Genomic DNA, 274,024 nt, shown 5'->3' with positions numbered 1-274,024 from the left:
CAACAAAGTATACAGCGTTTTATGGCAGGAATAGTTGGTTAATAGCTATATATTTTTTCGTGTGTGGTATGTTATCTTTCTTCAAGTTTCTTTAATAGTATAAGAAATAAACTTTTATATCTTTAAGAATAGTCTAGAAAACTTACATGTCATGCATGTCGTAATACTTCAACAGCAATGCACACATTCTCAACACCATACAGAACAAACACAAAAGAAAAACAACGAAACAAAACAAAACAAAACAGCTAATCTACATATTTGTAAAAAAAAAACGTAAAAATTAGGGCATAGTGAAAACAAAGATGGACGGATGTTAATCTACTGTTTACTCATTCAAGAAATGAAAAGAAACTTTTTAAAATTTCATGCGTTCGAAGCGCTTTTCTGGATTTATTTTTATGAGGAACGTTTAAGGTCGATTTTTTGAGAGCTATAAAGGATGTTTAAGAACCAAATCATTTGAAGAGCTCTTTGACAAACAAAAAAGACATAAAAAGCCTTGACCAATCCATATATATATAAGGTTAAGTCAAGTGATTTACATAAGATTTAATAGATATATTTTAGCTAAAATAAATGGCAAACTTTTTGGTATATTTCAAACAGGTATTGGTTCTGTCTTCACGTATATGGTAGCACTAAATACGAATATAATCAACTTCCACAGTAAACACCGCGGATTAATCGTTGGAGTGCTGAATTCGTTTTTCGCCGGAAGTCCATCTATATTTTCAGCAATTTATTACAAGGGATTAACTGGAAAGAACCGATTTGGTGATTTCATGTTGTTGTTTGCAGTCAGTTTTGCGTTTGTCGACGTTCTTTGCATTATTTTTCTTCGAATATTTACATCACAAGAAATTACAGAGAATGTTTTAACTATTGCTTATACCAAAGATGAGTCAAAAAATTTAAAATCTTCCGAAAAATATGAAGCTTCATACAACTCTAATAAACCTGTTCTCAAAACAAATGGTTCAACTGGTACAGACGAACATGGTTTTAATCAGAATGAAAAACAGGATGAATCTGAAAGCTCATCCGAAAGTGGAGTGGATTTGTTAGTCAATAACCACAAAGGGGAACAACTGTCCATCAAACAATTACTATGCAATGCAAATTTTCATTTATTCACTTGGATGTTTGTTTTAGCAGCGTCTGTTGGCTTAACTCTGGTAAATAACATAACAGTCATAGCAAAGTCTCTTCATCTGAACCAATATAACGGAAGCTTGGTACTTGTTGTTCCCATAACAACTGCAGCTTTGAGTATTTTTATTGGCGTTATTTCAGATTTATTCAAAGAAAAAATTCCGCGCATGTCGATATTAGTTTTCGCCTGTGCTTGTTTCGTAGTCAGCCAAGCTATAATTTTAATATTTGGGGAACTATATGTGCTACTTATAATAGGAACTTTTTTGTGTGGTTTAGGAATATCCGCACTGTGGACTTTGTGTCCCGCAGTTATGAGTGAATTATTCAGTTTAGAAAATATAGGAAGAAACTGGGGGATTGCAATATTATTAGCAGCAGTCGTGGGCTTGATAATTCAGTTGCTATTTGGTACTATTTACGATGCACACGTTGTTGAAGGAACACTGGATTGTTATGGTATGAAATGTATAAACGGTGGCATTGGTCTCGCTTTGACTGCTGCTGTACTATCCGTTTCATTGGGTGTCGCATTTATTATAAAAAATCGACGGAATTCAAGTTATGTTCAAATGTAATCGATGAATTAATTATGAATCTAAAATAAATGTCTTTAACAGTTAATTTCATGGGCTCGTCATTTTATTGATTTAACGGCTTCAGTTGTTTCGGTTTGTGTGCTTGGGTGTAGAGCTCGCATCTCTTTTTCTAAATCTGACAAGATAGGGATGTTCCATTACAATTGATTTTATAAAAGAGAGAAAACTAAGTTTATTTGTATTGCTCACATGAGACGATCTATCTGCGCCATGAGTCTTTCTTAAGTTATGTCCACCCTGTATAACCCCGATAAAGATGAAACCGGACGTTGACGCGTTCGAATCGAACACACCGTGTAACACTGAGTTTAGACAATAAAAAAATACTACTTTTAAAGAAAATCCAATATCTATTCTAGACTAAGGATATTTTGCTCCAATATATTCTTTGCCATAATACTCATTAGTTACTAAAAGGTTTTTCAAATATGTGACATCTTTATATACAAACATTCAAAAACGCACGACGATATCAATGATAAAACGTGCTTGGTATTTTTAAATATTAAAAAATTAATGTTTCTCGTACCTCATAGCTTTTAAAACATACATTTTTGAAAATTTCATATTTAAAATTAACAAACTTATAAAGATCGTATCTTTATGTTGTGTCTAGAAAAAGACTAATACACGTTTTAAATTGTCTTTGTTTTCATGTTGTGTACGCTTCGTTGTCATTACACCTTTTTGTACTGTACGCTTCGTTGACACAATATTACGTCTGTCAATGTATTTTGCATCTATTATATTATACTTTGGTATGATTATAATCAATATGCATGTTAGAAAAAAATAATTTACCAACATTTCATGCAGACAGCAACCCATAATAACCGTTGTATTGTTGGAACACTCTTAGAGGTATTTTGCGCATGTAAAAAAATCCTTATGTATACGAAAGTGTAAATTGGTAGCAATAAGTAAAATCACAAAATTACTGAACTCAGTGCGGAAAATCAAATCTGAAAGTCCCTAATCACATGGGAAAATCAAATGACAAAACACATAAAAAAACTAATGGACAACAACTGTCATATTCCTGACTTGGTACAGGCATTTTCAAATGTAAAAAATGGTGGATTAAACCTGGTTTTATAGTGCTAAACCTCTCACTTTGTACGGCAGTCCCATCAAATTCCGTTATATTTACAACGATGCGTGAACTAAACATACATAATAAATAAAATAGTCTAAATATGGGTACAACAGTCATCATCGTGTTACAATTTTAAAAGAAACAATTTAAGAGAACACAAAAGCATCTATCAATAAAAACACATTCAAAAATGAATATACAATAAGTCGACAGATGCATATATGGCTAAGCAGACAGATAAGATACACACGTCCGATTTCTAATTAGATACAATTTTTGAAAGAGTTTACGTGACAGTCAATGTACGGTTAGGGGTGGGTTGGGTGCCCGCTAACATGTTTAATCCTGTCATATTCTGTATGTGCCTGTCTAAAACCAGGAGCGTGTAATTCAGTAATTACATATATTTCTTATTCACTATTTTGTGCATAAATAAGGCCGTTAGTTTTCTCGTATGAATTGTTTTTCACTTGTCAGTTCGGTGTGTTTTATAGCTGGGCTTTGTTCATTGTTGGAGGCAGTACGCTGACCTATAGTTGTTCATTTTGTGTCGTTTGGTCTTTTGTGAAGAGTTGTTTCAATACCACATCTGCCTTTTAATATATACAGCAATAAAAAACAGTCAATGGATTATAGACTTTTGGTCTGAATATCAGAGGCAAGTCCTAGTGGGTCATAGATTACAATAGAGTCACATTAATGCTACAGAATATGTGTATACAATGACCACGCAACTTATAGCCACCAATAGTAATACAGTTTATTTTATGTGAAGATGTAAAAATTAAGAGATAATTTTTGATATTCAACTGGTTTGTTTTCTTCAATTATGTTTTTTGTTTGTTTAATTTTTATGGTATAAAGTGTGTGCTTAACTTCCTCGAACATTACAGTCTTTCTACTGTGATGGCAAAAACTAAACGATTCGTAATTATGGTTACTATTAGCACCTTAATGTCTACACACCCATATGATTTTATTCAAATTTTGACCTATTCTGGAGAAGACAGTCTAAGGGACCATATTTATATTCCCCAGTTACCCTTGGTGTCATCGGTAAATTATGCAGTTGAGCAAAACATCAATCATCAACCTAACCTTAGTCATTTGCTTTGTTTCTTCTTTCATGTCTTAAAAGAAAAGTTATTAATAAAAAACGAAACGTTTCACAGTTGGTACTGACTATTCTGCACCCCATTATTTGTTAATGACACGCGTACGTATTGGCTGATTGTTGGTTGCTTAACGTTCACTTGCAAATATGTCATGCATGTTCAGGATAATCACAAAGTAGCAACACATATTACATGTACACAGTGTAGGTCCTGGATGGAGGCCCTCCGGAATTACGCCAGAGAAGTTTGGACTGCCACTGGATTAAATGAGGTATATTGAATAAGGACACAAATGTTGCCTGTCAACAGGCCATTTATGGACCTCTCATAAAGTTTTTGCAAGGGTTCGCACAGTGTATTAGCGTGGTGTTCTCTCTACACGAGACATTGGATCTAAATATTCCCATTCAGACTGGACGTGACTGCGTACTTTTACATCCCACACAACTAAACGGGTGGCCAACTTCGGTCAGGTTTTACTGCCGGTCGGAAAAAAAGACCAAAGTGACCATATCTAATAGTATATATCCCAGTCACCCTTTACCAAATTCTTTCATAAAATAAATTTTAAAAAATAAGATTTGGCTACAATGTAGAAAGTTTTGCTGTATCTGTTAAATTAAAACATCACTTAACATTATTACAATATAAGCATACTTATGAGAACTCGTAAGATCTTACTTTCTCTTGATACTGTTTACTTATAATTATTTGGCATTGCACAAGTTCATGCGTTTTATTACGTCTTTAGCTAAAACCGTTGGATATATACTGACTTAAACTTTAGGTACATGATTTACCTCCTATAGTTGTAATTCGCTTTGAAATACCTATCAGTTATTTAATTACTCCTTTGTCGATATTTTATGTATATGGTTTTTGTGCCTTGTACCGACATTTTGAGTTGAGTTAATTGCAACTGTACAGGTTTTTTTTATCATGTTATGCAGTTACGCGAGTGTCCCGTGTAAAGGAGAGGGTTGGGGGCTCACTTGTTTAATCCCGCCGCATTTTTGTTTTGTGTCGGTCCAACGTCAGGAGCCTGCAGTACATTGGTTATATAGATCTGTCACTTTTCTTTTTCTTTAATACAAAGTTTTAAGTTATCAATATATATGTTAGTTTCCTCGTTTTAATTATTTCACATGTTGTTGTTGTTTTTTTTTATATCGGGGCCTTTTTTTAGCAAACTATATGGGACAGGTTTTTCTCATTGTGAAATGTTGTACATTGCCCGGGACTATAATAATTGTTTTATAAATACACCCACTTCATTTAAACTTAGGTGGAAAGTTGTCTCACTGGCTATCACACCACATAAACAAAGCTTTAGATGTAAAAAAGAAAAAAAAACTAAATAAAGCAATTGGAATGCCATGTTCGTCATTCGGCAAACTAAGTTCAACGAGATCCTATATCTGCTATCGTCTAGCCGAATGTGGACAAACATCGGTATTTGGAAGAGCCTTAAATTGGGAAAAGTAAGCCATTACAGTTGTATTGACTGAACTATACTTTCTCTGGAATATATTTGTTAACTGTTCATTTCATCTGGAATAACATGAAGTCCCAATTTTCAATAAAAACATTCCTATCTGATGTACGTTGGTTAAACATTGAATGTTTGGCTTTGTATGACTGATATTTTAAGTTCAATTAATTTGACTAAGTTAACAGATATAAAAATTTACAATAAATATAGAAATAGAGTCGCCGACACCATCTCGAATACCTTGACAAGAAAGTGATTTGTGACGGCTTTTGTCAACGAACTGTACAGTGATTATTTAAAAACGCACAACGAACGCGACACATTTGGTGGAACGAACAATCAAAACTTATTTAGTATGATATTGCGTTTATTCTAAGTTCTACGGAACATTTGAAGGCACGCAGTAATGCAACGTTTAGTTATTTATTATTGCCTACGGTATTAAAACGCAAATGTGTATGTACGAAAAGATATTCAGCATTGTTTATCTCATAAAACGTATGAAATTGCACCATGCCTGTGCGTTTTGCATCGAACAGTTTTATCAAACGGTCTATGCAATATCTAAAACTTACAATAACTGTATAGTTGAATAAATAAACTATCATGCACTTTGAAATATTTATATATACTCGTATAAGTTCTAGAGAGGCATTCGAAATTGTTGTCATCCCAAATGTTGTCCTGATTATCGCTTCGAACGCGTCAACGTCCGGATTCATTTGTATCGGGGTTATTCGGAGTGATGTTGTTGGCTGGATATTATTTAGAATTTTAAATTATATTTAGAGTGTTTTGAAATTTGCCACCATTTGAAAAATCGCCAAAGAGATTTTTTTGTGTGCATTTAATCAATAAACTTTTAGTATGATGATTTCTTAAACTTGTCCCGAATACTATTAGCTGTTTCTATTTGGTCAACTTATTTGTTGTTAAGAGTTTCTTATGTTTTTTGATATCCGCATATTCAAAGATAATGCCAATACATTTAAATCTTTAGAAAAGTGGAGGGTGTTTCTGAATTTCGAGTCCTGTTGCGAGTTGGTTGTAGACTGAAGACTTCTGCAAGGTGGTTTTTGTTTTTAAAAGGCTAAGCAGCAAGATAAAAATGATTTTGTTGTAATTTAAAACCTACAAGACCAATGACAAGGTATTCTGAAAGTGTATCTCTATTTCTTATGTATTAAACTATTGAATCTTTAAAGTAAAAAAGAAGATGTCTATGATTGCCAATGAGACAACTCTCCACAAGAGACCAAATGACACAGAAATTAACAAACATAGGTCACCGTACGGCCTTCAAGAATTAGCCAAGCCGATACCGCATATATAGTAAGCTATTAACTGTCCCGAAATGACAACGAAATTACAAACGTAAAATACAAAATATGGCGGGATTACAGATGTAAGCGGGATCCCAACCCTCTACTTAACCTGTGGTGTAACAGTACCGCATAAGAAACAACTATAAAAATCAGTGTGAAAAAGACTGATCAGATGGATACAATCAGAAATACACTCTAACATAAGCACAGAGTGGGCGTGGCCGGGTACTTGAACATCCCAACACCAAAAAAGATAGTAAGTACAGAATGATAGTACTCGCATTTTCAATCAGAATGAAGGTTTTACGAACGAATATGGAAGTATTGGTTTAGTAAAAGTATAATTCACCAGTAATGTTCACAGTCAAGGCTTATAATGCACAAGGATAAACTTCAATTTATCGTTTCAAAAATCGTGCATTTGTAGAGTACTGTAGATAACACCTGTAAATATCAACTTTACTTCCGGTAAAAACATCAAGTCCTTATGCTATCAGGCACCCCACTGTTATCTCACATGCAGCTCACTACTTAGACCACTCGGCCAGTGGCGTAGCTAGGTCATTTGGATGTGTACGCCCGAATCTGGGCAAGAGGTCTAAAGGTCCATAGCGGGTCAAGATCAAAGCACTTGATTTGCGAATCACCAAAAAGCTATCGAGTTATCGAGAATGAATGATTGAGATACGATTTCTGCCATTAAAAAAAATCATCAATAGCACATACTTTTAAAAGAATCTAAATGGTTTATTTTTTATGTTTAATTCATTCATGTACTTTTGGAATGTAATGGTTGAAGAGAAAACATCCAAACCAATAACTTTGAAATATGTGTAATGGGAGCAGCGGGGTTAAGCATTTACTTGACAAAAAAAATAGTTGTTATGAACATGAAATATGTAATTTTCAGAGATGTTCAAGTGCAATATTAAAATTCGTTAAGAGTTCTGTGGTAACCTAATTTCTTTCCGCAAAAAGTGAATCCATTTAATGGCATTTATGATTTATTAGTCCTTTACAGGATTTAAACAAATTAAACTTTTTATTTGGATATTTTTTCTCGATCTGGAACATTAAAGTTTGCACAATATTCATGACAATCTTTAAGTTTATCATGGAAAAAATCCCAGACCGTCTGTGAGTCCTTCTGTCACAGTACAGCACTTAAAAACGAACGAAAAAAAAACTCTCAAAATTTTTGCTTTAGAAATGAGTATTTAAAAGAAACAAACTTCCATAGTTTCATAAAATTTAATGTAGGTTATATGTGTAACAAACTTAACTTTTAACCTCAAACTGTAACTTCTTGTTAACAGCAAACAAGAATTCCGTTTCTCCGTTAAATATAGGAAAATCAAACATGTAGTTCATCGTAATGCTCTGGATACTCTTTTGATCATAAACAGTTTCTGGCCATCTTCTGTAAAATTTCAAGAACTCTAGGTTTGACAAACATGACAAAGTTAAAGATATTTAGAAAAAAACTTTAATTACATACTGAACCTAAATATTGACGCCGCCGCCGAAACTAAGGATCGATAGGATTCGCTTTCGCTACATGAATTACAGACTCGACAAAAAAGCAAACCAAATATCAAATTTCATTATAAAATAAACTGCTTTGAACAGAAAAAAGTACGCGAAAGTCACAGTAGTTTCAGACTTTTACAGAAATAAACAAATATATAATATGATTCCATTTCGTTGAATATCAAATTTCGTCCCTTATATTCCCAATTGAAGAAATAAGTACAAGGCTGATGTAGATTCAATCTGTTCTTTTTTATTTTTATTTTTTTTTTTTTGGTCAAAATTCAAGTGTACGCCCGGGCGTTTTGACGTAAACGTAGCTACGCGCATGTCGGCCACCGAAGCCCCTTTTGTAATTATATAAATATTATCATGGATAATGCATATTAATTTCTTGTTACTGCACCAAGGAAAAGAATGATTGAAGCAGGTAATTAATTTTAACCCTCCTGAAGCACTTGGAGTCAACTGGGATTTCGTTACGCCATTTATGTTAGCTATTCAAAGTTTTCTTTTTTTTATTAAGGACTGTTGTTTTTCTCTTCTCAATTTGACAGGTATATTGTCCTACTTGTCTGTGGTTGAAAACCGGTTTGACATGTTTCATTATTGGTTAAGCCTCGTTCACACCTTACCGGATAGCACGAACGGACGCCTAACGGATGAAAATAAAAGTTGTTTGTTGACAAAATTGTTATCCGTTGGGAGTCCGTTGATGTACTGACCGAATAAAACGGACGTGTAACGGATGCATAACGGACACACACCGGATATGTAACGTACGAGAAACGGACACGTACCGGACAGAACTGCTTGATTGTGTTGACGTGCCTATACTCTAAGATCGATTATGAATAATAAGAATTCACGAACCTTAAGAAATCTGACATACCAATAATTGGCATTTCTGACGCGAAATTTTCAATTGGCATTTATTCGTTTCAGATCCGTTCAGCATTCGTTTTATCCGTTATACGTCCGGTAGAAGTCCGTTTCTCATTCGTTCATCACCTGTTTTATCCGTTAAACGTCCGGTAGAAGTCCGTTGGTGAATTTATCTTCCAGACCTCCAACGGATGTATAACGGACACGTAACGGATACAGAACGGAAACGAAACGGACGAGTTCAGTACAAAACGGACGCCTACCGGACGTTCAACGGACATTTTACCATTGGACGTCCGTTCAAAGTTTTGAACATGCTCAAAATTTCCATCCGTTCGAGCTATCCGTAAAGCCTCGGTCACACCTTACCGGATAGCTCGAACGGACGCCTAACGGATAACTTTTTTTCAATCCGTTCATGTCCGTACTCGTCCGTTGGATGTACGTTCGACATCCGTTCTGTCCGGTACATGTCCGTTTCTCGTACGTTACATATCCGGTGTGTGTTCGTTATGCATCCGTTACACGTCCGTTTTATTCGGTCAGTACATCAACGGACTCCCAACGGATAACAATTTTGTCAACAGACAACTTTTATTTTCATCCGTTAGGCGTCCGTTCGTGCTATCCTGCAAGGTGTGACCGAGGCTTTACTGTCTCATTGACAAGAACCTCACATCCCTTTAGGTTCAATATTTCTAAGTTTAAGTTTATTTTCTCTTGTTTTATAACATAAAAACTCTGGTATTGTGGCATTTTGAATGTACATTTTTTTTAACTAAATTTCAACAGTAAATGATCCATTATAGTTCCAATATCATGTACACTTACCTAAAGAAGCTACTTAACTGGGGAAAAAAGACCAAATCGACTGAACAAGTATGAAAAATTACCACTAACAATATCAAATTGTTTTTAGTCATAGCATTACTACATCCCAGCTTAAGTTCTATGCATATTTAAATGTCCCTACCACTTCGTGGGTTAGACTTTTACTTTTACGTTACAACGTATTTGTATTTGTTTGGCTTTACAACTGTTTTGATATGAGCGTCACTGATGAGTCTTATGTAGACGAAACGCGCGTCTGGCGTACTAAATTATAATCCTGGTACTTTTGATAACTTTTGATGAATATTCTGCCCTTTAGGTAGAAAAATCTAACTCCTTTCCCCTCCCACAAACTGGTAGGCAAAATCTCATATTTTCCATAGTTCATCCGGAACTTTCGTCGCTGGGTCTCAAAAGCCTTTTAAAAGTATATCAAGGATACAAATAGAATTGCACGTGTTTTTGCCTGCAATTGCTGCTTTCAGTTTTAAAGTGTAATGTTGACTGTTAAAAAAAAGTAAATTATTAAAAATAATAGTAAATTTTATTTCGTCATAATAATGTTAATATGCTTAACAATAAGTTATACTACCGATTTATAAGTTTTTTCTGGTACCTGCAACATTTTCAATGTTCAGATGAATACATACATTAAAAACATTTACCACTTTTCAAATTGAATCCTTTCGGTGATGTTCCTTTGGCCTGCAATTGCTGCTTTCAGTTTTAAAGTGTAATGTTGACTGTTAAAAAAAAGTAAATTATTAAAAATAAAAGTAAATTTTATTTCATCATAATGATGTTAATATGCTTAACAATAAGTTATACTACCGATTTATAAGTTTTTTCTGGTACCTGCATCATTTTCAATGTTCAGATGAATACATACATTAAAAGCATTTACCACTTTTCAAATTGAATCCTTTCGGTGATGTTCCTTTGGCACCATCTTTACGGTGTTTATTATATTTCACAACTCGTTCGCTATGCCCGTGTCTGTTATAGTTACCAAATTAAAAAGTGTTGGGTATATGCAGATGGACCATAAGAAGAAATTCCACGAGAAAGCTTTTATTTTGGTAAATCACATGTGTCAACGTTCACAACTGATTTCACGTGATGACAAGTACCTTTTCCGCTGCATTATAAATCTTCAGGTGTAAGTTGTCTGAAATGGCTGAATAAAAGGAGGTCAGTGACATTGACTTTTTAAACTTTTTCTACAACAGTAAACTTTTCGGGCTCAATGGTGCGGACGAGCATCGGAATCGGTCCGTGGACCAGTTCGAACTTGTAAATGATCAGACGGGAAGCTACATTTTATTAAAGGGCAGAGTCAACAAAACGATCTATGGTAGGTTTCATTTTTCTTACAATTTTGTAGTATTTATGCTTTTATTGTGTACATTTGTATTTCAATTCGTTCTCTTGTGTATTTTGGGAGCTATCATTTGATTTTTATATGGGTGCTAGGATGAAAAATGTTGTCCTGCATTTTATTTTAGTTGTAATATCTGTCCTGCCTTTTAACTTTTAACTCGAGTGTTTCACTCTAGTTTATCCTGACTTTTTTATATAAATTGTATTCCTGCCTTTTTTGGCAAAGTGTCTAATCTTGGCAGCCTTTTTTTAACTCAAAACTTCTGTCCTGCCTACATTTTTCAAATTCACCCTACTTAAAATTAAATGGAAGCTGCCTTAGGTCATCAACACTTGACTGTCAGTTTTCAGAATATCCATGTGCCTTTGTTGAGGTCCGCGCTACAACAGGTGCCTCAAATATTACCTTTATGGTAAGACTTATTTTTCAAATCCTTGAAAATTTAATATATCCAACTTAAATGGCCGAATCTCTCAATATATCTTGTGATAAGTAAAACGTATGTATAGCCAGGGCTATATCGTCTTGGTACCTGTTTTGACGCGGACCAGAAATGACGCACCAATTTAGTTTTGGGTTTTATATTTCTAAACAAAAGCTGTGACGTCATCGATAATTACTATTCATAACATGATGGTGAAGGTCATATGACTACAACATAGATGCCTCAAACTCTGTCCAGAAATGTTATTATTGCTTGAATTAGTAAAGATAATGCAATTTCCGCCATTTTATTGAGGTAAAAAACAGTCGACCCTTCCCAGAATGATTATCAGTCCTAAATCCACTTTGGCCGGCAAAAGTATGTAAGGGAGCTACCATTTGATTTTTATGGGGGGGCTAGGATGAAAAATTTTGTCCTGCTTTTTTTTTTAGTTGTAATCTATGTCCTGCCTTTTTATTTTTTACTCTATTCGGTCCTGCCTTTTTTTTCACTAGTTTATCCTGACTTTTTTTACACAAATTGTCATCCTGCCTTTTTTTTTTTAACAAGTTCCTCATCCTGCCTTTTTTTTTACTCAAAACTCCTGTCCTGCCTATTTTTTTCAAATTTCATCCTAGCCCCCCCCATAAAAATCAAATGGTAGCTCCCTAAGCACATGCTGCCCCAGTTTGTGTTTTTCAAATCATATGACTGTCATGTGACATAGTTTTACATTTAAGCGGGAATCACTGTAGAACAAATGATCGTCGCTTATATAATTTTCTATTGTTTATCGATTTTTTTCATTCATTGTACGAAGTATACATTGATAAATGTTTTAATGTCAATGTTGTTTTATGAATGCAATTACTTCTTATTTTCAAGTATATGGAATATATATGTCACTTTGATAAATTTTGAACAATTTTATATAAAATTTGAAATACAAATATAGGTTACTGTGTACAATTAAATTAATGAAAAAAATTGTGTTGCTATCAACATGATCATAAAAGTGACTGTAAATGTCAACATTTGTTATTAAAATTAAATTTGTTGAATAGTGTTAACTTTAAATTATCCGGATTGAAGCAATTTTTCGAACACCAGGTACACTGCAAGTGGTTTTTACTGGTTTGTTTATAGTGCGTCATTACTGGTACCCATCATAAGTTGACAGTCCGTTTGTAATGTTAGCAAACATGATTTTTATTGCTTTTACTGTTTCAAAAATCAACTGTTTAATGATTGAAATACATTAACAAGTGATCAACCTTTCATTCTATTCCGTATTTCTTTTTCTTTTAAATGGTAGATTAAATGCAGAGACAAACACAACGTTAGGTGCGTCATTACTGGTTCCTCGGGGATATTTTTAAGCCGACGTAGTACTACACTCTAATTTTAATTATACTGCACTCGTTCTATTTGAGCAGTCAAAATGCGTTGACTGTATATTTCTATGCCATATACAGTCACTGACCTGATATCACTTTTCCTCATGAATATTTAAAAAGAAATTGTCGAAATTATATTTAATCATTCATACGACCTCTTCAGCCTGTTCTTGTTTCCAATGTAAACAACGATGCGTTTAAGGACTCAAACTTGTTTCTTTTGCAATTTTTGGGAAAACATATTTCACTTATTAATATTTTTTTGTTTGCAACCTATAAATCATTGTGTTTTATGCTTATTGTTGATATTTTAGTCTGCAACGAATTCGTTCATCATTGATTGCGGTAATGATGTACATTTCATCGTGTTTTATATTTCTCCGTCTGTGTGATATGAGGCCCCTTTAAAGGGGGATTTTCCCCAATATTTAAATCGAATAAATAACATGAACACAATAAACAACAATTGAAAATGTTTTTTTAGATTGCAGTATAAAGACAATAATAGTGCATTGACTTGACATATCAACGATATAAGGATTCGGCCCGAAACGGGGAAAATGCTCGGCACAGCCTCGCATATCCCCGTTTCTTAGCCTCATCCTTATATCGTTGATATGTCAAGTCAATGCACTATTATTGTCTATTTATACTGCACTCGTTCTATTTGAGCAGTAAAAATGCGTTGACCGTATATTTCTATGTCATATACAGTCGCTGACCTGATATCACTTTTTCTCATGAATATTTAAATAGAAATTGCCGAAATTGTAATTAATTATTCATACGACCTATTCAACCTGTTATTGTTTCCAAAGTATACAACGATTCAAACTTATTTCTTTTGCAATTTTTAGAAAAAAAAACATATTTCACTTGTTAATATTTTCGGTTTGCAAACTATATATCTTTATGTTTTATGCTTATTGTTAATATTTTAGTTCATTCTCAAACAAACTTGTTCATCATCGATTGCAGGTTTCAACAGGTAGATGTACATTTCATTGTGCTGTACATTTCTCCGCCTGCGTGATATGAGGCCTTTTTATAAAAGGGGGAATTTCTCAATATTTAAATCAAATAATAACATACACACTAAACATTAATTGAAAAAGTACTCTTTTAGATTGCAGTATAAAGACAATAATAGTGCATTGACTTGACATATCAACGATATAAGGATTCGGCCCGAAACGGGGAAATTGCTCGGCACAGCCTCGCATTTCCCCGTTTCTAAGCCTCATCCTTATATCGTTGATATGTCAAGTCAATGCACTATTATTGTCTATTTATCTTACCTCCTATACATTTCTAGGAATATGATTGATTAAAAGCGTCCGCGTGGAGACCGTGTAAATTCAATATTAGGTAAGTAGGGAGGCGGGGCTCATTTCATACACGGTTAGTAGTGGTGTTACGTCCCTTTATAAAAACAAATAGGTACTGAGAAAAAACCTTAAAGGTTTCAACAGACGGAGAAATCGATGATGAAGATTGAAATAAATTCATCAAACACATCTAAACTTAACAAGTTGTTATTGTTGGCATCTGTTTTGTACGATATTAGGTTAGTAGGGAGGTGGGGTTTATTTCAATACACGGTTAGCAGTGAAGTTACGACTTTGGCACATTTTGATTATTTAAAAGTATTGAAAGTTCTGATTATATTGTTATATCAAGGTTGTTAATAATAAATAGTTATTGTTTACAGTATTATTTTTTTTAGTGCATACCAATTGAAGAAGGTTCTTAAAATTGAACACTTGAACACTTTAATATAGCAATAAGAAGATGCGTCATGATAGCAAACGAGACAGCTCTAGTCTAAATTCAACAAATAAAGATAGTCAGTAAGATAAATTCGTTACAAAGTGTGCTAGTGATTCGCTCTCATCCCATATGAAATTTACTGACCCCGTATATATCATATTAGGTCACTAACACACTATGTATCTAATAATAGACGGGTGGGTATACCTCACTCTGACATGATTTAACTTCATATCAAAAGAAATCATGAACTTGTTCGATGTAAAGAAGAAACCTGTACCGAATTTTCAATACAGAAAAAAAAAACGCAACGATTAATATTTATTTGAAATAATTTTTATGATGGTTATTTACTCGCTTGGTCGTGGGTCACGACTCAACGAATCATAGATAATTACTACAAAAAAGACGGACGGATTGAACAGCAGAATTCGGGAGAAAGGAAGAAAGACCATTCACAATTTGTCTTAAATTAAATTATTTAATTTAAATTAAATTTAAATTAAATAAAAAAAAAATAAACCTTTCAAATATAGAGTTCATACGATACAAATATTCCCTGTGGACACCTCCCCCCTTTTATTTGTGCTCTCTATTTTCAACCCTCGAATTAAGCTTTCGAATCTTAATTAAAATTAAAACCTTGCTTTCTAACCAATCTATTCATGTACCGGACCGGCAACTTTCTTTATTTAATACGAAAATCTACAGTGCCGTTATACACATGCATGTTGTTTGCTTGAAGTCCCCGCCCGAAAAGAAAGAAATAGCGCAACTCCAAGATAGTATACTCCAAGATAGTATATTCCGGCATGCATCACGTGATTTTTACCACGTGGAGCTTACATTTGAATAAATACCGAATATGGAAAGTGAAACTACAATTCAAAACATAAAGTCCGAAGGCAGAAATAAGAAAAAGAAGTTTTTTTTTGGCAAAGGGTGCCGGTAAATTCTCTCTGTGTTCAAAATATACATGAAATATTTGCCACTGCCCCTTTTCTGTTCTATGAATTCTAACCCTGAATTTTCTATCTGTTACTCCATGCCAAGAAATCCTCGCTAAAAATTCCAGTCGACCTCCTACGGCAATCATTAGTAGCTAAAGATTTGATTTCATTCAAGAAATTAATTTATGACCTTCATGTACGTGTCGCTTAGAACACGGCCATATACCAAATGGTCAATATTAATCATCCATGTAATTTACTCTATGGGGTGTATGCAGAATTTCAACGGAGGCAATTTTTTGGCATGTCTTGATTAACTACAATGTAGGAGCTAAACACACGCTTCATGTAAAGCGCACCATGGCACTTGAATTGCCTCAACGTAAGCTTCTCCAATGGTTATTGTACAGAGTTATGGCCCTTCCAATCATTCATTTCATTTGAAAATGTTATACTGTGCATATTTTAAGATTTTTTTTTAGAACTGGCATAAAAATAAATATTAATAAATTTTGTTTTGCAGTAATTTAACATGAATTTTAATGCAAGAAACGATTGTGAAATAAGTTAGCAAAGCTCAGAGTAAATAAATAGTTTTAACTTGGTTCTATTGCATCTACTACTTGTAAATATACAAAACTGTAACAATTGATGGGTTACACGGTGGTAGTATATACAGTCTCACCATTTTTTACACCGTCTTTCGACAGACTTTATGTCCTAAAGAGGGATTTTAACGATGAAATATAACTCTCCATACCTCAAGTAACTCAAATATATATTATAAATCAAATATGAGAATTTGAGTAAAATCTGTCAACATGAATTTTACAGATTGTGGCCCATTTAGCACAGGCACTTGTCTCAGAAAAAAATTCCTATATACCGTTATAGGATATTTTTTTTCTGAGACAAGTGCCTGTGTCTTTTAATTATTTTAAACTATACGTATAGCTTCTCCGAGACTTGAAGATTGAAAATAAATATGGAAGAAATTAAACTCACTGTCATAATTGTCTTATGCAGACCAATTAATTAAAAGACCGATAATTACAACCGATTTCAATTAGTGTGTAGCTAAAGGTCATCTCTTGGTTAGCTTGCTTGCTAGCTGAACCGTGAAGTCATTGTAAGTTATAATAACCTCCTTTCGAAGTAGCCTAGTCCTACAGACAGATAGATTGGTCATCTGTCGGACTAGTCTACTCTGAAAGGAGGGTAGTTTACCTAAACTACCAATTACTTCACGGTTCAGCTAGCAAGCAACCTTACCAAAGAGATTACCTTTACCTACACACTCATCGAAATCGGGTGTAAAAGGATAGTTAATTGGTTTCAAAGACAATGCTTAAGTTCTATCTTTTGGCCTTGGAACTTTTTCTTAGACTTTTGAAATTAAAAAATCATCTTGCTTCACTTATATGTTGGGGTTTACCATTATTATTTGCATGATGCCATAGTTATGTACTTTCAATCTAAAATTTTAAAAACACTAATTGCAGAACATTCCGTGTATAATGAATTGAATACGCTTGGCAGATTGTTTTCATTTGAATAAACATTGTCAACAAGCCTTGCCTCGGTTGACACTCTTTTCTCGGGGTAACAATCTGCTCTATCATACTCTCAGCTATGTTTTATTTATATAATATATTCTTCATTAATTCTTTTTTTAACAAACACATCGTCATATTAATAATCCCAGACAATAACTTTCATATGTTAAGTATATTCCTTTCTAAATATAGAAATTAGAATATAATGACCCTTTAGTGTTAGAAACAGTTGTTAACCGTACGCATTACTTTGTAATCTAATTCGACTTAGTCATTCAAGGAAAACAATCCACACATAATGATATAAATTGGAGATGTTCTCAAAATTGTTGATTTTCATAAACTAAGAACAAAAGTGAAATAAAAGATTTTTTTTCTTAAAGAGTATAGATTTAATCCTAATAATTGTTTATAAACTTTCTCACATTTTACATTCTAGGAGGGAGGTTGTAAAATTTTGAAATCACAGGTGAGATTTTCTCTTTTCCGAGGTAAAATTTTTGTACGTGACTTAGACATTAAGAAATGTAAGACAACAGCGTAAAATTAAATCTTGAGTGAAAACAAAATACCATCTAGTACCGATAAAAGATTATATAAAGAGGCACCGATTACTTTGAACAAGAAAAGTAGCCGGTCATATTAAATGTTTCAGCCTATCAACCAATTATGACCAACCACGAATACACGAAACCATAATTTACATCCATTGTCTATAAAGATAATTAAATCACAAAGACAAACTTATTACATTGTAGTTAAGGTTATCTTACCAATGTTGAAATGAGAACTTTGAATATAGTTTACATTGACACAAATATCGATTTTGTCATAAGAAAATTAAAACATAACTATAAATGTGTATTCTTTTCAAACGGGACGTATAAATACAAATATTTTTTTCAAAATAGAGCTTTTAAAACTCCTAACTATCCTACTGCCTGTCGATACTTTTGTTTTTGGCATTGCACAAGTCGTGTTTTATTTATGTAACTGTTCGAAATAATACAATTATGAGTTAAACAATTTTAATGACGAAAGTCAGTAAATTTGAGATCACCTGGTTAAAAGGACCAGTATGAATATAAGCTATAAAATAATTGTCATTTTTGGCGTCTGTGGTCTTTTATCGTCTGTCGTCCGTTGAATTTTAAAATGTGCTCATTTCTGAAATGAGAAATATGGATGACCCTGCTAAGGACCTGATAATATACACGGTTATAAAAAAGACAAACACCCCCGAAAAAGTAGCAAAGATAAAAAAAAAAAAAAAAAAAAAAAATGATCAGCAACACGCTTAGTTAGTAATATGCAACAATTACATCACAGGTATGAACGTCAAGAAAGTTTGGCGTGGCAAATGTATGGATAACGTAGACCACAAATTTTACCTGCTAATTTATTACAATTGATTCCTTGAATATGTCCCACTTTATAAAAAAGAAACCTGGAAACTATCACAATCGTAAAAAGAACATTTGAACTTTGATTGGATGTTCGCAACATCAAAACCTTTGACCGTGGCATTCCTGAAACGATGACAGCAATTTAAACAAACAAACAGAAAGAAAAAAAATAGTTGAAATTTATTAAATAGTCAAAGATAATTAAAGAAACTAGTAAAATACCATTTTTTGATTTTTGGTGTTTTAACGCCACTTTTGAGCACTGCATTTAGGCTATTTCGTGGCGGCCAGTTTTTATTGGTGGAGGAAGCCGGAGTGCCCAGAGAGAACATCGACCTTCGATAGGAAAACTGGCAGTCCTAGTCATTTAAGATTAGAGTCGAGTGCACCTGCACGAGCGGGGATCGAACGCACAATCTCAGTGTTGACTGGCTAATGATGACAGTAACTACTAAGACCACTCGGCCACCGAGGCCCCTACTATTTTTGATAACTTACCTTTGTGTTAAAGGGGCGAAATACGTCGACTTTGTTTGCCCCTAAAACAAGAAAGAATAAAACACACACGGTTTTCATTCAAAAGCATGGAATTTATACAAAAATCCATGATATCAATATAACGAGTTGGACTCACTCATTATTTCAGTAGTACATATACATAGTTACTTAAATTATGCAGAAGGGTTTTATTAGAGAACAGTAGTATTGAAATACAATTTATTCTTATAACAATAACGTTCTCTGTGAAAAAAATATTCAATCAAAACGCAGTACTTAATATAAAAAAAAGAAGATGTGGTGATTGCAAATGACAACTCTCCACAAGAGATCAATAAACAACTATATGTCACCGTACGACCTTCAACGATGAGCAAATCCCGTACTGCGTAGTAAAGGCCCCGAAATGACAAATGTAAAACAATTGAGAAAAATAACGACCTAATTTATGTACAAAAAATGAACAAATTTAAAAACAATTATGTAAAAAATCAACAAAATTTATGACAACAACTTAATTACAAGCTTCTAAATTGTGACAGGCACATACATCATCCGAATGTGGCGGGGTTAAACATGTTATCTGGATCCCAACCCTCCCCTAACCTGAGACAGTGATGTAACGGTATAATATAAGAACAAACTATAAAAATCAGTTGAAAAAGGCTTAACTCATTAGTTTGATACAAATAGAAATGCATCTAAGACAATCGTTTAAGTTTGGACATACATGTACGGGCATGGATAAATGTGTATGGCTAATAACTTATCACATCTAGATTCTGATTGATTGCTTTATGACGCGGCTGAGAAACAGCAATAGCTATTGGCTTAAATGAGATCAAGAATTTCACTTTTCTCGTCTCAGATGCCGGAGAATTGACTATGTGTATTTCAATTCCGATCAACTTTTATTAATTCATGTTTGTTTTTATTGTTCATATATTGCACACTGAAATTCAATATTGAAATATCCATTATCAATACGTGTTTATTTGCTTCGTTAATCTGCAATATGCACGATTTGTTTTGCTAAACAATGTTCCTATACAATGTTTACAAAATGCATGTTATCTGTATTTTACAACTTCTGCCAATCTAGGCACAGTCACCTTGAGCGTCGTGTCTTTTTGTAAATGTTTTAATTTTCAACAAGTAACGTGAAAAAAATGTGATTTTTCAATGCTAAGACATCCATTTTATATTAGTCAATATCTGAAAATACCATATTTCCAATACTTATCAACAACCACGTGCAAACATATGACAAGTTAAAGTAGGATAGATCGAAGCAGCCCCATATGGCAAAATTATGGGTACTTTGCTAATTTGCATAGCGGTCATTTTGCCTTATCATGACGGCAGCCATTACAATAGGATTATACATGCCCCTTAAATAATAAGCATAATTTATCTTTTCAATCTACAACTAAGGGAAGCAATTTAATAAAAAGGGTCAAGGTCACGTGGTACAAATCATATGAATAAAGTACCTTGGATTTTTCCATATGCTCAGCTTTTTAGAAAGCTCAAACTTGTGATATATTTTTATCTGCAATGTACTTAGCAAATTGAAGATTATTTTGTTGAATCATACGATAAACTGTATCACATGTGTTAATGATTGGGTTAACAATACATACAAGGTATATCTATATTGTTTTCAATAAGGTTGTTACTACAATGAATATTACATGGTGAGTTTTTTTTTAATTGAAAGGTTGACGGGATAGTGCGAAACAGTCACTGTTCGTTAGCTTCGTCCTTTTTTTCGAGAGGTTTGGGAGGGGTGAGATATTTTTCAATTATTATCGTAAAGAATGTTGAGATTAGAATGACTGTAATTACACTGTCGTATGCTCCATATCTCATTTTGTTCATGCTGAAAAAAAAACGATTGTAAAGTCCATTACTAATTATGTTTTATTATATTTTTATACATATGTTTCTTATTGCCGATTTTTTTTTTTATGTTATTTAAACATTTGAACATTAAGTAATCAATAAATTAATAAATTTTATAAAATCTCTCTGATAAATAAAAAATACAGAAATAATGAACGGTTTTTGTTATGTATCTTCAGAAATTATATATGTAGGTAATGCAAGTCTCCATTTCATTTGTCATATTTCTATAGCCACTGTCTTCCTAAATAGATACATAGATCGAGAAATAATATTAGAACAAAATAGCAATTACATGTTTTTTTTTCAAAAACGTTTTATACCTTGTGTTTTTGAATACAGAACCAAAAACTACTGATGTGACATTTGCACAAATCAAACTCTCTCGATTTTGACATACGTTACTGTGACTAGAATACATGTTTAAAAATCAAAAGTTTATGCTTGCTGCTGTTTTACATGTACTTGTTTATTTTCAGCTGACACTTGACATTTTCCGATATAATTAAAACAAAATGCAAACTCTTAACTGATAGAATCATATATAATAGTAAAAACGCATCGATCTCAAGTAGCAGAACACACCTTTCTGGAATAATCCTTTAGTACGCTCAAGATCAGTCGTTTTAAAAACCAAATCCATGGACATAAAATATGTCAGTATTTAAGAATCTAAAGTAGATATATAAAGATTTGTGATCGAATGCAGATTCGGATTTAGGGAAAGAAGGGGGGTCGGGCCCTCCTTTTGTGGGAACAATTTGGTTGATTATATAAGGAATCACTGAAGCATGACTGGAGCGGGTCCCCTTCTTATAAACATTTCTGGATCCTCCACTGGAATGTGCTTTTTATAAATGCAACATGAAATTGGAAATTTAAAATTATTTCATGTAATTTAAAACACTATACATTGTTAATAAGTTATCTGGCTAAATTCAAAAATTAAGATGCTTTAAAAGAATACCACTTGTGCAGATTGCATAACCATTGTCTCAGGGACTTAATTTTCGGCTCTCCCTTGACATCATTTGCGAGTGTGGTCTTGAAAAACGATAATAATCCGTCGGAAGGGGCGATAAATGGCTGACCCGTGTTAAGAGAGAGCAATATATCTTGCACGTTATAGATACCCTTATAGATTTCGAAAAAGAGCAGGCTAATGCCACTACAAGGCATCAATTGCACCCGCAAGGTGGAAAGGGATTTATATTAATTATAAATATGAGTGCCAATCAGACAATTCCTCATTTAATTCAAACAAAATATACAAGTTGTACATTGAGGCCAAAGATCAAGCTCACATGAATTTCTATTGCCACTAGACTCACCATCTTATGACAATACATCTGCATGCCACATATTCAGAAGCAAGGTCAATTGAAAATTATATTTTGAGGTCAAGGTAATATACACACTGTATCCCGATGACACACCTAACGTGCATAGGTCAAGAGTCAAAAAGTCATATTCTGGTCAATAGCTCCATGTCAAAAATATACACAGCAGTCATGCACGAAAGTTCATCATGGTACACGTAACCATGCATGTCTTATGTCATGATGCACTACACATGCCAAAATAAATACAGAAAACCTAGGTCAGACATATAACTAAACTCAAATGGAACGGTACTTGTATTGCAGGTCACTACAATTGCCTTCAAAATAGAACATAAACTCTCCCAACACTGCAAAATTAAAACCGTCTTTCACAAAAGTTTAACAGGATTCTTTGCAACGATTATCTTACCACTATCAATTGAGAATCGAGTCGTGCAGTTATGTCAATAGATTAAAACGGTAAGCACTAAAAACTAGGGTTTACCATTAATTTCGAACCTAACCACGTGATAGTTCTATGGTAAACTGATGAAAACACATGATACAGTCATGAAATTTAATATTTGTAATAGTACGACCAGAACAATACAAGACAGAGTTGTAAACAAATGAAAGTAATGATATACACACAAATTTTTAATCACAATGCACAAATAAGGAACCATTGTTTTGATTCAATTTATTTATCTAAAATGTACGCTTGCGTTACACAATGGAAATTAGCGCTATATATTTATATAAACGATCAAATTTGTAAATTATAAATAAATATGTTTAAACTAAGCATTCTCTCTTTTGTCACGTAATGTTGTTATCAAATTGCACTTATTTTTTTATTACGGAAAATCTACATGTCACATTGTTTACAAATACCATTGTTTTAGATGAGTTTAGTCAACAAAGACAAATCTCCAAGATTGTTCCAGTTTATGAGGTATTTTGGACTGTTCGTCGGCTGTATGGCAAAGTTTGTTTCTGGGTCAATATTTACGTTCAATGTTTACCAGGGAGATATTAAGTCATTGTTCAATTATACACAGACAGAAGGTACATATGAAATACATATATTTAGGACAAGAAATAATTACCTACACATTCATTGAAATCGGCTGTAAATCGAACCAATAACAGTTATTACATGCAAGGTTCCAGAAATTCCTTTCAGTAACATCACTGTATTTTAGAAAATGCCTTTGTTACACTACAGGAGCTAAATGTATTTAAAACAAGCAACTAGTTTAAAATGTACAGACGAAAAGTATGTTATATAATTGCAAATACTCTTGTAAAAAAGGTCTTTGGAACAATTAAAATTTAGTGTTCTCAGTTAATTTAGTTTTTTGTGTTCCGTTAAATTGTTCCTTTTAAAATTATTACACGATGATGACTGCTGTACCCATATTTTGACTATTTTATTTATTATGTCTGTTTAGTTCACGCATTATTGCAAATATAACAGAATTTGATGAGACTGTCATCAAAGTGAGAAGTTTAGCGCCTTAAAACCAGGTTTAATCCACCATTTTTCTACATTTGAAAATTCCTGTACCAAGTCAGGAATATGACAGTTCTTGTCCATTCGTTTTTGATGTGTTTTGTCATTTGATTTTGCCATGTGATTATTGACTTTCCGATTGGATTTTCCTCTGAGTTCAGTATTTTTGTGATTTTACTTAAACATCTACAAAATTCTTATCATAATTACTGTATCGCTCCGGTCCAGATTAAGTGGACTCATAAACAAGGACGAATCGAGAGTATTAAAACAGTAACATATAAAATAGACAATTCTTATACTGCTTTTTACAAATTTTTATTGAATATTATATTATGACAGATCATTTTGTATCATTCCACCACACCCTAACAGAAAGATAGCCCTTCCTTATGTGGATAAAGGTCGACAGATTTGTGCATTGCCGAAACGAAAAATCCAATGTTCACTAGATTTCGATTCCATCTCGAGATGTTATTGTCTAAAGGCAATTTTATGTTTCTTACATGCAAAACATTCATAACTTGAAATGTTTAATTTCAGTGGAACTACAGTCTTCCCTTTTAAATCTTGGATTAGGGATAGGTTTTATTCCTGGTGTTTTGTATGACAAATTTGGTCCATTTTGGACATCAGCTGCAGGTCTTATAGTGTCTGTTGGATCCTACATGCTTCTATGGAGTACTACAAAGTTTGTGCCTTTTTACAAAAACAACAGCTGGTTAATGGGGATTTACTTTTTACTGTGCGGTATGTATGTAATAGTTTTTAAAATTATTTTAAAACACTTGGTGACATTATTAACAAGAAAGAATAGCTGTTTGTTGTAGTTATATCCATCAATCATTTTATTTGATGTGAAAATATTTTGATATTTGCTGTAACCCGTAAATTGTATGTTGCTGTTAGACTTGGGATGTATTATGCATTTACACTCATTATATAGATACGCTGTCAAGATATCATATCAATTTATTATACACATTTCACCATGCAAGCCAAGCCTGTTTTTTTAACATGACAGTGCATATGGTAACAGTCAGCATAAAGACATGTAATCCTACACGGACACATTATTTTTACTCCGTTCTACAAATACCGCGTGTTTCGCGTTAAAAGCAAATACCATATTACAAGTCTAACAGCAACATACAATTTACGGGTTACAGCAAAATGCCACGAGTGTGTAGATGAAGGTAATTTGTTTGGTTAGCTTACTTGTTCGCTGAACTGTGGAGTCATTGTTAAGTTAGTTATGCTACCTTACTTTAAAAGTAGACTACTCCGAGAGATAACCAATCTATTTGTCTGTAGGACTAGACTGCTCCGAAAAGAGAGTAGTATACCTAACTTAATAATTATTTAACGGTTCAGCTAGCAATGAGTACGATAAATCTAATAAGACAAAGATAGTTTTGAGTATGACTCTAAAAGGGCTATAAGCAAAATTCAGTAGTGTTATTTCTTGTTTCTCATCAGTATTATCAAATAAAAAGCATAGCCTCAATTTGAATTACTTGTGAAATACCTTTCTTCTAAGAATCAACATTTGCCTTAACTTGACTCTTTTTTTCAGGTTTAGGATCTGCATTTACTTACATGGTCGCACTGAACACAAATATTATGAATTTTGATAAAAAGTATCGTGGAACAATCGTTGGACTACTAAATTCATTCATTGCTGGTAGTCCGTCTGTCTTTGTACAGATATATCTGCATGTATTGACAGGATCTGGAGGAACAAAGTATGCTAATTTTCTTGTGTTTTTTGCGATCTTGTTCGCTGTTGTTGGCATAATGTGTATGCTTTTTCTCCGTATATATACGGACGATTTTCAAGACGACACCGTCAAAATTATTCCGGATAATGAAAGTATAAATGGAACTAATACAGTAGATACTTGTCGTAAAGAAAGTCAAAATGGGACGGAGATGAATTCTATCTCAACGTCTCAAGATACAAGTTTATCTTGCTTTTCAAACAACAATGACGAACTAAGTGATAAAGATTCCATGAGTTTAAGACAAATCGTCTGTAATCTTGATTACCATTTATTTTCTTGGATGTTCGTGTTTGCTGCTGCTATAGGTTTAGTTTTCCTCAATAATTTGACAACAATATCAAAGTCTGTTCGTTTAAGTCAACACGACAGTGTACTTCTAATTCTTATTCCTATTAGTAATGCTATCGTTAGTTTTTCTTTAGGATTTTTATCAGACGTGTTAAAAGACAAGATTCCACGAATGACACTTTTATTAGCTTCTTGTGTTTTGTTCACAGTTAGTGTATTGCTTGCCATTTTGAAAGGATCTGCCTTTGGGGTGCTCGTAATTTCTACAATATTGTGTGGAGCTAGTACTGGAATAATTTGGACGCTTTCACCCACCGTGATGAGTGAACGTTTTTGTCTGCAAAACATTGGAAGAAACTGGGGCATGACTATTCTTTTAGCCGCAGTTGTTGGTTTCGGAATCCAAGAAATTTTCGGTCATTTGTATGATCATCAGTTAGCACATGCGCAAGGTGGAAATTGTTTTGGACTATTATGCGTTAGGGGAGGTCTTATAGCAGGTCTTGTTTCTGGTATTTTATCCGTACTTGTTTGTATCGTTTATATGACAAAACGTAGAATTCAGAGATTTTTAGCCCAGAGACGAAGTACCGAATCATAAGCAAACTAACAAAAAAACAAAATTTACAATAGAGAAAAATACATTTTTTGTTTCTATGGGTAAAATATATAAACGTTTCACCCTGTTTGTTATCCATTATACATGTAAAAGAGAGGCGAAAGATACCAGAAGAACAAACGCATAAGTTTAGAATAATCCGACAACGCCATGACTGAAAAGGAAAAAAAATAGACAAATAATAGTACACAAAACACAACATAGAAACTAAAGACTGAGCAACACGCACCCCTTCAAAAACGGGAGCGATCTCTGGTGCTCTAGGCAGATTCTGCTCCACATGTGGTAATTTTGTTTTTTTACATGAAAATGCGTAACAATTACATGATACGAATTATAGTATGAAAGTAATTTAAAATTAATTTTGCATTTACATTTAAAGATTTCATAAATTCATCAAAAAAAGTAGATCACCAAAACGCTACATATTCTTTTAATACATAATCCCATCATGATCAATTTGTTTAAAAGAAGGAATTTAGTTAGTACTATTACAATATTAAAGTATTACATTGTCGTCGATTCAATATGCGTGCAGATTCTTAATGAGAGGTATCATGAAATAATGTATACATAAATTATCTATTTTTAAAATTACTTTTACATTATTCGTCATTGTGCATTGTATTATGAAAACGATTATAGCTCAATTGTCTTACAATTTTGTAAAAACAAAATGAAAATGTGCTGTAAGATAAAACACATTGGTGCGGAAACCGGTACGTGTTATGGGGACTTGATTTATTATTGTTTAACTAGAAAAGAGAAAAAAATCCCCATGACACGTACCGGTTTCCGTACATTGAATTTGTTGCAACTTGTTACAATGAATGACATAATATGCATGGATATAATAAACCAGTGTACTGTTAGAATCTGTGATAAAAGAACATATGAACTAATTTTGCATCCCAATCTTACTAATTTTGATAGGGTTATTATTCAATGTTCAACTTAGTGTATTGTTGACCACTATGAAAGGACCTGCCTTTAAATTGTTGCTATTTCTGTAATATTGTTATCATCTTAATAAACATAAGAGCTCAAACGAAGTACAGAATTTCTACTTCAAATGATTTTTTTCCACCCGTAATAATGTTCGTTTTACCAAAAGCTACTTTGTGGCATCCAAAACGAAAAAGTTTCCACTCAGCACTAAAAATATTGCCGCCACAATGATCATACCAAAGGCAAAATCCATGTTCGTTTGTATAATTGCTGGAGCGGCCGATGCAAATATGATAAAGCCAAGCATGACAAAAAAGCCTGAAAAGAGAATGTAAAATGAAACACTAACTTTGCAGGGAGACAAGTGGATGTCATATCTTAACTTCAGCTACTGATGTGCTGTTAAAGTATATTATCTGAATAATCACTGACAAAATCTATAACTTTATATCTGAGGTAGAAATTAAAGATTCTTTAGCTAATACCTTTCTTTGAAATTATACAATATAAATAGATCGATTAGAAACAAAAACTACCGGTATTATTTTCCAAAACTGAATAGGCACTTTAGAAGTAGTTGGTTATATAAATGCATATACTGCTTGTCTCATTCGTTCAATTTAATGGTGAAATATATTTTCTAAATATAGGGAAAAAATATAATTATTGGTGTCAATGATATAAATATAGAGGCCGTCTGAAGCCCGACTTCGGTTACGTGATTTTTCTTGAAGCGTTGAATAAAATTGAGAATAGAAACTGATAATGTGTCAAAGAGATAGCAACTCGACCAAAGAGCAGACATCAGCCGAAGGTCACCAATGGGTGGTCAATGCAGTGAGAAACTCCCGCACCCGATTGATGGACTTGGGCTCTTGTGTACTCTTTTTTTGGGTTGTTGTCCCTTTGACACATTCCCTGTTTACATTCTCAGTTGTATGTAGACATCTGTCTATAATTGTTGAAGATAGTAGTTGCTATATTAGCATCTAGATGTCTCTTCCGGTTATTTAGTGTTGATCTGTTGTTGTCTCATTGGATTGTACCCCCTCCCCCACCCGCTCTAATTTTCCTTGATAGATACTTACAGCTGGTGAATAAAAGTCCAATAATTATCCATGTGTATTTGTCCGTTTTGTTTTCAAAACGACATAATTTGGCGGTAAAGATGGCTGCTGTCACAAGAAGGATGAGAAACCCGAATATTTCAAATGTCTGAGTAGCTTCCATCCATGCTACAATAACATTAGAATACAACATCATCCAGTATAGTTAAAAGGTTTCAATTACTAGAGTACGTAGTTATATGAAATGGAAAAATTAAACATGAAGTAGTCACAACGAACTGTAATGAATATGCTTTGAAGAAGAAATAAACATATCGTATCAAAATCATTCATATTTCGAAAAAAAAATGTGAAAACCTATGTATAATATCTACTGTTTGAGGTGTGAAAAGTATCCCAACTGTCACCAACTATGGTCGCCTTTGTAAAAAGAGAAAAATGGTGGGGGAGGGGGTAGCAATATCATTATATCGTTAGAATATTACCGTTTCCGTTACTAGAAATATAAAATTTAACAAGATATTAGATACAATTTGGAAAATTCCACAAAGGACCAATTGCAAACACACCTTTAAGGAAGAAATACAAATATAGTTACATATGACAATAATGAATTTCACGATATTCACCACTGCTATTAAAATATAAAATTGACAAAACCTTCGTTTTACAAATTCGTAAAAAAGATCAATAACTATAGGAATTTACGTAAACGGAAAAGCTATGATTTCTTCAAAAAATGTCGCTGATGACCCTTTACAGCAAATGTTACTTAGTATGGAAAATTCAATAAAAAATGCAAAAAACTAATTGCTTAGGGTAAATCTATATTGATTATCGACTCCTAGGAGTCGATATTAAGAATTGAACGATGGACAGTCAGTGCGTGAATTTTTCTTGCTACCTGATTAGAAGATATTACGAGACGTGAATAATCAAAGTTTATTGATTGGTTAGGACAATCCAAACCTAGTAAATGTCCCTCAATCCCGTAGAGTATCGGATTTGTCCTCTCTATTTTAGCAATTAGATTTTGCCTGGTCATTAATCATGCATATTCATGATATTGGTACACAGTTAACTTTTATCTATAAATAGTCGAATCTTCTGGAGTTTCGTAAACAACAACGTTAAACGATATATACTACTTCATAACGTGTGACCTCACGTGTGTGGTAAAATTTGTTGATTGATGCACGTGGCTATTCTAGTAAATGAATAAATCTACAAAACGAGAGCACTTTCCATTTTCATCAGCTAAGAGTCGACTTAGCCCTTTTTGAAAGGCTAATGCTTGTTAAGAAACTCCTGTCATTGTTTATGCCCGCGTCACACTGTCCCGATTTTTATATACGATGGACACCCGAATGCGAAAATTGTGAGTTCGTACGAAGTTGGTCCCGATCTCGTTAAAATACCAAAAAGTGACCGAAGCAAGTACGATGAATTACGAAGTCTATACGATGGTGCCGCAATTATATACGATAGCAAAAGATGGACATACAAAGGTTAACCGAAGACGGGTATTTAAGCTTCATATCTCAGCCGAAGCCTACACGATGGATCACGAAGGCTACACGATGGATTACAAAGGCTACACGATGGATTACGATGATGGCGCGATGACCATACGATATCTAAAAGACGTCGTGTACAGCTTACGATGCATTTAAATTATAAAAGATTTTAACCACATTTGGTATATTGTTCCTCCTTGTAATGATCTGACATTTTTTACGTTCAAGGTCAAAGGTCAAGGTCATGCAGATGGACTTTTTTTTTCTTTGAAATAGCATAATACATTGTAGAAAATTGGTTGCTCATTTTTTTACCTGCTGGTTCTAAAGACAATATTAAAGGTATTTCCAGTTACTGAATGTTTTGGTTGATTTCTAAAAAATAGTTTATGTATCAAATATGCATATTCAATTTACCCTTTTCTGCATGTGTCATATACAAATATAGTGTCCATATTTGTCCCAAATATGTTACATACGAGGGAATGCCACGCTCGGCATTACCTTGTTTGAACTGTAAAATGTGTGCACTAGTCTGAATAATCACCCATCATTATGCCCATGTTTACTGATCTATCTTAAAGGTAAGGTAATGGGTTCGTTGATCCCTTTTATTCAAAAAGAGCTCTTTCCAGGAGAATATCATAATAATATAGACAAAAGGAAGGATGTGGGGGAAAGCAACAAATGCGGCAAAATATGACATATAGAAAACAAAATGGTTATGGAGTAAACATTCGTGTGACAACAACTCAGACGATACATAAAAAATCAGAATAATGAAGAATAGAGTTGATTTCCCTAAATACGTGTACCTGCAGTGTTGGTGTACGAGGCGCGTTTATGATTTTCATTATGTTACTTGATATGAAAAATTGACAAAAAATAATATTTTACTTGTAAAAGTAAATCCTGAGCCTGTAATAGCTGCCCTTCTTGTTCCATTTGAATTAATAGAAACAACGCTGTCGCCTTTCTTGTTCTGATAGAATCATATGATATGAGCTCCATGTTTTGTAAACGTCTTTCTTAACTGTCGTATTAGACTGACCAGTGTATATCGCGCATGGCACTTTAAATGTATTTTAGCGCAAAAATTAACTTACATTTAACTGGATTTATTTCCGTCGTAGTTCCATCTTGTCGCATTCGTACTTTTATTTGATGGCAACACGACGGGATTACGAGGTCTTCACGAAGTCGTGTTGCCATCGTAAGACCTTCGGGTAGCTTCGTGATTCATTCGTGTAGACATCGTAATGTCAAAACTGCCCGATGTAAACGATGGAAACACGAATGCAATACGATGTTCAAAGATGCATTCCCGGTGCCATTACGATGGTGAGAATGGTGATACGAACTCAATACGAACCCTCAACATCGGACGCACACCTTCGGGGATTTTTTAACATGTTAAAAAAATTAGAGCCCTTCCCGAAGTTGTCCCCGAAGGCTAGAAAAAGTGACCGATGGTCTACGATGGTTAAAGATGGCACTACGAATAGCCCGATCTGTATACGATCAGTCCCGATTTTGAAAATTTCCATAATCGTGTTGCCATCGGCGTAAAAATCGGGACAGTGTGACTCGGGCATATACCCAAACTTTCACCAAACCTGGTTAGTTATTAACAAAAGTAGAAAAAAAAACCTCAAAGTTGAAAATTTTGAAATACTTAAAGGGGAATAATGTTTTGTGGGAATGTTTTCACTTAGAGCTTACAGAAGCTCTATTCCATAAATATATTTCGTGACATCAGACAGAAGTTTTATCAAGGAATAATGAATTACTTGAGTTCTAGGATATTCCTGTGTGAATCCCTTTCCCTGAATGAAAAAAATTCAAACACGAAATCATGGGAAATAAAAAATAAAACAACCAACAAATGTTGAAAAAAAAAATAACAGCATGCATGTACAATATATCTTTAAAAGATTAATAATAGGATAGAAACTGAATGCGAACAAAGTATACATATAAATTTTAAGCGAAAAATACCAGTGATGTTATCTTGAATTAGGTATTATTTAGAAAGGTTCTGTTTTAAGCTAACTTACAAGACACGTCCCCATCAATTATATCATGACATCCAATATTTTTATCACAGGTTCTCCAAATACCGCCATATATAGTAGTGTTGCCATACTTAGTGTAGCTATACCAGTTTGGTGCAACAAATCCAATGAAATGGAAGAAAAATCCAAACCAAAATAACACGTAAGATACTAGTATATATTCCGGAATATCATATATTTTCGTCATTTTTAACCACCGACAAACACGTCGGAATCTGGTTTCTTCCTTCCATGAACATGATACACCAACAGATCCTGTTACCCTATTCATTCTTTGTATAGAAGGCCACGCCAAATAAATTGTGTGTTTAAATTTTCTGACGTTCTTTAATTATATATTTTGAAAAACGCATTTTTATGCGAGATAGTCAGGTCATACCAATTTCAAGTGTGCACATTATTTTTTAACATAGTATTAACCAAACATTGTCATCATATTGAAAACAGAATACCAGTCGTGATCTGTTTAAAAAGATTTTTGAAAATTTAGAATCATGGGATGAATATTTTAGCTCAATATTTATGAAGTCTTATTTTTAGCTAAAAACTGAAACCATTAGATAAAAGTCTATGAAATCAAAACTTCTTAACAAATTGAAAAATTAACATAAATAAGTAAATTTTATGAATATACTTTCACGTTTTTGAAGACTTCTGTTGAAAACATTCTCATCAAACTATATAACTTGAAAACATTCATAATAAAAAATTATGGAAATTATTTAATTTGCAACAACTTTGTCCGTTTAAAGCAGTAAGACAAATTTAATAATGTATCAATCAAATCAAGTGAGTGTAATATATAAACAATAATAGTGCATTGACTTGACATATCGTTGATATGTCAAGTCAATGCAATATTATTGTCTTTATACTGCAATCTAAAAAAAATTATTTTCAATTGTTATTTAATGTGGTAATGTTATTGTTTGATTTAAATATTGGGAAACGTTCCCCTTATATAAAAAGGCCTCACATATCATGCAGGCGGAGAAATATACAACACAATGAAATGTACATAACCTTTTTGAAATCCAAAATCGATGGTGAACGAATTTGTATGAAAATGAACTAATATATCAATAATAAGCATACAACATAATAATTTATAGTTTGCAAACCAAAAATATTAACAAGTGAAATATGCTTTTCATTTAAAATTGCTAAAGAAATAAGTTTGAGTCGTTGTATACATTGGAAACAAGAACAGGTTGAATAGGTCGTATGAATAATTAATCATAATTTCGTCAATATCTATTTAAATATTCATGAGGAAAAGTGATATCAGGTCAGTGACTGTATATGACATAGATGTATACGGTCAACGCATTTTGACTGCTCAAATAGAACGAGTGCAGTATAAATAAAACTTGTACAATAGAATTTTGATTAGCTGTTGTACGAGGCAAATGTGTGCTGAACCAATATGTTATACTCTCATGCATGTCCGGTCATTTCGCTCCTCCAGTATTTTCGTCCGTTCGATAACACCTTGTACTCACTTTTCACCAATCAGCCAACTAATGTACAAATGCATAATGTACTTGAACTAGTACATAAATACATTTTTGCTTCATTTGTACTGGTGAAAATAAAGTTTCCTGTTACTGCGATAACATTTTGAGCAATGTAAATATTTCTTTTTGCTTTAGAGATTATTTTGGAGTCATTCTCGCCGTCCGAGTTTAAACTTTGTTAATTTCTTAAAGCGAAAGACGAGAGACAAAAGCTACTATTAAGATTGAAAAAAACTAAAGCTTCAAGTGCAGGGTGTAAATTACAGGATAAACCGAATACAATTCATGTACAATATTGGAAAATTTATTTATACTCGCTACAAAACAGCCTCGCTTTTTCGTCCTGTTTCTTAAACTCGCAAGAAGAAGGCGTAATGAAAACAATAAACTTTCGACAGAGCAGATGAAAATTTGAATATAAAAAATGAACATTAATAATTGTTATTGCAAGGCCTAACGTCTCAACAATGTGGATTTGATAGTTAACAACAAAATGCGATATAAAGTATCTTGATCGGTTTTATTGTTTTGATAATTGTTTGTAAATCTATTTTTGTCTTTTAAATGACGGAGATAAACGTGTTGATTTAAATTTCTTAACATTTCTTTTGACTCGATAAAGATTCTATTAACGATTGTCAATATCAAGGTAGCACCGTTATCTGAAAACAAAAACAAATATTTTATTAAATACCCATTTGTACCAATTTTAATTAGGTAAACCACTGCAAAAGGTTTGTTATGGATTAAAATATTAATTTAACCGACATTATTTCGTTGAAAATGATGGAAAGTGCACCTTGAATATATAAGTATGATTTTTCCATAAATGCAGAATATAGAAATACTGTGAACACGATCAATTGTGTCTGTGAGGAATATAAATTGATGATACAGGGTGTCCAGTTGGCTGTGTGGACCGTCAAATTCTATACACGAGGAGAGTTCAACGCTCTAATCTTTGGACATGAAAAGTGAACTCGCAAAATCCCTTTGAGATGCCCTTAGGTTACATTTTGCTAGACAATTTCCGGTCACTATCCAACATATCAGTTGGTTAACTGGCTGTCAAAATTGCAGAGCATCCGTTCTGGAAGACTCATTTTGAAGAGCCTTTTCCTTGTATTTAAATATTTATATTTGGCGCTGGACGTTCATAAATAACAATCAAATGAATATAACTTTATATTGTTATTGATCAGAAGCCAATACCGCAATACTAATAAATTTCAGACCAAGTACATTATGATTGTTAAAATTGTGAACAAAAACATTTTCACTTTACTTACATGTAGTTTCATATTTCACACTTATACAATCAAAAATATCTGTCAAAGTTCAAGGTCATTCTGAGTTATAGAATATGTTGCAAAATTATGCCAAATATAAAACATAACGTTTTAAAATTGAGACCAGTATTCATATAAATGTGAACCAAATGGGTCACATCATAATGTATCCTCTTACAGGGATACACAAATCCATTACTTGTCGTCTACTCAACGAAATCACGAAAGGGAAACCCTTTTCAAAATTCTCGATATTTTTTATGCATTTTTGTGTGTTGTCATACGTGATTTAAGGTGGTCATACACGCACTTAAGTGAAACTATGGAATGAAAAACTACTATTATAGTATTCCCCAATTAGTCAGAATAAAAACATTACTGAAAGCTCATCATCTAAATAATCATCTCCGAATATAAACATAACTACAAAAAACTGTTCCCTTAAACATTTGCTTTGACCGTAATCAATATGCTGATAACATAACGAACGGCACTCTATCAAACGTTTAAAAATACTAAGTATCCTGAGTGATCCGTATATAGTTGGTTAATCACAAGGTGAAATGTCTGCCCTTCCAACTATCCCTCATTTTTCAGTAACATTCAAAATTTCCCCTCTACTTCCTTCCAGTCGACCTTCCTTGGAGAACCTACATACTGTAATAACTGTTTAAAAATGTGTTGGAAGGAATGAAACTTTAATGTAATTGTTGCTTTTGTACTAGTTGTATCATCTGGAAACTTACTTTATCATTTTATATGTATAATATAAAGAATCCATTTCAGATCAGATTCGCCTTAATCGAATAAGGTATGAAAAAAAGAAACAAAATAAACAAACTTATATATTAAAATACTTGTATAAAAAATATAGATATTCATGTATTTAAAAAACGAATCAACAGAACAAAATATAAGAAGCACAAATAGCTTACAATCATATCAAGATAACATTGTTGGCATTTCATCCAAAAACTTCTTGAGCTTCCACTTCCCTTGCGTCTAAATTATCGTCCCCATAAACAGGCTCGGCCGGAAGTTGTGTCACATTTACTTGATTACTTGATGCAAATCTTACTTGTTTCTTTTTTGTTGGTGTTGATTTTTTGGGTTGCCAATCATCTAAAGCCTTTGTCCTTAACCTTGGTTTCAAAGGAAAATTCGCAATTGTCACGGATACTTTTGATTTCGATGACGGTTGAAGTGTGAAATATTTGAATAACTGTAACTGTTCTTGTTCGGTCAGCAATTCACTCGTAACAACTATGTTCGAATACTGACGTAAAGTCATTGCTGGAATTCTGAGTTTGTAGAACATGTCGCCAAGTATGTTTCTTTTATTTTCGCCTTCATCAGGTATATTGTTCTTTTTACACTGCTCATCTGCCCACAAAACGACAGCTTTGAAAACTTCAATTTCAGATGTTGACAGTTTGTCAAGATCTACAATAAAAATGGTGAAATTAAAAAACATTGTTATGCGATGTTATGTAAGTTAACATAAAATGTTAATTCACGTTTTTAAACAATTCAATAACGTATACTTTAGTTATTTTTCATACCAACCGTTGACTGGGGGTGTAGGAACATGCCTCCGTTTGGCAACTGAAAATAACGCTTTATGATATTCAACACCCGAAATGCTTTTCTGGAGCAACCATCACCAGGAATGCTCTAACCTAAACATTTGAAAACCAGGAAAATATCAATACGTAGAAGAGTTCGGAGAATTATAAACGGAGTCGAATTGTTTTGATGTTTTCTGGATTTTAAATGGTAAGACATTTATATAATACTTGCTCAACTCCCATATTTAATCATTTGAAAATTGTGTATCTCGATTAATTATAGGAAGCAGAAATTTTGTTAAAATGATCAAATATGGTGATTCGGGATAGAATTTCAAAAAATGATTGATCTGATAAGAAAAGTGTTGGTTAAGTGATTAGTCATGTTATCGTTATAATAATTCCGGTGCTATGAAAATTGAATAAAAATGTTGCTATATTAAAGTCGGACAATCCACGCGGTAAGCATGTGCCCCCCCCTTTTTTTTTTTTAAATAATAGGGTTACCAATAAAATCATCAAAGATACCGGGATTGAAAATTTGTATTTGCGCGAAGACAGATTATATTCTCGAGGAATATTACCATTAATCTCATTCCGAAGATCTTACCTAAAATTAAATCCAGACTTGTGTAAGACAGAGATAAAAATCCTTCTGTTTTGAAAACTTCCCTGGTAAAATTTGAAAGAAAATATAAAGCACTCGTCTTTAATGAAGGGATTTCGAAGTTGACTGCCTCGTCCAAAATCTTGCAGACGTTGTTCCGGTTGAGTGATCTTTCCATGTGTGCAACACACAAGTCGGCTAGTCCCTGAATCTGATATTTCATGGCTGCTTGCAACAAACCAACACTATTTGCATTGGTTATCTTTGTCATGTTTGTGTAAATATATCTAAAATGAAAGCATTCGTTATACCTTTGCATACACTAAGTTATGAAAATATGATACTTCGAAACATCATTAACGATTTAAAAATGAATTTATTGGTGGTTTTTTTTTTTAGATTTTTCTTTTTTTTTTCATTAGTAAATTTCGAGAAAAAAATACTGCATTCAGTGTTCTCACCAAATAAAATTCTATGTTTAATTAATTTTTTTTAAAAGTATTTACAGAGGATGATATGTTCCTACAATGCAAATTTTAATTGACAAACTAATATAATTCTGATCAATGTCTGAGAATAAAAATTAAAAAAAAACCAAAAAAACAAGGAGCTTACTTTAACATCATTTCAAATATGTCTTTTGAAATATCTTCTACAAGAATATCCTCGTGTTCTGCACGTTCTGTAAATAATTCATCTTCAAACACTGCACTGCGCATGGCAAGTACAAATGTATGCGCTGGTACTCTACCAGACGAATAATCATTGTTGAAGATGAAATGAACATCTGATAATGTTTCTTTAAACAGTAAATATTTTAGACAATCTTGTGGCGATTTATCATGCCTCCAGTCGATAACCTCTTCTGACATCTATTTTACAGAAGAATAAAAATATATATAAATTGTTCTCGTTTTTACATGGTGTAAGCAAGGTTATGTGTATAATAAAACAATAAATAGATGTTGTCATGGGGTGTCTCTCATTTTGTCTTGCATGATCGACGACAGAAGATCATATTTTTTTCCAGTTTACACGAAATAATAAACTTACACTAGTACACGATTTTATTAGATACCAGTCAAACATGATTTTAAACAAAACTACCTAGAAATATATTATCTCAGCTGTATTTTGGGTCCTCAATGCTCTAACTTGCAACTTTATTTAGACTTTTTACCTTTTAAATTCGAAAGTCACTGATGAGTCGTTTGTAGATGAAACGTGCGTCTGGCGTATAGAACTATATGCTTGGTATATTTGACAATTTTTTCTTTTTATATTCTTCGTTGATAGATAAAGAAACTATTTAAAAACTGAGGTTCGAACCTCTTCATGGCAAAGTCCACCTTTGATGAATTTAGCCATTCACTTTAGGTTTCCTTATGTTTCATATAGCGCCTTGCGTACTGTTATATTTATATATTTTTGGCTTTCGAATGCCTTAGTTTTGGCGTTCTTGTCAAAGGTTATTCCCGAGAGATGGATCATACGCATGACATTTGCAACGTGTTATTTCCGTTTTTAAAAAGCTTGAAATAGAACTTTGTATAATCGGTATTTACGAAGCTCATTGTTGAATGAACCTCCAATACGAACACTCAACCTCAAAAAATTGAAACCCAAGGTCGATAAGCCGAGGAGTCAATTGAAAAACTGGAATCTTAAATATATAGTCAAATCTATTCATTTATAAATACTGGGTTTGTGTTTTTAATCAATCGTGTTTATGACAATAAACTAATGATAAAAACATTGGAAGACTTACATACTAGTATATGATTTTGGGCTTAGATATGACAAATAAGTTCAAGTTAGACCAATAAGTTACATTTTCATAATGTGAAATGTCGTCGAGAACTTTACCCATCTTTAATAGTTGCCGGGGAAAAGATCGATGAAGTCAAACCTTGCATTTTAAACACTAGTAAAAAAAGAAGCTATTACGGATGCAATTAAAACCCTGGGAGTCGAACAAAGATAGAGAGATGAGAAAATAAAGCCCATTGTGGAGACAATTAAAAATTTAGCAACACAAACCGCACCAAAAAGAGTTCGGAAAACTAAAAATTAAAATTGAAAATAGAATTTTGATGTAGAACCGATGATAAATCGTTATTTTTGATTTTATATCAACAAAATATTTACTACTATTTGAATACCTGGAGGATGTGTTTGTTCAGCAACCAGTCGTCTTCTTTATTAGAGCCCACTGTGACCTGTCTTGCCAATCTATTTCTGTATTTGCATGAGACAGACTTCAAACAAAGGATTCCCATAAAGTAGCCAGCATTGTCCTTTAACTTCACGATCCTCAATATGAATAAGTAGTTCAAGGTTTAGCGACAATGATTTTTATATTTTTTCAACTGAACTAACGGATTCTACAAATACAAAAATGTTCCTTCTATTTCACAACTTATATATTAATGAAATAAATGTAAAGTTGACCACAAACGAGATTGTTTAAATATTTCAACTTGAAGAGTACCAATTTTTATTAAGAACATACATTTTTCACTTGAAACTGCATTCCTTGACTTGTGCGTTCTATCATAGTTCATTTGGTGGATGTTTTATCTCCCACTTAGTCGACTTCTATTTTTCGGTCTGTGCGTCCATTCATTCGGTCGTCCGTCCGTCCGTCTATCATGCTTCAGGTTAAAGTTTTTGGTCGAGGTAGTATTTGATGAATTTGAAGACTAATCAACTTGAAACTTGTTACACATGTTCAATCTGATATTATCTTTCTAATGTTAATGGCAAATTAGAGTTATGACCCCCAATTTCACGTTCCATTGAACAAAGAAAATTATAGTGCCCGATTAAGGTTAAAGTTTTTGGTCAAGGTAGTTTTTGATGAAGGTGAAGTACAATCAACTTAGTACACATGTTTCCTTTGATATGATCTTTCCAATTTTAATGCCACATTAGACTTTTGACTCCAATATCACGGTCCACTGAACATACAAAAGGATAGTGCGAGTTGGTCATCCGTGTTACTGTACTATGGACACCTTCTTGTTTCTTACAAAAACCTAAATATCCTGCTCCACAATTTAACAGTAACGAAAACCAGGACAGTTTAGTAACGACAATTGGAATATGTCCATGGTCCCCTGAGACACAGAAATCATAATTATAACGAACAACCAACTCATGATTACGTCCATTAAACATCCGAATAGACGACCCCAACTTTACCTCTGAGAACCCTTGGCACAAAAGTATTTTTGTAAGATGAAACTATCTATCAAATACATTATAATTGGAAACCTTGAAATATCTTATCAACTGGATGATATAAACATCTTATGCAGGCGCTGCTGGACAGTTGCTACAAAGAAATTGAGTGTTTACAACGTGAAAGCCTGTTTAAATCATCTCGTGTCATGTGAAATACTGATCTTAACAACCCCTTAGTGTCAATTTCTAGATGTAAAATTGTTTGTGTCATGGTGTTGTCTGTCTTTCGAAGATTTTCATTTTTAAGAGGATATCAATGGAATAGCAAGAACACCAAAGTACATGTACAACAACAACAACAACAAAACGCGAACACATATAGACAGTTACTATTTGAAGCATTTGAATTTACACTACTTATCGATAGAAAATAGTTTAAGGTGAAAAAGAAAGAAGTGGATTAAAAATTTATCATCAGTCACAAAACAATTGATATATCAAATATCATTAAAGAACATTTCAAATTTTTTAACTGTATAATTAAATAAATGTAAATATTTCAAAATATCATACCTTTGATTAGAATGGTAACATTGTTTTATTGTCAAAAGTTTCTTTTCTTTAATTTAAATACACGAAACGTACCACTGATTATAAATACGATCCGTTTCATTTCGTTAGTTATTTTGTAAACAAAAAATTAACGCTGTCACTTTTTCACTGCGACAAAATAAAACACTGGGTGTAATTTAAATACAAAAGAATACATATGAAACGTATTGCATTGGTGTAACAAGAATATAAGGACCAATACCCACATCACTATCTATTGTAGTGATGATCTTGAGAAACCATGATAGTCTGTCGGAAGGGGACGATAAATGGCTGACCCATGTTAAGAGAGAGCAATATCTCTTGCACGTAAAAGACACCCTTGTAGATTTGGAAAAAAGAGCAGGATAATGCCGCTACAAGGCAGCACTCGCACCTGCAAAGTGGAAAGAGATTAGTATAAGTTACAATAACTTGTTTCCCAGTCCACTATAAATAAATATGTTTAAACTAAACTAAACTAAACTGTAGTGATGTAAACTAATAATCTTTTTACTTATAAAAGAGGGACGAAAGATACCAGAGGGATAGTCAAACTCATTGATTAAAATTAAACTGACAACGCCATGGCAAAATAAAAAGACAAATAGACAAATAATAGTACAGAAGACACAACATAGAAAACTAAAAACTAAGCAACACGAACACAACAAAATTGGGGTAATTGCAGGTGCTCCGGAAGGGAAAGCAGATCCTGCTCCACATGTGGCACCCGTCGTGTTGCTTATGTTATTGCAAATCCGGTAAATAGTCTAATTCGGTAGTTCACAATCATGAAAAGGGAATGGTATTTTAGTTACGACATAAGGAACATATCCGATATCATCTGTGAAACGGTTATTCCATAACGGTCAACCAACTCGTGATGGTGTCCGTAAAATTTATCAACTTTTGAACGATTTATTCCCTGTGAGATACATAAAATAGTTCTGTCATTTCTCAATGGTACAATCAGAACTCTTATGCCGTATTTTCTAATTTTATACAGAAGTTCTACGTGAATTATCTCCCCTTTGATTAGTTATTTTAAGATCATATTGTTCCCTTAAAGTGTTACTATCATTATTTGTGTATACAAGATTAATATCAATACAATACTGTTACACAACAGTAAATGTGAAAGGTCAGAATATAAGTCATTTATCAAGATATAGTATTTTATAATTTTACAAAAATGTTTCATATAATTCAAATGCCTACCAAAGAATGACAACTATTATACAAATTTGAGTAATTTAAAGTTTATTTAAGGTGGGAAAGTTACGGTAACCTTTTTTTGATTTTCCTAGATGATCGAAATAGTAATTAAGCATGTTTATTGTAGATGAAAAGAGGTTTGCAACTTTTCGTTTTCATGGCTTCATAATACGTAACCAATTTGTTTTTATTTGATCCCCACTGATAAACCTTATGTGGACGATTTGCGATTTCTGAAATTTTTATTTTATTGTAATGTTTGAGGATTAATCAACGTTAAAGAATCATAATCTTAAAATTGAGAATGGAAATGGGGAATGTGTAAAAGAGACAACAACCCGACCAAATAAAAAACAACAGCAGAGGGACACCAACAGGTCTTCAATGTAGCGAGAAATTCCCGCACCCGGAGGCGTCCTTCAGCTGGCCCCTAAACAAATATATACTAGTCGTCCAGTGATAATGAACGCCATACTAATTTCCAAATTGTACACAAGAAACTAAAATTAAAATAATACAAGACTAACAAAGGCAGAGGCTCCTGACTTGGGACAGGCGCAAAAATGCGGCGGGGTTAAACATGATTGTGAGCTCTCAACCCTCCCCCTATACCTCTAACCAATGTAGAAAAGTAAACGCATAACAATACGCACATTAAAATTCAGTTCAAGAGAAGTCCGAGTCTAATGTCAGAAGATGTAACCAAAGAAAATAAACAAAATGACAATAATACATAAATAACAACAGACTACTAGCAGTTAACTGACATGCCAGCTCCAGACTTCAATTAAACTGACTGAAAGATTATGATTTCATCATATGAACATCAGGCACAATCCTTCCCGTTAGGGGTTTAGTATGATACCATCATAACATATATGAGAAGAACATAACCCGTGTCATGCCAACAACTGTTTTTAGAATAAATGTGTTTAGTTCCGATGCAAAGACCTTATCAGTGACTCAATATTAACGCCAAAATATGCAATCTTTAATGACTTGACAACAGTATCGTAATTATATCCCTTCTTAATAAGTCTATTCAAAGGTATTGTATGTTTCTGAGGTGAATACTGACACCTTTGTGCTTTATAAAGAATATTTCCATAAAAAATTGGATGTGAAATACCTGAACGTATTAGAAGTCTGCATGTTGAGCTATATTTACGAATGATGTCTTTATACCGATGATAAAATTTAGTAAATGTTTTGACTAGTTTGTGATATCGAAAACCCTGGTGTAATAATTTTTCAGTAATACATAAATTTCTCTCGTTAAAATCTAAAACATTGTTACATACACGAGCGAATCGTACAAGTTGAGATATATAAACACCGTAAGATGGTGACAAGGGAACGTCACCATCTAAAAACGGATAATTAACGATAGGAAATGAAAAATCATCCCTTTTATCATAAATTTTAGTATTCAGCTTTCCATTAGTGATATAGATATCAAGATCGAGAAAAGGGCAGTGGTCATTGTTAGTATTAGCTTTATTTAAAGTAAGTTCAACAGGATAAATTTCATTAATATACATACTGAAGTCGTCATTATTGAGAGCCAAAATATCATCGAAATATCTAAAAGTATTATAAAATTTGTTTATCAGATGTTGTTTCGATGGGTCTTTGCTTATTTTTGTCATAAATTGTAACTCATAACAATACAAAAACAGGTCCGCAATAAGTGATGCACAGTTAGTCCCCATTGGAATTCCGATAATCTGACGATATACGGAATCCCCAAAGCGAACAAAAATGTTATCTAGTAAAAATTCAAGGGCATATATAGTATCAAAGCATGTCCAATTAACATAGTTTTTTTGTTTTTTGCTACTAAAAAATGACCTAAAAGAGTTTGAACATATATATTCACATTCTAATTTTTTGAATGCCCATTTAATTAGGTGTGTGAATTTTTTCTTAATGAGAATGTGAGGCAATGTGGTATACAGGGTAGAAAAATCAAAACTTTGAACAGATTCAAAATCACCAATATAAGCATGCAATTTATCAAGTACTTCCAACGAGTTCTTGACACTCCAAAAGTAATTTATTCCACTATTTTCGAAGGCCTTATTTGAACAATTTATTATCAGGTTTTTAATTGTACCAAGTGTGCTGGTAAGAAGAATAGACAATTTAGTAGTTGAACAATGGCTTGAAGACGAAATAAATCTGTATTTGTAAGGGGTTTTGTGTAGCTTCGGAAGCCAATACATAGTTGGGACTTTCATTGTATTTGGCTCTGCTTGTAAAGCGGTGGCTAAAAGTTTATGTTTGTTACAGATTTCGTTTTCTGAAAATGGAGTCAGTTGGAATGTTGGTGAATTGGTGATTTCCTGCTTCAGAACCTCAATGTAAAATTTACGTCAAACAATAATAATATTATTAGCAGCTTTATCGGCAGGGACAAAAACAAATTCCTCGGCTAGTTCTTTTAGTTTATGTTTGACTAGAACACATCCGCGAAATCGCGGGCATTCAGAGCGTGGTTGAAAGTATGTAAAGTGTTGTAGGAAGAATTTTGTAAAATATTTAATGACTTGAAAATTTTAAGAAAAGTATCAAAAGTCATAGGTACTTGGGGACAGGAAAAAGTTTTTTGTATCCCTCCTCCTATTTCCAAAATTCCCAATTTTTGGTTTTCTATTTATTTCATTATGAACATACATTTAGTATATTATGAACATTCAAGGCAGGAGCCTGTAATTCTGTGGTTGTCGTTTGTTTATGTGTTATATATTTGTTTTTTGTACACACATAAGGCCGTTAGTTTTCTCATTCGAATTGTTTTAAATTGTCATTTCGTGGCCTTTTATATCTGACTATGGGTATTGACTTTGCTCATTGTTGAAGGCCGTAAGGTGACCTATAGTTGTTAATTTCGGTGTCATTTTGGTCTCTTATGGAGAGCTGTCTCATTGGCAATCATACCACATCTTTTTTTTTGTAATCAATGAATTTATGTAAAGGATTTAAAGACTGGAGAATTTCAGAAAAGGTATCAAAAGTCATAGGTAATTTGGGACAGGACAATTGTTTTTCTAGCCCGGCTCCTCCTTTTCCCCCCAAAAAATGTTCTCTATTAATTTTGATAACACATGAATAATTTTAGCGCTTAACTGTATATTATGAACATTCATAAAGAGGGGTGGTGGTGTCGTAGGGTTCCTGATCCCGATATCCCGGGCTTACATGTACAAACATGAAAACCCGAGGTCCCGAATTTAATAAGAATTAAATATCCCGTCATCCCTAAATTCCGATCTTAAAAGCACCCGATCCCGACGTCCCGAAAAGGTCCTGCCCCCTCTCATTCATTACTATAAAGTGTATTTTGTTTTTACTTTTAATTCTCAGTTTAATAATCGATCAACGGCGGTAATTGATATATTATACAGACCATCTCTATCTAATAAACTCTGTGACCGCCGTGGATAGTTAACTTAAAAATGATATCAGACAGAAAATACTCTTTATTCGTAGTATATGTATGTTCAAGGTATACAGACAAAAAACGCAAACCGGAAGTCTAATATCACTTAAAATTTCGTCCAATGACGAAAACATATCCGGACGCCTTTTTTCTCGTTTTTCTCCCAAAATAACTCAATCTGAATAACCATATGAATGGATGACAAATATGACTATCCACTGTACCTATAGGACATAGATGCATGGTGATTGATTTATTGTGGAAGGAAGAGAAGCGACACCCAAAATGAGGTCTTCTCGTTTAATAGTATAGATACGAGAAATAGGTTTATTGTGGTTATTGTTAATAGTAAAATGTTCTTTAAAATGTTGAATACGTATATCAACTATCTTCATTACTGAATCAAAAAAAGAGTCCAAAGATTTTTTGTCAGCTTTTTCCCGTTTTATCCATTTCATACAGTAAGTATGGAGTGAGTCGTGGATGATATTACGACACTCATTCCAATTAATAATTGACGGGGGACGATATTTAGGTCCTTTACTGAGGAATGATTTTAACTCTCGGTCTTGAACGATGTTAAGATCTCCTGTTAAAACATGGGAAATGGGTCCATAAATATATTCGGAATTACTGCAATTACATGAAGTAGGTGTATTTTCACTGATATTAACATCTTTACATAATTGACTATAATTAAACACAAATTTCCGGGTAGATTTCTTGTAAATATAACAAATAAGAGGTAGCTCAGTATTGTCAAAATATCCAGGAATTTGTTCTTTAACAGAATGGTCGTTAAATATACCGGCAATATTTACAAAATCAAAGCCTTTATTGACATACTTAATTTTGATAAAATGTTTTTTATGATCTTCAGGGCGATCAATTTTGGGAAATAATTTAGAATAACAATATGCCATAATAATTTGAACAATTTCATACTTAGGACTGCTATATGAAATTGTGTTGCAATCCTACAAAATTTTATTTAACTTATTAACCGGTAACGAACAGAGTTTTGTTAACAGATAATGTCTGCCGTTGTTTTTTGAAATAGAAATTAGGTCCGAAATATTGGTATGATTGGCCCGAAATTTTCTTTGATTGCGATTTGTTCTACGACCGTGAGAACGTTTTTTACGAACAGTTTTAGAAACTATATCCAAAATGTTAACGGAATTGGTTCTAGATATATTACCAATTCCCATGATATTATCATTTAGACCAAGAGGGGAAACTGTCTGTAATTTTTTAATCCAATTTAATTCAATTATTTTCCGTGATCGTACAAACTTTGAATGCGATTCACCAGGCTGCTTATTTACTACTTCTAAAGGTTGAACTGCTAAATATTTAAAAGAATGGTTGTGCTTCTTAAGGTGTTGGTAAATGATACTTTTGAATTTATTGGGTCTTTTAAAACGATACAGATGTTCTTGAGTGCGTTTAGATAAATATCGTCCAGTTTCTCCTACGTACTGAATACCACACCCCGGTTTGTTTCATGTGAGTAAAAAAATAATACTGTTTGTTTTTCAAGTTATATCAGTTTCAAAATTTAAAGAAAATGTGCGACCTTTAAACGTGGACCTTACCGTATTGTTGGTGGAAAGACGGGGACATGTAAGTCATTTTTTGGCATGACACTTATCGATAGAAGGGTAACCACGATTTTTATTGTTAAAAATGTTAGCGATGGTAGTATTTTTAGATAACCGATTTTGAAGATTGAGACGTGTAGATACCCTTTGAACAAGTTTAGTATTTAGTAATTTTCCATTTCTAAGCTTCATAATTGTTTTGATAGTGAATTATATAATAAAGGAGCAAAAATTGGCGTCCAGAATATGAACCAGCATACAATAATTTAAGTTCTATAAAATGGATAAATTTGTTCGGCTAAAAATGTCAAACGCTATCAGTATTAATTACCCGAAAAAGATAGGGTATATCAGGGTAGGACTGATGGCTGACTAACTAGTAGAATGGGGCTGAATATTGAAATACTACTTTTTGATAAATATTCCTAAAGTAATGAACTAGAGCAGTTCTCGCTCGGACACACACTCCATAATCTAGTATAGTATAAGAGCATAAACCTGAAGCACGGGGAGGCACTCTACCGCCTCCACACGGCACTAAAGACAAACTCTGTAAAAAATAAAATTGAGAATGGAAATGGGGAATGTGTCAAAGAGACAACAACCCGACCAAATAAAAAACAACAGCAGAGGGTCACCAACAGGTCTTCAATGTAGCGAGAAATTCCCGCACCCGGAGGCATCCTTCAGCTGGCCCTAATCAAATATATACTAGTCCAGTGATAATGAACGCCATACTAATTTCCAAATTGTACACAAAAAACTAAAATTAAAATAATACAAGACTAACAAAGGCAGAGGCTCCTGACTTGGGACAGGCGCAAAAATGCGGCGGGGTTAAACATGTTTGTGAGATCTCAACCCTCCCCCTATACCTCTAACCAATGTAGAAAAGTAAACGCATAACAATACGCACATTAAAATTCAGTTCAAGAGAAGTCCGAGTCTGATGTCAGAAGATGTAACCAAAGAAAATAAACAAAATGACAATAATACATAAATAACAACAGACTACTAGCAGTTAACTGACATGCCAGCTCCAGACTTCAATTAAACTGACTGAAAGATTATGATTTCATCATATGAACATCAGGCACAATCATTCCCGTTAGGGGTTTAGTATCATACCATCATAACATATATGAGAAGAACATAACCCGTGTCATGCCAACAACTGTTTTTAGAATAAACGTGTTTAGTTCCGATGCAAAGACCTTATCAGTGACTCAATATTAACGCCAAAATGTGCAATCTTTAATGACTTGACAACAGTATCGTAATTATATCCCTTCTTAATAAGTCTATTCAAAGGTATTGTAAGTTTCTGAGGTGAATACTGACACCTTTGTGCTTTATAAAGAATATTTCCATAAAAAATTGGATGTGAAATACCTGAACGTATTAGAAGTCTGCATGTTGAGCTATATTTACGAATGATGTCTTTATACCGATGATAAAATTTAGTAAATGTTTTGACTAGTTTGTGATATCGAAAACCCTGGTGTAATAATTTTTCAGTAATACATAAATTTCTCTCGTTAAAATCTAAAACATTGTTACATACACGAGCGAATCGTACAAGTTGAGATATATAAACACCGTAAGATGGTGACAAGGGAACGTCACCATCTAAAAACGGATAATTAACGATAGGAAATGAAAAATCATCCCTTTTATCATAAATTTTAGTATTCAGCTTTCCATTAGTGATATAGATATCAAGATCGAGAAAAGGGCAGTGGTCATTGTTAGTATTAGCTTTATTTAAAGTAAGTTCAACAGGATAAATTTCATTAATATACATACTGAAGTCGTCATTATTGAGAGCCAAAATATCATCGAAATATCTAAAAGTATTATTAAATTTGTTTATCAGATGTTGTTTCGATGGGTCTTTGCTTATTTTTGTCATATATTGTAACTCATAACAATACAAAAACAGGTCTGCAATAAGTGGTGCACAGTTAGTCCCCATTGGAATTCCGATAATCTGACGATATACGGAATCCCCAAAGCGAACAAAAATGTTATCTAGTAAAAATTCAAGGGCATATATAGTATCAAAGCATGTCCAATTAACATAGTTTTTTTGTTTATTGCTACTAAAAAATGACCTAAAAGAGTTTGAACATATATATTCACATTCTAATTTTTTGAATGCCCATTTAATTAGGTGTGTGAATTTTTTCTTAATGAGAATGTGAGGCAATGTGGTATACAGGGTATGTTGCTTACTATTCTATATATTAGGAATATTCACGTTTGGTACAGTTGTCAGCTTAATGAATTTCTTAAAATTTAAGTTTTCCTGCTGTTACCATGGTTACGTATTGTTTTGATTTAAATTCAATCAGTTTGCGTTTGAATTGTAGAATTCTTTTGTAGCTTATATCATTGCGGAGATTTATTTGACTTTTTGTATCCTATGATTTGATGATTATTAAAGTTATGGATTTATCAAGAATGATATGATTGACTGTTATTTTTATTATGTTTTACAGCTAGTTGCAATCCCCCGAGAAGACTAGAAGTCATGCTTACTTTGACTGATGTCGAACCAGGAGCTGTAAAACTACAATAAAATCAAATATCATTACTGTATCGTAACCTAGTTTACATGGTTTATGATGACGTCATCTAGATAGGCATCAATTTGTTATTATTTTTGACTTCCCTATATTTGATTCCAATGTAAACTCGATGGACGTGATGTCTTTTAAAATAAGTTTGAAGTATTTTTTGGTATTTGTTGACAATAGCTATATTTCTTTTTATTATCAAATTGTCAAATTTGGGGTATATTTATTCCACTTCGTTAGAAGTACAACGCATATACTTTTGTGCTGACATGAATTATCATTGATATGGTCATATCATAAATTAACTTTTAAATTTTTGAAATACTAAGGCTTTTTGTACCTTAGGAATAGATTACCTTAGCTGTATTTGACAAAACTTTTAGGAAATTTGGTCCTCAATGCTCTTCAACTTCGTACTTTATTTGACCTTTTTTACTTTTTTGGATTCCAGCGTCACTGATGAGTCTTCTGTACACGAAACGCGCGTCTGGCGTTAATATAAAATTTAATCGTGGTATCTATGATGAGTGTATTCATTAATATGACGAGTTAAATTAGAAGGATATTTATTTTAGTAGATCATATCATTATAAAAGTAAACGATAACTTAAAGATGGATCATAAGTAAACTGCAAATAAATAATAAGTTTGCTAACAAAAGGTTTTGTATGAAGTTGTAAATAGATTGTACGCAAAATATTCTTATAAATAGTTCCGAAGCAAGTATCTGTACTATCTATATTTTTCAGGAAAATAGTAATCTTTTTGAATAGTAACCCAATTATTGTCTGCATTTTTTTCGATCGAATATTTTGTTCTTACTTCAATGTCATAGGGAGTTAATTTTTGTGTTGCTTAAATTCAGGCAATTTTGATTGACAGCAAGCAAAATATTTTGTACTGGATTTAATATTAATGTTTCAAATCGTCAACCTTTAAAATATATAACTATAATACTTAATGTTGTCATTTTGATATAATCATTACGATGCAACACTAGACAAATCCTGTGTATGTCTGCTCTTGTGCATACTAGGAAAATCAAATTCGACTAAATAAGACATTTTCCCGATGTATATTAAAGATAAATGCCCTTGCTAAATAATTGAAATTCGTCAAAGCCCCCTTTTCTGTTTACCTTTTAAAATTATTTGAATTATTTTAAAAAAATATTTGTTTTGTGTGTTTCTTTTTTTTCTGTAAGGTAGTGTTGATTTGAATATAGAAATTTTGAATATTATCTTTATATCTGATGCAGGATTTAAGATTTTCACAAAAAATAATTAGTTTTTGTTTGAAAAAAAACATCGATCATAAAATTTCTTTGATGTTTTAGAGTTTTTAATTTGTATATATCATATGCCTACATATGTTTAACATCAGACCTATTTAATTAAATTTTGAACTTTGTTTAACCTTTTTCAATAATGTTTCTAAAGTCACATAGTTTTTGCGTAGAACACATTATATAACTATTAGATGTGCTTTAACTTTATGAACCCCTCCAGTTTTTATTGGGGTTCGTGTTGCTTAGTCTTTTGTTTTCTATGTTGTGTCTTGTGTACTATTATTTGTCTGTTTGTCTTTTTTTTAATCATGGTGTTGTCAGTTTATTTTATATCTATGAGTTTGACTGTCCCTCTGGTATCTTTCGACCATCTTTTGTGACGCATCTATGGACACTCGTAACACCTGTTAGGCGCATGACATTTATAAATTGTTGTTCTTCACATGGTCGAAAACGCTGCTGTTTGAATATCAGTCCCTGATAGTATCATCAATTCAGTAGTCATAACTTCAATACTGACATGCTTTCTAACAAATCTTTTTTGAATTTAGATATTATTAAGAATCTAAGGTTTCAACTCCCTCGGGCAAAGATTAACTTACATAGTTTTGGCTTTTTTTTTTGTCCTTTTTTGGTTATATATATATTTAATTATTTCGGTTCTAATACATCTTTTACTTTCAAATATTCGAGTTTTAGTGTTTCTGAATTTTATACGACTGTCATACAAGTGAGAGGTTTATCTAGCTATAAAACCAGGTTAAATCCACCAATTTCTACATAAGAAAATACCTGTACCAAGTCAGGAATATGACAGTTGTTGTCCAATCCTTTGATGTGTTTCAGCTTTTGATTTTGTCATTTCATTAGGGACATTTAGTTTTGAATAGTCGTCGGAGTTCAGAGTTTTTGAGATTTCCCTTTTTCTGATGTAGGTTAATCCAACAGGGGGTTCGGATGCATGAAATTTAGAAAGTGTTGTTTCAATTTTTTAACATTAAAAGATTTGGTTAATCAGATGAATAATATGATTTTAATTACAATCTGTCTTATCATAGAAAATGTTTTCCGGTTGGAATAACAAGTGTACCGAGCGCATGTGGTAGCTTCCATAATTTAACAATGTTCTAGACAGATAATTAAAATCAAATTTTGCAATCACGAATGATTTTGTATGAAATCTTTTTATAAAAGTTATCACTGAACAATACATAAGTCCCTAGATGAGTAATTTCGTATAAATGTCTTTTCTCAGAACCGTTTAATTGCTTGACTAAAGACGGGGGGTTAGCAATGACATGTTTAATTAACAATGTATAGTTATATGTGACATTATATAAAGTCTTTTCACAGTCAGAAACTGTCTGCATTGTTCCCACGAGAAGATGTCTGGAAATGTTCAAATCATGTTTGGTAATTTAACTTTAGTACGTTCTGTTAGACCGGGATGCTATAAAAAAGACACATAAAATATAACACATGAACATCCTTATCTTAGGAAGAAGTTGCCACGAGGTAAGTCTTCCTCTTTTGTTAATCGAATATGGTATGGTAGTTGCTTTAATTCAAATTAACTACGGTCGAAAATGTAGGTTCATAATTGAAATTATTTTCAAATTATTGGGTGATTTTTAAAGAAAATAGAAAAATATTCATTCTTAATACAAATGCAAGTATTTTTTTTTTATATCTTACATGCATCACTTATAATTTGTGTTTACAAAAGAAACCCATTTTTATATATGCAGAATTAGTAATTATTGTTATGCATCATTGATCTTGATTATATCATTATATGATGCATAGTCTTTGAATTGTGTCATACAAGTAGAGTTTCTATAAAAAGAGCCCCAATCGTGGAATATAACTAATAGAACGAAAAAAACATCGCACATGGTTGAAGGATCACAACCACAAAAATTAGCGCACACTAGATCTTTACATGTAGTCAAGTGAATTGAAATCCTTTAATGCTACAAGAACTAAAATTAAAGTACTAATATCCCTTTTTATCAAATTGAACCAATCATAAAACATACATGTATATGAAAACACACCCTATGAAATCACGCGCTTCTAGATTTCAAAGTATCAATTTTAAAACAACAAAAAACTCTAAATTTTTCTCTTTTTTTTGTGTTGTGTGTTATGTGTTTCAGCAATAAAATTAATCGATACTTTGTATTTCTACTTATTATAATCAATTGCCACCCTTTTTCCGATGTTACATAAAGTATAGATGGCACGCTTAAAACCCTAGCTAACCCTATAACCTGCCTTATCTTCCTGTATCGTTATGAATCACAGACCATAGCCCAACACATTTAAGTGACGTCCAAATTTCATTTGATAACAAAGTTGAATAACACATCTCGTTACCCTGATGATATTTGTGTTTTATATAATCAAGGAATCTGTAATCATACAATTGCATTTTACCACAGAACTGACTTGATATGAATCTGATATGGACAGTAGAAATTTACTTTTTCGTGATTTAGATAACACAGTGTCACACGAAAACTTTACTAAAATATTTAACCATAAGAGGCGAACTTTTGTTCCCTATTGTTATTTTTCCATTTTTAGAATGTGATGTTTCTTTGGTTTCTACTTTCTTTTTATAGATTATAACATGTCCTTTACCATATGAGCCCAATTATCATCCCGAGACTCTAATGTTATCCAAGTGCCCTAGACAAGGGCGTATATGGATAGAGGAATGATACGTTGACGTCTAAGGAAAAGGGATTGTTATAATATATTTATCACATAATTTACAAATGCTTAAAATGTCGTCCGTCTAGATCATACATCTTTCCTTCTGCTGGAATAACTTTGTTTATTACGAAGCTCCTCAACAGTATAAAACTATAGTCCTTGAATATTACTATGTCAATGTCAGATTTTCGTGGAATATCGTTGTTCTTTCTTTATTTTTTTTTCAAATTCAATTGTCATTTAAATCGACGTTTTACGTCCGTCATTGTTGTTATGAACGCTTATGATGTCCTTACAGGGCACAGTAACTGGTTAAATTCTCTCAATTAATAATTCAAAACTTGTTGACCATGTTGAACGCAACTATCCCATCGAACTCGAGACAAGAGAAATAAGTTTGTCTCATATCTTGACTGAATCTAGAAATTGACAATGATGGTTAAAAACAAAACTTTACAACAAAAGAGATGATTTCCGCTTCCAAATTATGAACTTTTCATTTCTATGAAGCAACCTGCCAGCAGCGCCTGCATACGGATTATATATGTCCTAATTAGTACGATATTCCCGGGCTAGTATTTGCTATCATGATTTTATTGATAGAGAATTGCTGCTGAAAATAAAGCTATTAAACAAAGAGTTCCAAATGAAAATCATTTCTTTAGATTTCTTTGTTTTTTATTGTGTACTTTTGTCTGTCTGTTTGTCTTCTTCTTTTTAGCCATGGTGTTGTCACTTTATTTTCGACCTTCGATCTATGAGTTTGACTGTCCCTCTGGTATCTTTTGCCCATCTTTTCTAGTATCTTTTGCCTCTCGTTTATAGCCATGGCGTTGTCAGTTTATTTTCGATCTATGAGTTTGGCTGTCCCTCTGGTATCTTTCACCCCTCTTTTATGGAATACGACTAGGGCAAATCTGTGTTATTGCATATGCAGAACCAAATGTTTTCATGACAAATATGTGATAAGTGCTTATAATTCCCAATTCCTTCTCTAGTTCATATAAAAAGTGGTATTTTGTATTTCAATGAAAGTGATCAATATAAATCTGATATACTATTAAGGTCATACGAAACGAGTTTCTTGAAATTGTAAATGTTACGAAATTCAACCAATGCATGTAAATATACTTTAAATTACCAAGTACCGTACTCACTCCTTTAAGTATTCTTATATTCAATATATCATGAATATTTGAGAAATTGTCGCTAAATGAAAGGCAAATTGAGTTAAAGTAAATGAAATATATTCTAAAAGAATAATTTGTATACTTGTTTTTAAGAAATTGATGGATACTTTCTGTTTTATATGAGTTAAAGAACATGTCAGCATTCCTCAGGTTATAATTTATACCAATCGGAATACGGAATATCAATACACAAATATACCTAATATGTTGCCAATACGTTTGCAGGTTGGCATTTAAATACAAGTATTTTCTATATCGGTGAATATGTTATAGGAATAAATGTGCTGGAAAATGTGTTGAAATTTCCTTCAAGCAGTAACAAGAAACTATCCATTACCGTTGTACAGTGTAGAAGAACATTATTTCATTGACAAAATTGACAATTATTCAATTGAGTATGAGGAATAGTTGTCTAATTGGATGTTAGAGGAGTAAAATTGTTAAAATTGTATTGATAAAATTTTGAAGAAGGTCAACATTTACCTTCTTGTACTTACTTCAGGCTTTAATTAGTACTTAACAAAAGCTGCATAAAGTTAGTCTTTAGGACAAAAATGGATTTTCATTGAATATTTATCTTGTTAAGTTTCAAGTTAGGGATTTAATTATACGTATAATACCATTAACGGTTCCAATTTTTACTGCACCTGATGCGCATTTCGACAATAAATGTCTTTTCAATGATGCTGGAGGCCAAAGTTTCTTACAGTCTTACAGTCTTATACCTAATACAATCAGGGAAGAGCTGATCAAACCAAGGATGGTTTAAAGAATAAAGTTCATTGGAAATGTCATTTTATACGGCTTGTAGGTCATGTGCCTCATTTTTTTGGCAAGTAAAACGCCGACTAAAAGTTTTCAGAAAAGGGAGAATTTTGTGTATATGAAATGTAAATATGTTTCATATATTTTTACTTCCAATCACAGATGGTAAATTAACATACAGACAAAAAGTATATCCCATGCAATTTCAAGAGACATGGCAAGTTGAAATAAATACTAAGGCTTTTCTACCTCAGAAATAGATTACCTAAGCTGTATTTGGCAAAACTTTTAGAAATTTGTTGTCCTCAATGCTCTTCAACTTCGTTCTCTATTTGGCCCTTTCTACCTTTTTTTTCTCGAGCGTCATTGTAGACGAAATTTGCGTTTACAAAAAAATACAAAATTTCAATCCTGTATCGATGATGAGTTAATTTTTGACATATATGTATGGAAAATCTAAGTTTGGAACAGAAATGAAATAAACATAAGTTATCTATAAGCATCGGTAAGAACTTCAGCGAATCGTTTTCGTTTGCTCTTTTTATGAATTTTATAACAAGCAGTCTCAATAAATATAATGAAATACCATGTCCATACCAAATGCAGTTTAAGTTTCCTCCATACTCGTTATTTGATACTTACAAAAGGATGACTGTACCCGTGGCATTTGTGCTTATAAAAATAAAATTGGAAATGGAAATGGAAATGCGGAATACGCCAAAAAGACAGCATCCCGACCAAAGAGCAGATTACAGCAAGGTTACCATCTGATACATCAGATTAATAGTTTTGACTATGATTTGGACAGGAAAAGAAGCAAAACTTTACAGGTGATTCATGTATGGCATTCGAACGGTATCTTTGTCGACGCATCAAGTGAAGATTCGTCAAGTGTGTTATCTCTTATTAAATGAATAAAAGAGTGTTTCCTTTTATAGTTGATGTGTTTTCCTCGGTATATAGCTAGTAATTTTATTATTAATAGTACGGAAAGACGTAATTTCTACTAAAACAGTAGATAGTGTCATTAAATTTGCTACTTTACAATTTCAACAGAGTTCTTGTAAGCAGCAAATTCAGAGAAAATATGATAGGATGATTTAAGCCTAAAAGTTTAATCAATTTTGTTAACAAAACCATATTTTTTGGTAAATTTTTTTGTAGTGGTTAACAAGCAAGATATTTGTTCCACAGTGTATGAAGTAATGTTCAAGAAAATTCCACTGGTATTGATAAAGAAATCCCATGGCCTTCAGACTATACAGTAACTAGGAATGGGGATGTTATAGAAGAACTATTTAACCAACAATGAAAATTATCTGAAATTGAGTAACTCATTGTATGCACATTTATTAACTTAGAAATGAGTCAGTAAGCAGGAAGTATCTTTAAGTCTAATAGGCGTCAGAAATTTGTGTTTCAATAATGTTTAAAGAAATCAATTTGCATAATTAAGATATTACTGATCTTCCATAAAATAAGTTTAACTAAACGTATAAAACTTCTAAACAGAATTTTATAGTTGGAAATATTTTTTGGTTAATATATTTTCTTATATTTGAATACGGTTGTAAAATATTTCTGGAATACAATTATTTAAATTGTTTGAGTATGGAATGTCCCCTGGGATATATGAAACAACATTCATGTAATATTATTCTCTGTAATCAAGAGAAACGTATTCAGTTGATAAATATTGGGTTATTCTATTCATTGTTTAACTTTAATAGAATAATGACAAACATTTTGTTAATTCTTTGCAGGGAATGGATATACAAATCTTCTAAAAGCATTCTCTTTTTGAACTTGACGCATTTTTGTAAATTTTTTAATTGTTTGAGTGAGTGTAGCACATGTAATGTGACTACACATATAAATATTAGCACCGATAAAAGAAGTTATATGATAGCATTTTTCATTTTTGTTTAAAAAGTCATCAGTTTTTCTGGTGTTGAGAAAGTTTTCGAATGTATACGGAGTTGGTAGTAAATATTTTTTTGGGGGTAAATAATTATAGAATAACTAATCGAAGAATTCAAATAGAGAAAAATATTCAACTCGTGACCGAACAACACATTAATTCACGAATGCGCGTATAATTTATCAGTGTTGTTCGGTCACGCGTTGAATATTTTTCGATATTTGAATTCTTTAATTAGTTATTCTTTTTTGTAAGAAGTTAATGTATAACATGTCAGGAACTATATCTTTTTTCTACGCATTCACAATTTGTTTTGATCCGCCGTTATCGACGTCTTGACAACGCCTATTGTTGTATGACGTCAGAGAGTGAAATAACCACGTTTATTTCACATGTGAAATTATCGGTTTTTATCTAACTGGGAAATCAATGTAATTCATTGCAACCAATGTAATAAATGATAATTATTGTTTTTATAACCCTGTTCAACGTGTGTTAATTGATTTAATTTTTGTATACTATTTTTATACATTTAAACAAAGTGTTTAACAGTTCAAACTAGTAGGTTTCCCATACCGTTTGTTATGACACATATAGCATATCTAAAGGATAAAGTACTGGACTTAAGTAGGAGACAGCAGTTTCCCGATAGTCATTCCTCGTAAATCGATAGATCGGAGATTGAGAGGAAGGACCATAATGTTTTTTTGCAAGCCAAAGCAGTTTTTACATGACAAACAAACTCGTGGACACAAAGTAAAGAGATGCAAACCTAAGAAAACTCATCAGTGAAATCAATAAAGTATTCCCGACTCTTTAAACTCATCGACAGGCTAAAAATATCACAGTTTCAAGGCCAACGTAAATGCAATGTTAATGAACATTAAAATATGAATATTCCTTATATCTAACAAAATTTGGTATAACGGCTATCTGAGACTTATTTAAAAAAAGGAAGGAATGAACCATGAGATTAAAAACCACAGACAGGGGTAAAAATTTCATATAGTCAAAGTATCAATATTAAGTGATAAAGAGAATGACAAGAGACCCAATAAAAAGTTAACTTGAAAACCTGTTGGCAAATTTCATAATTATAATTAAAGTTAATTCATTATAATTCATTTCATTGGCGAAGTGCATGTCTGTCAAGTGAAATATTCGGATTAAAACTTAAAAAGAACAATTACACAATACCATAACGCTTGTGCACAAAGATTTAACGAACATTTCACAAAAACCCGGTCATCAGTAATAATGTTTATGTTAGATGCCCGGCCATCACCTTTTGGTAGATTGAGAAATGTCTGACAATTCAAAGAATTATTTGGATGTTTATAATCACATTTAAAATATTTTTTGCATATTTCATTAAAAGTCACTCTTAGCCCTTAGGTATAGTAGAAAAAAGTAAGATCACAAAAATACTGAACTTAGAGGAAAATCAATTCGGAAAGTACATAATCACATGGCAAAATCAAATAACAAAACGCATCAAAAACGAATGGACAAGAACTGTCATAATCCTTACTTGGTACACACATAAATCACAGTTCAAACCATTTTGTTTCTAACTCCATTTAAAACATATGATAGGAACATAATGATACGAAGCGCAGAATTAGATACACTACTAGAAGAAAAAACAAAGTGCAACTAAAATACTGAACTCTAATGAAAATTTAAAAAGTCCATTAAAACTGACAAAATCAAACATTTTATCCACAGAACGAGCGAAAACAACTTCAATATTCCTGATTTTGTATAGGCATTTTCAGAGGAAAATGGCGTGTTAAGGTGGTACCTAACACTACAGGGAGATAACTCTGTAATATCAGCTAAACGTTTTAATTACTTTGCATTGTGAAGGCAATATTAAGCTTCTCAATGATCAAAATTAGTGTTTGTGAAACTGCTATATAACCAGTGTAATTTTTCTGATAAAACGCTTGGTTCAAATTTTTTGAAATTTTTACATTTTTGTTTAAGTGTCAAAGTAAATACTTTGACAAAATTTTATGAAAATTTAACGAGCCAACTTAATTTTAGTGAAAGTGTTGGGTACCACCTTAAAGCTGGTGTAATAGCAAGCTAAATCTACCACTAGTATGCCATTGGCTATACTTTTGAAAAACAAATTTGAAATATGTGTTTGCCAGATGTGACAAGATAAAAATCACTAAACAAACTTAATTTGAGTTATGCCAACGCACTGATTGTTCTTTTATGCTATAGGAAAAGTATTACATTAATTCACAATAAAAGTATTTCTGCATGAAAATAAAATCAATCGTCGAAATTCTTTATGTTTATTTTATGTAACTTTAACATCAGTTTATATTTTACTTAATCAAAAGTTATTTGAGGCTTTTCTAAATAATGTTTTTATATATTATTTTAGTTTGATTTACTATATATTGTATCTTGTGACATAAAGATCTATACTTTAAACTAAATACACTTTTGAATCCTTTGTTCCATTGTGAACTGATGTATTACTGGAAATCATATCATAGCTAATTTTTGACTAACAATGTTGTTTATATTATAAACAATAAGACATGTGTTGAAACTACATACCAAATTAAACAGAGAAAATAGTAATAGTCGTAACAATAAACACACAACTTTTGAAATCTTATTTTACTTTTCGCCAATGTGAGTTCAAACAAGAATTTGTCCCCAGTACACGGATGCCCCACTCGCACTATCATTTTCTATCTTCAGTAGACCGTGAAATTTGGATGAAAACTCTTATTTGACATTAAAATTAGAAATACCATATCATAGGGAACATGTGTACTGAGTTTCAAGTTGATTGGACTTCAACTTCATCAAAAACTACCTTGACTAAAAACTTTAACCTGAAGCAGAACAGACGAACGAACGACCGGACGGACGGACGGACGAACGGATGCACAGACCAGAAAACATAATGTCCCTCTACTATCATAGGTGGGGCATAAAAAAGTGATATGGGAAATTAGTAATGTTCGTTTATACTACTTTATCCTGCAATTGGGTGTCCTACTATACAGATACAGCCCTACAGATATCGCTATGCTGTATCTGTATACTATACAGATATCGCTTTAAAGCTCCGCCCACTGCCGGACTGAGTATTGTTTGAACCTGTGTGACCTCAGAATATGTATTCCAGTTGTCGATTTCAAAACTTGAATGTGTATGATTGTGTTACAAAATCAACCATGTCAATTTCAGCATGCATGTTTAGTGAATGTCAAGTCTGAAGCGTAGGACAACTCGTACACTTCTGTTTCAAATTTGACAATGTTTTGTTATTTGTTTTTACTGTTGAAATTAGTTGTTATGTTAAAATAGATAATTATTCACCTTGAGCGATGTATAATTGTTGACCATTCGAGATTGTTTTTTTGCGAACCCGTCTTCAGCGTAATGTGTGATTTATATATTACTACGCGGGCCTCAAGGGATTACAAATCGAAAATAAATGCTAAATATGTTAGTTTTTGTGTCTTTCAAAACACAAACAATATACAGAACTAATTGCAGGATAAAGACAATAACTGTTTAGTGTCTTTAGATATCAGCTGTATTTGTACTCGGCTCGAAACAGGTGTAGTAGCTCGCTAAAAGCTCGCATACACCTTGTTTCCTAGCCTCGTACAAATACAGCTGATATTTAAAGACACTAAACAGTTATTGTCTATTTATCTGTACCACTTGGTCAGTGCTGTTGTTGGTTCAGCTTCCGTCATCAACGGTACTGTGCGCATGGCAGCAAGTGATTTTCAAATCAAAATAATACTCTTTACTTATTAAATGAATTAATCTTTATCCTGCAAATTTGACTTTATTCCTTTAACTGTTCTTTTTTGGGTCATCTTTGTTTAAATTCTATTCAAAGTCAAGTTTTATGTATTTGGTCTTTTTGAGCGTACTTTGCGAAAAAAATCGAACATATATCGCACTACCATCAGCATAATAATGCATATAATTTCTTCTGTAATGTTGGTTATGAACTGGAGGGTATCATTCTGCAAGTAGCAAGTGCATTAGCACTGACATTTGAATGAAACGTTATAATCATCAATATTTAGTTTATAAATTATGTTATATTCATTCTAAATGCAATGTTGAGACTCTTTTAGGATTTGTTGGTTTTGATCTTTAATGCCCTGTAAAGTTTTTTTTTCTTTTGGTATTACATTGGTTTTATAGATAAGACTTCCGAAATCTTGTGCTGGTAGTATCTGATGATATTTATCAAGAAACACATTGTTTTATATTATAGATTTATATAATAAATTGCCCCAAAAAATAAAAGTCGAATACAAATGATTATTTAATCAATAATCTAAAATCTCTAAAACAAATCTGAGTACCAACACAATTTCAACGCTATCTACTTATTTAAAATAATCGTTAAATGTTCATTATTGCATGTTTCTTTTTCAACTTTTATGTTTCCAAGATCGCCATATACTGTTTTTAGTGTATCTTAGGCCGTGTTCACACCAAACGCCGTGTACAGTAAACATGTTTACATTTGTTTTAATGTAATGTACACTAGTTTCACATTAAATTTGTTCACATCTATACACCTTGTTTAGCTACCTGTACATAAGATTTGTTCACACTTGTAAACTTTATGTCATTTAAATGTTCATTACGTAGAACCGAATTCAAATTTTCTAACAACTGTTCGAGCAGTAGGGAACGACCGAAAAAAGGGGGATGGGTTTTTCCACAATTTGATTAAAAAATCGGGTCATTCAGATGATTAGAATAAATAAATATTCTGAATCCAAAGTTTCCCCATACATTATCGTGTTAAATATTGAATTGGTATCATCGAAATAAAAAAATAATTATAAACTTTCGCGTGAGAAAAAAATTCTGACTCAGAAACACCCCCCTTTTGTTGAAGTAAAGTGGTTGCTCCTTTAAGAAAGTCATTTTGGATGATTTTCAGTAGTTTAAAGATGGCTCGATTACGCATTTAAAACGTAGGCTTGACATCAGCGTGCTTACAGACGAAGAAAAAAAAATGCGATGTTAAGGATCACTACATTTCTATCTTTTCTGTTTGTTTCAAATGGTATTTTTTCTCCAAGGAGTATTTGGCAAAGGGAGGGGGTAATGTTTTTTTTTTTATTTATTTCTAATTGTATTTTAGCGGATCTGGGATACTACACAAACAAAAAATTAACCTCACCCTTTTTTCAGTAATGCATTTTAAATTTATGAGTGAATCGTTGTTTTAGTATAAAGACCAGTGGCAAATATTCCTGTCAGTGTGTACGTCCAATCGATTCGGGAAGACCTTTTCAAATGAATTATGTGTTCGGCAATGATGATGGATGAGTCTAGATTTGTGGTTAATAAGGCTACGTACAGTGTTTTATAACAAATATATATATCAAGTTTAGACAAATATTTCTGTAAAGAACTTTATTAATATTTTTATAAAAATTGTTTCTTTTTTAAATATACATGGGAAAATTAAAGTTCTGAATGCCTAGTTTTTTGTACACTTAACCTACACAAGGCCTACATCGACTATCGACTGCATGTAGACAAAACAATGATTTAAACTACATGTACACATTGAGTTTTATCAATGGGAACGTAATTATGTTTAGTTTATATGTGAGTTACACTAACACAACACCGAGTTTAAGTCAATGTGAACACTGCCATAGTCATGTCTAACCCAAAAGTGCGGTTTGGATAGTACACAATGATATAGAAATTATTCCTTCAAATCATGCTCTATGCTAATTTAAAAGTGGTTGTCTTTATATATGTCGATGTTTTACACTGAGCGAGGTGTAAGATATGGTCAAATAGTATGCCTACCCATGTTAAATGAGCAGAGATAATGACATGAAGAAATTGTTTCGATTCTTATAAGACCGATACAGTGTTCTTATAGGTCGAGCGTACGAAAATACCTTTAAATTTTTGGCTGTTCTCGTTTCCTCCCCGTATACATTTCATTTTCATATTTCATAAGTTTAAACCGAAAAGCAGAGTAAATATATGTTGTTCGATCATCAATACATAATACATTTCTGTGTACGCTTGATAGTTGAAATGCTTCTCATTGATAACAAATGTTGTCTTACGTAGATGAATAAAAACGGTAGTTTTGAACGATTTTGATACATGAGTAAGAATGAATCGTAAGAACTCTGTTAGTCTAAATAAAAAACTACATAGTAAATTAAGTTATGTCAATTGATTCAAAATTATATACAGAAAAGTAAATTTGAATATTACAACAAAACTGTAACCAGCGGTAAAGTAGAGCAAACGCTCACATTTCAAAATGGAATATATGTGTGTCAAAATTGCAAGAAAAAGTTTATTTTCATGCTGCAAGTTCCGCTAGGTTTGATGAATATGGATTTTGACCAAATGAGTTAAATAAATTCAGAGGAAATAGGCTACATCTCAATATTAAACATTAATGATTCATATGATTAAAGAGTCAGAAATGATAGACCGGTAAAAGGTAATCTGAAAGAGGATAGTTGACAAATTTGTTCTGTTTACAGAATATTTTTTTAGATGGTTCAAAAACAGTTGATTTTCCATGCTTGTCTGTTTGGACTTAAACGTGTCGTCATCTGGCGTGTAAATACATCTATCATATCTATCTTCCATATATTTGTTTAATGACGACAGCCTCATATGTGATAAACATAGTTTTAGTCTATCATTACTACTACATGTACTTTGGGAATGAGTGCACATAGTGCGGTGACAGAAGTGTAAAAAGTCGTCTAGATCGCGAGTTTAATCTCCCCAAATAACACACGGCTAAAAATGGTCTTAACTTAAAGACAAATATGTCTTCTTTAGTTTTTGCCCTGTCGTCAGAATTTCGTACGGTCACTTTTTTCTAAAAAGTCGTTTTAATGACAGTTGTAGTATATTGGAGAGTTTCAACCCCCCTTTTTCAAAATGAAAAATGTGTATGTTTGCTTACATTTAATTGAAATAGTTTTTCCTTAAGCTATTTTTATATGTCAAAATATTCCATTCAGTATTTTATTTTCTTCTAATCTATAAAATTTGCGAAGTTTAGACTATTTAAAATTGAGGTAATTTTAATTGCAAATTCAGACTCAAACTTTAGTTTCCTCTTCATAGTAGTAATAAACATTATCCCATAATATTTTAAGCATATAATATTTAATAAAACTAACTAGTGATAAAAATTTCGGAATCAAAATATGAAAAAAACCTTAAGAAATCAATGGAAAAAGAATGGAGTAAAAATCTTCGATTTCAACACGGAACTCAATCACTTGCCTTCCGTCACATTTTGTGTATTAGTCAATAATTTGCTCTCAAATGATATATGAAATTACTACCTTTTTCGCTATTATATACACATATTTTCAATTAAAGTGCACTGATATATGCCACAAACTTTGTTTGTATATGTTTATATTCTATGTTTTTTCGTTAAGAACATCAAATATACTTTGTCAGAAAAGTCTTATTGTAAAATCAAAATAATTGACGGATAATTTCAGTAAATATTCCGTGATATGTCAAGTCCTTTGCAACTTGCTCCATTAAGTTCAAAGAAAAGACAAAAGTCGTTACATTTTATGCAGTGTATAATATCCCCCCCCCCCCCCCAAAAAAAAAAAAAACTCGATTGAAATTTTGAGTCAATTTACCAGTTTAGGGAAGGTCGATTTGTGCATCTGCATTGCATAAAAGATTGGATTAGGTGAACATCAAGCTGTTTCATGCAATAGCTGTTAATTTGAAGAACTCCGTGCAGGCAGTTTATCATCGTTCATGCTACAAAACTTACACAAGTAAACATATTTGTTCCCCCTTTTAGAGCGAGGGAGCTTCTAGTCTAATATTTAATGACGACATACAATTATCTTACTGTTGTTCCTCAGTTTCGGGTATTTATACACGTTATAGAATGCAGTCGTTCAACTGGAGCGCTTGTATATTTTGTTGCAACAAAACATTTTAGAACGATAAAAAAATACTCAAGTTTGAATCAGATGAGCGTATTAAAGATGTTTTATCCGTGTCAGATAAAGTTAAAGTCGAAATAGTTTCCCGTCCATCTTTTAAACTTCAATCACTCTGTCATTTTGGTTGCATTACAAATTATTTGCTAAAAACGTAAAAAAAAATCCAAACCCGTGGAAGCAGATATCTCAAAACACGATACTGCTTTTAGTAATTTTATTTTGGCTATTGACAACGATTTAATGGTCATTCCTCATGACACCGTTACTCGATAAATATAGATCATTTCTTCCGGCTGATTCTAATTTAAAATATTCTACATGTAAAATGCAGTCTAAACTAATTTATTTATATAATATAGAAATTCAGTTGTCAAACAACTTCAACAAGTTCAAGGCAAATATAACATAATATTTAGTAGCAAAATAACTATTTAAGATGCCATATAAGCTTCTAGTCAATTGAAAAAGAGGGACGAAAGATACCAAAGGGACAGTCAAACTCATAAATCTAAAACAAACTCACAACGCCATGGCTAAAAATGAAAAAGACAAATAAACAACAGCACACACGACACAACATAGAAAACTAAAGAATAAACAACACGAACCCCACCAAAAATCTAGGGGTGATCTCAGGTGCATCGAAAGGGTAAGCAGATCCTGCTCCACATGCGGCACCCGTCGTGTTGCTTATGTGATAACAAATCCGGTAAATAGTCTAATTCGGTAGGTCACATTCATGAAAGGGAAGGGGATTGTAGTTACAACATAAGGAACATATCCGATATCATTTGTGAAACGGTTATTCCATAACGGTCAACCAATTCGTGATGGCGTCCGTACAATTTACGAAGGGATGATTTCAATTTCACCATTTGGAACTCTTGGTTTAATAGCTTCCTTGTGAGCAGCAACCCTCTATCAAGAAAATCATGATAGGAAATGCAAGCACGGGAATATCGTATCAATTGGGAGATATATACTCCGTATGCAGGTGCTGCTGGAATGTTGCTACTTAGAAATGGAAAGTTCACAATTGGAAAGCTGAAATCATCTCTTTTGTCGTAAAGTTTTGTTTTCAACCGACCTTCATTGTCAATTTCTAGATGTAAGTCAAGATATGAGGCCGACTTAACTGTATCTGTAGTATCCTTTATCTCTAGCTCGATTGGATAGATGCGTTCCACATAGTCACCAAATTTTGAATTATTTAGTGAAAGAACATCATCTATATAGCGAAAAGAAGTGTTAAAGAAACAAGTCGGCAAGTAGAGGGGCACAGTTTGTTCCCATTGGAATGCCGACAGTCTGTTGAAAAACACGTCCTCCGAACGTAACAAATATGTTGTCAATCAAGAAATCAAGCATCTTGATAATATTAGTTTCAGAGAATTTTTTGTTCGAATCAGAGTGATCCTTTACAAAGTAGGATTTATCCCTCCCTAAGACAAGATACTTGTATCTACTTACATGTATCAAGATACTTGAGATCTACTTGAAAACTGACCTCAAAATCTCAATGTCAACTGTAATAGACACAAATAACAGACAGATATTTCATTCCGCTGCAAGTTTACTTAGAAAAGACATCGAAACTCTAAAGAAGACTACCCAACTTTGGATGAATGGTCTCTTCCTTCTTAATTCGGCCATTGCTTTCGTATTTATTGCAATTCATTCTATGGTTACTCAATGAAAATGCATACAGCCAAGACTATTCTCAGGAAATGGCACCAGAGAAATTGTGGAAATGCTAAGCAATTGTTGAGGCAATCGTTTTTGTTTTACTCCTTTTCATTTAGGATTGGCTTTACAAATGTACCATGAGTTTGGTTCAAAACACCTTGTTGAAACATTGAATGCCAATGGATTTTATGCTACTTAAAGTAAAGTGCGACGCTATCTAATGTGTTGCCAACCATGAAATTGAGCGAATTCAAGATAGTGTGTACGTCTCGTATAATGTTTCCCCAGCATCTTTGCAGACAAGCATATGGATGTCATCACACCTTCCTAAACCCCTTTTTAGATCTCTTTTAAAATCTTGGATGAATTGATAGGGATGGTTTGAAGCTGGTATTTTTTTAGGAACAAATGTCTTCGGACTTCCTACAATACATTGTATGTACTTGTAAAGAAAAACTCAAAATAACGTGTTTGCTTTGAGCAGAACCTTTCATGTGCAGACCTGTGGCCATGAGTGAAATGTGTAGAAATATTAAAACATGTCTTGTGACGGTTGATGAAAATGAAGATGATGGAGATAACGGTTGATTTGGTATAAAGCTTGTTGCACTGGTACACACGGTTCCAGTCCCGAGGTGAGGGGAGTGTTGGCGTGACCTTAAAAAAGTTAAACCCCGCCAATATCTGTATGTGTCTGTTTCAAGTCACGAGACGGTAATGCAGTGTTTGTCGTTTGTTTCTATATACTATATTTGTTTGTTTCTTATTTATTTTGTACATTAATCAGGTCGTTAGATTTTTTGTTTGTTTTACATTATTCATTTCGGGAATTGAAGACTATGCAGTATGAATTTTACTCATTGTTGAAGCCCGTACGGGAGCTATAATTGTTTTATGTATCATTTGGTCTCATTTGCAATCATATCACATCTTTATTTTATATGGAATACTTTTGAAGTTTGGCGTACGTTGCAAGGGAAAAAAGGGGGGATATAGTTACAAAACCTATAATGTAATAGATATTAACTAGAGCTAAATACACAACAAAAGATAATACTATGGTAACAGTAATAATTGTTAAAAAAAAACAAAAGCAACGAGTAGTCTATAAAAAAAACCTGAAGTATCCGCAAATTTGATCTGTAGTGTTCTGTGGCTTTGGTTTGATGACTCACCCACTATGATATTTTAAAAAATAACTTTAAAGTATTGTCCTGCATGACATTTGATTTTTACCTGAAATTAATATTTTTCATAAGGTTATGGTGCTCTAAACATTTTATAGGTTGAAAACTTGATTTTTGAAGTTTTGTTTATAAAACGTCGTTTTAGGATTTTTTTTGATAAAAAAAATCTCAATGATTAAGGTTTATGTATAAAAACAAACATTACTAAAGCCAAAACAGTATCATTTGTATACAGGTAGAGTTTAGAAATAAAAAAAAATGTCAAAATTGAAACCCTCCCAAACTTTCACAGATTTTTACATATGACCTTTGACCTCAATTTAAAAAAAAATGTGACCATATCAAGTCCTGACGACAGGCGTATTATTATAGTACACGAATTCTTCTTTCCAATGATATATTATGTAGGTGTGTGTTCGGTGGGGAGATAAAATTCCAAAAAATCTGCCTTCAGTCACCGCACTAACATGGGACATATGACAATCATTAATTTACTACCATATAATTGATACTATAATTTTCAAATCAAAATCAAAGTGGAAATATCAATGTTTCAAGACAAACAAAATTGTTATGTGGGATGGAGGATTTGATGGGATAATGTTTTAACTTGTTTTCGACGTAAAAGGAAATGATTATATAATGAGCATATTAAACAGTTTCATCTGTCAAAAGGTGTAAAAAACCTCATCGAAGATACGATTTAAAGTACTGTTTTGAATTGATTTGTTAATGTTGTTTCATCCTGCAACCAGTCAACTTTTTAAAATAATTTTTGCTTCTATAGTATACAAATATCCAGAGTAACTATAATAAACAAAATTGTAAAATTTACAATTTAAGTCGCAGTTTATTTTAGCTTCTCTTTGCGATATTTGTTTAAGCTATGAAAATTTCATCAAAAACGGGGAATATTTAAGAAGTCAATGCTTCTTTTTGAAACTTCATTGGTGTGTAAAAGCGTTGACCGAAGTACATTTTGTATGAAGCGCGGAAGCGCTTCATTCTAAAAATGTGCGCACGATCAACGCTTTTATAACCCTATGAAGTTACAAAAAGAAGCATTCAATACTTATAATTACATTTTTTTTAGCTAGGATCACGAAAACACGATTTTAATCAAGTTTTAATTTTATTTACCTGTGCACTTTATTGTGGGACCTCGTGTAATGTAATGAAGTTGATTAAGGAATAACGCGAGATTGCAGAGTAGTCAATCAAAATAACGTATTATAATGCAACATAATCTAATGTGATTATTGTCTTACATATGATTCGAGCCTCCCTAATGAGTCTTTTGTAGACAGTACGCATGTCTGTTGCAAATACCAAATTTCAATCCTGGTATCTATGATAAATTTATAATCATGTACTCTGAATCGCCGTTTAATATTGTATGCGTTTCACCCATATTTATCTTTAATACGTGTTGTGGCATAGTTTTGATGGTACGTTTACCTTCATGTTCTCCTTTTTCTTCTTTCTTTCTATCTTTAACGAATAGATTTTTTCGTTTGCAATCAAACTATCTATCCTTGTGTTATTTTGTTGTATCTCATTTATGTAAATAGAGTGTCTTATATCTAAGACATGTTTCACTCGTCGAATTGATGTTTTCTTCAGACATACCGATAAAATAGAACACTTCATTTCTTACGTTTACATGTTTATATATATGAATATTAGTCTTTCCCTAATTTCGATATTTCTTTGATAACAATGCTCAATTACATTGGCAGCCAGTTAATAACCGACCACTGTCAATTTTATGTCAATTTTAATAAAAGGTAATATACTAAATTGGTGGTATAGACATGAAAAGTAACTAAGTAATATAAAATCGATCCTAGTCTAGACTAGATAGGGTTACATACTCTCGGATGATTCAGTAGTAAGCGTATGTTATGATTCATAAAAATCCCCTTTTAAGAACTTACTTATTATTTATTTAACCAGTCTTCTAATCTAAGAAGTCGGTTATTTCTCAGTACTTACATCAACGTCGTAACTAACGTGTTATATTACTGTCTCGTTTAATGCTCGTACCAGGTTACACTCTAAGTTTATCAGTTTTCTATGAAATTATCGAGTCACATAAATAGATCTCTTCTGCTAGTCAATAAATATTATACTTCTTCGAAATATTTGTTCATTTTTCTGAGTAATTTTAAACACAATTTCATTAAGACTTTTCCAGTTTATTTTGTAGATGCAAGTGATTATTGCACATACTCAGCTTCAGCTTAAATTGCATATGTCAACAACAACATTTTTAGTAAAACAAAATATATCCGATTCTTAAAGCCTCTTTAATGAAACGGAACACGTATTTGCAACTTTACCATTCCCACAATACAAATGACAAAAATCTTGAATTAATATAATTCACATACAACAAAAAATCAATTATTTGCATATGGACTATTGAGAGTGACTGTTTTGTGTATCCCTTCTCCAACTTCAAGATTGAAATTACCAGTAAGGCTCTATGGTCAGAAGGTAGAATGCACATTGTAGTTTGGTAACTTGGCATTTCATTATTTATTTTGAACTACATTGGTAACTGTTAGAAAATATGTTTTCAAGGTCCTTTATGTCATGTAAAAAATAAAATACTGAACTCCTCGAAAATTCCAAACGGAGAAATTCTATTATCAAATAGCAAAATCAAAAGATTAAACACATCAAACGAATGGCAATCCTTCCGTTCCCAATGTACAATGAAAGCACATTCGCAGAAGCAAATATGAATGTGTAACCAAAAACATTTAAAAAGAGCGACTCACATCTAAGTATCTCTTTGAAAGTAAGACAAAACACATTTGTATTTAAAAGAACAAAGTACCAAATAAAGGCAAAAGTAGTATACCGCTGTTCAAAACTCTAAAATCTATGGATAAAAAACAAAATCGGGGCAACAAACTAAAACTGAGGGGAACGCATTAAATATAAGAGGAGAACAACGACACAACATTAAAATGTAACACACACAGCAACGGACTAAGCATTAGACAAAATCCGATGAGAATAACAAATATAACATCAAAACCAAATACATGAATTTGGGATAGAAAAGAACCGTGACACGTCTTATAGTAATGTGAATTCACACTCAAATATAGGAGAAAACAAACGACACAACGGAAACACAACGTAAAAATGTTACATACACTGAAACGAACTATGATAAAAACAAACGTTTTTAATGAAATAAACTCATGGATATTTGCAAATACTTCTGTATCTCATGCAAGCACCTTGTCATTGCACCACGGATGTGACTAAAACTAACATAATTCTAAAAACGTGATAAAAGGGACACAAATTGAACAAGACTGGAATAAAAAACAAATGACAAAACTCATGCAACAATGCATGACATGAAAGTACTAGAGAGAAAATTAAAATCAATCGTAGATTTGACATACTTAGTATTGAGAAACTGAAAGAGCAATTAAAGATGTCAAAAATAGTTAACCTAATTCTTTCAGTACTAGTAATTACAACTGTGTCTTATCATTTGACAAGGTATATAATCTAATATTTCAAAAATTCACATCTCTGAACAAATATACGTTTTCAGTAGTAATAAATAAAATAATAGTTTTCATAATCAAAGTTAATGTAACTTAAGTCTGAGAAAACTTAAAAAATAAGTGTAACGCTCTCTGTACACCAAAGGGCCTTGTAACAACTTATTGATGGGTCCCTAAATGGTCTGTTTCAAGGCAGATGTTCTGCTCCTATCCAATGTATTTTGATTTTATAGTTGCAGAATTTACCTATTCTAGTTATTGTTAATTTATCAACAAATGTTTCCTTCTGAATATGTACGAAATGTTTGACTATCAATCATAATTATCCCTACAACACAGTCGGTTTCGGTTCTCAGTAAGTATAATTTAACTAAGTTGCTTGGCTTTTTGTTCTATTTTTCCACTAGAATTTCCTGTAGTCGTAATAAAAGCGTAATGCTTCCTTAAATTAATCGATTTAAACATTCATTGTGGTATAAATATGCAGTATTTATCAATGAAAATGTCACATATGATTTTGTTCCTAACAGACTGAATCTGAATTGTAAAACGATATATTATACTTCACACAAGGACATTCTGATTTTGTCGCACTCCTTTATTAGTCAAGGCAAATTACCGTCAGAAATACTATTTTATCTATATTACCTTATATGGCAATCTAACATCATTCATAAAAAGACTGTCGACGCCCAGTACCAATAATAATTGTTTACAGTCTATTTCTGGCAGTAAATTACTGAACAACTGAAGCTTAACGATAGCTTTAAGATAAAAACATTAGACATCAATAGAAGATTATCAGTTTGCATCATAAATTTGTTTGCTTCAGTGTAGAATAAAACAGATCATCAAGATGACATTTTCAAACAATTAATAATCATTTAAATCAATTTTCGAAACAATATAATTTTTAAATCAGCTACTATATGCAGGACCATGAATGTTGATACTTCTCTGATACTATTTTTTCTAAGGAGCAGGAGTGATTGGAATATATAGTACATTAACTTTCATTGCATCCCCCCCCCTTGATGTGTTTGAGCTTTTGATTTTGCCATTTGATTAGGGACTTTCCGTTTTGAGTTTTATTTAATAGAATACAAAGGTCAAATACAGACAAAACAATGGCTAAGAGAAGAAAAAATCGATATGTCAACAGCCTCACGAAACACTTTTCTAAAACCTAGATATTTAGCGACATGAACACCATCAGAATTCATGTGTTAGCCATTCTAACTTCTTTTTATTCGAGTGTCACTGATAGTCTTTTGAAGACAAAACGCGCGAGTTGCGCAAATACAAAATTTCAATCCTGGTATCTATGAAGAGTTTCAAATACAAAATTTTAATCCTGGCATATGATAAGTTTATTTCAAATATTTCAGATAAAGTGGTATTCAGTATCTGCTCTACCTGTTACTCATTTTACATTCTGTTTGAAAATGAATATGAAAAAGACAGGTGCGAAAATATGAGAGCAAAAAATAACAAAATGATTACAACATAAATATTTGGCGGTCAACATATCCTAAGTTTATTCATAATTAATATTTAAATCACCAAAATTTCCTTATTTAAGTTGAGTTGATGATGGATGAATAGTTAGTATCAGTTGTGGGTGAAGTTTTCAAAATAGAATACTTCAAATGTCGATATTAACAAATATATAACAAAACTTGTTACGGCATTGATTTTGTATTCGAAGTTTTGTTGCCTTTGTTATCAAAATGTCTTTATGACAATGTGTATATGTTTGTTTCAAATCTAACAAATAAATCGTCGATTCTCTAAACGTTCCATTGCTTTAAGTATATCTGTTGAATATTAAAAGATTTACAATGTTAAAAGTACCTATAACTGTCGTTAGTGTATTATTCTGTTTTCAAAAATACACTGGCTGCAATAAAATACATTTAACTTTCTCTTTTAACTGTCTTCTTTTGACGTTTGCGGATAATAATTTTAATTGGTCTCCATTCACAAGTGAAGAATTCATTTGACGAATATGTCTCTATTCATTCAGTGCTTCTTATTCGTTACAAAATTTTATAGGCTCCTTTAACAATATTCTTAAATGTTCAAACATCCTACTCCCACATGCAATGTTTTGTTCATGCTCTATCAATTAGTAAGCATATTAATTTCAAAAGTTAAAGTATGGAATATTGTTAATCAAAAGCTTTGTGAATTCATTGAATTAAGATATAATAAAGTTTATAAACGTATGAAAGTTAAAAATGACTAGACATTTTCTGTTCAGATACAATGCATTCGAAAAGTTTTGATTGCTAGTATTACAGTGACGTTATTTGCTCAGCATATTACAAGCAATTTTTGAAAAGGGATGGGTGGTAGCAATACCCATAATATTATGTTTTCCTATCTTTGAAATTAAGCGAATGAAGCAGAATCTTTGAGTTCTTACAATCATGTTAGGCAAAACTTCTGGTAGATTATCCTCCCAATGAACCATCATACAGATACCAAAAGAGCATCGATATTGACTACAACTTCCCCAGCCAATGAAAGTTGACCATATCATTAATTTTATTTCTGAAATATGTGGGTATTTTTGTAGCACTATTCGATATTTTAGACTTTGAAACACTGGTCTCAAGCATACCACGTTTCGGGTTATAAGGAAAACAAACATTTACAATTGGATAAATCAACTCTGTCAAATAACATACTTTCTTAAATGTTCCCTTGATACATAAAGACATTATTAAATAACTAAGTTTACAACTTCCTCATACAAAATTTACATTAGATAAATTTGGCTAATCTTTTATGGTGCATTCTGACCTTACATCACCTCACGTATTGATATACTTAGGGTTTCAGTATTCCTGGAGATGGTCAAACCAGAAAACCGTTCCGACACACTTAATTTATGAAATATTTATTTTAATTTTCTATTCATGAGGATGGACTGCTAGTCCACGAGGAAATCATTGACTCAGTAGTCAATCTTCACTTCTTGTTAAAAGTAAAATAAAAAAAATACTGAACTGATGAAAATTCAAAACGGAAAGTTCCTAATCAAAATTAATGAAAAAATCAAAAGCTCAAACATATCAAACGAATGGATAACAACTGTCATATTCCTCACTTTATACAGGCATTTTCTTATGCAGAAAATGGTGGATTACACCTGGTTTTATAGCTAGTTTAACCTTTCACTTGTATAACAGTCGCATCAAATTACATTATATTGACAAAGATGTGTGAACAAAACAAACAGACATAATAACGTTCACTCGATTTTAATTTCAGATAATTAAAAAATATATTTTATATGCATGTACCTTGTTATGTTTATTTGCGAATTGCATTCAACCTAATCATTATTAGATTTTTCTATGTCATAACAATGCTTGGCCTAATTATAACCTTAACTATTTGATTTTTCACCATTTTTCTTTTTACAATGATGTTGTCTGTTTTCTTCGACTAATTGTTTATGGTGACCCTTAGTATCTTCTACATATTTCATAAAAAAATTGCTGCAATTGGTTTAAGGACTCTTCTGATTTCCCTTATAAAACCTTAGACACATAGCTTTCTTATTTTCAACCATATGTAGTCCAGTAGTCAGCACTTTTTGTGCTGACATGAATTGTCATTGATATGGTTATATTTATAAATTTACTGTTTACAAATTTTTGAATTTTTTGAAAAACTAAGGCTTTTTTTACCTCAGGCATAGATTGCCTTAGCTGTATTTGACAAAACTTTTAGAATTTTGGTCCTCAATGCTCGTCAACTTCGTACTTTATTTGGCTTTTTTTTTTTTTTTTTTAACTATTTTGGATTCGAGCGTCACTGATGAGTCTTTTGTAGACGAAAAGCGCGTCTGGCGTATATACTAAATTTAGTCCTGGTATCTATGATGAGTTTATGTATAAAAACAACTGTAATTGGTGGAACGTGTCTTGGAATCTGTAGTTGTTGATAATGGACTACAACATACAAATCAGTGTAAACCAAACTATTGAATATGACCTATTTGTACTCTAGTTTTTATACTTCACAAACATTACCTTTTTTATGTTATTCCCGCCTACCACTTTTACAAATATCATTATTTATACCTTATGATATTTGTATAATCATGACGTATTATAAGACGTTTCTTATAAATATGACGATAAACATGTAACAAAAAACGTTTCACTGTTCCACTTAAGCTTTGAATTACTGTTTCTTTAATCTTTGCAGTTTTTACGATCTTTAAGAATAATTATTGATTGACTCTTTAATTCTGGTATTTGATCTACACCCGCGATCTTTATTACCCAATGATTGAATCAATTTTTGTTTCCGTTTATTTTTCATTTAGTTGATAACTAGAATGAAAATAGAATGATTGACATTTGAAACTAGTAAGATAAGTAAGCAGGAAGGTTCTGCATTTTCGACTGAAGATTATCTACAAATACATGTAAGAATAACTAAATGCAACGAATAAGCAACAAAAACTGTCTAATATATAATTGTTTAACTACAACAATTTATCAAAATCTTGACTGCTGTCTTAACAACAGTTTGGTATACAATAGACAATGGGATCATGTGCTTCCCTCAAAAAAGTATTTTCGCGATTTAAATTATAGAATGAACGTTTTCAATTTTTTTATGTGTCCATGGATTAAAATATGGAAAGTAGTAAATTTCGCTATCAAATGTAGAAATGTTGAAATCCTTTTGTCTTAATAAGACTGTACATTCTGGTTTATAGTCTGACAATATACATTTTGGGAATCAATTTTAAGCCAAGTGAATAAACTAAGAATAAGCATCACTATCAAGGAAGTATTTAACATCAATTCTCTGTAATAATAGACCAAATATGAAAAATTTTGGCCAGATTATTTTTTTTCGATTACTTTTTTTTAAGTTGAAATGGTCCAAACTAACAGTCAAACTAAAAAAAAATCAAAAAAAAAATTTGTATAGTCTGGTTGCCATGGAAACAACATGACATCATATGTATATATTAGTATAGCAAGGAGAAATGGCTAACATCGTATTTTATGGTAAAAATGAGATAAAGCATAACATTTTTTGTTATTTCCATGGGTATAAGAGAAGAATTGAATCATTTAAACTGTTAACTGACAAATTTTTCGAATAAAAACAGTTTTTTGGTTCAAAAGGGGGTCCACCTAACACAAAAATCGGCATGATTTTTCCCGATTTTTGTCATTTTTTACATCTGATTTTACCGAAAACTCAGAAATCCTCACATAAAGGACTATAAAATATAAGATTATGGATGTTTTGTCAACAAAATGCTGCAAAAACATTCTTGGGTCAATGTTGCAGAAAGTTGCCAAAAGAGGAATACTAGTCATTGTAATTTACCCTGAAATTCCCCTTTTTTTACGTTCTATTTGTAAATAAATATTTTTGATATGAATATTTTCATGATAAAATAGTCCTTTCTTATGAAAAAAACTATTTTTAGATGTATTGAGGGTAAATATATCATATAACATATTCCAGCAATTGAAAATGTCATGCTCAAACTAATTTGGATGTAATTTCGAAAAATGAGTTGTTTCCCCTTTTTGAAAATCTTCGTCCGTCGTCGTTAACTTTTACAAAAATCTTCTCCTCTGAAACTACTTGGCCAAACTAAACCAAACTTGGCAACAGTTATTATTGGGGTATCTAGTTTAAAAAATGTGTCCGGTAACCCGGCCAACCAACCAAAATGGCCGCCATGGCAAAAAATAAAACATACGGGTAAAATGCAGTTTTTGGCTCATAACACAAAAACCAAAGCATTTAGAGCAATCTGACATGGGGTAAAATTGTTTACCAGGTCAAGATCTATCTGACTTAAAATTTTCAGATAAATCGGACAACCTGTTGTTGGGTTGATGCCCCTGAATTTAAGGAAATTTTGCTGTTTTTGGTTATTATCTTGAATATTATTATAGATAGAGATAAACTGTAATCAGCAAAAATGTTCAGCAAAGTAAGATTTACAAATAAGTCAAATGACCGAAATGGTCAGTTGACCCCTTTAGGAGTTATTGCCCTTTATAGTCAATTTTTAACATATTTTCGTAAATCTTAGTAATCTTTTACAAAAATTTTCTCCTCTGAAACTACTAGCCAAAATTAATCTAAACTTGTCCACAATTATCTTTGGGGTATTAATTTTTAAAAAATGTGTCCGGTGACACGGCCATCTATCTAAGATGACAGCCAAGGCTAAAAATTGAACATGAAATGCAGATTTTGGCTTACAACTCAAAAACCAAAGCATTTAGAGCAAATCTGACATGGGGATAAAATTGTTTATCAGTTCAAGATCTATCTGCCTTGAAATTTTCAGATAAATCGGACAACATTTTAGGAATTAGGGGCCAAAAAGGGCCCAAATAAGCATTTTCTTGGTTTTCGCACTATAACTTTAGTTTAAGTTAATAGAAATCTATGAAATTTTGACACAAGGTTTATGACCACAAAAGGAAGGTTGGGATTGATTTTGTGAGTTTTGGTTCCAACAGTTTAGGAATTAGGGGCCAAAAAAGGGCCCAAATAAGCATTATTCTTGGTTTTCGCACAATAACGTAAATATAAGTAAATAGAAATCAATGAAATTTTGACACAAGGTTTATGACCACAAAAGGAAGGTTGGAATTGATTTTGGGAGTTGATGTCCGAATGGTTTAGGAATTAGGGGCCAAAAAGGGGCCCAAATAAGCATTTTTCTTAGTTTTCGCACCATAACTTTAGTATAAGTAAAAAGAAATCTATGAAATTTAAACACAAGGTTTATGACCATAAAAGGAAGGTTGGGATTGATTTTGGGAGTTTTGGTCTCAACATTTTAGGAATAAGAGGCCCAAAAGGTCCAAAATTAAACTGTTTAATTTCATCAAAAATTGAATAATTAGGGTTCTTTGATATGCCAAATCTAACTGTGTATTTAGATTCTTAATTTTTGGTCCCGTTTTCAAATTTGTCTACATTAAGGTCCAAAGGGTCCAAAATTAAACTTAGTTTGATTTTAACAAAAATTGAATCTTTGGGGTTCTTTGATATGCCCCAACCGTTCAGGGTTCAACCTCTGCGGTCGTATAAAGGTGTGTCCTGCGGAGCATCTGGTTGGTTATTATCTTGAATATTATTATAGATAGAGATAAACTGTAAACAGCAATAATGTACAGCAAAGTTAGACCTAAAACAAGTCAAAATGACCAAAATGGTCAATTGACCCCCTAAGGAGTTATTGTCCTTTATAGTCAATTTTTAACAATTTTCATAAAATTTGTAAATTTTTACTAACATTTTCCACTGAAACTACTGGGCCAAGTTCATTATAGATAGAGATAATTGTAAGCATTAAAAAATTTTAGTAAAGTAAGATGTACAAACACATCACCATCGATATATATGTATACTTGTGTCTGAGGAAATAAAATATTTTGTCTTGTCTTGCCATCACCAAAACACAATTTTGTCATGAATCAATCTGCTTCCTTTGTTTAATATTCACATAGACCAAGGTGAGCGACACAGACTCTTTAGAAACTCTAGTTCTGAAACAATAGCATAACATCACAACATAGAAAAAGTGATACTTATTAAAATTAGCATCTGCCTAAAGTACACTTCATTCCAAAATTACGGTTTTTCAACAAAGATGTAGTATTTTGTCCTCTAATATTTACTTTAAATTGAATTGAAGAAAAAAAATTACCAAATTATATGATCAGTTTTGATTCAAAAGAGTTTTTACTTAATTACTAGTACTCAAAGTAAACCCTATAAAATAAATTGATTTTCAAAATCCCCAATTTTTAACATAAAACCCAAATTTTCCATAAATATAATGAACCTAGTAATGAACCAATTTTGTTTATCTCTGTATTTAAAGAAAATCATTTGTAGTAACCATCCCATTTTTTTTGATTTTAGTGCCTCTCTATTTCTAGAAAAAAAAAAAAAAAAAAAAAAAAAAAAAAAAAAAAAAAAAAAAAAAAAAAAAATTATGTCACTACCCCCCTTTTTTTTAAGGTTTGCATTAAGGTTTTTTCTGGTCAACCATAGGTCAGTCATTTGAACAAACATATTCAACAAACACCAACACAAATATAACATGTTAGTTGGTTTATATGGTGGAAATTGTCTGGTATGATAGCAAACATATAAAAAATTGACCTACATGAACAGTTTACACCCCTAATATGACCCAATTTGAATTATCCGCCATTGATTTAAAATATGTTTACCCAGAGATATTTTTTCATTAATGATTAGCTAAATACCTAATCTTTAAGTGTAGTGAGTCATGTTTTTGCTATATTTCTGCAAAAAAAATATTTTAGGGACCAAATTTGGTCGAATTTGACTCTTTTTGCTTAAGATCCACAGTACCTAAAATAGCTATTAGCTCTGACATTCTATACCGTATTTCACCGTATATGATTTACTTTATGAAGAAAACTAAAGTATTCCCTTGTCATAACAAAACATGGTATAAAGCTCTATATAATTTCATACGTCCTCCGTCCTATAAATTCCATATGTATTAGCCCAGTCGTCAGATTTTTTAAGAAACCACCTTTCTACATATCTTTTTAGCGTCAATTTGTTTATAGTATAAGTTTGCTTTCAGAAATATTGCGAAATTGTAAATTGAACCAGCGGTGTCGGCTCGCACAAATTCCAAAGATCTACTGCAAAATCTTCAATTACATATATTTTATATTTCTATTAAAATTTTCGATTTTTCTATCCTACACATTACTATTCCACATGTCAATTGATAAATAAATGCATCAAAACATGAATGTCATATGAAACTTCAAATTTAAAACAAATTATGCATATGATTTTTATAGTTAAATAGCTAGTTTTTATTACAAAACTTTTGTCCATATACTTTGTTTTCAAGAAAATTATATAATTTGTCCAAATTTAAATGAAATTTACGTTTTTTTATTGTTTGCTTCCAGTTACATGTAATAATTCACCGATAAGTTTTCCGTATGCAGTAAACTCAGAATGACCTTTCTCATAAAAATCCAGTGATCTCAATATGCATGGATCCGTCATTGAAAAAAAATTATTATCTTATTGTACATGTTATACACGTGCGCAATATCCATCCTTTTTTGTTGATTGCTTATTTAGGTTACAATCGGTAAACTACGGCTTCAAAAACAAAACAATTAATTAGCTGCCATATTTTTACATCATAACAGACCGAGAGATTTTTATTTTGCGTTTATAAAATATGGAATCGTCAAAAATGATTAAATCGTGCACAGAGGACTTTGATATATGATATATACATGCAATGGTTCAAGAGTTGGATAAACATTATTTTTCACGAGTCACTCGTTTTATATAGCTTTAAAGAGAGGTTTACCTTCTTTGAAAATAAGAAACGTTGAAACAATGTTTTTGTTTTGAGTCATTAAAAATCTTTCTTTGTGAAGATCCGTTCTGATTCCTAAAATGAAGGATGATGAAATCAAAATGCTGGACCTTTTTATGGACATCATATTTTTTTCTTTTTTGTGGTCTAATATCCCAACAGACAGTCAGCACCCCAATAAAAACGAAATAATTGTGAATCACTATCGGCTGACTTTTTTTTTACTCATATGAAACATAATTCACTCAGAACATTCTCGTAGACTAAAAGAAAACACATCTTGCAAGAGTTCAGTTTCACTTTTAGGTATATCTGTGATGTTCTGTGACTAAATAAACCATAATTCAGCGTGTGGATGTATCTTCAGTAAATTCAGGATTAAGGATACTGCTGAAACTAGAAGGCCTGTTGTATATCTTTATTTTTTCTCGATACTGATACAGACGGATGACTGGAATCTGTGACAAACGTGATAATTTCGACTTTCCAATTGTCACCTCTCATTTAGAAGTTACATACCATCTGTGCTATCGTACAGCATTTACATATCTCAATTGGCTCGCTATGATCGTGCATGATAATACTATATAGACTTCATGAACATGAGTGTGATCATTAAACAAATCTGCTTCAACAGTACTGGAAAAAAAACCACTTAAATCGGTACTTAACAAAAGTTTTTGGAAACCATCACGAATAACTTGACTGATAGGATATGTCGATGTCTCAATTTACAAGCAAAATATTTTTCCTAACCATAAATCTTATGATACTAAACAATTCGTCTCATTTGTAAATTTACTGATTGTACCTATTCCTGTTAGTGATATTTTGACTGAATGTGGGTTCACATGGCGGGTAATGCACGCATAACAGGATAGGCTCAACCTGTCGTCGCAACTTGTCTCGATCTATTTGGAGTTCATGTGATTTTCATAAATTTGTGCTTATTTTGATTGATTTTCATCATCGACATAATATATTTGAACATCGGTTAACTACTTTTGACTTAATAAAGACCATAAAAGATATAACTTTGTGAGGAACCATACTGATTCCAAAAACCCATACACCGAAAATGATATCATCAAAATAGTTGTCTTTTGTTTTTTCTCAATCATATGAAGCAGAGTTCATACCGATTCTTGTAAAGAAAAAATGAAAAGTCATCTTGCAAGGTAATTCAATTTTACTTTCAGATATATTGATGATTGCCTAAATAATTAACATTTTACTGTATGCTTGTATTGCATGCGTTTCAGTGAACTTGACAAAATTTGTGATTCATACATAGCAGATCAACGCATTCAATCTTACTTTTGTTCCTTGTTGGGGGAGAGGATTCATGATAGTCCCTCCTCATTGTTTCTTCACAATGAATTTATGATATTTCAACATCGGTAAACCACGGTTGCCTAAATTTATGCACATAGCTATTTTTATGATCAAACTTCCTAAAGATCCACCCATTTTGATACTATTGCATTAAATGGACAGCAGGAGACCAGTTTTTCAATTCCTCAAAAGTGTTAAATTTTTCTATCTTCATATTTTTTCTAAGTAATCATTTACGCTGGTATCTAATGCATTGTCTTGAAATGTACAAATTTATATTTGACCTCGATACAATAAGCACTCATGAATGATGATGAATGTATGAATATGTCTGTCTTTTGACCCCTTGTATTAAAAATTGTTTTATAAATTTATCACATAATATCCTTCAGATGTTCACATGACTTAAGTTTGTCAGATAGTCTGCACATATTAGTTTAACACAAGCTTTAGTCTTCTTGAATTTAATACAAAACTGCATAAAACTGTCTTATATAACCTAATTTTTCGATATCATCAATAATTCTAAATAAACAGAAGAGTCTTAATCATAAATGTACTCCCTAACATTATTTCTTATACAAATATGTTAACTTGTGTAAGAGATATTCTAAGTATTCAAAGTTTAACCAAAATCATTTGTAAAATTGACATTACAGATTCGATTTGTCCATATTTATGACATCATTGTAGATATCAAAACTGACATTTCTGCACATAATTGTTTAGATTAAATCATTCTATTCATCTATCCATAAAACTACCATAATTTCGGAAGGATTGAAAATTAAACTGTTTTTGATATTTCAGGGGCGAAATTATGATTTTTCTCATTTATCCTCGATTTGTATTCCTTGTGCTTTTCTACGGCTTTTTAATTTCATATTATAGCTTAAACATTTATGTCAATCGTCGTTTTTACCTGTATAAGAATGATTTTTCTTGGATCGAACCAGTCAATCAAATGATCGACATTTGTTTCACTTTCAATTTTGACATTCTTTGTCTTTAAATAACCGAACACGCACAATGCATGCGTTATCAATCTCTAGCTAAGGGGTTGAATTAAAGTTCACATGAATACGGATTCAATGAGGTAGAACTATTCACTTGCAAATGAAGATCATTCAAAATGTTTCTTAGCTTAATTTGAAAAACTTGGACCATTCTTGCTGCTAAAAGCGAATTATTATTTCACTATATCACGTTCATTAATGATTAAACAAACAAAATCATACTTTAGATTTTTCATATATCTCGTAGCTAGTGTACCTTTAAGATTGTTTGTTTGATATTTGAACTATAGCTTTACTAACCATGTTTAATTTACCATTTTATACATAATAAAGTTCATGTACCAGGTCAGGAATATGACAGATGTTGTCCATTCGTTTAATGTGTTTGAGCTTTTGAATTTTTCATTTGCTTATAGACTTTCCGTTTAGAAATTTCCTCGGAGTTCGGTATTTTTGTTATTTAACTTTTCACTATAAATATCTATTGTAAAATTGTAAAATTAGACCAGGTTTTAGAAGTCATCATCGTGTAGCTTGTTTGTGGCTAGAGATACATTTTTGTTTTGAGGTTGTGAACAAAGGTAACATTGTATGCGTGGTCTACCAAGTAATACTTTAATTCGGTTTTCTTTGTAGATGATCAAATATGTGTTAGAAGTATACTTAGCAACACACATAACTCACTACTTCTTCAGATTTATGGCGATTTCAAAATTTATTGTTTGCTAAAGATTTGCAAAACATTAGCCTTATTTTAAGCCTAACCTAAAATGAAGTTATCAGTTAACAGATTTTTTTCGTTTTTAATGGCGACAACGGTTATCAAAAGTCTTAGATAAGTCAGTCTAAAAATGGTCTTTAAAAATCAAAGTTGAAAATGTGTCTTTTTGGAGAATCAAATTTTCTTCAAAGTATGTTGTTGTTCTTGCGGATTTAATGGAGAAAAAACATTGTTACAAGTAAATATAGGTCACAATACCGCCTGCAACTAGTAGCAGACTTCAGCTTTAAAAGCACAAAATATGAAAGTCTTCTTTTGAATTACTCGACTATGGTTGTTTACGATTCTAGCCGTCATAAAACCTTGTATAAATGTCAAGTCATCAACTAAAATTGCTGAAAAGGTTACCAAGTTAAATTGCAGCACAAATTACCAAGTTAATATCTGCAGAGGTTATTGCAGCACGTATTATCAAGTTAAATTGCTGCACAGGTAATCCACTTTAATCGCTGCACAGGTCATCAAGTAAGATTACTGTAAAGGTAATCTTTTTAAATTGCTGTAAAGGTAAACAAGTTAAATCGCTGTACGGGTAATCAAGTTAAATTACTGCACAGATAATCAAGTTTAATTACTGCACAGATAATCAAGTTTAATTGCTTCATAGCTCATCAAGTAAAAGTTAAATTTCTGCAGAGGTTATTGTAGCACATATTATCAAGTTAAATTGCTGCACAGGTAATCAAGTTTAATCGCTGCACAGGTCATCAAGTAAGATTGCTGTACAGGTAATCAAGTTTAATTTTGTACAGGTAATCAAGTGAAATTACTGCACAGATAATCAAGTTTTATTGCTTCATAGGTTATCAAGTTATATTACTGCACATATAATCAAATTAAATTACTGCACAGAACATCAAGTTAAATTACTGTACATGTGACGACTGAATAGACTGCACTCAAATGTAGATTAAATACTTGGATGGGTCAAACCTAACATTTGTATTTTCTGCCTCTTCGTCATGAATGGAATATTTAGAGTATAACAGAGACAGCAGATGTAAAACAAAGACGGCTAGATGGCAGATTAGTAAGTCGCAGTATGGGAACATGTTTTCCTGTAAACCTTCTAAGGTAACACACTTAATATTGGCCTCAACGTGTTGGCTTAAAACAATGCAATTATTTTTAATACCACATTAACTGAAAAAGACCCAAGTTATAGTTGTTGTTGGGCGTCTAGCAGCAGTTATCACTCAACTAATGATTTTGGAACTTTATTCAAAGATGGGTTTTTATGTAATTAGGGTTTTTATTTAATTGGGAAAGCAAGAAGTTTTTAATTTGATTGATCAATTGATCAAAGAGTCAAATGCATTTAATCTTAACGAAATTCCTAAACTATCATAGAAAGTTTGGAACCCTGTCCTTCACATGGTATATCAATAACAAAACTGTATTCAATTTCCAGAATGAAGTTGAAGTACATAAATATCTGTTTACTAGACGACTTGTTGGGTCTATTACATGCAAATTGATTAATCAGACACTTTGAAATGACAGAAAACTGTAAAGATCAGAAAAATAACACGTTAAATGAAAGATTGCATGTTTATTGATCAATGTTTTCATAATTGCCGCAATACTTTTCAAAGACGTTAATTTCCATATTGATACCAGTTTTCTGTTGAGATGTCTGTTCCTCCGTACTTTTAAAACAGATTGACTACTATAAATGCCTTAACAAGACTGATATTCGTATCTTGATCTTCTATGATACAAATAACTCATATATAAACAACCAATTTCGTTAGGATTTGACGACATGTAAAGAAATAAAGAAACTTATTCCATTAGACGCAAGAAACTCTGCATAGTAGATAAAAGTTTGCTGTAAGTTGGATAAAATTTCCACGCCGTGTATATTGGGTTCAAAGCTTGTGAATTATCTTATTAATAGATGAATTACATCTTTTTTTACCTGATACTTGTAATTAATGTGCCGTTTTAGGCAATCAATGTCAATTACAAATAGATAATGAGGATAACTTTACATGAAGACGATCATTCTGTTCAGTAAAGGGTAAGTGGTATTTTTTAACTTTTATAAATTCCAGTTTAAATTTGAAGTCCGATTCAAGACTATATTAGTAGGGTATGTCATAGTAATTGAATACGTTTGAAGTAATATGATGATGGACAACACCTTACTTTGTCATTTAAAGTACTTTTTTCTTAAAAATTCATATTTTAATCAAACCTTTCTTTTTTCGACTTTTATACAGGTATTAATTCAGTTACTGCCTTTTTTCGTCTAATCATCTTTAATATGTTTGTTTTTCGTTTATTGTTATTGCATGTTTTCTATCTTAAATTGCTATATATTTTGTTATGATGGGGCCCTTTAAAACTTACTATACGGTATAGGTATTTCTCATTGTTGTAGGACCTATTGTAACCTATTGTTTTTATCCTCGTTCTTTTGTCTCTAGTGAATATTTGTCTAAATGGCAATTAAACCAAGTCTCTTTACTTGTGCATCTTTACTTTTAACTGAAATCTAAGGTTTAAATCAGAATACAGACAAGCTCACATGCAACTACAAGACTACAAAAAACTAAAGTACTGGATACTTTGATCATTGATTATGTTAGACTAAAAACGCCTAAATTTTAAATTATAATAGAACTCATTCCTGTACATGCATGAAATATTTGCAACTGGACGTTTAAAAAGCAACCAACAATCAATCAACCTTATAACCCCGTTTTAGAGGTAAAGCTTACTCAATATTTAGTTTGGTTATTTGTTTGATACGCCACAGTTTAAAATTGCTTCTTTTTTGGAGTAGAAAAATGTTGATTTCAAATCTTGACATTATTATTCTATTGGTTATCGGAGTTTCAAGACGTGTCTTTTGGTAAAATGTCAGAGCTTAAATAAAAAGGACTTCGATCCATTACAATAAGTTTAATTAATACTATGATATCAAAAATAATCAGACAATTTATTCCACTTTATAAAAATTTCGGATTCTCATATTTAGTGTCCGTCTCCTTCCCATGCAAAAAGAGGTCCTTTAGAGGTCGACTATTCGATTTTCTTTGAAGGGATAAACGGGTGGATATGGTATATTCATTTTCACTTGTGGAAGACCGGCTTATAATAAATTTTGCAAACGTGTAAAAAGTCATCTATTTTGAGTTGCATTATTGTAAATATATGTACCCAGTCCCTACAACATACTTATCTTTATCAGCCACTTACCACTTATATCATAACTCGAATAATCCAGTCGTTACATTCCGCTACTCTTCTCCGAGTTGGAGAGTCGATCATGGGATGGAAATGAATTATTCGGGTTACCCATCTCATATCATAACATTGATGCCAGAGGTTTTCTGCATTTTATACTTACACATCAGCTATAATAATCTAAATCCTCTAAAGGACATTCCTTTCATTTGTGATCAATTCAAAATAAATGATAGCTTTTTTTCATTTTATTTACATATATCGATATCATTAACGTAAAAAAAATACTACAGTAAAACAAAAACAAAGATTTATCAAATGCCAATTAGCATTAGGTGTCAAAATATGGATCACCAATTTTAATATCCCTTATTATGAATAAATGTAATTTTAGTTGTGGATATGTATGTGTGTTGAAGTATAAATGGGGAACTCCAAAAACAGTGTGATCTTTGAAAGAAGTCATAATTTGAAGTTAATTATTGGTGGTAAATCATTCGAATTGGCGCGCGAGCGTTTTGTCTATTTTTTTCTTGTCATTGATATCTCTTACAAAAAAGATGAAATAATTACAAATTCTAAGAACAATTTGAAGCTCGGAAGGGTTAAATGAAATAAAGGCAAATACAGCTTACATTGTATTTCTTTATTCAGTAAATAAACTTATAACGAGTACATTAATTGGACACGCACAACAACAATGAAAGCCTTATAGTACAACAACAATGAAAGCCTTATAAAGAGAACGTATGATAGTGTTTTTTTTTCGGGGGGGGGGATTTGAAAATCAAGCATAAGAGCTCACAAAAACATTAGTCTGTCAGATATTGGTAAAATATATTTGATTTTATTTTGTAACTTATTTTAAAATATATTTGATTTTTTTGGTAACTTATTCAATTTACGCTTTAAAAGAAGAATTGCAATAGCTGTTTAATGTATCTATTTCCGAATATTGAAAGTAGTTAATCTATCGACTTCAATCAACTGTCAACAATTGAGATGTGGGTTGGAACCCTGCTTGTAACAGTTGCGTTCGATTCCCATCTTAATTAAAGAGGATTTCAAGTTTTCTTGTCGAAGGTTGTTTGTTTTCTCAAGGTACTCTAGTTTCCTCCACCAACAAAACTGGCCTTCATAAAATAGACAAGAGTGACGAATGTGACGTCCAACAACAACAAGTAATCAATCAAGGCCATAATTCTTTTCTTTTGAGATCTGTTCTTAATATTTAGTTATAAACGATAGCATAATTTCAAATGGTATTTTGAAAAGAGGTACATGTATCTGCTACAAAAATGTCAATATTGTGCTTTCCTGCATCCAAAATGTTCTTACTATTATTTGTGCTAGTTTGGCGATAGTGTCAAATGTGTTTTCTTAATGGGAATGCTATCTTATAGATTAATTTTGCAACTTGGAGCCTAACTTCACAAGCTTTGACCCTAGAAACGTATATTTAATAATACCTTTCGATTAAAGTAAGTTTAAATGTAGCAAGACAAAACAACTCTTGACAATCTCATAATATACATAAATGTTGACTGATATCGAATTGTTCATTTTTTTTATGTATGAATGAAAACAGCTGGTTTGTATCAATAAGAAAGCAACGCAACAATTGGGCAAAAAACAAGGGGTCAAACTACGATAGACAAATACATGTTTCACTTGTGAAGCTTAAATACGCCCCGAGACTGGACGAGATGTACTTACATTTAACATAGACTACCACAAATCTACCATCGACGCCAAATTCTTTACGCACTTAGTCAGTTATACATGTACAATGCATAGTCATTTTAGAAAGATAAAATTGTAGTTATAATATCGATAAAAGACATATATACATGTACAATACCTAGTCATTTTAGAAAGATAAAATTGTAGTCACCTTCATAGCGAGTACATATAAACTTATATATTTTAAAATATTGAAAGTATATAGAATTTATCAAGCAAATTGCTATGAACGTTTAAACAGTCACCGTTTATAACTCTTAGTCGTCATATTTTTTTCTCTCATAGAAATCGAGTTTGTTGGAAAGACGACTGCGAAAAGAACCAAAATAAACCGTGACGTAAACCTTGATATGAATTTATCATTTCGCTACATAATACATTTTTTTATATAGACTAGACCGTTGGTTTTCTCGTTTGAATGGTTTTACACTAGTAATTTTTGGGCCCTTTATAGCTTGTTGTTCGATGTGAGCCTATGCTCCGTGTTGAAGGCCATACATTGACCTATACTGGTTTACTTTTATAAATTGTTATTTGAATGGAGAGTTGTCTCATTGGCACTCACACCACATCTTCCTATATCTAGGTATAGAAGAACTATATCAAAAGGCGCGACAATTATTCTTTTTTTTTTTAAATTGTTTATATTAGAAAGTTAAATTACCAATGTTATTTCAGAATTATACAACTGCCGGTGTTCCCGACTTGGGAGAAGTACATACACATGTAGTTTAGCTGAACTAGCTTTGTGAATACCCAACTCTCCACCTTCTTTAATCAATCTTTAGGCCAACAGAATAACGCACAAGACGTCATATAAAAACATTTAATTCAAACCAAACTTTCATATGATAGAAATATTACAGACGCCAATAACAATATCTTCAAACAATACCACACCAAAAATGCTGGCAGTAAGTTTAAGTAAACTGAAAATACTTAACATGTAGTTTTCACCTTCCAGTTGCTCTCAATGAACCTTTTTCCATGATAATTAATCGATTTTGGCGCGGCCCTAAATTAACCTTAGTAATGTCCTGTCAAATATTTCTTACGGCTACTGTATGCATCTGAAGCAATTGTAGACAGTACCAGAGGCTGAAATAATTATACAAGTCAAGTGTGACTGAAATTTATTACACCAATGCATTACTAACTTGTGTATATTCCCTTAGAGGTACGATTAGTAAAAGTTTTTTTTCACTGAAGACGTAAAACAAGGTCATATCATACCTTTTCTAAAAAAAGTTACAGAACATTTTGTTAACCTCCTTTTTCCACATATTTTATGATCCAAATGTGATGATGAAACGTTTGCAGTGATCTTCATTAGGTATGTTCGAGATCAACATAAAGGAAAGGCTAAAATACAGATGTACAATTATAGTCAAAACAGATCAAATGGTTCTCAACAAAATCAGTTGCACATATTTGCATCGATAAGATTTTTTTAAAACATTCTATGCTAGCAATACAGAAATACCTACCTGTAGGAATAAAAGAGGAGTTTGATATTAACTAGTTCTGCAGGTCTTGAAAATATTTTTTTATCCGTACAGATCGGAATCATGCTTAAACTTAAACAGTCCGTTTATAAAGAGTAAACAATAGCAAACCAAAAGTAAAGATTGGTGGCCTTCAGCTGTTGTCTAGCTGCTCTATGGTCGGGTTGTTGTCGCTTTGACACATTCCCCATTTCCATTCTCAATTTTATTTCTTGCTTTATAAGTATGAAATACTTAGATTATACAATCAAGTACTGTTCAATTTATTTCAAAAGATTGTTTCTACATATCTCATTAAATAGATGTCTTTATAACTTCTTGATTTGACTGATTGATGTTTAACGACAATTTAAACACTTTTGTGCTACTTCTTGGCGGTCAGTTTTTCTTTGGTGGAAGAAACCAGAGTGCCCGAAACTCCTAATCAATTTAGATTATAGTCGAATGCCACTAGGCCACCGAAGCCCCCTATTCATTTTTTTATGAAAACATAAACTTGCTTAAAAATCATATCTTAAACATCTTCAATCCATGTTAGGTTCGGCTAAAGCGATTTTCACTGTATATGGTATGTCGAACGTAACTAATTTTTAACGACAAGAATATGTTATTCTATAGTTTGAAAAATTGATAATGATGACATAAAAATCATATTGTTTTCAACATTTAGACTATAATATCGCACCTGAACATGTGTTTTCAGACAGAAATCGACAACAACAAAATAAAGACCACACAACATGGCACAATGAAAATTGATGGGGAAAATCTATTGAATCATATACAGTAAATTAAATCATGAAAATGATATTTACCAGCTAATGCCTCGTTTAACATCAATTTTACGGTATATTATTTCTTGACAACTCCGACTGCATTAGCAATGCATTAAAGGCAGTGTACACGGTAGAGATTTATTTACAATTGCACATTCACTAAGTTAACACGATTATTAATAGCCTTTTAATTAATTTAATCAGTTTGGTGCACCACCTTTATTGACTGAAATATCACACAAGAGATTCGTTTAACAATTATATAAAATTAATCTATTTTTGATTCGGATTTTTTTACTAGCACGACGTCAATAAATACTTATCTTGGAATGTTTTAAAGTGGGGTACATATCATTTGTCAAATTTGCTAACACTGATTCAAAAAGCGAATAGGAGGGAGCAAAAAGTAAAATAATAAAAATACCGAACTACGAGGAAAATTCTTATAGGAAAGACCATAAGCAAATGGCAAAGCACAAACACATCAAACCAAGAGATAACAACTGTCGTATTCCTGACTTGGTACAGGATTTTCGAATGTAGAGAATGGTGGATTATACCCCGGTTTTATCGCTAGCTAAACCTGTCACTTGTATAACGTGACATAAAAAAGGCCGTTAGTTTTCTCGTTTGAATTGTTTTACATTGCTATTTTGGGGCTTTTTATAGCTGACTATGCGATATGAGCTTTGTTCATTGTTGAAAGCCGTACGGTGACCTATAGTTGTTAATTTCTGTGTCAATTTGGTCTCTTGTGGACAGTTGTCTCATTGGCAATCATACCACATCTTCTTTTTTATACATAAAATTTATGCAAGCCATATTAAAGTGAACCACTGCTGGTCAATACTAGAAGCACAGGGTCGAAGATGTAATTAAGCAACGGGAGAATTAGAGGTATAACATGGAAAAAAATACCGTCACGAAGTAAACATTACCGAAAAAGTGTTCATAGAACAAACATATACGATTGTATGGGAACCGTTGCGTGCTAAGTTTCAATCGTGTGAATAGATTTTAAACTTTAAAAAAATAATTTGAATTAAATCCAAAAGTTTTTGATAAATAGGAGTGTTCATTTTTCAGTAGTATGCAAAAATCCTAAAAGGTATTGATAATCAGATATAATTGAATGCTAGAGACAGATCATGTTCAACCATGTTAACCACAAATCATTTGAAGATATCAAAGATTTCAATCACTTGAAATGTGTATCTGTGCCTTATTTTAATAATTACCTAAAGTTTTTATTACGTTTCATGCTTTTTTCCAATGATAGGATAAATGTTTTTTTTACATTATAATCTATATAGCTATAGATACTGTTGCAATTTTGCAGATATTTGGAATTTGTTTGCTTTCAGTTTATGATATACTTATATATAGTAGTTTTATAATAAAATTAGTGTAATTAGTCGTCGAGCTACAGCTTTCAACAAGATATTTAACAATTTGCTTCGTAACTTCTTATTTGACCATGAAACAATTTCATGATTATCGATACCAAGTACATATACGTTAGACGTCTTAATACCGAAACAAGGTTAAGACGAAAATGACCCGCTTTTAACCTGTTAGGCTCAAAATTGTTTTTGTCACCCACGTGACAGTAATTGAGGGTAATAATGGAATTACATGCTGTGACTTATCAAATCATTGTCTATCAAAGATGGAGTTGCAACGTAGTGATTGACATTAGTAGTTGACATTGTAACTTAACATGTGGTACAATTGGAATTTTATCATATTATGGTATTTAAATGCTGACTTTATACATTGTATGAGATCATCTGAAAACAAAGAATTTGTCACCTACGGTCACCTAGACATATCTTCTATTCTACACTTGAAGTCTTAGTCATAATCAATACTCTATCTGATTGTGAATTATTTATTTTCAATGATATATATGAAGCATGTTCTGACTTTAGTCACATTTACCACACTTTTCTTAAATTGTCCGTTGATAACTTAAGAAGACATTAAAAAAAACGAAGATTCTTGCTCCCTCGGACAAATTTTACCTTTTAAGGATTTGAATTCTCTTAATTGTCTCATTTTGGTTACAAAGCTCTTTCAATAATCAGCTTTAAATACATCTTTGGTTTTCAAAGTCAGGGATATGAGCTTTCCCTGATGAGGATAAAGTCAGAAACACAAGAATTTTTGAAGAGTTATTTTTATTTTTGAATTGTACAATTTGACTTCAGAGTTGTCTACCTTTAACTAGTAAGAAAAACAAATGATCAGTTAAATAAAGTCATATACTAGTAGTCAAATTACTTAACCTTAAGTAGATTGATCTTAGTGACATTGATAGATTTTATGGTCAAGGTACAATAAATTGGCCAGTCACAGATTTAGATATGTGTTTGCATAAGTTTACACATACTTTGTATTTGTCAATATTTTTTTTTAATTTGGTCCTCAATGCTCAACTTCGTACTTTTTTTGGCCTTTTTAACTTTTTGTTATTGGGGTGTCACTGATGAGTCTTTTGTAGACGAAACGCACGTCTAGCGCAAATACTAAATTTCAATCCGGGAATCTATGATGAGTATATTTAAGGCCTTTCTATACAAATCATTCAGGAATATTTGTATAAATAAAAGAGATAAATGCATTATTGTTTTCGAATTTAATTGTAGTTCAACTGGCCAAAGTTGAATGCAAAATTTGACCAGAATCTGTGACATGGTTCCTTTCCTGAAACAATGTAGCACTGTCAGCCAGAAAAGCTGGAACTGCTGTTCTCTATTGACATACCTTAGATATACCCGTCTTATATTGGGTTTGTCCTGTTCAATCTTTTGTTTTTATGTGGTGCTTTCTTTTGGCAACTACTTTTTTCATCTTTCATAGACTCAGCTTTTTTATATGTATTTTATTGTCTTCTCCCTTTTGTATGTCCTTCTTTCACTCCGCAAGTTGTACAGGTTTTCGCTGAAGTTTAAATTGTATCTTTGTCTTTTTGTTATCCAGAATTCAACAAAACTGTATGATTGAAGTAGAAGGTATCAATCATACATTCCATTGCAAAATACCCTTTTGTAAAAAGTAAAATAACAAATATACCGACCTCCAAACAAAATTCCAATCGGAATGTCCTTTTTAAAGTGGCAAAATCAAACACATACAAAGACTGGAAAACAACTGTTATACTTTTCTTATCCATTATCAGCAGAAATATCTCCTTTTTTATCAGACCTAGAGAAACTGGAATGATATTTTATAAATTTAGTATGACTGACTCTACAATTCATATGCATACAACTATTTTCTTTAATGTCGATTTTTGAAAACTTTGTTGCTCTTTCTTGCAGGATTATACTTTTTAAAGAAAATAAATACAGGGAATAAAAGAGATAAGTCATATATTTATATTCGGTTAAGGATTTAAAAAGTATTAAAAAAAAAAAAAAAATTCCGAGGAAATTGCACATAGGAAAGTCCCTCATCAAATGGCAAAATCAAAAGCTCAACCACATCAAACGAATGTATAACAACTGCCATATTTCTGACTTTAATCCACCCCCCCCCCCCCTTAAAGATCAAATACAATAATTTTGACATCCTTGGTGTTCTGTTGAGGTCATCTTAAGTTTCTGTAGAGTGTAAACAGTAGCGTGATCAGTGTAATCTATCTGTATCTTTCCGTTCGCACTTTACGTAAGGCTATACCTGTCAATTGAAACATTTACCTTTATATTACTTGATTTTGTACGGACTGGATTGTAATATTTTCATTAAAGTAAGTTGATTTTTTATTAGGATATTTTTTTTAAACATTGTTTACAAAAATAAATCGTTCAAATTGTGGAAACAAAAAGAATATCCAATGTATTTCTCTTTTCTCAGTAGCATATTTTTTTTTTAAATTGATGGAAATTATTTCTATGATGATTGGCATAATATTTTCAAGAAAAATAAATTGGAAACACAGAAAAGAATAATCAAAGATACCAGGTTTATAATTTTGTAATTCATACATCAAAGATACCAAGTTTATAATTTTGTAATTCATACATCAAAGATACCAGGTTTATAATTTTGTAATTTATACATCAAATACCAAGTTTATAATTTTGTAATTCATACATCAAAGATACCAGGTTTATAATTTTGTAATTCATACATAAAAAAACCAGGCTAATAATTTTGTAATTTATACGAGCTTGTTTTCTACTACAGACTTTTCAGTGGCGCTCGCATTAAAACAAATGGTAGGCCATATATAATACGGAGATTTAGAGCTTTTAATATATGGAATTCCGAAACGTTATGCCAAATACAGCTTACACAATCTACCTGGTGGTAAAACAACCTTAGTGTTTGGAATAGTTCAACAATGAATACATTGATATAGGAAGATGTGATGTGAGTGTCAATGAGACAACTCTCCATCCAAATAACAATTTATAAAAGTAATAAATTATAGGTCAATGTACGGCCTTCAACACGGAGCCTTGGCTTACACCGAACAACAAGCTATAAAGGGCCCCAACATTACTAGTGAATTGTACATTGTACATTTACAAAAAAATGAACACTTCAATGGTGTTTCATGTCAACAAAAACATGGTGACTTCTGGGTTTGTGATTATCTCAGATACAAAACGTCCACACCTTCATGGATACCAATAATCACCCGTCAAAAGCCTATGAAATATGGTTTCTCGTTGATGAAGACCATACGTTGCCTATACTATAAATGCTTACATCCACTTCATTTGAATTGTCGTGGGTAGTTATCTAATTGGCAATCAAGCAACTCCTCCTTTTTTATGCAAACAAGTTATGATTTAAAAACAAATTGATAAAAAGATAGTTCTAGATCATAGTGTTATTCGATATAAAATTGTTCATTCTAGCTTCGTGGAACTATTTGGTTGAACCAAGCGCGATAACTCAATAGCATATAATTGATGGATATTCTGATGATGTATTTGAATTTGGACAGTATTTTAAGTTCATTTGGTTTCTTTAACAGTAAATGATAAACCTAACAATCGTGTTCCGGAGCACCTGAGATCACCCCCTTTAGTTGGTGGGGTTCGTGCCGCTAAGTCCTTAGTTTTCTATGGTGTGTCTTGTGTACTTATACTTGTCTGTTTGTCTTTTTCTTTTTTAGCCATTGCGTTATCAGTTTATTTTCGATCTATGTGTTTGACTGTCCCTCTGGTATCTTTCTCCCCTCTTCTGTAATAGTTTGTCGGTTCCAATCTTACAATTTTATATTTATCTCGTTAGCTTTAAAGGCAGTTGTTTAAATTTAAGTCAGAATGATACAGAGAAATATAATGTTAAATCTTATTCCATCAATAACAGTTGTATTGTTTTGCGGTATTAATTATTTTGTTAAGGTTCTACTATTTCCACGACTTTTTTTGAATGAAAGTATTGCAAATGCAACATCTTGATTGCCAGGTATGAATTACATTTTTAGATTAAAATGAAATATAAGTATGTAATGATTCACCCTTTCATGTGCGATTCAGTAACTACCTAAGTAGCATACCTAATCATATTGTTACACAACTGTTCCGCATTGACGTCCACTTAATGTCATTAATGATAAATTACTATAAATTATTTCAGGGTATTGTATGGTATATCAAACTTAAATTTAGAAGTTAAGGATTCGCGACGTTACATTAATACTAGTAATAGAGTCGCACAAAAGCCACTTCTTAGCATATTTTGAAGACCGTACGTTACCCTATAATTGCTTAATTTTACAAATTATGACTGGGATGGAGATTTGTCATATTGGCACTCATACCACATCTTCTTATATATATTTAAGTAGGAATTCAATAATTTCTGCATATTAAATTGGGTTTTGAACCGGTAAATATACAGCAGCTGCCCGAACCGACAAATTTATTTAGTACAGTGCTTTGTTTTGCATTGTGAAACTAACTTATTAATACTTAATATGTTTCTTTACCTATAATGCTCTACCCATTTCTTAAGCTGATATTTTGCTTTTTTTTGTACATGCATATGTTGCATACTATGTTCGGAAGATTGGACTGTATGAATCCATTAATGCAAGTCATAAACTCAACCATACTTCTCTTCTATCCAATTCATAAATCGATGCCACTGCTGGAGGACATAAGGTTCATCCCGAGGAAATCACTCGCGCATAAGTATCAATGCTTCTAATAAAACTTTGAATCAAATTCGAAACACTGAGGTTTTTCTACCCTCAGACGTAGATGATCTATCCGTATTTGGTACATATTTTTTGTTTTTTATATTCTTCAACTTCGTGTTGTATTGAGCCTTCCAACTTTTTTTTAATTCTAGCGCCAATAAAATGTCGTCGTATCGGTATGTAAACAAAACGTACGTCTGGTAATGAGTTTTTTTTTTTTTAGATAAATCTTAATAGAAAAAAATGACATACTTTCTAGGTAGGTTGCTACACGATATCCGCTAATATATGGTATGGTTATTGCAGTGTCTTTGTGTTTTGCTGTTTTTAAGGTTGAATTTAAAGTTCGCGCTGTTTTTAAGGTTGAATTAAACTTCGTTTTTAAGTAAATTATTGCTTATATTTTATTATTATCAAAGAATGCGACGTATGTAACTTCTTTTAACTTATAAAAAAAGACTTTTTTATAAACAGATTTTTTTTTAAAACCAATGATGAATGACAACAATTTGCTTACAAAATTTATGGATATTCATGTATGTTATTGTGTTATTCTTGTTAAAAGTTATTTCAACAAATCACTCAAAATGAAATGCAAAAATAAATAAGAGAAATTCAAACTATTTACGCAAAAACATATGAGTTATGATCATTATTATTGGAGCCTCAGACATTAGTTTTTAGTCAAGTTAATAAATTGTTTTTAGTGTAATACAACGCAGGGTTTTTAATTATACACACGAGTACATGTATACTAGTTAAGCACAAACGAATAAATAACAAAAATATTTTACAATGTGAAGACAGTCGTTTTACATGATACAGACAATTGCGATATCAAAGTGTATCCCCTTTTTGCAACTCACTGATGACTTTCCGCAAGGTTTTTTTTACATTTTTCTTTTTTCTTTTTTCTAAATTATACAAAGAATTTCAACCTTACAATTAAATTTGAAAAAAAAGTTTAAGAGATGCCAGATCATTTATTTGCATTTTTTAAAACATTTTCTACATCTAAAACATTAGGATAATTATAACAAATTTATCACTTCTTCACATTTTTGTAGAACCATTCAAATACTCCATCGATCTATTCAACAACATAAAAAACATGAAAAAGGATCAGCATAACAATAGAGTTACTTCCCTTTATATAGTAATACTAATTAGGGATAAAACTATTCCACCAATGATTTTCTGTATAAACAACAAAAACTAAAATAAGCTATGACTATACGGTATGGATTTTGTTTGCCAGCTATGCATACCGTCTCCCATAATGGCTTATAGCCACATTCATTTAAACTCTGATGGATTGTTGTCTTATTTCAACCATATCACTTGTGCTTGATGTTTTAAGCATACAAAATGTTATAGTTCCTAATAATTGGAAGGCTCTATTTCAATATTTCTGAAATTGTTTTTTAAATGACAGCGTACAGTATAAAACATTGCCAAAGTACCAATTTTAACAGAATATGAAACTGATTTCAGCGGGCAAGACACATGTTTCTGAAATATCTTGTAACAAGTTAGTTCAATACTATAAATTTGGAAAGGCCTTAAGGATGTACTTAGGTGAGGTTTTGGAAATTGGTGTCATATGTTTGGACTCCTTGCTTTTTTCTACTATATAAAGTAAAATATTTTGCCCCATAACACCCATTTTTCTTTTTATAAAAGACTTAAATAGCTCATAAAAGGTCATTTTCCCAAAATTTAAGCAGATTCTTGATTTCTGTTCGATCGATTTGAGACCAAAATAATACCAATTGAATACCGAGTCAGCCTTTTGCCGCCATTTTTTAAAACTCAAATATCTCGAAAAGGAGCTCCATGAACTATCAATATTTTATCTTATTTTGTTCCTATACTGGTGCTCTTTCGACTGCTAGTATATATTTTAATTTCTTGATTTTTAAAATTTCACCTTAGTATATCCTTAAATAGTTATCAAAGGTACCAGGATTATAATTTTTAAAAACGCCAGACGCGCGTTTCGTCTACATAAGACTCATCAGTGACGTTCAGATCAAAATAGTTATAAAGCCAAACATGTACAAAGTTGAAGAGCATTGAGGACTCAAAATTCCAAAAAGTTGTGCCAAATACGGCTAATGTAATCTATTCCCGTGATAAGAAAAGCCTTAGAATCATATTCAAAACAGTGTGGCTTTGGCCATTGATTGACGACCTTAAAATATCCCATTGACTGGGACAGATTAGGTGAACGCTTGTCTGTAACGATCACTGCTCACTACATACTTATTATAGAATTTAATCTGTGGGGTCACCAAAGGTTCTAAACGCCTTTAATGATTAAAAAATCGAAAAATTAATCAGGAATAACTTCATGTTTTGATTTATATTATTGATAAAAGTCAAAACATCGTGTTATTCCTGATTAATTTTTCGAATTACTTTATTTAGGTTTTGAGAACCTTTGGTGGCCCACAGTTTTAGTATCTTTCACAAGTACATAGTGAGCAGTGATCGTTACAGACAAACCTTCACCTAATTTGTCCCAGTCAATGGGATAATTTAGGTCGTCAATCAATGGCCACAGCCACTGTTTTGAATATGATTCTAGTTTTTTTACTTATTGTAGAATTTAAACTGTGGGGTAACCAAAGGTTCTTAACGCCTTCAATAATAAAATAATTCGAAAAATTTATCAGGAATAATCTTTATGTTTTGATTTATATTATTGATATAAATCATAACATCGTGTTATTCCTGATTAATTTTTCGAATTACTTCATTTAGGTGTTGAGAACCTTTGGTGACCCCACAGTTTAAGTGTCTTTAACAAGTACATAGTGAGCAGTGGTCGTTACAGAAAAACGTTCACCTAATCTGTCCCAGTCAATGGGATAATTTAGGTCGTCAATCAATGGCCACAGCCACACTGTTTTGAATATGATTCTACATAGTGTTGTAATTTTAGTGGTATTTGTTAACATTGTCATAAAGCGAAGTTGGGCTAGACATTAAACAAGGTTCAACCCACCTTTTGTTTTGCCCGTCATTGTTCCTGATGTTCCTTTGTTTTCCTCTTATAGTTGAGATGTTTCTCTCGGTGTTAGTTTGTAACCCGGATTTGTTTTTCTCTCAATCGATTTATGACTTTTGAACACTGGTTTACTACTGGTGCATCCATTTATTCAAATAGGTTTTTTGATTGACAGCAAATATATGTATGGACTGCAGCAAAGGTATTTTGTTGTAAGACTGTTGTCAATATCTGCAAAATGAAATGGAAGATATGAAGAGCTAGTGTTTTTATGAATACAAGAACGTTTGCGACGAAATTCAAGTACATTGTTTCTTATATTTGACAGACTGTGTCTTTAGAACATATAAAGTACATTATTAAATTTTTTATTCTGTTTTTATTAATCCAAGTGGTCAAAATTGGTGTTATCACTTCTTTTCATCCGAAATAAAAAGTAAAAAATAATTATTCCTGTCATAAACAAGAATAGATTTAATTATTTCCTTAACTTTATGCCTTAAACTCGCTATATATTTTTTTCCATCTAAGACCAGCTGAAGTTCAATTTAGTCTGTTAAATATCGTTTGACTATTGACAACTACACATTAAGTAGTACCTAACTGACACCCTTGTCAATTGACTAAAATTAAGTATTTAAAGGAACAAAAAGATTCGTTTTGTACCATAAATACTACCATAGTCGACTTCATTAAAAGATTTATTAGATAGACAATATCTATTTGACACTGGTTATTTTATAACATGACTGTCATGTGATACTGTTGTAAATCAGCTGACTATGTCACACTCCACTTAATTTCAGTTGAACAAATACAAAATAGTATTTAAAGTTAATTAAATTAAACAAATTATCTTTGACAATATTGTGACAGAATGACAGTGTAGTGTAATAAACGGTTGACCCAAGGAATTGTCCTCAACGTTTTGACTGTCGTAAAAATAGTTGCTTTTAAAAGTATGAAAATGCATCTTCTAAACTTATGAGTTATATTCGTACAGTTCAGCATCCAATATGTTAATACCTGTTAATACATCCTAACTTTTTAAAAAGAGGGACGAAAGATACCAAAGGGACAGTCAAACTCATAAATCTAAAACAAACTGACAACGCCATTGCTAAAAATGAAAAAGGCAAACAAACAACAGCACACATGACACAACATAGAAAACTAAAGAATAAACAACACGAACCCCACCAAAAAAACTAGGGGTGATCTCAGGTGCTCCGGAAGGGTAAGCAGATCCTGCTCCACATGTGGATAGTTTAAGGGAATACATTTAACTCTATTCCATAAAAATGAAAGTAACAGCTTATGAATTGTTTGCGTTCGAATGATTGTATCTTTAAAAAATTGCAATCCGAAGATGTAAAACTTTCTAAACATACGAAGAGCTAGTTCATCAAAATGAAAATGCAAGAAGAACCACTTACAATCAACTTTGCCTGACGAAGTTGGAATCTTTTTTTTTAAATCAGGATCTAGATTTTAGATGAGTAGCCTTCTAAAATTTACTTCTACTATAGTTGTAGTAAGTTTTCGTTTATCGGACAAATAACTCCAGAAAAGTCTGATGTTTATAGATTTATATTCATAGCAAATATCAGCTTCTGAATCTGATGTATATTTTCTTCAGTTCTGAATCTTATTTAAAATGAGTTACGATTTTTACTGATTACGTAGTACTACTTTCGATTGTCAAGTTTGGTTGATTCAGTCAATCCTCAGAACATTGTTTTTGTATAACGCTATGTTTAAAGCTTATGCAATTGTTTTGTTTTATGATTAATCATTATACTAAATATATATAGTATGCGTAAATTTATAAAACAAAAGACCTCTTAGACAATATTTGTGGGAAAATACTGAATGAACAGAAATGAGTCGTACTAAAAATGTTATTGATAATTATATACCGATAGCGTAAACTGGGAAATCTACACGTCAATTAAAGTATTACATTTCATACTGTCTTTATAAGGTTTCAGTAGAAGTTTGTTGTTACCAACAAGCTTATATTGCAATCTAATAAAGCACCTGTATAAAGAACATATAAAGATATGATGGTTATCAGTCTCTACAAGGTTGTGATAAAACAACAGAAAAAGACCTGATATAATCAGATTGTTTGTATAATGAGGCGTTTGATCTTGGGTATCTGATATTTGTAGTACTGCTCCCACATTTATACCATAGTACACAAGGCAAGATCCAGGTGTGAAATCAGAGTCGTATGACAAAGAAGTCTTGTTAATACTATTGTATTTATCTAGTGTAATATCATCTTTGAATTTCAACAGTATCAAATACCATTTTACAACCCAGCAGCATTTGAAAGCAATAGCCGTGATTTTTTAATTTATTTCCTTAAAAGGGTTAAATATTTTAAGTTGACTATAAATCTCGTTCGAGTTCAGATCACTAGTTAATTGATATTACTTCTAACAACCCGTCCTCCTTAAACATCTGAAACATATCAAAACGTATAGATTACTTATATCATCCAAATCAGAAACAAACAATTTCTGTTTCATTTTTCTGTATGTCATGCAGTCTATTTGATTTAATTAAAATTCAAAAGGGATGATATTTAAAACCACATTATGTCAACGGATATCCCTCTTTTACAGTTTATTATGTGAGCATGTTTACACGTTTAGTCTTTATCTAAATATTGATAAGTTTTTCTCATTCCACACAAAAGAAACAAAACCTTTGATCAAAGTCAAAAAGAGCCTTTCATAAAACTTTGTTGCTTTTCCACTTGACGTGTTGAACTAAGCGATGATAAAAATCACTCATCCTTTGTATGTATATTTCATATTTTAGAGGTAAAGTGTGAAAAATGTTAAAGTCTACAAGTGATTCATTAATTTTAAATTACGTACCATATATACAAACGAAGGTTCACTCCTTGTCCTGTTTTACTGTATCGGTTATTACTGGTGTATGTCATCTATCACGCACGCCTCTCTTTTTATTAAAAAAAATGGCGACTTACAAATGTTTCATCTGCTTTTGGTTAGTTAAAATAAACAAAACTGTCTCGTCATTTTCACACGAAATGTAATGAGTTTTTGTCTAGTGTTTTGTTTAAATCCTTACATTTTGCAGTATCTTCCCAACTCCTCTACGTTTTAGCACTGATATTTGAAAGGTAGGTTCACTTTCATCTCATTTATACTAATATCAATGCAGTTCATAATTAAAAATATGTACCCAAATGGTATCTTAGATTCAATCTGCAACTAAAGAGTAGGAAAATATAGAAATTTTCAATATTATTTATATAAGGAATGAAGTTGTCTTTATTGTTTTAATCAGCTAGAGTGAAGTCTTTATGTTGCCAAATATGGTTAGAACCTAGACAAATGGTAGTGTTAATTTGAATCATGTTGAAAGCAATGCATTGGTTTCTCTCCTCAATACCATTGAAATCGAGAAGTCCCCCTAGTTTTGGTTCCAACTAGTAAAAAGTAAAATCACAAAAAATACTGAACTCCGAGGAAAATATAAAACGGAAAGTCCCTAATCAAATGGCAAAATCAAATGATAAAACACATCAAACGAATTGGCAACAACTGTCATATACCTGACTTGGTACAAGCATTTTCAAATGTTTTATAGCGCTAAACCTCTCACTTGTTTGACAGTCGCACCAAATTCCGTTATACTTACAACGATGCGTGAACAAAACAGACATAATCGATATAATAGTCACAATATGGTTACAGCAGTCATCACTGTGTTACATGTTATAACATGTATTCTATTAAATAAGGCGAGACAACTATCCAGCAGAGTCCAAATGACTTGTATGTTAGCAGCTTATCAGTACTATTCAGAAAATGCAGTACTATTCTGAACCATTTCAGACTAGTAGTCAGCACCTCGGTGTTGACATGAATATCAATTATATGGTCATTTTTATAAATTTCCTGTTATAAAACTCTAAAATTTTCGGAAACTAAGGATTTTCTTATCCCAGGAAAAGATAATTTTAGCCGTATTTGGCACAACTTTTTGGAACTTTGGGTTCTCAATGCTCTTCAACTTTGTACTTGTTTAGCTATTAAACTATTTCAATCTGAGCGTCACTGATGAGTCTTATGTAGACGAAACTCTGGCGTATTAAATTATAATCCTGGTACCTTTAATAACTATTAAGTATCATTTTTATACAGGTAAATATTGACTACTTGAATAGTCAGAACATAGACTGAACAGACTTTAAAATTGACTGCAGGAGAATTGTAGAACTGTGCTGCATTAACTGCAGTGGATAAGTCTGAAAATGTACTGAAAGATTAAATATTGACTTATTATTCTTTTCGGATCAAAATAGCTGTTCAGATCAAAATAGAATTACATTCGAGACCTTTTGTAAGTCTTTCATGCATATGTACCCCCCCCCCAAAAAAAAAACAAAAAAAAAACAAAAAAAAACCAAAAAACCAAACAAATTTTGATTACTGAAATTAGCAGATTCCAGTACAAAAATTACTTCATGGCTTCAGTAAACTTATCTTATAGGGTGATTGATATATTCAATAAAGCATTAGTGTCACACTGACAATGTGTACCATACATTTGACGTAATCACATTTCCATGTTATTTTCTTTGATAACGATATATTTGTATGAGACTTATCACTGAATTATACTTATCATATACAACACGAGGGGTTCCAATATTGAAGCTATAACTACTCATCCTTCAGAAAAAAATATACTTTGTTGCGCAAACTTTAGTTTTCTTTGAAATGGTTTGTGGGTTGTTAATCTTTTAGTTAGGATTTTGGCGATGTTGGTTGCCTCTTTTGTATCTTCCGAATTTGTTTTTGTGATAATTTTAACTATAACTATTATCTGAAGAGAGATTTGGTTACATTGACCAGACCAAATTTGCCACTACAACCATGTTATAACTTAGTAATTTGTGTAGACTGGTTACGTTTTGGAACTTGAGCCAAAAGGACAAAGTAGATGAATTCTTTATGATGTCATATTCACTTTTTGCTTATGATTTCAAGTAAATATATATAAACGGCAACAAAGAAACAATGAGGTAGAGGAAAATGAGTATATCTTTCAAAATTGTTTTAATTACTCAGTAAATCTCAAATTAATGATTATTCGACATATGTACATTAATGAAAATATCTCGATGTTGATGATATTTGGTAGTCTTTTTCTGCTGTAATGCAATAAATGTAAGAAGTTTGAAGACCTGGTGCCAATATGTAAGACAAATGTAAAAAAAAATATAAATACTGATTTCAGACAGCCTAATTTCTTATGACCATCTGTAGGATGTTATTTGGTAGATGTAAAATACTCTTTGATTTTCGAATTTTACATAAGGGGCACAACAACTTCAAGTTATCATGCATGGTCCTTAAGTACACGAAAAGACCAACATCACGATTTTACATAAAACATAAAACGAAAAACAAATATAACAGACAGGAACCAATAAGCATCTCTGGAAAAGGGTAGACGCTTAGAGAATGTGACGAGCTTAAAAATGTGCGAGAGAGCTCATCTAAGATCATGTGTGAAAGTGATGTTTCGCTATTATAGTATTGATGATTTTGATATGGTTTTCGTTTGATTATTTCTGCTTTAAAAGGGAGGGTTACCATACTTTTTGTCAAGACCAAACCTAACGCATATATTTTAGAAAAACTTCTCTTGCGTATTAAGTTTAGTTAGAATAAAAACAAAATGGTTTGCAGTTGCAATTGTTGTATCTAAAAATGATAAATTATGATAAGAAAATATTCTTGGCCGTTTTAATACACAACAGCATATTTTGAATTACAATCATTATTTAGAAGAAAAAAAATGAAACATGTACCTGCAAAAATGACGTTATCACCTGAGGTGTAATGTGAATAATGGCAAGTTAATTTGACATCTGTCAAACTCCCACCACATCATAATATAAGGCGCAACAGGGAAATATTTAACTTCGTTAGAAGATATAAACGACATATGACAACCTTTGATTTAATAACTGCAGTTGAAAGAATTGTTTACCTTTTATTCGTATGCAGTTTTATTGAAAACAGTATTAGACATATGATATCGTTATCAAATATGGATTCGGTCATTGTTATAATTACATATATAATCAAATTGGGAATCATTACTTGGGATATTTTATAGTTATGTGATACACATAGGAAACAATATGGTATCAATCGGCAATTAACCTTATATCTCCCTTTTGCAACGAAAAAACTCTCATGTTCTATTCACTAATTTTTCAATGTACACATTCTTGAAGACTTAAACAATTAGTTTTTATTTGATAGATTAATACAAATTTGAAAATGGGTTTTCCTTGCTAGATATTCTAAAGTTTAAGGTATGTATTACCTTTATAAATTTTCAACGGCGAAAAATCTTCAAAAAGATAAATAATAGTGATGGGTTTTAGCAAAATTTGGAGAACATTTTTTGAATGTGAAAAAGAATATATAAATATAAGAAGATGTTCGATGAGTGCCAATGAGACAACTCTTCATCCAAGTTACAATTTGTAAAAGTAAATCATTATAGGTCACAGTACGGTAACACTGGGCCTTGATATACACCGAACAGCAAGCCATAAAGGGCCCAAAATATGACTAGAGTAAAACTATTGCTGTAGTAGACATGTACTATTCATTCAGTTGTTGGTTTTTTTCTAACGCCTTTCGGTGATAAGTATTGGTCACGTGCTTAATTGACAAATGTCCTTTTACCAGAGTCTACATCAGTATGTGAGCCTATTCTTCTGGTAGGAGTCTGATGTGTCGTTTTATATCTTTAATATTACGAAGTAACATAAATATCAGTTGACATGTACCATATACCGACAGTAAGGTTAACACAATTGAAACAGCCTGAATTCCAAACTGAAATTAAGACTGTCGTTAATATATGTATGTTTTGCTATGCATTTCTACAATTCCTGGAAAGCTAACAGACTAATTGGTAAATTTATCTGAACTGAATAATACTCGACTAAATAAGAACAGTCTGAAATGATTATTAGTGATAACTTACATTTACCAATAAGTTCTGAATTAAAATCTGAACCATATCTGAACAAAAAGAAAAATACTCGACCAAGTTTCAGCGATGTTTTTGATGTACTGAACGTTGTACTGACCCTGAATAATAATTGAACAAAGTGGGACAACACATGTCCAATTTATAACCGTACCTATTCGGTATTGTACTTTGTAAGACTTACTAAATTATAATCCTGGTACCTTTGATAACTACTTCACCAAACTCAAGCGAGTCCGAACTGTAGTCGACGAAATCATTACCTAGCTCGTTAAGGTTTGAACTGTTCTTCATAGTTTTTAATCGAACAACAAAAACGCAGCAAAAACGAAAATTTAGAACAGAAAACGCACGTTTCGTTTATAAACAGTGGTATACCGCTGCTCAAAAGTCACAAATCGATTGGGAGAAAACAAATCTGCAACACAAACCAAAACCAAGGGAAACTATAGAGGAAAACATAGGAACAACAGGAACACTGAAGTGTAACAAGAACAAATGTAAACATACATAGAAACGACCGTTATATTATATACTCAGGCTTATATATTATTACGATAAACTCACGTTTCGTCAACACAAGACACACCAATGACATTCTAATTAAAAGAGGGAAAAACCAAATCAATCACGAAATTGAAAAACATTGAACAGATCTGAATTTCGAGTGAAGTGCAGACAGTTGGTTGTGTTCCTTTCGGCTTACTATTTAATACGAGGAATGATGGTCTGTGCATATGACACATCTGATAAGGTCATGTTTTTCCAGACCAGAGATTTAACATTGAGTTTACTTAAGTCAAGTATCTGGCTTGTTTAGCATTTCGTTATTTCTTATTTTGCGGCACATTCATCGTGTGGTTTACGAATCTTGTCCGATAGTAGGTAAGGTCATCAGAAATATGACAAAACCGGCAATAATGACTGGTACATAATATAAGACACGCATGGTTTATATCTTAAATAGATAACATGTTGAGGTTTTTTTTAAGTTGAAACATAGGGAAATTGTATCGGTTTACCACGTAAAGATGACCGTTTAACTCGTTACGTAATGACTTCAGTGGGGTTTTTAACATACTTCAGTATTTCTTTATTATATATTATTAGATTAAAGCGACAGTAGTTTACTTGATGTTCAAATCTCGTATGCCGATTTTGAAGAGACACGGCAAGGTACCAAAAAACCCTGAAAGAATCGCATGAACTCCAAAAGAACAATGTGTTAGCTTTCCTTATATGTATACATCACCTGCCGAGCGAAAATAAGTAGTAAGCGCGTTAGACATCGACACATCGATTTGGTCAACCATTCTTGAAGGTGACCGTAAAACAAATTTATCGTCGATTAAATATAAAATAGAAGGCCGTTAGTTGTCTCGTTTGAATTGTGTTACATTTTCCATTTCGGGGCCTTTTATATCTGATTATGAGGTATGGCCTTTGGTCATTGTTAAAGGCCGTACGGTGACATATAGTTGTTAATTTCTGTGTCTTTTTGTCTCTTGAGAAGAGTTGTCTCATTTGCAATCATACAACATCTTCTTTTTAAAAGCTCACAAGATAACAGTCTATCAAAATTATTATGACTTTACTCCCGACAGATTCTTTTAATTTCGAGCTGGGAGTCTGTATTTTTTTTTTTGTCGTAAATGGTTTCCAGTTTGTTGTACTTATTTTTAAAATGTATATAATGTGTGATTTTTATCAAAAATGTTGGTTTTTTTCTCATTTTCATGGTTAATCTGGAAATATTAAAACATCTAATGCTAAATAAAACTCGTAATTAAGATTCACTGGTAGTTTAATTGAAAGATTGACATCTTGCTCTGTGACTACTGGAATGCCCCTATATGACCCTGAAGCTTTTATTTTCAAGATCATGGTCTGGTTTTACACCCAGCGTTCATAATCTATTTTGAATTTACATTCTCCGAATGGTCATATACTAAAGTTACCTATGTAGGGTGGCTTCATTTCACAATTGGTCAGATTTACATGTTGTGTGACTTAATGACAGAGCAAAATTTATTTCATTTTTATTATTATTTTCTCTATGTGCTTACAAGGTATTTTACCTATACAGGTATTGGATACTGCAGCGGTGTTTTTTTAATGTTGATTTCAAAAACTGTGTACATCTTGAATTATCATTAGAGTTACACAGACCTTTGGTTTCATTGCTGTCTTGTCTTTGAAATTTGTTATGTGCTCGTAGTTCTGCTACGGTCTTGTATTGCCGTGACAATGTGCAATACATTTGTTTTTGTTTTTTTTTGTTTTTTTGTATTTTGATTTTAAATGTTAACAGTTATGCCGTCTATCGATGGGCTTATGACAAGCAGCCTCCTCATAACTAGTATATATTTTCTGCAAACACAAAGAGACGATACCATTCTGAGATTTATTAATTCTGTCTTCCTTACCACGAACAGCTGGTATCGATATGTTTACTACAGTTGAATAGAATGATATGGTGATTTTTGAAATAAGGATTGTACATTTACGTGCAAATTCTTAATTAATCATTGTTTAGTTTTATTACTAATAAAGCTTGAAAGCTGGTGTTTAAGATGATTAATCTACAACATATTTCGATCGCTCTGAAGTGATCAATTGTAAACATCTTCATTTTGTGTTCGTTTAGCAAAAAAAACATGAATAAGGTTGTAACAGGTGGTTTCAAACGATAATGAAAGGTCGATTATGTGGGTCATACAGTTCAATTCCGAAGTTAGTAGATTTCTAAATGAAAGATAATACATATACATATACGTTACATAACAAAGTATCCATATATATATCGCCATTTCGTTTAATATTAGAAACTTAAATCAGGCCGCTTGTTTTTTTTAGTTGTTTCGCGGTTTGTTATCTCGGTGGAAGGTATAACTTACAAAACAAACCCAGGCCAAAATGAAAAAAACGGAAAGACCAGTAACAGTCTTCAACACAGTTAACAAAAACAATTTCTATTGAGTAACGCAAACAAATCCGATCTATGATTGTATTATATGGGTTTATAGTTTCTTCTCCATTTGGAACACCCGTCTCGTCACTCGTTTTCTAAAGTCGATATAATGGCATCATTGCATAACGTATTAACTTAACCTAAGACACAGTGAAGTTCTCTGATACAGAATCATAATCGAAAGTTAAAGTTCGAAATGAAAATGTGAACAGGTTTCAGAATTTTATAGGACAGACAAGTTCATGATTGATGGAAACAACAGATATTTAAAATAAGATTCCACATAAAAGCACAACCGAAAAATAACAAAATCAAAAACTCTAAAACTTACATACTACAGCTGCTGTAGCTAGTCCAACTCCACTGGTGGAACCTGTTCTGCAATTGATCTTTAACTAAAGTCATTACTCCCTTGGGAACAGTTGAGTGTTGATATTTTTGCTTGTTTAAAAAGACATTGTCAACACCTTTTCACAGCATCTGAAATTTCTCCTCATTTTTTGTCGGGTTAAATCTTTAGTTTTCTATACACCGTATTTGTCTTTTCGTTGTTTTTCCTTTGACAATAATTTGATCTGTAATTTCTTTTTGCAACTCCGTCTTTCTCTTTATCTATAAATGTGTTGGTATTTATCAAGGTCACAAAAAAGTCACTTGTCACAAATTTCATCTTTCAGTGTTGATTAAAGTTGGACTTGAATATGATTGCTTTAATTTTAAAATTGACCAGTTATTAGTTTTGGTTTTTCAAAAATGTAAAATCAGTTGAAATGTTTGAAGGAAAGTTATCAGCGTTCTTTCATTTTTTGTTTGATAAATCAAAACAAACATTCCATTCTGCTAATTGGGAAACGATACCATCCCCTAATCCTTTGCGGATTTGACAAAAAAAAGCCAATATTTCAAATAGCACAAACCTAGCTTTACTTTGGTCACATTTGTAAGTTGTGAACCTTGAATTAAAATTGAGAATGGAAATGGGGAATGTGTCAAAGAGACAACAACCCGACCAAATAAAAAACAACAGCAGAGGGTCACCAACAGGTCTTCAATGTATCGAGAAATTCCCGCACCCGGAGGCGTCCTTCAGCTGGCCCCTAAACAAATATATACTAGTCCAGTGATAATGAACGCCATACTAATTTCCAATTGTACACAAGAAACTAAAATTAAAATAATACAAGAGGCTCCTGACTTGGGACAGGCGCAAAAATGCGGCGGGGTTAAACATGTTTGTGAGATCTCAACCCTCCCCCTATACCTCTAACCAATGTAGAAAAGCAAACGCACAACAATACGCACACTAAAATTCAGCCCAAGAGAAGTCCGAGTCCGATGTCAGAAGATGCAACCAAAGAAAACAAACAAAATGACAATAATACATGAATAACAACAGACTACTAACAGTTAACTGACATGCCAGCTCCAGACTTCAATTAAACTGACTGAAAGATTATGATTTCATCATATGAACATCAGGCACAATCCTTCCCGTTAGGGGTTTAGTATCATACCATCATAACATATATGAGAAGAACATAACCCGTGTCATGCCAACAACTGTTTTTAGAATAAATGTGTTTAGTTCCGATGCAAAGACCTTATCAGTGACTCAATATTAACGCCAAAATATGCAATCTTTAATGACTTGACAACAGTATCGTAATTATATCCCTTCTTAATAAGTCTATTCAAAGGTTTTGTAAGTTTCTGAGGTGAATACTGACACCTTTGTGCTTTATAAAGAATATTTCCATAAAAAATTGGATGTGAAATACCTGAACGTATTAGAAGTCTGCATGTTGAGCTATATTTACGAATGATGTCTTTATACCGATGATAAAATTTAGTAAATGTTTTGACTAGTTTGTGATATCGAAAACCCTGGTGTAATAATTTTTCAGTAATACATAAATTGCTCTCGTTAAAATCTTAAACATTGTTACATACAAGAGCGAATCGTACAAGTTGAGATATATAAACACCGTAAGATGGTGACAAGGGAACGTCACCATCTAAAAACGGATAATTAACGATAGGAAATGAAAAATCATCCCTTTTATCATAAATTTTAGTATTCAGCTTTCCATTAGTGAAATAGATATCAAGATCGAGAAAAGGGCAGTGGTCATTGTTAGTATTAGCTTTATTTAAAGTAAGTTCAACAGGATAAATTTCATTAATATACATACTGAAGTCGTCATTATTGAGAGCCAAGATATCATCCAAATATCTAAAAGTATTATTAAATTTGTTTATCAGATGTTGTTTCGACATAAACATTTTATTAAATTTGATAAATCTACTGTTAAGAGATTTAAGAAATGTATATAAAGGTATTTGATATGATATTTTTGATAATGTAGAATAACATCTAATTCATTCACACCAATTGAATTTGGATACCATGCATTTATCATGCCTTTCAATATCACATGGTCAAATTGCTTTAAGGACCCCCTCCTTAATTATTGAAAACAATCAAATCTGCATTGCCAATAATATTTTCGTGAAAAAAGGTCAACACAATCGGCAAACGCCCTCATACATTTGTAGGTGTATTTAATACATGTGCCCAAATTATTTAATTTCTTTTAAAAAAAAACAAAAAAAAAAAACATTGAATTTGCAAAAACGCGCATTGATGTTTGTCGAAGTTAATTGATTGATACATAAAAAATTCCAGATATGTGTCTTTAGGAGTAATATAACCCCTTCTCATCAATAGTATTGTTTTTTGTTACTTTTGTAAAGAAACATGTTAACACATTTTATTTTCAATCGTATCAAACGGTTATCTAAACAAGAACAGTGCAAGACAAATGGTTTATTTTCTCATTGAACAAATAGATAAACAAATAGTCTAAGATAAGTTGTTATGTCACTAATGTTGTCAACGCATTTGTCTAATTTGTCTCGTCACGACACCAAAATATTTTTTCTTCAGTCTTCATGATTTTTCTAACTTGAACTTCAAAGTAAACTATCCAGCTTTAAAATGTTTCACTGTAGACAAAACATGTATTTCGAATCTATGAAACTTATCAAACAATGGGAAATTTATTGCTTTTATCTCATTTGGAACATTTATTTTTTTGGCCGCAGTAAATTTTTTTCTAAGGTTAGTACTAATGATAATGTCAATATATCCTGTCTAGACGAAACAGCCTTGTAGTATAATCTAATGAAATGTCAATGGTCAATCAAATCATTTGTTTAGATTACTTATACATATACAAAGCTGACACATTTCTAACATACAACAGAGAGAAAAAAAAACTGTGCCTGTTAAAGAACAATTTGCTTTGGTGGATATGATTGTGAAACGTTATTATTGCATATACACCTGTCTATAGATGAACAAGTTGTATATTGGACCGTAGATGTGTTTTGCTATCTGCATCTTTGATTGTTCATTTGCCAACTCCATTCGTGCTAGTAACAATCAAATTTAAATCTTTCGTGACAGTTCTTAATCCTTTCTGATTTCTTGAATTTGAAATGAAATTTCATACGTCACTGTATAACACTTCAATAGTTAGTTATCCTTGACTAAAGTCTAGGCACATATGTATGGGCTTATTTGTAATAACATTAGAAACACGACGGGTGTCTCATGTGGAGATGGAACTGCTTACCCTTCTGGAGCACCTGAACCCCCCCCCCCCCCCCCGAATTTTGTAGGGTTCGAAATGTTCAGTTTTCTATGTTGTGTTTTGTGTACTATTGTTTGTCTATTGGGTTATTTTCTATTTTTTTTTAGCTATGGTGCTCTCTGTTTATTTTCGACATATGAGTTAGAATGTCCCTCTGGTATCTTTCGCCCATCTTTGTAGCAATTATTTAACTTTTTTTGTATTTTGTAATTTTTTAAACAAGCTGCTGAAATGACCGTTTTGCACTCATCTTTCAGTGGTAGTACATTGTCATGATTGATTGAGGCCATACAGTGGCCTTAACATTGGTCTTTGAATTTTTGTCTTTTATTACAAAATAATGTCACCTGTCAATATAATTTCTTCCATGTGCTCTCTAGACAAGAATTTAATAATGATAAACTACTTTTTAATTGGATTAAGATTTATTTTTTAAGCAAGAAGGGTTAAATGTCTTGAACTAACTGTCTTTTATGATTTTATGAAATTGTACTCGAATTTTAAAAAACATAAATAATTGATTAGTATAATTAACTCACTTTTTTAAAGGAACTTCATAATCTTTTGTTTCAAATTTAATTGCATTTTGATTTAAGCGATTATAGATGTTAACCGTTTTGGAAATTGAACGATTTTACTATGCAGTCCAAATCCCAATACTAACTATAGGTTAGGTCGTTTTTTGTATTACTCTCTCGAAGAGTAACAATTGTAGGCAAACAATTTGTTTTCGTTCATTTTTTGAACAAAATTTAGGCCATTAGTTTTCACGGTTGAATTATTTTACATTTGTCATTTCGGGGCCATTACTAGCTGGCTTTGCTCATTGTTGAAAGTCATACGGTGACCTATAGTTGATAATTTCTGTGCCATTTGATCTCTTGTGGAGAGTTGTCTCATTGACAATCATACCGCATCTTCTTTTTTTATACATTAATTACATGCTTTACACAACATCGAATATTTAAGATTAAAAACTTTTCTCTCTGTTGGGTTACAATACTTTAATAATTATTTTTCGTTTATACAAACCATATTAGAAAAGAAAATTGATAGATTTATTTTTTCTTAACGTACATTGGCAAATATCCAGGACAAATTAACAAAACATCCGATAAGGAGGCAGTATCATTGGCACTCATACCCCAAAATGTACAATGTCTGTGTCTGTCGGATTGACGAAGGATGGAAATATAGACAGCAATTGAAAGAAAAGAAGAATACATTAATAAGGGTGTACTTTGATTACATAAGAACCTCTATAAGAGTTGTTACAGGGGTTCTTTTGCGTGCAGAGAGGATATGCCACTTTCTCTTCACAATGCATTAGATATAGCGACCACCTTTCTGGTCAGACGTGGATGTGTATTAACATTTGTTTTATGTCGGTTTGAAGGAATCCAGTAGAACAGACCAACGGGGGGTATTTTTTGACATTTAAGAGAAAATAATCGGACGTTTTAGCGCCTTAGTATAACGTGTTTTAAAGCAAGATTTTTTAATTATATTAGCGAAAATTTAAATGATCAATGCCCATTTTAGCATATAATTTTAGATAATGTACTTTAATGGCTCTTGATACGCATATATATGCAATATTGTTTTTAACATTGCAGTAGGAACTATCTCATATTATCTTGTCCAGATTAATGTACACATTCAAACATACCTCTTATTTTGATAAATGTTGTGGTTTGCAGTTGATGATAGTATCCAGAAAAATGTAAACGGCTCTATGTCAACTATAACATGTCTCATTATAATGAAGCATGCAACGACACTGGAGTCGGTTTCCCCCAAAAAAATAAACCTTAACGACTAAGATTGGTGGTAAGTCATGAACAATTCAGTATATAATGATCAATCTTAGTCGAAAGTTTTTTTTTTTGTGAAACCAACCCCTGAACCGTTTATTTATTTGCTTTGAATAACATAGAACCTCATCTCTAACCTTAGGTGGAAACATAGAATCTTCAGTTACATATTATTCGGTCAGACATAATGCCTATCAAATAACGGTTGCCATTACACATTGTATTTTGCCTTCGTCTGTATTTTTTTCATCAACAACATTCATTTTCATGATGAACCATTGTTATAATATTGTTATAATACAGGTGAACGGATCAATTTTGCGCTAAAATTGACTGTAATGTTTGCGCTAACTTGTCCCCTAGTACTTCTTATTTTAAAACGTCCTGGGTCCATATCTGTGACTAATTAACTATTGATGCATTTAGAATTTTGACAGTGCAAACAGTTAACCAGACAAGTCAAATCAGAACTGTATCTGCTCCTTATTCGCTGAGCACACGGCAGTTTCGAGTGAGACAAAAGGATGGTTGGCTCAGAGTCGGAGTCATGTGTCCGGGTAGGATGGTATATCTTACTGTGGACTGTTATCTTATGAACTATGACGTTTAAATGAAACTCAATTTGTCGGTTTTTGTACAAATCAGGCTTCATATTCATATAAGATCATATAACATCTACATTTTCTGGCATTGAATAGCAATATAATTTCCATCTACCATTGTTTAAAATGTTTATACCAACTATGGACTCGTAAGGACTTAAAGCTAAACATTTCGGTGTTGATATGAATATCAATCATGTGGACATTTTTATAAATTTCCTGTTTACAAACCTTTTTCGAAAAACTAAGGATTTTCTTATTCCAGGCATAGATTACCTTAGCCGTATTTGCACAACATTTTGGAATTTTTTATCCTCAATGCTCTTCAACTTTGTACTTGTTTGGCTTTATAAATATTTCGATTTTAGCATCACTGGTGAGTCTTATGTAGACGAAACGCGCGTCTGGCGTACTAAATTATAATCCTGGTACTTTTGATAACTATTTGGACAATGTATGATGTCTTGTGGATGTCTATTATGGTGGTTATTTTTGTCGTTATGTTGTTGTCTCATTGATGTATTTTCCCTCTTCTCCTTTTATTTATACCATTGAAAATAAAGAAAAAAAAATACTATTCCCTCTACATGAATCAGTAGATCCTATTTTTTAAATGTTTTTTGAATCTGAATTATATATTTTATAACGAGTTCGCCGATAAGTCATGAAAACGTTCGTAAACAAAAACAATGATAATCAAAAGCAACTTCAAAGAACCCCAAAAATGAAACATACCTGTGTCTTATTGACTAAAAACGTTATGAATGAATGCAGATAGCAATAACTTCCCATTCATATTATCTTTCTTATTGTCGTTTACAGTGTTTGATTTGTAATCGTGAGGAGAAAATAAGGATGATACATGCTATCTGAATTTTTGGCTCTTGTGGTTAGTTCACAAGTAAGGGGAAGCGACTCTAGTACTTATTATATGTGTAATAAAACCTTTCAATTTCACCAGACAATAGCTTTTGTACTTCAAATATAACTTTATGGTTTATTTTATAACTTTTTTGTTGTCCAAAATTTTTCACACATAATAAACTGATTTCAGCGTGAAATTACGACACTAAGACTCCATCATATTTTAATACATTATCAAGCAATAAAATTTCAACAAATAAAACACAATGTTCCTAGATACGGAATGATATTGACATCTTCCATACGAAGCATTTCAGGTTTATTACCTTTTATGCTATGTATTATTTACAATAAATATTTTCTTTGGACTTTTTATATCCATTGTGATGTATAAAACACAATACATAAACCCCATCTGTACAGAATGATACAGTTACCTTTGTGTAAACATATGGAACTGACTTAAGGTCGTGTAAGTTTAAATATCTGCACCATGTATAAAATCACCATGTACTAACCAAGCATTATTGTCACATTATATATATATATATTTTTATCTTTTATCTTATTATTAATATGAACTAATTTGCACCAAATGCTTAAGCAGGTCTTCCGTATGTATATTAATATTAGGAAATATAATTTGATTAACGATGTCATAGTTGGCATACATTCTGTGTCATTTTGGTCTCTTGTAGAAAGTTGTCTCATTGGTAATCATACCACATCTTTTTTATTTATATTGAATTGTTTTTATATTAGGAATATTTTGAATGGATTTAATTATCTTCCTTAACTTTTAAAAATGTAATCCCTAATACACACTGCACATTCAACTCGCTGATTTATTTTGACTTCATTTTTTAAAATATCTTACGACGTATACGGTGCAGGAAATGCTTACCCTTCCGGGGCACCTGATTTCACTTCCGGTTTTTAGTGGAGTTCGTGTTGTTTCTTATTTATTATTTTAACTGTTGATACAAATGTCCTTTGGTTTTGTGAGTCTTTGTTTACTCCTTGGTTTTGATTGTTATTGTCTTCATGGGAAAAGAAGCAAAAATATTTGTCGTTTAAAGATCATTACGAAAGCAAAGCTCAATGATTTTATTTTTTTTTCTAAAAAGATACAGGTGTTTCCAGTGGCCAATCCAGGAGCGCCAAGAGGCCATAGCCCCCTTTTTCATCTCCAAAATTTATTATATCATGTAGTTCACCATTTGTATATTTTTTTTAGCATAAAATCGTATAAAATATGTGAGCCTCACGTTACTCTGTGGAAATTGTCAGTTTTATGGAATTACGCCCCCTTTGAAAAATCCTGATCCGTCCATGTTTCCGAAACACATTTAAAATGAGTTGAAATCATTTTCGATTGTCAATAGTAATTTGTTTCGAAAACTTTTTTTATACCTTCAATTTTAAGACCAATTTCAAATTAATTAAACGTATTCAAGTTGACACACAGAAAGAATGCGGAAATGTAATGATGCCTTTGCATACTTCTGAAACTTTATTTTCTTATTCGCTCGCTTCTTTATATCTAAATATATTCTTTAACATTAAATTTCAAAATGTTGTGCATTGGTGTATTCCAACGTATATATTCTTATTAATTACCCCTTTACCAACACATTCAAACTCGTAAGTCGAAAATAAACTGACAAGGCTGTGGATAAAAAAAAGACAAACATACAAACAGACGAACAATAAAACAGAAAAAAACAACAAAGAAAAACTAAAGAATGGGCAAAAAGAATCCCACTCAAAGCTGAGGATAATCTATGATGCACCGGAAGAGAAAGCAGATCCTGCTCCACATATACATGTAGCAACCGTATGTTTGGTTTCAGAATGTTTATTGGTTAAAAAAAATTAACGACTACATATATAAATTCATAGAATATCTCACCTATCAGAGGTCACGTCAATAACTGAAAACATGTGTGCGATCCAATGTATTCAAATAACATAGAAGTTATACTAATACTATCTAATTCGCCGTTTCAGAATCTAATGAATCCTGAGTAATATTTTCAAAAGCGTACACCAAAGCGTTTTGATTGGTTTAAAACGTCCTAAACAATCGAAATTCAACCAATGACGTAACGTTATTTTCATTTTTGGGTAACGGACAATGCAATTACCCATAGTCCTTTAGATTCTGAAACGGCCAATTGTTCCAAATAATGAAATGTTCATAACAGAAATTTACAAAAAAACATCAGTTGTTCTTTCCTTTCCCTTAATGAATAACTTTTCGAAAAAAGAAATGTTAAAAGTATTTGAATTTCATAGTAAAAAAAGTAAAGAAATGTTTCACTTTCGACTATTTAGGAAATCCTTCTCTCGGAATCTTGGAACAAGTTTAAACATGATAGTTTGTGCACATTTTGAACAGAAAGTGAAAGTATAGTTTTTGCAGCTTTTATCGCAGTTGTAACTTTCTGCACAAAGTGTTGATATATATTTGCTTCATGTCGAGGCCATTTATAGCTGTCTTTTTTTTGTACGGGGTTTATTCATTGTTGAAAGTCGTGCATTGAACTATAGTTTCTTACATTTATTTCACTTGAACTCTGATGGATAGTTGTCTCACTGGGAAATATTCCTTATCTTGTTATTTTTATATTCATTTCAAATGTCTGTACTGTCACTGAAAAAAAGACCCATTATCTATGATGCAGATGGTTTTGGTTAACAATGACGTTGTTGTGTTTGTGCTGTTTTACAAAACTATTTTTAGAAGTGTGTTTTACTCAGATATTTTAAGTATCTCTTACCAATCTATGTGAGAAGGACAAACTAGATGGCTATCGCATGTTGACCCCAGATGAGAAATATATTGAAACTTCAAACGAAATTAAAATTTAATAACCTTTAAATCGGATTATAACTTACAAAGAAATCGGGTTTTATCTCCAAACAAACCTTAGGGACATTTGCTTTAACACTTTCTGTATAAAGAGTCAATTCTCACAATAATCAAATTTGGCAACAAAAGAAAAAACTTCAGTTAGATTAAATTGAATTGTCATTTTCTTAAAGTACTAATTTCGTTAAATTGGAAATTTGAGGGGATAAGATTGAACATAAGGCGTTGAACGAAATCAATAGCAATTATAGCATTACAATCGTCCATCCACAGACAGGTATTTCAGATATGTCAAGAGAACTTAATTCATTCTTTGATCGTGGATAATTAGTCTTGTAACTATCTATTTCCAAATATGTAGTTGTAACTTTTAAAGTTTTTGTATTTTATAGTAAACTGTTTTTTCATATAAATATGTCTGTACACAAAAATAATCTGACTTTTTGTTGGTCTAACATTCTTAGAATATAACGTCGACTATTTAAAGAATAGATTACATCATATTAATTAAATCAAAATTTGAGTATAAATCTGTAGCTGGAATCAGTCATTTTTGTTTTTGTCATTTTTGTTTAGTTATACTTTATACGCCTAAAATTATCTAAATAACATTTGTCGACTAGTGTTTTACTATTTCATCTTACACTTTCTATGCATTCATTCATTCTCCTTAGAATTTTTCCTTCCACAGAACGCTCAAACCCTAACAAATGGAGGCAAATGTTGTAAAAGCACTTGAGCAACACTTAAGATTTCCTAACCCAAGAATTTTTGCCTTATTAACTTTTTTTATGCAAGCGTCATTCATTAGCCTTCTGTAAACAAAACGTGCGCCTGCAATCCAAAATATATATCCTAGTATCTATGATGAGTTAATTGAATATGAGAAACGCTAGACCCTTACCTCAGGGATTTGAAAATTTAGTTCCTAAATAATTTTTAAATATACAAACGGATTAATAAAAAGAATATGTTATAAATCAGGTCAATACCGAAGCACTGACTACTCACTGCGCTGTAGATACCCACGGGGACTAGCAGTCCCCCAGCTGCAGAATTGATCCACACCTTAATCACAATAATAGTAGACGCAACGGTCTAACACATTTTTTTACTATTGTTTATAATTATGTGATTTTCTTTAAGATACTTAGTGGTGTGAAGAATATTGTTTGTCTTTCAAGATAACCACGATAACACAACTAGATATAAAAGCTTATGTTTTAATATAAGTATAAAGATTAGAATACTGTATTAATGTCATTGTTTGTCTTTAAAGAACAGTGAGAATATTTAACACATATATTAAGATATCTACAAACAGTAGTTTAATTCAGTAACATCATTTTAAAGATAGTTGTACTAAAATGACATCTTTCATTTGCCAAGTGAATGGAGTTTTCTAATATAAAATTTGGAATAGTTTATGCTTGAAATACATGAAACCTTGTAACCTGAAAGTTTTCAGTTAAAATTAATTATTTGAAAACCATGAACTGGTGAGAAAAGATAAGGTATTTCTTTTTTTGGTTAAAATGGGCGTTTGATTATGTTTTATACTAATACAGCATCAACATATCAAGTGAATGCGTATCAAACTATATTTATAATATTTCAATTATAAAGATGACAGTCCCTTTAATGTTGTTACCTCTCCTAGCGCTGTTCAATAAAGCTCATCATCCTTTATGATGGCTCAATTCACTTAAACGATTTTATTGCAATTCAATCAGGTCTATTATTTGGTATGATCGTGGGTACAACTCCACCCATTCAATATTCCATCCATCTATACCTTACAATTCTTAACAATCCCTCTCATCGCTAATTTGTCAAGGAACTCTATGAATTACAGATTATTTATTTTACATACAAAGGCAGCAATAACTTTCAATAATTAGAATTATATTTTCTTTGGTTACAAGACACTTTACATACCCAATAAGATTAGTTTAACGGCTGATTTGATGATAAACTCACTTTGAAGTCAATTAAACTTTGCCACCTTCAGATGTTTAACACATTTCGATTAAATTTATAAAATTTCATTCATTCTTTCTCATTGAAATGTGCCTTGTGTGCGCCTTTTGTGAAACAGAAGGCCATTTTTTCAAATCACTTATTAAATTCAAAAGTGGTTGTATTAACTTTTTATATTGAATTAATGCGCAATTGCATCTGAAACCAAGCACATACCAAAATATCTCTTATAATCTTGACTATAGTGTTTTTAAACATAATTTTACATACTGTCAGTTATTTTAAAAAGAATTAGCCACTACGAGAAACCTTTGGAATTTTTTTTATACATATTTTCAGTAACTGTGAACACTCTCAGATCTGTACTTAAGTGAAGTGGGGTTTTTCTGTCTTTGTATTGATCTGATTTTAACTTCAATTCTCATTTCTATGTAGGAATATTTCAGCACTGCTTTTATATAAATTATTTAATTCTCTCAGTTGATTTGATATTCCAGCATGACGGATATCGTATCTGCTACTCCTTCTGGAGCACCTGAAGTCATCCTGGTTTTTCATTGGGTTCAATAGCTCTGTCTTTTGTTTTTTATGTGGTGTTTTGGGGACTTGTTTTTGTCATGGTGTTGTCAGTCGACTAATGAGAGAGCATGCCCCCTTGTTAATTTCCGTATCGTTTTTAATTTTTAAGTTGGGAATCATCTTTATTTTGACTATGCATCATATCTTTACCTTAACATACAAAGTTACACGTTAGGAAACGCGGGGTAATTTGTTTTAAGTGCTATCACCATAAGTTCGATCCTGCTAAATGTATATGTCAAAAAATATATCTCATATTTTGAGTTATCAAAGTGCAAAACTTTGCACTATGTTTTTTAAACAATTTTACCTGTTTTCATCTCGACACGACAAATAGGGTAGTAGTTGATTCACATATCAGGGTACTTTATTCACCTATCACTCAAATGTAAAATAACAAAAGTACTGAACTCCAAGGAAAATTCAAAAAGGAAAGTTACTAAACGAATAACAAAATCAAAAGTTCAAACTCGTCAAACGAATGGATAACAACTGTCATATTCTTGACTTGGTACAGGCATATTCCTATGTAGAAAATGGTGGTTAAAACCTGGGTTAAAGCTAGCCAAACCTCTCACTTGTATGAAAGTCGTATCAAAATCCATTATATTAAGTGATTTTCAGGTTTTGAAGACGACTGGTATAGTCACAAGATAGTTCGATACCGTGAAACAATGAAATGGGCAACATTGAAATTATTCAAATGCGTTACACCGACTCCAAATCATTATCACAATGCATCCAGTAGTTAAAGAACAATTGATCACAATTATAGATAAAAGGAACCGAAACAAGACCAATATTATGCTAGCATTTACTAGTAACCAAATTTCTTGTTTTTGCTCGATTTAGAACATAAACTTCCTTTTGTATTCTATGTCTTTTCTGACATAAATTCATTCTATTTAAAAATGTCACTTTATTACTGTTTTAACCCTGGAATTTAATCATCCAATATTCAAGGTCCAATAGATACAAGGTGCATTTTTAATGAAACACAGCCTATTGTCACACCCAATTTTATTTAAATTAAACTATGAGTGTGTACAGCATCATCCCACATAACTCTTAATTAATACATGCATATTCATAGATAAGTTTAGGTATAGGAGCCCTTATGACACAGATTGCAGAGGTATGCTTACAATTTTCTGGTACAAAAACTAAACAAACTAGTACAAATTCTATAGAATTTCATTTCATTGTATATTATGACATTTCTAATGTCAAGTTCAAAGTGTTTCCTTGAACGACTATCTAGATCTCAGAGCCAAACATATTATTTGTACTATTTTGTTTCGATTTTGTTATACATGTTCTCCTGATTTATGAGTTTTTGTTTGTGCAAAAAAAAACAACAAAAAAAAGAGGCAATTTGTGGGGTAACAGATTTTATTTTAATTATGTCAACATTGTTTATCTAACTTTGAATTACTTTATTAGGCAACTGGAATAGTTTTTTTCTTTTTTTGTGTTATTGAAGCAGATGACAATCTTCATTTATTATTTAATCCATTTGTTAAAATGATGACATTTTAATCTTAACTCACCATTGTTTTTTGTAACCAAATACATGTATGTTTACAAAATGTGGAATCAAATGACAATGTAACACATTGAGACATTGGAGACAGTGAAACTCAAACTGAAATGTGTAACTTAATGTTTTAAATGAACAATTGTAGAATACAAATATGAACTTACTAGGACTAGTATTTAAATCATATTCATCTACTATAAGACAAATCTCGTTTAAGTGCTCACTCCGTTTATATTTCATGCCAGTAAGATTGGCTTTATCCCGGCGTGTGTCTGGTTATATTTGATCTAATGATGGCATTCAGGGATCATTAGAATACTACCATAATATTTCCTGTTATGTGAGAAAAAAAATGTTCTTAAAAGTATCACATTTCATCCTGTCCAAAATTAAGTTTGTTAGTGAGCTAAATCAACTTATCCCTTGAATACATATTACAAACTTACCCCTACAAATCCATTATAAGTTAAAAAAAAATTGGCAGCTCTTACGTCTTGATACTAGAAGTAATTTTCTGTAAATACATATGCTGATATAACTTTAAAATCATATGGGGAACTAAGGTTTTCCATCCTATACCTCAGATAGTCTAAGTCATTTTTGGCACAATATTTGGAAATTTTGGTTAGTAATGCATTCGACATGAAAATTAACTTGGTCCAGGATTCGAACACCATTCAATGTGCATCTGATGCAACACATTGAAAGCTTTGCATAAATATGTCTTCAATATTAGCTTATTCAAATATGCGGTTTCAATGTAAAGAAACATGTCAAAACATGTTGGTATTGAATTTCTCGGGCAATCCTTACGATAATAAATTGACTTAAAAGTTTTAGGTCTAAACATTACCTTATGTGAGCCTAATTGCAAATGAGATCTGACACATAACAATTGTAATGTAATCAAAAACATGGTCTTTCTTTACAATCTTAAAATTGTATTGCGGTCCCTAATGAAATTCTCAAAGGATGATATTGAGTATATTTAGTAATTTGTAACACCGGAAGTAAATGAGATATGACGTATCAAACGAAAGATTCACGTCTCCAAAATAACACTGTAGTCAAAAAATCCATCTACAATGAAAAGAGGCCAACACGTCCTAGCTTTTAGAAAATCTATTTTTTAACAATTTCATTTGTTTTGTTTTGTTTTTCGATTTTGTTTTAATAAAATTAAAGGTACCAATTTTCTTGCACAAGATGCGCATTTCGACAATACATGTCTCTTCAGTGATGCTCGTGGCCAAAATATTTGAAATCCAAAGCTTATATAAAAGATGAAGAGCTATAATCCAAAAGGTCCAAAAAGTATAGCCAAATCCGTGAAAGGAATCAGAGCTTTGCATGTGGGAGATACATTCCTTGATTTATAATAATTTCTATCATTTTGTAACAGCAAATTTTAATAACACAAAAAATCCGTATTTTCATGCCAGTACCGAAGTACTGGCTCCTGGGCTGGTGATACCCTCGGGGACTAATAGTCCACCAGCAGAGGCATCGACCCAGTGGTAGTAATAAAATTAACGGTACCAATTTTCTTGCACCAGATCCGCATTTCGACAATACATGTCTCTTCAGTGATGCTCGTGGCCAAAATATTTGAAATCCAAAGCTTATATAAAAGATAAAGAGCTATAATCCAAAAGGTCCAAAAAGTATAGCAAAATCCGTGAAAGGAATCAGAGCTTTGCATGAGGGAGATACATTCCTTAATTTATAATAATTTCGATCATTTTGTAACAGCAAATTTTAATAAAACAAAAAAATCCGTATTTTCATGCCAGTACCGAAGTACTGGCTACTGGGCTGGTGATACCCTCGGGGACTAATAGTCCACCAGCAGAGGCATCGACCCAGTGGTAGTTATAAAATTAACGGTACCAATTTTCTTGCACCAGATCCGCATTTCGACAATACATGTCTCTTCAGTGATGCTCGTGGCCAAAATATTTGAAATCCAAAGCTTATATAAAAGATAAAGAGCTATAATCCAAAAGGTCCAAAAAGTATAGCAAAATCCGTGAAAGGAATCAGAGCTTTGCATGAGGGAGATACATTCCTTAATTTATAATAATTTCGATCATTTTGTAACAGCAAATTTTAATAACACAAAAAAATCCGTATTTTCATGACAGTACCGAAGTACTGGCTACTGGGCTGGTGATACCCTCGGGGACTAATAGTTCACAGCAGAGGCATCGACCCAGTGGAAGTAATAAAATTAACGGTACCAATTTTCTTGCACCAGATCCGCATTTCGACAATACATGTCTCTTCAGTGAAGCTCGTGGCCAAAATATTTGAAATCCAAAGCTTATATAAAAGATAAAGAGCTTTAATCCAAAAGGTCCAAAAAGTATAGCAAAATCCGTGAAAGGAATCAGAGCTTTGCATGAGGGAGATACATTCCTTAATTTATAGTCATTTCTATCATTTTGTAACAGCAAATTTTGATAACACAAAAAATCCGTATTTTCATGCCAGTACCGAAGTACTGGCTACTGGGCTGGTGATACCCTCGGGGACTAATAGTCCACCAGCAAAGGCATCACCCCAATGGTAGTAATAAAGTGAACGGTACCAATTTTCTTGCACCAGATGATATGATAACATGATATCCTGATACTAATGCATCGTTGACGTTCTAAGCTGTTGACTTTTGCTCTTTGTCATTAATTATGTAGTAATCTAAACATCCTCCTAAATTGTATCAAAATTTGGGCTTTGATCTTAGATAGTAGCTTTGGCTTCATTACAAAACTTTTAAAATACTAAAGCTTTTCGACCTCAGGAATAGATTACCTTAGCTGTATTTGGAAAAACTTTTAGGAATTTTTGGTCCTCAATTCTCTTCAACTTCGTACTGTATTAAGCTTTTTAAAAAAAATTTAATCGAGTGTCACTTTTGAGTCTTTTCCCTCAGTTTTGGTTGGTTATCCCGATTTTGTTTTTTGTCCATAGATTTACGAGTTTTGAACAGCGGTATACTACTGTTGCCTTTATTGAGGACGTCACGTGCTTCTGGCGTAAATACAAAATTTCTATCCTGGTATCTATGTTGAATGTATTTACATGTACTATTACTAATACGTTAGAACATATACTGTAGAGTGGGAACTATTCAATATTTTTTAAATGTCTGAGCCCATAGACATTTTTTCGCTGTCTTCGTAAAGCATTTTAGGTTAAATACGGTCTTCGACACAGAACCTTTGCTCACATCGAAGAGCAAGCTATAAAGGGTCCAAAAAATACCTAGCGTAAAACCATTCAAACAGAAAAACCAATTGTCTAATCTAAAAAGAAAAACGAGAAACGAGAAACACAACAGTTTTTTTACGAGATTTGAACTTCGGTAAACTACTATTGCTTTTACTAATTTTATTTCATAGTACAACATCGTGAATGATATTACGAAAATATTGTTCAACATAATCAGTTTATTAAGTTTTACGTTCTTTTAAGAATGTCTGAATTTAATAACTTCTCATAGTCTCGATTAACACATTACGTGGCAGTTTCATTACATTGAAATAATATCTCTTTACGTTTACTAAAAATTTTCACGGGTGTATACGAAAACGGGATTCATAATCGCACAACGGATGACAAATAAATGTTAAGCGACACAAAGGCTGAGATTGGTCAGTCAGTGCGCATACAACTAACATTACAGTCGCGGTGACAGTATCTGTGTTTGATAATGGTCATTTAGTTAATTATTTATCAAAAATGTTCCACAATTACTAAGAATATGAATATGTTTAATTTTCAATGGTCTATGTTTAGAAAGACTACCAAACTGTATATAGTATTTTCTCGAACCATATCTGTAAGGGGTATTTTTTTTTCTTTCTTTCTATCGTAATGAGTTAACATCAACCAAAAAGGTACAGTTGTCTCGTCAGCCATTTACAAACAAGTGTTATGGCATTCTATATATTGAGAGATCTGTTACATATCAATATATTCGATAACCAATTACTTTTCTCGGTGTTAAGTAAAAATATAGTTTTACATCATAACCCGACAAAATATTTATTGCATTTTTTCTTTCAGACTAGTACCACGTTACAGGCACTATGATATATGATTAAGATATTGTAAGATCAGAGTCGGTGATAATAAAAAGATTGGGATTCAAAGGGTACAGGTTTGCTTTATTTCGCTATTTTATGCAACTATCTTAAAATTATTGTCTACAAACACTTTTATGTTAATATCATACTTATCATTCACAGTTGTTATTGATATAATTTTCCATTAATATATGAACATACCTTTTACGACGGTATAAATGATATTTCATTTTGTTATAAACTGTCTCAAAGGGTGTGAAGAAAGGGAGATTTTGTACGCAGAATGGCGGCTTAGTAGAGACTTCTTATAATAAATAGACAATAAAACTTTGCGGTTCTGATTATACTTTTTTGAATTATACAGCGCTAATGTTTTAATCTCTAGGGGCTTGCAACCGTCTGGTACGAAATTATTAGCGACTCGTTCCTAAAATAGAATGATGTTTTACCATGTGTGTAAGTAAGCAGCAATTGGTCGGTCATTAAGCTTCCGGCGGTTACATTTTTATCTGATATTCAATAATTAACTGTGGGCCAATATCTCTGTTTGATTTTCGTAATAAAATTAATTTTTGTTGTTAAATTGATGGCATCAAGTGATTTCTTTTCAATAGGGAAAATTTGTCGCTAACAAGTCTCGACGTTTCAGATACATATCGCATTTAGCCTAAACGATTTTGGTCATAAATGTCATGTGTAAACTTCGTCAAGTTATCCCAGACAACACTTATCCGTGTGAAGCAGTCGTATTTACACTGTCACAACCTTAAAGCTCAGTAAATATTACATTTAGTTAATAGACAATACTTATTAAGGGTAAAGCCGGTTATATTATCTTAATAAAGAAATTATTGTGAAACTGTTTCAATTCACCGTCATAATATCAAAGAGTTTGAATAATTTCCTTCAGAGTGTAGCTAGGTTATTGTGTTTTTATTTAAAACTAATGTCTGGGCTCTCAAAATACGTATTGCCTTTTTTTTCTCCGTAGTCCACCTAAATCGTCTGGTGTTCATAAATGTTGTCTGCTTGTAACACTAGAATAAAGCAATATGCATGCACTGGTAATGTGTGCGTTTTTTCTTAAGTGTTCTAAGAAATTTGTATTTAAGCGTGACATTAAATGACTATTTTCTATTCTTTAATCTTCAGCTCAAAAAGATTCCAGTACTTTAGGGTTTTCTCATATCATTTAACATCATACTTCATCACCATGTTTACATTCATAGTATGAAAGACCAATTGCAATTTTTAACAGTGTAATATTCTGCATATTTGAAATTTAAATAAGCGGGTTAAGATTATGATTAGTATATATATACATTTTTGTTCTATGTTAGCATTTAGATAACAGATGAATCACAAAAAAAGTTCATATTATTTTTTAAGATAGAATACACGTGGATAAGTTTGTACAGTGCACTCTGTCAGACCCTTGTTATGTATGTTTATTGATGTCTACCTGATAATTATCTACATCATAAAAGTCGCATCGTTTTATTATCATACTTTCATTGAAGAGTGACCTATTTTGTCATTGAGAAACAAATATCGTATACTCGGTTAATTTAATAAACAAATAACCATATTTGTTATTGGACGATGAAAGTCATTCACTGTTCACATGACAAAGTAAAGCTGCGGAGAAAAGGCTTCATTGATGGTGTTATATGAGCAAAAATAACTCGCATAGAACCTTTTCTCAACAATTTTCGACTACGATAGGTTTAATGGTTCTTTAAAGTCTTTTTATGTATTCCCAATTTATTCGTTCGTTTCACCTTCTACTATTCATTTACCTAATGAAGAATGAATGAGAAATATAATAGTTTATCATTTATTTGTCAGATTTGACTATGGAAATATAAATTGATTGTTTTTGTATTTTTCAGACAGAACATTTAAAATTTTAGGGAGAAAGTTGATTTTGTTTATCTTAATAAGTTGAAAACATTTAAAAACAAAATGTGTACGGACTTTCTATTGTGTTATACAGCAGAATTGATAGGTGATACAGGGACCTATTTTACTACATTTGAAAATGCTTGTACCAAGTCATGAATATGACAGTTGTTATCCATTCGTTTGATGTTTTTTATCATTTGATTTTGCTATTTGGTTAGGGACTTTTTGAATTTTCCTCGGAATTCAGTATTTTTGTGATTTTACTTGTTACCTTTCGTTAAAAAAGCAACGTAATTCTTTGTTTGGGAATTGGACAATGTTGGCCGAGTATTTCTCTTTTTGACTTATAACATGCTTTCTTAAGTTCTGTGTTGATAAATTTAAAATGGTATAACTCCCCAAAACAAAGATGACCTTACGTGGATTCTGCTATTCTTTTTTTTTTTATTATTCCATTTCGTCCTGTTTTATCCTTCTTGTTATTTATTTTTTTTATGTTTCGGGAATACCACGACTTTTTCATAGCTCCTTGTCCTCTATTTGAATTTCTACAGCTTCAACAAGCATTGTAAGCTATTAGGTTTCAAGTTGCAAGAAAGTAGTAGACATTTCATGTCACAATTATACATTATCCTAACAAATGTTTTGTTCAAAAGAAATCAACATATCTTTGATTACATATTAGAGCACACTGGTTGGAAGTTGGGTATTTCAAAATCAGGTGCTACTGATTTTGGTAACTTGGCAAATGTGCCCTCCTATCTAAATATCATATTTTTTTGTATTTTGTATTATTCAAAAGAAACGTTTAAAAAGGGTTCTACAGTGATCAAAAGTCAGTAAACTTTCATTTGATACCAAAACGTTCCAAATTATTTACTTATTGACAGCTATGAAAAGCAACTATATTATTTATAATATGTACTACTTTCTCGTATGTTTTTGTCTGGCCGGGTCCATTCAGTGATTCTATACCTTCAGCGTATTTGATGAAGGTGAACACAGATAGTCACTTTCGTCTTATTTGTACAATATTGCATTTTGATTTCTTAAAAAAAAAAATTATCATTATTAAGTTTTGCAATCCATACCCAACACCCGTGCTGATATACCTTAAATTTATAGTTCATGGGGTGTGAATTGCTCCGGGATCAAACAACTATTGATTAAATAAAACAATAATATACACTACTTAATTATTTTAATTTCAGATAAACATCGTCTTTATACGTTTATCAATAAAATCTGCTAATGAAAGTGACCATGCACATTTTTGTTCATGGTAAATTTAGTCATATATTTTCTTCAAATATTTAAATTATGAATTAGCGTGTTGTTAATGTGTTAAATGCAAGTTTATACAAAATCGTTATGATTAAATAATAAAACTCAGTATTATTTGTACAAAGGAAAATCTTATACGAATATTTCTGTTAAAACCCTTAGACTGATACTGATCGAAACAACTTTGTCTACAATTAGAAAACAAAAATAGAAATTATTGATAATTGATAAAAACATTTATGATGTTGATGATGTTGATGATGGTAATAGATTGATGTTTAACGTCAGGTGGCAAGTATTGCATATATTTCAGGACAAGAATATTTGAATGTGAATTGAATATGAACCCTGTTTTATATCTGACCGACACGTGCACGTTGAGTTGGAATTTTAACATATTCGTTTACGAGTAATAACTCAGCTAAAATACATGTCGCTCCTATACAGACATATCATTCTAAATTCGAGGTAATCGGCATTTACTCTTATTCATAAATGCTGCGTGCTCAGCGTAAAACAAGTACATAGCATTTTTGTAGGCTTTTGATTTAACCCACAACCTCACGCACTCGAGGCAGCATGCTGCCATATGATCCATAAGGCGGTTAAAATAGAAATTATAAGCGAGAAACTGTACCAACATGTTGTTTTGGTAATGTTAAATTATATTTAACCAACTGATCTGATGATAGGGTTGAAGTATTATATAACATCTCTGATATATATATAGAGACATTATTGTTGGTATGTCAAGAAAAATGTGGTTTTATGCGATCCAAAAGAATATATATGGAATTGCATGTTGTCATTGATAAGTAATAATTATTTTGTAATACACTCACTGTTAAAATTTTTAAATGTTAATTCATTTATTTGTTAAAGATTAATGCTTAAAGTTAAAAAAGCTCAGTTTAAAAAGTAAAATCACAAAAATAATGAACTCCGAGGAAATTTTAAAACGGAAAGTCCCTAATCAAATGGAAAAATCAAAAGCTCAAACAGATCAAACGAATGGATAACAACATATTCTTGATTTGGTAGAGACATTTTCTTGTGTAGAAAATGGTGGATTAAACCTGGTTTTATAGCCCTCTCATTTGTATGCAAAAAAGGCAAAACAAAAATGGAAATGCATATACATTACCTATATTTTCGGCTCATTGCTGGTACCATTACATCAGAAGGCAAATCTTTGTTACAGATATCAATTGAATTGTATATATTTAGTCACAAATTGTGTGATTGACTCAGCTGCTGTAGCTATACCCTCACATAAAACAATTTAGTTTTCCTACTTATCAATTTTGGGATCCTCTGAAACATTTAAGGCTTATGGACCGGTATAGCATATACATGTCCTTAATGATTTGTTTAACCATGCTTTATATATTATATAAATAGATTGAAGGGATTTGAACATCGATAATCCAGTATGCTGTTCTAATTTATGTATAAGGCGACCTTAGTGTAGATCGTACACGAAACTTTTTCTTTGCCGGAATCCCATCTACCTTTCCTAGTTAATTTTTATAATTTTATGCAAATATTAACCATAATCATATTCATATGATATGAGCAACATGACGGATACCGATAGTGAAGAGAAAATTGTGTACACTATCAGAGCACATGTTTAATAACTGTTCATGCTAATTCTTAAGTATATTGTTTTGTGGGCGACTATTGGTTATCTTTCCGCTTTTTCTTTTAGTTTGGTGTTGGCTGCCTTTTTAGTGATGAAAAACAGTAATTTTCCATGTTTGAGATTTTTATTTTGCCATTTGTTAACTTTTATTCCTTTTATTATTCTTTGGTTATTCTCATCGGATTTTGTCTAGTGCTTAGTCCGGTGCTGTGTGTGTTACATTTTAATGTTGTGTCGTTGTTCTCCTCTTATATTAAATGCGTTTCCCTCAGTTTTAGTTTGTTACCCCGATTTTGTCTTTTTTCCCATAGATTTACGAGTTTTGAACAGCGGTATACTACTGTTGCCTTTATTTAGAAGCTAAATCTTTAATTTGCTTATCTCAATTCATCTTGGTTATTTATAATATTAGCTTATGATAACAAGCAGCTAAATCTTTTACATTGCTAAGCAAAGTGCCGTTAATAATGTTACTCAAAAGTAATAATTTTAACTTCAATGTGACGTAATACTTAACATAAAGGATGTGACACTGCAGTGTTGAGGTTGAACTGTATCATCATTTCTGACTTTATATTCGTAAAATTTAGATTTTATGTTTACAAGACGATTATAGGGTATTTGATACTAAAGTGATCACCGTTAGCTGAAACAATTTAAAATGTTATCATTTGTCAATTTTCATTTTAACATAATAAAATCTAACGCCATAAGTATTTTGCATGACTGTATTCATTTCAGAAGGTACTGGTTAAGATAAATGACTAAATTTAGGTTTAATTAAATCTCATAGTAAAATATCAAAGTATTTGTTTTATTTTTGTGTGTTAGATTATATCGTTGATGTTAGATTTGATAATATTTTAATGAGGTACCCACCCATTCAACCTACGAGGCAAATTTTGTACAACTGAGTAATCGGACCCTTAGATATTTCAGCTAAATGTAAAATCGTACTAGGATACTTACTTGCCAGTTCAATAAAAGTTTATTTACAGATTTTATTTTGTTCTTTTTAAAGTGAAAGTAAGGAAAACCGAATAAAAGTACTTTAACTGTATATGAATTCATTCAGGGCTTCCCCATTGGTTAAAAAATTAGCCTTAATGGTATCATTGAGAGATAGCTTTAATGATACTTGTACCAAGCGTTTCATTAGATCTATCATTGAGAGATAAATCTAATGATACTTGTACCAAGAGTTTCATTAGATCTATCATTGAGAGATAAATCTAATAATACTTATACCACGAACGGTATACAACTAGGAAATGTGAGCATTTTCTGTTTTTTTTTTACTAAAAGAGTCAACCTTTTACAGAAGATTTGTAATGACAATTCAGGTCATCAAAGGTACACCAGACCAAGTGCATGAATATGACCATATTAATGATTTAGTACTTCATGTCAAAATATAATTCTAAAAAGTGTTGCACAGTAATCAACGAATGCTAAGGGGTAGAAAATGTGTGTCGGATAATACAAAAGTTTGCTGACAATAAAAATATATATAATAATTAGTAAAATAATGACCGAATCTATTATTTTCAAATAAATACAGAAGCACTGGCTAGTAGACTTGTGATGAAATGGCATCTTGTCTATGATTATGCTCTTGTAGTTTGTAACCTTTTTTGTTAAAATTTGGTTCTAGATGAATGATATTGTTTGGCTAATTAATACCCAGAGTGTCTTATACGTAAGAATAAATAAAAGCTTGCACCAACTTTTTTCTATATATCTGGTCCTTACTAGATACAACTGCAGATTAGTTTTAAAAAAGACCAATTTTCGAGACCCGTTTTTAAAGAACTATTAACATGTTTTAATCAATAAAAGGATATATCATGTAAGTCAAATGATGTTTCGTGTAGCTAGTATTTGCATTCTTATATTAACACCCAAAAATTGCGTTTGAAAGTCTATCATAATGGATTAAACATAAAACATTATCTCGTTTAGTTAATATTTCCAAACCATAGGACTTTAATGCATTTAAGAATATTGGTATTAGCGTAAAGGTTTTGACTCCTATTTGTCTGCTTCCTGCACTTAAATTTGAAGTTAACACGGTATCTGTATAAAGTTTAACTCAGCACAGTATGTTATGTGAATGTGTGTGTGAAAACATATTGATTCAATTGTTATAATCATCTCTAAGCCCGTGTGCATTATTACAGTGCTACCATTCTTAATTAATCGACGATGAAAGCCAATACTCTACTTATGATATCGTTATAATATCGATGACCGAGCGGTCTCATGACCAGTTCTCAGTATTGAGGCGGTTGTGTCGTTGGTTTCTGAACAGCTTCAGTTCAAATCTCGTTGTGGGAACAATAGACATTTGCAAGCGTATAAATGAAATTCCAACATGCTTAGTTTAAAGTCCAAAATAAACGCCTGGCATAAGAATTTTAAAAATATGATCTATGAAGTTATGGTGAAAACATAGTATTTTCCGATATCTGTTTATTTACTCATATTTGATTTTAGATTAATGTAAATGAAATTATCCTTATTTTAAAACAAGCTGCTTTATGTTTCATCTTTAGGATTTGATTCTCGAAAATCTTTGCTGCTATTCGTTGTAAGCTACAACTATAACTTATATAAATTATTGAAAGTATTAAACTCCATAAATCCATAGGTTAACCGATCCAATCATCTTAATAGTAAAAAAAAATGAGATTGTTTAGCATTGTAATGAAAATTCGTTAAATAATAAAAAGGACTGAAAATTTATTACAAAAACTATTACTTACCATTTGACAAATAATATGTGAAAACATTTTTAAATTAAAATGCAAATGCAAAATGGCGGTGATATCAGGTCCATCCGCATTCATTGTTTTGGTATTCGACCCTCTCTGAAAATTCGAGTTATTTGGAACGAACATCTTTATTTTATTACACAATTGTTAACCTGTAAGTTAATTTACATATTTGTATATATATACCTTGTATTGGTTTACTTAAAGTTTAACTAACATTGTTGGGTTTTTTTTATTTTCGTGCTCATATTTAAACAGTTTTATGGACTTTGTGTACAGGTGAAACTAAACACGCGAAATGTTTGTCGTATGTATACATATGAGACTAGCTACTAATGTCAGCTATGAATCTGTCTTTTTATCAAGAGCTTTATTAAACTGAATTAAATTTTCTCACTGTAATGTTACATTTAACAAATTATAAATTAAGCTTTATTCGAAATATCATATTTTGAAATATCATACGGTGTGAAAAATAAAAGTACGCAACGTTTTGAAGAAGGCGTGGTGACAAAAATTTGGTATCAATTGCCCAGATTAAACACTCTACTAAATCGATTAATTGATCAACTGACCGCCTGTACACAAGTCAACTTCTGTGTTTACCAACCCAGGGTAAAATATTGCACTCTTATCGTAACCTGATCAAATTTTTCCTAATACTTGCGGATTTACCGTTGTAACGGGTAGATCGTGAGAAAAAATTTTTGTTTTAACTTTAAACAAGGGATTTATAACTTGTTAAGGTAAGATATGGAGATTATCACTTGTTTTCGATTATATCTTTTGTAATTTATTACGGTGAGAGTTAAGATCTGAGCTTTTGTCAGTTGATCTTTCTTAAAGATATAACATTATCACGTTCCCTCTTTTGTTTTAATTGAAAATAACTTTGATTCTTTTTTATTACTTTACATTCCTATTTTGAAGTCCATTGTTTTCTTTTTTCAATATTCAGTTAGCATTGACCTCCCTATTTTAATTGGAAAATCTGTCGGGGTTGTTACTCTTTTTAGAAGTAATCAATTTAAATATTTGCTATCAAAGTACATGCAACATAGCATGCATTCATCGAGTTGCACTATATGGGAATAGTGTTTATTGAAATCGGTACATGATATTTGAAAATCAACGGAAAATAGAAATACTGTTGCCTTAATTTAATGCTTTTACATTTTTGGACTGTCTTTGTTTTAATCACGACCAAAATATAGTAATTGAAAATTAAGTTAGTTTTGAATTTGATTAAACTATTAACTAACAATAAATCAAATCGCATGTCTACTAAACCTTGCTTGCTGCTTTATGGATTTCAAAATAAGGTATACGCATTTAGCCTTCCAAATATTTGGCATCGAGCTATTGACGGTTATTCTAGTTTTTAAACTACTCATTTATAATCGGTATGTCCTCACGGTAAACTATTCAAACGTGTTCAACATTTCTCAGATTTCAAATTGTAGTTATTTTCTGATAAATCATGTTTAAACTTGAATTAAACGTATCTGTAAGTATCTGAACAGTTAAAAATATGTGGGTAGAATCTGAAGAGGTCGTTCTTTACAGTACTTGTCTTAAGAGTCCAAATAAATGTAATTCATTTTTTTTAAGGGGAGGAATTTTAAATCATAATTCGAAAACATTTCCATGGCAACAAACAGAAGACGACGAAAAGACAAATATGTTCCCAAAACATTCCATAGTAAGCTAAAGACTGTGAAACATGAACCTAATAATAAGCATTGAGAGTGGTCTCATGTTCTCTGGAATAGTCTATAGATCCTGCTACAATAGTGTCTTCTGTCGTATTGTGCATGATTAGTACAAATTCGGTGATTGCTTCTATCTAATATTGAGTCTTATTTGGTCGATTTTTTTTTACAAGTTAACAATATTATTAATTATATACTTTATCATTTCTAGAATCATTATAGTAAAGATAAATTGATGAGAAATTTATGATGTTCATACCCGATTATCTATTAAATCTTAAATTTCCTTAAGCTAAGGACTCAGTTAGAAATGAGCGTCACTGATGAGTCTTATGTAGACGAAACGCGCGTCTGGCGTACTAAATTATAATCCTGGTACTTTTGATAACTCCTTAGACATAAAAAAAAAAGTGCTGACCGTTTCCAAAAAATGACGAAATGTAATACAATTGGCATCAATATTTAATTAAAAGTGTATCAATTCTTATTACTTTCACTCATTCTAGTATCAAGAGACCAGTTCAGAATATTAAAAATTATCCATGTGATCATTTATGCATATGTGTGTCATTGTCAAAGGTTCTAAGAAAGATTTCATCAGCATTTTACATACTGATATACTGATGATTTTCTTCATAAATTATGCCATTTAATTCGTGTACTTTTGGGGAAATTTGTGAATGACCCATAATGATCAGTCTAATTATATAGGTTATCATTACTTGATGCAAAATTAATCAGGCATAATGCGACACGTCAAACAAATGAATATAATTACAGATTGTCAAGTTTTAAATTATTCTTGTAACAATTATTCCAACAAACTTACAAATACTTGTATCAAAGAGTTGATGGTTACATTAAGTATGACTTTAAATTTCACAAAACGATTAGAGGTAAAAAGATAAGTCCTTCATAAAAAAAATATACATTGTATGCGACTACTAGTATAGTTTATACCATCAATCAGAACCGAAAGTTGTTCACTAAAACCATTTTTAATATACATCTTATTGAAGTGAGACAGCCCATATCGACGAGACAGCGTCTATTAAGTGATCACTACCTTATAAACATTGAGGTTAAGGCAAGGTTTTGATCTCTCAACAGACCAGGGTTTCCAAAACATGGCCAAGTGTGGTGAAAGTGGCGTTTAACACCTACAATTAATCAATCATATCTAACTAACCTTTTATATTGATATTATTTATTTTTGTGACAAGTATTGATATAATGGAAACGTTTTGTAGGAATATGTTTTGCTATTGAAAATATTATAACCCTGTTTAAGATAGAACAAAATATTCAAAAACAAGATACAGAAATACAGAGGTCGTCATCTTGAAGATATATGAATCAAATATCTTTTATGCTTATTGAACCTATCTGTCAACTCAATTCAGTATGCTACCTACATATTTGAAGTGCATTTACTAGATGTGGAATGACATAATTGATACTTATATAATAATCTTTGTCGATTTGACATGCTGTCAATCTGATTGTTATCTACCAGCAGAACAAAACACGAACGGAACAAAATATCATTGCCCGTTGATGACCCAATGCGCTCCTAAAACCTTTAAAATGCTCTATTATTTTTTATTTAAAAGGTGACAGATTATGTTATAGATATGTCTCATAAATAATGTAATGAATACAAATCCTTTTACTACAGTACAACTTGATCTGCATCAATTTGTACGTGATGTATAAGACACAAAACCAAGGTCGGGTATATACAAGGGTAATTGTTGTGGTTTTTTTAAAGACACCTGAATATAACTTACAAAGTAACGTTCAGCCGTACCATAATGAAAATCATATTATATTTTGGTGGTCATAACGTTAAGGACAAAAAAACTAAAAGTTTGACGTTCAATGCTATCATCAGAAATAGGATGATGCTTGAAAGATTAAATCGGCCGTTATTTCATGGTTACACACAAGGATAACACATTTTAAATCTAACAGTCCAACATAAAATAAGTAACATTTTTTTCAATTTTTTTACTTTCTTACTTTATCTTTTTACCATTTATAGAAATTTAAAAGAAACATATATCTTTATAACATGTTTGTCATGTTAAAGAAAAGGTATGTTTTTACAATTTTCAAAATATACCTATAGGAATATATTTCAATTCGAGACAAGTTAATGTTTTGATATACTCCCTATTTATTTACGATTTTAGAACATCTGTAGGCTACTTATATATTTATAATTTTCAATAAAATACAACTAAATTTTTTAAGGGGGAAGGTTATTGTACTAGTTGATTCTCCTGTCTAAAAGATATATTTTTAGAAAATCAAAAGGTGCATTAACTGCCCGTTAGTTTAGAAAGTTCTTACATTACGATTTTTTAAAGAAAATAATATCATTATTTAAGTGTTTTTACAGGTATTTGTGGATTTCATTTTCCATTTTCATTTCTTTTTATTTTATTTGAAAGAAAATTGAGTGTTTCTTAACGATTTCTATTTAACGTAAAGTCCACTACACGTATAAATATATCGGAATTGGTTTAGTCCATGAATGCCACAGTTACATTTTAAAAACAGAAACTTCTTTTTACTATAATTCTAATTTTATGAAATCTTAGTATCAATCAAAGTACAATCTCCCCCAGGCATTTTCATTATTTTAGAAATTAAGGTATAAGAGATTGATATTAAGATTAAAGACTTATTTCATTTTTTAAAATTAAAATAGCTATTCTATTCAAATATCTTCTTATGTTATCAAAATAAACGTTAAATATTGAGAAAGCACGAGATTTACATTATCAATATTCCAGTTGATATTTGTATTGTAAGTTTTATTTTGTAGCATTTACAAACTGTCAACAATTATATTAGCCAAACAATACACAGGACAGGTGTTTGTGCACCAGTCTTTGTGAAAGAGATGACCATTAAAGTCCCCAAATAAATAATTGGATGGAAATTCAATGGTCTGTAGACGTGATAATTTACCACTATATAAGATACGAGTTGTTATAATAATCATCAATAAAAGAGTGTTATTGTTCGTTAAAAACTGTGATTTTTATCAAACAGTAACAATTTATCCATAAAATCTACGTCTAACTAGAACTGACCGCGGTCAAGTGGTTACATATGGCTTCTGGCATTTTAATCTATCTAAATAAATGTGATTAAATAGATATAAAGGTAAATTCAATTAATTTGACAGAAATACTAAATGTTTCTAAATTAAACTCCGAGGTCGTTTTTTTATATATATAAATTTAAATGATGTTAATATTGTAACGACCAAATGTTAGGGATCAAATATTGAACTAATATTTTGTTCCATTAATGTATCACTTTATGATCAATAAAACAGATATTGGTAACTAAAAGCTATAAATTCACGAATAGTCTAGCCGTCAAATATTTCCTTAATTACATAAAAACAAAGATTTTAATAAGTCTGCTAGCATCTACAATGCAAACAAACGTATTGTAGTCAGATCAACCTCCCTACCAAGGATTGCAGACACTGTTGTAGTTGTTTTTTTCAGTTACAACTAAGTAGTAACTGTGCAAATGAGGATATCAAGGGATGTCCTAAAGCTGTGTGAAATATAAACAAAAATTGTAGACAGTCCAAAACGTAATATATCATTTTATTGAACTAAACAAGCCTTATTTATAATTGAATGTGTCAGTAAAATAGCGCAGTTACAGAAATATATGACTAGCGCCCAACAAGACCCTCCTATCAAGTAACAGTATGACTAGACAATATAGCAATCTAATAATTACTTGATAACAACGGACAGTATTCTGCTAATTACTAATAGTTCCAAAAGATGGGATCCGGAAATTAAGTCTGATTGTTTGGAGATTAATCATAGAATTATACATCATATTCACATTCTAAGCAAATGATTGTTCCATCATCATTGTGAAATAAAAGAAAATATTGCATCAGTTTTGATGGCGTATCCAAACATTCGATCTTCATCTTATAGTAAAGATGGAATCATAGAAAACTATTTACTAATAGCTTCAGATGATTTATGAATAGTGATGTCATACATACATCACATTTGAAACTAACAAGAAATTTATTTTGGACTTTTTTCAGATTTTTAGTTTACTTTGAAAAATAATAACTCGTAGACCAAAAGAATGCAGTTCTATAAAGACACTTCTTTTAAATATCCTTAAATTTCAAAATCACAGATACAACAATCTATCATATAACTTTCTTTAGATGTTACACAAAATATCACTCGGCAAGACATCAGTCATAATATGATTGAATGATGTCTTACTTATTCAATTTAGCTGTTCAAATTTCTTTGATGTAAGAAATAACTGAAAAAACTACAAAAACATTTCTCATTTGCATCTTTCTAGTCTTTCTCATAGGAGACCACAGGCTTACCCTCAAAATGTTTATATAAGTTAAATATCTATGTGTTTAATGCTGTTGTTAACTTTTTTTATTTTACCCCAAAAATAAGATAAATTTGCAATTCAATGTGTCATAGATGTGAGGTTTTTTTTATGACGCCATGGTGATATAATATTAAATTTCTCTACTTTAAGTTACTACACTTTATTATTATATTAATTTATTTTTAAAAAATAACATGTTTTTTTTATATATTTAAGAATACAAGAATGTTATTTTTTTTCCCCAAAAGTGGTTATACAATGGGCCTTATCATACCCAACAATAAAATTCACATCCAAGGTAATGAATTGTCGTTGACCTTATGAACCTAGATTTGGGGTATTTTACGTTACAAGAAAAAAGAAAAACAACTAGTTAATAATATTTAAAAACATTTTCTTTATGAATGAAGCTTTTTGGGAAAAATAATAGTGAAACATTCAAAATCTCATTGTTATTGATGCATTTTTCTCGAATGTTCTTCCTAAATAAAATCATCATGACCAAGTTTCGACAGGTTAAAGATGCATGATTGCAATGGAGTATGACTTAAATCAAATGATTTAAACTGTTTGAATTATACTGTGCTCCCTTCGAATTTGGAACATAGTGTATTCTGCTTAAAAAATAAAAACTATTTTACTGTCAAATGTGTATCGCTCAAATGCAATTAAACTGGTATAACTTGATTTCTTTGTGAGTAACTTTATTACCTTACGTTATGTTTCAAATAACGGCAACAGTAGTACACCGGGGTTAAAAAGTCATAAATTGAGATTGAGAAAAAACCAAATCCGGATTACAAACCAAACCCAAGGGAAACATATCAACTATAAGCGGAAAACATAGAACAACAGGAACACTGAAGTGCAACAAAAGCAAATGCCAGCATACATAGAATCTAACTATTTGATAACAACTGCAATATTCATCCCTAGTTCTTGTTAGCAGAGTTCCTATCTATTTTTGTCAATAATATTGCCAAACATATTCCTGACTTGGTCTTGTTAGTTGAGTTCCTGTCTATTTTTTTTTTATTTTTTTTTTTTTTTATTTTTTTTTTTCATTTAATATCAACAAACAGGTGCAATGGATTTGTATTAAAAATTAAGATATGTATCTAAGTTTTAGATAAGTACATTAAAAATTGCACTTTTTCAATTTTTTTATTACTTAATTTGTAGAAGGAATTTATAATTCAAAAAATTTAAATTGTGTGATTCATTGTTACGGTGCAATTATTTTATAATTAATTTCTCATGAAAAAATAAAAAAAAAGAAAGACACCGTCAAATCATAAGTAAATATATGAAAAATCATAATAATATTTAATAACGAATGGTTGAACCTTTTAACACATATACATAAATTTTGGTACTGTATTTATATTTATTTTAATACAGTGTCGTAGAAAGAGAAATTTTACGTTTTATTAATTTTATATTGATCATATATTACCAGTTTATGGAGATATAATTACGCATCAACTTTTACATGAAAATAGCGATAATTATTCTAACAATTTGGTAAATAACACGATTTTATTGCATTTTCGCCGCAATATGCTAAAATAAAATCAATCTTAAACACTTGTTTGAACTTAATTTTTGTCCTCAGTGACCAATAAAATTTGCCGTTCCTACTTATACCACTTAAAGGATTTTTTACTATACCGTATGAATTAGATGGTGTACAAATTTACGAAAAGGGAAAAATCAATGTCAATCAATCCTTCGGTAAAGACCGTAAAATCTAACATGCATATACACAAATAATAGGGTTTAATCGGATTTCTTCACAATAAGTAAACTGTTACTTGTCTATCACAATTCACTTCTTTTCCAGGTGTTCCGTCAGGCCAACATTTAAACTCAAGCAGTGTGGTTTTTAGCTATCTGTTGATCTTTCCGATTGTCTAAACTGAAGATATTATCAGTACTCTATAGTTTTATATGCTTTTCGTTAGTGGGCCGAACTGTCATTAAAGTGGTAGGTATAAATTTGACGTCATGTTCAGACAAACTCTCCAATCAGAGACGAGATTTCTATTTGAGTAAGGAATATGCTTCAACTGGTGTCACATGATGGTTCATCATTTTGCCGGAAAGTCAGGAACTACAAAAGTATCAGGAATACATCACTTTTCATCATGTTACATAACTGTGAACGAGAGTTGACATCGGAGGTCAAACGACATATTTACAATTTATCAGAAACATGCCGAAAAATCTTAGAGATTACAATTTCAAACAGTGGAAATAAGTCTTAAAGTATGATTTAAATTATTTATTAAAATATATAAAGTTATTAATTTGTAATGTAGAAAATTATAGTAATCTGGCGTACAAGTAGACACTGTCAAAGTCTGTAAACGCCAAATCATAAGTACACGGAATGCTTTCAAATAGGATAATTAACAATACTCTAACTGGATATTTTGTCTTGTTCTTACTAATTGGTTCATCATTACAATGTGGCCCTACCCGAGGACCTGGAAGGCGGCGGAGGCCGGGTAAAATGACAGTTCTTGTTTATAAGCAACATGTTCCGAATGTCTCAGAAAACACAATTGGTGCAAGTGGAGTTCCAGAAGGAAAAATTTCACGAAATGATCCCAGATTTAAAGATCTTGTGAAAAATGAAAATCCCAACATCATATTCAAAGACGAAGAAGGAACCGGCTCTGACAGATTAATGACACAGGTATGTATTCTTATCGTTATTGACACAACTTACCAATTGCTGTTTTGTTATTTGGTCGAGACAAGAATTATATGTTAAATAAGAGTGTTTTTACTGTTAGACTACACGTGTTGATAAGTAAGCTAAGATTATTGTTGTTATCATGACACATAATAGCATAGGATTTGGGGATATTTTAATATACTGACTTTATACGTTTTGCAAAGTATATATAAAATGTCTTAGAAGTTCAGATTTTGTTTGCTTATCTTAAGTTTGCTATACGACTTATTTGTGATTTTTCTTTCTTTTCGACATCTCTTGACTAAATTGCTAGTTTTCATTCTATATTTTGACTGGATTCTCTAGATCATATAATTATATCATGACAAAATCCAAAACATTGCTGGGTTTTACAACTCGTGAAATATTGAATTCATTACTTTTTTAGTTTAATTCTTATCAACTAGATTCCAAAAATCAAAAAACTGAAAGAGGTTTTTCAAGGATATTCGTACGAAAAATGCTATCTAACACTGTTTAAAATTGTGCAACCATGGTTCGTTAAAAGAGCATAAACTAACACAAGTTAAATGCCATTTAATCTTTAATGAGTTGTTGAAGTGATAAGTTTATTTGTAGAACATTGAACACTTCACTTAAAATTTTCTTATTGATTTGGGGTTTTTAGATAAATCTAGAGCAAACAAAAATTTTAATAATCACTACATACCATATCTTAATTATCATGTATTTTACACGTTATTTTGCCATATTTGTTGCGTTGTATGTAAGAAAATTATTCAACACATGACAGCTTTTTTTTCTTGATCATTAGAATTAATGGAACAGAATTATGAGTGAAAAATAAAAAGTAACGCACATGTTGCTTTAATTAAAATATTTTAATCAAATATGATTCACAAAAATGGAATTGTTAGTGTATTCTTTGCTGTATGAAAAACAAAACGATATTATTTGGTAACCTTGTTGTTTTAGCTTAAATTTGAATGTCTATTTACCTGAGCATGTTTAGTTGTTTTAAATATAAGCACGATGCTGTCTCCTTGGCACATTCCCCATTTCCATTCTCGATTTTACTATATAGCCAAGTAACAAAGCGAACGTCTACTTTTAGTCATGTTGAGAAGAAAAATAAAACTAACACACTAGTCGTATTGCTGATTTGAAGTTAAAAGTAATTCTTCTAACATAAGACATCAATACTTCCAAAATTTATTAAGACACTGACCATACTGTATCATTAAGATAACAAAAATAAGATTCGAAGGTTGTATGCTGATTTCAGTCAGCTAGACGCCTTAGATTTCCATTCGATAACCTATATAAAATTTGAATTGATTTGACCAATCTTTTACATAAATTTAGTTATTTTCAAAATATGAACGAGTACCTGTTTCAGCAGATATGAAAGGGGGTTTTGTAATACAACATACTTTCATGAAGATTCAAATTTGTGTCAATAGGAACCAAAAATGGGTATGTTGCATTTGACGCCGTTTTATCTAGAAATTATTATAACTGCTGTCAACCTAGATTTGAACATCATTTGCACTATCAACCGCTGAAAAAAATTAACCTTGGATGTGTGTTTGTTATTTGTGTCGTAATCTTCTGCCTAATTTTGCGATAAGTATTTTTTTTTTTCTTATTAAACTCTATTTGCAGCTTCCAAATAGATTCATGATATTTAACATCGGTAAACTACTGTTGACTCAAATAAGGCTTTAATTTTCACAACATTATCTTACTGATATCAATTTATGAAACCCTCAAGATTGCACAAAGTTTAAAACATATTTGTATATAATTCTAAAAAGTAAAATAACAAAAATACTGAACTCCGAGGATTATTCAAAACAGAAAAAATTTCTAATCACATGGCAAAATCAAATGATAAAACACATCAAACGAATGGACAACAACTGTCATATTCCTGACTTGGTACAGACATTCTCACGTGTAGAAATGGTGGGTTGAACCTAACAAAGGCTTCTATCATTAAAAAAGTATAACACTATATATAGTTAAACTATATCGGTTTAGAAGATAATGTAGCATTTTCATTGTCAATTTTTTTTTACGTTAATCATAAACATTTAGGCACACTAGGTAGTCTTAAGTTGTTTTCATATATATATTTTCAAGTCAAATTTTCCTCAAGGATGAAATTAAAGGCATGCTGATTCGAGAAAAATATAACGGTTTGTTCGCTGCAAGAGAAATTATTTGGAAATACAATGTTATAATATCTATGCTAACTGTACTGTAGTGCACTGTGAAATAAGTCATTTGTCTTCTTAACTTGAATCATTGATAAAAGTGAAGAGGATATAAAAATTTGAAAATTGTTCAATGATAATTTCACTTATGGACTGTTAAAAGCTTGTTTAAAATTGTTAAAATTATCCTTTTTGTCTAACTTTTATTCATTAACTAAAAAATATTTGTATTTTTCCCTCTACTAATGACTAGCCACACATTTGGGGTAAGTGTCAAAGTGAACAAATAATATTTGTATTTTTCCCTCTACTAATGACTAGCAACACATTTGGAGTAAGTGTCAAAGTGAACAAATAATCAAATGGTCATGTCTAAAACTTGTATTGCTTTTAAAAAAACTTCATTTCAAACGTAATAAGTTTTAAAAGAAGACAATTTCCTTTTGTTCATGCAAATATTTCTTCTAAAAATTTAAATTAGCACCGCTACCTTCTAATTCGTTTGAAACAAAACATAAACGTGTGTTCTAAAAGAAAAAAATATATTGATATACATGTATAAGCCTGGTTCTTTGGTGAGTTTATGCAACTACTGTGTCGATGGCACTGCCATGGAGGTATGTCTTTAGATGAATCACAAGCCCAGATGTCGGTGATTATATCCTGTCATAAAATTTAATTGAAACGTTTGTTTTCTGTGATTTTACATGTAATGAAACGTTCACAAAAATCTTGAAAACCAATTCATCAAAAATTTGGCATTACATTAGTATTTTGATCTCTAGTGCTCTTCGCCGTCATTATTGATTTGTCGTTCGCCCTTTTTTCTCGAGTGCCACAAATGGGTCTTATGTAAAATCATTCGTCTGGTTTATTAAATTATAAGCCTGGTATTCTTATATTTTATAAGTCTAACCTGATTTGATATTCTACTTCCGTATTGCGTTTATGTGTAGAAATCAGAGCTTGGATATTTTTTTTCTAATTTTCATATCTTCATCTTCTATAATATTAAAGTTTTAAATATTTTGATAAAATCTGTAAAATAACATATAAAAATGTACAAAAGTATCATGACGAAAAGCTAATACTTCCAATTGATGTCTACCATACATCCGTTGTGGCAATTAGTTTATATTCTAGTTTGTTTAAATAAGCCGCTTATTTTGCTATGTTAAATCTGTTTGAAGAGTTTTTTAATATGAGTATGTAAACTTTGACTGTATCAGTGTTTGTGTATATCTGTTGAAGTCACCACATATTTTAGCAACTATTTTGTTAGAAAGAGAAAATCTTAAAAACATCAAATGTCAACACTTGAACTTAGTTTCTGTTATAATCCAATGGTGTCCCAGTAACGAAGTGAATGGTCCGGTATGCGGGCGTTGATTGTGGCTCTATCATAATAGGCGTGACATTATTTTTTATATACACAAGAAAAATTAACAAAGACTTTATCGTTTCTTTCCCTATTGAGTAAATTTTTATTTTTAGTTAATAATTCACAACTTGCCTTTGGAAATGTTTCTTCAAGGTGATAATAAATTTTGTAAAAAGTATGATAATGATAATCCAATTGAAAGTAATTGATCTCTACTGAAACAAAACAGAAAAAATACCGTGAGAAAATTCAGTGCTTTTGATTGAACCGTTATCGGGTAGGCCTGTTACCAAAATGATTGGAAAGCCTAAAATTATTAAAAAAAATGTCAGTGAGTTGACAAAACCAAATAGAACAAACAAAGTGAGCTGAAGTCATAATGCCATAAGGAAGCTGAAACCTTTTCCTTTAGCATGATATTATTTTACAATAAAATTAAAACTTACACACAAATATATCATTTGAATCCATCCAAATACTACTAGTAGTTTAAGATAGATCTGAATTACACCAAATAGTGTTTGTAAAAATTAAAAACCTGTGCCATGTATAAAATGTTCTACCTCTAATTGAAGTATTGAAAGGAATAACGATTCATTGCATTGAGTGTGTATAAAGACAATGGAAAGATGAAGGATCGTTAAAAAAATAAACTGTCATTTTGGTCATAAGGATTTACTTCGAATAAAAGTCTTATATCAAAGAAAAATTCGATATCTTGTTTCGTCTATTAACCTTTTTAAATTAATTCATTTTATAGTTAAAGAAGTGTTACTATCATATAGAACTTATTTTCCATGATAACAAAGTAAACCGAAAAAAAGTATAAAGATAGGAAAATGTTAGGATAAGTGGTATCTAAATGGTATGGACCATGTGTCTGTTTTTGAAATTGTATCTTATTGTTTGTATAAAAATTTATAAATTTGACATCTCTCTAAATTAACACTGGTATATGACTCCGATATGGAAAGTGTTGTGAAATATTTCAATTAACCTGTATCAATCAGATTCTTTAATTTGCATTTTAAAAGATTCGAGTTTATTAGTTTTCTTCTTTTTGTCTATACATACTATCCAGAACCTTGCAAGAAAAATCTTTTAAAGACTCATACATAAAAACTTTCTCGTTTAGAGTCAATAATGGTTCATTGTTGATGTTAACTGCGATTAGATGACCAATCAATATTGAATAAATATGAGCGCTTAGTATGAAAAATGATTTATTTTATTATAGTGTCACATATTTGATATTTGATTACATAAACAACACAAAATAAAATGACCAAATATCCAGCCTTGTGTAGACTTATGAGACACTTATGTACAAACATTTCTAAAATCTAAAGGTTAAAAAAAATAAAGAAATCACTGAACAAGTCATTTTAGTCTATATGTACAAAAACTCAAATTTTAAAAAAGATTATCATCACATTGAGCTTTAAAAATAAGAAATAGAAATAATAATTATCACAGTTAAACTTAAAAAAAAGTAAAAAGGTTTTCCAGGATGAATAAATTATTTGAGTTAAAATCATTGTTTATAAATATCAATAGAAAAACATTAAATATTATTGCTTGATAAATTCTCATGTGCTAAATAGTTTTCGCCTCTGAAAAGATTTTAAAATTGCGTATGACAAAGAAGTTTGTATATCTTCACAAGACATTATTTCAATAAATTTACTGTCCATATCAAGAGTATCAAACCCATCAATTAAAGTTCTAGCTTTTGCAAACAATTCAAACCTAATATCGTCATATAATGGGCAAAACAACAAAAAATGTTTTTCACTTTCAACATCGTTCCTATTGTATAGTCGGCACAGTCTTTCATCTACTGGTGTTCGCGGTCGGGCATATCGTCCTGTCTCGATAGCCAACGGCAAAGACCCGCTACGGAACAAGGAAACAGTTCGACGCACATTTTTTGGGAGTTGTAGCTTAAGGTATCGCTCAGTTTTAACGTTTGTTTTGTATAAACGGTATGTCCTTAGTTTATTTAGTTTACATTTTTCGAATCGTCAAACAACTCTTGTTTGAATTCATCGTTATCAACAACATCAAAGCGTTGCTTAATTGTTCGCATAACAGTTTTTGTAGAAATTAATATATCATTAAGTATAGCAGTGGCATCAACGGTTTCAGCAAAACTTTTCACTTTAACGTACCATCCTTTACGTCGATTTTTAGTCCACTCGGTAATCTTTCGAGTTAAACGCGTATCATCAGATCGCAATATCCGACTTAATAATCGTATACATGCAGTTCTTTGTTTCGTAAAACACGAGGTCCAACCCGTATCTCCTAGAATTGCAGTATTTGCCGTGTATCTTTCAACAGACATGAAAAATTTAGCTGCTTTGTTCTGAATAGAGTTTATTACTGAATGCACTTTTGTGCCCCATATTCCCGAGCTATAAAATAACACTGGTTCAAGCATAGTAGAATACAACTTGGAATATACAGAGTGTGTCATTCCACCTGCGCTTATAAATTTGCCATACAACGCACTGAGTGCTCTGCTCGCTGATTTTGATAGTTCGCGTACGGCTTTGTCATACGATAAATGTTCATCTAACCACATGCCTAAATATTTATATGATGTAGCATAGGTAATGTTTTGTCTGGAACAAGTAAAGTTAAAGCTACTACGATCGATAGATGGATTTCGGAAATGCACTATGTTACTCTTGGACGGATTAACATCAAACTTCCACTGACTACACCATGAAGTGCCGGTTATTTTCACTTTGAATCTTTTTCCATAATTTGATTAATACAATTGTGTCTGTGCTTTTTAACTCTGTCTTGTGTTGAAAATGTTATCACATTATATATGCTTATAAAGATGACCCTCGAATTTGATAGAATGAAGCAAATATTAACTTAAAACCTAAAAATTAAAGGTCCTGACAATCTTTATGTGTCTGTCAAAATTCAGGAGTCTGTAATTTGTTGGGTTTTTTTTGTTGGTTTTTGTCTGTCATGTCGTTTGTCGTTCATTGTTTTGTCATAGATCAGTTCGTTGGTATTTTGGTTATTTTGAGCTGTTGGGGCCTTTCCAATTTACTATCAGCATGATATTTGCTCAATGTTGAAGGACTTGCCTTAATCTTTTGTTGTTTATATCTACGTCATTCGAACTTAGTTGAAAGTTGTCTCTTTGGCAAACACACTTATAACCCCTTATGTATTTGTATTGAAATAAAAATTTAAAATTTATCAGAAACGTATCTGTGTACTGTTTTCCATTCTCAATAATATGTTTCCACACACAGATAAGTAAATTTCTTAACTAAATGGTCCTTCGGCAATTATACCACATCTTCATATCTTATATAAAATGCGAAATTCAAATAAAAAACATTGACAAATCATCAAAACTTTATAAAATTGTTAAATTAACAGAAGTTATTGGTTCTTTCAGATAATTAAGTGCTAGTGAAACTGTTAATCGGTTTGTAAAGAGATTCGTCTAATGGAGTAATGAGTCGCAAATTCAGGCTTTGATAAATTAACTTCAGGTTTGATAAATTGGCTGTTTATGTTTGCTATACGTCCAGTGAAAACTATTTCGTAACATGTTTGGTAATTTTGTGTTTTCAATTTATGAATTGGTCGACCCAACAATTTTGAGTATTATAATACTCATTCGAATTTGGTCACTGTGCGCAAGTAAAGAAATTTCTAATGAAGTTGCGATTTGTCCATTGTAGAACATTGTTGCTCTTCCTGTTAGCGTTTCAGGTGTAGAGGGTCCTTAAATAGGATTTTATTTTACATCATTTGTTCCTTGATTACATGGAATGATGTATAAATAAACTCGTACAGCTTTCCATTATAGTCGTTTACACATTGGTATGAACAAATTTTGGGATATTTAAGTCTACCCTCCATTTGTTTATGTTTTTAATGTTTACTATTGTATAATTTAATGCAGTTTTAATCAAGGTCTAATTAGTTCTATTTGTAAACTTGTCTTTTATTCTATTATATTAAACTATCAACTGAATGAAATCCAGCAGTTTATCTATGACAATGACAATGATAAAAGATGTATAATCTTGTTGATTCGGAAAAAATGTTCAATGTAGTCTGATTAAATTGTTAAACGAAGCCTAACATGGTCGAAATATGACATGAATGGACATAAAGACTTAAATCAATTAACACTTAGAGAATCTTTAACGACCACTACATAAGAGGAAAAGACTGAATCATTTCGTATACAGTCTTGAAGAAATGAGGCCAAAAGAGGGACTTTAATCGCTATGTACATGTAGTTTTTAAACCCAGCTGCAATTTTGCGCGTGTCATAAGTCAGGAGCCTCTGGCCTTTGTTAGTCTTGTGTGATTTTTAATTTTAGTTTCTTATGTATATATCGGAGTTTATTATGACGTCCATTCATACTAAACCAGTGAACATTTAAGTTTAGGGGTCAGCTGAAGCACGCCTCCGGGTGCAGGGGTTTCTTGCTGCATAAAAAAAAACATTGGTGGCCTGCGGCTGTTGTCTGCTCTTTGGTCGGGTTGTTGTCTCTTTGACACATTCCCCATTTCCATTCTCAATTTTATTGTAATTTATGATATTGAAATACTTCATTTTGTCAAAACTTTACAGATAAATGTCAAATACAATATAAACCTCTCTCATAGGGATCCTCGCAAAACGAACGTGATATTAACAAATATCTTAAACTTAGAAATTTTACAACCACATTAGAAATTCTTTTTACCCATTAGGTGTCAGGATGTCAAGTTGACACAACGTGGAAGTCATAATACCTCTTTTACTTTCATCTTTTATTCGTCTAACAGAATGAAGATAAGTGTTTAATTTGTTATCTGATATGGAAGCATAATATATTATTAATAAATTTTAGGGTAAATAGAAAAAAAAAACTGTTTTGTTAGATAGGTAGCTAAAATATTCATGTACTCCCTTTTTGTTACAGCAAATTCCGATAAGTTTTAAAAAAAAAAACACACTATAATTATTTCATGTTACATATTTTATATGATTTGAATGTTTTAATCATGTGAGTTGTGTTACGAGCGAAAAAGATATTCTCATAAGTCAAGAAAGAAAGAAAAAACAGAAATGAGTGACTATTTCAAAGTCAATACACTGTTTTTTTTTAAACAAATTGTTTCCTGAAAAGCTGGGGTAGTCATGAAACGAAGTACTTCCAAAACATCTAAATATGCGTTGATATTAATCTCTCTTTCACTTTGGATGTGTTATGTGCTGTATTCACTTATGACTAGTGACTTAACTGCACGAAGCACAGTATGTAATGGCGTCTAAAATATCTAAATTATCAATATATCTAAACTCATACATCTAAAGAAAACTAACAACGCCATGGCAAAAAGACGAAAGATTACAAAAAGACGAACAGGTCCACAAAACTCAACAAGAAACAACAATTACGAGCAATACCAACGTTGGTCGGAGAGTTTATTCTGATTGGCATGCAATTGCCGCCATATTTCATAGTGATTTGAAGATGCAGTTGAAATCCGTTACTGTCGAATGTGAATTATCTTCGAAAATGTGTCAACAATAGTAGATCTAATATTGCTCGATCAAACTGTGATGTCGACCGTAAGACTTTATTAGTTCAGGCTAGAATAATACTGTCAATTAGCCGTTTGTACGTTAGTGGTCGTAAAAAGTCTCTGCATCGTAACAAGGCCTCGAAATTGAACCAAAGTTACTAGTAGTCATGAACTGAGATTGTTTTACTAGCAAAATGAATAAACATATCAATTGTAGAAAGGCGGTTATTGAGGTAACAACACTTTCCGAAATAAAATCATTTTAACAATATTTTGAATTTTTGAACAACTTTTAAAATAGTTATCAAGTGAAAGACAACGTTTGGACATATTAGAATCGCTAATTTTTGTGAGTGAACGCATTTGTTACGGCTAAAAAGACAGACATTAAGGATCAAACATTGAGAATGCGGAAACAAATTTTCACTAACTACTGTTATTCGAATATCTCAATATTTTGAAGGGACAGTGTACCAGGACTTACATTTATGAACGTTTTTTTTTCCTTTCGTGATGATTTTTTATTCATGCTTTAAAATTTATTCTTTTTTTGTGTTTTTATTTTTTTTATAAATGCATAACTCGTTTAACGTGTTTTTTTTTTCTTCCTTTTTTGCTATACTTCCTTAGTTTACATTTTTGTACTTTCCTTTTCTAAAATATTTCAAATATCTATTGTATGGAGTGTACTTAAAAGAATGACAAGCCTTATACAAAAATCTTAAATGAGCAATTTAAACTGAAATTAATATTCAAGGAAAGTTTGTTTTATAAAATTAAATTATTTACAAATATCTAAATTTATAGTTTAACGAACTAAAATAAATATTTAACTTTAAAACCGTTCACTCCTCAGTTGTATGTACTAACTTTTATATTTGTTTACCTTTAGTCTGAAGTGTTGAATATGAAAGACAAAAATGTACGATTTGACTTACAATAAAATACTATTCTTGTTTATCTGAAGTGAATATATAATATGGTCCATCTAGCCGTTAATCTTCAGAACAAAAGATTGATCTTTATCACTATTGAACTTAAAATTGTTTGTACCTATGCCGAAACTGTAAAACGCTCTAAAGACGGTGTTATTCAGCTGAAGAACCCTTATCCTTGTAAATAACAATTTTAAGCATACTTGTCCTCATTTTGAGGTAAAATATTCATTTATGTGGCCACTCGAGTTACGTCGTATTAATATATGGCTCACTTTTCAGTTAGCAATTGTGTGCAAGATGAATAATCAAATACATTGATATGTTGTTAAATAATACAGTATCATAAAAAATTCAAAGCAGGTCTTTTGAAGGTCTGTTGCTAAATTTAAAATACATTCATGTTTTCTGCTATGTCTGATGTTCCTTGAAATACATTTTTTTATAACCTGCCAAGATTTAATCGATAAAAATATAAGAAACGTCCCATATTTTTAAAAGCATTATCTCATAAATAGGCTCTAGTTAGGTTTAACCCAATACCAACAAGACAAATCAAGCCAAACTAATGTATTTGATATTTAATTTAAAGAATCAATTTCTTTTAATTTAATTATGCAATAAGATTAAAAAGGTATAAATATAGTTGTAAAGATATAATTGTGGTTTTTTACCTTTCTATTGAGACCTTGGGAGTATATACTAATAAGATCTGTGATTATTTTAACATAACGTGAAACATACCATAGGTCCGATTTTTTCTTCCGATAAACTTGGATATATATCATACCGTTCTGTATCAATGTAACCCTCTTTTAATATTATCATGTAATTAAATTTATTATTAAAGAACATAGGCCTTGATTCTACGTAGTATTTTTCTCATTAGGGAGCTTTAAGCTGGTCAACATTACTTTGTTTCTCTGGGTGAATGGTATTTGTTCATACAGGAGGACAGATTAATCCGTATATAATCTTCCCATAAGATGTTCTTCTTGAACAAATAATGATAGTGAATTGTGTGAAAAAATCTCAACTAAATTCTTCTTAAATTTATTTATTTACCAGTATCTTTCTGACAAAACTTTTAAAGTTGTAGATAAACTGATTTTTGATTATGTATTGCCAAAAGCAACCGCTCGACTAAAGTGGATTTAAATTTATAACATAAGCTTCACAATTTCTATAGAATTTAGTTTTTACAATTTTTTTAGCATGATCTTCTATTTTTTATTATCCTTCCATGTTAGGTAAAGAACTTATCATAAAACAATCTATAAAATTTCTTTTAAAAGTAAATAGGTATTTAATCAGTTGAATTTTGTGGAAAGAATGTTTTGATTTTGCAAAAAAATAATCTTTGAATAATCATGAAACAAGCTTTTAGTAAATACCCAATTGTATGTTTCTTTTTTGTATCTATCTTAATCAAAATAAATATTTAAACTTTGAAGAAAAGTGACCTTCTCTATCATGGTATATCTTTTATTTATTGTAACATTGAATTAGAATTTACTGTCTATATTATCAGGTTAAGGTTATTCATTTGATCATAAACTATGTAACATTACATAATTTCAGCTTGATACAATAGCTGTTTTGATTTGATATCCCATTTTGAAATATGGGTTGTAAATATACTTGTAAACAAGTATTAGAGTTTGTGGTTTATTTATATGAATAAACAGAGATATGGGGTATACGGCCATAGATAATAGCCTAAGGACCTAAAAAAAATCATTAAAAGACATCTAGGGATCAATATGCATTCTTCAACAATAGAGATTGCCCCGAGTCTTAAACAATATATGAATAAATTAAACAGAAACTAGCCAGATCTGCTATCTACACGACTCTAAATATTACACTAAGGCTGGTCCGCCATTCCATCTCGTGTAGCGATAAGTAAACACAACAGGGATCCAGTTTACACTAAGACATGACCAAGGACAACCACAAACCAGGAGCCTGATTTAGAACAGGTACATGTGCATATGCTGGTATTTAACTAGTTTTTGAGATATCAAACCAACCTCTTTTCTCTATCAGTGTAATAACAAAACATTCTTCTATGATCATGCAATAAAAGGAGTATAGGGAAAATTGCGGTATGATGTGTAGCAAAAACACAAGTCTACAAGTATAAGGAAAACTGTCAGTTGTCAGTTTCTGAAAGCAAGCTGAAAGATTTTAAGCTGCTAATAAGAAACGAATACCGTATTTGAGATTGCTAGCAGTTTCCGAAAGCAAGCTGAAAGCTTTAAAGTTGCTAATAAGAAACCAATACCGTATTGGAGATTGTTGTCAGTTTCTGGAAGCAAACTAAAATCTTTAAAATTGTTAATAAGAAACCAATACCGTATCAGAAAATGATGGCAGTTTCTGAAAGCAAGATGAAGTCTTTTTATAAAAGTCGCTAATAAGAAATCATGTTGTTCTACAAACTAATATCAGTGGCTGCACAGAAAAGAAGCAAACAACAACGAACAATTCGGTTAGTGTTATATCTTAACACTTGTAAGTTAATGTTTTTAATTTGTATAGCTTGATATCATAGTCTTAGATGCATTGTATTCATTAGATTTTATTGGCTTTGAACAAGCTCATAGTAACTGTGAGTACTCTAGGATCTGCACTTAATCTTTTGTTGATTCATTTATAAACACCAGTGATCACCTGAGGTGTTCTCTTTACGTTGTAAAAGGACAATTCAACAATTTTCAGTTTGAATAAAGTGACATGTCTGCTCTTTATCCAAATATAACTAAGTTGTGACGTTATTAGTCGTGTTGCATAGTATATATTACATGTATTCTGAAACATATCAGTTAATAAATTAACATAGTGCCAATTTTAGATTGGGTATTGTGTCAATAAGTTGTTCTATGTACATAAGTTAATGCCATCAGATAAAAGATGTAAAGAAAACATTTTTTATTAATTGCACTAGTTTGATATGTTTATTTTTTTTTTAAATCATGTACTCACTCATTTCAGAGAACCAAAGACAAACTACAAGCGCTTGCTGTCTCAGTGATGAATACATGGCCTGGTGTTAAACTGCGAGTAACCGAAGCGTGGGATGAAGATAACCATCATTGCAAAGACTCTCTCCATTATGAAGGTAGAGCTGTAGACATAACAACCAGTGACAGAGACCGGTCAAAATACGGCATGTTGGCACGTTTAGCTGTGGAAGCAGGTTTTGATTGGGTGTTTTATGAATCACGTGGTCATATCCATTGTTCTGTTAAATCAGGTAAGTTTGAAGCATATATACTGCAGGCATGATCAGAAATGCGTTTAGGAACCTTTGTATGCAGGAAGTCAGTGAGGGTAAAGTGGTGCAAGGCAACATTACATTCCCTATCCACCTTGCCAATCTTTCTCTCTCTTTTAATTCAATGGAACTAAATGATTTTAGAAATTACTCATGTAAATTATATTGAGTGCCATTTGTCAATATCCCGCCTGTTATTAAAACCCATGTGCAAGACTATAGTCCGTTTGACTTTACATGCCGTATAGAAAAGGATGCAGTTATGAACGGACTTACTGAAGACGTCAACTCCGATATTCGTGTAAGGAGAGTAATTATTTCCACGTGAAGGAGAGTAATTATTTCCACGTGAAGGAGATAAACCACAATTTTTTCAAAGAAACTCAAATTGATTTGTTGATTTGATGAATTTGAATAATTACATAAATATCCATTTATCTATGTACTATGTAAGTGAGGACAACACACTTAACGTTTAATGGCTTCCAAACTTAACGTACCGACGTCATCATATTAAAGAAAGATTGACCCATATAATTTTAGCTTGAATTGAACATGTGCTTCCTTTTAGAAGATCAAGAAAAAACGCTTTCTTTCTCTTGTTCAATTATTGTGTAATATCATCAATTTGACACAAAATTTACTCTCGTTATCTGATTATGCATTTTGCATCCCTTTTATTGGGCTGATAACGCTTTTTAAAAAATAGTAAAATAGAAACGTTTGTTCAAATTATCGCTGATATGAAATATGAATCTTTTTTTCACCATACCTCATCTAACGATGCTATATTTCGCACGCTTATTTGGGTAGGTGCATTGTCATTAAACAGTAATAATTTTCACACTTTTTGTCATTCAGAAACTTATTTTCAGGTAAAATAACCTAATAAGTATTAATTAGAATAATTATTTAGATGTTCAGACGCGATAAAAATTAATCACCTGTTAATAACTGCCTGTTTCCATTTATAGTGCTCAGACAAGGATAGTCTTTGATGTTTTTATAACAGGCTTTGTCATTCGAAGATTGTCTGAGTAAAAAGGTGTTAGTTAGCAGAACTATAAAAACGAAATTTATAAGCAATATAAAAAGCATTCGGGTAACATTTATAGGAATCAAACTATGTTTCTACGTCTTCGTTGTTCTGCTTAAATTCAGTGAATGTAAGCATATAGTCTACGCCTTATATTTATGTTTATACGTTCAATATATAAATGAAGGCGCAAAACTTTTACAGTATTTATAAAAAAAAAACTTCATCATTCAAGATTCGAGAAAACTACATGTATTACCATATTATCATTACGCCAAAAGAAGTAATGTATACTTATAAAATAACAATTCTAATATGACGTGCTTCTTTCGCTTTGTGAACAAACCCATGCTCTAAATCCAATAAAATTTGTTTGCACATGCGTATATTGACTTCTTCAGAATAATGAATTTTATCAAATTATCATGCACTTAATATATTTCCTTACCTTTAAAACACTTTCAAACTCTTAAATGGTGTACATGATGTTACTAAATCATTAATTATGACTGTAATGTGTTGCATTCCGAAATTGACATATTTGACCCAGATACGACAACCGTTCATGCTGGCTGTTCAAACTCCTCCCTCTGAAAAAGTACAGTGGAAGCCGTTTGCTTCTTTACAAACAAAAAGAGAGGTTCATGGAAGAGCCTACACAGACGCACTATCGCTCGGACAAAAATAATCACGAATATAATGCCTACCCATGTTAAAACTACAATAAAGTATAGCTTGCATCAATTATTTCTTAAATATGTTTGTTCCCGATTGATATCAATATGTTATAAAGGATCAGCCTTTGCAGTAAAAGCTTTGAAAATGAGTGAAAAAATCAGCTCTGTTTTATAAGTTTGTTTTAACACAAGTTGTTTAATTTTTTAATGGAAATGTAGACCAAAATAAAAAGTGTTTTATAATTTAAAACATAAGATCTAAACAAAAATCTACAACAAGTATCTTGTTTTCCGTATTATTTTCCAAAATTCCATAGCTTGGACAATGCTCTACAAATCCAATTTTAAGATATCCTTTAGTGGATGGTTGTCTCAAAGGCAACTTCTCTTAGTTTTTAAAACGTATTGAAAATTGAAAAAAAAAAATGCATGAAACAACATGGGAAATTATCCTATGTCAAATGACAGGTTTACCTAAAAATGCTATTAAGCACATTATAGCAAGGATCTGTAAAGCAAAGGCAGCTCCATTACCGAATACTATACATATGTATGAATGAATTTACCGTTTTCTAGATTGAGGTCAGACAATTTTTATTTTGCTACTTGCCTTTAATTTTATGGACCTGAAACACCCACAACATTTAACCAGTTCACATCCTATTGTCCTGATAAAATCGCCATTGACGTCTGACGACCGTAAATATTAAATAAAGATAGTGTTTTATTCATTATTAATAACGGACGTTGTATTCCATAATAAAGGTAGTAAAAGTTTTGAGTATTTTAGTTGTGATTCATGAAAAGAACAAAATATAAGGAAGTGGCTCTATTTGTAATTTGCCGTGTGGTATTTGCTGGTCTATAGTATTGTTTGTCGTTTCATATGTTTCTTGAGGAAAAGCTCGAGGGGTCTCTTTTGTGTCACATGTCCTCCTTTTACTTGCAGGTTTTAATTCCTCTTCAAGTGCCTTTTCATCTTATGATTTCCGACCGTGTTATTATTTATTTTTTTGCACATATGAATTCATTTCATATCTGGTGCAACTCCCAAAATTAACTAGAATGTGAAAAAGAAAGGGATAGTGACGCAAAATCACTGCACACAATTGATATAACCACAAGCAAAGGCACATCAAATGCATTGCTGCTTTTCAGTTGTGACATGTACAGAAATTTCTATCAAAATTTTATGTTGTATTTTCGGACATATTTTATTTGTAAAAACAGCCCTCTTATTTTCATTTTAAAATAACATTAGTAAATGCTTTAGCTTTATATATTTTGAATAAAGCTACCATATATACGCATGATATTTGAAACAACTTATAACCTTGCCAGAAGTGCAAACGTCCTTCCTATGGTCTAGAGTATCTATATCGATGAAGTGATTGTTATTTACTTAATGTCGGTATCTATTACAAAGTCTCCATGCTAGTTTATCTTGTTTGTCTTTGAAAGCTAGCCGTGATTTAGTTTCTTTATTCGCTCTATTTTCTCTTAAAGTACTTTTTAGTTTTTTTCATTTTCATCTTGTTGCTGGTTTAACCTTGTAACAATTTCCTTGTATAACTGACATTAACAACTGCATTTTGAAATAAGAATGTAACCCAAAGTCAAAATAACCGATTATAATAAAAACCGACAAATACAAGAGGAAGTTATTATAAATGTTTATGTAGCAACTGTTGGGCGAATGTCAAATTTCTGCATTATTTTGCCTATTCTAAGAAATAGAGAATTCGACATTTATTGCAACAAATCTATGACTTTCACTATAGACGAACCACGAATATCGAAAAACTTAATGGTTCGTGCACAATTTAAATAATTAATAGGAACGCTTAAATCTCTGTTTACGATCTCGCGTCGAAGGCACTGCGTTGGTAAAAAATCATAGCTTACACGATGCTGGTTAATTTTATACTTTTGTAGTTTGTTGTTGTTTTTTTGGATATATTTCTTTAATTAGTTTGTATGCTCTTGGTTTATAATTGAATGATTTTGGCTTGACTTTTTTTACCTTTTTGGTTTTATAAGATCTTCAATTATTTAATACGTTTTAGATTTTCAAATATTTCGACCTCTAGCATCACTGAAGAGACATTAATTGTCGAAATGCGCATCTGTTGCAGTAAATTAGTACACTAGAAATAGCCAAGTAAAATGAACCCTAGACGTCTTGGTACTACAAATTCTTCTCTGCAGTCAGTGCATTGACATTGTTTGTGTACTTTCAATTGTGATGTTTATGCTCCAAACAAATTTTTAGTCCCGGGAGTATTCCTATATGGAGATATGCGCTACAACTGCTATCTGACATTTGATGCATCTGCCTTACTTAAGTTATTCTTTGTAGTTGATACAAGCATTGTTCAATTAACTTTACGATTTATCTTATCTTTAACCTATTACATCTTCTTATCCCAGTAAACAAGAAATTGTTGTTCTATGCTGTTGTTTTTTGCAAGTTCGGAGACTAGTTTTTCCCTGAATATATTTGATTAAAATTGCATAACGCAGACTTTTATCGCACCAATCGACCTTTTCTACCAACCAACTTTTTTGGATTAGTAAAGGATTAAATGTAATCGCCCAGAAAAGTACATGCATGTAATAGTCTGTTGATTAACGAGTCTGCAATGGGGAAAGTAGCATAGTTGTAGAATAAAGTTGTCACAACAGATTTTTTGTATTAGTTCGATAAGCGTTGGTTTCCTAAACAACAGTAAGGAGGCACTAATGGTCGTAATATTCAGATTATTTTTTTTCTGTAGTATGCATTCATACAAACATACTTATAATTATAGTCTACACGATTCGTTGCATTGCCTTGGTTGTATTACAGCACAGGTTGTAAAAGGACTTTATCAACCTTTGTTCTTTTTGTTTGAGCCAGATTATTACATAACAATTATATTACTTTCAATTGATTTTTGCATACGTAGGAAACTATACTGATAAATCTTTTCTGATTACAAGTGTTTTAGTACAGGTAATGGCTGTGCAAAAGTGACATTGAGAGTGTCAAAACCGTGTAAGGTTAACCTTTCCTATGTCCTTATTTCAAATAATGTAGCGTCAAATATTTGCAAACTTTATTAATTCGATTATTATTAGAGCCTTAGGCAGATATTGTTTTCATTTCTAACTTGCCAGTTTTACCATATGATAGGATTGATGCTGCATTACAAACGCGAGAAGTTATTAAGAGCTATCAAAATCCATGGCGAAGAAGACGGACAACATTAACTTTGCCTATGACCTTAGTTCAAGTCGAATATTGTCAAATATTTCCAAACTAAATCAATTCGATGCTTTTTAGTACCTTATGGAGATAATTGTTTTTATTTCTAACTCATCGGATTTATCACACCGTAGCAATGATTTTGCGTTTGATAAAAGGGAGATACCAATGAGGTTATCAAAATCCATGTTGAAAAGACAGACAACAACATGGTCAAAAGACAAACAATAGTACAAAAAAAAATCTACACTTAAAATTAAAGATTTAGCAAAACGAACTCCACCTTAATTAAACCGCGGATGAACTTTTGTGTTTTTTACTCACATAACAAGTTTCATTTAAATTCAGTGCAAAATCACATTATTTGCCATTTCTAAATAGTCTCGACCTGTCTGAATCAAACATTAAAATATCTAATTGTATAATTTTTGTATGGCAATTACAGCGACATAATAAAATTCATTGACAAATGGAACTGTATCTTTGAGAGTATTTTTAGTACAGTTAACTTATTTTTTTATCAGATTTAATCTACTGAAAATTCATTTAGGTTGCAAGAGCGTGAAGATGATTTTCAACGGTACCATACCGGCTAAATCAACTTTTTCAGACATGGACCATAATAAAACGATATAATTATAATAAATGTGTAATAAATTGTGTTTGCTAAATTCTTTACTTTGTCATTTAGTAATATATAAATATTAAAAGAGCATTAGGGTATGCCATTTTAGTCAGAATAAACACAGTTTTACTATAATTAGGATACGGAATTTTTTTATGCAGAGTCAACATGACAATGCAAACAATCATTTTAAACACTCCAGACTTTAAGAATTTTGTACATAGTTTTGCCACTTAAAAAATAAATCAAGTACGGACCAAATTTATACAAACTTTGAAATAACAGTGACATAACATAGCGATAAAGTCCAGCGGTTAAAGCACCCACTCCAACGTATGAGTGATACTTTATCTCCCTGGCCAAGTATTACAATGAAAAAGCAATTTTATATATTCGATTGAAATGTTTGGTTGTGTAAAAGGCTTAGAATCATCACCTCTACGTACAAATAATAAAGTCGTTGAAAGTTGTGAATTTCTGGTGTTGATTATTATAACTTCTAATATAGAAATTAAACTTAGAAATAAACATGGTTGTTTTTGTGTGAATATTGTTTTCGTTATTTCGGTAGCAAAATATTTTTTTTACATTTTGGAGACATCTGGTTCATTTTTTTGTTCTATTTACAGAATCGTCTGCTGCAAATAACATTGGAGGATGTTTCAGTGGTGAATCTTCTATCCAATCAGAAACAAGAGGATATGTTCAAATGAAAGATCTACATACGGGAGAAAAGGTGTTAAGTAAAACAGTTGATGGGGTTCCAGTTTTTAGTGAGGTCATCATGTTTCTTGATAAAAACAGTCAGAAGCAGGCCACATTTATTCATATTGAAACAGAGGATCATTTTTCACTTGAAATCACAGACAAGCATTTAATATACGTATCAAAAACAAACTATTCAGATGACTTTTCCTCGGCATATGCCGAAGAGGTTCAAGTGGGCCAATTTGTGTTAGTTTCGAACAGTACAAACAATTTTATACCGTCAAAAGTTGTTGCATTAACAAAAAAGACATCAAGTGGAGTGTACGCCCCACTGACGATAGAGGGTAATATTGTTGTTGACGGTGTACTCACTTCCTGTTATGGTGTCATGAATAATGAAGTTATAGCGCATGCGGCTTTTGCCCCCGTTAGAGCGGTACACTGGATACTGCAATACATATCATATCCATACGCAATAGACATTGGTTCTGAGGGTGTCCACTGGTACGCTGATGCGTTATATAATATTGGAACACAATTGTTTGATAAAAGTGTCCTGTATAGAGTATGAAACAATACATTGTAAACATTTGGAAATAATTTGTGATAATTTATTTTTAAATTATTGTTCATACCAAGAACAAAGTGTTATTTGTACAAAGACAAGTTCATTTTGAATTTATTTATTGCTTCAAGGTGCCTGTCCAATATTTAATGTGCTGTTACGATTGTATGCTTAAAACGGGTAATTTGATGCAACATGCCCGATATAACAAAGTGTAGTTAAATACATATCCGTGGACATCAGAATCTCACTCTTTCAAATTGAAGATATTATAGGGTACCATAAAAGTGAGAAATTTCTTGATAAGTAAGAAAGCCATATTGAGGAAATTCAAATTCTGATGTGTACGAAAAAAGTGTACACGGTCAAATTTATTAGATTTTTTTTCTTAAAAATTTCATGTTTTTCCATTAATTATTAAAATTAAACATAATAAAAGTAGGTATCAACATAGCATGCTTTTTATCGAATTAAAAATCGAATGCTAGATTTTAGATAGCCGGATTATATACTTAAAATTTACAATTACATTGATTGTTTATATTCTTGTTAAAAAAGGTCATGAAAAATGCAAAACATATTTTGTGTTTATGTAGAAATTGAACAGACCAGAAAAGACCAATGGTGCAAAAGTAAATCAGAATAAAAAAAATATTATTGTTCATACATGGTCTTTTCCTAATTGCTGAAAATGGCCCGTTTGTAGTATACAAAATATTGCATTGTTAAGTTTTGTGATATGTCGTATAGTATTTGTTTAACATTGTAAATATTTGTTCATTCTTATTTTGTTATAGCTTATATGATATCGATGAAAGGGGGAACTACAAATGGCTGAATTTATTAATTCCGCCATTTATGTTTTTTGCACCAATTGGCAGTGTGGTGCAAAGAACATGTCTACTTTATGAAAATGTGATGACTTCAGTCATTCCAGTGAATTATCATTTATACTTTTTATCATTTTTTTATTATATTTTTTTTCCCATATTTTTTTCCCTTAATTATTGTGTGTTTTTTTTTTAAATTATTTATGATAATTCTTTTATCATTTTTTTTATCAATTTATCGAATACATTCCATTATAAATATAACATTCATAAAAAAAAAAAAGTTCGAAGAAAGGTAACTCTTGTTGGTATAACTTAATATTTACAAGAAGAATTTATTCCTTTGCTTCATCTTTCAACGTTTTTTTTTTTGTACGCACGATATCTAAAACTAAGTGCTTAAACACCAAAATGTATATAGGATCAAGTTGTCCCATCGTATGAGAGGTTAAATTATAGAATGAAAGTTAAACTAGCTAACGACTTTTGGTTCATTTTCAAATTAAAAATACAAACTTTTTTCAAATGTTCAAGCAATAATCCTTTTATGATTTAAATTTCGAAAACTTGCTAAAATTTGAAATTATCTGTTAAATGCACAATTTTTCTAAAATTATGGTGAATTATAGTACACACATGATTGCCATCTATTTCAAACAAAAATATGCCAGTTTGCTATAATATTGATACCTAAATCTTAAAACATAAGTACAACAATTATGTCAATATCATGTTTAAAACTTATTTTCATCATACATTACCTTTATATATTATTGTGCAATAGAGATACGATTTTCATTTTTTTTTTCATATCATATGTTTTGTGACTATATTTAGTTATATTAGGTACACATTAGAATAATACCTCCTTCCGATGAAAATGTTAAATAATTTCATTTATTGAATTTTCCTTTTTTCACTTTTACTTCAAAATTAGAATAACCTGTATTTGTATTTTTACAAAACAAATATCAATGGTGCGCTTTTAAATAGTATGGTGCAAAGTTGATGTCAAGCCACATCAATTCAAAATGTTTTAGTGCTTTAGTTTGATCTCTTTTTTAGGTGCTGAATTTGCATTTATCACTGTCGCAAAACTGGCAAAATAATTTACAAATACATTTTATTGATTGAACAATTGCTGCAAAGTTGTAAGTAAAGTAGATTGTCTTTTGTTGAAAATAAAAATTCGAATAGTGTAGTTTTCTTTCGTTACACATGGTATCTGAAAAAGAGAATCCAAAGATACAGAACAGAAATTCATACTTATAAGTCAAAAACAAACTGACAATGCCATTGCATAAAAAAGAAGAAAAAAGATTAAACGACAAACTACAGTGCACAAAACACAACATATAAAACTAAAGACATAGCAACACAAACCATACCAAAAACTGGGAGGAGATTTCATGAGCTCCTGAAGTTGACGCAAATCCAAATGGAAGTCAAGATGTGAGGCAGACTGAATTATAGATGATGTAAATGTATCTTTCGTACTTCAAAGACAATAAAATTGAGAATGGAAATGGGGAATGTGTCAAAGAGACAACAACCCGACCATAGAAAAAAACAACAGCAGAAGGTCACCAACAGGTCTTCAATACAATATTTACAAATGGCCTAACACAAAAAATGGCCCAACTTGAGAGTTTGAAAGGGAAACTTAGTTTATCTAGATCTTTAACGTTAGAATCAACACAGACATGTGTCAAAGCAATAACACAAATTTAACACACAAAAAACCTTATGAGTCCTTAAAAGAATTTGGGATGATCTTAAATGCAACGACAACTTTATCATAAGCCTGGTACCTTTGCTAACTTTAAGCATGTCGAAATTTCCTATTGTATTATTTTTTTGTACTGTAGTCCTGTCATGTAATGTCATTTTAGAGTAATCTTTAACATTGCCATTAAAGCACGAGGTTTGTCTAGCCGCAAAACCAGGTTCAACCGACCATTTTTTTTTCTTAAAATGTCCTATACCAAGTGAAGAAAATGGAAGTTGTTACCTTATAGTTCGTTTTTGTGTGTGTTGCATTGTCGTTTTTTGTTTTTTGTTGCACTTCCGTGTTTCTGTTGTTTCGTTGTTTTCTCTCTTATAGTTGATGTGATTATCTCAGTTTTAGTTTGTAACCGGGATTAGTTTTCTCTCAATCGATTTATGACTTTCGAACAGCGGTATACTACTGTTGCCTTTATTCATATAGCATTCTTGTAAAGTGCAAACTTTTACCAAAAAAACAAGAACAAACACGCAAGCACTAGTATATAGTATCATCTGGATAAACTGAGTTTATTATTACGAGTATGGTCCGCCACCAAACCACACGCATCCTTGGAGCACCATATAGTTTTTCATTTATAAATATAATGGGTTTTGTCTTTGTTTACCTTTACAAGAACTTGGAAAAGGTATATTGGATTGACAAAATTAAACTTAAATCACAAAAATATATTTAAATATGGCTACCAAATCATGAAAAGAAAATAAAGATAACTATAAAACCAGGTTCAATCCACCTTTTCTACATAAGAAAATGTCTGTACCAAGTCAGGGATATTAAAGTTGTTATCCATTCGTTCGATGTGTTTGAGCTTTCGATTTTGCCATTTGGTTAGGGACTTGTCGTTATGAATTTCCCTCGGAATTCAGTATTTTTAAGATTTTTCTTTTCACAAACACATACCAAGGTGTAATAAAAAAAAACATAATTCAAAAACAGACAGACAACACCATAAGAAAAAGACGAAATTACACACATTAAATACATCTCCATAAATCATAAAAAAATTAAAACGAATTATTGAGCAAACTAAACCCTCAAGAGCTCTAAAATTGTTAGAACGCTCCACATTTACAACCTGTCATGTAAAAATAGGTTACGACAAAAATCATCTGCACAACACCAATATCCAATAACGGTCAACCAAGTAATGAACTATAAAAAAAGGGGGAGAGGTTACATAATTAACTGTACCAGAGGAAAGCTTGTTTCAAAAGCTTCCATGTAAGCACCAATATTTTATCAAATATGATCTGGAGTCTCGTATCAAATGAAAGATATAAACCCCATATTTGGCGAACTGCTTGAAAGTTGATATTTACGACTGGGAAGTTTACGATGGGGACATTGAAGTCGTCTTTTAGTGGTAATGTTTAGTTTTTATCCGATCATCATGGTCAATATCGATGTGAAAGTCAAGATATAAAGCAGCTGTGTTTTAGGTATTGTCAATTCAATTTCAATAGGATAGATGCGATCAACAGTCACACACATGGGTTAGTCAATGACAAATAATCGTCGATATAGGGGAACGTTGTATTAAAGGCCTTTTGCACAAATCCCTGTATGTGTATTACCTAATATAAACCAAGTAACACGTCGGTTAGACCAGATGCACTGTTTGCATCAGTCAGTGGAATATCGGATGTCTGTGAGAGAACTCATAGCCACCAAAATATTCTGTCCAGTTTCTAGAGTATGCAAGTTTCAAAAAAAAAATCATTCGAATCAGATTTCATTTTTATATGTGTACGCCTTGGCATTACCTTAAAACAAATATTCCGATGACAAAAACTTTCAGTTTGTCTTTAAATTTAGCGGAACTCTTGTTTAAATTGTGTAACATTTTTATATCTGCTATTGCACGAAGAAGGGTCATAGATTTTCGTACTATTTACATCATTCAGCATCCACATGTTATTAATACCAATCTTTGAAGCTTTACGCTCGTTCGTGTTAACAACATACGGAATGAGTCTTATGTAGACGAAACGCGCGTCTGGCGTGCTAAATTATAATCCTGGTACACTTAATAACTATTCATAAACAGGGATCAACCCATTTAATGTTTCAGTGTCTCAGCTCAATATATAGCGACGTGTTTTTCGTGGTCTGAACTCGTCAGATAGCAGAAATATTGTCTGATGTTTAGATTGGTTGATTGTGTTCCGCTCCCGATTTGACTGAGTGTGTGCTCTAATGACGTGTTATGCATGCGAAGCAGGAGACGCGTATTCTAACGACTCAGTAGGTCTCTGTTTAACTTGATTTGTCATTTCTTTGTTGATTTTTTTACATTTAAACATTGATAAACTATTGTTGCCTTTTAATATTCTGTACTAGAAGAAGAATTATTTTGTAATCCCTTAACATAATGTACAATTTGGAAGATATTGTTCTCACATTCAATAATTCAAAATTGTGTCACTATGTTAAAATTGATTGAAATAAACCAACTGACATCATACTTTTTGTCGTATGAAATTGTTATTCTAAAACGACTCCCATTGTTAATTTGTAGATCTAAGTCTAGGTAAGAAGACGACGTGAAAGATGATGATAGCTTCTTCCGGTTCATGATCAAACCCAATATTGTAGGAATTTCTAAACAACTTGAAGGCTCGGAGAGAAAAATTAAACGGCTAATTTCCAACAAAAATAAAACCAGTTATGGTAGACTGCATAAAACAACAACCACAGGATTATAGGCTCCTGGTTTGTGATCGGTACATGGCAAATTCCTGCTTCATAGCTTTACCTTCACATCGCAATTGACAATGCGGATCATTTTTTAGCCATGGCGTTGTCAGTTTATTTTCAAGCAATGAGTGTGACTGGCTCTCTGATATCTTTCGTCCTCTTTGAGAAGTGCACATTAAGACAAAGAGACTGTCTTTGATTTTACCGCTATGCAATTTCTATTGATTCGTATCAACCATACAGCAGAGTCTGTCTGTTGTATATATTGAACAGCAAATACGACTTCGGTGCCACAAATAGTCATGAATATGTTCCAGATGATTTGTTGAAGCCAAAATCTATGCCTCATTTCCTCATTTACAACATTTACCATTGCGACTTTTGAAATGTTTAAATTGTAGTAGAAATTTAGTATCACAAAGGCTTTAACTTCTTGACCAACAGATGATCATCCTTCAGGGGTCAGCTTCCCTGAAGTTATAAAGCTCATAAACTAGGAAATCAGACTACCGGCTACTTTGTACCAACGATCTTGCTTTGTAAGTTGCTTTCTTGGGCAACCGGTTCCAAATAATTAACTGTCTGTGTAGTTTTGTGAAATTTTACGGTCGCCATCATGAGCTGATTGGCCATTATGACAAAAGTGTGTCAGAAATCATATCTGATATTCTTCCTCAGTCATAATAACCTTCCATCATTACCGAACTGAACAAAGAAATAACACGACGGGTGCCGTATACGGTGCAGGAAATGCTTACCCTTCCGGAGCACCTGCTTTCACTCCCGGTTTTTAGTGGAGTTCGTGTTGTTTCTTAATTATTATTTATAACTGTTGAATATGTAAATGTCCTTTGGTTTTGTGAGTCTTTGTTTACTCCTTGATTTTGATTATTATTGTCTTTGTGGACTGTTTTTTTTTCAAATTTCTTTTTGGCCATGCTGGCGTCAAAGTATTTCGCATCGATGCAGTCATTTAGTGTTAATGAAATATTGAGTTACACGAAACCGCCATATTTTCTATCCACAGACATAGATGACTTTTGTTTGATTTAGCATAATCTTTCAGGTTTTGTTATTTTCAATGTTCTTGAACTTTGCACTTGTATTAAATTTTGTTTCAATTTTTTTAATCATTTTGATTCGAGTGAAATGGATGAGTCTTATGTGGATTAGTAAAATGCTGGTGTTTTAAAATAATAGGCCTGGTATCTTTTATGGCTTTTTTATTCCACAACTTATTGTCTTTATTCGAATTTCGCTGTGGTATATTAATATGGACTTTTTCAATCCAGTTTGTTTGGCCAACGTTGGATTTTAAAATACACAGCCACATCCGGTCTGACGTTTAATATGAGAACATATGAGGCAAAATCGTAGTTACCGAAGTCCAAAACTTGTAAATCCAAACGAGTATACAAACAAACAAATAAAACATAAAAGGAATTGCGTGTCTTATGAAAAGAGGGGGTACTTTAGTATGCCGCAAGAAAATGTCTCCTGATATATATGCAGTAATTGTCTGACGAATTAAGATTCGGTTAAACAAAATGCACGATACTGAGGACCAATAGAAAAAAAGTAAAATCACAAAAATACTGAACTCCGAAAAAACTTCAAAAAGAAAAGTCCCTAATCAAATGACAAAATCAAAAGTTCAAACACATCAAACGAAGGGATAACAACTGTAATATTCCTGACTTGGTACAGGCATTTTCTTAAGTAGAAAATGGTGGATTTAACCTGGTTTTGTAGTCTATTATAAACCTCTCACTTGTATGACAGTCGCTTAAAATTTCATTATATTAACAAGGATTTGTGAACAAAACAAACAAGCATAATAGGTATAAATGTCAAAAATAGGGGTACAGCAGTCAACATTGTGTTGTTGTCTTAATCACGATAAAAACAACCAAACAAACAAATAAACAAGAAATGACCATCATAACACAATAACATGATGACGGGATGGATAAGTACAGAGCCACGTCATAAGTAATTTCTACAACAAAGAAACACAAAAAGCATATAGACAAAGCATATTAGCTAAAATTAAAGATAATAGTACAAAAATTATCATAGAAAAATGACGGGATGTATGAGAACAGAGCCACGTCATTGTAATAAGGAAACACTGAAATGCATATAGACAAAGCAAGCAAAACTGAAAGACAAAAATACAAAAATTATCATAGAACAATAACACAATGACGGGATGTATAAGTGCAGAGCCACATCGAATGGATACCACCACACAAAAAAAGACTAAACAGTGAAAAGTAATGTTCATAAAGACAAATAAAAGAATACTATTACACGTAAATAAGATGATAAACAACTTCAGTACCAAGAATCATTACTTCAAAGCCATGGGGTATTATTTGGGAAGGTCTTGACACCTTCCGACGAACTTTAAAAAAAAAGAGGACGAGACGTTCTTTGACATACCCTGGTTCATCAACTTTCTACTCAGACACTGGTGACGATTCACAAACATCAGCCTGGCTTCTTTGATATTCTTGGGGTTTTTTTTACAAGTGTCTGAAGGAACTCCGATTCATATGAAAATAAGAAGAGGTCCGCAAGGAGAGACACACTGTTCGTTCCCAAAGGAATGCCGACAATTAGTTGATAAAGTCTACCTCCAAATTCAACAAATATGTTCTCAATATTAAGAAACTCCAGCATACTGATAACTTCAGGGATAACGTGTCAAAACTGTATGAAAGGCAAATCTGTCTACTTAAACAGCGTCAAAATCGTAGTTTTAAAAGTGCGACTTTTCCCATGTGTCTAATGCCTTTATATTTCATGTCATTAAGCAGTTCATAATAAGTAAGCACACGAGTTAGTGTTAAGATGTACTTCAGATTTCAACTTCGATTACTTGTTCCTCTGTTTATAATGTTTCACCTTTTCGTTCACTATTAACAAAATATGTAAGGTATCCCAAAGTAATACATTCATAGCGTTTATTCTACCATATTTATGTTGAAAAGCATTGTGAATTATTTCTTTAAGACAATTTCTAATTTCACATGGGCACTGGTTGTATACATGCAGAGTTGAAAAATCAAAAGTTTTAAAAGAACTAATTTGCAACAAATGGAAGTTTTTAACGACTTTTACTGGCTATACAGCCCTTGCACGTTCGGTAAGAACTAATTTCAGAATAAGATCGACATTTTAAATTATCGAGAAAGTTTTAAAATAAAAATATGTTAAATACCACTGCGCGAGTAAACAGTTTCACGGTATTTCTGAAGACCCTCTTTTGCTGCGGACAACTTGTTTTTCCAATCTAATGGGAAAAAATTAAGTCGGATATGCAAATGAGCCGGCAATGTACCGTTATTTGTACGGAATTTTGTGAAGCTTAGGTGTCCAATACATACAAGGTAAGTCCTCCGATTTGTTGTTCAAGGTAATGTTCATTGAAGCCATGAAAGACTTATGATTCGCCAAAACCTCATCCTTGTCAAATTATTTTTTTGAATGAGGGATACCTGAGTGTTAATTTATTCTTAACTCTTTTACAAGACACTCGTAGTAGTACGATTTAAATACAAATACTGTATTATGTGAAGCTTTGTACGCAGGAACAACAACATACCGGCTTATCGCGAAGAGATGGTAGATATTTCACAGCCTCTTTGTCTCTAAAAACGAACTTTGGTCGATCATTCACACAGTTTTTCAACTTATAAATGCGACGATTTATCAGAGACCTGGTTGTATTGACCCATTCTGACAAAGATTCCTGACCAGTTCAATTTCTTCTCTTTTCGACCAAGCTCTGGCGGAGTCAGGCCTCAATGGATTTTGAAGTTATGTTTCCAATTGATGTGAAAACAAGTCTCGCAGTTGTCTCATACAGACTCGTCGTTTCGGTCAACTGATTTAGTGATAATTAATGACCTTCTAACCGTGTCCATTTCATAAAACTGCTGGAGAGTGATTATTTTAGTAAGGAACACTTCTATTTAACTGATAATTCCGTATAATGTCAAATTGTGCACACTTAACCGGTAGTAAGTAAGTAAGTAAGTAAGTAAATTTTATTTGGAGTCGACATATTTATACATAATAACAGACAAAACATGAGCTCTGGGGAGCTCTTTAACCGACTATCACATAAAAAAATCATGCAGCATCATGCAAATACTACCAAATAAAAATGAAAAAAACATGCAATATAATGAAAGCAAATCTATTTGATTTGTGAGCCTCCAGAGTTAAGTTCATGTGGCAAGCGCCTCTATGTGCATTGAAACGGGGGAATCAGCAAATCACTTGAAGATCATAAAATACAACAGACTAAAGGCATAAAAGCAATAAATAAATAAATATAAGCACTAGCATTTAATGGCAGATATATTAAATAGATGCATAAAGCAGAACAAAAGGCCATTATAAAAAAGAAAGAAAAAAATTTCAGCTTTGAGACAGCACTGGGTGGAAACGACATGAACTGCAGTAGCATTTTTGACCCCCACACCAGGAATTTATATAATTCCTAAACTGGTCAAAAGAAATCATGAGTCTAGCCTCATTAGGAAGTGAGTTCCATACTTGTGCTGCCTCAAATCTAAAGGATCTTTTACCATAACTTGAGGTTCTAGGTCTAGGTACCTCAGCAGTGTTTACATACCTGAAATTATATGAATTGTTTTTATTACAACTAAATCTTGAATAAATAAAGGACATTTTTTATTAATTATTTTAAAGGTCTCCAAGGCAATTGAGCGCATTTTACGAGTTTTTAATGATGGAAGGTTTAGGGAGCTACCATTTGATTTTTATGGGGGTGGGGGGGGGGGGGGGGGGGGGGCTAGGATGAAATTTGAAAAAAATAGGCAGGACAGGAGTTTTGAGTAAAAAAAAAGGCAGGATGAGACACTTTGCAAAAAAAAAGGCAGGATGACAATTTAGGTAAAAAAAGTCAGGATAAACTAATAAAAAAAAAAGGCAGGACCGAATAGAGTGAAAAATAAAAAGGCAGGACAGAGATAACAATTAAAAAAAAAAATGCAGGACAAAATTTTTCATCCTAGCCCCCCCATAAAAATCAAATGGTAGCTCCCTTAAAGAGCTCTGATGGTCTTCATAAATAAATCGAAGCGCTCGTTCTTGTATTTTTTCTATTTTTCTGGTATTTTGTTCCCCACAGAAATGTCAAGTCAAAGGGCAGTTACTAAAGTTAGACATAATAAAAGAGTAATAAATTGTAAGTTTACTCAGTTTGTTTTATGTTTCCCAATTCTTTTCAAAACATTTAATTGCCTTACAGCCTTTTTACAAATATTTGAAATATGTAAATTGAAGTTTAATTTAAAAATCAATCGTAACTCCAAGTAGTTTAACCTCATCCTTACATGATATAGAAATACCATTCAAATCCAACACAATTTTTTTATCATGTGTTTTTTTGCCAAGATATATAGCTTGAAATTTCTCTGGGTTGGCCTGCATTTTATTGGAAGAAAACCACTGTATTAAATAATTGCTGTCTTCCTCAAGAGCAGAAATTACATTTTGTAAGGAATTTCCAGACTTTGACAAAGTATTGTCATCAGCATAATTATATAAAGAACAATTATTTACAAAAAAGAACAAATCATTAATAAAAATATTAAATAGGATGGGTCCAAGGATGGAACCTTGTGGTACCCCTTTAAATATGTGAAGCATACATTTGTACCACTTAAATTTTGGTTTACTTTCACACACAGTTTTCTTTTTGTGAAATAACTATATAACATATCAAGTGAGGATTTTGAGAGGACATAAGCTTTTAGTTTTAGTAACAAATGTATGTTATTTTTCTGTAATAACCCTGTAGAGGTATATCATGCCCTAACTGACGAATGTAAATAGTAGACTTAGTCTATTCATGTCAATGTCTAGCTAATTTCTGCTAAGATATTGCTCTTCCATAGTTGAAACATTTTGTTCTTTTTCACTCACTGACACATATTTAGATTTGTAGACATGCTTTTGACATATCTACGGTACCGATTATTTTTTTTTATAGTGATGTTATAAATGTCTCGTATGTCGGCTGGGAACAGTATATCTAAAGTTAATATATATGTTCCTGATGTCGGTTATAAGCTCATTAGAGCTTATGTTTGTCTCTATTTGTATACCTTGTCGACTCTAAATAAAGCTTATTTATTTATTATTTATTTATTTATTTATGTCATTAACAACTATGTTTGGTCCAGTGGCGGATCCAGAAATTTTCATAAGTGGGGGCCCACTGACTGACCTAAGAAGGGGCCCGCTCCAGTCACACTTCAGTGATTCCCTATATAAGCAACCAAATTTTTTCCCAAAAAGGGGGGGCCCGGGCCCCCTGGGCCCCCCCTCTAAATCCGCCTCTGTGGTCTGCAGTAAAACAGTGCATGTCTTATTATCGATATACGTTGGAGATTGTTGCTGTCGTTTGGATATTAGTATCTCCTAGTTTCCGGTTATTAACTCGTTACCTTTCCGAATTAACAAAACTTTTATTGAGGCCAAAAAAAATGGCTGCCTCCATGAGTTTACACGCTTAAAATATTGAGGCTCAAATATTTGCTAAAAAAAGCAAGTTAAGATGGGAAAATCAGCCCATCATCAGACAGAAAATAAATTTAAGGTAACTGCCGAGATATTTTTGACAATTTTGCTAAAACATTTTACCTATAAATTGATAAAAATGGCTGTGTTTACATCACAAAAATAATTATTTACACACAAACAACATGCGTAGCTGGAAAAAATGTTATTCACTTTATAGGTTCAACTTATTTATTTTACATAAAGTCATGAATCATTATGGATTCTTTATTGATTATAACTAAGCAATCTTCGATTCCCAAACGAACCTACTCGCTGCTGCAGCAAAATTAGTCCAATAATTATATTTTTTGTTATTTGACTTTTTACCATATTTACAAGTTAAAGGCTACAGCTGAATGACTTCAAAGCTAAATAATAATATGAGGCAGGCATAACCTGTGAATGGGGACGAAGTCTGTATGTATTATTTTTTTTAATTCAAACATGTTGATAAAAGAAACGGAAATACCGTAACGTTCCCGATTTTGGTTCTGTTTTTAGGGATTTAGCTGTGACGATCTTTAAGTTATAACGTCATATTCAATGTAAACAAAAGGTAACGTTTTTTTCATATCAAACAATTATTAAAAATGAATTTGTATTGAGTTCCAATCTTATATTTTACTAGACTGTAGTCCAAATAATTATGACGTCTGGCAAGGCTATTTTATTTTTTTCTGGGACGCCTTCCTATGAAGTCATAACGCTGAAGCCATTTTTTACGTCTGGAGTTTGAGAGCAAATTTTGGGGGGAACTTTGACACCTAATTTTGACAAGAAATTTTCATTGCCAGTTAGAAATTTTTACGTAGTTACAAAGTCCTACCTTTTTTGTGCTAAATGATGTAAAATATTTCCAGAAATATCCAAAAGAAAGGATTAAATAGATACGATTCCATTTGAAGTGGGGGAATATTTATTTTGTTTGGAAATGATTTCCCACAATTACCAACGAAACTTCACTTCTGGTGAATATAAAATTTAAAATCGTAAAAATTTAACAGACCCGAATTTCCGGATAATGTAAATCGAATTGCAAAAGTATGACACATGGCGATGTTTAGCTTATGATTAGCAGCTGGTTTGTTTCCAATATCGTTATGTAAACGATATAAAAAAATCAGCGGTCATTTAGTCCAAAATGATTGACAATCAATATTCTACTTGCAGCTGCAGTAAAATGTACTACACTTGACGTAGACACAATTAGACAATATACATATAGTATCTTGAAATATGAAGTTTATTTGTATGAGGCTTAGAAACGGGGAAAATGCCAGGTTCTACCGAGCATTTTCCTGTTTCGTGCCAATACAAATAAATTTCATATTTCAAGACGCTATACGTATATTGTTTTTATACTGAAATCGATAGAAAATTTTAAAAAATAAATATATGTAACAAGTATTGTTAAAAAAAAGTGTTTTGGATTTTCCCTCTTTAGGTACCATTTTGGGATATTTCCCTTTGAGCGGAGTTCAGGCGGTAAGACATTGAAATTTTAAGGAATTAGAAAGAGAATATGAACTCAATTAATAACATTTGATACACATGGTATATAAATGAACAATTTGAAGAAATAACAAGTTTAAACACATAAAAGTTTGACCATTGTTACTACACGTTGTCATGGTTGAGACGTGACATTGTTAATGAAATACAGTAGTTCCGGTAAGTAGGCGGGGCTTATAAGTTAGTTGAGGTCATTGACGTATAAACATAACGTTTATACGTATAGCTTTATCTATATAGTAAAATTGCTGATTGCAGTATAAATATTATTGTTACATTCTTAATTAATCCGTTCCTTACAGAGATAGAATTTAGTTTAAAATGTTGTTTAGACCACAGGTCTAGATTAAATTTGTTTAGTCTAGCCCTGAGTCACTGGTTAGGGTCCCGTTAGCGACCCAAACTTCTAGGGGGGTTTGGGGGCATGCCTCCCCCCCCTCCAAGAAAATTTCTTTTGGATATTTCTGGAAATATTTTACATCAGTAAGCACAAAAAAGGTAGGACTTTGTAACTAACGTAAAATTTCTAAACCGCAATGAAAATTTCTGGTCAAAATTTTGTGTCAAAGTTCCCCCCAAAATTTGCTCTCAAACTCAAGATGTAAAAAATGGCTTCAGCGTTATGACTTCGTAGGAAGGCGTCATAATTATTTGGACTAACTAGACTGATAAATATATATTTTATTCAAAGTCTCATGCAAACAAGACCGGAAAAGGAAAAAGATTTCAGCGCAAATGTGGTGAAAACCGGAACAGGAAGTAGATCTGAAAAAAAAAGTTAACGATTTTGAGTTCATTAGCAGAATGAAAAATTTTGGAAATTTTCCTGAATTTTTTTTTTTTTTCTTTTTTTCTTATTGATTTTTCTACCATAATTGGGGACTTCATCCCCATATAATAACCTTTCAAGATGTCATGATTATTTGGTCTACAGTGAAATGTACTACACTTGGGGTCTGTTTCAGATCCCAAATTATTATCAGTTCTCAACAAACACTTACACATACATGTATATTCATACATGTGATTCTTCCGGCGGGAGTTAAAATCTCCCGCTTTTCAGACCCTCTTCCGTCCCTCCCGTTAAAATTTGAAATCTTCGGCTTTTTGGAAATGTCAATCTCGAAAAAATTTCAGTAGACATTTCTGTTTACAAAATAGATACGGACAGCGAAAAAGTCCGAGAAACTCTAAATTGTTATGGGAAAAGTCCGAGAAAAACGGAAGTTTCCTGTAATGGAATTTGTGTCAAAAGGTAAATAGCCTCAAGTAATCAATGAAGGTGTTAAGGATTAGACTGTTTATACAACAATAAAAGATGATTGGCATTTACCTAGTAATCAACTAGCTAGTTAAATATACATGTACATGGCTGGATGATTAAAAGTGATACTGACAATGGAACAGTTGTATAAACATCGTCTTTTATAAATTTTGATGCTGTTCAAAACATGGAACAGACTTAGTTTATACTGAACCTCAAAGACAATAAAATCAACTCAAATATGATATTTATGGCTTGTCTTCTATCTAGGCCAAAAGATTTGGCAAATTTGACAAAATACAAACTGTATCATGTTACAATGTATCACCAAATACATGTACCCCAGCATAATATTAAAGAAGACACAGTATCTAGCCAAATTTAAAAATGGTGCAAGTCAAGTGCCAAGGGTCAAGACCATGCTTACTACTTTTCATGCAAAGCTGACTATGGGGCCCTAATTACTTGACCAAAAATATGGAGACAGCTACCCACCAGAAAGCCCACAACTCTATCAATTCAACACCTTCTGTTACAAACATGTTCAGTAGTGGTACTAAAGTTGACAATGTGGCTAAAGCAGAGGTACTTTTTGCCAACTATGTATGATTGCTGATCACTTTATCTTTGAACTATATATGATGAATAAATATTTGAAACCCCCCCCCCCCCTTTATCTTCTATTTTACTAAGTAAAAATGGCTAGCCTATGCAGGTGCTTGAACGTATGGAATCTTTGGGGTTTTTTTTAACAAAAAAGAAGATATGCAGTTTAAACACACGCGAAAAAATTTTGCGTATGTCGATAATAAAGTCTTAAAAAATCTCCAGTTATGAGGCCCAAACTCCAGCTGAAAATTTCCAAATCTCCAGTTGTGGCTTGACAACTCTGTCACATGTATGTATATTAAACATATAATCATACTATATCTCCTTATTTTTATAATGTATATAGTTTAATAAACAAAATGTCTAGTACAAAACAGAGGAAAAGGGGAATAATTTTTAACGTTTATCAAACTTTAAAGTCATAAGAAACCTCAAATTAAAAAAAAATCATGCATATGTGTTTTATAACTAAATGGAAAGTTTTCATTACACAACTTATGTACATAAACTTTTTTCTGAGGAAAATTCTTTAATTTGTCCACATTTAGAAGAAGTTTATTTGTTTTTAATTGTTTGCTTCCAGGAAGCAATTTGCCGACATATTTTCCGTATGCATAGTGACCTGAGCGTAATCTAGTTACCTCCTCGTAAAAATCCGGTGATCACAATATGCATGGATCTGTCATTAAAATAAACAATTATCTGATTGTACATGTTAAACACGTGCTCAATATCCATTCTTTTTGTTATTTATTTACTATAAGGTGACAATCAGTAAACTTCGGCTTTAAAACACGGCATTTAATGAGCAGCCATATTTGTTAAATTATAACAGAGAGAAAAGAAATTGACGATTATACGATATATTTGCGTAAAAAATGACAAAATCGTGCACAGAGTTCTAAGTTTATGATATATACATGCATTGGTTCAAGAATTGGATAAACATTATTTTTCACCACTCACTGGTTTCATATGACTTTAAATACATGTAGAAGTTATATCTGTTTGTTATTACAGTTAATAGGCACTGGTTACAGTTACATTATCATGTAACAATAATGAAAAAAATATCATTTCATTGGAGACTAATTGCCAGAATACATTGTTGGGTAAGGACGTTTCGAAATTAATGCAGGACCGATAGCCCGATGCCTGAAGAATTGTGGTCAGTCTAGGATAAGTTGTTTCATCATAACCTGTGTGTCTAGACAATTTACGATTTTCAATTTCGGGAAATTCAGTGCCATGCGGTGTTTGATTAAAAAAATTGTGGTCTTATCGATGCTTTAAATAAGATTGTCCTTCTGAATATTAAAGAGCGTATTTGACTATGATCAAGCTCAAGGTTACAACTCACTAAATTATTTATGGTAAACAATGGGTGTGTTTGGATATACGCCTGAGGCGGCCTATGGTTACCCATAGGTACCTATTGTTTGATATTTTGTGTATAAAATATCAAACCATAGGTACCTATGGGTAACCATAGGCTGCCTCAGGCATATATCCAAACACACCCAAAGTGGAAGTATTTAACAGGAGCTAAAAAACCAGAGGACAAAAGAAAAATAGACTGGAGAAGGGGAGTTCATTATACTGAAACCTTGTTCTTCAATAGTTGAACTTGCAGGCAGTGATGATACAAGCTGAGGTCCATTTCATTTGTATCAATACTGTCTGAAAGTTCAGAATGAGGTTTCAGCATAATGAAACAGACAAAAAATGATTAGAGATCAAGACTTTTGTCCAATAAAATGACATGGAGGAGGAAGTCCAAGATGATCAGGATTTTTCATCAGAAGAAACAGACATTGAACTCAACCCAGAAGATGAATAAAAAAAAACAATAAAATATAATTATTTTAATTATTTTCCATTTCTTTCTTTTTTGAGATTCCATAAATTGGCCATCATGAGACCTCATTTATACATTCAGAATGGTCTCAGATAGCAGGAAATTGAATGTAGTTATGAAAAATTTTCTTGGGGAGGGGGCATGCCCCCAAACCCCCCTAGAAGGTTTGGGTTGCTAAAGCGACCATAACCAGTGACTCAGGGCTAGACTAAACAAATTTAATCTAGACCTGTGGTCTAAACAACATTTTAAACTAAATTCTATCTCTGTAAGGAATGGATTAATTAAGAATGTAACAATAATATTTATACTGCAATCAGCAATTTTACTATACAGATAAAGCTATACGTATAAACGTTAGCTTTATACGTCAATGACCTCAACTAACCTATAAGCCCCGCCTACTTACCGGAACTACTGTATTTCATTAACAACGTGTAGTAACAATGGTCAAACTTTTATGTATTTAAACTTGTTATGTCTTCAAATTGTTCATTTATATACCATGTGTATCAAATGTTAGTAGTTAAGTTCATATTCTCTTTCTAATTCCTTAAAATTTCAATGTCTTACCGCCTGAACTCCGCTCAACGGGAAATACCCCAAAATGGTACCTTAAGAGGGAAAATCCAAAACACTTTTTTTTAACAATATTTGTTACATATATTTATTTTTTTTATTTTTTATCGATTTCAGTATAAAACACTATACGTATAGTCATGATAGTGTCTTGAAATATGAAATTTATTTGTATTCGGCACGAAACAGGAAAATGCTCAGTAGAACCTGGCATTTTTCCCGTTTCTAAGCCTCATACAAATAAACTTCATATTTCAAGATACTATATGTATATTGTCTAATTGTGTCTACGTCAAGTGTAGTACATTTTACTGCAGCTGCAAGTAGAATATTGATTTTGGACTAAATGGCCGCTGATTTTTTTATATCGTTTATTTAACGATATTGGAAACAAACCAGCTGCTAATCATACGCTAAACATCGCCATGTGTCATACTTTTGCAATTAAATTATTCATCATTAATTTACTTTTTACATTCGTCAGTTAGGTATATAACTCTACGGGGTTATTACAGAAAAATAACATACATTTGTTATTGTGGACTAAAAAATCAAATAACTGTGATAACATATGTATGTTATATGTTTCACAGGGACATTATACATCAATAGTTTTGTTAAAATGTATACAAGTTCTATTGATATTACTCTTGTCTTTATGCATACTTAACTATAGAAAGATATAACAGTTTATAGTTTGCCAATTTTGCATAGTACATTGTGCACCTAGATGTTATTACAGAAAAAAATATGCCTGTAATAACTAAAGAGTGTTATCACAGCTTCTCTATATCACTTCAAAGCATTTGCTCAGACATTAATCATGCTTAATTACAATGTATTTTAATTGATTGTAAGAAATAATGACTAAAGCATGTAACAAGGTCCTGTTCAAGCTTCCTAGTAATTCCCAAGTGTCTTATATAATAAGTTACATTCCTTTAATAACAAAGCCTTGTTATTACAGCTAGGCCTTGTCTCATTGAATTACGGGGATGCTGATTTACCATGGTTAATCAAAAATGTATTAATTTAATTAAAAAATAAGTTATCAAAATTATGCATTTAGTTTATGGGCAAAGTCTGAAGAGTTCCCTAGAGCCCACTATATATTAAAACATTTTACAAATAACAAACATGTGTTATTACAGATTTAGAAAATTTAAGGAATAAAGAGTAGACAACTCCTGAAAGTATCTGTAATAACACACACAAGTTATTTCCTGTAATAACCCTATAGAGTTCATAATAGTTTTCATTCAATACTTAGCAAATATCACACCTTTATCACACCCCTGAATACATGTAGTACAACTGATCAGCTCATAATAATTAAAGATTCAAACAAATTAGCAGAGAGTTAATGCAACATCCTCATAACAAGGATCCACCAAAATGATAACTCATGACAATTGCAAGGATCCACCAAAAAAAATGATAAGTCAATCAGCCACTCGTTTTCCTGTGTAAATAGTTTTGTGTGTTAAATCTGAGGATGTTTTAAGTTGCTATTGTGTGTAATTCTAATAATCGTCAACAGTATTAGTTCTTTGTCATTTTGAAAATCTAGATTTTTATTAATGTCAGTCACCATTTTTGTTTTTATAATGTGGCTTGTAATAATCACAAGTTAAAATCCTTATACTGATTTTGATTTTTGATTTAAGTAAAAGAAAAAAAAAATAATTAAAAAAATGTGAAAAAAATTACACAAAGTTTTGGTAATCCATGTAAATGTTAGGAATGTCTTAAATCAATTGAAAAATATCTATTTTGTACTTATATACCCTTTTAAAAAACTTTAATGACATACACATATTGTATGCTCAAAGATGTACGCATTAGTAAATTTCTACAGTAATTTCCTTACAAATATAAAGTGCTTTATATGATTATAATCAAGAATTGAAACTTTCCAATTATTTTCATTCATTGATTATAACATTGAAGCAGAAAGAAGTAAAATCACAAAAATACTGAACTTAGAGGAAAATCAATTCGGAAAGTCCATAATCACATGGCAAAATCAAATAACAAAACGCATCAAAAACGAATGGACAAGAACTGTCATATTCCTGACTTGGTACAGGCAGATTTCAAACACTTCTATTCACTATTCATTACGACACAATTGATGAATGATCCGTTGCATCTCATGGTGTATTTTGTTTCAGGTTTAAGTTTCTTCCACAAAGGACCGTGATATTTTGCAATGGCGAAATCTATTCTTATTAAAAGAGTTAATCCTTTTTATTTATTTTTATAGTTTCAGACATTTTCCGAGAGGATAGCCAAAGTTGACATAGATGTTATTCACAGAGTAGTTCATCATGATGATACACCAGAGGTTTGTTATCATCAGTAATGACTGTATAAAACTGATAAATTATGTTCATGTATCACTCCACCTAAGAATCATAGACTACGGCAATTCATGAATGAAAAGCAGTCTATTAAATATTTTGTTTAGATTGTAAAAGAAGTATTAGAAACAACCCATTAATTCTAAGGTCCTGTGAAATGTAAATTATATGAAATGCAACATGAAAAGACGGAAAAGGAAGATAACTCATGAATCTGCACTTCATTCTGTCAGTTGTCTATCATGATCAAGTAGTATAGAAATACTAGATATCCATTTTGTGTAGTACATAAATTAGTTAGTAAAATATCAAAATTAAAAATGTGTAGACTTTTGTTGGGTGAATCACATTTATCATTAATTAGAGCATTAATGTCCAGAAGGTTACTTCAATCATTATTATTCTGGAGTTAAAAATAACATTAGCTAATGATATTGACTGGAAATATCGTTTTTATTGTTCTAGACACTCAGTAGTTTGAATAAAAAAATTATGATGGGTGTCCATTGTATGTTGATGAGACAACGACCATAAAACATTATGATTAAATCAAATCAAATTGACTCACTTTACAATGATGCTAAAAGGCCCTGGGGAAAGTACTAATTGTATTTAATAATTGTAATTTTTATATCTACAGGAGAATTTAACATATTTTGGAGAAGCCATTGAAAAATGGACAGAACTGAATTGTACTAAACACTATGGTAATTATATAAAAATATTTGTAAAAAACAAAATGTGTATGAATGAGATTTCAGTTGAATTTAATATACAATGATAGTGTCAAAATCATAATTGGCCCAATTAAGGACTTGTATTAGTTATAAACTTTTGTAATATAGCAAAACTAGCTGTAAAAGCAGAGATTTTGTACTTATGTATTATATACAAATGTATCAGGGATTTGATACTTTGATAGATATTATAAGGGACTTTTGTCTGATTTTAAAATTATGCTTTAAATTGTAAAATTTTTTCAATTAGCTCACCCGGCAATATAGCCTTTTTGCACTAATGCAGCGTAAAGCAAACAACAATCAATCAATCAATATTATACATACAACTTCTTTTGTTCTACAAATATCTAAATTTCCTTATTTTTTTACAGCTGACTTTAGGAAGGAGATATCTAATCAAGTACAGACATTTGCACAACTTGTCCATCATAAGGTAGGTTATAAGTAAAATAGAGGTTTTAAGTTGCAGTTATTGCTTTTATGTAAAGTGCAAAGTTTTGAAGCTGAAGGAAAATTTCCAACACTTGAGTTCTGTTGTTTGTCCATTAACCTTTTTTTTTTTTAACTCTTTTCCTCTGAAAACTACTGGCTAAATAGAAAGGGATTGTATTTTCATTCTTAATGTGTAGAGTTTCCAAATTCCATATCTATTATTTTATCCTGCAATCAGCCTTGTATTGTAAAAATAACAGGTACACAAATATTTTTTTGCTTTATTTGTACATGAGAAAGTGGTAATGTGGATATTACTTTTCACTACCAGTTCATTTTAGGGCCTCTTTGCGGTCCGCGTTTACACTATGTCAATTTCTTTGAAAACTAAAGAGCATGATTTTGTTTCAATAACTAAAGCTTCAAGTGTTGAACTAAGTTTCAGGATAAAAACAATATATGTGCACTGTCAGCAAATATAAAATTTATTTGTACTCGCTGCGAAACAGAAGATTAGCTCAGCAAGCCTTGCTTTTCGTCCTGTTTCTAAAGCTCATACAAAGAAAACTTTATATTTTCCAACAATGTACATATATTGTATATTTATGAACTAGATTCACATTTGTCTGTAGTGTAAACAGATTCTTCCTTTACCAAATTGAATATTCAGGAGTAAAATGTCCTATTTCAATAAACACTTTTTGAAAGAAAAATTATGAAAAGGATATTTTACTGCTTTAAAATATCCATTTATGATCCCCTTTAAGGATTATTATTGATGACCTTATCTGTTTCTAGCAACAGGATATTAGTTTAAAAAAAATACTGTTGCAAATATCTGAATTTTAACAGAAGACAAATGTAACAAACTTGAAAGAAATGATGAAAGTATGAACCCTCTATTTTGAATTTTGGTTCGTGAACCCAATACTTATCAAGCATATCACCTACTTTAACTTTAAATAAAATGTAATAGCTGCTAAAATGTAATGGCTGCTAAAATGTAGTACTTTAGCTGTATCCTAAGTCTGGTTTAACTTTAACTTTAAATAAAATGTAATGGCTGCTAAAATGTAGTACTTTAGCTGTATCCTAAGTCTGGTTTAACTTTAACTTTAAATAAAATGTAATGGCTGCTAAAATGTAGTACTTTAGCTGTATCCTAAGTCTGGTTTAACTTTAACTTTAAATAAAATGTAATGGCTGCTAAAATGTAGTACTTTACAATGTAGCTGTATCCTAAGTCTGGTTTAACTTTAACTTTAAATAAAATGTAATGGCTGCTAAAATGTAGTACTATAGCTGTATCCTAAGTCTGGTTTAACTTTAAATAAAATGTAACGGCTGCTAAAATGTAGTACTTTAGCTGTATCCTAAGTCTGGTTTAACTTTAAATAAAATGTAACGGCTGCTAAAATGTAGTACTTTAGCTGTATCCTAAATCTGGTTTAACTTGAACTTTAAATAAAATGTAATGGCTGCTAAAATGTAGTACATGTACTTTAGCTGTATCCTAAGTCTGGTTTAACTTTAACCTTAAATAAAATGTAATGGCAGCTAAAATGTAGTACTGTAGCTGAATCCTAAGTCTGGTTTAACTTTAACTTTAAATAAAATGTAATGGCTGCTAAAATGTAGTACTTTAGATGTATCCTAAGTCTGGTTTAACTTAAACTATTGAAATTTGTAGGGTACACAACACACTCTTTTTCAATAATTTGATATTGAAAATAATTCTCTGATTTCCTCTGAAGTGACTGTGTCCTTAATGTTTGCATATACTAAGTATTCTTCTATCATGTAAATGGTTTTACCAGATGTATGTAATAGTATGTTTGCTTATACTGTGATTTGCTTCATTTTGCTAATACTTTGTTATAACAGGATGATATTGTTGCTGGACTTACAAAACATCTGCAGGTCCCAAGCAGTTTGGCGTTGGACGCTCTTTTAGAGTAAGTAAACATATTTAAATTCCTCAAACTTTATCTCATTCTATCTAGGATTTTTTCATATTTCTCAGAAAGGTATCATTTCATGAGAAGCAGGTACATGTAATCTTGTCAAAGGGAAGTACTCAGATCGTTAGTTTGTCATACTTTGTACCTACAACTTAGAAACCCCAAAAACTTAGAAAACACACAAGCTTTTTCACAATGAAATTAATTTACATAAATAATTCAGCATGTGAAGAAAACTGATTTTTTTATAATTTGGAAATAAAAACTATTTCAGAGTAAACATACTAACTGACCACATGTCTTTTAGGATTGATTTAATATAGAAATAATGGTATATATTGATTTAATATAGAAATAATGGTATATATTGATTTAATATAGAAATAATGGTATATATTGATTTAATATAGAAATAATGGTATATATTGATTTAAAGTTAACTTTGAACTTGTATTGGTAGTCCAGCCCTGGCCTCAGTGACTCATTTTTTTAAAATTTTTTTGTTGTCACTGAGTCCAGCTCGCCCTCCATTACCTTCAATGGTGCAAGCTCCCGGGTAGATTACCCGGGGACGATAGAGACAATGCCAGAGCGCTCAAGTACGAAAAATGTATCACAAATGGTAAAACTTGATAAAATAAACAAGTTACATACCTGAAATGCTTGTACACTATATAGAAACTCATCTTAACAAAAGGAAATCCCTTGCAGTCGGAGCTGTGGACATCTTGTTTACATCAGTAACGCTATATTACGGAACGTGACGTTTCTACGCTATAACGTTAGACGAAACGAATTCAATGTATCGATAAAGATTTTCAACGTTTAAACTCGTAACACGATACCGAATGGCATATCTCCCGATTTCTAAACTTTTTGGCACACTTGTATTTTGAATCTAGTTACATCAGTATAAGTCATTGTATGCATAAAAACTTTGGTCACCATTTTTGGTCTTGTAATTTTATAGGAAAACGTCAATTTTTGCGACAAATTCACATATTGCTTTTTATCCATCAACAGAATTTAAAAGGTTGGTTAATCCGAATCCAGTTCCAAATATCCACCACTCATCATAATATCATGGCTAAAGCTGTAGCCATGTCTGCCAGTCGAGCTCTAAGTTTATTAATTGTTAAATGTAAAGCACATTGTGGTTTCTAGCACAGTACCTTTAAAACATTATTTGATACTCTGGTCTGGTCAGTAATAAGCTACGGTGCATCCATTTGGGGCACTCGTTCTTTTTCTTGTATCAACGCTGTCCAGAACAGAGCTATCAGGTTTTTTTTATAGGTGTTGGTAAGTATACGCCAAATGATGAAATTAACGGGGACATGGGATGGAGACCTCCTAGTGTAAAACAATGGACATGTGTCTTAAGGCATTGGGCAAGATGTAGTGCCATGACCAATGACAGAATAAATTATAAAGTTTTCAAATGGTCACATAAAAATGCTGTAAATAATAAAAAAAAAAACTAGTGTAATAGAGTCATGAAAAAAACTTAAATATTGTAACTTTGATTTGTATACTAGTATTGATAGTGTGCTGCATAAAGAAAATTGTTCTACAAATTGAAAATGTTTTATTTAATAAATATATTGCAGAATGGCAAACGAAAATTTTGTCACAGAATAATGGTAACATGCTTCGTACTTATAAGCGATATAAATCACAATATTGTACAGAGTTATATTTAAAACAAAATATGTCTATTAAATTTAGAAGTGCTTATGCAAAATTTAGATGTGGCGTTGCGCCAATTAAAATAGAAACAGGACGATATGAGAAAAAGCCAGTAAATGAAAGATGTTGTTTCATGTGTAAAAACGAAATTGAAGATGAGAAACAGGTAGTTACTTTATGTCCTTTATATGCAGACCTTCGACATATATTGTATAATGAAGCAGTAAAACATAACGATCAATTTTATAACTTGTCTTTTGACGAAAAATTTATATATTTTTACTCAGTAATGAAGGACCTATTAAACTGGTTCCCTGAAAATTATTCTAATTTCAACCCATAAATGTATATATGTAAACAATAAACCGGTCAATATAAACAAAACAACGATACCAAGATCGACGCTCGTGACACTTTTTACTTCCAATATTCTCTAGTGAAAAACAGATACCCGGAATAAATACACGGTGGAATGAAATTACGCTAACATATGCACCCTCTATATAAGTAAAACACTCCCCGCAAAAATTCCAGTTTGAAATTGTGCATGTACGACATGTAAGCCGGAGTCTGTATTCTGCGTGTTATTTTATATTATGTATCATAATGCCAAATCCAGCAACCTGTCATTTCCAAAAAAACCCTGACGATATACGCAGCTTTAGTACAAGCATGCAAGCAGGTATACTATTTAAAAGCCGTCCTAATAGATAAGCCGTATATATGAAACCTATATATATACCCAGTGCAAATTGGACTGCCGAACGGTTAAACAATATGATGGTGCTATTTTATAAGGAATGTGGTGACAATTCATGTATCAGTGAATATGCAGTGTAGTGAAATGGTAAACTGGTGTTATCAAATGTAGCAATGTTAGCAAGCTATCATGTACGTCAGTTGGTCTTTGGTGGAAAATTGTTTCATTGTCAACTATACCACATCTCCTGATTTCATTATGGTTTGATTTTTCTCCAGAAGTTCAATTAGAAGTTTAAGGACTTAAACAAATATGTACTAGGAAACTGAAAAATGTCTATGGTTTTGATGTCGTTAATTGTATAGCCTTTGCTATCTTATTGTATATCCCATACCTCCATTTATTCACACAAAAAAACACCAACACTAAAAAAAAATCCAGAAACCATTTCGGTTCTATATCGGATTTCTTCTGTACAGAACAATGAATTTCAGAGACTGTTTTTACTTGGAATACAGGGAAAGTTATTCGAACAATAACCATTTTTTTTTTCTCATTCCATGCTGACAAACTAATTTTTGTATGATCATGAGTTTCAACGTCTGCTTGTGTTTTGCTTTTTCCTTATTCAATCCGTATTCTTTCAGTCCAATAAATTTCGTTTATCTATTTTTCTATTGGTGTTTTTTGTGATCATATTCAAACGGATGGGATGAACGAAATTGCATTAATAGGGTTACAATTCCCGGATTTTCATACACCAAACCTGAGTTTCTATAAATTAAATTCCTACTTCCAAAACAAAATTTCATAGGGATACGGCGTGCATTATAAATGAGAAGTTTTTGCAAGAATATAAATGAGAAGTAATTGCAAGAATAAAAATAAAGTGTTAAAACTCAGTCCGTAATGCATAAGAAGATATCTATAATTATACTAAAATTACGAGTATATTCACCTGTTACCGATTACCTTATCTGTACGTTCCGCATCTGTCAGGCGCACCACCAAACGGTGTATTCAGGATTAATATGCTATATAGTATTACACGGGTCATAATCACAGGGTTGTCACTACTTAATTGTCAAATTGTTACCTATTGTAGTATTTTAATCAGTTAGACTTTCTAAGATAACAATACGAATACTAAAAATCTGGACTAAAATAAGGCGTATAGGTACAGTTTTCAATTTGTTATCGGGCATGATGTAAAACAGCCAATCAAAGAATTCAACTTTATTTATAACTAATATAGGACAATGCTGTTGATTAAAAAGTACTCCATTCCAGGACCTTTTGTTTTCCAAATAATTAATATTATCAATAATTGATAAGTTCCAGTTCGACGGGTTCAAACAGAAAGATTTGAAAGCAGAGAAAACTGTGTATCTTACAATCGGCATGACTTTATCAGATGACAATACTAATACTAAAATAAGGCTTGCGCATAGTTAAATACTTTAATTCAGTCACGGACCCGCGATATCACGGGTGTGTTCTAGTGTTATATATATAGATAAATCTTGCAGATGCTTAGGTATCAATAGAATTTTCAAAAATTATATTTTTGAAGGTCAACAATCAGCAGAATATTCCGGGGAAAACGATAAAGCAATCAATGTCAAATAACTGTTACGTTTTGCAACAAATCTGTCGGCACTCTGCATCTAGGGAAATTAACAGTTAAAAATGTCACATAGTTACCAAAACAAAAATAATTTTTATTTTCTAATGATTTTATAATTAAAGAACTTGCTGCATTAACTCGGATGTATGAACGTTTTCTTCGGGTAAAAAAACCTTTCACACCCGTAAAGGAATGACGTTACGCACGATGTTCGTACCTCATTGGAAATTCGGTGTAGTTGGCAAGACGCAAGTCCAAAATATATAATTGTGTGATATCATATGCATTGTTATTGTACGTATTTTAAAAATAAAAACGAAAAAAATAATTGTTGAAACTATGTTTTATGCTGCATGCGACAAGCTTAATGTTTTTAAAACGGCGATTTTTAGGTTGTCCCGCGTAACATATTTCATTTATTGTAACCACTAAACTATGATTTTCGTCAAAACTATTTAATATTTTGAAAAACGGGTTTTTCCATTATCAAAAAACTAAAATACATCAATTTTCGATAAGTAGTTAAAAAGCATCGTCAATTTTGCCGAGTCTTACAAGAATGTCGCACTTGCTTAAAAACAACGTTTCAGTCGAATTTTCGGTTTGAACGTTACGAAATATTCGCGACGTTGTGTTACGCTTACATGTACGAACATCGCGCGTAACGTCAATGTTTTCATAGTAGGCCATATCTTCTAGGACTAAAAAAATAGAATCTAATATAACTCGAACGATTATTTCGTTTCTTCGTAAATTTTCAGTCAATGACAGGACAATATGAAATCTCTTCATCAACTAACCATTACACTAGCTTTTATTTTTTAACAATTTTTCTATCCGAATGTTAACGGAGATGGTCTGGCCCTGATACGATTTTGGAAACTGGACTTGGAAAATGATTTATCGATCACCATCCAAAATACTTTATTTTGGTCCATATGTTAATAGCGGGTATGTGTTTCTTTAATTTGAAAGAAAGAAAAATGTATTAAATTGCATTAAATTACAATGTTAAATTGAATACACTAATAAAAGACTTTAAGTGAAAAACAATTTCAGACTTATCATTCGCTGCTTAAGAAAAAAAAAAAGACTTACCGCGTTAAAGTATTTAACAAGAACTTAAAAAAAAATGAGAGAAAATGAAAATCGTCAGTATTAAAGTTGTTCTTCATTTTGTCATAAGTAACAATTAATTCACATTCAAAAAGGTTGATATATTATATGTCATCGCAGGGAAATGGACAGAGCCGCCTGTTGGCCGTACGGCAACCCCAAATTAAATATTCGGGATTTTTGATGGAATTTCGGGATAAAAAAAATGTTAAAAAAATAAAAGTGTGATGATAAATTAATGAAGAAATTTATTATAATAATTGTCCGGTCATTTACTGAAAGAAACCATGATATGTGGAAAGTTAAAACTGATTAATTTGGTTTGAACTTTCTGTCACTTGCCGGGAACTGAAGAAAAAAAAAAACACAATCATGAAGTAAACTTCATCCGAACAACAGAAGGTACACATATATAAACATGATTTAAAGTGTCATAATTTACCAGCAGCATTCAGTGCCCTAAGGTCCGCGTTTAAATAGTTTGAGGTGCAAAATAGTTGATTTAACGAGTTGAACGTTGAAAATCTGTATCGATACATTGAATTCGTTTCATCTAACGTTATAGCGTAGAAACGTCACGTTCCGTAATATAGCGTTACTGATGTAAACAAGATGTCCACAGCTCCGACTGCAAGGGATTTCCTTCTGTTAAGATGAGTTTCCATATAGTGTACAAGCATTTCAGGTATGTAACTTGTTTATTTTATCAAGTTTTACCATTTGTGATACAATTTGCGTACTTGAGCTCTCTGGCATTGTCTCTATCGTCCCCGGGTAATCTACCCGGGAGCTTGCACCATTGAAGGTAATGGAGGGCGAGCTGGACTCAGTGACAACAAAAAAAAAAAAAATTAAAAAAAAATGAGTCACTGAGGCCAGGGCTGGACTACTTGTATTGGCTGCTTGGATTTCTTACAGAATGCTGTAAGTGAGAGAAAAAAACCATGATAAACTATTGATTCAAATAAAATATTCTGGTTGTGTTCTATTGTGACTGATCAGATGCTTTCTGCCGCTTTAAAAAGATCAGTATACATTTTAATAATAAAAGTTAAGATCTCATCCTTATAAAATGTGAGCTATAGTTTGTTAATTTACATTATATGATTATTTAAAGTGCAAATACTCACTATATCTATACACTCTTACTTACATAATATTGCAAAATCTAAATTATTATTTTGATTTATAAATATTTTCTGATTTCAGTCTGACAGTTCAGTTATCTAGAGACCTACAAAAAGATTTTATAGTATATTTCCCCCAGTTTTTTAAGTTGTTGGTAAGTCTTTTGGTTGGACAAGATGTTGACCTACTGGAGCAAGTATTTACAGCGCTGGCCTACCTGTTTAAATACCTGTGGAGGTACCTTGTCAAGAATATTCAGCAGGTGTATGGGTAGGTGTTGTATTGAATAGTCAATTTAGGTGTTGTATTGAATAGTCAATTTAGGTGTTGTATTGAATAGTCAATTTAGGTGTTGTATTGAATAGTCAATTAAGGTGTTGTATTGAATAGTCAATTTAGGTGTTGTATTGAATAGTCAATTTAGGTGTTGTAAAGAATGTCAATTTAGGTGTTGTATTGAATAGTCAATTAAGGTGTTGTATTGAATAGTCAATTTAGGTGTTGTATTGAATAGTCAATTTAGGTGTTGTATTGAATAGTCAATTAGGTGTTGTATTGAATAGTCAATATAGGTGTTGTATTGAATAGTCAATTTAGGTGTTGTATTGAATAGTCAATTAGGTGTTGTATTGAATAGTCAATTAGGTGTTGTATTGAATAGTCAATTAAGGTGTTGTATTGAATAGTCAATATAGGTGTTGTATTGAATAGTCAATATAGGTGTTGTATTGAATAGTCAATTTAGGTGTTGTATTGAATAGTCAATGTAGATGTTGTATTGAATAGTCAATGTAGGTGTTGTATTGAATAGTCAATTTAGGTGTTGTATTGAATAGTCAATTAAGGTGTTGTATTGAATAGTCAATTTAGATGTTGTATTGAATAGTCAATTTAGGTGTTGTAAAGAATGTCAATTTAGGTGTTGTATTGAATAGTCAATTTAGGTGTTGTAAAGAATAGACAATTTAGGTGGTGTATTGAATAGTCAATATAGGTGTTGTATTGAATAGTCAATTTAGGTGTTGTATTGAATAGTCAATTTAGGTGTTGTATTGAATAGTCAATATAGGTGTTGTATTGAATAGTCAATATAGGGGTTGTATTGAATAGTCAATTTAGGTGCTGTATTGAATAGTCAATTTAGGTGTTGTATTGAATAGTCAATTTAGGTGTTGTAAAGAATGTCAATTTAGGTGTTGTATTGAATAGTCAATTTAGGTGTTGTATTGAATAGTCAATGTAGATGTTGTATTGAATAGTCAATGTAGGTGTTGTATTGAATAGTCAATTTAGGTGTTGTATTGAATAGTCAATTAAGGTGTTGTATTGAATAGTCAATTTAGATGTTGTATTGAATAGTCAATTTAGGTGTTGTAAAGAATGTCAATTTAGGTGTTGTATTGAATAGTCAATTTAGGTGTTGTAAAGAATAGACAATTTAGGTGGTGTATTGAATAGTCAATATAGGTGTTGTATTGAATAGTCAATTTAGGTGTTGTATTGAATAGTCAATTTAGGTGTTGTATTGAATAGTCAATATAGGTGTTGTATTGAATAGTCAATATAGGTGTTGTATTGAATAGTCAATTTAGGTGCTGTATTGAATAGTCAATTTAGGTGTTGTATTGAATAGTCAATTTAGGTGTTGTAAAGAATGTCAATTTAGGTGTAATATCACCAAATCATAGTACGTCACATCAGGTTGCATACGAAAAAGGATTGAAAAAACTAGTAACTAGCATATTGTTAAACATCAATCTTGACAAAGAATGTGTATTGCATCATTTACTTAGAAATCAAGAAATGAGGAGAGAGAAAATAGTTATAAGAATTGTTGAAAAAATAAGTTGAACCAAAGAAGCTGCATTTTGATCTGATGTTATTTAAAAAGAACACACACATACAAAAATATGAAATTGAGAATGGACTTGGGGAATGTGTCAAAGAGACAATAACCTGACCCGGCGTGCTTCTGCTGGCCCCAAAACAAAAATGTGTACTAGTTCAGTGATAATGGACATCAAACTAAACTCTGAAATATATAATAAAGCTAGAATTAAAAATCCTGCAAGACTAACAAAGGGCAGAGGCTCCTGACTTGGGACAGGGGCAAAAATGCAAATATGTATCCTCTTTGTGTTGACAGGTACTTTTCAGAGTTACTTAGTGGAACTCACAGGGAATATATCAGAAACTTTGCAGCAGAGAGTTTTGCTTTCCTGATGAGAAAGGTATGTATATCTGTTGCTTTACAATGCACAGTTTATATATGGATATTACAATAGCAATTTTTCCAAATCATGAATCTGACTCCAGAATTATTCGAAGCATTTTTTTTTCCTTTTTTTTTTCCACATAAGAATTGTACGAAACCAATAATGTCAAGTCATTAATATTTCAGTCCCTAACAGATTTTTATGAAAGTCTTTAGACTCTTTACTGGGCATCATGCAATTATTCAACATTGTCACAAATAGAACACTCAGTCATAACTATTGTATTTTATATGGAAATAAAACATGATATTGGAGTGTCTCTTAAGTATTGTTAGCCAATCAAAATTTATGTAATGACTGAATGTGAGAGTGATTATCTTTATTATTACAGGCTAAGAATCCATCAGAGTTGTTTGATTTCATGTTCCAAACATTGGAGGAGCATAGTGATGTAAGTACACATTGTTACATTTAAAACAGAAGGTGAAACTTTTCACACTCACCTGCAGTGATTAGAATAATTTGTCACCATTTTACTGTCAAATTTCAATGAAATATATCAAGAGGTTTGATATAGAAAATTTTTGAATTCGTACATTGCCTATAGTTGCTGTCAGCTGAAATTCGTAGCGGTTATCGGTAAAAATAATTTAAACTATCTATTGCGTAGTAGTGGTTTTTCTTTTGGTGATTTATGAATGGAATGTAAAAAACTATATCATGAGTGAACGTGGTTGATAGTTTAGATTATTTTTACCGATAACCGCTACGAATTTCAGCTGACGGCGACTATATGTCACAATGCTTATATTTACATCAATTTAAAAACAGAATGTTCAATGATGATATTTATGCTGATTGACCATTGGTCAGTATACCTCATTCATAAAAAACAACATGAGGTTGATGCATTGCATCAGGTATTAACATTATTGCACCACATACTAACAAACAGGAAATAAAAGTCATTTTGAGAGAACAGACAAAAAAATCATTTTATGAAATGTAGTGTGTTTAACTTAGCAAAACCCAGAGTAACCAGTATTCGTGTTTGCTGTAGATATTCAGTGATAGACATACTTTCTATTTTCATTTGTTTGTATGTTATGCTGTGGTATATTACAGTGCTTGTGTGATTTACTTTTGTATATATTACAGAGGGCTGAAGGCACAGGTAGACTGCTGTTTGAGATGATAAAAGGGGTAAAAGGTCAAATGCACAGCTGTATAGAAACAGTAAGTAAAAATATTAGATAGCTAAACTGTTGTAGTTGCGCTTTCAAATTTTTTTTTTTTTTTACATATATATTTTAAAAGTGATATTTTTCTTATTCAAATCAACTATATTTATTTGAATCCAAACTTTATTTTACTTTGCTTCAGAAACATATCTCAGTTTCAAGATCAAAATATAAGAAATACACCGGATATAATGCTACAAGAGGATGAAAAATATATTGTAGAGAGAAAAGGGAATCATTTAATTGGTTTTTGAATATTTATGTTTAAAAAAGTTGAATGTTTTTACAAATCAATGGCTTCTTTAAAATTTAAATATTCTGGCTACTGGTGAATGTTCATTGATATTTTGATACTTCTTTGTGGCTAGCCATGTATTTTACAAAGTTAACAAATGTATGAATGTTCTGTCACATTGTATTCCAGGTGTTACCCCTGATGCTATCTAAGTTAGGACCAGTAGGGAAGAACATAAAGAAATCTGAGTTACCATTGGATTTAGTGACAAGATCAGTGTCATACATGTTTACGTGTGTATGTCAGTATATCAGTAAAGAACATGCTGTCACCATCTGGAATATAATTCTGGTAAGTTATCATTCCAATACAACCTTTGAGACTGAAGATGTGTGACGGAAAAAAATTAAAATTTGAAAATAAAAAGAAGCAAACGAAGTATCACAGTAACTCAAACAACAAAACATAATGCACAGTTAATTACAAAGACATGCACACATGAAGGCAAAACACATTACATAAACTATATTTAGAATACAGCAAGTCTTTATAAAAAGTACAGGTGCTGTGATAAATATCACATTTCACATTTTGTTGAAAGGTTTATTACATCAAAGCAAACAGTCCACAGATGAGTCAGGGAGAAAAATGTTAATCATTGAGGCATTTTAAAGTGAAAGTTAAAGACTATAATCATATTTATTTATCTATAAAATTAGCATAATTTTCAAAGAACTGTAGAATTTAATTGTTTTTACCAATTTGCGAACCAGATTATGGCTCTTATTTTTCTTCTTGATTTCTGTAGAGGATATTATAGCAATTAATCCTCTTCCAGAAGATTAATTTTCAGTTGAAATCTTCTCATTAGAATTTTTTTATAAATATAAAAAAAAGATTTAGTTTGGATATCTTAATATCTTTTACTGAAATATTAGATTGCTTTTGATTACTCTTTTAGAAAAATAAGTTATTTTCTTCTACCTTGTATTTCAGTCATGTGCAGCAACAATTTCCTCATCATGCAGCAATGTTCCTAAAAAGAAACAGACTCTGCTGACCTCTTATCTCACGAAGATTCTTAAACTAGCTGACCAAGTTGTTAATTATAAATCTGGTTTCTTGGTAACTGACCCAGATAAAATTGCAAAGGTAAGAGAGAGTGGGCAATAGATTCATATAAAAAGAAAGATATGTTTACTTTAAACCAACTTAATTTCGCTGATACTTTATTTCGTGTTAAGCCCTTTCTTGTCCACTAAGCATTTATTTAATTTCACGATTTCTAATTTACTTGATGAAACTGCTGGTGAAAATTACTTGGTTTACAGAATTTATAAAAAAAATGATAATTAAAGATAATAGCATCAATTAGTAATTAATGAATGAAATAAAATGAATACACAGAAACTTGATAGCAATAATTAATTATATCAAAAACTTCAATACTCTCCGCTCTAAACCATCCAGAGTAGAGAAAAATTTTGAATATATTTAACATTTAATACTGAGGAATTGCATTTAACACCAAACTCCTAAACGGAACAATATAATACAATAGACTTTACTTCTGGACTATACTAGGAACATGCACATTAACATATCGTCGCTGGGCTTCTAAAATGTTGTATATGACTTTTTTGGCTAAAAGTACTTTTTTGACACCAATGATCTGGGCGGGAGGAAATCTTTGGTATTACAAAATAGCATACAGTTAGACCAATCAAAATGTGTGAAATAAGACATATTACAAAATTGCCAATGTCAGTTGTTCGTAAAGTTTGCTTCCAAAATGTTGTATGAAAACTTGAAAATCGTTGTAGAATGGCATTGGGAAAAAAATAATTGTACATTTCTTTATTTCTGTGAAAATAGTTTAAGTTCTTGGATAATCCAGAAATTTCAAAGTTTTTATTTTACTGCCATTTACAAAAATGTTCAAGTTCACATACAATATTTTGGAAAAATGCATTTTGCCAAAATTTTCAAAGCCTGTTTGTGAGATATTTTTTTTATTGAAAAATTTGTAATTGTTGCCAGTGGACAAGGTTTATTAAAATCTATTTCTCAGCAGTTACAGGGCAGTTACATATGCTCTTAGATGTGTGCACATTACCAGTTGAAAACTTTTCAATGGTAGATCATATTACTAAATGTAATACAGTAGCAAGTATTATAAGATTTATACACCTGTCATGTAAAGTTCTGTCTACAAAATAATTTTAGTTTAAAGTGATGCCTTTAAAGTGTAGTTCTTTGTTCAGTTATATCTACTGTACTTTCACAGTCAAAATTGCTTTTAAATACAGTTTGAAAGAAGAAAACAATGAAGATTTTAAAAATGAATACTGTGGATTCATTTTTATATGTAGGTTATCAAATTTCACGGATTTCTAGGGAAATTGTGAACCAAGAATTTAAAAATAATCAATGGATTACAAATTTTTTTATACTTGAATGCAGACTTTGGCAAAACAATGAGATCAAATATCTATGAAAATGCAATTTTCACTCAATCCATGGAAATTTTTACACAAGAAAATGCATGAAGCAACAGTAGTAACTATATATACATAGTTTATAGACAGTTCTTTATGTATTAAACAAATGTTCTAACCTATGATACCTGGTCAATTAAAGAGAACACCTGTCATTATTGAAGATAAACATTTTAAAAGGTGAGATGTACTTCTGCTCATTCTTATAATTTGAAGTTAACACTAAAAGACTTTTTTACATTTCAGACATTGATAGAAATTTTGAAAGAGCCTTCACTGGGTGAAGAAATTGATGAAACCACAATTCATCTAGTCACATCCTTGTTACTGGTTTCACATACTACACTTCTGGTAGAGAATTCTGTAAAATTAATATCTCAGGTGAGTAGATAGATATGTTATTATATTAATTCCATGCATTAATTAAACTACAAGCAAAATGTTATCTGAGGATATTATTAAAAATTGTAGTATGTTTTATGGTTTTTAGGGTTTAAATTTTTGTAAGAAAGGTAGACATAGGAAATATAAGACAAACCAATAAATATCATAAGAAAGTAAGTCTATTCAGTCTTTAAATATTTTAAGAAAGAAAGTTGATTTAGTCTTGATTTAAGTTATTTGTAAGCAAAATTGATTATTGTTAATGAAATACCCTACAGATGGTTATTTTCTCAGGTGTAAAATTTCATGATTTTCATTGAATAAGGTATACAAATTAATATGGCGGATTCAAAACTTTTATCAATACCTTTGCCTTTTTTAAAGTGGTGGAATTTATTTTGGCGATTTTGTTTTATCCCCGAAAAATAAGCGAAAATTTGCACTCCCTCCTCCAAAAAAAATAAATAACCCGCTATAAGTTAGTATAACTTATCTATGATTATTGGTTTCATTTCATTAAGAACTGTTGTAAATAAAATGTTAGTTTAATGTTCTGCTATGATTTTTTTGCAGATAAATCATGCCTAATATAAGTGTGGAGGGATCAAATTTACTATATTTTTATTAAGGAAGCTCGCTTCTCTAATTTTTGCGCTATTTTCACATTTCCTGACTGGTGTGAGAAAAATATTTCTCCTCACTAGTGAAAGATCTGTTCTCGGCAAATTAGTCGAAATTTGATTATGACGTCAAAATGTTTTGTTTTCTTCTCAATTTTCTATTGTGACGTCATGAAAAAAGGCGACCTTGCCTTATGACGTCGCATATAAAGAACACAAGTTTCTGAAAATCTTTGAAAAAGAATGATTAAAGTCATCAGAGAAACAGATTCCGACACTATAACTCGTGTATTACGATATTTCTCCACTCTCAACAGTTAAATTTAATCATTTAAAATGCTCGGCAAGCCTCGCGCTTTAAATAATAAAATTTAACTGTCTCGAGTGGAGAAATATCGTAATACACTTGTTGCAGTGTAGGAATCTATATTTCTCAGTTTCAAAATAATTAGCTTTTCAAATTACTAGTTTATATTGATAGGGGATTAAAAAAGGAAAATATATATATAGGTCAATGTTCTTTTTTTTGAGATATTAGCCATTGAAATTTTGGCGGGAAAATATTCTCTCTTGACTTTTCATAGCTTTATCATTGACAAGTTTAATTTCTCAAAAACTATTTATTAATAATCAAAATTTTATAAGACTTTTACAGATGGATTATCATTCATTATACATGTAAAAGATTTATAAAAAGAAAAATGGGGGTCAATGGACAATTTTTTTTAAGGCATTCAAATGGATAAAACCAGAGGATTCCGAAAATCTGACAGAAATGGCCCAAAACATGACAAGCGAACTTCCTTAACTGCTTTACATTACAATCCATTATCTTATTTAATAGGACTGATAAAAGTTTAAATACATTGACCAATAGGAGGTTAATCTGTGAAAAAGTTTCACTTGGTTCACAAGAATTTGATTGAAATTTGAAATCTAGAAAATGTTTTAAAAGCATACCATTTGTTTCATATCCTGTATAATAATGCACCGTATTATTGAGTGGATTGGAGTAATCTACCCTCTCATTCTCTCTACATGTTTAAAAGAATTTTTTCATGGTTGGCGGTAAATCATTGGCTATACTGACTCTGTGTTTCTGTCAAAAAGTGATAACTAGTTATGTATTTTCAGGTGATGAAGAAGAAAGTACCATGTGATATTGTTTATACGTTTTTCAAGTCATTATTAGATCTTCCTCTCTTTGAAAAGGTTTGTACATACAGTAAACTCTTATAAAACTGCCATTTCTAAAACTTTTTACATAACATTAATGGAATAATTTATATTTCTTACTAGAATTTTTAGAGTGCTACACCCTATGCTCTATGTTTTCAAGACTGAAATGTTGTTAAAATCCAGACGATTTCTTCAACTTTCATCAAAATCATATGTTTGGCCTAACAACTGAAGGTCACTGTACAGTCTTCAACAAAGAGCAAAATCCATACTACATAGTAAGTATGTCTGTATCATCCCTTTTGTAAACTTACACTAAAAAAATAAACGCTGTATTACAAATATTCCATTTGGATTTCAGAATGTGTTACCAGCTCTAATTGCTTACACTGAGTCTGTAGTTAAGGAAGGAAAAGAAAGCAAGAAAACCCTCCATCTCCTGACACATATTATACTGCATAAAGTGCCATTGTTACAGAATGGCGCTGAATTAGAACATTATTCTGGGTATATAATAGACTATGGTAAAGACAGGTAAGATTTTATTTGCTGGGTATGAATTACATGTTGTGCTTTATAAATAAAAAAAGTTATAATCTAGACATTTTCAAACATTGAATTACATGTTGTGCTTTATAAATAAAAAAAGTTATGATCTAGACATTTTCAAACATTTTGATTATTTTTGAAAATTGGATTACAGATGATTGGATTGCATTGAGTGTGTAGGTAAAGGTTATATGTTTGGGTAGCTTGGTTGCTAGCTGCACTGTGAAGTCATTATAATTAGGTAAGGTATACTACCCTCTTTTCAAACTAGTCTAGTCCTACAGACAGACAGATTGGTTATCAGACTAACTAGGCTACTCTTAAAAGAGGGTAGTTTTCCTAACCTAATAATGACTTCATGGTTCAGCTAGTAAGAAAGCTAACCAAACATATGTCCTTTACCTACACACTCAATGCAATCTGCTGTAATAAGACCAATCCAATTGTTTAAAATTTGTTCTTTCTTATTGTGTTTTCAAACAAACATATTTCACATAATATTTATATACATGTATATGATATGAAAAAAAGTCAACAAATTAAAAAATCACAGCTTAAACAAGTGACCTAAATAATGCATTATTTCTTGAAAATAAATAACTTTTTCCTTGCTAATGTTTCTTTCAAAGTTGTAAATAAATGAACAAACAACAAATCATACTTGTATATGAACTTTGAACTTTGCTCTTTGTTTTCAGGACTTCTGTTGTAAAATATCTGAGTGATATGTTGATGGACAGTAGTACAGAACTGCCAAGATTATGGAGTGTTCTTGTGTGTCTTCCTCATGTCAGGTCAGAAAACAATACATGTGTTTACATTTGTATGCAAATTTGTGCGCCATTACTTAAAATCACACAAGTATGCAAATTTGTGCGCCATTACTTATAATCACAAAAGTATGCAAATTTCTGCGCCATCACTTAAAATCATATAAGTATGCAAATTTCTGTGCCATTAAAAACTTGAAATCACACACAAGTTCCTGCAAAAGGATGAAGCCAAATTAGAAAATTTGAGGTCATACTTAAAAAGTGATTGTTGTTTGACTTCAGTAGGTTATTTGGAGACAGATGCAAGTTCATTAGGAGACAAATTTTAGCTAGATTTTAAAGTGTACAAAACATCTATTGCAAAAATAAATCTTTTGAAAAAGACAAAATATAATTAAGACATTTAAATTCTTACTAGTTCATGGATTTTAACCCGAGGTTTTACCATATGGGTCATTTTCAAAAAATGTTGAATTTGAAATTGAAAAATTTATTAAAAGTTACTTATTCAAACAACCCTCTACATAAGCAAATCAAAACAAACAGTACTTTAAGAACAACATATTAAAAGATGCAATCTTAATGATGTCATACAAGAATATCTTGAAACATTTTTTGATCGGTGGTACAATATTTTGTCTATCCTGTTACCATTTTCAAAAGAAATTTTGGGTTATTAAGAAAAGGTTTAGATAAAATGTTAAGCTTGTTTTACGTTACCAATTAGATGGTTTTCAAGAGAATAAACTTCTATATATATTCATTCTGTAAAATAATAGATTATTTGCCAATTTTCTAGGTTGTACTGAAAAATGGCTCTAAAAATTGTTTTTCAAAGGTTGTAAAAATTACCACCAGTAATGCAAGTCTAAGATAGCAATTTATATTGTTCGGCCTTTTTGCACCCTTTCAAATAAACCCAACATCAAGTAAATTTCTCATAAGTTAATTTACTTTTCTCTTTATTTCGTTGGTAACAGGAACGTACGTTTCTGATATATCACTATATAAAAGTCTATCCTGTTACCTTTTTGTCTATCCTGTTACCGATATCAGTATTGCACCTGCAAATGCTTAATTGGGAAAATTAAGACGTTATAACCTTAAGATGAGTTCAAACAATGAAATATTTCATTCGTTTTCCACCTACATGTTAAGATAAAAAAAAAAAACGACGTTTTTGTCTATAATTGTCTATCCTGTTACTGTAACCATAGCAACCATAGTAACAGGATAGACAAATTTCTTCGTTTTTGATTGCTGTTGTGAAATAACTACTCCCTTTGGTGAAGTGATTATGGTTTTCTATTGTGAATTTGGTTTCCAACACGTTATTGCACTTTTTACAACCATACTGTTAGTGTAATTAATCAAAATGGTTGGTAACAGCATAGACATGAAAAAAAGTACGCTCTTTTTTTTCACTAAATGTCTTGAAATTTCTTTTCTCTACACTGTCGTTCAAGAAACGAGGCGTTTTAAATGTAAAGTTTACTTTGCATTTTTGAAATCAACACTGACTGATTCAATATTCATAGGGAGAATAATTTAACGACTGATTTAAGTAGCGGTAACAGGATAGACATGAACCTCCTGTACGCTGATTGAATTTCGTTTGTAGATAATCTGTTACATACAATGATAAAGAAGCTACGATTTTTCGTTAGAATTATAATTAACGTTCTTAAAAAGTCCCTTTTGCAGATATCAAGGCGATCAGAAAATCGGAAAAAAATCATTTGAAATGTGTTTTTCTGACAATGTACGCACACAAATACCCCCAAAATCGGCCTTAAATGCAGTTTAATCTTATCAAAATAGATGTAAGGTGTGTTTATTATTAATGTTCTGAATCACAAATCCGACAAGCTTTCATTTAAACCATTACAACTGAAATTTCCATTAGAAATAAAAATTTTAGCATAGGTGTACTGAAAATTCGACATTTTTTGAAAATGACCCATATGTCATTTACCTATATTTTTATTCATCTTCTTTTTGGAGTTTTAAGAAAAGCTATTAACTTCACCATTTTTACATTTAAGAATCTTTAAAACTTAAATCCTTTAAATTATATACTGTACATGCTGTAATTTTTTTTTGCTGAGCTTGATACAATCAATATATTAAGCTTATTAAGTCAATATTATGATTTCTTTTAGGCCTCTAGTTAACAAAGACCAGCTGATAAAAGTTATACTCAAGAAACTAGATCAGTTATGTAGTGCTACAGGAAATTTAACAGGTACATGAGACAAAAAATCTTTCTTTTTTACATGTAAGAGGGGAATTAGGGTGATCAGTTGTTTGTATAGGGATACAAGAGTTTCAATCTAATTCTGATTCCCAATATCTTCCTTATGAGCTACCAGACTTGATAAAAAGTCTTTGTTATGTTTATGTATTACCAAGGTTATTTCAACTGATTGAACAAGCTTACATTTTAATTTGCATAAGAACAGTCTTTTTGAAGATGTGCATGATAAGGGTGATTATTGTTATAATTATTATTAATTTCTAATCACCTATCAGTGTCACCAAACAAATTTAAAAAATGAACGAATTATTTGATTTAATAATATAAGTATTTATTTATATGTGTTTTAGCATTTGCAACTAACAATTTGGAAAATGTGACAATAAAGATGTTTTTAAAATCCGTTATACATGAAAATCAACGACCATGTCTCACATTTTATTTTACGAATACACCTATATAGTGCTCAAATATTTTATCCAAGTGAATGACCATAACTGGACACTTCAAAGATGAGCTTATCCATAACACCTATATACAGATGGACTGGTCTATGATAAGCAAATCAGTTAAACCCTGCCCAGTCAAGTGAAATAAATCAAGTTATATTGCTCTGTGTATTTTTTAATGTAGAGTTTTGAAGACTGTTGGTTGTCTTTTCACTGATGATAATTTTAGCTATGATTTATTCCGTCTCACTTAGGAGAAAGTTGTTTGTTATTGCGCACTATTTGAATCTAAAATGAGGCTCTGGAATCTGGATGCTAGATAAAAGGAAACTTCTGAAAGGATCTTTTCCTATCTTATATAACCCCATTATAGCTTCCATGATGATTGATTATTTCTGGAGTAGAGTATTATGTTAAATTATTTATTTTTTTGTTGCAGATGACCAGTTGTACTTTATTTATCAGATAGTTTTGTGTTTATTAAAGCTGCAATTAGATGGAGAAATATTTGACTGGATACCAGTGGAAAGAATTAAATCTCAAATTAGGTAAAGTTATAACTATCATTATCAAAAGAATCCAAAAATATTTTCCAATCCATTCCAATGTAGAAAATGAATGGGAATTTGTATGTGCCTGTCAAAACACATACAGTAATATATAATAACAATAATTTAGTCTAACTGATTCTTAAAGATACTTTATTGTTTTTTTAGGATGCTATACAGTGTTCTCCCCAGGCCGTTTTAGCACCGCGATGTTCAGCGCTATCCTAATTTACCGCTGTGGTATTTGGGCAGACCGCAGCGCTATCCAATCAAAATCAGCGCTATTGTTTTTGAATTTTCAAACTTCCGGTATTATTTTGTACACAATCCGATCACGTGATCGACTGGTTGAAATAACCGAGAGATCGTTAATTCACCCAACGTAGTCAAATATCGGAGGGGCCAGTTCAATAAATGAACAAAATGGCGCCATTTGCAAAACTTTTACTGCCAAATAAACATTTCCTTCCTCGAGTTTTCGCTTTAAAAAGATGCAGAAACTTCATAAAAGTAATGAACCGTGCTAACAGAGACATATAAAACATGTCTCTGGTGCTGAAAAGTTCATTTCTAAATTATATAACCATCTACGATTATTTCATTATTTTTATGTTTACAACCGCTGTTGAACCTGTATTGCTTCAAGGAAGCATTCATGTTATCAAGGGATTCATTACAAGTCCGTATTTTACGATAAGTTGTCCATCCATCACTCTTTTCCAAATGGATCAGGGAAAAAACGAAACGAAAAATTTGTGTAAATATGTAGAAAATATCGATAATTGTCAACCAATCATCAAAATATATCAATTAGATAATGCTTTAAATTTAATATAAACATAGGATGGCTTGGATAAGGAATGGCATTTCATGCTACATAAGCCACAAATGTAAACAGGAAGTTGTGTTAGCCATTAAGGGAGATAATTTGGGAGGGAAAGTCCTAAAAGAAGTATTGTCAAATCTTGACAAACTTATTTGGTGGCAAGTCTTCAAATGTTTATAAAATGATCTCAAACACAACCTCTAAATGTGGTAATTGTTTCAATTGGCAAACATAATTTATTTGATTGGTAATTCAACGTTAAAAATAAGATAAAAATCTTAAAAACAAATTACATAGGATTTCTTTCATATTCATTTTGGAACATGTTTGCCTTTTTTAAGCAAGTCTTTGATAACATTTGAATATTATTGAAAGGGCAATTTCATTTCTTCTTTTTAAATACTAAACTCATTTTTATTGAAAAGTTGTAATTTGCTAGAAATGTTAATAAAAGTTAATGAAAAAATACTAATCTTGTCATCATGGTCATTGAAAACTTCAGTAAATTTATGAAGTTGTAAAGGATGTATAACTAGTTTATAAGTCAAACAACTAAAAGTGCATACTTACTCTCACACAAAACAATTGGAAGGATGGTAATGAAATCAAATCATATTTTAAAATTATCTAGTCATTTTAATTTTTAAAACATAATATTTAAAATGTAACTTTTTTCCATTTTAGTGAAAGCATATGTATACAAAATGAAGGTTTTTGAATATGAAATATAATATCAACAACATGGTAGTTATATATAAATGTAACATTATGTAAAAATGGTGAATGAATTGATCATCGCGCGCTTACCACAGCGCTATCAAAAAATCCTGGGGAGAACACTGCTATACACAAACTGGAATCTTGTTTTATAATACTCACTGTTGTCTTTTCATAGTTTTTGGAATCTTATTAAAAAGGCACATTTTTCAAATTTTAACAGGTTCAGCTATTGTACAAATATTTACGCATGAACACAATATTGAGATTACTGAAAGGTCATATTTCAATCACGATTTCCGATGTATGAAATGTGTTTTATTTTTTAGTTTGTACAGTAATAACGTGCACATATTACGAGCTGCTGATTTATATTTTACACAAGCTGTGATAGACAATAAGGAAGATGTTTTGACAGAAGACAGACTCTTACAGATATATTCCTTTTTACAGAGTAATATTTCCTCTCCATTCTCACAGGTATATATATTTCTCTAATTCTTTGTTAATTTATTCCTTTCTGCACCATTGTATAAAAAAAATTAATCATTTTGCGGTTCGTTTGATCTCAGGTCTTCATTGGTAAAAATCCAATTATGACGTTGAATTGCTTTCCTCTAAGTACCCGCTTAATGTTGCATTGTTATTCCTATACTTATTCAATGTAATTGAGACTGTATAAGATAATAACTTTTAAGTAGCCACTTAGACAGAATTGAATTTATTTTCAAACTAATAATTTCAAAAAGAGAAGGCACTTAATTTTGAAAGCTTAGAAATCTCATTATTAAGGATGGGTCAATTACTTTAAAGAGTTAATGGTTAAATTACAATTACTTTGAAGAGTTAATGGTTAAATTACAATTACTTTGCTAATTTAATGTTATCCATAACATTACAATTACACCTAAATTCAAATGTAGTTGATTACATGAGATTATCTTCTTCTTGTCTCCGTATGATCCTCCTTTATAAGGAGCACCATCATGAGTTATGGAGTTCTAAAGGAGGACATTTAGAGCCTGTATTGGTACAGATTACCTTCATGTAGAGTAATCAAAAATTCATATCATAGGTAGTTTCAATTAAAAAAACTCATTTTGTGACTTATTTTTTCCAGATTAGACAGTTGTCACTTCGAATTCTGACACATTTTGACATTAGACTTCCTTCTGTAGGAAACAGCGTGAGTAGATTTATACATATTAAAATAGTTCCATACTAGTAACACCTTTTTTGCAACTAAATAGCAAAAAAGTGAAAGAGGTGAAAGATACCATAGGGATATTCAAACTCGTAAGTTGACAAAACAAACTGACATTGCCATGGTTTAAAAACAAAGCAAAATAGAGAGAGGCAAAAGATACCATAGGGATATTCAAACTCATATATGGTCAAACCAACTGTCAAATGCCATGACAAAAACCAAAAACAGTGAAAAGACAAACAACAGAACACATAAGACAACATGGCGAACTAAAGAGGTACCTGGACTCAACCAAAATCCAGTATTGAACTCAGGTGTTCAAATGTCACAAAGTTTAAGTTTATAAATATATTTCCAGAGAAAATATATAGAAGAAATATATAGAAGCCTTCAATTTAAACAGTGTGCAAAAAACATGTTTGAAAGAATGAACAGAACACAAATACTTTCATAATTATTTTGGTTCATTTTTCATAGTTATTTCAGCCTGATTTGCTAAGATAACTTTCATTCTAATGCAACATCATTTGTAACCTTCATTTTGATTGGATAATGTCATCAAATCTCATGGCATCAATTGATTATTGATAATCTTATTTATTTAAGATTTTTCTACCAGCATGGCAAGAACATTTACATAATGTATAGAGCAAAAACGTTTTCTTTTAAATATTTTAAATTTTACATCCACAGAGTGACCAAATGGGAGTCTTCAGGATATGTTTAGAAGCAGAGGAGACATCTTTGTCTGTCCAAACATACAGAGAAAGGCAAATGTTTCTTCAGAAGTTAGAGTTCACAACAGTGCAATATCAGATCCCTATAGGACCCTTTACACAGGTATATACTGTAATATATATTTAAAAGATGTGTCTTACACATTTTTTTCTGTTCAGTAAGTTATTTTTTCATAATCGTTCTCTCTTTTAAAATATTTGAAATGGAAACACAATTTGCTTCTTCAGAATCTAAGGAATTCATGGTAATATTTTCATAAAAAGTGTACACCAAAACACTGTGATTGCGTATAATGTCCTTAACAATGAGAATTCATGTACTAATGACATGATGAAATTTTCATTTTTTGGGGGGGAGGGAACAAGGAAATTACCCACAATCCTAGCTTTGGATTTTGAATCGGCCAATTACATTGTGTTCATTATCACTGATGTTAATTTTCAGCCATTTTGTAACTGCATTGAGTCGATAAAGTGAACTATTGGATAATTATTTTAGCCATAAAAACTATTATTAATTTTTATAACTTAATGTAGTCATTGAAATATATTGTATATGCCAGTAATTTTATCTTGTTTACTGCTTTCAGGTTCCTCTTAGATATCTTCTAGGTTGCCTATTCCTAAACTTTAAATACTTATGGGAACCAGTACAGAAGTTGATAGCTACCCATGCTCAAGGACTTAATAAAGAAGATTTTTGGAACTTATATTTAAATCATTTGAAGACTTACTCGAGGCCAGGTATGATAATCATAATATTGGAATTTATACTTTCTCCATTTACTGAGGATTTATATTTTCTGTTTATGTAACAAAAAGTCATTAAGTTTTAGAGAAACACCTCAAAAGGACACTTTTGCAAGACACAAAGTGATTTCCTTCCTTCACATCCAGAATGTTTTTCAAAGTAATAATACTAAATAAGGAAAAAATTGCTTTATCATTTTATATAATAATATTGTCTTTTGTATTCATCTGCCATTTATACATAGTAAACTACAGAGCGTTTCATTGGTCACATTTTAGTGTAGTTACATTGTGGGTAAAATGTGGCACTGTGGGATAAAAGAAAGTAAATATTTAGTTTCATGGAAACATCCCAAATTTTTGCTTAAAGATACAATTTCTTATTTTTAATTTCAGAAAATATTTCCAAAGGTACAGACAGTTCTTTAGAGCAGGATGATATTGAAGATATATTTAGTAGTCATAAGTCAACACTTTGTGTCCACGAAGATGTAGATTATAATAACTTTAGAATTCAGATGTGGAAAACCATGCAATCATTTGCACAGCTATGTGAGAGCAAATCTAGAGATGTTGTACCTTTATTTCTACAGTTTCTACAGTAAGTTATCACTATATGAGAGCAAATCTAGAGATGTTGTACCTTTATTTCTACAGTTTCTACAGTAAGTTATCACTATATTTACACACATCTTAAATGTAGATAACAGACATGTTTAGCATTGAATTTGCCATGTTTTGCCATTATTCCTACTTAAGGTTGTACTTAGGTGAGGGTTTGGAATAAGTGTCAAATGTTCGGACTCCTTGGTGTTTTTCCATACGATACAAGGTAAAATATTTTGCCTCATAATACCTATTTATCTTTTAACATAAGACTTGCTAGCTCATAAAAGGTCAATTGACAAAATTTAAGCAGATTCTTGATTTTCTTTCTTTTGATTTGAGACCCAAATAATACCAATGCAAATATAAGGTAAAAGTCCAAGTCAGCCTTTTCCAGCCATGTTTTAAATATCAAATATCTCGAAAAGGAGCTCCATGACCTATCAATATTTTTTTAGCTTATTTTAATCCTTAACTAATACTCTTCCAGCTTATATTATCAATTTTGAATTCTTGATTTATTTAATTTTACCTTAGCTCACATAAGTACATCCTTAAGTAAATTCTTGAGATAATTGTTTTTAAAATGAATAAGGAGATGTAAGTTGTATGGCTCAAGATGCCCAATTCATTCAGCTAGGTGACAATGGAAGCCTTTTTTTTCTATTCCTCTTTGCATATTGTTTACTTGGACATGTATGATGGCTTCTTTCTAGGCTGAATTATTTTTTAATATGTGGTTAAGTTTTCCGGGTAAATTGTGAAATTAGATATTTTACAAATTCAGAAAACATGAAAGGGCCTGTTTGGTGCTGCTTCGGCAAGTCAAAAGTACCTGTTTTCACACAATTTAGTTCCCTGGAAATTCAATTCTTTTCAAACATTTTTGTTACATACCCATATAAATAGACTACCGGTATCTGTCAAGATGAACTCACCACTTTGAAAAAAAGGTGGCATAAACCATATGAGCTAAGAAAAATAGACCTTATGCAAGTGCATGAAGTGCATGTATATATGTATGAGATATGGATCGATCTTGGAACATCCAAAGATCAAATAAAAGATGAATTATGGTTAGTTCTGTGGGTATTTTTTAAAACAGCTCAATTTTCAAACAATTACAAACTTTTCATAGAGATTTTTTCAACCCAAAATGGACTGACAGATGCATCTTAAATATTGATATTCATTTGCATACATTTGATTTGTATCTGAAGCTCATATAAGAATTCATAATACTGAAGGGAGAAAAATAGAGGAAAAGATATATTGGGGAAGGACAGTTTGATACCATTTTTTTATATTTCGAATCAATGAAGCTATGTTTTGAAATGTCTTTGTCATTTTTCTTTGTTTAGAGAAGAATATTATGCAGTGGATGACATATTTGCACGTTCACAAAATCTTCTAAAAGATAAACCTGTAGATGATGACAAGATGGAAGATGATGACGCAGAGGAAAAAACAGATAAAGAACTGAAAGGAGAAAAGAAAAAGTCAAGAAAGCATGTCACAAGGTTCTTGGATTTCAAGATTTTTATTATTTTTATTAGTGACCATTACGTAGAATAACACGAAAACTTTGCACATTTATCATTGGCTGAAAAATATGCATATTTGTTCAAAATTTTCTGATAATAAAAAAAAATGTGATGGAATAGTAAAAATAAAAGCTTTTGGAGTCCCTCTTACTTATCAGTAGCTTGAAATCAGAAGGACACATATGACTTAATTTTTCACCCTCCAAAATTAATTGAAATCAGTGAATACTATCAAATTGATGTGAAAATAACATACTGTGGTTTCATTCATTTTTGTAGATGCCAGTTTTCATGGATCAAGGAACAATTGTATTTCCGTGGATATTTTACTTCATGTTTTTTCCAGTCTTCATTCAAGAAATAATTATATAATAATAGCAGTGATTAATACAACTTGAAATAAATTTATTGCAAAAAAATCCCTTATTAGGAGCCCTCTTATTAAACACTTTCAAGATACCACCAGCTGTGGTTGAAAGACTTCTGAAGGTATAAGACATGGTTTGGTTGCTGTAAAAATTTGAAGCTAAAAAAAAGGAATTGTAAGAACAATTACAAGTTTTAGGATCACTGTATTATTTTTATACGACCGCAAAAATTTTAATTTTTTGGTCGTATATTGCTATCACGTTGGCGTCGTCGTCGTCGTCCGAATACTTTTAGTTTTCGCACTCTAACTTAAGTAAAAGTGAATAGAAATCAATGAAATTTTAATACAAGGTTTATGACCACAAAAGGAAGGTTGGGATTGATTTTGGGAGTTTTGGTCCCAACATTTTAGGAATTAAGGGCCAAAAAGGGCCCAAATAAGCATTTTCTTGGTTTTCGCACCATAACTTTAGTTTAAGTGAATAGAAATCTATGAAATTTTGACACAAGGTTTATGACCACAAAAGGAAGGTTGGGATTGATTTTGGGAGTTTTGGTTCCAACAGTTTAGGAATTAAGGGCCAAAAAAGGGCCCAAATAAGCATTATTCTTGGTTTTTGCACAATAACTTTAGTATAAGTAAATAGAAATCAATGAAATTTAAACACAAGGTTTATGACCACAAAAGGAAGGTTGGGATTGATTTTGGGAGTTGAGGTCACATCAGTTTAGGAATTGGGGGCCAAAAAGGGGCCCAAATAAGCATTATTTTTGGTTTTCGCACCATAACTTTAGTATAAGTAAATAGAAATCTATGAAATTTAAACACAAGGTTTATGACCATAAAAGGAAGGTTGGGTTTGATTTTGGGAGTTTTGGTCCCAACAGTTTAGGAATAAGGGGCCCAAAGGGTCCAAAATTGAACTTTGTTTGATTTCATCAAAAATTGAATAATTGGAGTTCTTTGATATGCCGAATCTAACTATGTATGTAGATTCTTAATTCTTGGTCCCGTTTTCAAATTGGTCTACATTAAGGTCCAAAGGGTCCAAAATTAAACTTAGTTTGATTTTAACAAAAATTGAATCCTTGGGGTTCTTTGATATGCTGAATCTAAAAATGTACTTAGATTTTTAATTATTGGCCCAGTTTTCAAGTTGGTCCAAATGGGGGTCCAAAATTAAACTTTGTTTGATTTCATCAAAAATTGAATAAATGGGGTTCTTTGATATGCCAAATCTAACTGTGTATGTAGATTCTTAATTTTTGGTCCAGTTTTCAATTGGTCTACATTAAGGTCCAAAGGGTCCAAAATTAAACTAAGTTTGATTTTAACAAAAATTAAATTCTTGGGCTTCTTTGATATGCTTTATCTAAACATGTACTTTGATTTTTGATTATGGGCCCAGTTTTCAAGTTGGTCCAAATCAGGATTCAATATTATCATATCAAGTATTGTGCAATAGCAAGAAATTTTCAATTGCACAGTATTGCACAATAACAAGAAATATCTAATTGCACAATATTGTGCAATAGCAATTAATTTTCAATTGGAGTTATCTTTCTTTGTATAGAATAGTAGTTGAATCAACTTTAATCATTGTTTTATACGATATACAATGTATTTTCATTTTTACTACCAACTGATAAATTAAAACAATCTTTACCATTCAGTGATAACAAGCACTTTTTATTACATTTTAATATTGTATGATGTATTTAAATGAGCAGTTATTGTTGCAAACTTCATTAGAAATTTGAATTGAGATCAGTTTTAAATATTTAATTCACTAATAAAATTGGTCCACATTGAGGCCTACAAAGTTCAAAATTAAACATTACTTGATTTCATCAAAAAATTAATTTTTAGAATTCTATAATATCCTGAATATAATCATGTATCTATATTTTGGATATTGAACCATAATAGTTTAATATCCAATTTAAAAATTTTAAATTCTAATTTTCATTTCTTAAACCAAATTCATAATGTGACATAAACCTATGTTGTGTCAACTATTTAATCACAATCCACATTTATAGCTGTATCAAACTTAAAAGTTGTGTCCATACTTGTCCCATCTGTTCAGGGTTCTACATCTGCGGTCGTATAATGCTGCGCCCTGCGAAGCAACTGGTTTTATTTGATGCTAAAAATAAAACATCCTTCCAAACCACATTATTATTATTTTGTGTTTTATATTTCAGTACTCTGTTGTCACAGCTACAGTTATTGTCACTGTTCACTAATCCAAAGTCACTGTACAAGGAGGCAGAACTTAGGAATATTTATATGGAGGTTTGTATTTTGGCGGATTACTTATATTTTAGCACCAAAGATAAGTCAATATTACAGATGACTTTATTAGTTTGCAAAGATTGCTTTTTTGGTAATTCAATATAACAGACATAATTTAAATTTTATATTAGACTGGTGGGACTTGTCACACCTGCAATTAACTCCAAAGTAGGCAAGACATAAGTGTTGCAAGCTCTAAAAATGGTGGCATATCATCGTCTTTAAATTTTGATGATTTGTACCATTTAAAAAACGTGTAGATGTGGTAGGCATTAATTTCCTTTCTTAATTATATTGATATTGCTTTAACTGTGGATTCAATTATTTTTGTGGATTGAGGAGAACTTATATTGTTGTGGATATTTGATTTCAAGGTTTTACCAATCTCACCATACAAAGCCTATGAAACATTTATAATACGTTATATATTTTAATTTGTGGTTCACTTGTACCCACGAAACCAAAGAAAATAGAAAATGATTTCTATTTGCTATACCATGTGATACTTTTTCAGATTCATCACTCAACAACTTCCTGTTTACGTTATACTTTTAATGGGTGGGGGTATCATTAGTGAGTATTAGCCCACAGATTCATTTGTTTTACCTTTGAGTAAACTGCAATCTATAACTTCTGTGATGTTCTATTCATATTTATACCACCGCTTTGAAAAAAGGGGGGTATACAGTTTTACCTCTGTCTGTCCTTCTGTCTGTCCTTCCGTCAGTCCGTCAGTCCGTCAGTCAGTCCGTCCGTCCCATGAATATTTTTCGTCACAGGAACTACACTACCAGGATTTCTGAAATTTGGTTTCAGGTTTGATATAAGTCAGCTATACCGTGTGATGCGTTTTCAGATTCATCACTCAACAATTTCCTGTTTACCGAACACTTGTTTGATTTTACACATGATAGCCAAGTTGAAAATTTTTCGTCACATTTTTCTCAGGAACTACAATACAAGGATTTCTGAAATTTGGTTTAAGGGTTAATATAATTTTTTTTTATTTCAGCTTTTACAACATAAGAATGGGGAAATACAGCGAGTTGTGTTTAAGTGTATAATGACATATAAACCACAATATCTGGTACCTTATAGGTAAGTGTTAATAATATATTTAAATTTGATAATAACTTGAAAGTAATCTATGTTTTGTGATTTTCAATTGTTGTTTGTCATTTAGAATAGTTAGAATGAATGAATGAAGGAAGGAAGAAAGGATCATTAATATTTGTTGGATACTGATTTAAATGTATTTCATTGGTACAGACGAACTATGCATTTAAATGTTAAGCAAATTACAAATTTTCAATATGAATATATGCAGACTTTGGCAAAACCATGAAATCAAACATCCATGGAAATTGTTCTAACAAAAAAATAAAAGAATACACAGTAAAAGTGTATGTTAAGCAACAACTCCTTCTAAACAGCTAGATAAATAGTAATGAAGTTTTCCACAGCTGTACAACAATACGTGAGGATGTGCATTAAGAAATAGATATTGACTTAACACACTTATAGAACACTAGCTTATCATTTGCAATATGCATTAACAAAAATTATATAAATATTTGCAGGGAAAATTTTGAGAGATTGTTGGATGACAAATCATTTAAAAATGAGATTGTAGCCTTCAGTTTGGATGCAGAAAGTAGCGTGGTAAAGGAGGAACACAGGGAGGAACTTATGCCTGTTCTTATGAGGTGAGTGTTAGTAGACGAGAACTTATGCCTGTTCTATGAGGTGAGTATTAGTAGACACATGTGGAGAAGGATCTGCTTACCCTTCCAGAGCACCTGAGATCACCCTAGTTTTCGATGGGTTTGTGTTGCTTAGTATTAAGACTTCTATGTTGTGTTTTGTGTACTTTTGATTTTCTGTTTGTCTTTTTTCTTTTTTAGCCATGGCATTGTCAGTTTATTTCTGACTTGTGTTTTCATGTCCCTCTGGTATCTTTTGTCCCTCTATTTGAAAGTCTAAACCTTATAAAAACTTCAGATGTTTCTGTACATTCACCTGCACAGAAGCTTGAAGCCAATCAAATTAAAGGTCAGAATTGACTTTACCCATACACATTTGCATGACATGAATGTTTCATTATCATAGGTTATTTTGATTGGCAAACAGCAATCTATCATCATTCTGAAATTAATCTTCATTTCAAAATTTCGAAATGTAACATTCTTAATAACACAAACTTCCACAATATTAAAAGTGTTTAGGTTTAAAAAAAGAAAACCTGGATGGAAATCATGTTTTTATGATCCTAGCATTAAATGTAATTATAAGACTTTTGTATTGAATGCTTCTTTCAGTAATTTTATAAGTTTGTAAAAGAGTTGACTGTGCACAGGTTTTCAGAATGAAGAGTGTCTGAGCTTCTTTCAAAATGCTTTTACACCCAATAAATTTACCAAGAGAAGCATTCAATTCTTTGAAATATTACCCAAAATTATGCTTATAACTAAAGATATTAAACTCACTAGTATTATTCAGGTAATTAGAAATATCATTCAAATTTCATTTCAGAATCCTATATGGTAAAATGTTGAGTAAAACTGGAAAAGATTCGTCTGGAAAATCAAAGAGTAATTTCCGTAGAACTATTGTATTTAGATTTATTATGGGATGTCAATCAAAGGAAATTTGTGTTTTCCTAGATATGGTCTTCTCTTCATTTCAAAGTTATGTTTCGGGTGAGTAAAATATTTATACCACTTTTTCCAACAGAAAATTAATAAACTTGATAGTATTGTCTATTTATATACAACAAAGTTAAACCTATATGAGCATTTTATTTTATTTGCAATCTTTTCTTTTGCAAATTTGAAAATCAACATGCCAACTTATGTTTGGGCAAAAAAAGAGATAAAACGCAGGAAAGAATGTAAGTTCATAATTTTTTCTTTTTTTTTGTCTCTCTCTCTTTTGTATTATCAACAAACATAACTTAAGTGCACTTTTTACTTTTCAAAGAATTGATGTTTTTAAGTATGCTATATCTGTAGGGTAAACAGTTTACATTTATGCATATTAACACTCGAAAATGGTGAAATCAAAATATTATTGGATTAGTTTGAGAATTTTTAGAAAAATGTGAGGCTCAAGCTGGAAAAGATGTACTTGGTCTGAAACTCAAGATTCAATCTGACAATTTTTCTTTATTGTGAGATAGGTGTATGTCTTTTTTCTGTTGAAGTAATCAGAAACAAATATTGGTATAATTTCAGAGGATCCTTTGAATCTTGTGCAGAATATTATAGCAGATTTAGATCTTTCATCTGTGACACCAATGAGGAAAATGTCAGGGTGAGTGTAGGTTGTAGTTCTTTGTAAAATGATATGTGTTTCATGTGTAATATCACCAAATCATAATACGTCACATCTGATTGCATACTAAATGGGGTTGAATTTGACCATTGTAGGAAATTAATCCTACATTTCATCACACTAAAAAAATGTTTGGTCATATTCATATATCTTGGGTGTTTCAAAGCACCTGGAACTGTGTTTTGCTTTCAAATTTCATATTGCAACCTGATTAATCGGGATATTTGAGAAAGCATTTTTGAGAAGTATAGAATCACATTACCATGTAGCTGAAAGGCCCTAGGAAAATTGTAATAACTTTCATAATGTAGCACAAGACGAAATACATTTTTAACACCAAAAATATTAATTGATTGATTGATTGATTGATTGATTGATTGATTGATTGATTGATTGATTGATTAATGATTGCTTTATGCTGAATCAGCACAAAAGGCTATTTTGCGACAATATACCAAAAATAAGCAATAGTTATATCTGACTGCTTTCTTACAACAACAAGAATCTTATATTATATTTCTTTTAACTTTATTTCAGATGTCTCCATTCAGTTGAATTGGTGATCAGTAAATTAAGTCATAGGATGGAAGACTACCTCGACTCTTTGCTGAAGATTTTGTTAGGTGTCCTGTCAACATCAATGACATGTCTTGAACGTAGAGATGACATGTCACCAACTGTTGTGTCACTTCTAAAGAACATAAGAAATATGGGCATTAGCACAATAACACAGGTAAATTGGCACCTTTTTGTAATCTATAGATTTTTTGGTCAGAATTGAAATTTTTGAGAAATTTATATTGATAAAGCCAGTGTTGACTGATAAGCCAAAAAAGTCGAAGAAATCTGAAAGGTATAAACTAGCTGGATAACTTTTGACTGTTATAAATCTTTTGCATTAAATTTTATCCAATTATGATTTTTTTTTCTGCATCAATTTAATTTTTTTTTTACATAATGGGTTAATAGGGTTAATATCAATTTCAAGAGTAAAAAGATATAAGAAGTTGTGGTATGAGTGCCAATGAGACAACTCTCCATCTAAGTCAAATTGGAAATGTAGATTGTATTAGTGAAATTTTAAATCTTTTTTTTATTTCTTAAAATTTCTTTGGTTTTTCATAGCCAATACTTAAAGATGTTACGATGTATCATTATATTTTTGCTGTTACTTCTGGATTATTTATTTGTTGGTGTTTTAACAGGTAAAAAATATATTGAGTTAGGAACCAATATAATGTATATTGACATGAATAGAACAAACACTTCTATCATTTACTTACAGTTCTTTGAGGAATTTATTAATTACAAGTTTACAGAAAGAGAAATAGAGGCAGTCTTCACAGTTGCTGTATGGCCACAAGTAAGTTGTACCCTTTTATAGAATGTTTTCATTTCACATATAATTTCAGGAATTATCTTAATGTGAGAATGAAAGGACATGCAGGTGAAGGTAATACTACAACCTTAAAACATAAGTGTACCAAAATAGACATTTAAAGGTCAAGGTCAACATCTATTCAACTGCAATATAACAATTCAAAGGCCTTGAAAAGAGGAAGGGTTTTCTTTTTACTTTACTTTTGCTTTTTAAAAAAGTCAGCTGATTCGAATGATATATGTAAGCATAAACAAATTGTTGATTAAAATATTGAAAACATTGATGGCTTAAACCTTTTACAATTTACCACTGTTTTGGCCATATCTTTGTTCCAATCACAATTTACCACTGTTTTTGGCCATATCTTTAATCCAATCACAATTTACCACTGTTACAGCCATATCTGTAATCCCATACATCCATAATCGATTGTTCACTTATATGTGGAAATAATAGTTCTTCACTTTATGATTTCAGTTATCTAAGTTAACATATGAAGGAATACACCAACCTACTCCATTGATGAAGCTATTTAATCTATGGTCCCAGCATAGCAGGTAAATACAATTGTCAATAATGTTCACATTTTCCTTGAACTATCCACCATAGACCAAATGACATAGATGCAAATAAACTCATCATGGATACCAAGATTAAATTTTATAGTTACGCCAGATGCTTGTTTCGTCTACAAAAGACTCAACAGTGACGCACCAACCCCAAAAACTTAAAAAGGCCAAATAAAGTACGAAGTTGAAGAGCATTGAGAACCAAAATTCAGAAAAGTTTTTCCAAATACAGCTTAGATCTAACATCTAAATGTCTCTGTATGGCATTAAACTATGAGAATAGTTGACTATGATAGTTTTATGACAAAATGTAAGAGAAAACAAACTGCCTGATTTATGTACAAAACTATATACTAAACAAAGATGATGGACAGTAACAAACAACAACCACTGAATTATGTGCTCCTGACTTGGGACAGTTCTACACAGAATATGATGGGGTTTAGTTTGTGAGCACTCTATCCTGCCCTCACTGAGACAGTGGTGTAACAACACAATACAAGAACAACCTGTAAATTCAGAAATTATTGGGTGCATTTATTATTGTGATTTTGTCATTTACGACTTAAACACAATTTTAATTTTCACGATTAAAATCCTGATCAAATCATATAAAATATTTTAAAATGCAAGTTTAGAATATTGCATTTACAACTCTGTCGCAATTTTTGCAATAATTAAAATCTCGCAATAATATCTGAATTTACAGTATTAATTTTTAGAGGTTCTTTTATGTACTGGCATAGTATTATTAAGATTAGTATTTGTTGTTTGCTTTATATTGAATGGAAAATTGCAACGAGTATTCAGGGTAGTGTATTCATGAATTGATTGATTTCTGCATATATACTAACAAAAAATTGTATTAGAGATCTATATAAATGTGAAGAAAAAAAATCTGAATTTAGTACAATGTTGTTTTGCTATTTTTGTGTTTTTTGTTGTTAACAATTTGTGCTTAAGATGGGGGCAGATAAATATTAACTTTATCAATTATTAGAATATTTCATGGCCTTGTACAATGCATTTTAATTTTAATTTTCTCACAAAATTTCCTTACATACAGTTTATGAAATAGAAATATTAGATTTAGTGAACTGTAAATTTAGAAATTATTGCTGTGTTTTAATTAATGCAAATAATTGACTTGTAGAGTATCTCAATATAATGTCATTATATCTGATACATAAATATATTTGCAGATTTCCTGAGATCGCAAAAATTAAACTTGCATTTTTGTCCATTTTTCTATTATCACAATAACAAATGCTTGCAATAATTTCTGGAATTTACAGTATACTAAATCATAAAATGTAGATCTGTCAAAACAATAGTTTTTTATCTGCTTTTATTTGTTACAATACATGTATAATATAAGTTTCCATTTTATATTTTAGATATTATTTACTGTTGGTGAAACTAAAGGGAGATGACAAGACAAACTATCCTCTGGTTAATATTTTCAAATTACTGAATGAACAGGAAGCCAGTTTTGATATAAAACAATATATTGTACAGATTGTGTATAATCTTCTTGTTTCCGAGGAAGATACACCACCATTGGCTGTAGGATCGTGTTTCTATGGCAACTTAAAGCAAGATACTCAAGGTAATGATACAAAATAGTTTATAAAATATTTTGTTGTGTTTTAGTTTTAGACAAACTTCAAAATAATAATGTATCATAAAAAATGTAATTTATAGTATAATCTTAAGGAAAGAGAGGAATTTAGATATACCTTGAACAATAGATAATTTTATGACTCTTTTATTTCATTCTATTTTTAGATGAAGTGCATTTAGGAATGAAGTTACTGGTTCCACATGTTCCAGCCATTCTGTCACACATACAGAGCACAGTGGTAGGAGTGAAACTCAAGGATAAGCATTTAACTAAAGAACTGGAGATATTGTCAAGGTCAGTTTTAAGGTTATATGTTGTAACTGTAGTCAGATTTAATAGACAGATGTACACCTGAATCTATGTTATGCTAGATGTACATCTGAATCTATGTTATGCTACAAGGTTGCAGAGGGTAATGTTTTTGACTTGCCCGTATGTCTGACATCTGGTTCCTCTGCAATTATAACTAGGCTTGACTTTTATCAAAACCTTAGTTGGCTAAACTATGAAAGTCTGAAAAGAGACAAAAGAAACAAATTAAGAGGGGGGTGCAAAGATAAACATTAATTTATGTTTATGTTAATCTAGTGTCTTATTTTCTTTTTTGTTGTTCTGAACTTGAATCAATATGAATAACACAATGACAAACCTGAAATGCTAATTTTTTGTCACATGTCTATATCAAATGCAGAAATGCTGAAGCAATTTACCAAAAATATTATGAACTTGTATTAGTCAACTTTATATGTGCTTTTTCTGAATTCCAAATTTTTCTCACTCGATTGACTTATATAAGAATTCTACAATCAACCCTCCTTTCAGTTTTTTACCATTTTCAGGATTTTTGGTCTTATCTTATGATGTCATGACAAAGTGTTTTATCATAAACAGGATTCATTGATTTTTATTGTTATAGGTTAAGTGAGTTTGTAACTGACCAATCACAGTGTTCGACACTAGTTACATTGTTATTACCTTTCCTGAGTGAAGGACTATACAGATCACAGGTTAGTATTTTATACGATATGTTTTGTCCTATCACAGGTAAGTATTTTATGTGAAAAGTTTTGTCCAATCACAGTATTTTTTTCTTGATTTTGGCATTCAAAAATCATATTTTAGTATTTATCAAGATTACTTTTATATAAATAATGAATAGCTGAGAAGGTGATAAAGCATATTTGTTACCCCATGAAAACATTGTTAATGTCAAGGGATAACAATCTGCTCTATCGCCCTCTCAGATATGTGATATTTTATTAACTATACCAAATTTTCTATCATTATTGTCTTGATTGTAAATGGAAAGTAAGAACTATGATATCATGTACATAAAAATGTAACAGTTATTAGAAAAACAACAAAAGTGAAGTGTATTTTTTTTTTTACATTCTATATAAAAAGGTCTCGGGTCGAAACATAGAACCTGAATATTGTCTTTAAAATCAATGATGTAAATTCACAATTCATTTTCCTGTTAATATAATAATTGAGTATAATATATACATTTGTTTGAAAATATTGCACATTAAATGTTAATAAAACCTTTTAGTATAACCCATGATCTGCATGAAGGGAGACAACTAAAAAATTGTCACCCACTTAGCCATGTGATAGAGTAAATTATCACCCTTGTATTAACCAATCAACTTCTTCAATTAGGTTATGCTTAGCTTACAATTTGTTTGGTTTATAAGGAATTTCCAAATCCATTATTGTAAATGGTCAAATTAGTATCTGAATGGAGATAATTTTCAATTTTACTGCATGTTTTTATTTTTTGTAAATTTTCAAAATGAATAATGGTCCAACTATTTGTTAACCAAGTTGTTAAAAAAAAAAAAATTCATTGTTTTATTTCTCCACAGAGTAAATGAGAAATTTTGAGAATTTTTGTCTCTAGGCATTACTTGGGAAAGAATGAATTACTTCCCTTTAGCCAAATTGATATGTCTACCTTATGGAAATGAGTATGTAAATTAAATGATGTAAGTGCAATGATTTTGTGGTGTTTCTAAATTTAGATTTGTATTTCAGACTCATAAAGTCGGAAGATATGATACATGTGATGTCCTCTCTTTATGAATTGTATTATGTGACTTTATTAATTGAAAATATTTTTATGATATTTTAGAAGATAGAAAATGATATTTTGAAGAGTGTTAGAAATCTGCTGAAAATAGTTGATAATAAACAGGATTTTTTCAGGTAATTATACATACAATATATGATGTGATGAGGTATGGTTGCACCAGTAAAAATGAAGTGATAGTAAACGTGTATAGACACCAATACAGCCTTCAACAATGAGAAAAACTTTGTGATCTGCTATTCAAGGTCCAGACATAAAAAATGTGAAACAATTCAAATGAGAAAAGTAACTGCCTAATTTATAACAAAACCAAAATGACACATGAACCAATGACTTGGGATAGGCATTTAAAGAATGTTGCTTTTTCAACTTGTTTTAAGGTTAAGACTGCATGAAATGCATTCCAAACCTTATGGGACTTACTTGATATCTAAATCTTCCAAGCCTTATCACTACCTTTTTTGATACACAAAATATAGTGCATTGATCCACACATTCTATACACTCTATCCATGGACATTTCAAGAAATTTATGGATGTAATATATGCTTAGTTATTTAAGGCACAAAATATTGATACACTTATCAAGAAAATTACATAACTTTTACAAGGTACAGGAATCTAATATCTGTTCATAAAATAGAATGATGTCATTGTTAACATCATCTTTTGAAAAAATTGGAGTTATCTTCCTTTGTCTGGAATTGCTGTTAAATCAACTACAACAAATGCAATAATTAATTTTACTTCCCACTGATAAATTGAAGCAATCTTTACTGTTCATTGCTTTCAAGCACTTTGATTAAAGGCACATGATCTGTTTTCTGCATTTTAATATTAAGTTCTACTACATACAATGATGGAATAAACACATTTTTTTTATTGTTTGAAATTTTATATAAAAGCTTCTTTTTTTTAGTCAGTAAAGCAAATATAATACGTTAATTATATAGTTTGAAATTTTATATAAAAGCATTTTAAGCCAATAAAGCAAATATAGATGGTCAATTGTTTTTTTTCCAGATCCATATGTAAGCTGTGTGGACACATACAGAGTCGTCATGGAAGAACATTAGTTTGTGGCATATTAGAGGTAAACATTGAAGTTGTCATTTTGTTACTGGTCCACAAATTTTACTAGATATTTACAGAATAAGATTTGCATTCTCTTTGTCCATCTTGTTAGTTGAACAAATATTTCTATCACACCTTTCACATGTCAGGAGCCTGTAATTCAGTGGTTGTCATTTGTTTATGTGTTACATATTTGTTTTTCGTTCATTTTTTTATATAAATAAGGCTGTTGGTTTTCTTGTTTGAATTGTTTTACATTGTCATATTTGGGCCTTTTATAGCTGACTATGCAGTATGGGCTTTGCTCATTGTTGAAGGCTGTACAGTGACCTATAGTTGTTAATGTCTGTGTCATTTTGGTCTCTTGTGGACAGTTGCCTCATTGGCAATAATACCACATCTTCTTTTCTATATTATGACTTAGATTGATTGTAAGTATACTGAATTGTTCATATCTTAAGTTATGATCAATCTTGGCGTAAGTTTTTTTTGTGAATACAAAGTATTTCATTTCTTCTCAGGTACTGCTGAAAAATGGCTAGCACTTTGATAGTGATAAGCTGTAACATGTAAGCTCTTTTCTGATCTGTCAGACAACTCTTTCCTGTTTCCTGATAATTTGCCGATAGTTTGGACTTTTTAATACCATGCTCAATGAACACATTTTCCCAGTATTATGTACTGAATTGAATGACGTCATACTTGGTCTGCAGCACTTTTTCATTTCTTTCAGACATCTACATCCTGTTTGCAAATACTTTAAAATCTCTCAATAACTGTCGACCAGAATAGCAAATTCAATACTCAAAAAATTCCATAACATTATAAACTGTATTTCAGGTGATAAGCTCTGGTGACGAGAACATGGAAAAGATTGCATCAGTGGTAACTGAGGTTTGTATTCATAAATAGAGGTTAGGAGAGTGAGTCATAGATTTTAACTGGTGGTAATCCTCACTGAACAGAAAAGAATTAAGCAAAATCCTATTATTTCATTAAAAATGTGAATGTTTTTAGTCCTGGTGTAAATGACATACCTTACCTGATCATGTTGTAATATGTATTGTGTAGAAGCTTTGTCATTTGATATTACAAATAAAAGTTAGATAGGACAAATGTTTAATATAGCTTTCAGTTCTTAAAATACTTATAAGATCTCAAATGTAAATTAAGGTTTGTAATGATAAGGATTCATGTGTGGTTAATATTATATAAGATCTCAAATGATAAAAAGATATTACTGATCTATTCTATGACTCAATTCATGGTTATTTATTTTGTTAACACCCACACATTACACACTTATTTATTTTGTTAACAACCACACATTACTCACTTATTTAAGTTGTTAACACCCACACATTACACACTTATTTAAGCATATTAAAATCACTTTAAGAAATACTGTGGATTCATTGATATTTTTTGGATACCAATTTCCGTGGGTACAGTGGAACCAGGAAATTAAACGATCAACAAATTACAAGTTTTCTAAAGGAATGTATGCAGACTTTGCCAAAACAGCAAAATTAAATATCCACAAAAAATACTAGTTTACCTCAATCCACAAAAATTAGCACAAAATAAATGAATCCACAGTATATACATGAAGTTTCAAAATGTTTATTGGTTTTATATTGTTATGTTTAGTTAAATTCTTGGGATCCAAAGCGACTTGAAGAACCAGACTATTTACGACGCCTTGCTGGGTTCAGAGAGATCAACTCGACCATTAAATCGATGACAACGCTAGATACACGGTTCTTACATGCTGTGTTAGTCAATTGCTGTTTCTTTATTAAGATGGTAAGAAAATTGAAATTTATGTTCATACAATATAAAAAATCTATTGGGTGCAATATTCACAAACATTTATGCAGTGACCCTATAAAATTAAAAATTAACCAAGAACTGTATTTTTGACCATTTATGGTATTGAGAATTTGTCCTGATTGGCAAGTGACATTCAGCTTAACACTAAGAGTAGATGGTGTTCTGAATAGATTTGGATAAACACATAGATGAATTTTGCTTTGCAAAGCCATTTTGAATATACGTTTTCTCTATCCTATCAAGTATATGACCTCAATACTTCTTTTTTTTTCAAATTTGCTGCTGTGTGTTAAGGCTGCAAACAATCTATCAACCAAATCTTTTTCAATTGGATAGAAAGATGCATATATTTTTCCCTATATTTCTGACAACAAATAAGTCAATTAAGACATTTCAAGGAAATTTTTTTTAGGAAATATAACATTTTCCCGCGATTAATTTCTGTGGCAAGAGAAAAAATATGAAATGAATATCAAACGTGATTATGTGTCTTATGTCACAACATCAACTGGTACAAAATTAAAGTCAGTAAAAAAAATACCTCAGACATATCTGATAGCAAACTATATCCATATAGATCTTTTTCCCCATTACAAACATTTGGAATTTATATGCAAATGTTATACAAGTGAGATGTTTAGCTAGCTTTAAAACAAGGTTTAATTTTCAGGACAGTTGTTATCTATTCGTTTGATGTGTTTGAGTGTTTGATTAGGGATTTTCCACTTTTAGGTTGATGATCTCTCTTTAAGAGATAATGCTTCAAATTGCTTGGTTGTTATGGTAAAACAGTTCAGCAGCGTCGACTATGACCAGGATGTTTATAGGGATATTATTGCTCAAAGTTTGGTACCAGAGATAAAAAAAGGAGTGAAGAATAAAGATGAGGTACTGTATATATATATATATATTACTGTTACTAGTGTGATGTTTGATTGTTCAGGGTTAATTTATGCATTTATGAAAATTATTGATTGAAGTAAGATACTAATAGTATTTAATTTTTATTGTGCAAGTTAAGTTTCATCTGTTTAGGATTATTCCATTCAAATGAATGTTGGAGGGTAGGAAAGGACTTTCAAAATATCCCTACAACCCAGGACCATTTTTATGCCCCATTTATGGGCATTATGTTTTCTGGTCTGTGCGTCCGTCTGTTTGTTCGTTCTTCTGTCCGTCCATCTGGGGCATACATGTACTTGGGACATATTCTTGTTTGGTTAGTTTTGTATAATGGAAATAGACAGATACTGAAAAAAGACCCATGACTCATATTCAATTATTAAACTTCCCTTCCTACCCTCCCACATATCCTACCGTAGTCTAAAATCGTTCATCTTGTCATTTCGTTAGGTATTTGTGTTTGAACTTAACACACGGGGAAACTACGCATTGACGTCACTACACTTCTTCCGGCGTAGAAAAACAGTGCAGAATACGTTTTTTCTGCACTTTTGAATAAAAAAACATTTCTAAAGGTAAGTTTTCATTGTTGTTCCCAATTATTGCTAAAAAATGCCAATTTTCTAATGCCTGTTTTAATCCCGACTTCCGAATGTCTAAAAACATTCTAGAACTTCACAAAATCCCACTTCCAGCCTCCATTGCTTTGTGTACATTCCATTCAGCGTCATCAGTTTTGTGGCAGGCAATACATGTCAAGCAAATCGTATTTTTAGGAATTTTAAAATGACATGTTCCTTACGTCTTTCGCAATTTTCCCGCGAAAAAAGCCCAACCAAAATGAAAGGAAAATTATATGAAAAAACGATGTCCATGCCATAATTTTGCACAGGAATATAGAGAAGGTTAATAAAAAACAATTTACATTTATTTTTGATTGATTTTTTTTTTATTCATTATAAAAAGATCGATATTCTGACCATCATGACTGTAGGTAAATATTCATACAAAATTCCATTGATGTCGAAAGGGATGGCAAAAAATGAAGTTTCCTGTTGAATGAAACCCCAAAATATTGCAAACTAGTTTAAAGCAATATCCCACAAAGAAATAACGTAATTGCCGTAGACTGAAAAAAAACCTAATTGACAGTAGAGCAATTTGATTGGGTAGAACGATTTGACATCACATGATTTTCACGCCATTGAAATTTGAATGTAAATAAACAAGGTCAGAAGGTTCAGTATATATGGGACAGCATCGTACATTGAGTTACTGAGAAACAATTATGAGTTACCAAGCTTGACAATGCATGGTAATAAAAAATGAAAGCTAAGTCTACAGAAAAAATAAGAAAAAAAATAGCCTTAGGATAACGACTTATCAACACACCTGGATACATTAAAATCGAATAGCCCTTACTGACTAATAATTTGTAAACTCATAATATAGACATTGTCAGGTTTGATGGGAGTACCTGATACTCAATTCTATCATGTTCATTTTATAAGGCTTTAAATTTCTGTGAATATATTTTTTTTTTGTTAAAGGGTTTTAAAAAAAAAAATGGTTTGAAATTTGTTATTTGCCGTTAATATGAAAGCAAAAGAAAAAAGTTAATTCCTAGTGGGAAAGTGTTAAAAATATATTTTAAAGCAAAGGAAACTGTTTAAGTTCAAATTTACCACTAAATGCTTTATACATTTCAGAATATAAGACATGAGTTTATACTTCTGTTGTCCAAATTAGTTGATGCATTTCCTACCAATCCAATGTTTACAGACCTGGGATTGCTGAAAGAAAAAGACGTTGAAGCAGACTTCTTTGAAAATATTAGACATATTCAGGTATTAAAAAATTAACATGATTAAAAAAATAATAAAAATTTCAAATTATATAAATGTATAAAATTTCAAATTGTACTTAAACTTATTTTTATTAATCATAAATTTCAAATTATCATTAGAGCTTTTTGTCAAGTAACTTTGTGTGACCAATTGAATGAAATATAAAAAAAATGTTGATTTTTCAATTCTTTCTCTATTCATTTATAATTTTGTTTGAGAAGGACCTATGTGCTGAGTGTTTTATTATGCATCAAACTAGATGTATAGACAATTCCAGCAGACTATCAATTGTTACAAATATTATGTGGAATCTTAATATATCTCTGCGACCAATTAGTAATCTGAACTGTTGCTGTATGTATAAATAAATAGATAAGTATGTGAACCTGTGACAACTCTATGACAGATTTCATCCATTGGATCACGAGTGATGGTGATACAAGGCTGAAAACACATTCTGTATATATGATTATAATTCGTCTAAATAACAGTCCAACAATGTTAGATCTGTGAATTTTGGAAAGCAAATTTTTGTTCTTCCCTGGCTGGGATTCAAACTCATGCATCTGAATTTCTGAGTGATATATGTCTCCTGGTTAGAAAAATTCATTGGTAATATTTGGCATCTTAAAATGCAAATGTTTTTAATATTATCAAAAGACCGTTTGAGGAATTAATACCAATATTTGATGTTTAATATTGACATAATTTCAGACTCACAGAAAGTCACGAGCTCTACGTAAGATGGTCAAACTAATCCAGAAAACCCCTGTGAAAAAAGAGACAATCGTATCATACTTACTACCAATCACTGAGGCATTCTTATTGGATGAAAAATATGCTAAAGTAATGAGTGTTTTGGATGTTGCCGTTGAAGCCCTTGGTGCTCTTTGCAGCCTGTTACCATGGAACCAGTATTCCGGCCATTTGAAATTTTACTTGGCAATGATGTACAAGAGGCTTGATAAAAATAAATATTTTGTGAAGTAAGTATACAATTTTAGAGGATTATATGCAGTTCTAGTGGAAGGGGGTCAAATAGTGTTAATTTTTATATCATTTTGTCTCTGGTGGAGAGTTATCTCACTGGCAATCATATCACATTTTCTTAATTTTATAAATCTTATATAAACAGAAAAATAAATGTAGATTAAAATACAACTTTAATGCTTAGAACACATAATTAAACTGATTTCCTACACATTTTTTATTCAAAATTTATACACATAAAATTATTGTAACATAGTTTGTACAAAAAAATCTGTGTTCATTGTGTGTAAACAATTTAAATCTGCTTATTTACAAAATATACTGCTTACAATAAAATATGAAATCAGACAAATAACTGAAAATATCAATAAATTTTAATTTGATAAATTGTATGAATAAATATCAAACTTTATAACTCAGTTCAATATTTTGCTTTCGATTTTTTTTAAATTAAAACAAAAAATTATTGAGTCTTAACAAAACTTTAATTATATTATGACTTATCTGTATTTTTCAGGATAATTGTAGTAATATTAGATGCCTTTCATTTTGACCTAAGGAATTCAGAGTATGCAGAGAAAGGAGTCCCACAACCAGTAGGTAAGTATTATATATAGATAAAAAAGGTTAGTTCTGTGGTTATAATGTTTTCCCTACTTTAAAAACATATAATCACTAATTATCTAAACTGTATTTGGCAAAACCTTTAGGACATTGTGTCCCCAATACCTCAATTCATGCTTTATGTTGATTATTAAACTTTTTTTATTTAAAGTGTCACTGCTGAGTCTTTTGTAGATGAAATACGCGTCTGGCATACAAAATTGTAAGCCTGCTATCTTGATGAGTTTTTCCCTTTTCAGTACCAATCTTGTCATTGCAACTCCTCTTTCGTGGTTTATCATATCTATATAAAATTCAAAACATTGCTAGATCCTTATATGTAGATGTGTAAAGTAGAGTAAATGCGTTTTGTATAGGTCATGTTTATTTAATGTATAGCCATTTCTATATAAGTAACATCATAATAACATAAGTGTCAGGAAGCAACATTAGCATGTATATATGCTAAATTCCAGACAGATCTTCCCATTCTTCAATCTTATTTAGTTATACCCCTTGTAACTTTACCCTGTCTAGCACAAAACTAAATATATTGTAAGAATATGCAGATGTGTATGAAGGTAGGATGCTCCAACCCATAAAGTTTCACCCTTATTATTGTATTTGTTTATTTTCATTATACACTAATACTGAAGGAAGTCCAGAAGATGAAATTTCCCCCTTGTTTATTGTAAGATTGTTTATTTTCATTAGACACTAATACTGAAGCAAGTCCAGAAGATGAAATTTCCCCCTTGTTTATTGTAAGATTGTTTATTTTCATTAGACACTAATACTGAAGCAAGTCCAGAAGATGAAATTTCCCCTTTGTTTATTGTAAGATTGTTTATTTTCATTATACACTAATACTGAAGCAAGTCCAGATGATGAAATTTCCCCCTTGTTTATTGTAAGATTGTTTATTTTCATTATACACTAATACTGAAGGAAGTCCAGAAGATGAAATTTCCCCCTTGTTTATTGTAAGATTGTTTATTTTCATTATACACTAATACTGAAGGAAGTCCAGAAGATGAAATTTCCCGCTTGTTTATTGTATTTGTTTATTTTCATTATACACTAATACTGAAGGAAGTCCAGAAGATGAAATTTCCCCCTTGTTTATTGTAAGATTGTTTATTTTCATTATACACTAATACTGAAGGAAGTCCAGAAGATGAAATTTCCGCCTTGTTTATTGTAAGATTGTTTATTTTCATTAGACACTAATACTGAAGGAAGTCCAGAAGATGAAATTTCCCCCTTGTTTATTGTAAGATTGTTTATTTTCATTAGACACTAATACTGAAGGAAGCCCAGAAGATGAAATTTCCCCCTTGTTTATTGTAAGATTGTTTATTTTCATTATACACTAATACTGAAGGAAGTCCAGAAGATGAAATTTCCCCCTTGTTTATTGTAAGATTGTTTATTTTCATTATACACTAATACTGAAGCAAGTCCAGAAGATGAAATTTCCCCCTTGTTTATTGTAAGATTGTTTATTTTCATTAGACACTAATACTGAAGGAAGTCCAGAAGATGAAATTTCCCCCTTGTTTATTGTAAGATTGTTTATTTTCATTAGACACTAATACTGAAGCAAGTCCAGAAGATGAAATTTCCCCCTTGTTTATTGTAAGATTGTTTATTTTCATTAGACACTTATACTGAAGTAAGTCCAGAAGATGAAATTTCCCCCTTGTTTATTGTAAGATTGTTTATTTTCATTAGACACTAATACTGAAGCAAGTCCAGAAGATGAAATTTCCCCCTTGTTTATTGTAAGATTGTTTATTTTCATTAGACACTTATACTGAAGTAAGTCCAGAAGATGAAATTTCCCCCTTGTTTATTGTAAGATTGTTTATTTTCATTAGACACTAATACTGAAGTAAGTCCAGAAGATGAAATTCCCCCCTTGTTTATTGTAAGATTGTTTATTTTCATTATACACTAATACTGAAGGAAGTCCAGAAGATGAAATTTCCCCCTTGTTTATTGTAAGATTGTTTATTTTCATTATACACTAATACTGAAGGAAGTCCAGAAGATGAAATTTCCCCCTTGTTTATTGTAAGATTGTTTATTTTCATTAGACACTAATACTGAAGGAAGTCCAGAAGATGAAATTTCCCCCTTGTTTATTGTAAGATTGTTTATTTTCATTAGGCACTAATACTGAAGGAAGTCCAGAAGATGAAATTTACCCCTTGTTTATTGTATTTGTTTATTTTCATTATACACTAATACTGAAGGAAGTCCAGAAGATGAAATTTCCCCCTTGTTTATTGTATTTGTTTATTTTCATTATACACTAATACTGAAGGAAGTCCAGAAGATGAAATTTCCCCCTTGTTTATTGTAAGATTGTTTATTTTCATTAGACACTAATACTGAAGCAAGTCCAGAAGATGAAATTTCCCCCTTGTTTATTGTATTTGTTTATTTTCATTATACACTAATACTGAAGGAAGTCCAGAAGATGAAATTTCCCCCTTGTTTATTGTAAGATTGTTTATTTTCATTATACACTAATACTGAAGGAAGTCCAGAAGATGAAATTTCCCCCTTGTTTATTGTATTTGTTTATTTTCATTATACACTAATACTGAAGGAAGTCCAGAAGATGAAATTTCCCCCTTGTTTATTGTAAGATTGTTTATTTTCATTATACACTAATACTGAAGCAAGTCCAGATGATGAAATTTCCCCCTTGTTTATTGTAAGATTGTTTATTTTCATTATACACTAATACTGAAGGAAGTCCAGAAGATGAAATTTCCCCCTTGTTTATTGTAAGATTGTTTATTTTCATTATACACTAATACTGAAGGAAGTCCAGAAGATGAAATTTCCCGCTTGTTTATTGTATTTGTTTATTTTCATTATACACTAATACTGAAGGAAGTCCAGAAGATGAAATTTCCCCCTTGTTTATTGTAAGATTGTTTATTTTCATTATACACTAATACTGAAGGAAGTCCAGAAGATGAAATTTCCGCCTTGTTTATTGTAAGATTGTTTATTTTCATTAGACACTAATACTGAAGGAAGTCCAGAAGATGAAATTTCCCCCTTGTTTATTGTAAGATTGTTTATTTTCATTAGACACTAATACTGAAGGAAGTCCAGAAGATGAAATTTCCCCCTTGTTTATTGTAAGATTGTTTATTTTCATTATACACTAATACTGAAGGAAGCCCAGAAGATGAAATTTCCCCCTTGTTTATTGTATTTGTTTATTTTCATTATACACTAATACTGAAGGAAGTCCAGAAGATGAAATTTCCCCCTTGTTTATTGAAAGATTGTTTATTTTCATTAGACACTAATACTGAAGGAAGTCCAGAAGATGATTACAAAGTGGAAGACATACCTCCAGACTTTAGTGAGAATGATGATACTGTTTCTCCAGACAAAGTTATTTGTTCTGTTGCCATGGCGACCAGGATACATTTAGCTATAAGTAAAGCATTTATTCCCAAACTGCAGAGGATCCTGACAGAAAAGGTAATAAATAGCAGAAAATAAAATTTCCTGTTGGTTAGTGATATATGATTTGTTTTATTTTATTTCTTTGGGTTTTTTTTAAGGGGGTAAAGGTTGCATTCAGAACCCTTTTGTCACTGTCCTACATTAGGGAGATGTATTCCTAAAATTCAAGCCAAGAAACAATAGAATTCAAAAGTGAATATTTTGCCAGTTGTCAAAGATCAATGTCTACTTCGTTAAATGAAAAATTATAGGGGATAATTGGGTTTTTTTCAGCTATATTATTGTGTAGAATGAATACATTTATCAAAGGAGAAGGTTCACTAAGACCCCTTTTTGGCCCCAAAATATAGCAGTTTTAGAAAATTGTGAAAATGTAATCTTTAAGCTATATTTTGGAAAGTAAATTGCTTCTGCTACATAAATATGAGCTGTTTTTGACGATAAAATGCACAAATATCACGTTCTAGCATCATTAAGTCATGCTAAATTACTGAAATCTTCAAAATTTTAGCATTTTGGTCAATTTTTAGACAGTTTCCATCTAAAATGAAAGTGGCCGCATTCGTGTTCATTCATAATATTGAAATGTAAGTTGTATTTGATGATAATACAAAACATATATAAAGGTTGAGGATTAACACGGATGCGGCCACATTCATTTTTGACAAAAACCATCTAAAAAGTTACGTTTTTTGGCATATTTGATAGATTTTTCATATTTAAACTTGAATCAGAGCGTTTTTAATGACTAAATCAGTTAAAATCTTTCACATAAACTAATCGAATCAATTGAAATAGACACTTAAGTGTTTAAAAAGTGTCCAAAAACGTTCGTTAGATGAACCTGAAATTTGAGGCCAAAATCGGCCCTTACCGGACCGACCTACTCCTTTGATTGAGATGTAATTTGAATTTTTTGATATTTCTAAATAATTTTTTTTTTTAAACTTTTTGTGTAAAAAGTAAATAATTTGTATCTGGTATTGTAAACTTTTCAGATAAAGTCTGATGAAGAACATAAAATGGCTGGCCAGTCTCTCTACCCTGAAGATACTGAGATACTTAGAGTGCCACTAGCTCTGGCCATGGTTAAATTATTACAGAATTTACCACAGAAAACATTAGAACAGAGTTTACCAGGGTAGGTTGTAATTGAGATATTAAAAGCAATAATACTGACATGGTAATCTACCAGTTCAGGTTATGCAAGAAATACAAGGAATTTAGGATAGAAAGCCAGACAAAATATAAAGAAAGGTTGTTATAAAGAGGGTGGTAAAGGGTTATTTTCGTGCAATGTTTTTTAGCCATTTTTATTTCATGTGCAGACGTAAAAAAGGTTCATTATTCACCATGTTTTGTGAAATCGGTAAAAAGATCAATGTGCAAGAAATTTTTAATTGTCGTTCATCATGAAATGGCAATTTTATTTTGCCTTCTTCCATGCAGATACCCCCTTTTATGCCCCTCTATAAATAATTATGACGAAGGAGGTTTAAAATTCCCCAATATACAAAGTTTTTGTATGTCCCTTAAAATGTCATAGCTTTATGAATTGCTAGATCCCTTGAATCTTGAATAATACTGTCAGACATGGTATAATTTTACGCTAGTTTCTGCTGGTAATTGTTTAATTAACCAAAGAAAGACTCTAGCTACACGGTAGTTTGAGCAGAATCAACTTGTTACGAATTTATCTTATTTATTAAATAAACAAAGAGAATTTAAACATGATACAATTATGTAAACATTTTATATTTAATTGTTTTAACATACAGGAATGAATGTGAAGGTTTTTTAAAGGAATATTCTTTGTAGATATTAGGGAGGACATCAAAAGTTCAATGTAGGATAAAAAACTTAATTCATATAGTTTTTTCGCTGACCCCCCTACCCCCCTTCTTAACTTAATTTGGGAAAAATTGATTTACCTATATGGATATATGTAAAATCGATTTTAGATTAACAAAACTTGCAGCAATGTTGACCCCCCACCCCCAAACTATTCGATTTAAGTTTTTTATCCTACATCGATCTTTTGATGTCGTCCCTTAGATTTATCTGAAAAAAAGACTTTATTGTACACTTAACTCATCAACAAATATTATAAAAAATATTTGTAATTTATTTTATTTGTTTTCAATTCATATTATTTCTAGTAGGAGGAAAGTTAAAATCATTGTAGGGTCAATTTCGTAATGCGTGTAGAGTAAGCTTGCTTTGTTTGTATAAATGTTTGCTCAAGCATTGTAATATAGATTGACATCGACAAACAGCACCTCAAGCATTGTAATATAGATTGACATTGGCAAACAGCACAAGTAGGCAGAGTAAAACTTGTATACATTATATTTAAATTTGATTAAACATTATTAAATAATCAAATTATCTATATACAGGTTTAACTCCGCCTACTTTTATTGCTTTTCAGTTTCAATCTTAATTACAATGCTTGAGCAAACATTTATACAAGGGAAGCAAGCTAGGCAAGCAAGCTAACCAAACTCTTACTCTACTTGCATGAGGAGATTGACTCTAATTCAAAGAATCTCTAAGAACACTGGATAGTAAAACAAAACCATCAACAACTGACTCCTTGAAAATACTCTTTTAAGTACAAAATAAGACAAGCAAAACATGGCTTTCAGTGCAGTTATGTTCCTGTTACATATGTTTTTAGTGAATTTTTGAACATGTGGATTGATCAGTCTCAGTATTATTAAATGTAGCTGCCATTGCAGCAGTTTTAAAGAAAATTTTGAGTATATTTTCAAACTTCTTTTACAGGCCTGCTGAGAACACCAAAAATCTTACTGATACCCATACTGGTATAATTATTACTGACTTATACATGTATACATTTGTTATCTTTTCAGAATTCTGTTGAAAGTTTGTAATTTTCTGAAATCTCGAGCTAAAGATATAAGAGTTACGGCAAGAGACACTCTAGTAAAGATATCTTTGTCGCTGGGTCCAAGATACTTCCCATACATTCTGTCAGAACTTAGAGGTGCATTACGTCGAGGATATCAGGTAATGATAAATAAAGTGAAAATTATAACTTAGCAAGTTGATTTCATACACATGACTGACTGATAAAATGATTGATGTATTAATTGATTGATTGTTGGTTGCTTAATATCTAGCGGCATATATTTCATGCATGTTCAGGATAAGAACAAATTATAAGTGTAAAATGAGGGTATATTGGATAGAGACTGAAATTTAGCTTTGCAACAGGCCTCCTGCAAATCCCTAAAAAAAATGTTGCAAGGGTTTTAAGAGTTACACTTTCTTTGCATGTGACATCAAATTTAAAGTCCCCATTCTGACAGGGCATAGCACTACTTCATTAATGATTTACAAAAAATTGTATCAATTAATATGGTCAGGACAAGAGATATATTTACGATCCACTTATATATATATCTTTTTCCTTGTCCCTTCTCAAATGGTAAGGGACTTCTTTCCTCTGTCTATTGCTCTTTCCAATGGTCCTTCTGACAAAAACACAGGTCAAGGTTACAACAGCCATTGGTAGACTGAAATTAGGACAAAATATTAGTTTCCCGATGAACTGTTTTGAAGCATATGAGCAACTTTAAAAAACTTAGTTCGGGAAAGCCAATTGGCAAGAAACAAGACCCCCATTACAATACCTTTTAAGGTGAAAAAGACTTTATTAATTAATTATTAGAACACTAGGCCAAAATAATCTCTTTGTTAACAGATACATAAGCCCTTGATAAAACTTCCAGTACTTAGTAAAACTATTCATAATGAAGCTAAATATTTAGCCATGAGGTTGCTTGACGGTTAACCAACAAACTAAATGTTATGGTCTGCTTTTCAACACTTATATATATTTTTGTATTTTTTTTGTTTTGGTACAGTTTTACCTTTGATTTATATATTGATGCTCTCATATTTCTAAATTGCTTATTGGGAAAAACAGAAATTGTTTATTATTAAACTTTTGAAAAATACTATTAGGAATTGTTTCTTTAATATGAATTATTCTTACATCATGGTATTGTTGTACTTTCAGCTCCATGTATTAGGATTCACATTACATGCCCTTCTTAGACACATGTCATCTGTGATAAAACCAGGAGAACTAGATTTCTGCAGAGCAAGCTTACAACAGGTATGTATACCAGTCTTCTACAGCAAAATTACATCAAATATCTGGGTTAATCTGAAATTTTAAATTAGCTTCTTTTACGGAGAAACTAAAACATCACATTTATACAAAATCTATTAAAAAATCATTTTAGAGATCATTCAAGTTATATAACATCAAATTCCAATCATGGTAAAGGATGACACTGCATACTTGTAGATATAAACATTTTTGGTCCAGATGGACAAAGTCCAAAATTTGCTTATTTTATAGTAATGTCTGCCGGAGTTGCAGGGAAAAATTAGTATCTCATTCATGTAATAAACTTAACAGAAAGATTGCATATATGTTGAAGTTTGGGATCTAATATTATGAAATAGTTTGGTTACTTAGTAATTTTTCAGTAAAGTTCATGAAAGGAGAGTCAAGTCTTGTATAATCAACTTCCCCTACAGTTTTTTAACCCAGATACGTGGAACTTCACAGGAAGATGCACATATTCTTAAGCTATTATGGAATTGTTTGAGCAATTTCATTTAATTTCCAGACTTACAAATTTTTCAGCAAAATTGCAACTACATTGTAAACAATTCTTCGTTGACTTGTCACAAAATATTCCAGCATAGCTATTCTGAACCCTTTACAATTTTTTTGTTCAACAACTGTTTATAAGATCATTATTAAATGATAAGTATTATATTCATTTATATTATGTTTTTATTCAGGTTTTCCATGAAGAGTTGTTTGGAATGGTTGCTGAGGAGAAAAATGTGGATGCCATCAAGGGAAAAGTATTTGAAGCCAAGACAATGAAGAGTTATGACTCGTATCAAATCTTGGGCAAGTTTATTGGAATGAGTTCATTGACAGGCTTACTCCAACCATTAAAACAGGTAAGAACTTTGTACATACATTTACCTTTATATATTTTGAATAGACTTAAATTTATGAAGTCTTGAAAAGATTGCATAATTAAAATTATTTGAAATTATTGCAACTTTCAAATCTTTGTATAAAACTCTACCTGACAACCAAAGTTATCAGTTCCGTTTATTGTTAATTCAGAATTTGTATGTGATTTTTTTATTATGCCCCCACAACAGGGCAAGCATAAAGTGTTGCTCTTGTCTGTCTTTGGTTATGTACCTCCTTGAATTAGTTTGCCTCAACCAAATGTTATATAACTTATACACAATGGTTATTACAAAAAACATAGATCAAGTTTAAAGGAGTAGGCCCGGTAAGAACCCTTTTTGGCCCCAAAATATAGCAGTTTTACAAAATAGTTAAAATGTAAACTTTAAGTTATCTTTTGGAAAGTAGAATGCTTCTTTTACATAAATATGGGTTGTTTTCGACAATAAAATGCACATTTATCGGGTACTGACCACTGGCATCATTAAGTCATGCTTAATTACTGAAATCTTCACAATTTTAGCATTTTTGTTAAATTTTAGATGGTTTCCGTCTTAAATGAAAGTGGCCGCATTCGTGTTCATTCTTCATATTGAAATGTAAGTTGTATTTGATGATAATACATAACATATATAAAGATTGAGGATGAACACGGATTCGGCAACTTTCGTTTTTGACAAAAACTATCTGAAAAGTGACATTTTTTGGCATATATTTGATAGATTTTTCATATTTGAGTTTGAACTGGAGCGTTATTAAAGACTCGATCAGTTAAAATCTTTCACATAAACTAATTGAATCAAATGAAATAGACACCTAAGTGTTTAAAAAGTGTCCAAAATCTTTCGTCAGATGAACCTTAAATTTGAGGCCAAAATCAGCTCTTATCAGACCTTTGGTTGGCATCACTTTTACAGTTTTCTATTTCTTGGTAAGTTGGATTTGATTTTCCGTCATTCAAAACAGAAAAAAGTAAGGAAATCAATTCTTAATATATGTTATACAATAAATTTCTTTGCAACTTTTAGTTAAATTTTCAAAATACTCAAACCTGATGTGGACTTTTTAATGAGAAGAGGATGAGAAAATACATTGAGTTTGAAAAACATAATCTCTAAAAAATATATTGTTTATTTATGTTGTCAGGTACTGGACAGTACACAAAGTCTGAAATCTACCAAGAAAATACAAGAAGCATTAAGAAAGATTTCTTTAGGTTTGATAGACAATGCAGGCATGGAAGTAGAGAAAACAATGATATTTGTTCATTCCTTGATAACATCACAGGAAGAAAAACCAAGGTATTCAAAAATATTGATTTTTACACTGTCAGTGCAATATTGGCTGCTATTTCATATTTTTTTTTTTTTTTCATATTTTGATACTCCAAAATTAAACATCATGAAAGAATGGCATAAGAGTATGTACATAAAGCATACACAGTATATGTATGCTACAGATTAGATATGGAATTGATTTTGAATACATTTAGGCTAACAAAAAGCCATGAGGCTTTACACGTTTTTTTTATAATTTTATTAAGACACTATTTTTTACTTGCATTTATTACTTTATCAAATGCATTATAGTATGTACTGCTTTGTTTCAGTGAGTTTACTAAGACCTAATACTTTTATCTAGAGTATTTTTTTTCTTTTATTTGTTTCCTGTTTTATAAAAACTGTTTCAAATAGCCTAATAGTCTATAAAATAAGATATTGCAGTTTTTGTTTAATTTATTTTTCAATCTAACAATAGTTTAAATTTTATTTTCAGTATAGAGAAAAAACCTGAAGGAAAGAAAAGTTTACGACCACCAAGTTGTCTTCTGCTGCCACCAAAACCAGCATATGGTGGAGGAAAACCAAAAGCTAACAAGAAAACTAATATCCACGTCCTGGTGGAGTTTGGTTTAGAGGTGAGTTAACTATTATTATATGATTAACGGGAGTAATTTTTTTTTAACTTTTGATTGATTGAAGATTGCTTTAAGCAGCATCAGCACAAAAGGCTATATTGAGGCAATGTTAATTTTTGTAACACTGCTGGTAAATTCTTTATTAAACATTAAATAAAAAAAAAACTATTGAGTGATTACATATTTCAATACTCTTCAGCCTATGAATTTTATTGTTCACTTGTTTTTTGTTGATGTGGTTCATAAGTGTTTCTTGTTTCTCATTTTTTATAAATAGTAGAATGTTTGTTTTCCTGTTTTAATAGTTTTACACTAGCCTTCTTTTATGCCCTTCAAAATTGTTTATTCCAAATTAAGAAATGTATGGATGAATAAAAGAAAAATTGACGCAAACAGTTGTGATTATGTATTCTGCTCCCTTTTCGTGGTTTATTTATAGTTGGTGCATGTAAAACACCATTAATTTAAGCAAAGTGCAGGTGTGTGTCTAATACTTTCAATTAATGTATGTTCAATTAAAAGAAAAAATGATGCAAAGTTTAAACATAGTTTCAATATTTGTTTGTTTCAGATATTATACCTACTGCTAAAGAGATCCAAACTGACCCATCAGAATCCTGATCATTTAAAGCTTATTGATCCATTTATTGGCATTATTAAAAATAATTTACAGTCTAAACACATCAGGGTAAGATCATCTCATATTAAAATGAGCAATCAGATTTTAAAAACTCATTGAAAAATGATAATGTTTTGCTAAATACATTTCTATTGACTTTCTGTTTTAAAGAAAAACACGTTTTTATAATTACTGGTAATTATGATGTACATCATATAAATAGTCAAGTCTAGAAAGTTTGTTTGTCAAATTTTGTTGTTGTACTTTGTTGACATAACGGTAAATAATCTTAGATTAACAAACATATGCGACAAACAGAATTATCCCCACCTTTTTCTTCACTGTTTCAAATATTTGTTATATAAGTATAGTTCAGTTAATTCACAGATTTCAAGAAGATTGAGGAAGAAAAACAAATGTATTTTGTTAATATTTTTTTGTGAATATTAACTTGTATTTTATTGATAACAATTGTGTATGCTTTCTGTTAATATAGGAATGTAGTTATATTATAATTTTATATTACTCTTTTATTCCAGGTTAACATTTTATGTTTAAGGTGCTTGGGATGGTTACTAAAATTCCCACTGCCCTCAATGAAGAAAAGTGTCAAGAAGATTGCACAGGGAATGTTTGTTTTATTGCAAAATTATGCATCTGTTGGAGCTGCTAAGGGAGATAATCTTGAACTTGTTTTTCTACTGTTTAAGGTACAAAATTATGTGAAGTACAATTTAAGATTCTCATCTGAAAGGAAAGATTTATTATAGATAAGTGTTTATATTTTTTTTTGTGTTTTTGGCCACAGATATTAGTTGACATATTTGGTGAGTTATAAATTCGGAAAAGAAACATTTATATAGTTTTTTTTTGTGATTATCATATAAATATATATAAATTATATATATAATATATGTATCAAAACTTGCAGTATTTGAAAAAAATAATTTTAGAATCCCATTTCATAAACATTTGACCTGTAACTAAATTAAAAAATGTATGACGATGATGTTATATGATAGTATGCTGTTAATTTAGATATCATTCAGTTATATCAAAATAACTTTTATATTCCAGACCGTGACAGTTTTGGTCAGAGATGTCCAGTACTACGACATTGATCAAAACCAACTGCAAATTTTACTGACTTTCTGTGAAGAAGATTTGTATGATCACAATAGACAAAGTACAGCATTTAGTTTATTTAAGGTAAACAAAGTTTTTTGGAGTAATTTTACATAATGTTTTGCTCACCTGGCCTTAAAGACCATGAGCCTTTTTATCCGACATTATGAGATATACATGTAGTTCTTGATTAGGGACTTTTTGACAATTCTTTAAGTGTCTTTCACAATATCCAGTTTTCTTTCAAGAAATTTAGTTGAAATTAAGAACAATCTTATCAACCAGTACTTATAAAGATGATTGTAGATGAAAATTGTTGGTAGTATTATAGAAACTGAAGTAATACTAGCATGGACATATTCAAATATTTAAGAAATTTTAAATTATCTGTTTCCAGACTATATGTTTTATGTTATTTAGCAAAAATACAATGGATGCAATATCTATATAAAAAATTGATAAACATTTAACAATATTTACTATTCAAATTCTTTACCTGTTTCAGGCTATTTTGTCTAGAAAACTGCATACAGAACAAATAGATCTAATTGTGCAGAAAATAAGAGAGATGTCTATAACGGCTGACTCAGCGCATATAAGAAGAGAATGTCGTCAAGTATGTGTTATGTTTATCACAAAAAAATAATATGTTTTCTTTCTTTTTGATTTTGTTCTTTTGTGGTTTATACAATATTCCTCATAATATACTGTGAATTCTTTGTCTTGTATTTTCATGCTATGATTCATTTTTATTATATATTTTTCTGAGAATAGACTGATATGTAAAATATGATAATTAGCTGAACAGTGTGTGCATCAGAATGAAAATAATGGTCTTGAACTTATGAAATAAAAGAGTGGATGAAATCTTTGTCTTCTGTTTTCAAGTTATGAATCATTTATTTAATTTTTTCTGAAAAAAACAACAAGAACTATACCTTACATTTAATGGTTATAACCATTACAGTTTGTTTATCTGAATAAAAATAATGGTCCTGAAGCTACGTAATAAAAGCATAAATGTTATTTATGAGCTGCAGATATATTTGTCAAGAAATGAAAACACAAATGTTTTAATAAATACTATCTATAAAATTTCAGATAGTATCTCAGTATCTTATGGACTATCCTCAAGGAGCAGCCATAACTAGTCATTTAGAATACTTTGTGACACAGCTGTCATACAGTATAGACACGGGCAGGGAATCAGCTTTAGAAATGTTGGCTACTATATTTACTACATTTCCACAGGTAATTTATTGCACTATTTGTAGATGGTCTTATTAAGTGTGACGCGGGATTGCCGATTTTTTGTAAGCGTGACACATGAAAGTCAAATTATTGGCCGTGAAAACAGGAAATGAAGTGTAGCCGGAGACAGGAAATTGCAAAAAAAATTAGAATTGCTAATTACATATTACAAGCAGGATATGGGAATCTGACAATACAGTAAGCGGGACCCGGGATCAGAACACCCAATGAGACCCCCTATTTGTAGATTCAATTGTTAATGATTTCAATTTTGTGCAAAAAAAAAGAAACATGGTCACAATTCCCATCTTAAAAAGCTAAAAAAAATATTTTGAAATTACCATATGAAACAATCAAATGCCATTATAAAAAAAAAATCTCTTGTTTTCTGTTATAACCATGATAACTGTTACTTTAAACATGTGGGTAGAAATGTTCATGGATAAAGGAAATATTGTATATTTGTTTATTCTTGAACCATTTGTATTCTATTGAACACTTAATTTGTGGTTCACCTATACCCTCAAAATTTAGCATAACATAAATATTATTCTGAGTAAAATAGTTATAGTTTTATCTTTTATATTGAATAAAAAACACTATTCTTCTAAACATAACAAAAAAGAAATCATTGTAAAAAGGAAATAAACAAAAGTGCGATTATTAAGATTCAAACTTTTGAAAGTTTTTAAATTCAAAATCATTTATTGCTAAACTTTATTTACTCAGTATAGTATTGATTACTTGGCGTAACCATACAATTAAAAAAAATTGCTCATAGTAAAACCTCCATGTACTTTTAAGTGTAAGACCAGTATTTCCTTTTCAGGTTATGTTGGTAAGATATTCTGGATTGTTTTTCATACCTATGGCAGCTGCTTTGGTAAATGATACCTCACCAAAATGTAAGAAATTGACAGCTTTGGCCATCAAGTCATTACTACAAAAGGTAGGGATATACTTCATGTTTTATTATCTTATGCAAAACACAAAACCTTTATTTATACCTGTGTCAATGAGGATGTATTATTCTTAATCTTTAACTTCAATTGTTAAATATTCATCAGTTTCAAATTGAAAAAAAATTGTCTGAAAATGACAGCAGTATGTGTGATTTTTGCATTTGTTAACCAGATTTTTGTGACAAAAATGTCGGTTATTGATTTGGGGATGTACGGCGGGCGGCAATCAAATGTTGTCCATGCATTATCTCATGAACCGTTCTACCAAAGCTTTTTAAATTTTAATATGTTATTACTGACAACTATTCGAAGGTCAAGTTCAATAATGGCGATTTTGACTTTTACCGTTCAGGAGTTATGGTTCTTGAAAGATTGAAAAATGGAGTTTCCAGTCGTGTCCGTGCATTTACCCATGAACTGTTCTACCAAAGCTTCCGAAATTTTAATATGCTGTTACTGATGACAAAATGGAAGTCAAGTTCAATAATGACGATTTTGACTTTTACCGTTCAGGAGTTATGGTTCTTGAAAGATTGAAAAATGGTGTTTCCCGTCGTGTCCGTGCATTTTCTCATGAACCATTCAACCAAAGCTTTTGAAATTTTAATATGTTGTTACTGATGACAAAATAGAGGTCAAGTTCAATAATGACGATTTTGACTTTTACCGTTCAGGAGTCATGGTTCTTGAAAGATCGTAAAATGGTGTTTCCATTCACGTTGTTGCATTTACTCATGAACCATTCAATCTAAGCTTTTCAAATTTTAATATGTTGATACTGATGACAAAATGGAGGTCAAATTTGATATTGACGATTTTCACTTTTACCATTCATCAGTAATGGTTCTTGTGATATTGCCAGGACACAAATAAATGTTAATAAATCCGGTTTGCTGTCGTTGTGACAGCCTCTTGTTATACATGTAATATGAAATTCTAGGTGATTGGAATTTTTTATTGACAGTAGCTTGTTGCTGTCCAGTATAGCCCATGAAAATCTGTTCACATCTATTATTAACAAAAAATGTTGTCCTTCCAGAGTGTTTAGGTTTAATTTTTAGAACTATTGATGTTTTTGTGTGATGTCTAGCTTTCTTTTATTTTGTTTTATTTTAGAATAATTATACATGAATAGTTCTCTTGTTTATTTGGTTAAATAAGTAAACTTTAAGAAATTCCATGAATCAGAATAGCTTATTTATGAGCACTTTTGTTTCCAATCATAGTTCAAGAGTTGTCTGCTCTTTGATACATTCATTTCAACCTATTCTAAAATCACTGTAATGATGAGTTTTTAAGTATAGTTTCTTTTAATGGTTCCAATTAAATGACTGTATCGGGATAAAATATTGAGAAACCACTTTCAACATTTGAAAAATCATATGCTTGTCAAAAATTCTTGAAGTCATATGTTCACTATGAGGGTATATTAAGAATAAAACGGACCCAATGAATGAATCCTTATAGCAGAAACTTGCCCATCTGTTGGCATTGCTTAGAAAACTTAAGATGTAAATTAAGGCATAATTTTCTATCTTTAAAAGAGCATCCAAACTCCTTTTGCTTTCATGATTGGAAGATATATGTATAATTTGACAGTGATTCCCATATAGTGAGGGTAAGATAGTCTCTTAAGTCTTACGTTATCACCTCTTTTTTTTTATTTTTTTTTTTACTCAAAACAAAACAGAATTAGTACATATTATATTTAATAAATGCATTGGCAATGTACACTCTGAATTATGTAATCAATATATAAGCCATTACCTTGAATGAGTCTTTGTGAAATGCATCATGGCATCCCCTAAATTCTTTATTCAATAGACAATCTAATGTTTACATAAAAACATATAAAAGCCTTTGTTTCCTTCATTGTCCTTACTGCCGACAAAAACAAACAATTGGTTATAGCAGTTCATACTTATAATATTCATGTTCTTCTTGTCATAAGTAAACTGACCATGAAATTTAATATAAGTAAAAAGAGTTGTCACAAGCTATCAACTGTATTTAGAACAGTGCTCCATTCTTACTGTCTCCATGTCTGTTAGAGCATTGGAGAATTATTTATCAGTAAAAAAATAATTAAATATTTACAGCAATTTGCTGTTCTGGAAAAATTATTTCAGGCTTCTAAGAATTACTGTCCTGATTTAAACTGGACATATTTAAAAGAAGTATGTATTGGTATGCTTAAACTACAATCACATTTGTATTGTACTAGATAACAATGTATCATTTTCAGTGTCTTTAATATCTGTCTTGACTATTTCCAGACACTTGTTCAATATATTATCAATTTGAGCAAATATGGTAATTGACTAAACTGTTGGTTCATCACAAAAAACTATGTGCAACCAAATATTAGCTATGCTTGTGGTGTTTTAAAATATAATAAAAGTAGACATAATGTTCCCTGGGTGGAAGGATGTCTAGAAAAGTCAGATAGACCTGGACTTAAATTCACTAGTCTGATTCTAATTTATTTTATTTGCAACAATCATCCACGTGCAATTCTATGCTCCATAAATATCAATGTGCAATAAATAAATAGTTATGATTTAATTTTATGTAAGATATCAAATCTGTATTTTACTAGAATGAATGCAACTTACAGATTCTAGATCATGCATGTTGTTCTAGTTCCTATGTTTCCTGTATGAAACATGTCAACATTAATCAAATAGACTTGGGCAAAATCCCTATTCTATTTTAAGTCTATAGTGATCCATTGAGCACGTTTTATTTTCAAATAAATATGGTTTATGTTCCCTGAATGGAAGGTTAACCAAATAAACATCATCAGTTGTGGGCAAAATCCCTATTCTGATTGTGATGTATTTATCAACTGTTAAAACAGTATCACTGTTGGTCTACGCTCCCTGTATGGAACGTTTTCCAAATAAAACAATCAGAAATGGGCAGATTCCCTTTTCTGATTGAAATTTATTGAACCAATTGAGGTTCTAGTCACAATAGTGGTATACGCTCCCATACGGACGTTATCCACATTAAAATAATCAGATCTGGTCAAAATACCTATTCTGATTTAATAGTTATGTGTTTACACAGTCTCGTGTACCAGGTGTACACGTAACAGACTGCAAATTGTAAACAATCGAACCAATTGAGGTTCTAGTGACAATAGTGATATACGCTCCCATACGGACGTTTTCCACATGAAAAACAATCAGATCTGGTCATAATACCTATTCTGATTTTAATATAGTGATGTGTTTACACAGTCTCGTGTACAGACTGCAAATTGTAAACAATCGACTTTATCCAAACTTTACACTCGACCCGTTTCCTAGCATTGCTCTAACGCAGTGAAAAATCCGGTCAGCTGAGCGTGAAAAAAAAAAATAAACATCCGTTTATTTATATATCTTTTTAAAAACGTAGCACTCACGTAACATGTCCGATTTTGACAGCTAAATTCTGCCTTTCCTCGGACCCGATTTAATGTTTGAAAATGGCGGCTAAACAAAGGTCATTTTCTATGTCGTCGTATTTCCAGACTCGTAAGCTGTAAAAATGACGAAAACGTGCATATCAGAAACTTGGCAGAAGCGCTGTATTCTGATTCACATTAAATTAATCGTATATCGATATTCCGAAAACAAATAATGTCTTGTATAAAACATAAGGATTTTCAACAGTAAACTGTTAAAAATCCTTGCCGACGAGAAACATGCGTTCTCTTGAACGCAAAAATTAAAACTAAAGCTAGTGTATGTTACACAGGTGAACTATGACGTAGGTGAGTACATCTCATGGATGTAATTTTTAATCACCTAGTTAATTGCGATGAGAACATGTTGTGAAAGCAAACATATTCTATATAATATAAATGTAATTTCATGGTAAGTATATTTAACCAAATTCATATAAAATCTCTTCTTGAGATTTCAAAAATTACCATTTGGCAAGAGTTTTTACAGTTATTCGTCATGAAGGTACCCCCATTACCATCCTCTACTATGTATTTCTTACAAAGATGTAGATTATTGCATTTTATTCTATTGCTATTTCAGGTTGATGACACAACAAGAAATGATTTATTTCTTATTTGTGCAAAATGGCTGTCTGAGGAAAAGGTACGTTTGTATTTATGAGTCAAACACAACTTTAAGAGATATTTAGATATGCCATCTTCAGAAAATCCTGATTTAGCTGTTCACAGATCTATTTTTATATAATGATTAACCTAGGGATCAAAACATTTCAACAGCAAAATGGAAATCCATTTATTGGTGTTTAAAAGGTACAAAAATGAAGTAACCTTTACCATATTGCAGAATTCAGAGGAAACAACAAACTACTGTTCAATGCAAATATACTGTACCTCGATTATGCTTATTTTTGTTTTGTGTACTAACAATGTATCATTATTTAATAAAAAAATTTCAGTTGGTTTTTTTTTTTGCGTATAACTATTTTATACAGGGAAGAGAATAAATTGAGAGTTGTACTGAAATTTGGAGGTCTTGTAAGGTGCAAGTGCATATATTTTCCTATATTTTATTTTATATAGGTAACCTTACAAACACTAGGAGCTCAGACTTGTGGATTATTTGTAGAAGTAGAGACTACTAAATTTACTAGCAGATTATCTACTGTTTTCCCACTTATTCAGAAAGAGTTAGAGAAATATGGTGACGAAGATTCTTTTGAAGTGAGTATTACCATGGTGACCAGTACCACTACCATTGTGACACCCAAGATGGCCACCAGTGGGGGGGGAGGGCATAGTTTAACATGGGACCCTTAGGGAAATACATACAATTGTCTTCTTTTAGAGAACCACTAAATGGAATGAAACCAAACATAAGAAATAGATTTTTTTAAATCGCAATAATTCAACTCACATTTTTGTCCATTCTTGAAAAATCGCAGTAATAAATGAATGCAGTATTTTCTGATTTTACAGTACTTGAGTTTGTTATCTATTTTAATGTACTGTAGATACTCGCTTATAAGTCGGAAGTTTGGGAGGAAAATTCAGAATCCAGAGAGGGGTACCGACTTATAGGCGAGATCCCGAGACCAGAGGAAAAATCCAAGCTCAAGAAAATTGGTCAGATGTGAATTTCCTGGCCAAAACTACGTTTGTGATATCCAATCCTACATAAATCTCTAGATAAATAGCTTTTTGTCGAAAATAAATGACTACAATACTGTCTTTGTGTTTTATTTGATCTCTGTTAACCATTTGTGTTGAATTTTCCACTGTTTCCGTTTTGTGTATTGATTTTTCATGGTCACATGGTTTGTGTATCATCCCAAAAGAAGAGCCAAGAACCAGAAATCAGAAGAAGATAATAATGTACTAAATATATAAAAAGAGTGTATCTAACCGACTTTTTGTGTTATAATTGTTTTATTCGAAATTAAGATATAAATTGACAAGCCAATAAAATCTATGAATAACCCTAATTAAGTGACAAAGAATTGTATTCACTATAGGTGTGAAAAATAACAGTGACAGGTTAATAGGTTAATTAGTTAGTGTCCCTTGATTTCTATAATCATTTAATTGATGGTGTCTATCCTATGTCTCAGTTTATTTATTCTATGACTGGTCTGTTGTGAATGATTTACTTGATTAATTTATTTTTTTCGTTTGACTTTTATTTTATTCAGGTTCATGTTGGTTTATATTCGTTTTTCTCAAACAGTAGGTGTTTGGTCATACACTACAAAATCATTGATGCACTACGTAAACAACATGAGGCAAAACAGTGAATAAAAACAAGAAACAAGAAATGAAAACAACATTTTTATTAACAACAGAATAAATAATCAGGATGAACATCAATTCTATGTACACATTTAAAGAAACAAACATGCATTCAATGCATGAAACTCAATTTAATTTCTTGATTTTACCGATGATCAGTTACTGTCTGCTGCAAAAAAAGAGTCCCAATTTAAACCGACTTATAGGCGGGTCAAGTCTGAATCCTTAGGTTTTAAAGCTGAAAAGGGCATCCAACTTATAAGCGGATCGACTTATACTTGAGTACCTACGGTAAAGCAGCTTTCACTTTTGATTACACTTTTCATTCCAAAATGAAAATAGTAGAACCTCCTTAATAAGAAGTGTTTTATTGTTGATGTTTTTTTTAGGAAAGTGAAGAATTGGACCACTTAATATTTAGTCTTCTCAATATCCTGACTAAAATATGCCAGGAATGTAATGTGATTAGAGATCAGCAGTTTACTGGACAGATGAATATAATATGGGGTAGGATTGTTATTTTTTTTAAATTTTAGAACCTTGATAATAAAGTGGTTTGCAGGATATTTGATATTCACCTATGATTAAATTGTAGGTCGGAACTTCTATAAGAACATCAGTATGAGTTCAACAGATAAAATGTTCAATATTGATAAAGGCTAAGGACAATATTGAATATTTTTGTTTAACAAAAATTAACAGACCAATACAATGGCCAGAATAGTTGTATTATATTAATCATCAGGATTACTATTAATGAAATAATATGTCATTTTACAAAATATCCGTTGTTAGCATTTGAACTAGAGAAATTATATAAATGTTAAACTCATTTTGTGATAAATACATTTTTTTGTTTTTGTTTTAAAGTAGTTATGAATTTGAATTTTGTAAAAACAAGGAGATGTAGTATGATTGCCAATAAGACACCTATCCACAAAAGTTAAAAGAAAGTAGATGTAAGCAATTATAGGCAACCGTACGGCTTTCAACAATGAGAAAAAACAAACGGGATATAAGGCCTCAACATAAGAAAGTATGAAACAATCCAATCGAGAAAACTCACCACCTAATTTATAACATAACAATTTACCCAAAATAAATATGACAGACATGAATCAACGACTGCCACAGGCTCCTGACTGAATGTGGTGGTGTTAAACATGTTTGTTTGGACCAAACCCTCCCCTTAACCCAAGAAACAAAGTATAAAAAAAAATAGTTTAAAAGGGAACTCATCAGATCAATACAAAGTAGAAAAAATATCTAGCAAAAACAGACTGGATTTAATAGTAAATTTATACATCCCTCAAAACAACAAGAACCCCAAAAATTCAGTTGTGAGAGTACTCACAGTTACTGACAGCTTGTTCAAATGCTACAATTTTTTAGGAAACTTGTATACAAACAAACAAAGCATGCTAACCAAACCTTTAATCTACAAGCATTAGGAAAATGGCTCTAAACTATATATAAATGCTGTTTTGCCAATCTCTTTTCTACATATGGATTAGATTACATGATACACATAATGATTCAAATGATAGAAATATACTTTCCATTTTAGTCATTTTCCTTCAGTTCTAATTTTACAAACAAAATTTAAGTTTTCTATTTAGAATCCATCTTTTTTTACTACAAACAAAGAGCTAAAAAATGAAGAGATTAACATGATGTACAACCTTATTATATATGACCTTTGTTTACATACTGTGTTGTGACCATGGCTTCCAAAACAGTCTCAATTATATACCGGACATTTATAAATTTACCAGATATTGTCAGTCTGGAAAAAGTATGAAACAGACTATACTTTTTGTTTTCAAGGCTATCTTAAGAGACTGTGACACATTATTGGAATAAGGTTATTCAGAGGCGGATTTAGAGGGTTTTTCAGGGGGCCCGGGTCTCCCCCCCTTTTGGTTGATTATATAGGGAATCACTGAATCATGACTGGAGCGGGCTCCCTCTTAGGCAATCAGTGAGCCCTGTCTAATGAAAATTTCTGGATCTGCCACTGTTATTTAGTCTTGAATTGTCTTAGATAGAGTTTAACTTTATCTGTTATATTACAGGTGATGTTAAAGCTTTGTTAACATATCCACACAACTGGATTCGAACTACAGCAGCACAACTGTTTGGACTTCTCTTCGCTGCATGGAATCCTGAAGATATTCTTAAGAAAAATACAAAGAAACCAGAGTATTTACAAATTGACACAATGAAAAAGGTAATATAGAACATTTCTTGAAAAGGCAACATCTAGATTCAAATCATTAATGTTACATGTCTTAAAAATTAAAAGAAACCTTGTTTGTTCAGAGAAAAAAATAATATATGGTATTAAAAAGTTGTCTTGGTGGCAATCATACCACATTTCCTTATTTAATAATGTGATTCCATCTCCTCCTAAACTCCTTGGCAAAATTGTTCCATTTTTAAACCTGGAACAGGAGATATGTCAACATCTGCATTATGAACGAGTATCATTTGATGATATTACAGTAATTCTGATTTCATCTGAAAAAATACTTTTGTAATTTCTTCAGCAATGAAGGAATATGCTTGCAAGGTTCCAGAAAACCTTAAGTTTCAGGAAGGAAAGGATATTTTCACAAGGTTCCTGAAAACCTCCATATTTTTTTTTAAAGGGAAGGGTACTTTTGCAAGTTTTCTGGAAGCAGTTAGTCTTAATTGGAGGGTACTTTTCAAGTTTCTTAGAAGCTTATAGTCTTAAAGGAAAGGGTACTTTTGCAAAGTTGCTGGAAGCCTCTAATTTCTTGAAGGAAGGTACATTTGCAATTTTCCTGGAAGGCTCTTGTTTCTTGAAGGTGGGGGTAATTTTGCAAGGTTCCCATAAGCCTCTTGTTTCTTAAAGGAAGGGGCACTTTTGCATGCCAGTTTCTTGGAAGCCTCCATTTTGAAAGAAGGGGAACTTTTGCAAGATTCCTGAAAGCCTCTTGTCTTAAAGAAAGGAGTATATGTACTTTTTCAAGGTTCTTGTAAGCCTCCATCTTGAGAGAAGGGGTACTTTTGCAAGGTTCCCGGAAGCCTCTAGTTTCTTGAAGAAATCTAAGTCATACAGACACATCATCTAACTTATTAAAATTCACTTTATTTATAGCTGGAGTATTTGAGTGGAGATTTTGTTTCACAGCTTCAGTCTCATTATTTGAATCCAGAACTTTCAGATCAAGTTATCAAAAACATGGTGTTTATTACAAAAGTGACAAAACATTTACCAGAAGATAATGAACAAAGATTGTCAATACCATGGCTTGTAAGGAAAATGGTGAGAGAAGCTAACCATGAAGTGGTCAGCAACACAACAACAACTTTCAAGGTAAATTATCTCCCTTTATAAATAAAACTATGATTTTTGTGTATTTGAAAGATATTTAACAGATGTTTTCAATATTTGATCTGTACTTGTGTGTATATTTTGTCTCCTTTTTTTTTAAATGGTTTCTATTTTAGAAAAAAAATTGGTCCTGTTAATTGTGGGTCTCATTGGGGTCTAAACTGAGTGGGATTGCTGATTTTTAATAAGTGTGACCCGTGAAAGTCAAATTATTGTGCCGTGAAAACGAGATATGAGGTCTAGTGGGACATGGGAAATTACAAAAAATGAAAATTGCTTACTTACATAATATAAGCAGGATACGGGAATCTGACAAAACAGGAAGCGGGATCTGGGATCAGAACCCCCCAATGAGACCCCCTTAATTCTGTGAATTTCTCTGAAAGTTTGTAATAAGGTTACACATGCTAGACTTATCCTTGTGTTTAACTTAGATTTTTTAAGTGCATTTTTAGATAACTCTATGCAATTAGGCTTATTAAAGTATGTTATATAGATGAAATATATTCTAACCATCGCATATAAAAACATTTGAATTTTTAGAAAGGTGCATATTTTCTAGGAAATTATCAGAGTAACTTTAGAAAAATTGATATAGGACAAATTAATCAACATTATTAATTGTATGATTTCAGAGAAACAGTGTATTTAAATGGATAGCAGCAATAAGTATAGACATGGGTGCTGATATGCTTGGTTCTGTTCTTCATATATTTCTACCTTCAATACAGAGAGAGACTGTGGATAGCTCTCCTAACACTGGTACGTGAAGTTTCTATTTTTTAAGATTACTTGACAAAAGCATAACTGAGGGTTAATTCTTAAGTCATAATGTTATATTGCAAATTGAGGAATTATGCTTGGTTTTTTTTAAGCCTAAATTGAACAGAGGACGCAAATGTTAAACGAAGAATAGCAAATTTATAAATTGCTGCATAGAAATAGCCTATCAAAATTCAATTGTTAGAAATGCAGAGGCAAGACTTATGTGTGCTGTTTCCAAGGTGGTAATGTCAATCATTTTCTTAAGTTTGTAATTAGGTATGGTCAACTCACAAATTCAGAATGTTTTTATTAATGCAAAGTTTGGGATAGTTCCAGGTTTTCAATAATAAAAACTGTCATACATTTCAGTAATGAATTTCCTTCATAGAATGTTGGAGATCACAATAGTTAGATACCTATTCACATGTTTGCCAGAGATCAAAGAGCCATAATGATGAATGCAGTAAATGTATTTACTTTTTTGAAATTTACAGTAATTTTAAGGGTACCAGGAAAAATATGTATTTGCATTGGCAATATCATTTCCAGGGAGATTATTTGGCCTTGAACATTAATTCATGGTTTTGTTGACTTTGGATGTTTTGTATGGTTCACCTGTTGCCATATAAATATAAACATTTCATTTTATTGTCAAAAATACATACATTTTATCCAATAATATTTGCAACAACATAGCTCATAATGGCATTTGTGCTGAAACAGTGTAAGACTACCCTTAATTAATAAGTAAAGGAATATATTATAAATAGTTTCTGTAGAAAGGAAGTTCGAAGGAAACTCATAAATTTGATAAAGTTATATAAGTGGTGTATTGATGTACAAACAGTGGGAAGGTATGCCTGTATAAGATAGGAATACTTTGGAAAGTGTATTTACCGAATGGTTATAGTTAACCCTTTAGGATGGGGTGTGTCAGTAAGAGATCACCCAGGAGGCTTGAGGGTGCTCTTATACCGACACACCAAGTCCCAGAGTGGAATAAATATTTTATATCCCAGCTTTTTAGACTATGATAACACATCTTGTTTAGAATCCTATACAATAATTGCAATATACTTTTATATATAAGTTTATAGTATATACCCTTTATGAGCCCCAGATATAATGTTTGAATATGTTATCTAGTCGTCCTGGGGTACGAACTGTGGCTTCATATGCTCGAGGTTAGAGTCCCTAAAACAACACTTAAAATTTGGTGGACTTTTTCTGCATGAATTTAGAAATTTTTATTCCACAACATGTTACGGAACTAAAGAAACTCAATGTAGGGTGATCTGGTAGGGGTAATCAAACTATTTTTGCAAGTAAATTTGCATTATTATCTTTTGAGTTTTTATTTGAAAGAAATCCATCTGTAGTTCCTACTCACTAATATAAAAATGAAAAAGCAATTTCTGTACATGCGACAATATAGATTAGAGTAGAAAACTTTACATTTCTGAACAGGTCCCAAATATGACTGTCTATTCTTGTGTATTTATAGACCCAGAACTAAAGAAACTTGCTATAGAAGTGATGGATATTATTAAACAAATAGTTGGCATAGATAAATTTACAACAGTATACGCTGAAGTGATGAAGAAAAGATCTATAATCAAGGAAACGAGAAAGAGGAAACAAGCTGTTACTGTAAGTTTTGTATATCCCAAATTTAAGGTGATACATAACACTACAGGGAGATAACTCTGAAACATCAGCTGAACGTTTTAATCACAATCTATTGTTAAAGAAATATTAAGCCTCTCAATGATGAAAATTGATGTTAGTCAAACTGCTATGTCCAATGAAAATTTCCCGATAAAGTGTGTGGTTCAAGTTTTTTTAAACTTTTATACACCCGTCAAAGTTTTGATGGTACCTATTATGGTATAGAAATGTCTGGCATCCGTCTGTCCGGCCGTCTGTCTGTCTGTCCGTCCGGCGTAACATGTCACACCGTAACTTGAGAAAGACTTATCCAAGTTTCACGAAACTTAACATTGTTGTTTCTTATGATGGTCAAACAATCTTTATACTTTTTGGTGAAAATAAGATTAAAACTTTTTGAGTTACAGGACTTTGTAACCAAAACAGGGGTGTGTTTTTTTTCACATGTCACGCCGTATTTCAAAAACGATTTTTGCTTAAAACTTTACACACTTCTTATTTATATTAATCTAAAGATCTGTATACTTTTTGGTGATGATTCAAAATTTAATTTTTGAGTTGTTGAGTATTTTGTAAAAAAGGGGGAGGGGGTTTTCACATGTAGCGCTGTATCTTAAAAAAGATTTATGATTATTGCTTAAAACTTTACACATTTCTTAGTTATTTTAATCTAAAGATCTCTGATCTGTATAAATTTTGGTGATGATTCAAATTTTTATTTTTGAGTTATTGAGTTTTTTGTAAAAAATAAGGGGGGGGGGGGGGGGGTTTCACATGACGCACCGTATGTCAGAAACTATTTATGATTATTGCATAATATTCACACACAAGACGATGGGCATATCATGTGATCATGGCACAGCTGTATATTATATTTTTGTCAAAGGGTCAAAGCTAATATTTTGTCAAAATTTTATGTTAATTAAACAAGCCAAATTAATTTTAGTGAAGGTGTTAGGTACCACCTGAATGCACTTTGGCCCAAACTTAATTTTTTCAAACAGGGACCTCAATGGCCAAGTGGTCTAAGTAGTAAATACTGTAATCTCTAGTCAGTCAACACTGAGGTTGTGAGTTTGGACCCTGCTCATGCAGGTGCAATCGAGTCCAATCTTAATTGACTAGGGTTGTCAGTTTTCCTATAGAAGGTCAATGGTTTCCTTCAGGCACTCCAGCTTACTCCACCAAAAAAAACTTGCCGCCACAAAATAGCATAAATGTGGCTCTTAACAATCTATCAATCAAACAAGATTTATTTTTCATTCGAGCGTCACTGATGAGTCTTTTGTAGAGGAAGCATGCCTCTTGCACAAATACAAAATTTCAATCCTGGTATCTATGATGTGTTTATTTACAGTATTGTTTATGTATTTGAATTGAAAATAAATATATAAATGATATGTAAACATTTGTGAGTGAGTTTTGGGTTGGAACCCTAATCAAGCCAAATTATGGTTCACCTATACCCATAAAATCCATGAAAATTGGTATCCAACGAATAATAATTAATTCACAGTAATTATTCTGAATTTTAAGGCAATAATGATTGGGGGGTATTAAAAAACTATACCCTATAGTAAGCTATAAAATACTTTGAAAATGACAAGATGTAAAACAAATGGCCTGATTTATCTACAAAACAATATCTATAAAACAAATGTAATAGACAGCACCCATTGATAACCACTATATTGAAGACCCCTGACAAGCTGAAGCACATACACACTGTGACTGGTTCATTATGTGTGGGAACACTCAACCTTTCCCTTAATCTGGGACAGTAGTGTAACAGCACAATATAAGAACAAAATGTAAACATCAGTTGCAAAAGGCTGGACTCAAGATGGTCTCAAAACACAAAAATCAACTATATTCCACTTATTTTAAAGAATTCTTTTCATAAATTTGTGAGTAAGGTGAAGTCTTAATGTAAAACTAGACTATTTTTATCTGTTATATACACAAAAATTTTAAAAAATTAAAGTATATCCTTAATATGTAAATCTTGTTTTCCAGGCTGTCACACACCCAGAAGTTGCTGCTAGAAGAAAACTAAAGAAAAATTTAAGCAAAAGAGAGGCTAAAAAGAGGAAAATTGACGAGTTTAGAGTCAGCAAAAAAATTAAACGAAAAAAACTTCAGAAATAGATATTTCAAATAAAAGATATTTTAATATTGTTCAAAAATATTTTGACCTGTTGATTTCCATATTGAGTGAATCCAATGTGCCCACCTTTTTCTTCCCATTGTCTGGTATATTACATGAATGATTAAAAGCATGAAAATTAAATGCAAAAAATGAAGTGATCTATCCACCCTGATATTTTTACAAGCCATTGTTAAAATGATTTCCCCTTAAATTTTATTTTTTGCATCTTTGTCTTTTTTAGGAACTAGGTTAAACGTGTGGAAAAATTATCAGCAACACAAAGATTATCTACAGAAAAGGCTTCCAGCAATAGGGGTCGTTTTTATCTTGCAGTGAGATGAGTTTTATGTTTTTTATTTGGCTAAGTTAATTTTCTACCTGTGACTTTGTGAGATAAAGAACAGCATTGCAAGTGCTGTTCTTTTGGGTTTTTTTTGTGTTTTTTCTGTGCATGTACTGATGTTGTGTCATGGATGGCAACTCATATCCTTTGTTTACCTATTATTAGAGTATTAATCAGCAAACTGGCGATTTTATTCATCAGGTGTGCCTCTTGTTTCTTGCGTTTGACGATTTTGATGAGCCGCAAATGAGAACTATCTGTTCCAGCTCATCTGTTCAATTGCACTGACAGAGATTCAAGCTCCTTTCAATTAAGATATGCTAAGTGTTTTTCATTAGCTTTTATATATTTTCAGTTTTAATCAGATATATAATGAAATGATCTGATACACTTGGAATCATTATCTTATAATGAAGCCTACATGCTCACAATCTGAGGTACACACATACTATTGAATGTGGCAATTGCGATGTTCACCTTCAAAACAAACAATACCTACAACATTGCCATAAATAAATGTTCATCTTTCCATGGTAAAGAAGTAAGTACTGTATAATGATATATGACAATACAAGATCTAAATGAGATGAACATATATATAAAAGGGGGGCAATACCTTTTTATGTTAACATGTTTTGGCCTTTTTCAAAGTGTTGTTAACTGTTATCTGAGATTAATTTAAACTGTTAACTGTTTTTAAACCACTGTGTTGACTGTCATCAGCATTTTTGCATTTGTTGTTAACTGTTTTTGTCAAAATCGAGGTGTTGTTAACATGTTAACGGACCCCCTATCCCCCCTCATATATCACTGAAAAGACATGAATTGTCGAAATCCGGATATGGTGTACACATTTTAGCACCTCATATTTATGGTTAACCATCTTTGCCGCAAGTATATTGTTTTCTATTTCGTATTAAATTAATATAAAGATCCACTTTGTTACATCTTGTGGTCAATTTATTTGGCAATAGCCAATAGCAGTCAGCAGGGTTTAAGAACATAAGTTGTTCGACCTGTTAGTCAAATGCGTTTTGTTAAATTGTAATTTTTCACTTTTTGGTCTTTTGGAAAATGTTGTGCTGTATTTAGAACCCTCTACAACGAGTAAAATTGTTAAGAGAACCACAAACTGTTAGCATTTTAACTGAATTCTTTTTTAAAGATTGAAAGGTGAGTCCGGAACTGTTTACCACAAGCAACGTATTATATGTTGTGTTGAAACACATTGCTTTTGGGTATGATAGGCCGTCCTTTTCTCCAAGAAATGTTCGTTCTGGTTCAGTAGAAGACATTGTTATTACTTCGGACTTTCCTGGTAAAAGTACGTATATGTTTCCTTCTGTGTCAATTTCAATGGCTTCTATTCCACTGTCTAACGTATCTGTGCAAGTGTATAGACATTTGTTCTGCTGATCTAAAGAATATACATACACTGCCTTAGAATCTGAGTACAGAATAGTGTCATTTTCACAAAGTCTAACATATCTAATTGCATTCCATTTAGTTGCGTTTGTTGCTTCAAATGTAGAGAGAATCTGACCATTGTGGTTTAGTAGATACAACTGACTTGTACTCCCTGCAAGAATTTTATCTGCAGTTGCATGAATCCCACCAATTACGTCTGGAAATATGGATTTTTCTGGTTTGTGCATCGTTCTCAAATTAACGAAATAACTTCTCTTTCTGCCTGATAGACTGACAATCGCAGTATATGTACCTGGAAGTATAAAAACTATATTTACTAAACCTTTCATTCTACAGCTTGCAATTCGTTCCAAAGTGGCACTGCATTTAAGAATGCTGGTTGATGAATCTCTGTACAAAATGATGTGTTCATCCTCAGAGAGAACTACTCCGATATCTCTTTGATGAACTTTGTTCAACTGCAAGGACTCGCTTAAGGTAAACTTGCTCAAAATTGGTTGCACGGACGCAATGGAAACGAACTGTGCCTGCAGTAGATTTCTAGCCTTGTGGACGATTGTGGATGGTACTTGTGAAATACGGATGCTAACGGGTTGTTCGACCAATTCGGCTAGATCATTTTGAAATCCTTCAATCTCTAGATTATACACATTTGACGTTAATGCAACTTGTTCTAAATCGTCAGAACATGCCTATATATTTTTCTGTACTTTAAATGCATGTAAAAAAATCTGTTCGTTTGACCCGTGACTCTTTGCAAATTCTAATTCAGTGGAACATTTTTCAATAGCATTCATAACCTTATTTGCTCTTTCGTTTTGATGCATAACTTTAGCCACGACTTCTTCTTGTCGCAGCTTTAATTCTTTGACAAGTTTGTTTTCGCATTCGTCGAGCTTTGTTATTATATTTTCCTTCATACTTGTAAATTTAGAAATAACATCTTTAAAATTTGAGTCGATGTTTCGTAAATTCAAATCAGTTGAAGAATTTAATTGTGATAATGTAATATGCATATCCTCAATGTCATTTGATATACATGATAGAATAGTTGAATGTTTTACATTTTTCGAGGCTTCTTGGATAGATTCATTTTTACACTTATTAAGGTCTTTCCTTTTACTAAAGGGAAAGACCTTACTGTATTTCTTCTGATTATTATTATTATTATTATTATTATTATTATTATTATTATTATTAAGGTCTTTCCTTTTTCTATAAGGAAAGACCTTACTGTATTTCTTCTGTTTATTATTATTCTTTTTCCGCCAAACTTTGACGAAGTTAGCAGCCTAAACCGTAAGACGTGTCGCTTTCATGTTCTCACTTTGTATCGGTGTCATGAATACCTATCCGGAACTCACCCTGTTAGTCGAAATATTTTGTCGGTTCGGAGTAATCCCTCCGAAACCAAAAAACCTTGTTATCGTTCCAACACCGTAACCGTAATAGATAGAAAAAAAACAAAGGGTGAAATTTGTTCAGGACCAGACCCCGGTTCTTCGTTACATTTGATTCGAAAAGATTCAACGACTCATTGGTAGGGTTATGCCCCTTTGAAAATTAACCGGTGTCGGTGGACCACCAAAACTCAGAAACCGTAAATCGTAGAGACCTAGGATCTTCACCATTCATCAACAATTCATGAGACTTTCAAAAATACCTCAAGGTCAAATGTGTATGTTGACCTTGACCTTTGACCTAACACCTTGTTATCAGAACAACTCAAAAACCATTATACTTACAGAAGTTTTAAATAGTGGAAAATGTTTGGGTCATTACGGCGCAACTTTGTTATATTTTGACAGAAGAGATTTGACCTTTTTTTAAGGGGCATAACCCCTGTTTTAGGTTTCTGAAAAGACAAAATCAGCTTTTACTACATAACCAAAGGTCCTAGACCCATGGGGTCTTCAGCAAAGACATTGGGGACTAATGACCTTGACAAAGGTCAAAAGGTCAAAGGTCAAGGTCATGTCCCATATAGCGGATTATGTGTTTTTGACCTAATTTAAAGGATTTTCAGTGTGTTTTAAACATTTTCAGTGTGTTTTAAAGCTTTTTAAGGTTGACCTTGAACTTTGACCTTACAACTTTTTAGTCGATATCTCAAAAACGATTGTACTTACAGAAATAGTAAACAGTGAAAAATGTTTAGGTGACAGAGGCACATCTTTTTTACATTTTGACCGAAAGGATTTGACATATTCTTAAGGGGCATAACCCACGTTAACGGTTTCTGAAAAGGTAAAATTAGCTTAAACTCTTGAACGAAAAGTCCTAGACCCATGGGGTCTTTTACAATGACATTGGGGACTAATGACCTTGACAAAGGTCACAAGGTCAAAGGTCAAGGTCATGTCCCATATAGCGAATTATGTGTTTTTGACCTTATTGAAAGGGTTTTTAGTGTGTAATAAAGCTTTTCAATACATTCTACGTCTATTTGAACATGTATTTTACATTACAAAAGGAAAGACCTCTCAATTGTTCAAGAACAATTGACAGTTTAATTATTATTATTATTAAGGTCTTTCCTTTTACAAAAGGGAAAGACCTTACTGTATTTCTTCTGTTTATTATTATTATTATTAAGGTCTTTCCTTTTACAAAAGGGAAAGACCTTACTGTATTTCTTCTGTTTATTATTATTATTATTATTCTTTTTCCGCCAAACTTTGACAAATTTAGCCGCGTTAACCGTAAGACGTGTCGCTTTCATGTTCACACTTTGTATCGGTGTCATGAATACCTATCTGGAACTCACCCTGTTAGTCGAAATATTTTGTCGGTTCGGAGTAATTCCTCCGAAACCCAAAAACCTTGTTATCGTTCCAACACCGTAACCGTAATAGGTAGAAAAAAAACAAAGGCTGAAATTTGTTCAGGACCAGACCCCGGTTCTTCGTTACATTTGGATCGAAAAGATTCAACGACTCATTGGTAGGGTTATGCCCCTATGAAAATTAACCCGTGTCGGTTGGCCACCAAAACTCAGAAACCGTAAGTCGTAGACACCTAGGATCTTCACCATTCATCATCAATTCATGTATCTTTGAAAAATACCTCAAGGTCAAATTTGTATGTTGACCTTGACCTTTGACCTAACACCTTGTTATGGGATAATCTCAGAAACCATTATACTTACAGAAGTTTTAAATAGTGGAAAATGTTTGGGTCATTATGGCGCAACTTTGTTACATTTTGACCGAAGAGATTTGACCTTTCTGTAAGGGGCATAACCCCTGATTTAGGTTTCTGAAAAGACAAAATCAGCTTTTACTATATAACCAAAGGTCCTAGACCCGTGGGGTCTTCACCAATGACATTGGGGACTAATGACCTTGACAAAGGTCACAAGGTCAAAGGTCAAGGTCATGTCCCAGATAGCGAATTATGTGTTTTTGACCTTATTTTAAGCATTTTGAGTGTGTTTTAAGTGTTTTTAAGGTTGACCTTGACCTTTGACCTTTCAACTTTTTAGTCGATATCTCAAAAACGGTTAATCTTACAGAAATAGTAAACAGTGAAAAATGTTAAGGTGACTGAGGCACAACTTTTTTACATTTTGACCGAAAGGATTTGACATATTCTTAAGGGGCATAACCGCCGTTAACGGTTTCTGAAAAGGTAAAATTAGCTTTAACTCTTGAACGAAAAGTCCTAGACCCATGGGGTCTTTTACAATGACATTGTGGACCAATGACCTTCACAAAGGTCACAAGGTCAAAAGTCAAGGTCATGTCCAAATTATCGAATTTATTGTTTTTGTCATTTTTTAGCGGTTTTATGTGTGTTTGAGAGCTTTTCAATGCATTCTACGCCTATTGCAACATGTACTTTACATTTCGAAAAGGAAAGACCTCTCAATTGTTCAAGAACAATTGACATTTTAATTATTATTATTATTATTATTATTATTCTTCCGCCAAACTTTGACGAAGTTAGCAGCCTAAACCGTAAGACGTGTCGCTTTCATGTTCACACTTTGTATCGGTGTCATGAATACCTATCTGGAACTCACCCTGTTAGTCGAAATATTTTGTCGGTTCGGAGTAATCCCTCCGAAACCAAAAAACCTTGTTATCGTTCCAACACCGTAACCATAATAGGTAGAAAAAAAACAAAGGGTGAAATTTGTTCAGGACCAGACCCCGGTTCTTCGTTACATTTGGATCGAAAAGATTCAACGACTCATTGGTAGGGTTATGCCCCTATGAAAATTAACCGGTGTCGGTGGACCACCAAAACTCAGAAACCGTAAGTCGTAGAGACCTAGGATCTTCACCATTCATCATCAATTCATGTATCTTCGAAAAATATCTCAAGGTCAAATTTGTATGTTGACCTTGACCTTTGACCTTACACCTTGTTATGGAATAATCTCAGCAACCATTATACTTACAGAAGTTTTAAATAGTGGAAAATGTTTGGGTCATTACCGTGCATTTTTGTTACATTTTGACCGAAGAGATTTGACCTTTTTTAAGGGGCATAAAGCCTGTTTTAGGTTTCTGAAAACACAAAATCAGCTTTTATTATATAACCAAAGGTCCTAGACCCTTGGGGTCTTCAGTAATGGCATTGGGGATTAATGACCTTGCCAAAGGTCAAAAGGTCAAAGGTCAAGGTCATGTCCCAGAGTGCGAATTTAGTGTTTTTAACCTTATTTAAAGAATTTTTAGTGTTTTTTCGAGCTTTTTAAGGTTGACCTTGACCTTTTCAATACATTCTACGTCTGTTGGAACATGTATTTTACATTAAAAAAGGAAAGACCTCTCAATTGTTCAAGAACAATTGACAGTTTAATTATTATTATTCTTTTTGTTCCGCCAAACTTTGACGAAGTTAGCCTCCGTAACCGTAAGACTTGTCGCTTTCATGTTCACACTTTGTATCGGTGTCATGAATACCTATCCGGAACTCACCCTGTGAGTCGAAATATTTTGTCGGTTCGGAGTAATCCCTCCGAAACCCAAAAACCTTGTTATCATTCAAACTCCATAACCATAATAGGTAGAAAAAAAACAAAGGGTGGAATTTGTTCAGGAACAGACCCCGGTTCTTCGTTACATTTGGATCGAAAAGATTCAACGACTCATTGATAGGGTTATGCCCCTATGAAAATTAACCGGTGTCGGTTGGCCACCAAAACTCAGAAACCGCAAGTCGTAGACACCTAGGATCTTCACCAATCATCATCAATTCATGTATCTTTGAAAAAAACCTCAAGGTCAAATTTGTATTTTGACCTTGACCTTTGACCTAACACTTGTTATGGGATAATCTCAGAAACCATTATACTTACAGAAGTTTTAAATAGTGGAAAATGTTTGGGTCATTACGGCGCAACTTTGTTACATTTTGACCAAAGAGATTTGACCTTTTAATAAGGGGCATAACCCCTGTTTTAGGTTTCTAAAAAGACAAAATCAGCTTTTACTATATAACCAAAGGTCCTAGACCCATGGGGTCTTCAGCAATGACATTGGGGACTAATGACCTTGAAAAAGGTCAAAAGGTCAAAGGTCAAGGTCATGTCCCAGATAGCGAATTTAGTGTTTTTAACCTCATATAATGGATTTTTAGTGTGTTTTCAAGCTTTGTACGGTTGACCTTGACCTTGTCAATACATTCTACGTCTATTAGAACATGTATTTTACATTATAAAAGGAAAGACCTCTCAATTGTTCAAGAACAATTGACAGTTTAATTATGCTTTGCATTTTGAACCAAGCATTTGGAGCAACAAGGTTCGTCATGGTCAAGGCAGTACAAAACTGCACTGGAATTCGTGTGCTCAGGGCACTGATTGCTAGATAACGACTTCAAAACCTCTTTGGAAGGGAGGATATCTACAGCAATGGTATAATGGTTTTTACAAACATTTACTCGTTTGTGTTGTTTGTTACAACTGTCACATAGTGTTTCTTGACATTCTCTACACCACACACTTGCTTGGATATTTATATGATCAATAGCACATGGTACGCAAACAAAAATATTGGATGCCATTTAATCGGAAATTAATCTGAAATATAAATATAGGATCAATTATGTATCACAAAAAAACTATACATCATTAGTGTTCATATACATATAAGTACTGCAAAATAATACATTTCACATAAATTTCTAACTTATCATGCCAAGAAGATTATTAATAGGGTGGTTATAATAATCTTATAGCAACATTCCCTATAGTGTAAGACTGATCTTCTAGCATATTTCTCTTGAAGTAAACAACGACTATTCTAACAATGAAAGTTGACAACTTAGCTGTGGTCATGGTGCCTCTGGGTAAATTACCATCATAAACACTTAGAACAAAGAGCAGAAGATACGGGGAGCCGAATGGTCTCTTGTGGTTTTGTACAAAATTCAATTCTGTCATAAAAAAATCATTTCTGTCTTACAAAACTATGTGATACAGACTTTTTTTATGAGAACTTCAATTTTGTCTTGACAAAATTCATTTTTGTAGACAAAATTCATCTTTGTAGACAAAATTCATCTTTGTCATGACAAAAGTCAATTTTGTCAAAAAGGTATGCAAATATAAACTTATTTGCATACAAAAATTGACTTTTGTTACTTGATATGGAAGTTAAAACACAAAAATCAATTTTATGTGACAGGTATTCAATTTTGTGAGACAAAACTGACTTTTGTGAGACAAAGTTGACTTTTTTGAAACAAAATTGACTTTTTGAAACAAAATTGACTATTTTGAAACAAAATTGACTTTTGTGAAACAAAATTGACAAAATTGACAAAATTGAAATTTGTGAGACAAGAATTTTGTCTAAATTTTGTCTCACAAAAGTCAATTTTGTGTCTCAAAAGTCGATTTTGTATGCAAATTAGTTCACAGAATCCAAACTAAACTAATTTGCATACAAAATTGACTTTGTCGCCCAATTTTCAAATTAGGTAACAAAAGTCAAGTCTATGTAACAAAAATTAATTTTGTCATGTCAAAAGTGACTTTTGTCCACTGAAAGATAATTTTGTGTGACAAAATTTTAAATTTGTAGTATGCTACAAATTTTGTTCAACTGAACTCGTTTTTGTTGAACAAAAATCAATTTTGTCCGTACAAAATTGAATTTCGAGTACAAAACCACAAGAATCCCATTCGGCGCCCCGTAGAAGATGCTCAGGTGAATCACAAATGAGAAATCAGTTTTTCCCCAAACAGATACATTTTAAATAAATGAACGATCAATCTTGAAAATCGATATTATAAAAATTATATGTAATGACATTTTATGAAGAAAAACGATACCGGTATTAGTCTCACATTGCCGTCAATGTCAGAGAAAATATAATAGTTATGGTGACTTGAGTAACACCGTTATCACTCAGATTACAATTCTACCTTGACAGGTAAGTTTGTATTTAGCCTATAAAATACTTATTTAGCCTTGAAAATTGAAAGGTCAGTTTATCCTATTCATGCAATAGAATTTTACCTATAAGGGTCAGAATGGGGTTTACAGAATAGGGAATACATGTAATAGCAACAAAAAATAGAGAATAGAGAAAATGAACAACAAAATAAGGAATAGAGAATAATTTAATGCGGTGCAAAAGTATAAAGAATAACTGTGCAAAATAAAAAGGTAACTAATGCAATACTGATAAAATAATGATCAATGTACAGAATTGATAAATAATCTTGTAACAGAAAGACTAAATAGTAAAATCATTTTCATGAGAATTTTACAGAATGAGAGTTATTTTTAAGGCTATTAAAAGAAAAATGCCCTCAAAAATTTAAAGAATACAGATATTAAAAAAAAAACATGCAGGTCCTCATGTCATTTACATTGTCAAAATATAGGACACATCTAGTCAAACTGGTTGTAAACTAGACATCTAGTCAAACTGGTTTGGTATAACTGACTGTTTCTTGCCCTAGATGTCTATTTCACAGTGACCTTATGTGTTTGTGCTAAGAGTACATTGTACTGTCATATTTATTGATTTTTCTGTTGGGACATGACCTACATTGTGCATAACAGTGGCTTGAGATTTCAACTGATATTAGTATAATAAATTAATATTTGGAATGTTATATCCTGGTTGATGATGTTTTTTAGGGACCAAGATGTTTTCTTCATTCTTGTTCACATTATGATTATTTTAACCTTCAATGCACATTTAAAGATAGAAGAAATTTAAACTCTCATTTAAAATATTTTGAAACTAAATAATAATCTGTCAAATTTGGTGTAAACTAAAAACAAGACAGTGTTATATATAACCTGCTTGAGCATAGTCTATTTCTATAAAGTCAAGCAGATAGTTTTTTTTTATATCTGAAAAAAAAACTACCATGTAAAGAAATATGCAATTAAAAGGCCGAAATAACCCCATAAATTCATTATTAACAGATTTTTAACAATTAAATCAAGATGCACAAAGTTTTATGTATTGGTCAGAATATGGGGTTCTTTTGTACTTTAACAATATCACAATAACAATAAAGTGACCTTAATTTTGGACAAGGTAAATGGCATGAAGCCAAATTTATCAACTTCTATTGTATGAATGGGATAACTGACCTTTCAATTCTCAAGGCTAAATAAGTATTTTATAGGCTAAATACAAACTTACCTGTCAAGGTAGAATTGTAATCTGAGTGATACCGGTGTTACTCAAGTAACCATAACATTTCAAATTTGCTGTGTCCCTGTCAGTGTGTCTGGTTACAACATGCACGTGCCTTCTATGGAACTTTTCTTCTCATTACTGTTTCATTACCTGAAATGGAATTATAGCAACACCGCATCCATCTTATTCCTCGCATTTACCTAGTTTTCTTGTTGTCGTGTATTTCTTTAATATTCGAACTTTTTACTTCCTAATGAAACATTTAAAGTTATTTATGTATACCTACCGTTAGGTATTCAGTTGGAAACCCGGTTGAAATAGAACAAAAGAATCAAAGCTCTTTGTTAGAGAAGGCGATAAATGCTTACTGTTGTGTTTACTATAGTGACAAAAAATTAAAAAGTTAATAGAAACAAATAAAATAACAATTTTCTTCTCAATTACGAAGTATTTTATTTTAAAAACACCATTTGCATAAGTTTTCAATTTATCTAGAACATAGTTAAGCAGAACAATTAGATATCAAGTCGACGACATGGATATCTTTCAAGTTGGATGTAGAAAATGCATAACCTCCGATTTAAATTTTTTTTTTTACCACGGACGGAAAACATATCAATCTATTAGTTCGGTAATTTTCGTGTCTGCCCCTCCATTATGTGACTCAAGAAAAAATTCCAATAAAAGGGTAACAATTGTATCAAAAAGAGAAAATAGAATGCACCTTTTTATGTTAGGGCGTGTTTGAGTTGGATATTTTTTCTTGATATCGTACAAAGCAAGAATATTTCATACATCGTCTCGCTTCAGATTCTATCATTTTTATATATCAAAGCTACAGGTTGACTTTATAACATAAAAAATCACAGTGCTAAAAGATGAAATATATGGGTCAAGTGAAATACCTATCTAATTTATCACAAAAACAGAGTAGGTGTGTTCGAATAGCTATTTGTTTTAACTAAAAGTACTTAACGACAGTCTTTCAAGTTGGATGATGAAAATGCATATCTTCGAAAAAATTATAATTTTTTGTGTGTGATAACTAGCTAGGGTTTATAGTCTTCAACCACTAAAATAATCTAGTCTGCCCTTCCACGAAATATTTTATTAGATTTTTTTTAAATGTTTATGAATTTTCGAAAATTCCACCTAACAACCGATCAGACAATAGTTTTAAGTTGAATCAATGCTGACAAGATCATTAACTGATGCTCATTTGCTAGTTGATACATTTGTTTCTTAAAAAAACAACTGGCATATAAGGATCGTAATGGTGCAATGTGGATAAATTTATCGGTTTCCAAGAGCAAAATTAGCAGCGCGTCATCCCTACAATGGCTTCCATTTCTACGATTGTGAAAATGAACTGGCGTAATGGGGAGATAATTTTGACGAAGCAGAATCCTGACTGGTATTGTAATACAAGTGTTAAAACCTACCGTTACGTATTGTAATACAATAGTGTTTAATTAATAGAAACGTTTATTAAAACAGTGAAAGCACTGAACCTAACGAATACAAGAATAATGTATGGTTGGTTGTGTACAGAATTACGTTTTTCAAGTTAATATACATTATTATTTTGTCTTCCATTGAGCTAGCCGATCTGTCTCAACACAAGAAGAATCGATAAAGAAGAACACTCAAATTATGATGATAGCCTCCCCTCCCCATTATAGCTATTAGCAAAAGATTTAACAGGTTGAAAAGACAGGTCAGCCAAACTGACCAAACTCTTACTATTATACATAAACAAGTAGATGTATATATCCTTTACGTCATACTATACTTCA

The 274,024-nt window shown here is 31.5% G+C and overlaps 5 protein-coding genes and 1 long non-coding RNA gene across 10 annotated transcripts; 4 read left to right on the top strand and 2 right to left on the bottom strand.

Annotated features, from left to right (window-relative positions):
- LOC139512459 (uncharacterized) lies at positions 1 to 1,779 on the top strand (the record flags this gene model as incomplete). The annotated part of the gene is given in 2 exon segments (XM_071300071.1): positions 1 to 66; positions 610 to 1,779. Coding segments are annotated over 2 exon segments (1,190 nt in total), but the record flags the coding sequence as incomplete, so codon positions are not given.
- A 19,207-nt stretch (positions 1,780 to 20,986) lies between these two features.
- On the top strand, positions 20,987 to 26,828 carry LOC139512458 (uncharacterized MFS-type transporter YhjX-like). Its single transcript, XM_071300070.1, has 4 exons — positions 20,987 to 21,107; positions 23,543 to 23,705; positions 24,697 to 24,903; positions 25,730 to 26,828. The coding sequence occupies exons 1-4, from the start codon at positions 21,105 to 21,107 to the stop codon at positions 26,824 to 26,826; spliced, it is 1,470 nt and encodes a 489-aa protein (XP_071156171.1). The 5' UTR covers positions 20,987 to 21,104; the 3' UTR covers positions 26,827 to 26,828.
- A 1,100-nt stretch (positions 26,829 to 27,928) lies between these two features.
- LOC139512457 (uncharacterized) lies at positions 27,929 to 32,733 on the bottom strand. Its single transcript, XR_011662268.1, has 3 exons — positions 32,434 to 32,733; positions 28,881 to 29,027; positions 27,929 to 28,110 (listed from the first exon to the last, which is right to left on the bottom strand). It is a non-coding gene; the product is annotated as an uncharacterized lncRNA (long non-coding RNA).
- A 3,356-nt stretch (positions 32,734 to 36,089) lies between these two features.
- LOC139512456 (BTB/POZ domain-containing protein 6-like) lies at positions 36,090 to 41,241 on the bottom strand. The gene is made up of 5 exons (XM_071300069.1): positions 41,192 to 41,241; positions 39,595 to 39,816; positions 38,048 to 38,304; positions 37,436 to 37,719; positions 36,090 to 36,700 (listed from the first exon to the last, which is right to left on the bottom strand). The coding sequence occupies exons 2-5, from the start codon at positions 39,709 to 39,711 to the stop codon at positions 36,222 to 36,224; spliced, it is 1,137 nt and encodes a 378-aa protein (XP_071156170.1). The 5' UTR covers positions 39,712 to 39,816; positions 41,192 to 41,241; the 3' UTR covers positions 36,090 to 36,221.
- A 54,561-nt stretch (positions 41,242 to 95,802) lies between these two features.
- Positions 95,803 to 168,022, top strand: LOC139512455 (sonic hedgehog protein-like). 5 transcript variants are annotated; one of them, XM_071300064.1, is made up of 5 exons: positions 95,803 to 95,854; positions 129,294 to 129,381; positions 144,893 to 145,750; positions 158,851 to 159,112; positions 165,348 to 168,022. In XM_071300064.1, the coding sequence occupies exons 3-5, from the start codon at positions 145,442 to 145,444 to the stop codon at positions 165,995 to 165,997; spliced, it is 1,221 nt and encodes a 406-aa protein (XP_071156165.1). In that variant the 5' UTR covers positions 95,803 to 95,854; positions 129,294 to 129,381; positions 144,893 to 145,441; the 3' UTR covers positions 165,998 to 168,022. The 5 variants fall into 5 exon arrangements, with proteins under 5 accessions (XP_071156165.1, XP_071156168.1, XP_071156167.1 ...); XM_071300067.1 differs by having other exon boundaries at positions 95,809 to 95,854; positions 129,294 to 129,387; XM_071300066.1 differs by lacking the exon at positions 95,803 to 95,854 and adding an exon at positions 124,712 to 124,820.
- Positions 168,023 to 177,809: 9,787 nt separating this feature from the next.
- On the top strand, positions 177,810 to 261,875 carry LOC139510275 (small subunit processome component 20 homolog). Its single transcript, XM_071296767.1, has 63 exons — positions 177,810 to 177,947; positions 185,999 to 186,079; positions 186,736 to 186,802; positions 187,207 to 187,268; positions 189,152 to 189,222; positions 195,570 to 195,758; positions 197,635 to 197,719; positions 198,096 to 198,155; positions 198,863 to 198,940; positions 199,370 to 199,531; positions 200,177 to 200,332; positions 201,925 to 202,059; positions 203,817 to 203,894; positions 204,223 to 204,395; positions 205,109 to 205,204; positions 207,346 to 207,428; positions 208,329 to 208,437; positions 210,310 to 210,460; positions 211,101 to 211,166; positions 211,881 to 212,027; positions 212,515 to 212,668; positions 213,071 to 213,275; positions 214,642 to 214,800; positions 217,402 to 217,492; positions 218,505 to 218,590; positions 219,073 to 219,198; positions 220,025 to 220,191; positions 220,726 to 220,804; positions 221,363 to 221,558; positions 222,111 to 222,188; positions 222,684 to 222,763; positions 224,173 to 224,384; positions 224,564 to 224,693; positions 225,316 to 225,406; positions 226,534 to 226,607; positions 227,515 to 227,584; positions 228,406 to 228,459; positions 229,216 to 229,371; positions 230,131 to 230,286; positions 232,011 to 232,148; positions 232,863 to 233,134; positions 233,656 to 233,738; positions 237,070 to 237,254; positions 238,238 to 238,380; positions 240,116 to 240,272; positions 241,288 to 241,386; positions 242,088 to 242,255; positions 243,424 to 243,578; positions 244,054 to 244,195; positions 244,767 to 244,883; positions 245,354 to 245,524; positions 245,892 to 246,023; positions 246,445 to 246,555; positions 247,041 to 247,190; positions 248,020 to 248,139; positions 252,190 to 252,252; positions 252,690 to 252,830; positions 254,285 to 254,402; positions 255,971 to 256,125; positions 257,020 to 257,238; positions 257,892 to 258,018; positions 259,526 to 259,671; positions 261,706 to 261,875. Exons 1-63 carry the CDS (start codon positions 177,906 to 177,908, stop codon positions 261,835 to 261,837), a joined length of 7,899 nt encoding a protein of 2,632 aa, XP_071152868.1. The 5' UTR covers positions 177,810 to 177,905; the 3' UTR covers positions 261,838 to 261,875.
- The last annotated feature ends 12,149 nt before the right edge of the window (positions 261,876 to 274,024 follow it).

This window comes from Mytilus edulis, chromosome 2 (assembly GCF_963676685.1).
Source record: "Mytilus edulis chromosome 2, xbMytEdul2.2, whole genome shotgun sequence".
In the NCBI taxonomy this organism is placed as follows: Eukaryota; Metazoa; Mollusca; class Bivalvia; order Mytilida; family Mytilidae; genus Mytilus; species Mytilus edulis.
The sequence above is the reverse complement of the archived record's forward strand: the minus strand, read 5'-3'. Positions and strand labels throughout refer to the sequence as shown.

Excerpts from the sequence above, each read along its gene's own strand:
- LOC139512458 (XM_071300070.1), top strand. Across the intron at positions 23,706-24,696 it reads CAATTATACACAGACAGAAG|TGGAACTACAGTCTTCCCTT; the intron begins GTACATATGAAA and ends GTTTAATTTCAG. Across the intron at positions 24,904-25,729 it reads GATTTACTTTTTACTGTGCG|GTTTAGGATCTGCATTTACT; the intron begins GTATGTATGTAA and ends TCTTTTTTTCAG.
- LOC139512455 (XM_071300064.1), top strand. The coding sequence starts at position 145,442 with ATGCTTTCAAATAGGATAATTAACAATACTCTAACTGGATATTTTGTC. Across the intron at positions 145,751-158,850 it reads CTGACAGATTAATGACACAG|AGAACCAAAGACAAACTACA; the intron begins GTATGTATTCTT and ends CACTCATTTCAG. Across the intron at positions 159,113-165,347 it reads CCATTGTTCTGTTAAATCAG|AATCGTCTGCTGCAAATAAC; the intron begins GTAAGTTTGAAG and ends TTCTATTTACAG.
- LOC139512456 (XM_071300069.1), bottom strand. The coding sequence starts at position 39,711 with ATGGGAATCCTTTGTTTGAAGTCTGTCTCATGCAAATACAGAAATAGA. Across the intron at positions 38,305-39,594 it reads TGAACAAACACATCCTCCAG|ATGTCAGAAGAGGTTATCGA; the intron begins GTATTCAAATAG and ends TCTGTAAAATAG. Across the intron at positions 36,701-37,435 it reads AAGTCTGGATTTAATTTTAG|ATCTTGACAAACTGTCAACA; the intron begins GTAAGATCTTCG and ends TTTTTATTGTAG.
- LOC139510275 (XM_071296767.1), top strand. The coding sequence starts at position 177,906 with ATGGGAAAATCAGCCCATCATCAGACAGAAAATAAATTTAAG. Across the intron at positions 189,223-195,569 it reads GCGTTGGACGCTCTTTTAGA|TCTGACAGTTCAGTTATCTA; the intron begins GTAAGTAAACAT and ends TTCTGATTTCAG. Across the intron at positions 200,333-201,924 it reads ACCCAGATAAAATTGCAAAG|ACATTGATAGAAATTTTGAA; the intron begins GTAAGAGAGAGT and ends TTTACATTTCAG.